The sequence below is a fragment of the Mesoplodon mirus genome (assembly GCF_964341445.2).
Source record: "Mesoplodon mirus genome assembly, chromosome: 2".
In the NCBI taxonomy this organism is placed as follows: Eukaryota; Metazoa; Chordata; class Mammalia; order Artiodactyla; family Ziphiidae; genus Mesoplodon; species Mesoplodon mirus.
The window spans coordinates 230,103,986-230,347,778 of NC_138977.1; the positions used below are offsets into that span (position 1 = coordinate 230,103,986).

Genomic DNA, 243,793 nt, shown 5'->3' on the forward strand with positions numbered 1-243,793 from the left:
AGGGTAGCACGACTCCCCCTAAGTGTGGGCCGTGCAGAGTGACTTCCTCCTGAAGAGCACAGTGTGGACAGGGAAGGAGCCACTGGACAGTGAAGTCACCTGACAGACACGGCCTCGGCCAGGTGGTCAAGGTCAACATCAGCAGAAACGTGTCGTGTTGAGAGTACGTACCCCTGATAGGACGTAATTAGAAGGACACTCCGTGTCTTCCCTCTAGAAACACACCACCCCAGTTCAGCCACCAGACAAAGCTGAGACGATGCCCAGCAGAGAGACATTCTACAAACTCCCCGCTCCTCCAGTCGTCAAGTCATCAAAACTACAGAAACACCAGGAAACCGTCACAGCCAAGAGGAGCCAAGGGGGACTCGAGACTAAATGAAATGTGGTGCCCAGGGTCGCCTCCTGGGGCAGAAAAAGGACTTCAGGTAAACACGAAGAAGATAAGAATAAAACACACACTGTAATAATAATGCATCAGTATTGGGACTTCCCTGGTGATGCAGTGGTTAAGAATCCGCCTGCCAACGCAGGGGTCACAGGTTCGAGCCCTGGTCCGGGAAGATCCCACAGGCTGCGGAGCAACTAAGCCCGTGCGCCACAACTACTGAGCCGGCGCTCTAGAGACCACGTGCCACAACTACTGAGCCTGCGCTCTAGAGCCCGCGAGCCACAGCTACCGAGCCCGTGCACCTAGAGCCTGCGCTCCGCAACAAGAGAAGGCACCGCAATGAGAAGCCAGCACACAGCGACAAAGAGTAGCCCCCACTCGCCGCAACTAGAGAAAGCCCGCACGCAACAATGAAGACCCAACGCAGACAGAAATAAATAAATTAAATAAATAAGTTTTTTTAAAAAAAGAAATACACCTGCAAACATACTGAGTAGAATGATAGCAACTTGAGCTCTAAAGGAGGTTAATACATTACAACAGGGAGGGTCTCTCCTGGGACTGTAAGGATGGTGTACAGTGTATGTAATAAAAGATTAAAGAAGAAAAAATATCTCGATCATCTTATGAAATACCTGACAGATCAAAGATGAAGAATAATCATCATTTTAGAAGCAAATAATTATTCAGTATGCATTCATGACAACACACAGACACCAAAAACAAGCTTGGTGAGCTGGGAAGGGGGTGGAGGTCCTCAGTTAATTAATGTGTAGAAGACATTTAATAATTTTTGTTGGCTGCTCAACTGCTGAAGCCCTGCTCAGTGCCTGAATTCCCAACTTTTCACTTACAGGAACTTCAAATTCTGGGTCTCGCATCCTTAGCCGCCCTCCCAGCTGTGGGTGGGGGAGGAGCAGCTCTTCACTCCCTGGAGTAGCTGTGGTAGCGGCAGCCTCCAGCGTCCGGTGGGGCTCCAGTGCCTGGGGCCGCCTGGCAACGGAACAAGCGTTTCTGTTTCGTCCAGCGGTTTCCTAACTGGACCAGGTGTGCAGTCTGGCTTCTGCTGTGCTGGCTGCGTGGCTGCCCTTTGTTTCTGCCATTTTTCATGGCTAGTCCTTGGGCCTTGCCAGCAATTCTGTGCACCCTCCAATATTCCTTCAGAAAAATCCCTTTTCCACTGACATCAGCTGGAGCTGGTTTCCTTCACTTCAACTAAGAAGTCTTCCTGATGAAGGGACTCACCTGAAACCTACAGCAAGCATCGTACTAACAGTGAAATGCTAGTGCATTTCCATGAAGTCAGTAACAAGCCAGGGCACCTGTGACCATTCTGGTCTGGAGGCCTGAGGCAATGCAGGAAGGCCGGAAGGAGAAATGAAAATCTGGCATGTGGGATCTTAACCCAGGAATCGAACCCACACCCCTTGCATTGGAAGCACGGAGTCTCAACCACGGGACCGCCAGGGAAGTCCTGAGAAATGAACATTTTAAGATGTCAAAAAGGAATATGCAAAACGGTCACTGTTGACCCCCCGTCATCCCCATCCCATGTAAGTTCCACGAGGGCAGGAACTTCCATTGGTCTTTTGGGTTCACCAATGTACGATGAACACCTAGAACCAGGCCTGACTTGTGGCAGGTGTTCAGGTAATATTTGTTAATGAAATTAATGAATTAACAAAGAATAATAAAGTTGTTTACCTAGAAAGTTGAAGACAACCAATGGAGAGTCTTTGAACGAATAAGAATCAGTAAAATGTGTGTAGTAATGTTAGCACAGAAAAATCAACTACTTTCTTCCAGATTAGCAGTTTGAAAGTGGAAAACATTCATAAGAGCAACAAACAAAATATCTAAGAATAAACTTAATAAGAATTGTTCAAGATACAAAGAAAATTGTTTAATTTTGCAGGAAAATTTGAAAAGGCATTATTTATGATTTTAAAGATACAGCATGTCCTTAAAAGGAAAAATTGATATGACAACCTCTGTCACCTTACTGTGCGCCCCACAAAGCTCTGAGCCTTGACATTTAAGGTGCCATCTGACCTCACAACAACCCAGTCAGGTGGGAGGATTACTGCTCTTTTTTTTTTTTTTAAATAAGAGGAGGGTACAGTTTACCAAAGTAAAGGGAATTGGGGGACATAAAGGGACTCGACGGGAAGGAGCCACGTGCAATCCACAGAGCAGGCGAAGGATCAGTGTGGGGCAGGCGTAAATGGCCCAATAAATCCCAGCAAGCTACAGGCACCCACCGATAAGTGGGCAAGAATGGGCACCTCACAAACGACAAACTCGAAAGGCCAGTGCACACGTGAGAAGATGCTCCAGCTCACACGTGGAGGGGGATTCCAGCTGAGACGATGGAAGGCCGTTTCCGTCTCAAGCTGTGACCACTGCCGGTCCTAGCGGGTTCCCTAGTCTGTGTTTCAGCATCCCCACCCCAGACCGCTCACCTCCACCCTCACGGCCCCGCACTGCCTTCATCTCCTTCCTCTGGTCACCTGGTCATCCCTGCAAATGGCTTCAGGGCCCCGTCCCCTTTCCCAGCACAGCACCCACCTGCTTCCCCCCGCCCCCCCACACACAGGGCACCACACCTGCAACAAAGCAGCAAAGTGGAAGAGGGGACACGCCATGCAAACTGGTGCTGACTCTTCCCCAAACTGGTCTGGCCAGCAGGGTCCCGGAAGGCAAGCAGGAGGCTGGAGGTACCGTCCAAAAGGGCAGCAAGCAGCCGTGACCCCACTGCCAGGGACCTCAGGTGAGAGGCCCAGCGTCCCCAGAGCCCCAAGGGGCAGTCAGTGTGACTCCAGCCCAGGCAGTGCCCCCTCTGCACTGACCCCTTAGGTCGGGGCTGTCACTGGAGGAGGTCTGACGGTGGCCCTGGCCAGGGCCAGTGGAGGATATTCTGCGTGACCCGGAAATGATTTTAAAAAGCCTCAGGTGGGGTCTCACAGGGAAAAGGAAGAGCTGTCCTGGGGACGGAATAAGCACGTCATTTGTTCCCCTAGCGCCCTGGATGCTGCCGGCGGGGGGGTGGCCAGATGCGAACGTGCGTGACCCTGACCGTGGGGGCCACAGCCTTTAGGGAGGGATTACCCTTCACCTTCTAGACTCGGGCGTCCTCGCGGAAATGCTATCCTGGGACGCAGAGCCAGCCCCAATTGCACGGTTCTGTTTCCCTCCCTCTACCAGTAAAACATGGGCTTTTCCACGAGGTCCCAGTAATGTCCGGACTGTGGCAGGCTGCTTCTCGGAGCGGCCTGCGGGACGAAACACTTAGAGCTGTAAACAGTGTGCGCTCACTGGGTCTGGTTTGTTCCAGCTCCCGTCCCCGGTGGTGCTGGACGGACAGGATCCTTTCCAAGGAGACGCTGCACTTTGATGAGAGCCTGTCCGTGCCTGAAATGTTCAAAACAGGGCGAGGCTCCAGAGCGGAGGCGTAATCCTGCGAGCCTGGACCACGGGCCGGGGGCGCTGGGTGGGGCTGGTTTTTGGCCCCTTTTACAGGAAGCACTAGCTCAACTGCTCCTCAGCTGGCCGCACCGTGTGTAATGACAAGCACGGTGGCCGGGGGCCCACACGCCAAATACACAATGTCTGCGGCCCCGCCCGTGGGGAGAAGCTCATCTCATCGCTCAGGCCCAGCAGGTGCAGCTCAGACCCTGAGCCCAGGTCCGGGAGCTCAGCCCCTGGCCCCCTCCCCGTGCCCGCCTTCCCCGGCACACCAGGGGCCCAGGGAAAGGGACCGTGGGGACTAGGGGGGCCTCTAGGGGCTGAGCTGATGCTCTCAAATGCCCTGAACCACTGGGCTGGGAGGAGCTGCAGGGTCAGGCCATCACGTGGATGCAAAATGCAGAGCCCTACCTTGGCGGGAGAGGGCTGCCTGGGGCACTGCCCTTTGCCGGCGGTGAGGGGGACAAAGGTGCCCCCTGCCTGAGGTTTTACAAGGAGACGGAGGCCCGGGGAGGTCCAGTGATGAGCTGGGATTTGCAAACAGGCCTTCCTGCCTCCAAGGCCCGGTCTCACCGCACGTTATTATCCCTAAAAAGACAGGGTCTATGGGGGCAGTGGTACAGCTAAGGTGACCAGTCTGAAAAGCCTGGGGACCGCTGGCTGGGGAAGTCCAGGCTGCATCCGTCAGACCAGGGACTGAAGGAAGCTGAGTGGGTGCCAGAATAGCAGGCAGAACCCGGCCACCAGGCAGTGGCCCTGCCCCTAGTTGGAAGCCCCTGGCTGCACCCAGGGTGGCAGAGCTCCCACCCAAAGCACTGAGACATTTGCCCCCAGAGCCCTGCCCTGCTTAGCCACGTCTGGTCCCTGCATCCCGGGGAACAGTGGGGCTCTTTCTGGAATTCACCAGAGGGACCCAGGTGGGGCTGCGCAGGGAAGGCCACGACGACATCGCTCAGCTGAAGATGCTGAGCCCAAGTTGCAGGGGACAGGGCTGACTCAGGTGGCCGGGTGGGGCGAGGCATGCTGTTTGCCGAGTCTGGAATACAGAGGAGCCACTGAACGGGAGGGGCGTGGGCAGGGCGCTTCCCTTGGGGCTGCTGATGCTGGACGTGTCTCGGAGCACACATCCAAGTGCAGGCTGGACGCGGACTTGAGGGCCACTAGGATACGGCAGGCTGGACGGGAGCACAGCTGCTGGACGTGACAGGTCCAGAGGGCACGTGTGTGGACGAGAGACCAGGACAGGGAAGGGAGGTGTGGATCTGAGCCAGCGGCCCAGGCACACGCGGGCAGAGGGAGGTGGGCCAGGTCCCCCAGCTGCCTGCTCAGCTGGCCCAGAACTCTGACAAGGGCCACGTCCTTCAGCTCTAGGCCAGGCACTTGAAGCCACAAGTAAGTTCTAGGCTTGGACCACCGGCAGAAACACCCCAGCCCCTGTGACTTTTCCACTTCACCCCTGGACGTGCCATCTGCCCACAGGGGATGGAGTCAACCTTGGAGGCTGCCCCGCCCTCCTGCCCGAGGCACCAGCGCCCTTTAGTCCTGGGGAGCTGACCCCTCCCTGGCCAGCCTCTGGGACAAGCTGCCAGGTTTGCCCCAAGGGCACTCAGCTCTAAGCCACTCACTGCCTCTCTTCGGCCTTTGGAGAGATCGCTTTGGATGTGCCTCCTCCTGCTACATCCTTCTCTCCCGTGGGCACATCTCAGAGAGGTTCTCAGGTTTCCATACCTGCCCGAGTGGGATAAAGGAAGGGGAAACGCAGAGAGAAAGAGACACGGGTGTTCTTAGAGCCACCCCCCTTTTCCAATCTGGTAAGTGGATATAATCCTATGGATACCCACTTCATAGAGTTCTGGTGAGGACTGGAGAAAGGATACAGGTCCTTGCTGGGGACACAGTAAACATCTGTGATGGCATGAGTGACAGGGCAGCAGCGGCAGTGGGTATGGAGGGTTCCCTGGTGGCCCAGTGGCTAAGATTCCGGGCTTTCAGTCAGTCCCTGGTCGGGGAACTGAGATTCTGAAAGCCATGCGGCGAGGCCAAAAACAAACGAAGACTGATGGGGCTGTAACCCTGCCCTGAGCTGCTCCAGGCCCCTGCTGGATCCTGGGCTCTCAGGTGCTGACTCTGAGGGTCTGGACGCTGCTGGGCTTAGAAAGACCAGCTTGCCTCCTTCCAGGATGTGCTGCGGGTCTCGTGCACAGGCCGACGCCTTTGTGTGGCAACAGGCCTTAGATGCCTGATAAAGTGCCTGATAGGTGTTTAATCAGCACGAGATCTTATTATGCAGCCTCCTTTGTGTTTCAAACCTATAAGCTCAGCGACCTTGGAGGGGGAGGCTCGTGCCGAGGTCCTGGTCCTGACTCCCGGGTGCCGAGTGCTCCTCTGAGTGACAGGAGGGACCGTTTTCCCACGTCCTTGCACTGGGGCGGCCTCCGCTAGTGCCCTGGGCGCCCGGCGGCTTTGCTCTCGGGTCACCGAGGCCCGCGTGCGCTCTTCCCTTTACATGAAGCTGCCTTTCCCAGGCCCGGCATCCGTGAAGGACCGCCAGGCCAGGGGTGGGGGGAAGGCGGGGGCGTGCCAGAAACTGAAGGTGGATGGAGGAAGCAGGTCCCTCTTCTGAGGGGTCTTCCCTGAAGAGGGAATTCCTCTCCCTCCTTTCATTTTATTCTAGTTTTTTGGCTGCACCACGAGGCTTATGGGATCTTAGTTCCCCGACCAGGGATGGAAATGCCCCCAGCAGTGGGAGCCCCTAGTCCTAACCACTGGACCACCAGGGAATTCCCACGTGACTGATACTGTTTGATGATACTTAAGAAGAACCTTTTGTTTATTATTCATATTGAAGTTTAGCTGATGCACACTGTTATGTAAGTTTCATGTGTACAATATAGTGATTCACAATTTTTAAAGGGTAGATGATACTTGTTGACGATTGAGTCTGCCCAGCACTGTGTGATAGATGGCTGCTGCTGCTGCTGCTGAAGATGATATAAAAAGCCACACTGGGTGCCCCCCGCCCCATCGGGTTAGGTGAGGACTGCTCAGGAGCCCGCTGTTCAGGGCCCCACCAGACGGCGGAGGAGACTCGGGCCACACCCCTCAGGTGAGCACCCCGTACCTTCCCATGGTTCAGGTGCAGGAGGGGTGTCGGGGAGCAGAGCCAGGAGACAGGGCAGCCAGTGCCCCGATGGCTGTGACGTTTAGCCCCTGGACATCTTCTCAGGTCAGATTGGTCTCCGTGGAGACGGGGGTCCCGGTGCCCGGGGGGCGTTCCTCGCTCGCTCCCGTGCCCCTGGAGAGCATAGGGACCTTATAGGTCACAGGGTCCCTCAGGCCCTGATACTGCAGCCCCGGCCTCACTCCCGCCAGCCGCCCAGAGCAGCGGCTTCCAAACCCAGTGGCACAAACCTGTCGAGTGGCACATTCCCAGGGCCCAGCCCAGACCTACTGATGCTTGGGGACGGGGCGAGGACTCACCATCTGAAACAAGCCTCCCGGTGACTCTGAAAGCTGCACTGAGATTTTGCACCACGCTGTGTCTCACTCCTTCAAGCCTCAAGCCTAACTCTGTTCGTCCGCGTGAAGCTGTCTCCAGGGGCTTCTAGCCCTTGACACGTCTCGGGGAAGACACAGTGCACCCAGGACGTGATGCGTGAGAAATACAGAGGTCACGGGAGCATTGAGGGACAGCACTGGTGGCCCTATAGGGACTCTCTGAGGACTTCTATCGCAGAGCATACCAGGAAGGATGCCCGTCCCGAGGCCTGGCATGAGGACACCAGTGGGCATATCCACACCAGGTCCTGGGGAAGATGACCACAAGCGAGGCCCCAGTGGTGAGGGGGCCTCATCCATCTCTCCCCCGCCTCTTCCCCTTGTCCTGTCCTCCTGTGCAGCCTCCCTGGACCATGAGGACTCCTCCATGCTTGAGGCACCAGTCACATCCATTGGATAACCGGCTTTTGATAACTAAGGTCTGTCCTCCTGACAAATTCTTTAACATGCGGCATAACATCGCCCGTGAGGGATGGTTGTACGGGGGATGCTTTCTCCTCCTGGAGAAACCATCTGGAGCTTCCATCCGCTGGCTCGCGGACACCCCCTGCTGTCCAAGACACAGAATCCTACAAGCGCCCTAAATGAGAAGCTGGTGCAGGAATGCTGACAGCGGTTTTATTCATAATAGACCCACACTTGAAAGAGCCCAGGTGGCCCTGAATAGGAGAGGAGAAACAAACCGTGGTAAATCCACACACCAGGATACTACGCAGCGATAATCAGGAACAAACTGCTGATCTGCACAGTCCTTCGGAAGCCTTACACCAAGGGATTCCATTTATGTGACATTCCAGGCTGAGCTAATCTATGCTGAACAACAGCAGAGGACGGTGGCCTCTGGGAGCGTGGGGCCCTGGGGGCGCTCTGGGGAGGTGGGCATGTTCTGTGTGCTGTTAGGGGTTTGGGTGACAAAGATGCAGCCCATCGGCAAAACTCCCCAAACAGTACACATAAGATCTGTGCCTTTCGCTGAATCTGAACTGTATCCCTCCTCCCCGAGAGAGAAGCTAGAAACAAACACTGAACTCCAGTGACTGCTGAGCAAGTTGCAGTGTGGGGGTGATGGGCACCAAGGTCTGGAACTTACCCCGAGATGCGTCAGCAGGCAGGTGGGCTGATGGGTGGGTGGAGGGCTGGAGACTGCGGCGTATTAATCAAAGATCCCGGATGGTGGGTCTGTGCAGACTCACGTACTTCCTTCAGCTTTCCTGTATGTTTGGAAATGTTCATAATACAAGGCCGGGGTGGAGGAAGAGTGGGGGAAAGTGCAGAGTCCCTTTGAGTATTGAACTTGGCTCTAAAGGGAAAGAGCAGAAGGTCCTGCGAGCTCGGACAGCCGAGCTGAGCCTCCCGGGGCCAGAGGAGCGGGGTGGGTGTGTGTGCTGCCTGGAGAGGCCGGGAGGAGCCCGCACTGAGGAGGCGCTCTGGGGCCGGCGACCGCCTTAAAGAGCCCCCTCCCGGGAAACCTCGCCTTTTCCTGGAGACGTGGTCTTGCTTAGCCGTTGGCCTGACACACCTTCCTCCGCTTCAGCCACTGACCCAGGACACCCTCTGGAGGACCCGCTATTTATGAGGCACCCAGCCTAGCTGAGGTCTGGTTTTGCAAAGGGCAGGATTCAAAAGCGGATAAAATCTAGACTCTGGAACAACTGCGGTCGTGGGGGGAGGTGGGACGGGGGCTACTGCAGCACCGTGGAGGGTTGGCCGGTGTTTACATGTAGCACATGGCATGCAGACACCGTGTGCGCGGTGGGGCCTGCAGAGCCCCGGGAGCTGGCACGGAGGCTCCGTCCAGGCGTGGCCCGGCTGTGAGTGGACGCGGGGAGGGAGGCACAGGGTCGCGTGTGTCCTCGGCACACGTACGTGCACACAGGGTGGCGTGGCCCGCGCCAGGTGCTTCGTACACGTTTCCGTGAAGGGAGCGCAAGGCACGTGTCTGTGCAGAGGCAGCGCTCGCTCGTCCGCTCGAGTCGTCTGCCCGGCTGCTGTACTAATTGTCCCAGGCAGGCGGCTTACACAGCAAACTTGACTTCTCGCCGTCTGGAGGCTGCTGGTCCAGCGGGGCTCTGGCGGCAGCCGTCTCCCAGGCTGCAGACGGCCGGGCTTCTCACTGTGTCCTCACGCGGAGGAAGGAGAGACAAGAAGCCAGCTCGCTCGTGACTCTACCGCCAACACCGTCACCCCCAGGAGGGCTTCAGTGTGTGAATCTGGGGGACACAGTCAGCCCATAACTAGAGGCTAGAAGGGGAAGTTGGGACCAGTTTCCTCATGTCCTCGTTTTTATGCCAATATTTTGGTGTTGCCCAGGTAACCACACGCAGCGCCAGAAGCTGTGTGGTATATCTGAGTCTTCCATGTAGACATTTGGTCCTCGTGAGCCCATTTCACAGATGAGGAATCCAACATACAGTGGGGGTGAGTGTCTTGGTCACCAGGAGGAAGTAGCAGAGCTGGGACTAGAGCCGCTGGCCTGGCTCCTGAGTCTCTCAGCACTGTGGCGACCACTGCTGGGTTTAGAAGCCGGGGAGTGTGGAGCTGATGTTCCCTGGGGCCATCAGAGAGGTGTTGGCAGGGGCAGGTCTGCACTGCTTAGCCGGCAAGGTGGTCGGCTGGGAGCCCATTGACCTCTGTGGACTCTTCTGGCTACCTGACTTCCAGAGTGTGTATATATCTCCAAGAACCCAATCCAGAGGCAGTGCCTGCATTTCTAAGAAACTGAGTGCAGTTAAATGCAGCTTCATTCATTTATTCACCTGCCCATCCTCCATCCATCCATCCCTCCATCCTCCCTTCCCTCCGTCCATCCCTCCATCCATCCAAAGTTCCCCTGGGATGTGACATTAAGTGGAGTCATAAACGTGGAAGGAAAAGTGTTCCTCTTTGAGTGAAGAACAAATTTAAAGGTCCTGAGGCTTCAAAAACTAGGAGGATTTAAGGCAAAGAGACCTGTTCATCGTGGAGCAGAATGAGCAAGCAGGGTGCTGAAGAGGAGTCTGGAGCGGTAGGAAGAGGTGAGATTGTGGAGAGCCTCCGAGGCCATGTGAAGCATTTTGGACTTAACCTGAGGAAAACGCGATGCTTACATGCTTCCTAAAGGCTACCCTAAGGTATGGGTGTGGTCCGGTTTGCATTTTTGGAAGATGCGTATCTTCCGCTAAGATGGGCCACCGAGGAACTGGAGGAACAGGATGGCAGGTGTTTGTCACATCCTTGCATGCATTTGTCCTTCCAGAGACGGGCGCCGTTCTAGGCCCTGGGGACACTGCACCAGCAGGACCAAAACAGCCTGTGCCCTCGTGAAATTTACAGTCCTGTGGGGACAAACACATAAAGACACATATGCTCAAACGAACACGTCACATCTCAGAGGCTAGACTGTGACAGGGAAAGACACGGTGCAGTAAGGACACAGGTGGGGATGGGGAGGGCACTGTGACAGGGAAAGACACGGTGCAGTAAGGACACAGGTGGGGATGGGGAGGGCACTGTGACAGGGAAAGACACGGTGCAGTAAGGACACAGGTGGGGATGGGGAGGGCACTGTGACAGGGAAAGACACGGTGCAGTAAGGACACAGGTGGGGATGGGGAGGGCACTGTGACAGGGAAAGACACGGTGCAGTAAGGACACAGGTGGGGATGGGGAGGGCACTGTGACAGAGAAAGACACGGTGCAGTAAGGACACAGGTGGGGATGGGGAGGGCACTGTGACAGGGAAAGACACGGTGCAGTAAGGACACAGGTGGGGATGGGGAGGGTACTGTGACAGGGAAAGACACGGTGCAGTAAGGACACAGGTGGGGATGGGGAGGGCACTGTGACAGGGAAAGACACGGTGCAGTAAGGACACAGGTGGGGATGGGGAGGGCACTGTGACAGGGAAAGACACGGTGCAGTAAGGACACAGGTGGGGATGGGGAGGGCACTGTGACAGGGAAAGACACGGTGCAGTAAGGACACAGGTGGGGATGGGGAGGGCACTGTGACAGAGAAAGACACGGTGCAGTAAGGACACAGGTGGGGATGGGGAGGGCACTGTGACAGGGAAAGACACGGTGCAGTAAGGACACAGGTGGGGATGGGGAGGGCACTGTGACAGGGAAAGACACGGTGCAGTAAGGACACAGGTGGGGATGGGGAGGGCACTGTGACAGGGAAAGACACGGTGCAGTAAGGACACAGGTGGGGATGGGGAGGGTACTGTGACAGGGAAAGACACGGTGCAGTAAGGACACAGGTGGGGATGGGGAGGGCACTGTGACAGGGAAAGACACGGTGCAGTAAGGACACAGGTGGGGATGGGGAGGGCACTGTGACAGGGAAAGACACGGTGCAGTAAGGACACAGGTGGGGATGGGGAGGGCACTGTGACAGGGAAAGACACGGTGCAGTAAGGACACAGGTGGGGATGGGGAGGGCACTGTGACAGGGAAAGACACGGTGCAGTAAGGACACAGGTGGGGATGGGGAGGGCACTGTGACAGGGAAAGACACGGTGCAGTAAGGACACAGGTGGGGATGGGGAGGGCACTGTGACAGGGAAAGACACGGTGCAGTAAGGACACAGGTGGGGATGGGGAGGGTGGCCGTCCCACCCGGGCTGTGTAGGGAAGGCTGTGCGAAGGGGCGACATCTTCACAGAGATTTGAAGGAAGTGAAGGAGGGAGTCAGACAGCTGCCCTGGGGGAAAGGAGCAGCCGGTGCAGAGGTCCTGAGGGAGCCAGCGGGTGTGCTGGGTGGCCAGCCACGCTCCAGTGCGGCTGGGCAGTAGGAGTGGGGAGACTGGCCAAGCGGGAGCAGGAAGCCAGACCAGGGGCACTTTGGAGGCCAGAGGGATGCCACTGGCCAGAGGCGTGGCATGAAATGCCCACATTTTAGGGGCAAGGTTGGGAGTGGGCCACTTCTTAGGGGACGGCAAGCATCCAGGCTGGGTAGAAAGGTGGAAACCATCAGATCTGAAGATACAGTGGTTTTAGACAGAGCCACCAGGATTCGTTGATGGATTAGACACAGGGGTGAGAAAAGAAAGGAAGTCAGCAACACTGCGAGCTTGTAGTCTGCACAGCGGGGAGAGTTTATTGCCGTGGGAAAGACGGGAGAAGAGACAGGCTGGAGGAGCAGGGAGTCAGCCCGGATGGGGGGTGAGGGGCAGTGGGGGTGTTGAGGCCCACACAGCTCAGGCCCTGGGTGTCCAGGCCAGGACGGAGGGACTGATGGGTAGGAAGGGTTGAGGCGATGTGCTGACAGACCGAGCTGGGTAGAGACAGAGGAGTGATCGGGCGCACGGGTGGCCGAAGGGAAGCCTCAGCGCCTTGTGGAAAGCGAGAACGCGCAGACGGCCGGCGCAGACAGTGGTGGCACTGGGCTGGGGAGGGGCGAAGGCACCACGTCCACTTGCAGGAGAGGAAACAGGGGCTTAGAACGGACAGTGCCTGCTCTGAGACCACACGGCACAAAGCAGGAGAGCTGGGCCCGATCCAGGCGTGGCTTACAGCTCTTACCCGCCTTGCTCCGGCCCTGGTGGTGGTCCTGGGGTGTTTAGTCTTTGACCCCGACCGCTAAGCCATTCCACCGTGTGCCTTGGCTGTGCTTGCATGTGTCAGCTGTCCTGGGTGACTGGAGCTCTGCCGCAACGGGCAGCCGCTCTCACCCAGGTCTCTGCACTCGGTGCCGCCCGGTGGGAACGCCCTCTCTCCAGATCCCTGCATGGCTCCCTCTTCCTCCCTGCTCGCTCACATGTGACCTTCCCAGGCCAGCTGACCTCCTCATATGAAACCGAGAGCCCCTCTCCCTGCTGCCTTTGCTGGGATTTCCTAACCCGCTTTACCTGCATTAATTTCTCTCCAGAGCACTTATCAGCTGACGACTTAAAAACGTCTCACTGTCTGTCCCTCCCGCTGGAATATGAGCTCTGTGAGGACAGAGGTCGGAACACCGTCTGATCCGTCGGCCATCCCCCACATGCACTTGCCGAATGCCGGAATGACTGGACGTGCAAGCGTTTTCACCCAGAAAGTGGGTCTCATGTGTGATGCTGCGGTGGGGCTACCAGGACCTCCAGAGGGGCTGATTCATTTCGCACTCACCTGTGTTAATTCTAGTGAATTACACAGGAAAATGGATCATGCAGAGCCACTGAAATTTGGTTTTGGAACAGACGGAACATGTGCGCGCCTTTCCACGTCAGCCCCGGTGGGCGTCTCTTGTCTTGAGCTCCCCACCGTTCTTGCCCCTCCTTTTGGTGGCCTCCTCCTGGATTTCTTCTGGAAACGCTCTCTGCTCTCGGTCTGAGCGGTCCAGCCACGTTCACAGGTGTTGTCCCAGGACCCGTGCAGAGAGGAGGAGCCTTTGTGCTGGTGTCCTGGAGTGGTGGGCGTCCAGGGGCTACAACGGCCTTCGTCCTGCCATCTGGAAGAGCCCACTTGGACAGAAGCTGGAGGGAGAGCGGAGCTGAGGAGGCAGGGGAGGGACAGCGTCCAGCGCGCTTGGATTCAGCCACAGTCCGTCTTGCTGGTTAGCGCACTGCCAGGCACGTTGGCTTTTTAATCGTAACACAACTGACAGATTCCCACAGACCCACCACGTGGCTTCTTGGTCCAGCTGCTGTGTCCCAGGACCAGGAGCCCAGGGCCCTGCGGGGACGGAGAGCACCGTCTGTAGTCGCCCCCCTACACCCCACAGCCCTTCCCCCAAAGGCAGCCACTATCCTGATTCCAATAGTAAACATTTCCTCACTTTCCTTTACATTTGTATCACCTTATATACTTCACCAATGTTTAATTTGGCTTAGTTTTGAATTTTGTACCATGTGCTATACAAGGTGAAGGATTTATAGGATCTGAAGAGAAACCAGAGTATACATAAGGTGTTATATAAAGGAAATAGTTTTTTCTTTCTTTTTAAATTGGCATATACATTATTATTATTATCCAGTACTATGATGTCTAGGACCCAAATACAGGTGTAGAATAGAAATTATGATGTGGGCACGCTTGTCTTATTTCTCGTCTCACAGAAGCTTTATCATTTTATAGTGATGGTCATCCCACTGTGAAGATCTTTGATGTAGCTTTGTTTTCCTTCTCTTTTCTTTTTCTTCCTTCCTTCCTTTCTTTCTTTCTCTCTCTCTCTCTCTTTCTCTCTCTCTCTTTCTTTTCTGTAGATACTCCTCACCAGCTTCAAAAATTCTTTTCTATTCCAAATTTGCTTAGATTTTAAAAATTATGAATCAATGTTGAATTTCATCCAATTACTTTTCCCGCATTTATTTTCCCACTCACATTTCCTAAGCTACTAATGTGAGTAAGATTGACCCATGACTTTCCTTCTCTCACTGTCCTTAGTAGGTTTTCCTACTGTCATGAGGTGAGTTGGAGTTGTTGCCCCTTATTCTGTTATCTGGAAGAGTTTGTATAAGATTTTATCTTTTGTGCCTTACACATTTGGTAGAAACTGCCAATAAAGCCATCTGTGCTTAGAGTTTTATTTGGGGGAAGATTTTTTTCACTACTGATTCAGCGTTTTCAAGAATCCATTCTTTTCTGAGTTAATTTTGCTACCTTTCCAGGAATTTATACATTTCATTTCAAATTTTCAAATTCATTGGCATAAAGTTTACATAGTTTTCTCTTTTTTTTAAATAGCTGAAGCATTTAAATAAATTTCTTAGGGGTAATTAAATATCTGGGTATTTCAAAGACCCACTTTTGGCTTAGCTTACCCTCTCTGTTGGATATTTCCCCCCTATTTCATTAAGTTTTGCTTTGTATTTATTAGGGCCTCCTTTTATTTCCTTGTGGTTTGGTGTGTTATTTTTCTAAGTTCCTGAGACAAATTCTTAGTTCCTTACTTTTCAGCTGTTTTCCCCTGTTATATGCATTCAGGCATAAAAAAAGCTAAGTATAGCTTTTGCTGCATCCACAAGTTTGATATTTAGTATTTTCATCATTGCTTATTTAAAAGCATTTTCTAATTTTTATCATGATTTATCCTTTGACCACAATAAGTTATTTAGAAATGTGTTTATTAATTTCCAAACATATGGCTATTTTCTGGTTATCTTTTTATTATCGATTGCTAGCTTAATTGCATTATGATCAGAGAATATACTCTGTATGATTTTAATTCTTTAAACATTTTTGATGCTTGCCTAGAATATGTTTGATATTTATAAAAGTTCTGTTTGGGCTCGAAAATATTGCATGTGGTAGAATACAATCTTCTATATAGGTCTATTAGATCGAGTTTGTTAACAAAGTTGTTCAAATCTTTATATGCTTATGGTTTAATTTTCTATTTATTCTAATAATCATTGAGGCAGGAGTGCTAATTTCTTCTGCTCTGATAACGGATTTTTTTTTTTTTTTGGCCGCACCATAGGGTATGTGGAGATCTTAGTCCCCCGACCAGGGATCGAACTTGCTCCCCATGCAATGGAAGCGTGGAGTCTTAACCACTGGACCGCCAGGGAAGTCCCTGGATTTTTCTATTTTACCTTATATGTCTGCCAAGTTTTGTTTTATATACATTAGAGCTATGCTATTATATGCACACACATTTAAAATTCGTATATCTTCCTGATGAATCTAACACTTTATTATAAGTGACTATCTTTAATTCTAGTAATTCATTTTGCCATAAAGTCTATTTTATCATATATTAATAAAGCTACACTGGCTTTGGGGTTAGGGTGGTATTTGTGTGGTGTTCTTTTTCCTTATCTATTCACTTTCAAGCTCTCTCCATTCTAAAGTTTTAGGATGTGTCTTTGCTCCTAAATAGTTTTCCATATTCTAGGTTCAGTCATTGCTCCCCTGTGATGTCCTCCCCTGATCTACAGCAAGTCTGCTGTCAACAGATTCTGATTTTTTTCTTCATTTGGGAATATTTTATTTCACTTTCTGTCTTAGTCTGTTCAGGACTGTAATGGAATACCATAGACTGGGTGGCTTATAAACAACAGAAATTTATTTCTCACAGTTCTGGAGCCTGAAGTCCGAGATCGAGGTGCCAGCAGACTCAGGGTGTGGTAAGAGCCTCCTTCCTGGTTCACAGACTGCTGTCTTCTCCCTGTGTCCTCATGGGAGGGGGGGCAAGAGAGCTCTCTGGGGTCTCCGATCCCATTCACAGGGCTGCACCTCAGGACCTCATCACCTCACAAAAGTTCCCGCTCCAAATACCCTCACACTGAGGATTAGGTTTCAACAGATGAATTTGGGATTCACAAGCATTCAGCCTATAGCACTTTCATTCTCTGCACATAGAATCCTGACAGTTTTCTTTCAGCATTTAAAAATCATTGTTCCACTGCCTTCTGTCCTCCATGTTTTCTGCATTCATTCAGATTATTTCCCTACATGTAATGAGTCTTTTTCCCCCGGCTGCTTTCAGGACTTTTTCCATCTCAGTTACCAAATTTGGCGAGTTTTCTGCCATTATTTCTTCAAATATTTTTTTCTTAACCACACTTTCCTCTTTTTCCAGAACTTCAATAACACAAATGTTCAATCTTTTGATATCGTCCCACTGCTTCCCAAGTCTCTGTTCACTTGTTTTTCAATCTTTTTCTCTCTCTATTGTATCAGCTGGATCATTTCTCTTCAGCTTCACTGCCTCTTTCCTCTGTCATCTTTATTTTACTACTGAGTCCATCTAGTGAGGTTTTTCTTTTGGTTATTATATTTTTTAGTTCGAAAATTTCCATTTGAGGGAGTTCCCTGGTGGCCTACTGGTTAGGATTTCAGGCTTTTACTGCCGGGTCCCGGGTTCAGTCCCTGGTCAGGGAACTGAGATCCTGCCAGCCGTGTGGCAGGGCCAAAAAATAATAATAATAAAATAAAATTTCCATTTGATTCTTCTTTGTATTTTCTATTTCTCTGCTAAGATTTTCTATCTTCCCATTTCTTCAAGAGTGTTTACTCTTATTCGTTGGAGCGTTTCTGGAATCCTTGCCTTGTCAGGTAACAGTTTTTGTCAGATAATCCCAACACCTCTGTCGTCTCGGCATTGTTTTCGTTGACTGCTCTCTCTCCACATTCCAGCTGAGATTTGATCCCTTGTTTGCTGGGTAATTTGGGATTGCGCCCTGGACGTATTGAATATTATGCTATGAGACTCTGGGACTGTTTAGGTTCTATGGGGATTGTTGGTATATTTCATTTTATCAGGCATTTGACGCAGGTGAGTTCAGACTGAAAGCCCCATCCACCCGTTGCAGGGCTGTTTAGCTCTGTCCCTAGTGTGCACCACCCAGTGGGAGCCGGTCTAGCCCATCATGCACCCTCTAACTCTGTGGTGTGCTGTTTGGGGCCAGCAATCCCAGGCATTCACAACCACTTTCTTAAGTCAATTTTCTTAGCTCCTCCCTTTCTACAAACTCCCCAGTGCTTCCCAGCTTCCTGGAGCGTCTCCTTTTGGTTATTTTGCCAGGAAGCTAGAACGTATTTACCCCGCTTTGTCTGCATACTTCTGATTTCTGCACCTGCATCTTGGGCCACGTGGGAGGATGAGGAGGAGGATGAAAAGCATCAGCGATTTGCTCAGCCCTCTTGGGAGCAGAGCCCCCAGCTAGAGAGGGAGCTGCTCCCCCCGAGAGTCCTAGGCTCCTGGACCCCCTGGTGCGCCTGCCCCCGCCATTGGATTACGAGGGGCAGGGGCAAAAGAGAATGAAGAAGAGGAAAAATTGGAGTGGGGAATGTACCCCACTCTCTCTAAGCAGCGGGAGAGCCCTTTCTTCATCCTGGAGCCAGAACTCAGGCTTCTCCTGGAATGAGCTCCATCCGTGCTGTGCCCACTTGCAGGTTTGGGGATGAATTTACGCCATATGGGAAAAGTTGAGAAGAAAAACATGGTAAACTTGCACACAGTATTATAGGCACAGGACTTGTGCAAGCACTGTGAATTGGGATGATGGCACGTGGAGCATTTGGATAACTCTAAGTGCCCTGAGCCCCCAGGCCCTACTGCATCTCCCATAACCTTATGGTTTTGTGTTTGTCTATTTGTTTTTGTTTTTGGCCACACGGCATGTGGGATCCTTGTTCCCGACCAGGGATTGAACCCACACCCCCTGCATTGGAAGTGTAGAGTCTCAACCACTGGACCGCCAGGGAAGTCCCTCCCATAAACTTATGGTCTGAAGAGATTGGTCCCACTTGGTGTGAAGGCTCACTGTGACCTCACAGGAGGCAGGCACAGGTAGGTGATGGCAATGCATCCCTGATACCTTCTCCTGATTCTAGGCTGTAAGTACAGTAAGATACCTACCTGCCAGGGACCAATTACAAAGTCTAACCTGATGGGAATATAAGTTGGTGCAGCCACTATGGAAAACAGTATGGAGGTTCCTCGAAAAGCTAAAATTGAGTTGCCATATGATTCAGCAATCCCACTCCTGGGCATGTATTCGGACAAAACTATAATTCAAAAAGATACCTGCACCCCTATGTTCATAGCTGCACTATTCACAATAGCCAAGACATGGAAACAACCTAAATAGCATTGACATATGAATGGATAAAGAATATGTGAGAGATATATATATGTATAGATAGATAGATATAGATAGATATATGACAATGGAATACTACTCAGCCATAAAAAAAGAATGAAATAATACCATTTGCAGCAGCATGGATGGACCTAGAGATTATCATACTAAGTGAAGTAAGTCAGACAGAGACAGACAAATATCATATGGTATGACTTATATGTGGAGCCTAAAATATTACACAAATGAATTTATGAAACAGAAAGACTCACAGACATAGAGAACAGACTTGTGGTTGAGGGGTGGGGTGGGGGGAGGGGTAGCATGGGAGTTTGGTGTCAGCAAATGCAAACTATTTTATATGTATATATATAACTGAATCACTTTGCTGTACACCAGAAACTAACACAACATTGTAAATCAGCTATACTTCAATAAAATAAATTTTAAAACCAAAAACAAAGTCAAACCTGAGAAGAGTAGATTTGCACATCAAAGGAATTGCAGAATTTGCTAATTTATTTTGGCAAAATAGTGGGGAATATGTGTGGAAGTGTGTTCTAAGGGGACTAGATCATGGCAGGAGCAATATAACTTTTAAAAAACTTTATTTATTTATTTTTAAGATTTTGAAAAATGTATCCTCTTAATCATTTTTTAAAATATTTATTTATTTATTTATTTGGCTGTGTCGGGTCTTCGTTGCAGCACGCAGAATCTTTCGTTGGGGCACACGGGGTCTGTAGTTGTGGCGTGCGGGCTCCAGAGCGCAGGCTCAGTAGTTGCACCGTCCAGGCTTAGTTGCCCCACAGCATGTGGCATCTCGGTTTTCCAGTCAGGGATCAAACCCGTGTCCCCTGCTTTGGAAGGAAGATTCTTAACCATTGGACTACCAGGAAAGTCTTATTTTTAAAAATTTTATTGGAGTATAGTTGACTTACAATATTGTGTTAGTTTCAGGTGTACATCAAAGTGAATCAGTTATACATATATATATAAACTTTTAAATTTGACAGTTTTAGACTTACTGAGAATTGCAAGAATACAAAGAACTACAAAGAATACTTTGATATTTACAAAGAATCACTGTATACCCTTCACCTAGATTCCCCAAATATTAATATTTTATCACATTTGCTTTATCTCTTTCTCCATGTATGCGTATGTGTGTGCATATATATATATATATTTTTTTCTGAACCATTTGAGAGTAAGCTGTAAGCATGAAACCTCCCCGCACCACCCCAAATACTTCAGTGTGTATTTCCTAAAAGCAAAGACATGCTCTTACATACCCTCAGTATAACTATCAAAGGCAGGAAATTAACATGGAAACGTTACTTGCCCATCAAATTTCCCTTCTGTCCTAACAATGCTTCCTCTAGGGAAAGAAAGCCCTGTGTCCTGAGATCTTTAGTATCCCTTACTTGGAATAGTTCCTCAGCCTTTGTTTTCCATGATAGTTTTATTGCAGGGTAACAGTTATTTTTGTAGAAGTGTCCCTCAGTTTGGGTTTCTCAGATGTTTACTCACGATTAGATTCAGGTGTGTTTTTCTCAGTTCTCATCGTTTGAGGCACTTGATTTTGATTTGTTCCATTGCAGACGTTAACTTTCATTTTTAGGTTCAATTGGAGTCTGCCTGGTTTCTCCACTGTAGGTACACTATTTCCCCTCTGTGATTACTAAGTACCTTGGGAAGAGATATGTTGAGACTACTTATCTATCCTACAAATGCTGTTTATCATCAGACTTTCAGCTACTAGTCCTTTTTAAAATGTGCTTGTTAAATTGGTCTTAATTTTTCAACACGGGTTTGCCTATCCATGAGTAGTAAATAGAGAGTCTGGGTCCACTGGGCTAGCTGGAGCAACCTGAACGGGTCTAAGCGTCCTGTGCTTTGGTTAAGCGAAACCCGAACTCAGTGTGGAATGAAATTGAGGTGCAAGCAATTCCTTTGTGTGCTGGAAAGAATCTAAAGCCTTAGGGAGCCAGGCACGTTGGATGGATTTATCACGTGCATTAAGACAGACATTGGTGGGGCAAGGGCCTGATTCCTGGGGAGAGAGTTTGTATCCTGTAGTGCCAAGGTACAGCAACAGCCCTTCACTGCCAAGGTAAGACTGGGTGCAGTCACCTCATCCGGCAGAAGAGTTGGGTGGTCATCAGAATGGCTTGACCCACAGGAATTTTGGGTGGCAGTGAACTATCCTGTCGCTTCCGGGACTGAAATTGATAGGAAACCCACAAAGGGCTGACTTGATACATTTGACTGAAGCAACAAACGGGAATTTTAATGAACACAGCCAGCTGGTGAGTCACTGTGCTACAAGTCACAGCCACTTGCTCAGGGGTCAGACCTGAATCAGTTCGCAGTCCCCGAGTCCTTTTAATTAAGGAAAAGATGGGTGTTCATGGGGACGGACCCTGTGCTGGCACCACAGATATTAAAACTACAGTAGCAACAATTTTCCTCCTAGCCTTTCTGAAAAGGACCTGCAGCCACATTCCCCACATGGTGCCCTGGGGAGAGAAAAATATTCAGACCTTCCGGGGATCACCAGACATTTACGCTGAGCCAACACTGATCCTCAGGAGAGAGACCCCACCAGAGACCAGCCCTGCAGCATCTTGATCTTGGACTTCCAGCCTCCAGAGAAAATGGAGAAAATAAATTTCTATTGTCTAACCCACCCACCCCCCGTCTGTGGGATTTTGCTCTGGCAGCCCCAGCAGACTGACATGAGCTTGTTCTCAAGCTCACCCTAGACACCCAGGGAAGCTGCAGGAGCAGGTAGCTTCTTCTGCAGGCGCCCTTTCCAGGTCCCTCCGCTTGCATCTCTGATTTTATGGGGAGTTCCCTAAAACGAGTTGACTGACCAATAAAAAATAGAGCCTGCCGCAGTCACGCTAAGCTGGCACTGGCTGGAAGAGGACTGATGGCACCCCTGCCCTACTGGACTGGCCCAAGTGGCCAGGGGGCCATTTTTGAGCAATAGATGTGGTTATGTTATCCGCTTTACCTGGAAGGAGAGTTGACGGAGATATTTGTCTACACTGATGATCAGGGACTGAGAAGGAATGGGTTTGGGGGGTTAGGGTTAAGGAGATCTGGGGAGGAAGGAGGGGGATGGACAGACCTTTTGGAGTGGAGCCAGATGTGAGAATATTTGCGTTCCACATGCATCTCACCAGATGTTCCTGTTGTGTAGGACACGCTGGACAGCCAGGTGGAGGAGATGGCCCATTCTGCAGATGCTGGCCGGCTGCCTTGTCCAGCCATCCCAGTCTTTGCACAAAAAGCCCATGAAAGAGGGGCCAGTGGCGGCATGGCTGCAGATAGTCTGTGGATTAACAACACAGATCTCTCCCCACTGAGGCCCATCTGGCAGCGGTCCAGCGCTCAGTCTCTCAGCAGCTGAGACCAACATGGAGTGGTGATGTGGCACCACATCCCGGGCTCCCAGCAGCCACCCGGCAGCCAGTCCATCCCATCCGACCTCGCTGAGGACATGCTTATCCTGGGCGTGGTTTTCCTTCCCATCTGGATCCTTCCTGAGTGCCCGCTTCACTTTCACACTAACCTATCCACGATAGCCTCTGACCAAGGAACCAAGGGACAGCCTCAAGGCCTGACACCCATGGGGCCTCTAAGTCTTCCCCGTGCCTCTCATCCGGAAGGGCCAAGAGGAGGAATGGCCCACGTAAGGTGCCCAGGGTGCCAGCTGGGAGAACAAACCTTGAAGGCTGAGTTTCTGCACTCTCACATGTGTTCTCGGCCAGCAATCAATAAACAGCACTGGTTTTCCTGTGGCCAGAAAGCATGGGTCCAGGGCAAAGTGGGCGAGGCCCCTGTCACTGTCACACTTAAGGGTCCCCACTTGCTCTCTGTGCTCAGAACTCTGGGATTTGCTGGTTTATTGCGTCTTGGTATCTGGGAAGAAATGTATTCCACGGGGGAAGCTTTTGCCCTCTACACGGGGTTTCCTAAACAGTATTTGCCCCTCCTTCCCGCCACATTTATAACCGTACCTCCTCCACCAACTCTAAGAAGTGGGAGTGGGCAATCCCTCCCACTTTACAGATGCGCACCCAGACCCGGGGAGGATGCAGCAGCGGTGGCGCTGGGATCCTGGCGCCAGCAGGCCGCAGAGGCGCGTCTTAACCATGGATCTGTGGATCTGAATCCAGAGCAAGGACTAATTTGCTCCACGCAAGTCTCCCAAAAGCGCTTCTCTCTCATCAGGGCGGAGAAAGGCAGCGTTTGGAGATGGGAAGCCAAGAGTTAATGGTTAAAACACACACGTGCAACAATCCCGTGCTTCCTCACGGTTGCTAATCTCCGACATGAAGTGTGGGTGAGTAATTCTCACCGGGATCGTCCCCAGTAACCGGTGGTCCCGGCGCTCGGCCGTGCGCGCTGCACGGAGGCCGGCCTCTCCCCCCTGCCCCGCCCCGCGCCCTCCGGCCGCAGCCGGGTTATTTTTGGCAACACGGTTTTCTGATTTTAATAGACCGCAAACCTGCTCCTTAAAAGAATGGGATGGGCAGAAAAGGAGACGAGGAGGTGGGGTGGGGTGTCTCGGAGCCGCGCGCGGGGGCGGGGAGGGCGGGCGGGGAGGGCCGGGGTTTGGGGCGCCCCCGCCCGCGGTGACGCGCGCCCCCCGCCCTCCGCAGCGCCACTGTAATGGCTGAGCCGGGCCGTCGGACGCCGCTGCCCGGAGCCCCTGAGCCGCCCGCTCGCGGGGAGCCTCGGTGAGCAGCCGCGGCCGGGCCAGGCCTCCGCGCTGCGCCCGCACCTGGCACCGTGCGTCCCGGGCCGGGGCGCCCTGCGCGGCAGGGTTGGCCGGAGATGGCCTGGGAGTGGCCCGTAGGTGGCTGTAAGGTGGCTCGGGGTTGGTCGGGGATGGCCCGGAGGTGGCCTTGAGCTGACCCGGAGATGGTCGGGGGTGGCCCGAAGGTGGCGGGGTGACATCCCGCAGGCCGGGGTCCCGCGCCCCCAAGGCGCCCTTGCTGGGGGCGGGAGTCCTCTCTGCCTCTCTAGGCGCCCCCGAGGGCCATGGGCCACCCCTCTGGATCGCGCTGGTTTCCCGGGACCCCGCGGGGCGCGGCGGCAGGCGCACAGGCCCTGGCTGGGCGCGCAGGTATTCGCCGGGGGCGCGACTCTGGCATTTACGCGTCGCCGACCGAACCTCCCTCAGGAAGGCGCGGCCCTTGCGATTTTTTTTTTTTTTTTTTTTGGTGTCCAGTTTTTAATCTCACGTGTTTGCGTTTCCGGGGGGTGGTGGCGTAGCTGTCGGATGCTCACAGAATCGGAAGCCACAGAATAAAGGGTTTAATTGGTTGTCAGGAGTCAGAGAGGAAGCACCGGCCTCCACAGTTTTCCTGGGAAAACCTGCCCCTCCCTTTGACCTTGCATCTTGGGAGAGGCGGATCCGATTCTCAGCAGTTCCCTCCCGCTCGGCATCTTAGGTTTTGATTCATTATCCTCGTTCTCAGCGACAGAATGCGGTAAAGCTTCTCTGTTGCATCTTGTCTGCAAACGCAAGGAACGGACCTGCGGGTCGAGGCGCTGGCTTGCAGGAGAGCGGCGGGAAATCAGAACTGCCTCTCGGCCTCGGCTGCCACGCCGGGAGCCGGGCGCTGTCAGGGGCTGGGAGGCTCCCCTGCCCTGGGGAGGGTGGAGGGAAAAGGTACCGGGCAGGCCGTCTGCCAGGGTTCAGGGCCCTTCTCGCCCTTCGCACCGTTCTGAGAGCTGATTTGTGCCCGTGAACTAAGACTCGATCTGGCAACTACCTGCAGTAGTTTCTCCCCACATTCACGGCAGAGAGATCCCTGCCTACCTTCTCATAAACTTCAGGATTAAGGAGCGAGGTTCCTCCTTTAACGCGTTTCCAGGACACGTGACCAGACGCTGCCGAGCCTTCAGGAGGGCAGCTGACGGCACCCCTGTGAGCACTTCCCGGGGTCTGGGGCTTTGGCACCACAAGTCTGCATCCGTGATGCCCGCGAGATCTAGGCGACTGTGAACACGGCATAACGATAAATAAACTGTTATAAGAAAGAAAAAGATGAGACAGAGGAGAGTCAGAATCAAAATGTCACCCATTCCATAGCACCTGCTATGTGCCAGGCACTGTTCTGGTTTCGCTACCTGTGCTCAGATATGTAGCTATCACCCTGCAGGAAGCCCAGGAGAGGCCTGAGGACAGAGGTGGGACTTCAGGGAACCAGGCTCGGAGCACATCCTCCAGAGCCTGCAAGGGAGGAAGTGATGGTCTCACAGTGAATCTCCCAGAAGTGAGGAGCCTGAGACCTGGGGAGGGGAAGGTCCTTGTCCCGAGTCACAGACGAGCTTTATGCCCTGTGTCTCTTAGGCATAGTCAGGGGACTTAAGGGACCTCCACTGGGGCCTGGATCCCGCACCAGGCCTGCGTCCTCAGCTCTGCCCTGCCTGACCTTGGGGTCTGACAGTCCCATCTCCCAGCAGAGCTGCCTCGCCTCCACACTCACCCTGCTCCCGGGCAGGGCCCAATGCCTGGACCCTTCCTATCAGGGGTCGGTGGGCTGTGAGCCGTACCCCAGCGACCGTGCTGTGCCACAGTCCAATGCAAAGCTGTGAGGCGTTGTCCTTCGCACCCAGCCAGGATCTCCTGCTGAGGGTGACCTGCCTGCGGCCGACCTCAGTGAAAGGGTCAAGCCTCCCAGCCAGTTTGCGCCTGGAATAGATCTCTTAAGTCAGCGCCACATCTGTGCACTCCAGGTAAGCAGCCTTGGGACCCCCGCTCCCTCCCTGGCGCTGGGCTGTCAGGCTGGCTAGGTCCCCTGCTGCGGCATCCAGCAAAGATCCTACAGACGGGGGGGCCCTTCCTTGCTGGCCTCTTCTGCGACTCTACCTCTAGCCTGTGACTCAGATGAGCACTGGGTCAGCTCAGCTCTGGCAGATCTCTGGGGTGCCTCTGTCACCACCCCAAAGGGCTGGGACCCTCTGTGCAAGTCTCACCATGTGTGAGGGACTCCCCCTCCCAAGTCTTCACCAGTACACTAGGTAAGCACTTGGGCCCCTTTACCTCTGACTTTTGCCTTTTTTTTTCCCGATTATAAAGGAAATTCTAAAATTTATAGAGAAGTGCAATCAAGACAATCAATACTACCCCTAATTAATACCTGCATAGGTAACTCCTGCACATGGATAGGTGCTGCTGTGGACTGAATTATGTCCCCCAAATTCATGTGTGAAGCCTTGACCCCCAATGTGATGGCACTTGGAGGTGGGGTCTTTAGAGGTAATTAGGGTTGGATGAGGTCATGAGGGTGGGGCCCCCAAGATGGGATTAGTGCCCTTAGACATCAGAGAGCTTGCTCTCTCTCCATCTCTGTCTGTCTCCCTCTGCCATGTAGGAATTCTGAGATGCATCCACATTGAGTAGTTCACCCCTTCTCTGAGGAGCCTTCCATGATATACGTGTTACAGATTTTTTTTTTTTTTTTGGCCGTGCCATGTGGCATGTAGGATCTTAGTTCCCCGACCAGGGATCAAACCTGCTCCCCCTGCATTGGAAGCGTGGAGTCTTAACCACTGGACCACCAGGGAAGTCCCCAAATACTTTTTTAAAGTTTTACAAGCGACTAATTTTAGACTTACAGAAAAGTTACAAAAATAGCACTGAGTTCTGTAGGTTCCCCTGGCGTGATCGTGGTCAGAACCAGGACATTAATTAGCACCTCTACACTAGTCACCGGACAACCGGCCTCCCTCTCACCAGTTCCCCACTGATGCCCTTTTTCTGTCCCACCAGGATCCCAGCTGTTCTGCTTCCTTGGTCTCTTCCAGTAGGTGACCCTTCCTTAGTCTTTTATGACGTGGATACCTTTAGAAACTGTGTACTGACGAGTTGTTTTGTAAAATGCCCCTCAATTTGAGTTTATCTGCTCTTTTCCCCTGCTGGGAACGAGGTGATGCATTTTTGGCCAGACCCTCCCACCCCCTCTGCACCCCCGGCCCCCCCCCCAGCACCCATGCACCCCCCGCCCCCACCCCCCACCAGCACCCATGTGCCTGTCTTCACGAACTGCGTCAGGAAGTCGCCGTGTCCACACGGCTCCTTGACAGTGATGTAGGGCTGCCTCGATGCTTTCTCCGTGTGAAGTGGCCGTCTTCCTTTCCTTGAATCCTCACTCACCACTGCCGGTGTCTCGCACATCTTGCATCTGAGCTGTCGCTGTGGTGTTTGCTGTCAGGCCTTCCGTGACCTTTCCTTTCTCATTGCCGGTTGGAATTCTCCTGGAAGGGAAAGCCGTGTCCTCTCCTCACCCATTTACTTGATTATTGGTTCCTATCTGTAGGGACACATGAATGATGGCTTTGCTCCATGGGTTAGAATCCAGTGGTAACAATCTTTTGTCCAGCAGATGGTTCCAGCGCTGGCTTCAGGGACAACCTCAGGCTGCTGCTGGACTCTCTCAACAAGCCCATCTTTTCTTTCTCTTAAGTTAAAATATTTTTTTTCTCATTGTCTTACCTTCTGGAACTACAAGATGTTCCAGGCTTGGCTGGTTCCAAAAATCCTTGGTTTGTGGTTTCTTTCACTGAGTTTTTGTTTGTTGGTTGGTTTTTTTAATGTTTTCCATCTTTTCCTTGCTTCTGTGTTGGTTTTAAACATCTGATGCTAGTCTCATTCTTTTGACTCTGTTCTTTTTGCCTGGAGGCCTTGAGGATTTTATCTTTATCTTTGGAATCTTATAGTTGTACTAGGAATGTTTCAGAGTTGATTGGCCTGGGTTTGTTTTTCTAGGTACCCAGTGGGCCTTTTGAGATGTGCAGATTCAGTATATGGAAAGTTTCCATGGATTATAGCTTTAAATATTAGCTTTGTTTGTGCCATTGCTTTGTTTTTCTTCTTCAGAGATCCTGAAGATATGAATACTATCCCTCCTCTGCTTATCTTCCCTTCTTTCTCTCTGACTCGTTACTGTTTCTTTATGTCACTCCCTTCTCTTGGTCTCTCCTGGCCTGGTCTTCAATCTTCGATGCTCCTTATTAGATTTTCATTTAAGTTTATTCTTCCTTGGGAACCTTATACCCTATTTCTCATTTATGAGATGATTTTGGCTTTCTCCTTCTCCTTCTCCTTCTTCTGTGAATTTTATCAACTGTTTTTTCACTTTTCCCCATTTTTGGTTCACTTTAGTGTTCGAATTTCTATTCAGGGTGGTTTTACACACCCTCAGATGGCTGTTTGAAGATGCTTAATTCTGTATGGATTTAGTTTTCTTCTGCTTCTGGTTGCTTTTAAACTGGGGGAAGTTGTATCAATTCTTTTGTGTGAAATTTTGTTTCCTGATTTTCTCCAATAGTCTCCTGTGTACTTTCTTTTCTTTTGTTTGTATTTATGACTTCGGGGTATTTTACAAGATTCCTAGCTTAATGGCCCCCTTTTGTGTCATCCTGGGGATGTCCAGATGTTTTAGTGAGTTCTGTGTGTGCTGTGGTGATGGGGCTCTTTGTCTTGAAGACTGCATTTCTTTTTTCTTCTTTTTTCTTTCTTTACCTGGTTACTAATAGGAGTTTCTCTCTTCCTTTTTTCCCTTTTTCTCCTCAGAAGCTCTGTGTTTGGAAAGCTGACCTTTCAAATCATGCTGTCCTTTCACATCACTCTGGCCTCTTAACTTGAATCTGTTAACTTTGAATAGCTCACTTGGCCCTTTATCTGTCTTTACATCATATGTCTGCCCTCCCCAGCCCCTTCTGACCTCCACCTTCTTTATCAAGATTAATCAGCACATAAAATTGTGTCCATGTATGATGTACAGCCTCTTGATTTGATGCATTTATAAATTGAAGATGATTCCCACCATAGCATTAGCTACCATCCCCGTCCTGTTACCATTTGTTTTCTGTGGTGAGAACATGGAAGATCTGCTCTCTTAGCAATGCCGTGCCCTCTGATGGGATCTGGGCCTTGTAGTTCTGTGAGCTCCCTTCCTGTAGTCAGGAAGGGGTTCTCGTGTTGAAAGTGGCTTTCATCTTTGCAGTGCCATCCACTAATCCACGCCAGCCCCGTCTGTCCTCCTGGCGCTGGGTGGGGGCTGGGTGGGGCTGGATGGGGGCGTGAAGGTTGGTGGTCCCGGGACTTGTTGATTTTTCTCCCTTTACTCACGGTTACTTGGAGGTTCTGCTACTCTGTCTTCAAGTAATGCCAAGGGTGTAATTTGGCAAAGAACCTTTGATATTGTGAAATTCTTTTGTGGAATTTAGCGAGGAGATTTTGGGGGGGCTTGATTCTTGTACGGCCTACATTATCTTCCTGAGGAACATTCTTGTCCAAGTCTCTTGTGGGTGTTTGTCTTCATTTCTTATGGAAATTCCTAGGGGTGAAGCTGCTAGGTCACAGAGTAGGTGTGTGTCTTGTTTTATAAGAAACTGTCAGAACTTCCCCCCAAATGGCTGCACCATTTGATATGAAAATTCCAGTTGCTCCAAGTGCATGCCAACATTTGGCGTTTGATCTTTTTAACTCTAGTCTCACTGGGGAGTGTGTGGTCGTATCTCTTTGTGGTTTTCACTTCCCTTTCTCTCAGTACTAATATATTGAGCACATCTTTGTTGGGCGTTTGTATGTTTCCTTTTGTGAGGCGCATGTTCAGATCTTTTGCCTATTTTTATTGGGTTGTTTGTCTTATTATGACTGAGTTATAGGTGTTCTTTCTATATCCTAGGTGCCAGTTCTTTGTCAAATAGGTCTTGTAACTATTTCCTCCCCATCTGTGTCTCGCTTATTCATTTTCTAAAGTGGACCTTTGGATGAGCAGAAGTTGTACATTTTGAGAAAGTCTAATTGATCAGGTTGTGTGTGTGTGTGTGTGTGTGGTTATTTCTTTTTGTGTGTCTTGTCAAAGAAACTTGCCCTCCTCCACGTCCCAACCGTCTTCTCCTGCATATTCTCCCTGTGCCCTTCTGACAGGACCCCAGTAGTGCTGGACAGTCTCCTCGTGTTCTGGTCTGAGAGGCTCACCTGGCCCGTGTCCTGCAGAGGCTGGAATCGCCACTTGCCCCGGGAGCTCCAGGTCTTTTGGGGGAAATGTTATCTGAAGACCCACACGGCTGGGTGCTAGCGGAACTCATGACTTTGTGTATTTTCAGAGGACAACACTAGAAACAATTTTAAGAGAAAATGCATCATGATTTTATACTGAAATTTTTAATTCAAATTTAAGGCTATAGATAATTATTTCTTTATTTTTATATTTCCATCTTCTTTCTCTTTAGGCTGAGATTCTTGGCTCCTAATGACATTCATAAGATTAGTTCTTTGCTTTATTCTGTTACTTTCAAAATAATATCCATGTGTTAAAAGAGTGTGGTTAGTAAAAAAAAAGTTTGATTTCTTTGCATTTCTTTTTGTCTTTAATTCACTAAGTTCATTTGTTTCACTTTACTTTCACTTTTTAGGAATGGCTTTGCTTTTCCTTCATGTTGATTTTATTTTGTTATAGTTCTGTGCTAACACATATACAGAGCTATAAACCAAAGTACTCTGAGAGCAGACCAGCTTCATCCTTGTCTTTTTAACCCTCTTCTCTCTCCTCTGTTGATAATATTTATTTATTATTTTATTTATTTATTTTTTTTGTGTGTGGTACGCGGGCCTCTCACTGTTGTGGCCTCTCCCGTTGCGGAGCACAGGCTCCAGACGCACAGGCTCAGCGGCCATGGCTCACGGGCCTAGCCGCCCCGTGGCATGTGGGATCTTCCCGGACCGGGGCATGAACCCGTGTCCCCTGCATCGGCAGGCGGACTCTCAACCACTGCGCCACCAGGGAAGCCCTGTTGGTAATATTTTTAAAGTAGTTTTTGATTTATGTTTCTACTTAACAGTAATATAGGCAAATGCATGTGTATTTCCACTTGCCCTGTCCCGTCTTAGGGGAAGCGTAACCTACTATGAGCCTGTTGTACTCTTCGTTGTGTTCACTTAGTACCAGGTCTCAGCATTGCTGTGCAGAGATGGCCCTCGTTCTTGTCCTCAGCTGCCTAGTATTCCCCGAGGGGCTGGATCTTAACCTAGTCAATGAGCTCTCTGTCCACGAACATTTGGATTGTTTCCAGTTGAATATTCTTGTGCACGCATGGTTTTTATATATTTTCAAGTATATCTTTTACTAGGTTCTTAGAAGTGGGATTTCTAGGCCAAAAGGAAAATGACTGTGTACTTTTGCTATATAATGCCAAAATCCCCTCCCCAGGAGTTGCACTATCGTGTGGCATTCTACCAGCAACGCATGAGAGCCTGGTTCTCACAGCCTTGCCAACAGACAATGTTGTCAGAGTTTTGGGGGTTTGCCAGGTAGGGGAGAAACGGTAAATTCAGTGTATTTTTATTTGCATTTCTCTTACCAGGAGCGAAGTTGAGCATCTTTTCATGTATTTAAAGGCTTTTTGCATTTTGTTTTGTGTGAATGGTTTATTCATAAGTCTTGCCAGTTTTTTTCTTTCTTCTCTGGGGTTGTTTGGCTTTTTTCTTCTCAATTTTCGGAAGTTCATTATATATTAGCCTTTGACCTAGGATATAAGTTGTATATATATTTTCTCTGTTTTGTCATTTATCACTGAACTTTGCTTATGGTAGGGTTTTCTTTTGTTGTTGTTGTTTTTCCCATGCAAAATCACATAAGCGTTTATCCCACCAAGCCTCCATCTCAGGGGGGACCACTCCGTTTTGAGGTACACACTTGCTAGTGGTTTCTGAGTTCCCAGTTCTCAGAACCATCACACATCCCTTTTCCCATGCTCACCAGCTCCTGCACGGTTTCTTAGGGGGTTGGTGGTGGTGGTTTGGAAGTAGTGGCTGGCAGAGTGAAGCTGGCTGCAAAGTCCCTCCTCTGGAGTCTGGGCTCCTTTGTGGGGTTTAGTGGTGATGCTGTGAGGCCCTGGGCTGGGTGTCAGGAAGCAGTTAGCCTCTGCAGAGACCTCCTGGCAGGCTCGCTTTGGGGATGCCCACTGTGACGGCACAGCCCCCGTAGGTAAGAGGCTGAGGGATCCTGAGCTCCCAGCCCCCGCCCGAAGCAGAACCCCCAGAACGCAGGGAGTGAGAACAAGAGCCCAGCTGGGGTGCAGCCACTCCAGACACCACCTGGGGCAGGAATGAGCCTCCTGCTAAGCTTTGCCCACCTTTCTGACCACACAACCCCAGTGAAGTAAGACGGTTCTAAGCTGGCAAGTAGTAGTGATCGGAAGAGAGGCAGCGCTTTGTCATCTTTTTGTGGAAGATGTTTTTAATTTGTTTTTTGTTTTACTTTTCTGGTGGCTCCATTTAGTACTGAGAGGAAATTTGGGGAGGTTCAAAAATGATGGCAGCCATTTTGCCTCCAGCTCAGAAGTAAATTTCTTAATTTCCACTTAATGGCTCCATTGATGTATTTGGGTTGAAATCTCTTTCATTTTCTGCTTCCTATTTGTTGCACCCTTTTCTTCTTTCTTGCCTTCGTTTGCATTGACTAAGGTTTTTCTCCTCTCTTCTATTTAAACATCGTATATTCTATTTTCTATCATCTTCATGACCATCACTAAAAAACACCAGGCAAAATTAACTTTTCAAGGCTGCAGTGAACCAGAACCCTCCTCCCAGGTAATACAAGGACTTGGGATACTCTACATCCGTTTCTCCCTCTCCTAACTTTTATGTTTTGTTGTTTGGCATTTTGTTTCTAACTTGTTTACTTTGTAACACCACCAGAAATCGTTGTTAGTTATTTACACTCATTTATTTTTTATAGTTCCTCACATATTTAGCACTTTTGCTGCCTTTCCTTGTTCTTCTGGCCTCTCAGAGGTCCCTTTAGAACTATTCTCCTCTGCCTGAGGCAAATCCTTTAGTTTCCTTTGTTCAGTCCTGGCATCCACTCTCTCAGTTCCTTTTTTCTTTTTTGAGGGGGTCTGAAAATTTCTTTCTTTCAAGAATGAGGGTGACATATACTTTTACTAGGGACTGAATTCCTCTTTGGCAGGTATTTCTTAAAGTGCATTTAACCCTTTATTCCTTGTCTTATGGCTTCTGTTGTTCTGATAAGAAGTTAGCCCTTAGTCTAACTGTCCTTCCTTTGAACATAAGCTTTTATTCCCCTGGCAGATTTTATAATTTTCTCTTTGTCTTTGTTTCTTTTTTCCTCAAGTTTCATTATGATGTGTCTAGATTTTGACTTACTTTGAATCTTTGGATAGTTGTCTTTCATCAATTTCAGAGAATTCTCAGTCACATTTGCAAATTCTTTTTTTTTTTTGCGGTACGCGGGCCTCTCACTGTTGTGGCCTCTCCCGTTGCGGAGCACAGGCTCCGGACGCGCAGGCTCAGCAGCCATGGCTCACGGGCCCAGCCGCTCCGCGGCATGTGGGATCTTCCCGGACCGGGGCACGAACCTGTGTCCCCTGCATCGGCAGGCAGACTCTCAACCACTGCGCCACCAGGGAAGCCCTGCAAATTTTGCATCCAAGTTTTTGCCCTCATTTTTCCTTCTAAGAGACCTTCTCATCCTATCTCTGCCTCTCTCACCTCTCTTTTTTGTGTGCTGCCTTTTCTGTGCTCATTTCTGGGTCGTTTTTTCTATGTCATCGTCCAGTCACTAGTCCAGTCTTATGCCACCAGGTGTCCATTGTGTCTTAACTCCAGTTATTATATTTGTTTTTCTAAAGTGCTGTTTTATTCATGTTTGAGACATTACATCTTGTCATTTTCTACTCCATGAAGTTGTTTTCAAGCTTCTAACTTATTTCTTAAAAAAAAATAGAACCAGACCGTGGGGAGGTGGGGAGACGGGGTCTCTGGGGACTCTGCTCAGATGTGCTGTGAACCCAAAGCTGCCAACAAAAGTAAAGCCTATTTAAAACATAGCAAGGGTTGCTGTTTTGTAATTGGTAGTTGTTAATTCTGTGCTGAGGCTTGTGTGGGTCTCTTTCTATTTTTTAAACTTGGTTCTTGCTCAGTTGCCGTGTCCCCTGCCTTCCCTGGTGTCATTAGCTGTCCTTGGACAATTGTCTGTGGGTTTCCCTGAGACCTCGGGTGAATGTGCTCTTCTAGGGGAGGGTCACACTTACTCCTGCCGGGCAGCTGGGGCACCTGGCTGGGAACCACTCCAGACCACTTCTCTGCCTGGAGGCCCTTGTTCCCCTCACAGGACCGACGGTTGTGCGCACTCCTCAGGGCTGGGCTTCCTGCTGCTGCTCCCTTCACGGCAGCGCTCTCTGCGGCCCCGTGGAATGAGGTGGTGGATGCAGTGGGGGTGAGCACAGCTGAATAGCCCCCGAGGGTTAGCCCTTTGGTCCTAGCTTAGCCCCAGGAGGGTAACTGCTGGAACTCCCCACTGGAGCAAGTACGCCATCCCATCTCGTCCACAGGAGGTGTTGGCTTTAGGCAAAGGCTGCCTTAGTTTTTCCATAATGTGCTATCTCTCCGTCCAGGCGGTCCCGGGACTTTGGCGTCTCAGCATCTTTGTTGCCTTTAGGTGGGAGGTGAGTGGGTGAGTTCTGACCTGACCAGCCCACCGTTACCTGAAGAGGAGTCTGAAGCTCTTCTTTGCTCCCACGCAGTATTGCAGATGGTTTGGAGATGTTGGTTTCCGTCCAGGGTGGGGCAGTGAAGGCAAGAAGCTGCCTCAAAGTGGGGCCGCAGCCTTGAGGCCACATTGTCATGGTTTCAAGGCCACGGTTGGAATGACCACAGGTGGACCAGGGGACCTTACCCTGTGGACTTGGAAGAGGATGTGGAATGAGGTGTCCACACCCTAAAACAGCTTCTCATCCCAGTGCCAGCGCCAGTGCCAACCACAGCTTGGGGAAACTAGCAGGGTTTCTGGGGAGGGTTCAGTTCATGTGAGGGGCATGCCTGGGAAAGGCTGGACACCTCTCTCTCTCCTGGTCACCCTGTCCGCCAAGAATCTTAGACATGGGGGCATGCGGGGCAAGCCACCAAGGAGCTTTCTCTGTGGACAAGCTCAGGGAATAGCTTCTGGGTTCACGTTTCTGGTACCTCTCATCCCAGGGGCTCAGGCCAACGCGGGAGGCCCTGCCAGCGGTTAGGGAGCTGGTGGACACAGGGCAGATGAGTTGTCGAGCTGACTGGGCCGGCGGGGCGTGGATGAGTCCAGACAGCCACCAGCAGGCAGCCCGATGAGTGCAGAAGCCCCGCAGAGCTGACGCCCAAAGCCAGGTGTGAGTCAGGTAGAGGCAGGGCTGCCTGCAGCATCCACTCGGGTGGGGTCAGCTCATCGCTAGGCGTGGTCAGGGAGCTGAAGTCGGGAGGAGAGTTGAGAAAGGGCAGCACCCTCGACAGCACCATGAGAAGCAGGCCGCGCCCTCTCACTCCCAGCTCCCGGGCCAGGTCCTCCGAGGGTCCTGCACCCCACGTTCCCCTGAGGAAGGCAGGCGGACCCTCTGGGTGTGTTGCAGGGCGTTGGCTGCTTTGAGGCTCGTTGGGGCAGATTTCTTGGGACTGCTGGTGTCTATTTAGTTCGTTCTGTTTCTCCTGGCGCCAGAGCAGCAGTTGTGAAGGTTGGACTCTTAACTGGGAGGTTGACGCAGGTTCTTTCTTCAGCGGGAGTGGTGCATTGGTGAGCACGTCCCCAGGGTGTCATGCAGAGGTCACACAGCTGTTCCCACAGGCCACGGCGCATGGGGGTGACTCGTCTTGAGAAGCACTGCTCAGAGCAGTTGGCTTGCGAAATGGCGTGAATCAGTTAAAATCCAACATCTCTTTTTTTTGGCAACATTTGGGAGGGAATTAATGCAAAGCAGGCTTTGCCAAGAAGCCCATAGGCCGTGATGAAGTCAAGGTTGGAAGCAGATGGAAGCAAGGGTCAGTGCCCCTGCGGTCAGCAAGCTGGTGCACCGCCGGCAGGTCCGAGCCGTGAACTGCCCACCTTGGTTTTAATTAATGCCTGCTCTGGCTTCACTTTTTTTTTTTTTTTTAATACCGTCTGAACTTGGGACCCCGGTCTGCAGGAGGGGAGCGAGCTGCTCCCTTGTTCTCTCCCACCAGGGTCTGCAGCCCACGTGGTCCCTCATGCCGCCCGACACTGGGGCATTGAGGGACCCAGCAACTGGCCTTCTCCCCTTGGGGTCCCGGCCCTCAGACCCCTCCCCCTTGTCTTGTGCAAACATCCCCTGGTGAGATTGCACCTGCCTCTCTCCCTGACTCTCCATAGCACATGCTCATAATTCAACCTGAATTTTCCGCCGGGCGCCGTCAGCTGCAGCACTAGGTCGGCGGCGCCCTGGCTGATGGTCCTCGGCCAGTGTCGCCTGCTTTTTTGTGGGCAGTCAGTGCCTGTCTTTTCAAAGCCTGGCTCGAGCGCAAGCATCTGAGTCCAGTCCGGCCTCGTTCCTGGTGGCCAAGGTGGCTCTGGGCCTCTTTTCTCACCTCCGGAGCCCAGGTGTGCGCTCTGAAGAGCAGGTGCCGCTGGCCGGGCTCTCGGGAGTGACGGGGGAGCACGTCCTGCTGCTCGCTGGGTCCACACTTAGTTCATTCAGTCGTATCTGTGGGCCGCCCTTCCCCTCCTCCTCGTGTAGAGAACCACCTAGAACGTAAGTGTCTGTACCCCTGCCAACCTCACGAGAGCCCCCAGAGAGCAAACTCGTGACCCAGACGCGGGCCCGTCCCGGTGACTGTGGTTCTTGGGGAGAAGCGGGAGGGATAGGCTCTTCCTAAACTGGTGCCACCAACTGGGTTCACGCGACTCCCCGCACATGGCCAGGGTCTGCCCACGCGCGTGTGTGAAGACCAGCCAGACCGTGTGCTGCCCACACCTGTCCTTCCCTGTAAGAAGGGAGAGAAGCTCGTATAAAAAAACCTTGAAAGAACAAAGGGACACTTCTTTGAAAAGCAGCCGATAAAGGGACTTCCCCGGCGGTCCAGTGGTTAGGACTCCGTGCTTCCACTGCAGGGGTCAGGGGTTCGATCCCTGGCTGGGGAGCTAAGATCCCGCAAGCCGTGCAGCATGGCCAAAAAGCGAAGCAAAGAAGAAAAAGCAGCAGATAAAGTAAAGACTGAACTTCTGCTGATGGCCCTTCCCCAGGAGCCGTTCCGGACTTGCCCTGCTTCCTCTGCCGCGTGCGGCTCTCGGAGGACCGTGCCCGTGGTCGGCGCCCGGCTGGGCCGGAGCCATTCACAGACCCCCAGGCTGGTCCCCGCCGCTCGCGGCGCGAGAGCAGATGTCCCAGGTTTGCTGCCCTGAAACGGGCTGACTCTTCAGGGCTTGGCCGCACGGCAGCTCCTGTAGCTGAAAGCTCTCTGAACTGGGGAGAATCACTCCGTGCAGCGTAGGTCCGACCTGGGCCTCATCCCCTGGAGCCGGGGTCCCCCGCCTGCGTGCGGTCAGGGGCTAGAAGTGGGGCGGACCCCCGAGGGCACGGGGGCTTCACAGAGCAGGTGGCGCAGGCTGGAGGCTCCCGTCTGGGAGGAGAGACTCTGGTTGAGCCTGGCAGCGTGTGGAGGGAGGCGGGCTGCTGGAGGGGGGTCCACGGGGGTGTCACTGTGCAGTGACCTATTTCCACGCCTCCTTCCGGGACTCTTCCTCCAGCTTTCCACCCGACTTTGCATGAAGCTATCAGGCTTCAGCAGGGCAGCCTGCAGACAGAAGGCTTTCCCAGCCCAGGGGCGTGGGCAGGGGGGCTGCTAAGACGAATGGGACTCTGGGAGGCTACCGTGGCCCCTGGCAGGATGGGATAGAGGCCCTTCCATGCCCGAGGACGCCAGCCTCTCCGAGGGTGTGTGACCAGGCCGCTCAGCTGCATAAACGCAAGTCAGCGTTGGGCTGGTCGGTGCAGTTTTCTGCGGCGTTCTTTGGCATCTATGGAGAGGGCCTTTCACGCATCGGTCGGTGCTGTATTTTCTCGGCACTAAGTTTTGATCTATTGACGGTCTTCTCAGGGTCTCTTGATGTCGGGTTAAGGTACATGGGTGCCCCCCTTCTGCAGCGGGTTCTGTCGGATTTGGGGTATCACGTTGTGTGGCAAGAAGGTGACGCCTTTAAGTACAAACGGGATTCAGGGACGTGCAGTGAAGCAGCCATTCGCCGGCACCGGCGTAGCGGTGGGGATCCCACCCCCCTTCCCCCCGCACGCGTGTAGGATGCTGGGGCCTTCGCGGCATGTGCCGGGTCCACCAGCACGCTGCCGGCAAGACAGTGGACGTGAGCTGGTCTGAGGGCCGTCGGGAGAGCAGGTCCCAAAGTGTCCACCGTGGGGAGGGCAGGAGGGCAGCCCAGCCTTGGGCAAGGCCCCGGAGGACCGCCGCTGCCTCTCCTGCGGGAGCACATGGCATGGGCCCCCCACGCGCTGGGCTTCAGGGAGAAGGCTCGGGCCAGGTCAGCAGCCGTGTACCAGCTCCCGGGCTTGGCCGACTGTCAGTGAGCAGACTGCGTCCAGCTCGCTGGAGACCCCGCCTGGCCACGTATCAGGTGCTCACGGCCCTTGGTGTGACCGAGGGGGCCATCGAGGCGAGTCACGTGGCACAGTGGGCCCATCTCTGGTGCTGGCTTCTCCTCTGGTTGACCGTTCTGGCGGGGCTGGGGAGCATCCCAGGCTTCTGTCTGACCTTCCCAGATGCGGGCTTGCTCCTCCATCCAGGAACCTGTCACAGAGGCTTTGTGGCTACTGAGGATGCGCGTCATGGCTCTGCACCTGGGGACCCAGGATGGCGTTCAGGGTCCTTTGGTGTCAGGGTCCCCCCAGACCCCATGTCCGCAGCCTCCCCCAGGGGTCACTGTGGTCGACAGCTGCAGGCCCCTGGGGAGGGACTGGGGGACATTTATTCCTGATCCTGGTGGCGATACCCCCTCATCACGTGGGCCGGGGGTCTGGGACGTGTCTTAGAGCTGGTGACCGGTGACGAGGCGACTTTTTCCCCCATGGTTTCTGGCTTCTGAGTACCAGCTCCCAGTTATGTTTCAGTTGTACCCATCTTTTTATGGCTGAGTAGTATTCCATCATATGTATATATATAAACCACATCTTCTTTATCCACTTGTCCACCTGTTGTTTCCTTTGTGCAAGGCCACCTTGCTGGCTAACTGCACAGTCCCTGCAGTGACCCTGCTGTTCCCACCGCCCACCTGCCCCTCATCACCATCCAGCACCAATGAGGCTGCTGCATCTGAGTGCCCATGTCCACCAGCAGTGGGGCACTTACCCCGCTTGATGATGAACAATCCACTTCTAGAATCCCACCCTGGGCTCCAGAAATCCATCCTGGGCATCAGAATCCCACCCTGGGTGCCAGAATCCCACCATAGGCTCCAGAATCCCACCCTGGGCTCCAGAATCCCACCCTGAGTGCCAGAATCCCACCCTGGGTGCCAGAATCCCACCATAGGCTCCAGAATCCCACCCTGGGCACCAGAACCCCCCTGAGGCTGCCCTCCACGGCCACGGCTGGCACCAGCTCTCTGAGATGAGATCCTCCCAGAGTCCTCCCTCCCCAAGGCAGCCCCGGGACAAGGCCCGTGTGGGGGGCGTGTATTTTAGGAAGGGATCCCAGGGAACAGGAACGGGGCCGGGAAGGACAGCCAGGAAAGGGGTGCGCGGGAGGCACCACATGGGGGCTGTTGGCAGCTGGTCACTGCTGTGCACACTTCTGGGTGGACCCCACTGGAGCCGAGCTGCAGGAGGATGGACAGAGGGACATGCGGCAGGACCCCCGCGTCGCCCGGACGCTGCCTTGAGTGGACAAAGCACAGCACTCGCACCCCGCTGGCAGCCATTGCGTGTGTCCTCCCTGGCCTGTCTGTGGCCTCACACGAGGCCGTCTCTCCCTCTTCCTCACACGGCCGGTTGTGGGCCCTGGGGCTGGGCCCCCACGGCGGGAACAAGAGCAGCTGTGTCCTGTGTTTTTAGCCCCCACGAAAGGGGCGTCCTGTCCAGTCCCAGCCTGGGACAAACGCCCGCCTCACTGACCCGGCGTGAATGCGCCTATTCTTTCCTGTGGCTTCGGACAAACGCGCCCATTAGCGCCGGGCACAGTGCTGCTGTGTTTGCAGGGCACGGGCTGGTGGGGGACCTGCAGCACAGGGAGGGGGTCGAGTGACACCCCAGCAGGAGGACCACGCTGCGGGCGCTCTGGGCCAGGTAGGGGTTCCTCCAGCTCCATGCTAGCACCTGCGTGTAAGCCCCGCCTCCACCCTTCCCACGGTTATTGATTGAGGGCCCAACGCAGGTACCTTGGGGCTGCTTGCTGGTGAGTGTGCCTCGTCGTCTGCTGACGATGGGGTTCGGACTCCTGTGAGAGCAGCAGGTGGGTGGGCGTGGTCAGGGCCTGGGCTGCAGATTGGGAATGACTTCAGGTGCAAGGCTGCTTCCACCTGGTGAGGGATCTGCTTAGCATCTGTGGGTGGAAACGCAAACTGGGGGCCGAGGAGTCAATTTCTGATGTTGTGCTTGACAGGGGCTCTGGAACTAGTTAACGCCCGGGGTTGTGTTACCTGCAGAGAGGGCACAGGTGTGCCGGGGCCCCAGGTGCGCGGTGTGCGTGGCCTCGTGAGGGCGGAGGGCGGCGAGGCTCAGGTCAGCGAGCAAGGGCGCTGCCTCCCCGGGGAGGGGGGCGCCCCACACGCGCTCAGGAGGCGGCGCTCAGAGACGCTGGACCCACCGGGTGAAGCCACAGAGATGCTCCCTGCCACCCTCCTCGCGTGCTCCGTGTGTCACACGGGCTTTTATGTGGATGCGTGTGCGGAAGGACTCATAAAACCAGCCACGTGAAGCAGTGGGCGGGGACACACAGGTTGTGGATAGACACGTCTGGTCCTGATGGGAGGGGCGCTTGGAAACCGAACTCCGGCCCTGAATTCCACCGACGAGCCACCGGTCCAGCTCCAGACGACCCAGCTTCTGTCTCGTGTCGTGGTTCAGCTGCGGTGCCCGTGCCAGAACATTCTTTGGTTTTTCTGGACTTCCCCGCAGGAGGGGGCGGAGCCCTTCTTTCCCAGCCAGCTCTCCTCCGGCGGCGTCTGGTGCCGCCGGGCCCGGCGAACAGAGAGGTCGGCGTCCCAGGAGCGCGCCGGGTGGTGGCCTGGGTGAAGCGTCCGCCGGCTCACCCTGGGCCCGCGGAGGGCGCGTCTCGCCTCTGATGTGAGCTGAGGTTGGCCAGGTCTCCCTTCTTCCTGGAGGGAGTTTTACTGGGGATGGAGGTGTGAGTGACGCTTGTCCAGGTCACGAGGGACCCTGAAAACACCAACGTTCATGTACTTTGAAGGAAAGCCGGTGTTGTACGCGGTAACTACGGCCACACGTGGGTGATCCAGCTGTCCTGGGGAGGAAGCCAGGGGCTCCGGCCTCCGCGTCTGTCCCTCCCAGTGGGTCTGCGCTGTCCCCTCCCCGGGCCTGGAGGGCAGCCCCTCAGGGGGTCTGACCTCAAGGATGGCACCGGAGCTGCCCGGTCTCCAGGAAGCTGCTAGAGGGGCCTCAGGATGGGCGTGGCGGCCGCAAGTTTGCCGCAGGGCAGAGGCAGGTGGGCAGTTGGAGCTGCGGCTCAGAGCAGGGGCCTGGCCGGGGTTCCCAGGCTCCACCGCTGCCCGTCCATCCGCTCTTCCTGCCGGGCTCACGCACGGGGCTCAGATTCCAGGAGAAAGCTGACTTTACCTGGAGAACCAGAGGGTATTGGGAAGTGGACATTTTTTTAAAGCTTTTTGTGTCAGGGTAGAGCTGCTGCTTAAGAAGTAAATGGAGTTGCTGGCGAGACAGCCAACGAAGATAGAGACTCTCTCCTTCCCACACGCCCTAGAAGGCAGGATGGAAGTAACCGGAATTCTCCCCGGCTCATTTTACAGGGGAGGGTGGGACGGAGGGAGAGGGAGAGAAAGAAGGGAGGGAGGGAGAGTGGATCTGGGCGTCAGAAGAGAAAGCTGCCCCCTGCCCCCTCCCGCTCTCCCCGCCGAGCTGGGAGCCATGGGCTATGGCTACTGGTGGGAGGGGGGCTGCTGTCCCAGGGCCAGGGGCCCGCACCTTCATGCCCACGTGGGAAAGGAAAGAGGAGGCAAGCCTTTGCTGGAGGAACTGGGACTCACTCGGCCCTGGCGCAGCACTCAGACCCCTCCTGAGCGGGGACCGTAGCCCCCAGCAGCACCAAGAGGTGACCAGGGACCTTGTCTCTCTCTGCTCCCTCCGGCGGGGAAAACATTTTAGGGAGAGTTTGAAGAGGCAGGTCTGTGCCTCTCCCTCGTTTGAGGCTTGAAATGATGGGATCCCAACTCCCAGTCAGGAGGAATGGAAAGATGGGTCCAGGCAGGTGATCCTGGGGTCGGGTGGGACGGAAGCAGACACAGGCCAGCTCCGGAAGGACAGGGAGAAAACAGATGCAGGAAAAGCGTTTGATAAATTGCAATACCCATTCACAATTTAAAAAAAAAACTGTGCACTTAGCAAATTTGGAATACAGATATATTCTTTAACCTGATAAAGGGAACCTGCGAAAATCCTGCAGCAAATGTGGCACGTAATGGGGGACCAAGCATTTCTCTTCAAGAAAGAACACAAGAGAAAGATGCAAATATCATTACTTCTCCTTAACAGTGTATGGAAGTCTTACCCAGCACAAGAACATGGGAGAAACTATGTGAAGGTATGAAGATTGGAAAGGAAGAAACAAAACCGCCCTTCTCAAGAGAAGGTAGAAATGAACAACTAGTGGAACAAATGACATTTCAGCATGTTGCTGGCACAAGGTCAATATAAAAGAATCAGTAGTGTTCCTACCAGCCCTCTTCCTGCTGGTTATGTGAGGACAGTGACAATAACACACACAGATGCCTTTCATGATAGGAGCGCAAATACTTGGCACCTAAGGGATAAGTATGTCAAAAGTTGTGCAAAACCTTTTGGAGAAAATGATACAACTTCCTTGAGAGACACTTTAAACAGTCCTAAGTAAGTGGAGGGCATACTATGTCCGCGCACAAAAAGACTGCACCATTTTATATTCCTGCCACACGTGCACGAGGGTTCTAGTTTCTCCACATCCTCACCAACACTTGTTGTTTTCTGCTTTCTGTTTTTTAGGAGCCATCCTAATGGGCGTGAGGGTGATATCTGATTGCAGTTTTGACGTGCATTTCCCTGATGCTTAGTGATGTTGAGCATCTTTTCACGTGCTTATTGGCTTTTTGTCTGTCTTCTTTGAAGACATGTCTATGCGAGTCCGTTGCCCATCATTTAATCTAGTTGTGTTTTTGTGGTGGAGTTTTAGGAGTTCTCTCTATATTCTAGATACTAATCCCTTATCAGATATATGACTTGCAATATGTTCTCCCATTTTATGCGTTGCCTTTCTACTCTGTGGATAGTGTCTTTTGATGCACAAAATTTTTTAAATTTTCATGAATTTGTCCATTTTTTTCTTTTGTTACCTGTGCCTTTGGTGTCCTATCCAAGAAATCATTTTAAAGTCCAATGTCGTGAAGCTTTTGTCCTATATTTTCTTCTAAAAGTTTTATTGTTTTAGGTCTTACATTTAGGTCCTTGATCTGTTTTGAGTTAATTTTTGTATATAGTGCGAGGTAAGGTCCAACTTCATCCTTTTGCATGTGGTTAGCCAGTTTTCCCAGCACTCTTTGTTGAAAAGACTATCCTTTCTCTAATGAATGGTCTTGGCACCCTCGTCCAAAATGATTTGACCACGTATGCGAGCTCTCTTTTCTATTTCTGGGATCTCTATTCTAGTCCATTGGTCTATGTGTCTGTCTTTAATTCACACGCTTACTTTTAAAAATAGAAATGAAGTCATACAGACACATTTTACAGCTGGCTTTTAAAAAACTTAACAACATGTTGTTTACGTCTCTCCATGTCAATATGTACACTCATGCCACATTAAAGAGTGCCGTTGTGTTGGGGTACACGTGTGTCCCTTGTTTATGTAAATTACCTGTTGGATATTTAGGAGGCTTCCAGTTGTTCACTGGTGTGTTATGGGCAATGTTGTCATAATTATCCTTAATTGAGTTTTATTTAAGGTGCTCAGAGCAGTGCCTGGCACAGGCTAAGTGCTATAAACGTATCTGCTAAATAAAACCTGTACAAACGCCATTACGATATCACTTCCTCAGGATACATTCTTAGAAGTCACGTTTCCGGGTTAGAGCACACACACTTCAAAGGGTCACCACCTGCATGGAGCCGCCCTGAGATGGGGCCAGGCGTGGGGCCTGAGCAGACCACACAGGGTGGGGGCGTTCTTGTGTCAGGGCCCAGGCGTGCCCCTTGCAGGGTTTGGATCTTGGTCTCCAGAGCCGCACCCCTCTCCCCATCCCCAGTTTAGATCCCGGCTCCAGCCCCTGCCAGTGGGGTGATCGTGGGCGAATGTCCACATCTCGTGGGGCCTCGGTTCCCTCCCTGCACTGCCGTGCGGCCTCAGCGTCTGTCCTACAGGGCAGTGTGTGCAAGGCCCCCGCACCCCAGTCCTGTCTCCTTGACCAGTCAGAGCAGCTGGACTCTGAGTGCCCTGCAGCTTGGAAGCCACGGAGAACCTGCCTTTTCGAGAGCACCGGCAAGGTTGCACTTTTCTTCTCCCGAGCAGGGTCATTATGGAATATGGCTGGAATGGCGGAGGGCGAGCTCGTGCGCTCATCCATCACACTCGTGCTGGCCGTATTTGATTCATTTCTGTGTTTTCATTCTTCAGAGTTTAATGGATACTAATGCCTTCTATCACCTCACCATTAAAACAAAAATACCCTTGAAGTGGAAGTTCATATTACTGACCTCATAGCTACATGGAATCCAGAGGGGATTCTCTAAGGGAAAGGGACCGGAGTGCTGTCCTGCAGTGCCGGACACGGAGGGGAGCACTGTGGCAGGAGCCATCAGAATCACCTGTCCGCCCTTCACTTGCCTTTTCCAGGAGGATGTGGCCAGACCAGGCGAGTCCAGGTTTCCCTCCTGTGTGAGCACAGAGAAAAGCCGCTTTCAGATTCCCATCTACATGGCATCGCTTCCCCCCGGCCCCGCCCGCGTCATCCCCGCAGCCTCTGAATGGAGCACGCCCTGTGTGCGTGTAGCATCTCCAAGCTCCAGCTCCAGCTCCGGAGAGCTTAGCGATCCTGCTTAGAAACGGCCGGGAGCTGGTCCCTCCCCCTGGATGTAGTCACCATGTGGTAAATTCCATCTGAAAAGAGGAGCTGAGCGCTTTGCTGAGTCACAGAACGCTCAGAGCTGATCGCGGAAGCCGGGCTGAGCGCCGACGAGCTGAGAGCGCTTCCCGGGGCCAGATGAAGACGGAGGAGCTCCGGGTGTAAGTGCTTCGCTTTTGGACGCTGCAGGGCTCTGCTGTGTTCAGCTGGGCCTGAGGGCTTTTTGCAGGGGTTTATCCCATTTGAATTGGCTTCTGCATTTAGTGCGCACACGGATGTAGCCGGAAAGTTCACGGGGGCGGGGGAGGGGATATGTTATCTTACCTGTGCAGAGGGCATCACGGAAGAAAGTGTTCGATCTGTCTTTTGTACGTTTGTGCTCCCGAGTGCTTTTGGGGGGGCTGGGCCTGCTCCCTCAGGGCACTAGGCTTCTCTTCTTAAACACGGGGTCTCTTTGATCCGCGCTCGGAGCTGGAGCCTGTCCTCATGGCAGCTGTGGGGTGGAGGGATGCTGGCTGTGCCCGCCCTTAGTGCTGGGTGCTGCGAGCACCCCGGGCACAGCTGGGAGGCCCCGCCGGCCCCCTCGTCCTGGCTGGGGTGGGGTGGACGGGGCTCCTGGGCCCTGTTTTCTTTTTTAATAACAGGTGTGCCCATGGCTCCCTCCTGCCCTTTGGAGGGATGCTGTCTTCCCTTTAAAACTTAATCAAGAATCACAATCTGTCCATTGACATTGCTTCTCATGCCAGGAACTCAAGTGTTACAGCTTATTACCCGATTTCCAACATTTTTCCTGGAAAGAAGCAGGTGTTATTGCGTTGTGCCTCAGTCTCTCCAGTTGAGAGAGAGTCAGAGGTTGACTGGGGCTGGCAGGGTTTGGTGGAAAGGACATCACAGGTAATTTGGTCAAACAGGAACTGTTTGGATGTGTGTTGAGTTGTGAACGAGGCTCACTGTGAAGCCGTGTGAGTGGGCTACAGCCGTAAATACTGTTGGCCGTGATTCTGCCGTTTGTTCAAAACCCAGATCCAAGTTGTAGATTTGAGGATATTCTCAGTAGATCTAAGCCTTTGAGCACATCAGTTGTAAATTCTACCCTAGTTCCCGAGGGGAGCAGCACAACAGAAAAGGAAAGCTGGCCATGGCGTGACTTCAGTTTATCTCTACAGCACTGCCAACGGAAGGCCAGCCTTCATCTGAGCTGCCCTGGGGATTTCAGAAAGTAGATAAATGCATATCTTGTAGAGGGTGGTGCATTCATTCCTAAGCCGAGGGCCATGTGCATCTGTATCTAAGCCTTCTTTCCTTGGTTCTGGGATGCCTTCAGGGCTCACCTATTAAATCCAAGCGCCACATGCACCTGACTCGGTCCTGTTACCCGGCAGACGACCCTGGGAAGACCCACCACCTTGAGATCCTACCTGACAGTATGGGGCCAGCCGGGTGGCAGTCCCGTAGCCAGGGAGCTGGGGAAGAAGGAAGCGTCCCTCGTCAGCCCCCGGATCGCGGAACTCACGGCCGCGAGAGAAGCGTGAGCTTCCTGCTGACGTTCTGGGAGGCTGATCTGGACCCTGGGCTCCTGTGTACTGGGGATCCCGTTCAAGGCAGATGCCACATCTTTTTGGTTTTCCCCGCTCCTTAGTTTCCAGACAATCAAACCAGATGTGAAGTGGGTGGCGATGTTAAATGTCCACTCGGACCCCAAAACAGCCCTTTTCAGCACAGGGATTGGGAAGGTCCAGGACTCGGGCCACAGCGGCAGTACCTCTTTTTGAGGCTGTCATCCCCAGTCTTCCTCCTTTGAGCAGGTGTGTTTTCTGCCTCAGAGGCGCTAGCTGTGGGTCCTGCACCCCATGGCCAGCTGTGCTTCAGAGCCCCAGGCCCACGTGCTGCCCGCCCTGCCCCCACCCTCCACAGGCCTGCCCTGTCGGGTGCTCGCGAGGCCCTCGGGCGCTGAGCTGGCACTTGCCGCCCCTTAGACACCTCAGGAGGCCACCTGAGAACAGACCCGTGGTCGTCGCTTTCCACGCGGCACAGCTGACAGGTGGTGGACGGGGGAGTCGTGGGAAACCACACCAGAGCCACAGAGCATGGGGTCAAGGGCAGCCTGGCTCAAAGCGAAGCCCAGTCCTGGCGGAGGGAAGGCGTTCCACACTGGGGCCCCTGTCCCACTCAGGGTGGAGGCTGGGACTCGACAGGGAGGCCCGGAAGGTTCAAGGCCGAGAGACCTTGTGGACTCAGGTAACCTTCCTGCAATGTGAGCTGGTGATTCTGAGGTTGGAGCTGCACCCGTCAGCAGCTCCCTGCTAGGGGAGCGTTAGCCCACCCCGAGGGGCGTTTTCCGTGCCCTGTGAGCTGACGCACGGTCTCTCTGAGCCGCTGCCTTTCCTAGAACTCAGCCTCCCTGGTGGTTGATTGACCCAGTATGACTTTGGCTTTGAAGAACCACCGGGGTCTTCCTGCCTGGGAGAACGCCGTGTGCGCGTCCGCCGGTGGTGGGCAGTGGGCACTGGGGCAGGGAGACAAGGCCGGGGGAGGAGGCTGGTGGTCTGGAGGGGCGTGTGTCTGCGTCATGCTACTGGACGTCACCTGAGCTCCGGCACTCCCTCTGGGTGATGGGGGTGGGTCGGAACAGGAAGGGCGTTGGAACCCGTCACATTCATGCTGGGGTCCCCCCAGACAGACCTTTCTGTAGGTCGTTTGTTTTCTGGAGATGGACTCCGTTCAGGAAGAGTTGGACTATTTCTAAAGCACAGAGGGGCGTTGCCAGTTTTGCACGTTTAGTCTGAGGTTCATCTGAGGGCAGGCCCCCTGGTGTTGTAGCTGATGCATGCATTTCAGAGTTTTATTAAAAAGCAGAATTGGCTTGTACTGTGCTCTGATCTCAGGGCAGAAAAGGCAAAACCCAAGGCCAGAGGACCTTCTGGCGGCGTTTACCAGACAGAGAGGCAGGGACTCTGGGTGATTCACCAAGCCCATTGCTGCCGCTTCTCCACGTGGGCCTCTGTGGGATCAGGCTCCACGGGACATGGGGGTGGGGGGACAGTCTCAGCCAGTTGGAGTCTGACCCAACTGGAGAGTCCACAGCCTGCCCAGCGCCCCAGAGAGGGAGCTGGCAAGCCGCCGACGGCCCCCTGATGATGTGCCATTGTAGTGTGTTGCCCCGCCCCCCGTGGGTGTATCCACCAGAATCGCCTGATGTCTAAACGGGGCCGTCAGCCTCTGAAAGTGCTTCTTACCGCCCTACTGCCCTTTAAACTCTTTCGACCGTTGATTCCCACGCATCGCCTCTGCTCTGTGAAGCAAAGCTGCCGAGCCTAGAAGACCTTCCGTTGACTTTCATTCCTTCATTCATTTATTGTTATTTTCCTGTTCGTCCAAAGGAAGGGGAACCCAGCTCTGAAAGTGGCCTTAGCACCTACCTTTTCACATGTTCAGGGATGTTAGTTTCATTTAAGAAGAGCCCCAGGGCCCCACGCGGGCTTCCTCATCATGGTGGTGTCATGGCACCAGGTTGGGGCAATTGTAATATTTGCTGGAGAAAACCTGGAGAAGACAGAGGAGGCGGCTTCTTCTGTGACAGGCAAGGCTCAGAAACACAGGCACCAGGTCCACACCTTCCACTGACGAGGGAGGAGTGGTTTCCTCCCCATCTGGGGAGCCCCCAGGCCACCCAGCATCCGCCCCGTTACAAGCCTGAGCCGCCGCTCAGGGCCCCAGTGGGACAGTGATGCCTTCTGAGCTCCAGAAGGCCATCAGCTGTGTTTTCTTTATGAAATAGGCTTTGTGGTTTTGTTTTGTTGTTTTTTTGTTTGTTTTTAAATTTTATTTATTTATTTATTTCTGGCTGTGTTGGGTCTTCGTTTCTGTGCGAGGGCTTTCTCTAGTTGCGGCAAGGGGGGGCCACTCTTCATTGCGGTGCGCGGGTCTCTCACTATCGCGGCCTCTCCTGTTGCGGAGCACAGGCTCCAGACGCGCAGGCTCAGTAATTGTGGCTCACGGGCCTAGTTGCTCTGCGGCATGTGGGATCCTCCCAGACCAGGGCTTGAACCCGTGTCCCCTGCATTGGCAGGCAGATTCTCAACCACCGCACCACCAGGGAAGCCCTGTGGTTTTGTTTTTTAATATTTATTTCTTTATTTGGTTGCACCGGGTCCGAGTCGCGGCAGGCAGGCTCCTTAGTTGTGGCTTGCCTGCTCCTTAGTTGCGGCACATGGGCGCCTTAGTTGCAGCTCGCATGTGGGATCTAGTTCCCCGACCAGGATCGAGCCCAGGCCCCCTGCATTGGGAGCTTGGAGTCATATCCACTGTGCCACCAATGGATAAGTCCCTATGAAACAGTTTTTTTTTTTAATTTCATAAAACAAATACATTCTCATTATGGGAACTTTAAAAATATCTAGAAAAGAAAAAAGATAAAAAATAATCACATGCTTCCAAGGTAAATTATTACCCACAGGACAAATTATTAAAATTTTGGAATATCTTCCTTTTCCTTTTTTCTGTTTTTTTACATTGTTATGATCATCCTCTCAATTACAGTTTTGTCTTCTATCTCTTCCCCTTACATGAGATACTCATTTTCCCTTTTAGAATAATTCTTATTAAGCATAATATTTCCTTGTGCAGCAACTTAATTCATAAGTATTGAGGTTGTTTTCAGGTTTTCACTATTATAAATAACATAGCATTGAACATTACTGAACATAAAGTTTTCTCTGTATTTAGAATGACCTCTTTGGGATAGAATCCGAGATATGAAATTCCTAGGTTAAAAGTTAGCAGCACTGGGCTTCCCTGGTGGCGCAGTGGTTGAGAGTCCGCCTGCCGATGCGGGGGGCGTGGGTTCGTGCCCTGGTCCGGGAAGATCCCACATGCCGCAGAGCGGCTGGGCCCGTGAGCCATGGCCGCTGAGCCTGCGCGTCTGGAGCCTGTGCTCTGCAACGGGAGAGGCCACGACAGTGAGAGGCCTGCGTACTGCAAAAAAAAAAAAAAAAAAAAAATGTTAGCAGCACTTTTAAGATTTAAAATTTCATATCATCATATTGCTTTCCAAAAGAACCATACCAGTTAACCTGTCTCATCAGTGATACCAAAACCACCAATTAGCATATTATGTATGGCTTTGAAACTTCTTTTTTTAATGGTTAAATAGGATACGTTTTGACACGTATGCGCCTGCCAAGCCGTCTCCACAGTCAAGATGGTGAACATGACCATCACAGCTGAAGTCTTCTTTCGTCTTTGCATCCCTTCCTATTCCCCCTGACAACGCACCATGTCGCCAGGCAACCACTGATCTGCTTCTGTCATTATAGACCAGTTTATATTTTCTAGAATTGCATTTAAATGCAATCATATAGTATGTTTCTATTTAGATCTAACCTTTTCCCTCCGCATAATTGTTTTGAGATTTATTGTTGCATGTATCAATAGTTTATTATTATTATTATTTTTGCTGAGCAGTATTCCATTGTATGGATGTACCCTAGTTTGGCGCCTGGATTTTGGGTTGCTTCCATGTTTTTCTATTACAAAGGAAGCTACTAGGAGCATTCCTGTGCAAATCTCTGTACAGACACATGCTTCCACTCCCCTTGGGCAGACACCGAGGCTGGATGATATTGTAGGTGTGTGTTTAACTTTTTAAGAAACTACCACAGTGTTTTCCAAAGTGGTTGAACCATTTGCATTCCCACCAGCACGTCTGAGAGGTCCCAGTCTCCCTCACCCTTGCCAACGCTTGGCGTGGGCAGGCTCCTTGTTTTAGCCATTCCAATAGGTGTGCAGTGGTCCTCTCTCTGTCTCTCTTTTTCTCCTGATCAGGCTTTGCAGAGATTGGTCAGTATTATTATTTTCAAAAGACCTTTCATTAATTTCTTCTCTTGTGTATCTGTCTTCAAATTTATTGATTTCTACTAACATCCTTATTATTTCTATTCTGCTTACTTTGCATTTAGTTTATTGTAATTTTTCTGTGTTTTTAAAATGGAAGTTTACACTAGGATTAGATTATGATTGGAGATAGTTATTATTTTCTAATACAAGCATTTATTGTCATAATTTTTCTCTCTTACCACTTTAGTTGTGTCCAAAATGTTTTGATATATCATGTTTTTATTTTCATTCAGTTCAAAATACTTTTCTAATTTCCTTCTAATTTCTTCTTTCACCTATGGGTTATTTAGAAGTGTGTTTTTAAAACTTCCAAGTATTTAAAATTTTCCATGATATCTTTGTATTATATATTTCTAGTTCAATTTCTTTGGGGCTGGAGAACCTACCTTGAGTCATTTCAATTATTTTAGCTTTGTTGAGATTTGTTTTATTGCCCTGTGTATAGTTTGTCTGGATGAATGCTTTATGTGCACTTGAAAGCACTGCATGTTCTGCTGTTGGTGGGTAGCGTATCCTACTGTGTGAGGAACTGCCAGACTGCCAAAGCAGCTGAAATAGTTTACATTCCCACCAACAGTACACAAGGGCTCCGATTTATCCGCATCTTCACCAGGACTTATTATTTTCTGTTTTGTGTTGTTTGCTTTTGGGGTTTTTTAAAATTAATTTATTTTATTTTTGACTGCGCTGGGTCTTCATTGCTGCGCGTGGGCTTTCTCTAGTTGCGGCGAGCGAGGGCTACTCTTTGTTGCGGTGCGCGAGCTTCTCATTGTGGTGGCTTCTCTTGTTGTGAAGCATGGGCTCTAGGCGCTCGGGCTCAGTAGTTGTGGCTCACGGGCTCAGTAGTTGTGGCTCGTGGGCTCTAGAGCACAGGCTCAGTAGTTGTGGCACACGGGCTTAGTTGCACCGTGGCACAGGGGATCTTCCCGGACCAGGGCTCGAACCCGTGTCCCCTGCATTGGCAGGCAGATTCTTAGCCAATGCTCCACCAGGGAAGTCCCATGTTTTATTAATTTTGAACAATCCTCTGTCATTTTGTTTCTTTATACATTTTTTTCACCTGTTCTCTGTCCCTGTTTACTCTGTGACCCCACCTGTATGTATGTTAGGCTGCTTGATATTGCCTGACAGTTTTAGAGACTGTTTTGTTCTATTTTTTCTTTTTGTATTTCATACTGGATACTTTCCATTGGCCTATCTTCATGTTCACTGAGTCTTTTCCTCAGTGCTGTCAGTTCCACTGATGAGCCAGTCAAAGAATTCTTCACCTCCGAAAGCATGTTTATTATTACTTATGTTTCCATTTGAGCCTTTCTTATAGTTTCCATTTCTCTGCTATAATTCTCCATCTTTTCATCCACGTTGTCTACCTTTTCCACTAGATACTTCAACATAAGAATTGGAGTTACTTAAATTTTCTGTCTGGCAGTTGCAACAACTTAGCATCTCTGAATCTACTTCTATTGAGTGCTTTATTTGTTGACAGTGGGTTGTTTTCCTTGCTTTTTTCTGAGTCTCATAATTTTTGATTAAATGTCAGACACTGTCTGTGAAAGAACAGTGGGGGCTGAGGGGAAAAATATCATGGCCAGAACTGGGCACGTCTCTTCTTGGGTTAGGGTGTAGGTTTGAGGCAACCCAGGCAGGAGCAGTGTGGGTCAGGGTGTATTGTTTCTGTTGTTACCCTCCCGCGGTGGTGGCCTCGTGCTGTGTGCGGTGTGGTGCCTGGGGGTTGGAGGGGTTAGTCTACGTTCCCGCTCCACGCTTAGCTTTTGACGCTCTGCACACCTACACCACAGAAGGGTCTCTTTCTGCACCCTGGCCCCTCACCCAGCACTGGACTGCTGCTGCTTGTACCCAGTGCAAGCTTGTTTGGGGGAAGGGGGTCTTCATTCTTCTGGTCCAGCCTTAGAGGAATCAAGGCCCATGTGCCTGAACTTGAGGGGGGTCTTCTCAGCCTTCCCACCCCTTCCCCCAGCCGCCGAGCTCTGCTTGGTGTCACTGCAGGATCCTGAACCCCAGGGCCTCCCTCTCCTTCCCCAGGAGCAGGTGTTTTTGGCTTCCACTCTTACCCTAGAGGCAGGCGTCTTCTCCTAGTTCCTGGGCAGAAGGGAAGGAGGGGCTTTCCCCTCCCCGTGACCCTGAGGACAAGCGGGTTTGCTGCTCTCTTCCTAGTGGCTTAAGGCTTCTGCTCTGCGTGGAAGAGGGGCCTGGAATTGGGGAGTGTCTGGTTCCCTCCCAGCGGCAGCCACCTGCTCCCGCATCCTGCACCACGGGGTCAGGGTTGGGGGGGAGCGGAACCCCTCCAGCCTCTGTCCTGCCCTCAGCCTTCCTCAGCTTTGGGCTCCAGCAATTCCAGACTGATGTGCCAACCCACATTCAGCCCTTGGAAACGTGTTGAAATTGGAGCTGATTTCTTCTTCCCCCTGATCTCTGCCAGAGCTGAACCAGCTCAGGTGCCTCTGTTCCCTTGGACGGGCTTCTCACCGTCTGGTTCTCTTGGGACCTAAATTTTTCTGGGCCCAAATAAAGATATGATTTGGTAGATTATGTGTTGGCTCCTTCTCATTTTCAGGATGGGAGGAACGTTCTCTCATGATTTTCTACATCTGAAGCAGAGGAAGTTTTCTCATATGTTTTTTTTTTTTTGTCTGTTTGTTTGTTTGTTTTGCCGTACGCGGGCCTCTCACTGCTGTGGCCTCTCCTGTTGCGGAGCACAGGCTCCGGACACGCAGGCCCCGCGGCCATGGCTCACGGGCCCAGCCGCTCCGCGGCACGTGGGATCTTCCCGGACCGGGGCACGAACCCGTGTCCCCCGCATCGGCAGGCGGACTCTGAACCACAGCGCCACCAGGGAAGCCCTCATATGTTTTTAGAATCACTTTTCTTTCCTTTTTTGCAAATTATCTCTTTTGATAGTTACCTATTTATCCTGTGACTTAGTGTTGCTATTGAGTTTCACAATCTCCTAATACAGTAAAGACACTAACTTTTTTGTTATATTCACTGCAAATATCGTTTCAACTGGTTTTTAGCTTCTTAACTGCATCACACGGGTAATAAAGAGGCGTGAAGTTTTAATGCAGTGGGATCCATTGATCTTTCCTTGTGTGGATTCCTTTTATCTTCTTTCAGCCTAGAAAATCCTCTCTCCAGGGATTTGAGAAATGCTCATTTCTACTCGCCCCACTAGTATTAATGACTTGATTCTTCACCCTTAATTCTCTTAATCCATTTAGAATTTTATGTTGGAAAGTCAGTATTCCATGGATTTATTTCCCTTTCAGCGAATCATCCCGGTACTTATGAATGATATTCTTCCCCTTGTCGTTGAATATAATGTATTATATTCTTGCATGTAACATAGGGCCTATTTCTGAACCATGAAATCTTTTTCAGTCACCTGGCTATTCATGAGATTGGGTTTTTTTCTTCTTAGTAAAATTACATGTTTAGACTAAAGAAATTATTTTTCTGTTAGAAAAACATTTGCCATGTTTCTCCCAGGCCCATTTCAAACTGCTCTCAGGGCAGCTCGGTCAGAAGCCTCGGAGTGTGGCGGAGAGGACCCGGTCCTCTCGCTGCCGGAACTGTGCAGCCCGCTGCCGGGCCTCAGTGGAGACTGACATGTAACATGGCCACCGAGTTGCCGTGTGGCCCGAGCTGCCCATCGTGGCCTCGGTGTCGTCCAGCCCTCCAGGCCGTCAGGTTAGGTGTGCACAGTGGTGCTCAGTCCTCACGGGGACATCGGCCCGAGGGGCCCGGGATGCAGGAGGACGTGGCCCGAATGCCCGCGGTCTCACACGGCAACACCGCCTGCTCCCTCTCCCTCCCCGCTCACATGGTGGCCTTGGGGGGGTGACTTCCTTGTGACCAGGGGACAGAGGACGAGAGGGCGCGGGCCTGGTGCACCGGTGGTCCTGCCCACACGCAGGCACCGCCCGGAAGTGGACGCTGCAGCCCTTCAGCCCCTTGGGGACTAGTATGTGTTGATTTTCTGTTGCCCCCCAAACAGACGCCACAACCAGCCGAGGAAAGCAGCACAAACGTGCTGCGTTATCTGGGTCAGAGTCCTCGGTGGGGGGAGGGGGCGGCAGGGCGTTAAGCCAGAGTGAGGCTGGTGGTTCCCCTGGGTCCTGGGGCCGCTTCCTCCCCTGGGTCCTGGGGCCGCTTCCTCCCCTGGGTCCTGGGGCCGCTTCCCTGCTCACTCGGTTTGTTGGTAGAATTCACTTCCTTGCTGTCCTGGGACCCACGTCCCTGTCCTCTTGTGCTGTGTGACCTGAGGCCACTCTGAGCTCCTGGAGGCCGTGTCCACCCTGGTTGAGGTTGCTTTCTCCACCTCAGGGCCAGCAACGTGGCCTAGTCTTCCTCAGGTGGGTCTCCTGACCTCAGCTGGGAAAGGCTCTCTGCTTTTTGGACTCATGTGGTTAGATTCGGACACAGGGATGATCCGGACAATCCCCTCATCTCAGAGCCCTTAACCTTCACCACGCTGGCAAAACCCCTTTTGCCGTGGAAGGTGATGTGTTCACGGGATCCGGGATTAGGACGTGGACAGTGTCGGGACGTTATCTGCCTCTCACGCTGGGTGCCCACAGCTTAACCACGACCCTCTTCCCCAAATGAATACAGTCTGTTTTGCTGGGATGAATAGTCATGTTTCTAAGAAATATTATATTTAAGAAAAAAAATAAGGAAATAAATAGTTTTCATGGATAAAATGTCAGGGAGCTGAAACTTTCAGGTTTACAATAACAGTGTCAGTTTTCTACAAGAATCTCACTAATGACTGCACTTTGTCACTGTAAGCGTCTGTTTTTACTGATACACAGTATGTACTGGCTAATCAACAGAGACAAAACCAAACCTGAATTTCTGGAGCAGATTCTAAGCGAGGGAGTTTGTGTGCATAGCACGAGGTTCCGGGACCTTCTGGGTGTATTGCAGTTGACTCGACAGCTGCCGGAGTGAGCGAAGCGACACCACCTCCTGAGAGCCGGGTAGGGCACGGGGCGCCCGGTCTCTGCGTGCGGTGCCGGTTCCCGGGCAGCCTGCCCGCCGCACACACCTCAGCTTCCTATTTTCAAACGCCTGCCGTCGGAGAGAGCACATAATTAATTGGGTGTTTTAGACGCTATTCTGAGCAAGTTTCCTTTTTTCCCCCTAAAGAGCTATTTTAGGAGTAAAGCGCCTCTGGTTCGGGGCAGAGCTGTCCTCTCTCTGCCTGCACTGACACGGCGGGTCCCCCTGGGCTGCCGTCAGGGCCACCCTGGCCCATTGCTCAGTGTCATACCCACCCCCCATGCATCTACGGACACACGTACATCTTTCTCATACCTCTGACAGAGAACACTCCTTACCAACCACCATAGCATTTCCCCTAAACACTAGTTCTGAGCCGTGTTCCGTGAACAAAGGGTTTCCTGAATTCCTCTTCTGGCAGCTTTAGAGTAACTGGTAGTCAACTTGTTCTGCTACCAGAAAATACCTCTAAACCATACGGGAGAGTGAGCCAGGCATTCACCTGTGGCCAGAGCAGAACTGGGGGCCCAAAGAGGGGAAGACACGGAACGCCCCGGGTGACGCCCCGTCCTCTGACTGGCGCTTTCCCACGGAGGGAGCGGGAGTCTGGGTTAGGGAGAGGACTCACCACGTCCCCATCTCACTGTGACCACGAGGCCAAGCCCGTCGTCCTGTCCACGGCCTCTGGGCATCCTCAGTGTGAGGTGCTTGTTCACATCTCTGCCCATTTCCCACCGGGTGGTCCGTCTTTATCTAGTGGGTTTGTCAGAGTTTCTCCCCGTGCTCTGGACAGTCCTCGGTGAGCAGGTGTTCAGACGTCTTCTCTGAGCCTGGGGTTTGCCTTCTCACTCTCCTTTGTCCTCGATACAGTCCCATCTACCCAGTTTTCCTTTTTGGGCAGTGCTGTTTGTGTCCTGATAAGAAATCTGTGCATTTCCAAGGTCGTGAAGCCCCACTAGGATTTCCTCTAGAGGATGACTGTTTCACCTCTCATGTTTATTTCTGCAGCCCGTGGGAAAGTGATATTTTGTGTGCAGTGTGCGGTAGGGGCTGCGTAGAGCCCCTGTGGGCGCCCAGGCAGCAGAAGGTCCATCGTCCCCCGGCCACCGTGGTGTCCCTTCATCACACGGGGGACGGTGCCCGTGTTGGTCCGCCCAGCCTGCCCCATTGACCACAGTCTGTTCTTGTCCCAGTGCCACCTGCCCATCTTTATTCAGACCCTCAGAAGGTCCAGTCCTGGTAGTGTGCATCCTCCAGGTCTGCCTCCATCTCCAGCTGCCTCTTCCGTTCCACACAGCATAGGACCAGCTGGGGCAGGGCACGTGGGTCAGCAAGGCCTTCTGTGCGACTCACAACCCTGGGAGCTGGCCGCTAGCTTGTGGAGGCATCTCAGTGGTGACGAGACCCTTCCCTTCTGGGCAGGGGGACCACGTGTCTCTCAGGCAGATACACGGCAGGCTGTACCCCAGTCGTGCGCGAAACAGCACGCCTGGTGTTGATTTGTCAGTAAAAAGACATTTCTTTGAGAACAGAGAGACCCTCAGCTAGACCTTGGTTGAACTTCAGGAGATGTAGGAAGAGTGTCTTCAGGAAGGAGGACAAAGGAGGCTGCTTTGGGCCATCATTCTGTCTGTCTGTCTGTTCACTCACTCTATCTATCTACCTATCTATCTATCTATCCATCTATCATCTATCTATCCTTCCTATCTATCTATCTATCTATCTACCTATCACTTATTTAGATTAGCTGTTTTCCATTCATCTCAGCCACGCATGTGAGCAGAAACGACCCTGTATGTCACCAGTCCCCAGGGCTGTGTCTATGAGTGAGGCTCTGCCCTGTCTGGGTCATTCCAGTCCTGGTCTCAAACCGGGACGCAGGCTCAGAGGCTGGGTCCCATCCTCAGCCAAGACTTCCTGAGGGGTCCCGAGCTGAGCGGCAACCCCAGACCCAGCCACTCTTCTCAGCTGGGCCCAGGCATTAACATGCTTGCGAAAACACACCCCAGATACCACACTTTGAACCCTGCGTCTCGGTCCAGTGGCTGGCAGATTTCAGAGCCAAAGAAGCTGTACGTGAGTACAAAGATGGAAAAGATTAAAGTATTTCATTTAAACCCTTTCTGTATTTGAGGCAATGAATGCAGAGAGCCAGTGCGGTGAGAACCAGATGGCCCTGTGCCAGTGGGAGGTGACATCCCCCGGCCTGGGTTTCCGGGTGAGCCGGACTGGGGGGGAAATGTGAGGTTCAGGCCACGAGGTGCAGCGAGAGGCTCCGGGGTGCCTTCTGTCTCGTCAGCTGCCCCCCAGGCCCCCCAGGCCGTCCAGGAGTGGACATCATTCACCAGCGTGCCCCTGCCCTCTCCAAGGCCAGTTCTCCCATCCGTCGTGTGCACTCCCAGCACCAGGAGGGATTCTGCAGAGGCTTCCCGAGAACCTCCTTTGCTTCCTTGCAGCCCTGACGCCCCTTGCGGGGACCTGGCCTTCCCCTCGTGCGCAGCCCATCCTGGGCTTTCAGAAACTCCTGGGACCCTTTCTGGGACTGTCCAGGATCAGCCCCCGGGGCGGTGTGAGAACATGAGGCACCAGGCAGGCCCCAAGCGCCTGGATCCTGGGCCTTTTATGCAGCACCTGGGATGCACAAAGGCCCATTGGTTTGCTTGTGCAGTGATGGGGACAGTGGTCTTCAAGCAGCAAGACGCGCGCCCACTGTGAGCACTTGGAGGGCTTTCCGAGGGGGAGTGTGGGCTGCCCGCAGCTCCCTCTTCGTCTCCCCCCGCCCCCCACCGGCTCTACAAAGCCAGACAGACCCTCCCCTCCCCAGGTGGACAGCTCTTGGGCACCAAACACAGGGAGAAAGGAAAGCTTTAACTAAAGTACTCAGACCACCAGCCCCCTCCAGCTGATTCAGAGATGCATTTCTCATAGAATTTTACTTCTTACATTTAATAATTTATCAGAATTTGTAATGTATTTGTGCTATTTCAACCAGTTATACAGCCATAATAGTTGCAATGATAACTCAACCTGAAAGACGTTTTTATAACCTCAGTGCTGAAGGTCACAGTAAAAAATCTAAATTTCCATTTATATGCATTTTCTTGTGCTGTAAAGATGTGAAAGTCCTCAATCAAAGAAAAGTATCCCATTGGGGGCAATATATAACCTTACTCTGTGTGGTTGGTAGAATTTCAAAAAGAAGAGGAATAATGTAAAGATTCTACTACAGAAGAGGTTGTTGACATTTCTTAAATCGATGACAGTAGGTTTCCAATCACTGGTCTAGTTTAGACAACTTCCATTGCTCTCTTTCAAGTTCACGAACCTCTTCTTCTGCGATATATAATTCTAATGTTAATACCATCCAGTGTATTTCTTGTCTCAGACATGGTATTTTAATCTCCGTATTACTGATTTGGATCTTTAAAATTTATTCCATGTCTCTTCGTAACCTGCTGCTGTTTCCTCTACCTTCTGGAGCCTGTGGTTTTATCAATACTGGCTGTTTTAACATCCTGGTCTACTAATTCTCACATCTGCCTCATGTCTGCATTACTTTCTATTAGTTGTTCCCCCCCCCCATTAGGTCCTATTTCCCTACTTCTTTGCATGCCTGGTAATTTTTGATTGAATGCCAGACATTGTGATTTTATATTGTTGGGGCTGACTTCTTTGTATTCCTTTAAATATCTGAGCCATTGTTCTGGGGTGCAGGTGAGCCACTTGGGAAGAGCTTGTTGCTTTTGAGGCTTTCCCTTCAGCTTTCTGAGTCAGAAACGGAGCAGCTTTCAGTCTCGGCTAATTTGGCTCATGCTTGAGGTCGCCCTTCTGGGGTCTCTCCCCTCCCTCTGCCTCAGGATCACAAGCCCTTGAGGGGAATCTACCAGGCCACGCTGTGCCATGTGTTGTGGGGAGAGCAGGCCTGGACCAGGCGCTCCTTGGGGGACATGCTCCCTCTGAACCCCACTTTCCTCATCTGAAGAACCAGGTTTTGGCTGGTGATCCTGAGAGTCTTTCCTGGAAATCTGGTGGTTACACGTCTCCATTTTTATTTTATTTTTTTAATTTTATTTTATTTTAAAAATTTGTTTTATTTATTTATTATTTTTTGCTGTGTTGGGTCTTCGTTGCTGTGCGGGGTTTCTCTAGTTGCGGTGAGCAGGGGCTACTCTTCTTTGCAGTGCGTGGGCTTCTCATTGTGGTGGCTTCTCTTATTGCGGATCACGGGCTCTAGGCGCGCGGGCTTCAGTAGTTGTGGCTCCTGGGGTCTAGAGCGCAGGCTCAGTAGTTGTGGTGCACGGGCTTAGTTGCTCTGCAGCGTGTGGGATCTTCCCGGACCAGGGCTCAAACCCGTGTCCCCGGCACTGGCAGGCGGATTCTTAACCACTGAGCCACCAGGGAAGCCCACACGTCTCCATTTTTAAACGTGATTGGGCAGATGATGGGTTTGGTAGAAGCAAAGCTGTGTATAAACCCGGTTCTGTTATTTTCAAAACTCTTGTGCTGCCACCGGGAAGACATTTACAGTGCTCAGCGCTTTATAAAGTCATAGCTGCTGCCAGTTCTTGTGTCTCAGGAGGGACATCCAGGGGTTAGTGTCAGGTAAGCCTTCCTCCCTGGACCAAATTAAAGTGCCTTATACAGCACATGTCTTCCCCCAAGAGCCGTTCACTCAAGTGAGGGGGTGATGACCCTTTCCTCAAACAGGTGGGTGGTTTCTACAATCATTTAATATCATGTCTGTCTTTGATCCTGAGACTTGAGCTGGAAAATTTCAAATCATACTTGTGATTTAAATTATAACTGAAATAGTCGTAAATACAAGTCCAAGATTTCCTTCTTTGCTCACAAAGTTGCGGCAGGCCTTCTGCTTCCAGGAAGACAGAGCAGACATGCTTCTCCCATTCCTCCTGTCAAGACAATAAAAACTCTGGACATTGGGTCTAAAACAAACATAAGGAGACTCTGAAAGGGGGCGTGAAGGAGGCATCTGGCTAGGGACCTCAAGACCCAAGAAGATACAGCGTGATGAGCTCCCTGGGTTTCCTTGGCCTCGTACATTCCGGCATTGGGAGTTGAAGAAGCCAAGTCAGACATACCAACAGGCACAGACAGAAACAGCCCCAAGAAAAACCTGCTCTCTCTGGCCAAAGGGCCAGCAGCAGAACAGCCGAGAACAGCCTAGCAACAGATGTCTTACTGAAGAGGATGTACAGATGGCAGATGAGAACATGGAAAGATGTTACCAATAGTGGTTAGGGAAATGCCAATTAAAACCACCGTAAGACATAAATTGTACCAATGTTTTCTTAGGTCAGTCTCCCAAGGCAGTAGAAATAAAAACAAAAATAAGCAAATGGGACCTAATCAAACTTACAAGCTTTTGCACAGAAAGGGAAAACATAAGCAAAAGGAAAAGACAACCTATGGAATGGGAGAAAATGTTTGCAAATGACGCGACCAACAAGGGCTTAATTTCCAAAATATACAAACAGCACATACAACTCAATAGCAAAAAAACAAACAACCCAATCGAAAAATGGGCAAAACGCATCTCCCCCTACCTGGCAAACAAATGCAGTATCGCCTCACGAATTGATTGCTTCTCTGAGGTACCTACCAGTGTATTTGGGGAGAAGCTTCGAGAACAAGTTCAGGAGCAGCTGTCCTTCTATGAGACTGGAGAGATTCCACAAAAGAATCTGGATGTCATGAAGGAGGCAATGGTTCAGGCAGAGGAAGCGACTGCTGAGATTACTAGGAAGCTGGAGAAACAGGAGAAGAAACGCTTGAAGAAGGAAAATAAAAGCCTGACTGCGATTGCCCTGGCGTCTTCAGAAAACAGCAGTAGGACCCCGGAGGAATGTGAGGGGACAAGTGAAAGACCCAAAAGGAAGCAAAAACAAAAGCCCCAGGAAGCTCCTCAGGAGAATGGAATGGAAGACCCATCTGTCTCCTCCAAACCCCAAAAAAAGAAATTTTTTTCCAAGGAGGAGCTGGTTAGTAGTGATCCTGAAGAGACAGCTGGCAGTGGAAGTCTTACCAAGAGGAAGAAATCTTTCCCCAAAGAGGAACCAGAGAGGGACCCTGAAGAGTCAGAAAACAAGAGGGTCCCCAAGAAAAAGAGGAAATTCTCTTCCAAGGAGGAGCCACTCAGCAGTGAACCTGGAGAGGCTGCTGCCAGCAAGAGCAGCAGCTCCAAGAAAAAGAAAAAGCTCCGAAAGCTATCCCAGGAAGATTAGAATGGACATTTCCCTAGTAGGGCATAACTTGCAGGGATATTTCCCAACCCATCCCCTATAGCCCAATAAAAATAAAAACAAAAACAAACAACAAAAAAAGAAAAATGGGCAAAAGACCTGAATAGACATTCTTCCAAAGAAGACATACAGATGGCCAATAGGCACATGAAAAGATGCTCAACATCGCTAATTATTAGAGAAATGCAAATCAAAACTACAGTGAGATACTACCTCACACGGGTCAGAATGGCCATCATTAAAAAGTCTACAGATAACAAATGCTGGAGAGTGTGTGCAGAAAAAAGGAACCCTCCTACACTGTTGGTGGGAATGTAAATTAGTGTAGCCACTATGGAAAACAGTATGGAGGTTCCTCAGAAAACTAAAAACAGAACTACCATATGATCCAGCAATCCCACTCCTGGGCATATATCCAGACAAAACTATAATTCAAAAAGATACCTGCACCTCTATGTTCATAGCAGCACTATTCACAATAGCCAAGACATGGAAACAACCTAAATGTCCATCAACAGATGAATGGATAAAGAAGATGGGGTACATATACATAATGGAATACTACTCAGCCATAAAAAGAATGAAATAATACCTTTTGCAGCAACATGGATGCAACTAGAGATTATCATATTAAGTGAAGTAAGTCAGAAAGAGAAAGACAAATACCATATGATATTACTTATAGGTGGAATCTAAAATATGACACAAATGAACCTATCTATGAAACAGAAACAGACTCACAGACATAGAAAACAGACTTGTGGTTGCCAAGGGGGAGTGGGTGGGGGAGGGATGGATTGGGAGTGTGGGATTAGCAGATGCAAACTCATATATAGAATGGATAAACAGAAAACTCCTACTATATAGCACAGGGAACTATATTCAGTATCTTTGGATAAACCATAATGAAAAAGAATATTAAAAAAGAATGTATATATATATGTATAACTGAGTCACTTTGCTGTACAGCAGAAATTAACACAACATTGTAAATCAAGTATACCTCATTAAAAAAAATAAAACCACAGTGAGATACCACCTATCAGAATGGCTAAAATCAAACATAGCAGCAACACCAAATGCTGGCAAGGATGCGGAGAAACCAGATCCCTCACATGTGGGTGGCAGGAATGTCAGATGCAGCCCCTCTGGAAAGCAGTTTGCAGTTTCTTAAGTGACTGAACATTCAACGGTGTACGATCCAGCAATTGTACTTCTAGGCAGTTGTATCAGAGAAATGAAGACTTACGTTCACACAACAGTCTGCCCGTGAATGTTTATGGCAGCCTTATCCGTAATAACCCGAAACTGGAAACAGCCCAGGTGTCCTTCAGTGGGTGAGTGGATAATGTGACCACACCATGAGTGCTAAGTACACAGCAGTAAACACGAATGAACACGAACTCTACACACACAACTTGGATGGATCTCCAGAATTACACTAAGTGAAAATGGTGGTTCCAAAAGGTCACGTACTATACGATTTCATTTCTATAACATTCTTAAAATGACAAAATTATAGAAATGGAGAGCAGATCTGTGGTTGCCAGGGGCTGAGGACGGGATAAAGGTTGTTTAAAAGGCAACAGAAGGGATTCTCGTGGAGAGAGGGTGTTCCGTAACCTGACATTTCCAAAGTCAGCGTCCTGGTCATGATTCTTAGTTTCTCAAGATGCTTCCATGGTGGGAACTGCACTGAGGGTACATGGGATCTCTCTGTATTCGTTCATATGGCTGCATCTGAATCTACAGTCATCTTGAAGTTTATTTAAGAATAAGTCATGGCACCTCTAGGAAAGTTCAGTGTTTTAACTCATTCACAGGTGAGTCAGAACTGCAGCCTTGAATCACACACATCTCCTTCCAACAAAAAGGGAAATGCATTGGATTCTGTTCTGTAAACTAGAAATGATGACTCACCATCAAATTTATAGATAAAAATATGAGTGTGTTGAAGTCAAGTCAAAGACCTTGCGGCTGAGAACCACGGGCCTTGTGAGAAGAACGGGCATCTTCTCCACTGGAGGATCTTATCGTCTGTTGTGATGGTCACCATGGTGGGAGCACAGATGTCCCACGGGCCCTGTAGAAGCCCCCCACCCCATGCATCCAGTAGGATGCATGTCAGGTGGGTCGGCCATCTCACCAGGCACGGGTAGCTGCCTCCCTGGAGCCCCGTCTGGCTCTTCCTCTCCTATGGCCTGTCTTCACAGTAACCTCCTGCCACGTGAGGGACGCTTGGGCTGAGGAAGGGACTCCTTACCCAGATGCTTCTCTCCCAGAGCTGGATTTCCTACACCTGATGATGACCAGGAACAGGGTCTCTGCCCACCACATGGACTCCTGGGCACTTCCTCCTGGAGAGCCTGGACCATATTTAATAGGCTTTCTTGGGAGAGTCTCATGCTTTTGGGGGCTTGAGAATCATTTTCTAAAATATCTCTGGGAGGTCATGTTCCTGGCAGCAGGACAGAGTGGGCAGGGAAAAGGGACCACCCTGGTCCGTTCAGCCCTAACTTCCCGGCCAGGTGGGCCATGCCTGGTTCCTAGCGTTCCTCACAGCAGTTCCCACCAGAACCCGGAGGGAGGGTATTGGAAAGTTTCCTTTCCTTCCCTTCCTCCTTTTATCAAGTGCCACCACCCTATTTTCTGCAAACTCCATTTCCAGTCAGGGTTTGTGCAAGATCAACACACATTTGACTTCTTGGAGAATGTTGCAGTTAGAAATAAAGGTTATAACCCAAACCCTCAATAATTCTAATCTCTCTTAGGAGACATTAAAAACACCGTGCATGTTTCTAAGGGTCGCTGTCGGTTTAGCACGAGACGAGCCCTTTCTTCACACGTCTGATTTGATTAGCAGCAAAAGTCTTGCTGTTACAAGTGAAGGGTGTTGCGGCAGAAGTCCCCCAATCCCTGACGATTTCCGGGCCGTGTCCAGTAGGATGCATGTCATTCCTGGGAGGAAATGAAGCCAGTCAGATGCTCCTTCCTGTGAATTAGCAGAAAGCCGTCCCCAAACTGGGATGTGTCTGAAGTTGGTGCAGGAAGGTGAGTTGTTTCTGAGTGCAGCGCTGGGCGCACGCCATGTGGGGTGTGACACCCAGCCTTCCAGGTCAGAGAAGCACACCTGGAGCACCCCTCAGCTGCCCCCAGGCTCGGCCATTTCTCTCCTCCTTGTACCCTCGGACGGGACGCCTCTGCCTAGAGGACCCGGTGGCCTGACTTGAAGGTTTGCCAGAAAAGTCACTTTGATGGGGTGCTGTGCACGGCCGCCTCTCTGGGCCTTTTGCTGAGCCGAGAAAACCCTGTGCTGGGCAGCCGTGTCCTCCTCGGAGTCAGAGCAGGACGGCAAAGGCCTCCTTGCTGGGCGGGGGAGGGGAGGGGCTGCTGCCTTGCTTGCTCAGAGCTGTTGCGACCTCAGGACGAGAGATAGCGCGTGGGTAGGGGCTCAGGATGCAGGAACTTGGGGCGCTCGACCAAAGTCTGACGTGACTCGGCTCCCCGGGTCGCGTCCTGCAGGCACAGGCACTATGGCTGGCGTGGCTGCACTGGGGCTGCTCCAGTCCCTGGTCCCCACGAGGCTTCACACTGTAGCCTCATGTGTGCCCCTCGGACTCCTGACCTCTGCCTCTGGCCCCTAGAAAAGTCGATTCAGCCTCAGCCTCTTTGCCCCGATAACCCTTCGGAGGACCGTCTCCCGTCCTTCATCTGCAGGAAGGGCCCAGAATGCTCAGGTGTCCGCTGTTCCCAGGGTCGGCGATGGGAGGGCCAGGGGTGGAGGCCCCCCTGGGCTTCTTGGTTGGGCAGCCCTCTGCCGCCGCCTGCGCCCCTGCGCCACCCCGCAGCCCCCGGAGCCCGTGCTACTCCTCCCCAGCCCCATGTCCTTGAGGCCGGGCCCTGCTGGGGGGCTTCCCCACCCCGCCCCATGCTCTCCCTGTTCCGCCCAAGCAAAACTCCTCTTTCTGGAGGTCTACAGGCGTGGGTCAGAGTCTTTGATCAACACTTACATCCAGCCTTGCATGACCAGTTGATTTCCCTCTCTGGGGGATGTTGATGTTTTCCAAGAAAAATGAACTTTAATGGGAAAGGGGTCTCTTCAGGGCTCCTCCGGGGCCCACGGCTGGCCTGTCCCAGGGAGTAAAATGTGTCCGCTCTGAGCCACAGACCCTCGCCAGCCCTGCCGCCAGGCTCGCGGTGAGGTGAGGGTCCTGCCTGGGGAGGAAGGCGCCTGGAACCCACACCCCAGCCCGGTCTGAGTCCCCCACAGCCTACGCCCTGTGTGTCCACCCCGCTGCCACCGGGGCCTGGACCTGTGCAACCCTCCTCCGGCCATTGGTCCCGTGGCCTGTACTTTGGAGGTCCCTGTGGGATGTGACAGGTGCCTCTGACCCTCCTGCACCTTGGATTTCCATGGAATTGACAAGATCAGAAGCATCAGGTACATCCTTTCTTCTCCATAGATAAACTGCTTAACTCAGAAAGAGTCCATGTAAATATGACCAGCTTTGCAAGGCCAAAACCCCGTTATGACCCTGGCCGCTCACCCATCGCTGGGGCGTCACCCTGGCTGCCGTCTGCCTGTTGGCAGTTTCCTTCTACCTGCACGTCGGGGGCAGCGCACCAGCCCGGAGGCTCCACGTGGAGAAACGCTGGATGGAGGCCGGCAGGACAGGTGGGGGCCAGGCATACGGACCGGCTTCCCGTGGCGACTGTTGCATGGAACAAACATGCTCTTGGACCGCGAGCTTTGCCTCCTCTCTCAACCCTCCCAACACAAAATGACTTATTCAGAGAGATCAGAACAGACCTCTTCTGCTTGTTTTATTACCTCCTTGGAGACCCCGAGACAGGCGGACAGACTGCGCTATGGATCCGATAATTTAACAACTTCTGACCAAAGCGCAGCAAACGTGGTTGGTCTGGGTCTCAAGTGGGAGCTGGGCTGGTGCAGGGAGCACAAGAGGACTTGGTGAAATCCACCCCCCTCTCCTGCACCCCTGGGCTTCCCACGTAGACACACGACACCCGTATTTGGGAGAGTCTGATTCAACGGCAAAGATTGAAGGCGCCCAGCACTGCGATGCGGACTCCGATCACGGGAGCAGCGTGACTTGAGGATGCCTAAGTGAGTCTATCAGGCGGCTGCAGCCTGGTCGCCGCCCCACGCGTGGCCGGTCGGACATCGCCCCGCCCCTTCCCGCCAGCACCGCAGCTCCCAACCTTGAACTGAGCAGGTGGGAGCCCCGAGGCCTGACCCTGAGTCTGGGGGCGGTTCCACATCTGAGGTTCAGACAGCGTGGGCTGTGGCTCCACGTGGAGGGGACAGCTCCGGCCCACCCAAGACCTGGTGGTAGGGCTGGCACAGCGCTGCTCCGACCCCTCCAGAGGGCAGTGACGCTTCCTGGCAGGAGTGCCCACCCAGCGGCCAGAGCATCCAGCAGAGCCCGAGGCCTTCCGTGCGCTGGGCCCCAAGGCCACAGAGGGCTCCGTGGAGGTTCGTGAGTGGCCACCTGGAGCTGTCAGAGCTGGGGAGGTGTGTGCAGGCCTGGCTGGGGCTCAGGGGTGGGGTTGCCTGGCTGGAAAGGAGAGCAGGTGCTGGGAGGGTGGGTCCTAGCGTGGGCGCCCCATCACGGGAGGTGGCCGAGAGGAAGGGGGCAGGCAGTGGAGCCCCTGCGGACGTGTCTGCACTTAGCAAGCTGCTCCAGTTTCCCCAAGGGAGGGACAGGCACGCCCCCCAGTCCCCACCCTGACCACCAGCATCCAGTCTCCATGCAGGCGGCCCCTCCTGCTGTGACCTGTGACCACCATCCCTGCAGGATCCGTGCTCGGCCCTTGGCCCGTCAGCTGCCGTGAGGGCCCACCCTGGGTGGGCAGCTTGGGCTTCGCGGGCGGGCCCGAGGGTCTCAGCCAGGGAGGGAGAGCCGTTGGCAGAGAGCAGTGGGGCTGAGCCCTGGTGAATGCAGCCCCCATGCGGGTCCAGGCCCACGCTGGGCAGACAGGGTGGTCACAAGGGCCCTGTCCAGTGGGTGCCCGTGGTGTCCTTCTCAGACGGCCCCGCTGCAGCCCCTCAGGCCTGCACTCCCACTGGCTAATCACGGGCCTCCTCAGACGAGAGCACAGCCCTGGCATGAGCCAGCAGAAGCCCCCGGCGCCCCCGCGGTGGAGGGCCTCGCAGTGCTGGCCGAGGCCTCACCACTCCCAAGGCCTCTGTCTCCCCTCCGCGCGCCCTTTCTTTCTCCCAGGGCGACAGGACGGACATGGAAGCCTGTGTTACGTACATAGCATCCGTGAGGCCGTATGTAATCATTGCAGCTGGTGCTTTGCGGGTGTGGGTGGGTGTGCGGCGAAGCCACGGCGTGCAGAGAAGCACGTAACAGGGGCCGGGGGACCCCGGAGCTGCCCGGGCACACGTGGCCTCCATGAGCCCCGCCTCCCTCTAATGTGGGCAGTGGTGCCCATGGGGAAGTGTGGTGGCTCCATCTACCAAAGTGCTGACTCTCCAAAGGCTCAAAGCGGATGCATTCAGTACAAATAGGATGCGGGGGAGAGGGGGAGACCCCCGTGCTGCTCCCCGGGAGTCACCCTGAAAAGTGCCCCCGGAGGACGAGTATGGCCCGGGCAGCAGGAGGGGCCCTGGACGCCCTGCCTCGGGTGTGGGCGAGTGGGACCCCTCACGTGCTCCCAGCGGGCTCTGGGGAGATTTACTTTGTCCACACTCATTTCCACAAATAATGAGGTCAAGACACTTACCGTATTTGTGCCTAAATAGATGTTGGAGAAAACTGTGAACTTGCCTTTAGGGAGATGCCAGGCTGGGGCTGAAGATCCATTACTGCGTCGAAAGCTCTCGGTGCTGGGAGGCCAGGGTCAGGGTGGAGGCCGCTCAGCCCCTGGGGGTCTGAGCCAGCCAGAGCTGACGCCGTCTGCATCGAGCCTTCGGGAGGAAATAAAGGTGGACTGTGTTCTGGACCAGCCAGAGGCTGGGTGGGCGGTGCAGGGGCCTGGCTGAGGGGGCGGGGCGCGGAGGGCCCCTCTGCTGCCGTCCAGTGGGGCGCCCCACCTCCAGCGTCTCCCTCAATATTACCCTGCCCTTGGTTACCTGTTAGACAGCTGGTGATGTTGCCTCTCTATCCAGGAAAGGCCTGCGGAGTTTCATTTAAAAATAAGTAGAGAATAGCAAGACCATTTTCAGAAAACACCGAGTAAATAGCAGCTGGGGAGGAACGCAGCCGGTGAATCGCACAGGCGCTGGGAATTCACTGCGGTCTGTGACAGGACACGGTAGGCGGGAGGGCAGGGCCAGGGGGCTGGGTCCTGGCACAGTGGCTCGTGAGACGGCGTGGAGAACAGGCTGGAGAGGGTCATGGCGGGGACGTAGGGAGGGTGGGGCTTGGTCCAGGGGAGTCGCTGTGAGACCGGGCCTGGGGACACTGCAGGGCAGCCATGGAGCCAGGTCCCTACTCACAGAAGGCTGCGGGCTGGCTGACGGCACCACCCCCCACCCAGAGCTCCTGGCCAGTGGATCCCAGTGGTCCCCCAGGACCTCCCAGACCAGGGCCTCCCAGACCAGGCCTTGAAGAGCCTCACCAGGTGGACGGGACCCACTGTGCACCTCAGCACGGGTGTCTAAAGCACAGGATGGAGGCCTTGGGGGACACTGGGGGCACTCTTGGATCTCTCTGTGCGGGTGAGGAAACTGAGGCACGGGGTGTGGCAGGGAATGAGTGCAGAGCAGGACTCAGCCTGCCTCTGATTTTTCATCCAGGCAAAGTTGGTGGATGCACCCATTTCCCACACTTGCGCTGCCGTGTGGGAGGAGGGAGGGGTGGCCCCAGGCCTGGGGGCAGCGGATTCGGGCACAGGGCTGGGTGACAGATGAGCCGGCCCGGGGCAGGGCGCTGGCGCCCAGGGTAGCCCAGGGCACGTGCTCACCCGCTGAGTTGGCTCGGGCACCTGGGCTGAGGGTGCGACCCCTTCCGAGGTGAGGTTTATAGGCCCCGTGGAGGGGCCCAGGGGTCCCAGCCACCACTCCCTTTGGTGTTTCTCACCCACTGTTCCCATCAGGCTGCCACACACCCTTGTATGAAAGGCGGGCCTTAACTTTGGGTCCCCGGTGTCTTATTCCAAAGGGGCAAAGAGCAAACATTTATTAAGCGCTGGTTACATGTGAGGCAGGGGACTTGCTCTTGCTTTGGTGGGGGGCGTCCCCGTCACGGGTGCTGTGCGGAGCGCAGAAGGCCCCTGCGGTCCGGGGCTGTGACCTGGCGGGCAGTCAGGAGCCAGCCGTGACCCTGCCCACCCTTCCCGCGGCCCGGAGCTCAGGCCGGGCGCAGCCTGCTCACCAGGTGTGCTTTCCCTTCAGGTGAGTGAGAAAATGTAGTGGAGCCCCAGCTCGGCGTGCACAGCCCAGCCCAGACGAGCGGCCCGCCCCGAGCGCCCCTCGGGCCACCCTCACCATGTCCAAGAAGGGCGCGGGCGGCCGAAGCAAGGGGGACAAGGCAGAGGTCCTGGCAGCGCTGCAGGCCGCCAACGAGGAGCTGCGGGCCAAGCTCACCGACATCCAGATCGAGCTACAGCAGGAGAAGAGCAAGGTGGGACCCCCGTGCCCCCCACCGCCTCTCCACGCCTTCCTGGGCCCCCAGGGTCTGCCCAGAGCCGGGTGGAGCCAGGTCTCTGCAGATGTGCCAGCCCAGGTGGTCCCTGGGTCCCAGCAGCTCTCAAGGCAGCTCGGGAGCACAGACAGCTCTGGGGAGGGGGCCCCAGACCCACAGGGGAGCATGCGGACATGGGCCTGACCCCGTGGCAACAGCCCTGGTCCTCAGCATGTGGGCCGAGGGGCCTTGTCCAACCACACCGTCCCTGGAACGGTGCTGCTTCCCCCTGAACTGTTCACAGTGGAATTTAACTCAAATGTAACAGCCCCAAAGCAAACAGCCAGGCCCTGGGCTCAAGGCTTCCAGGTGTTGGGAGGCAGCTCTCCTAACCGACCCACTTGGAAACGTCAGTCCCAGACCCCAGCGGGCCCTACCTGGGCAGCCCTGTGATGACCCCCTGCCCCGACACCCAGCCCTTGGGGGTCCTTGCAGGCTGCAGGGAAGGCTGGGCTTGTGCTGCGGCTGAGGGGGTCCTGGTCAGAGGATGCCCTCCCCTCTCAGTGCCAGGCCAGGCCTGGGGGGCTGTCCCCTGACCCACACTTCCTCCCTCTCTGTCACCTTTGTCCTCTCCTCGCTCCCCACCCAGGAGCCACCAGGAAGTACATGGGCTCTTGGGAAGGAGATGCTAAGGAGAGAAAATCTGGGGAGAGGGAGGCGTGGGGAAGGGAGAACGCCAGAGCAGGCTTCTCTCCCGGAGGGTTTGAAAGGTCCCTGGCTGTGGTCTGGCCGGCATAACAGCCCCGCAGCCTTGCCCTCCTGGGAGGCCCGGTCAGGGAGGGAGTCACGGGAGGTGGGGGCCAGCTGCTTCGCAACCTCCTGGTTAACTCACAAGAGGAATGGTATTTTGTGACATGTGATGATTATATGGCATTCAGATTTCACTGTCAGTAGATAGGTCGTTAGGACCCAGCCCCGCCCGTTCACTTACACATCGTCTGGAGCTCAGTAACAGCAGCACCAGCTGAGCCCCAAGGCCTGAAATACTTAGTGCGTGTGGCCCTTTACAGAAAAGCGTGCTGGCCGGCCCTGGTCACCTCCCTCCCTCCTAGGTCCCCTGCTCTGTGAAAGGGGACAGAGACAGCACAGGGCCTCCAGCGTGGACACTAGAAGGCGGCTGTCACAGTGACCACGTGGCCGCTCCTGTGGCCAGGCCACCTCGCTGGGCCTGCAGGAGAGTCAGAGCCTACTGAGTGCCCACGGTGAGGACCTAGGGAGTTGGGGAGCATCAGTGTCAGCACCTGCTCTGTGCCAGGTGGTCGCAGAGCCAGCAAGGACAGCCCAAGGGGCCCCGACACGCTGCCGGGCTGGAGCACGGGGCGAAGGCACGAACATCAGTGGCCTGGGATGAAGAGTTGTCGAGTGGTCCCGGACGCAGAGAGCATCTGTTCCGTGCCCTAGAGGCACATGGGTGCTCCGAGCATCTTGTCCTGACCAGACTGAGGGGCTGCAAGGCCAAGCCTTGGACATCACTCTGGCCCTCCCCCTCCCCTGTTTGCAGATGAAAGAGAAGAGGGGCTGACTTGTTAGGAACCTAATGATAATGAAACCCTTTGTTTTATTGGGTAAAAATATAATAGCAATTGTCTTTTCAATGCAAAGAAACGCCACGTGATAGAAACCACTAAGTAATAGTACTTTTGCCCGAATCTCCAGATTCTGTCTACCATTTACAGCAGCATCATACATATTCCATGTGCAGCTTTATCAAAACCCATCCATCATGTGGCAGCCCAAGGGGGCGTGTGCCGGCCCCTCGCTGGCCAACAGGCTGAGTCTGGCCGGGTCGGAGCTTGCAGCTCTCCCTGGTGGCAGACAAGAGGCCTGGGCCTGGCGTCAGAGGCCCTGTTATTTATACAAGGTGTACTTACTGTCTTTTGAGAAGATGATATAACCTCTTGGTTCAAAACTCCAAAGGAAGAGAAGAAAAGGCCCAGCATCAGGGAGCCTTTCTTCTTCGAGTCCACATCCCAGGTCACCTCCCGGAGGGGTTCAAGTTACAGTTTCTTGAACACACCTGCAGGAGAGGTGCAGGCCACAACAGTGAGAGGCCCGCGTACCGCAAAAAAAAAAAGAGAAGAGAGGAAAACCCCCACAGGCCCACGGCCTCACCTTCTGCAGAACTGAGCTCTCCGAGCCCCGGCTGCTCTGAAGCCTCCACTTTGGGCTTCGCTGCCGAGAGCTACCTCCCCACAGGGGAGCTGCCAGTCCACCCGGCCCTTCTGCCCCCCTCCCCCGCCTCCTGGCTGAGCTGGAGCGTGGGCTGGAGGGAACAGTGCCCCAGGGGTCGAGGGGGGATGCGCCATCCCAGGGAGCGCTGGCCTTCCTGCAGAAAGACACACCCAGGTGGTGTAGTTGGTAATGACCCCTCATTTCTTTGCTCAGCCTCCGGGCCTGTGGCCGGACCAGAGCAGCTGTGGCGGGCAGTGGAAAGGAGCAGCAGGGGTACAGGCAGACCAGGAGCGCAGGCCCGGCCACGAGACCTGAGGACGTTCTCTGAGCCCCCGCGTCATTACCTGCCCCCGCCCGGCCTCCCGGCTCCCACTGGTGCCTCCCAGCCAGACCTGCACATTCCCAGCCAAACATCATTTAAAACATTCTAGATTTTTTAAAAATTGTATTTATTTATTTATTTTTGGCTGTGTTGGCTCTTCTCTGCTGCAGGCGGGTTTCTCATTGCGGTGGTTTCTCTTGTTGCGGAGCACGGGCTCTAGGCGCGCGGGCTTCAGTAGTTGTGACTCACAGGCTTCAGTAGTTGTGGCACGCAGGCTCAGTAGTTGTGGCTCACGGGCTCTAGAGCACAGGCTCAGTAGTTGTGGCTCACGGGCTTAGTAGTTGTGGCACACGGGCTTAGTTGTTCCGCAGCATGTGGGATCTTCCTGGACCAGGGCTCGAACCCATGTGTCCCCTGCATTGGCAGGTGGATTCTTAACCACTGCGCCACCAGGGGAGTCCCAACATTCTAGATTTTAAAAAGTGTGTGTGTGTGTGTGTGTGTGTGTGCGTGCGTGTGCGTGTGTACAGGTACCTGCCACCCGGCATTAGCACGTCCTGCCATTTTGGATTTGAAGATGAATGAGCCGGAAGCTGGCAGACCCGCTGCCCGCCCTTGTTTCCCCCGCACGGTCCTAGGTCCGAGCCCAGCCTCGCCCCACACCCACCAGGAGGCCTGGGCCTCCCTGAGACCGAGAGCAATGGCGCTGGTCCCACGGGACAGCCGTCATGAGGATGTGGGCTCAGACATGGGCTCAGCTCCTGTGAGGTGCTCAGTGGCCCCTGACGCGGCCCCCAGGGTGGAGTCCTCGGTTTCCGTCACTCCATCCCTCCGATGGGCGGTGAGCTGGGAGCAGCGCCTGGTTTCCTTCCCAGCGCAGGGCGGACACGGCGTGGGAACTGCCTGCCATGTTTCCTCTTTGGTTCTTGCCTGCGTTTCCCTCCTCTCCTTACCATCAGTCCAATAAATAGAAGATGCGTCTGTGTTATCCTTGGAGTCTCTCCCGGGAGGGTGTCTCCTGCTGTGGCCGCCAGCAGGGCTGCACCAGGACCACAGGCGGCTCCCAGGGAATCTCCTCGGTTCTGTCTGCTCAGCTTAGAGATGGATGCTTTACCCCAAACACGCGGTGGCTTGGTGGTGCCTGTGCCCTGGCCAAGTGGGGAATGAGATGCGAATTCGATCTTTACGGCAAATGCTAGCAACGTCCACCCTCGCCATCCTTCTGAAGGCTTCGCATGTGTTAACGTCATTGTTAGAACCGCAGGACAGATGTGTGCGGCCAGCTCCCTGGACTTGGAGCCTTCTGTCCAGTTTCCAACACATTCCAGATGCTCCTGCAGCACCCAAGGAGGAGGGCCTGGTTCTGGACCTCATGATGGAAGTGGGTGGACGGCCGGAGGGACCCTTCCCCGGCCCCCAAGGGCCTGCACAGAACAGGGGTGGAGGCTCTCATGCCCCAGCGGTGGTGAAGGCGGCCTCAGGACCAGGCGCCAGCTCCCTCCTCTTCCCTGTTAGGGACTCAGCACCTCGTCTTGCAGGTTGTGGTTTCCAGGGCCAAGAGGTCCCTGTGGAGCACAGAGACGCCGATGTACGTGTCAGCCACGGGCTAAGCGTTGCAGATTTCAGGCCCACGGTTAGTTCATCACCGAGGAGGACGTGCAGGAATGGAGACTCGACAGCAAAGAATGAAATTATTTAAATAAAAACAGGCCTCTCCTGCTGCCAGGGCGCTGGAGATAAGTGGGACCACCTCGGATGGAGACCCTTCTGAAAAGAGGGAGGAGCTTAGCAGGGAGAAGATACAAGGGAGACGCCTCTCGGAAGCTCCGTCCAAGTTAACTCCATGTTGTCTTAAAGAGGGGGAAGTACTGGGATCCTTGAAGCGGAAGGAAGAAAGAGTCATAGCGACATGACACCCCTGTGTCTCCATCACACACTCAAGGAGGCTCCGGCTCTAGGCCGGGCACGGAGCAGCCCCCACTGCCTGCACCCCTTGGTCCCTCCTACAAGCCGTGCCCCCACCTTGGCCTGGAACTGTGTGTGAGGAACAGAGCAGACACACCCAAGCGTTACACCTGCTGTTACGAAACACACTAGTCCTAACTGGGAGGAGGGGACCCCATGGGGGGAACCCTGTGCTGAAGTCCAGCCACCCCCCAGCTCCAGGCCATGGACGGCCACTCAGGAAAGACTTACTGAGCACCCTGCCCCCAGGACCACGTCCAGGTGGAGGGAGACATGTAAGAAACAGGAACTGGGCAACCGGGCGGGGTTACAGCCTACAAGCCGACATGCTGGGCTGTGGTGTGGTCACTCTGCTCAGCAATCAGGGAGGGCCTCCTGGAAGAGGTGGCCTTAAACCAGCCGGGACAGGGAAAGTGAGGAGGTGAAGGTGGGAACGAGGCGGGCTCCCGTAATGCAACCGGCGGCCAGGAAGGGTGGCAGGAGAGGTGGCCCAGAGGTCAGGCCACGGAGGGCCATGCAGGTGGGAAGGGCCTAAAAATGTACCGTCTGGACCAGGACGTTGGAGAGAGACTGAGACCCACAGGGGACCATGAACTTGGCTGACAGCTGCCTTCAGACTAGATATGTCCTGGTCACCAGGTCAGCATATTTGTTACTGTAAGTCATGCGAAAAAATCTTGAAGGTCATTGTCTTTCCAAAGCTAGTGAGGTGGGTGACGTAGATGCCAGCGTGTTGCCTGTTTCACAATGAGGAGGGGGTACAGCGGGGAAGCTGAGAGGGGGAGACGGAAAGCAGGGAGAGGATTCCACGCCAGCAGCAGGAGACCATGTGCACGTGGGGCTGCGGCCCGAGGGCGCTGGGACGTCTGCCCTGTCCCTGGAGAGGAGTGGGTGGGATAACACGGGAGTGATCTCCAAACCCGCAAATCCCAGTTATACCCCAAACTCTTGTGAGAAACCCCTTCCCCCACACCCACACGGGAATGCTACGTCCTCGCAACAGCTCCAGGGGGCAGGCCGCAGACTTCGACTTCTCGTCTCTGTGGACAGAGCCACTGGGACCTTGTAGACAAAACCACTGCAGAAAAGAACACACCGAAAACAATAATGAGCCAGAGGAAGAATGCCTCCCCGTCCCCTGATAACCTGGGAGACCAAGAAGCAGGACCAAGTGTTCAGGAACCTGGCCCGACATGCGGAAGACCACAGGCAACTCACAGCGCCAGGAAGCATGAGGCTCGTGGGGAGTCAGGGGGCGCATCCGTTTATTCAGAGGGAAGCTCTGTTCACGTGAGTCAGGAGTGGGACTGTGCCCTTGTCCCATCTTTACGCGCACCTGGGCCAGGGCGCCTGGCCAGGGAGGGGGAGGGGCAACACCAAGCAGACCATCCGACGTGGGCAGGGCTGCGGGTTCTGCTCTAGTGTCTGTTCCTGAAATGGACCCCGATTGTAGAGCAGTCGTTGGAGGTTGGCAGGAGATAATTTTTCTAGAAGTAAGACCACAGAGGAAAACATCCTTTTTTTGGGGGGGCGGATTTTTATTTTTTTTTATTTATTTTTTTATATAGCAGGTTCTTATTAGTCATCCATTTTGTACTTATTAGTGTATACATGTCAATCCCAATCTCCCAGTTAATCCCCCCACCACCACCCCATCCCCCCGCCACTTTCCCCCCTTGGCGTCCATATGTTTGTTCTCTACATCTGTGTCTCTATTTCTGCCCTGCAAACTGGTTCATCTGTACCATTTTTCTAGGTTCCACGTATATGCGTTAGTATACGATATTTGTATCTCTCTTTCTGACTTACTTCAATCTGTATGACAGTCTCTAGATCCATCCACATCTCTACAAATTACCCAATTTCATTCCTTTTTATGGCTGAGTAATATTCCATTGTAAATATGTACCACATCTTCTTTATTCATTCGTCTATTGATGGGCATTTAGGTTGCTTTAATTGCCTTGCTATTGTAAATAGAGCTGCAGTGAACCTTGGGGTGCATGTGTCCCTTTGAATTATGGTTTTCTCTGGGTATATGCCCAGTAGTGGGATTGCTGGGTCATATGGTAATTCTATTTTTAGTTTTTTAAGGAAGGAAAACATCCTTGCTGGTAGAAAATTGATGTGTCTAAAAGTGGCTCCTGAGCAATGAAATAGGATCCCTCCCAGGGGCACTGTTTTATCCATTCAGCTTAAACTTCTGTAGGCCCCTGAGCTGTCTCCGGGGCCCCGCACGTTTGTTAACTGGCCTTTGAGAGCTCCAAATGTTTGCGGCATTACAAGTGGTGGCTGTTTCCACCCAGAAATGGGTGTTGCACGGACCGCGCCAGAGCCCTGGGACCACGAGGCAAGAAGCTCTTGGCCGCAATGCCCGGCACACCCTGCTGCCTGGCACTGAGCGTGGAGCGCAGGGCCCACCTGTGGCCGGTCCGACGCTGCCATTAAAGAGATGCACCTTCTCTCTGCAACTTAAATCAGCAACAGCACAATCTCAGCTTTTAAACGTAATTTGATTCTGATACCTTCTCTTCTCATGAATAACATCTGACAAACGGGACAAACAGCATCTCCATTCTGTTCAGCAGTTTGTCGGTGGAGGACCGTGTCCCCAGGCTCTGTCTTTCCGGCATAACGACTGCCTGTCACTCTCAGGGACGTCCCGGTCAGCACTGTGCGTTTGGCCACCTTGTCCTGTGATGCCTGCTCTGTGCCAGGTCTGTGCTGGTCACGAGCCGGGCGTGGTCCATCCTCGTGGGGCTGTGGTCTGCCCTGAGCATTGAAGCCGGTCTTGACCAAGGATGGTAGCATGGCGGTGTCCACCGCTGCTGAAACGGCCGACCTGCAAGCTGCCTGGGCCACTTCTTTCTAAGAGCAGGTCTGAGCCATTTGGCTAGTCGGCTGGGTGGGGTCCCACCGTGCCAGTGCCCCACCCACTGGGAAAAGGCTGCCTCGGCCCCATGTGGGACTCGCCAGTGTCCCCTCGTCCCCAGCCCCAAGGTTCTTGTTCTTGTCCAATTTCCAGATCTGCCCTGATGCTGTCTGGAGTCCCCTCCTCTGCCCCTGAAGAGTCCCGGGCCCGTGGTGGCCTGCTGGGCCCTGGTCCAGCCCCCATCACTCCCACTTCACACAGGGCCGCAGCACCAGGGCCTCCACCACAGGCTAACCCCGAGGTCCCGTGAGGGGAAGGCCAGAGCATCCATCAGAAGCATGTCCGGACATCCAGCCATTCCGTACGGTCGGGCTGCCGTCTGTTTTCACCTGGCAGAGGGGCTCGCTGGGCCTCACGGGATAGGACCCGATTCCGGGCAGACGTGAGTGGGAGGAGGGCACCTTCACCCCTTTTACTGGATGCTGCGGAACAACTGGTGTTAACTGTCCTTCTCACATACTTCACAGCCCCAGAGAGCACACCCACGTGTGCGTGTGAATGTACACGCGTCTGCGTGTGTACACACATGTACACGTGTGAGGACAGGTGTGCGTATGTGCGTGTGCATGGTGTGTGTGTGTGTGTGCATGGTGTGTGTGTGTGTGTGTGTTGGGGCCTCTCTGGGGTGATCGGCAGGACTAACGGGCCTGGCCCCGTGTTCCTGGGCTTCCCGCAACCCCCCCAGCTCTCCCCAGACTTCGTGTTAGACCCCAGGGGTGGAGCCACGACGACTCTCCTCCTTGGCCTCACCTCAGACTCACCTGGACAGGAGATTTAAAAGGAGTCCCAAGGCCCAGGCCACCCCTTGCCCCATGATAATATGTCATCATTTTGGGGTGTGAGATGCAGGCGCCCGTGTTTTTTAAAGCTTCACCTGGTGCTGCCGTGCAGTCAAGGTGAGACCCACTTGCCTGAAGGGTCTTTGCCCAGAAAAAGTCTTCTCTGCATCAGAGGCTGTGGCTTAATTTCCAGGAGAGGTTCAGTGAGAACTGTGGAGTTTGGAGGAGAAGCTGTTTATTCACGTGCGAGTTCGTGGAGCAGACAGGGTTCCACAGGGAGGAGGAGCCCTGACGACAAACCCGCTCTCCCTCCATCCTCCCCCTCCCCCTCCCTCCCTCTTCCCTCCGACTCCCCTGCCCTTCCTCCTCCCTCCATCGTCCCCCATCCCCCATCCCTCCTCCCTCCCTCCATCCTCCCCCTCCCCATCCTCCCCCCTCCCCTCCCTCTCCCTCCCTCCTCCCTCCCTCTATCCTCCCCTCCCCCTCCCTCCCTCTATCCTCCCCTCCCCCTCCCTCCCTCTTCCCTCAGACTCCCCTGCCCCTCCCCTTAACCAAAGTGAACTTCGCTCTGAAAGGGAAAAGAGGCCAGTCTGTGAACAAGGCAGCGAGGGGGAAACGTGCTGAAAGATAGTGATAAAAACTGGTGCTTATTTGCAGGAGTTTATGGTCTGCAAGCAGGTTCCTGTGCTTTTCTTACTCCCAGCCTCTGAGGAGGGTACAGTGAGGCCGAGATTGTCACACAGCTGCTGGGAGCTCCTAAAAAGTTCTGCGTCGTGGAGAGACGTTTGAGATCAGGGATCCGGGTCATATCGGTCGATCTTCAATTTTCAGTGCTATTTGGGGCCAGGAGCCTTTGACCCCCTCCTCCCCAGCACGCTGTGTCGTGTGACCTCTGCTCACTGCCTCTACTCTGCCCCTTTCCCCCCTCCACCTGCTGGAGCCGCACACCTGTGCACACCTGTGCACACCCTCACCATCAGCCGGTCTCCGTGGCCGGGGGAGCTTGTCGGTTCGGCCCAGGCACTAAGGGAAGGAATTCACCGCCCCTTAGTGGACGGAGCCTCAAAGAGGAGAGGGGCAGTGAGCGCGTGGCAGAGACAAGTCCCAGTGCACTCACGGGCGCCTCCTGGCCGGGCTCCCAGGAAGCCACCGGACTGGTCCTCATGGTCAGTGCCTTTGCTCAGAGCTGCAAGTGAGTGAACCCAGCTGAGCGCCAATTCCCAGCCACAGAAGCGTCTCCCGGGACCCTCACTCGTTTTGCTTGTTCTTCTCTCCTTCAGCTGCCAGATCCCTTCCTCTCAGCTTCCGGTAACCACAGTGGCCGTTGTGGAGGCAGAGGTTCCACAGGGAGCCCAGCCATGCTGTCGGCTCTGTCAGAGCCAAGTGCTCCAGCAGCATCGGGGCTGCTGCGGGGACGGGCAGGGAGGCAGGGAGGCTGGGAGGCCGGGAGGCCGGGAGGCCGGGAGGCTGGGAGGCAGGGAGGCCAGGAGGCTGGGAGGCCGGCCCCGTGTCGGCTCATTTTTCGCCAGGCCTCTCGTGCAAGTCTGATGTGGGCTCTGGCAGACACCTGGTCCACAACAGAGTCACGGGCACTGGACCGAAGGATAACCACAGGCGGGCGTAGTCTCCATTTTCACTCCACACAGCTTAGCTCAGAGTCAGGGTTAAACCCCATCCGACCCTGAACTGTTCTGCTGATATTTCTCTCTCCTCCACTCTCTCTCTCTCTGCTCCAAACAAAACAAAAAACAAAACACACCTCTATGATACATACTACATCATTTTTCTTTTCTCTGCTGGTTCCCATCCAAGAGGGTGTCCTGAAGGTGGCTGTTATGTCATCCATCAAGGGGACAGGAGCTGGGCTCTGGATCTCAGGTGCGGTGGCGCTTCTGGCTCCACCACGTCCAGCTTCAGGACCCACTCTGCCGACCCCTCCGCACCCCACCCGCTATAGGGACGGCAGCACCTCCCGCCCTGAGCAGGTTCTGAAATGGCACCAGTGGGCTCCCCTAGAGAGTGACCACGCCCACACGACTGAGAAATACCCCCCCTCCAAATCTTGCTTTTCTGGGTGTCTTGAACTTAATTTAAACTGGACAAAAGGGAGATTCACTTAAATGGAAGATGAATAAATATCTATCTGCTCGAGGCTTTCAGCAATAGCCCAGTTCTCCAGGCAGGAACCCAAACAGCTGGGCCGGCGCTCACTGCACCCCGTGTGCCCCTGGCGACTTGTCAGGGGCCCCGGTTATTAGAGTTTCTGCAAGCATTGCAGGGTCTGAGCCATCCTAAGGGAAGGCTCAGGACCGCACCCCACTGGACAATAGGACTGCCCGTCGGGGTGCACCAGCTGAGGGAGTCAACGTCCCAGGTCTGCCCTAAAGGGGGAAATAACAGAGGACAAGGTGGCCACGGCCCCCACCTGCTCCCGGGGAAGCCGGCCCTGGCAGGGGAGGCAGACAGCTCAGCCACAAAGAGAGAGAAATAAGGCGCCTCGGGAGTGACGACTGCTGTGAAGACAGTGACACTAAGTAACGGGGTTGCTGCAGTGGGCCCGGAGCTCCTGACCCCACGAGGTTGCAGAGGCTGCCGCCCGAGACCGCGGGAGAGCACTGGGGGCTGAAGCTGGGCCGGGCCGGGCCGAGCAAGCCAGGAGGGTGGCGGCAGGCGCACGTCCAGGGGTCGTGGGGTCAGAGCCTACACGCCTCTGCAGGGAAAGAACACAAAGCGCAGGGCGTGAGTCCCCAGGGAGCGGGGCTGCGGCCCATGCCTCGTTCTCCGCAAGGATGTGCCCCGTGGGTGGCACGGGGTCTTGCAGATGGCGCCCGCTTTCCTGGGGCTGGGAGATGGTGCTGCTTTTATTCTAAATGCACCGGGAGATGGACGGAGAAGAGGGTCACATGGGGACCAGAGTGGCGAGCTTCGTGCTTCCTGAGCTCTCTCCGTGGGGAGTGGGTGGTGGGGAAGGGCGGTAGGAGGCAGCGGAGGCCTGGGAGCCGTGGGGGGGCCAGGGAGGGGCCAGACACGCGGTGCATCCTGCAGGTGGTGGTGGCAGGACTCGCTGACGGCACTGGGGTGACGTGAGCCGAGGATGACAGCCCCCCTCGAGGTGCATGGACTGAGAACACAGACCTCTGAGGCTGGTGGGGGGGAAGTGAAGCGTCCCTCCGGACACACTGAACGTGAGGGGTCTGTAGGGGACTGCATTTCTCAGGATTCTGGCAGGAAGCGGAGGGCACCCTTGGTGTGTCTGGGGAGGGGTGTCAGGGCTGTGAACTCAGGTGTGCCTCCAGCCGGGCTCCTCCTGACTGTCTGCCCCTCACCCCCCACGTAGACCCAGGGCAAATCCGGATCCCAGCCATTCTTTCATTCCCTAAATAGATTTTGAGCGCTGGCTTCATGCCACATGCTGTGCGGTGAGGTCATTCAGCCAAGGTCAGAGCTTTCAGATGGAAATAAATCATTCAGTACAAAAAACTGAGTGTCCCCCCAAATCTAGACATCAGACATCATGTAGACAGACAGTACAGCTGCCTAGATCGATTTCTCCATTTGCCAAGAGTGTCACAGAAGGTAAGCGAGACATCCCTTTATTGGGGCTGAAGGGGGAGGGGCCGAAGCCATCTGGAGGGCAGGAGCCCGCAGCCCCCCTGCTCCCCACGGGCTGTGCCCATTCCTTGGCAGATTCAGCTGAGGTGAGGGTTTCACCCTCCCGTGCACCGCAGATTTCCGGGGGCCCGTGTGTCTGCGATTTCACTTCCCAGGCTAGGGGGCCTTCCAGGCTTGACGCCTCTGGGTGCATATTCACGCTGTCCCCAACAAGGTTTGGTCCTGTTGTCAAGGCACGTTTTAATGAGCCGTCCTTGAATAGACGGTTGTTCCCAAGTTTGCAAGAAAAGCCACCTTCCCACAACTTGCGCTTGGGTTTCGGCCAGCGCGGAGTTTGGCTCACAGACAGTGGGCGTCGCCCTGGTCTTGCAGGTCGGCCGCGTGGAGAGGGAGAAGAGCCAGGAGCTCAGGCAGCTGCGCGAGCACGAGCAGCGCAAGAACGCCGTCCTGCTCACCGAGCTCAAGACGAAGCTGCACGAGGAGAAGATGAAGGAGCTGCAGGCCCTGCGCGAGACGCTGCTGCGGCAGCACGAGGCCGAGCTGCTGCGGGTCATCAAGGTCAAGGACAGCGAGAACCAGCGGCTTCAGGCGCTGCTGCACGCCCTGCGCGACAGCGCCCCCGACAAGGTGCGCACCGTGCTGCTGTCCGAGGCCAAGGAGGAGGCCCGCAAGGGCTTCGAGGTGGAGAAGGTGAGGATGCAGCAGGAGATCTCCGAGCTGAAGGGGGCCAAGAAGCAGGTGGAGGAGGCGCTGACGATCGTCGTCCAGGCCGACAAGATCAAGGCCGCGGAGATCAGGAGCGTGTACCACCTGCACCAGGAGGAGATCTCCCGCATCAAGAAGGAGTGCGAGCGGGAGATCCGCCGGCTGGTACGTGCGGGCGGCGCGCGGGGCGCGGGGCGGGGCGGGGCGCGAGGCGGGGCCAAGGAGCAGGCATCACTTCCGCCTCGCTCTCAGCCAGGGTCCCCCGCACAGCGCACCTCACACCCCTACTGTTGGTTTGCAGACTGCAGCGCGGCCAGGCTGCTAAACACAGCGGGGTGCGTTTCAGAACTCACCACAGTCAGCGCCCCCCAGGGCCGGGGAGGCTGCAGTCCTCTCCCCTCCACCCACCCAGCCTTCCTTCCCAACTCCAGCGTGGCCAGAACAAGGCACCTGCAAAGGAACCCCCCTGTTTCCTGGAAAGGGTTTCTGAAAGGTTCCCCTTCTCACAGCCCCAAGTTAAGCTCAAGCCAGGCAGGGGCTAGTGTTTGATGGCATGAGTCCCACACTCCATAACTAGCAGGTTCTGTGGTCTGTGAGCTCGCTGGACCCAGAGAGGTGAGACCAGAGGCCCACAGCTGATGGTCATGGGCCCCAGGCCCTCCTGACGTTCCCAAGCTGTGCACTGTCTGGGAAAGCGTCGCCCTTTGCGGGTCAGGAACTTCATTGGGTGCATCCTGCTGGCTCCAGAGACCAGGTGCCCAATAGAAGCGTGTATATATATGTGTGTATATATGTCTCTGTGTGTATATTTCACATATATATATATATATCTTTCATATGTATGTCATTGAAGACATACATGCCTGATAGCAAGAAGACCAATACTTCCCTTTTGAGACCCGCCCCCCCCAAGAGCCCCACAGCTCCGCGTCTGTCTCACTCAGCCCAGTGGGGAGGGAATGGGCGGTGGGCTCACATTCCACCCACCGCATCTCCCGCCCCTTCCACCAGGTGTCGCTGTTGGAAGCCGGTCCACAAGGTGCTGCCCCGCCAGCATCAGGACCCAGTGCCCCCCATCCACCTCAGCTACTATTCCCAGAGCCCAACCATATTATAGAATAATATTCTATATTATATTATAGAATATACAAAATAATTGTTTCCAGTTTTTATGGGGTATAATTGACACACATCACTGTATAGGGTTAAAAAGTGTACACATGCTGGTCTGACTCCCATGCATGTGAAATGATCACCCCCGTGAGGTTAGTCAGCGTCCACCAGTTCATGGAGACACAATAAAAAGAAAAACCAAAAAAAAAATTAAAAAAAATGTTTTCCGTGTGATAAGAGCTCTTAGGAAGGAACTCTTAGGATCTACTGTAGTAACAGCTTTCATATATTTCAGTACATATCAATGTTCTCTTTTTGTGCAATTTAAAGCAAATAATGAAAAACACACATGAAGTCTCAGCCGCGTGCCCAACACACAGGAGGTGCTCCCAGAGCGAGGACCGCAGTGGGCGCCAGTTCCCGCCACCCGCGAGCCCAGCATCATGGCCCAAGCCTCTCTGCCAGGGCCCTTTCTCTGGTGAAGCGCTGTCCCCATGGTGCCCCCTTGCTTAACTGAGGCCCAGCATCTCTTCGACCTTCTCGTTTAGGCTCTAGCTGGTGAGAGTATCCTGGCCACTAGACCCGGCTGTGGATTCAGGGGTAACACCCAGCCCAGCTGTGCAGACGTGTCTGAAGTGACCGTGACTGAGGCCAAGTGTGATGCCCCAGCCCAGGGGGAGGGGCAGCCTTGCCTGGGAATGGGGGCTCAGGGCATTTTCAGAGAAGGCGGGGTTGGAAAGAGAGGGAGTGGTGGCAGGACTGGAGCACAACTGGAGGAAGATGTGGTCCAGAGGAGGCCCCCCCTGCAGGGGCCTGGGGGCAGGTCTGAGGAAGGGACCTGGTTTGGAGGGGAGGCGGGCTGGGGGCTGTCCAGAGGCAGGGCCTGGCCCCGAGCCCCAGGGCCAGCAGTGGTCAGGGTGCTGCGGGCCAGAGGAGGGACGTGGTCCCAGGTCCCAGGACAGCCATGGTGCAGCAAGGTTCACTGACGCGGCCCCAAGGATGACCGTGCTGACGGCCGTCGGGGGTCTCCGGGCTCCCGCACAGAGAGACCCCGTCTGCAGTTACCTTGGAAGATATTTGACAATCCCAGTTTCTTACAAACGTTAGGCAAAGAGTTGCTGTTTCCCCAGCCGTGGCACTGGCCCATCCAGGGGTGTGGTGACGATTTCCCTGGGTCTGGGAGGAAGGCACGTGGTTCCGGAGGGTCAGAGTTCCACCAGTGCTCAGGGAAGCGCTGGCCTGGGGGAGACGCGGCCTCCCCTTCCCCATGCACCGCCCAGCGCTGGACGCCGAACCAGGGCATGTGTGACCGCAGGAGCGGCCATGCAGCAGCCAGTGCCAGACAGGGTTGCAGCCGAGTGAAGGCCAGCCCGGGGGCCCTACTGCAGCCCAGGCACAAGGCCGAGCGCAGTGGCCGTGGGCAGCCTGACCGGGAAGCCAAGGAGCGTGCAGGGAGGTCCGCGCCTCGCGTCCTCGTGTGGCCGGCGCCCCGAGCAAAGGGGACCCTGCCGAGAGTGCTGCTTGTAGCAAACCTGGGGCCTGAATTCCCTGCACCCTGGGGAACGGGAGCCCCGCCTGTAGATGGGTCTTGCTGGCAGCCCGGCCCAGGGAGGAAGGGAGGGGACCTCAGCAAGGGGCGGCCACTTTGCAAAGAACACGACAACTCCCAAGTAGCTAAAAGCAGGAGACTCCCCTGCAGCATCTTGGTCAGTCTGGCTGGTGTTTCGGGGCCTGGCCCCTGCCCGCTTGCCGCAGCTCTTCCGGCCCTTGTCCTGTGGCTCCAGCCAGTTTGGGGTCTTCTGGGTGCGGCTCACAGGGTCTGAAGGGGAGGCTGTAGCCATGTCAGAGAGGCCAGCAGGCGGCGGGCTGGCCCTGGTGAGGCGTGAGGCTGAGGGCCCCCGCAGGGCCAGGCGTGGGCAGGAGAAGGATGGCTGCGCCGGGCCAGTGGGGAAGGGCCGGGGAGCTGTGGAGAGTTAGGTCCCTGCTTTGACCCCGGGACCCTGGGTGCTGGCCGGGGGTGTGGCACCCCGTGAGGGCACAGAGCTCTCAAGGAGAAGCTTCCTGGAGGGTGGGGACGCGGCGGCTGGCAGGCACGCCCAGACAGAGCCAGGGAGGCCCGGAGCCGGGTGGGCTGCAGGGCTGCAGGACGGGCTCGGGGCTCAGAGGTGCTTCTCACCGCGGGGCTCGCCTCGGAACGCCCGGGGGTTTCAGGAGGTGACTGCAGGATTGGGGCCTCCCTGCTGAGGCCCAGGCCTGTTGTTTTTAGGGCTCCCTGGATCTTACAGAAGGGAAGTCTGGAGCCCCAGGAGGCTCTGGAGCTACCTCGTCAGCCGTGCCCGGCTGCACAGAGACCCTGGAGAGACTCGGTCCCAGGGTAGGGGGGATCCTGACCAAATTTTCAGCCTGTCAGAGTGGAAGGGAAGGAGGTGGTTCACTCTGATTTCCTCTGCGAGCTCAGGTGCGTCCCCATCGTCCCAGCCGCGCCTGGCTGGTGACACACTCTAAGGACTGGGCTGCAGCAGGCGGGAGGGGGTGTGACTCCGGGCCCCAGGAACAGCTTCGGGCACGTTCATGCTGTGTTGTTGTGGAATCGGGGGATGTCTGTCGAGCATTCGCTAAAATACAAGCTCAGATGGTTATTAAAAATTCTATAAAACCAAAGAAGTACAGGCAACACCAATTTCAGCTTTCTCATAAAAACCTATGGTGTGTGATGCTACCTGCCCCCAGTTGTCTGGACAGCTAGTTAGAGTGGTTAAACCCGTACAGAGACTGCTGGGAAGGGACATGGATTCTTCACAGTGCTTCTCGCAGGTCAGGAGAACAGCCCAGCTTTCCCGCGGCCACCCACCGAGGCTTCCCTGGCCATCCCGTTACCTGGGTTTGAATGTGCTCCCTGAGCTGGAAGCAGCCCCCCGAGTGAGGTGGGGGCCCCATGCATCCGACAGAGCGTGTCTCCCGTCGGCTGGGCATGCCCGTGGTGGACACGCGCCTCCTTCACGGACGGGCCTCTGTGTCTAAAGCAGCAGGACCGGGAGATGCAGGAACGTGCCCTTGTCTGAGACCCTTGGCATGTCGGGCACAACAAGGCGCTGAGCGCGAGACCCCTAGGATCTTAGAGGTGTTTCCATCTTCAGAAATCAAATCCCCCCTCGGTGGGGCGGAAGCAGCCGCACGCATTTCCTTGGTGAGCAGATCTCGCATCTCCACCTCGGGGTGGACCGGCTAACTTGGGCACGTTACGTGGCACGTACAGTGACTTCCCTGGGAGGTTGGCTTCCTGGTCCAGACCATCTGCTTAAATAGCTGATTTAAGTGGGAGAGTGGAGACTTGTTTTTACTTTCCTGATGAAGGAAAAATGATGTTTCTAAAGTGTCTGTGTATGACTGTAAATGTGAGACCAGAGAATATAGCTGCTTCTTAATATGACTTTATTTTCACTGGCCTCTCTGTTTCCACTAATTGAATGGGTTGCCTCTTTCCACGTTGCTGTGTGCTCCAGGCAATGGGAGTTTAGCAATTAAGGATTTCTTTTCTTCTGTTCAACGTCGCTGGCCTGTGAATTCTGTGATCTGGGCTAATTAGACATCTCTACTCTGTTCCAAGCTGACTTCAGCAGATGGCTGATTTATTAACTTACTCAAACCTTAAACAGCAAGCAAAGCAGCAGGATATCCTACCCTGCTCTGCTGTTTGGAATATGCTTTAAACCGAGTCTTGTCAATCTGGTGCCATTTGTAATGACGCCCCCAGCACCCGAGCCTGTCTGTCTAAAGAATGGGCCGCTCGGGGCCTGTTACGCCTGGCCCTCCCCCCAGGGCAGTGGCCTGCGCTTTGGTCAGGGCCGTCTCTGTGGCAGCTGGGAGGGGCCCAGAGGCCAGGAGCAGCTGTGTCTGGAAGGGCTGGCAGCTATCAGGAGGTTGACGCTTAAGGGAGAGTGGGCAGGGCTGCAGACCCCTCACAGCCACCAGACGCCCTGGGCACCCTGACCTCCCGTCTGGAGCCTGCTTGTCCAGGGACCCCCCGCCCCAAGCCTTAGCTCAGAGGAAGCTGAATTAAAAATGCGGCTTTGCCTGCGAGCAGTCGGGCAGCGCCCCTGCTTTCTACCCACACCTTGGAGCCGAGGGAGGACACGCACGTTGGCCCTACGCACCATCCAGCCTCCCCAAGCCAGGCGCCGCAGAGCAGCGGGAAAGAGGCCGAAAGGGCTTTTGGGCCCACAGCTCCTACTTCTCTGTGTTCACAGCCCGCCTGTTTTAACACAAACCTTGCTCATCCTACTGACAGGGTACGGGAAACGGGGCGCCCCTCTTCTGCCTGACGTGCAGCAGAAGGCAGAGGATAGAGGTGTCCTCTCCAGACCCTGCTGGACAAGGGGTCCCCGCAGGCCAGCCTGGGAGAGGGGAGTCCTGCCAGGACCCCGGGGAGGCTGGGGAGGCGTGTGTGGTGGACGTCCAGGGAGACGTCCTCGGCTCCCCCAGCTTGGTCTGAGCCGGGGAGTCACATGAGGCCTGGGTGGCGGGGCATGGCTCTCGGTCCAGGGCCACTTGCTTTGCTTCGGGTCTCAGAGCCCGAGACGCCGGCAGGGCTGCTGCTGCGGGTGCCCCTCCTGACGCTTGCATGAGAGAGTCACTCCGCCTGTTTCTATGGTAACTGCAGATCTGTACCCTGCCTGCGTGTGTGATTGTGTTCTGTTCTCCTTGTAGATGGAGGAGATAAAATTTAAAGACAGAGCAGTCTTCGTGCTGGAGAGAGAGTTAGGGGTTCAAGCCGGGCATGCTCAGAGACTGCAGCTCCAAAAAGAGGCTCTAGATGAGCAGCTGTCCCAGGTCAAAGAGACCGATCGGCACCTGGGCAGCCCCAGACGGGAACTTCCTCACGCAAGCGGTGCAGGAGACGCCTCAGACCACTCGGGAAGCCCTGTAAGCACCTCCCATGCTTGGCCCGGCGACCCAGAGTCACAGACAGTGCTGCCCGTGGCTCATGGCCCCGCGGGCAGCCCCCTGGGGAGTCCAGAGCCCAAGCCCTCCTGCCCTGGCGGCACCGACCGTGTCTGCAGCCCGCAAGCCATAGGGACCCTCAGCTTTGCTGGCTTGGCTGCGGGGCCCGGAGACTTCGTCTCTTCCCTTCCTGTGACGTAGCACAGCACAAACCCTCTTCTGTCCCTCCCGTGGGCCCTGCCCGAGGGGTCAGGCTTAGCTGCACCCACCTCACCTGCCGGGCCCCAGGCTGCGAAGCGTCCCTGCCCTCGCTGGTGGGAGTTGCGGCTGGGCTGCTCCATCGCCGCGCGCACGTGGGCTTTGCCTCGCGGCCCAGGGCGGCCCCCTGCTCGCCCCCCTCTGGCTTTGACCCTCCCGCAGTGGTTTCTGCCGCTCCCGTCACCAGTCGCCCACCCACCGCTTTCTGCATGCCCACGCCGCTTTCTGCTCCTTGGGCTGCATGGCAGCGCAGGGGCTGTGACACCATCCATTTCCTCACGGCCGCTCCTGATCCAGAGCCCTCTGAGGGGTTCCGGGAATCCGGGAGGGAGTCTAACTTCCACGGACCCTCGACGCGGTCCTTCCAGGTCTGCGCCCTCGCCTCTCCTGCACCTGCTGAATGAGGAACCGTTCCACGGTCCTTCCTGGACGCGTGTCTGTTTGCTTGGAGGACAGAACCGCGTTTGAGCCGAGCCAGCCCTAGGACAGTGACATTCGAGAACAGAGCACGACATTTTGTAATCTTCTTATAAATGGCTTAACTGGATCAAAACCAGCTCCTGCTCTGGCATTCGATAGATTCCGTTAACTCCAGAGAAATTCTGAAGCCAGATCAAAATGTTTTCTTTGATTTTCCAATCAAGTTCTAGTGGTTTCCAAAGTGACCTTTCAGAAACTAAATTTGAGGCACCACTTTTCTTGGGAAACCCACTTTTGAAAGTCTATGTTGAACACCTTTTCCTGGGCTCACATTATAACATGAGGAAAATTATGCCCCGACTGCAGTGCAGGGCAGGCCCCCCCCTGAAAGCTGCAGCCAGCAGTGGCCACAGGAAGCATGGTGCTGGTTTCCGGGGTTTTCTTGGCGTCACACAAACCTGCGGCATCTGCATCGGCACGCCCTCGCCCCCACATCTGCATGCCCTCGCCCCCCACATCTGGATACTTCTGGACATTTCTGCTCCTACATCCCGTCCCCAGCATACAGTTTGCCGTGCCCACGGCGCTCGAAGCAGCAGTTGCCGGCCCCCAGGAGGGTCCACACCCACCCCCAGCTGTTCGGAATCACAGGCGAGCATGACGCAGAAGTGCCTTGGTTTCCGTGGTGTGTTGAGATTTGCAATGGTTTTTGTGTCTGTGTCTAGGAACAGTTATTTGCAGTTGATTTTTGTTTTAGGAACAGCAGTTGGATGAAAAGGATGCTCGGCGTTTCCAACTTAAGATTGCGGAGCTGAGCGCGATCATCCGGAAACTCGAGGACCGCAATGCCCTGCTGTCGGAGGAGAGGAACGAGCTGGTGTGTGGCAGCGGGGCCTCTGGATTCTGCGGGCTTGTGGCTGCTGTGCAGGGCGAGCTGAGGCATCCTCTTCCAAAAGTCCCTGTGGGAAGGAGGAACGAGGGTGACAGGGGTGGGCCTTGCGTCCAGGCTCCTTGGCTGTTTCCAATAAACAAAATCAGGTGGGGGGCCAGAAATGGGCCTCAGGAGCCAGCTGGCTGACCCCTGCCCTGCGTCACCGAGGCACAAGTATCCTCAGTTCTGCGCGTGATCGGGAACATGTGAGGACCTCGCCCTTCAGCGGTGCCCTCCCCCTTAGTCCTTATGGCCACGGAGATTCCCCGGTGACCTGCGCTGCCGGGGAATGAGCTCCCCAAGGGGCCCCGAAGGGTCACGAGCCGGGCTGCTCCCCACAGCTCTTATGGGCTGAATAGAGCGCGGGCCCGAGGCTGCTGCCCTTTGTGGAACCTGAGGCTTATGCTGCTCACTTGACCGCCTCTGTTTGGAGACTGCTGGTTCTCTGCACACTTTTAAAAATCACTCTGTGTAATTTATTTTGTCTTTCAGTTAAAGCGTTTAAGGGAAGCTGAAAGTCAGTACAAGCCATTGCTGGATAAAAACAAACGCCTTACTCGGAAAAACGAAGATCTGTCTCACACTTTACGTCGGATGGAAAACAAGTTAAAATTTATCACCCAGGAGAATATAGAGATGGTAAGGGGCCTCGCTGTCGTGTACCCGGCCTCTCCTGCACGAGGTTCGGTAACAAGATGGAGCCTTTGGTCTCACGGGCGTTGGTGGGACCAGTAGCTCGCCAGAAGGAGGCCGTCCGCCCGCAGCCCGCAGGCGGCTGGTGACAGGGCTGCCGGGACGCAGCAGCCACCCTTCACCGGTCGGGCCCCCTCAGCCCACATGTCGCGCCGTGTGGTCTGGTTGGTTTTTCAGAGACAGAGGGCTGGCATCCTAAGGAGACCCAGTTCCTTAAACGACCTGGACCAGAGCCAGGACGAAAGAGAGGTGGACTTCCTGAAGCTGCAGATCCTGGAGCAGCAACACCTCATAGACGAGCTCTCCAAGGTGACCGCTGGGCGTCACCCCGCCCGCCCGCCAGCCGCGCTCCTGTCCCCTCCCGTCCCCGCTCTGCTGCCCACAGGGCACCCTGCGCCCGGGCTGGGCGGGGCCTGCCGGAGATGGGGGACAGCCTCCCCCAGGGTCGGCTCTAGGCGAGCCCCCCAGCCGAAGACCTCTGCTTCCCCCCCGCCTCGGGACTGCGCCCTCAAGAGCAGCAACAGGGCCTGTGTTGGCCCCGGGGCTCTCATAGCGCTGGGGGTGGGATCCAACGTCAGGGTGCTGGCAGGGCCGCGCTCCCGCAGACGGTGCTGGGGAGGACGGGTCTTTGGCCGCCGGCCACATCCCTCTGACCTCAGCTGTCTTCCTGGGGCCTCTCCTCTCTCTTCTGGACACCCAACCACCCTAATCCAGGATGGTCTCCTCTCAAGGTCCATGACGTAATCACTCTGCAAAGACCCTGTTTCCAAATAAGGCCGCAGTCCCAGGCCTGGGGCTTGGGGTGTGGGGGTATCTCTCCGGGGGCCCCACCCTCCATGTACGTAGCCCTCCCCCTGCGGCCCCAGCCCCGGCACAGCCTTTCCAGTAGTCCTTCTAGGGACCCTCCTGCAGTTACCCTCATCAGGGCATCTTCTGCATCTTTTTGGGACCCTGACTGACTCCACGGTCAGATCAGTTCAGAACAAGCTGCTTTGGTCATTCTGTGCCCTGGGCGGGGGCGGGGGGAGGGAAGCAGAGGGGACAGCGGCGCTCTCTGTCCTATCGCGGGCATGGCGCGGGGCCAGGGAGCGCCGGTCTGTCTTGTTTCCATGACTGAAATCACCTCCGAAGTAACTGAGATGGGTTGGGGCATCTTCCCACCCCGTGGGCAAGATGGGGTCTCACCACCCAGCCTTCCCTGACAGGGCCTGAGATCAGAGCTCTTGTCCCTTCAATGACCAGTGACCGTCCATCCCCACAATAAGAATGCACGAGGGGAAGAGGACAAAGACAGCATCCTGATCAGTTACAGATGCACACTCACCCTGAGCCTCTGCAGGGTCCCGGTTGCCCTTGGGGGCATCAGCTTAGGGAGGGAGGAGGTACCAGGGCCAAGGAAGACCCTCCCTCTCGGGGTGGGGGGCTGGGCAAGAGCAGTGGGATTCTACATCAGGAAGCAGAGGCTGGGGCCTGCGGGGCTCGGGGGCTCCCACGGGGCTGGATCTGTGCTCCCAACTCTCCACCTGCCTTCTCTCTTCCAGACTCTGGAGACTGCCGGCTACGTGAAGAGCATGTTAGTAAGTACCAGTCGGCATCCTCTCCTGCATCGCCTCCCACTTCCTGGGACCCTTTGTCCCCAAAGCCTTCCTGTTCCAGTGGTTCCTCCCCACCCAGATAGGAGCATCCACCCCCACCCTGGGTGGGTTTTATGACCACAGTGCTGCTTGCCCAGAGGCTTTGCCGTGGTGACTGAGATCGCCCACCCAGCAGGGTCACGCAGGGAAACGGCCAGCACCCCAGTTGGCTTTTGGCAACGCCTGATTCAGAGCTGGCTCTCCCTCCCGCCCTGGGACACTCACCCCCCCATGGGTTTCTCCACCCCCGCCTGGACCCCGGTCTGGGCCTGGCTGGCTTCCTCATGGCCCCATAAATGCAGCCTAGCTCCCTGGAGAGAACAGGGTCACTGGTCTCACGTGTTTGCGAGGTCTGTCTCCACCGTGTGAATGCCACCCCGTGGACGTCTGCCCTGGGAGAGCGGAGAGGGGCTGGGCCCTCTGTCTTTCTCGAACTTCCATTTATGTGTGTGCCACTCTAACCCCTGCCCTGCAGGGTCCCAACCCCAGGCAGCGGAGGAAGCTCCAGACATGAGCTCAGAGACACCCAAACCTGCCGTTCCTATTCCAGCCCAAGCTGGAAAGATGGTCCTTCCAAACCCTCAGAGCAAACTGCCCTGAGCAGACCTCACTGCAGTGTCTTTGTGATAATGCAGGCGATAGACCAGCCTCAAGGTCACCCTCGGTCCATTCAGATGACGACTCGGAAATATTAACCTGTGTATTTAAAACTGACAGAGCTGTTCAACTACTCAAAAAAATCTCCTCAACTGGTTTTTTGCAGGAACGTGATAAGCTTTTAAGATATCGGAAACAAAGAAAGAAGATGGCAAAACTCCCCAAGGTAAACGAGTACATGAAACGTGTATTTTAAAAAGCCACTTAACAGGAATGAACCTCTTCCTTTAGATGTGAAAAGAAAATGGTTTTCTTATTTCTAAAAATTGTTCTTATGAAACAACCAAAACAGGACCCAAAGTATGTATTCTCTTTATGTATATATATTTTTTAATTAATTTATTTATTCATTTATTTTTGGCTGTGTTGGGTCTTTGTTGCTGCGCGCGGGCTTTCTCTAGTTGCGGCGAGTCGGGGCTACTCTTCATTGCAGTGAGCTTCTCATTACGGTGGCTTCTCTTGTTGAGGAGCACGGGCTCTAGGCGCACGGGTTTCAGTAGTTGTGGCACACGGGCTCAGTAGTTGTGGCTCTCGGGCTCTAGAGCACAGGCTCAGTAGTTGTGGCTCACGGACTTAGCTGCTCCGCGGCATGTGGGATCTTCCCGGACCAGGGCTTGAACCCGTGTCCCCTGCATTGGCAGGCGGATTCTTAACCACTGCGCCACCAGGGAAGCCCTCTCTTTATATTTTAAATTAAAAAACCCAACCTTGTTTCCTTTAAATTTCCAAGAGAAGATGTGAATTCACCACAGTAATGAGGAGGAGGAGAAGGTAGCTGCGACACGCTCCCCGCCTTGGGCCAGGGCCGCGGGCGGCAGCACCTGGGTCTCTCCCAGGCAGACCTGCGCCCCTGTGCCCCTAGGGAATTTGAAGACCTGGGATCGTTTCTTTGCTGCACAATCCTTTTTGATAAACCTGTAACTTTTATTAAAGGAGATTTGGGAGATATTCCCAAAGGACCTAACTTGTATCCTGCTTTTTACAAACTGTGTGGGTTTCTTTTTTGGTTTGGTTTTGGAACAACCAACGGTGATCCCCATACAGGCTGTTAGAGATTCCTTAGTCACAAACATGGGCTTGTCTGGTCCCTAGAAAGGCCGCCAGGAGGGCCATGTCCCACTCTGCTGTCCTCCAGCCCAGATGGTGGCCCCCTTGGCCCAAGGTTGGGCGGCCCGAGCAGTGCGGGGCGCGGGCGGTCCAGGATGGAGGCCGGAGTGCGCTTGGGGGCGGCCGGGCAGCTGGTCTGGGTTTGGATTAACACCATCCCTTTTGGTCAGAAGCCGGTTGTCGTGGAGACCTTCTTTGGATACGACGAAGAGGCTTCCCTGGAATCTGATGGTTCTTCCATCTCTTATCAAACGGACAGGACAGACCAGACCCCGTGCACCCCAGACGACGACCTGGAGGAGGTACCCTCCCGCGGCGGCTTCTGGACAGGCCCAGCGGGCGGCACAGAGGCAGGCGGGGTCAGGGTCAGGAGGCCTGCTCCCCGGAGGGGGCCCTCACCGGCTGTAACCCTCAATAACCCACGATTTTGTACAGTGGGAAACACCTCCCACTGCCGGCTGCCTGGCTGTTGCTGCCCCCCTTCCTTCGCATGCACGCCCCGTCTGCTTCACCCCCGTCACTGCGCCAGGGCCCCCTCTGCAGAGCGGTGCAGAGAGCTCCTGCCCTCTCAGGGTGTCGGGGGTGGGGGGTCTGGGCCACCCAGCAGGGGTCGGCACCAGCGCCACGGGTGCAGCCGAGTCGTGCCTCAGGGTGGAGGGGTGATGAGGACAAGCTCTGTCTCTGGATAAACACAGCCGAGGTGTCCCACCCTCCCCACGCCTCCTTCCAGAGCACTGGCCCAGCCCTGCGGGTGTGGGATGAGGGGGGGCCAGTGGTCCGTGGCCCCGACCGGCACAGCGGGCACTGAGGCCGCGGGTCGCACCTCCCCTGGCAGATCCTGGCGGATGGCCCCGTGACCATGAACCCGCTTAGAGATCCAGGACAGGGTAGCACAGCTGCCGCCAGTGAGGACGGGCCTGGGGGAGCTTGGGCCCATTAGGGTTCCCGTCTGGTCACTCCTGGACTTGGCTTGTTCTCCTCTGAAGGCCAGCAGCCCCCTGCCTTCTCCCTGGGGCAGCAAGTGACATCCCAGCCACGGGGAGGCAGCATGGGTGACTGTGCAGGAAGGAGCCTGGAAGGTGAGACCCCAGCTGTAAGCCTTTCACAAGGCCCAGGTTCCTTCCCGACACACTCCGGCAGAGCGAATCCTCAGGGCAGCCTGGTCAGGAATGCAGGGTCCCCGGCTCAGGACAGCCTGGCTGGCAGGTGGGCCCCAGCCGAGCCCTGGCCTCGGATCAGCCAGCTCGGCCTTTCATCCCAGGGCTCAGGGCCTGCCTCTCGGGTCCCCGGTAGAGGCCTGGCTAACGTTGTGTCTCCGTGCGCCCCTCCAGGGCCTGGCCAAGGAGGAGACGGAGCTGAGGTTCCGGCAGCTGACCATGGAGTACCAGGCCCTGCAGCGGGCCTATGCGCTGCTGCAGGAGCAGGTCGGAGGGACGCTGGACGCAGAGCGAGAAGTTAAGGTCTAACTGACGTCCACGCCACCACGCTCCGGCTCCCACTGGGCTCCCCCGCTTGACCCCCGGCCTTGGCAGGGACCCTCGCACCTTCCAGGCCCGGCCCTTCTCTCCCGCGGTCATGGTCAGGCCTGGTGATGCTCACCCAGGCGATCGACACGCGGTTGTTTGGGAAGCAGCTCTGGCGGTCGCTCAGTGGCGGGTGGGCCTGGGCCAGGGCGGGGTCCGAGTGGAGTGGAGGCACCCTCACACCCTGTGTCCCGATGGCCCAAACACTCTCATCCGTTTGCCCTGGAAGCTGTTCCCAGGGCAGCCGGGGCACCCATCATGATAAAGTGCCCTGCGGCCTGGACCCTGTGAGAGCAGATTAGCTCGAGGGAAGGGGGCTCAGACCCCCTAGAAGCCAGCTGGTGCTGGGCGGTGGGCTTTCACGCAGCAGGGCGCCGGGGGCTGGTCTTCTAAAGGAGGTTGGGCTCTGGGGAAGAAAGTGAAAGCGAAGTGCGGGTAAGGAGGTGAGTGCAGGGCGGGCAGAGGCGCGGGGAGGGGAGGGAAGGTGCCCGGGGGCTGTGCCTGGCACACCACTCAGCAGCCCCTCTGCGTGTGTCCTGGTCATTATTGTCCGACAACTAAAGCAGCCCCTTCCAGCCGCACCCGGCAGCTCAATCCTCTTTCATCCTGGAAACGAGGATTCTCCCTAATATTCCCTCCAAAATGACTCTACAGATCGTCCCCCGTAATCTCAGCGAGGTCGCGTGCTTCAGCTAAGCCTCCGCGTTTCCCCTTTACTCCAGAGCGGTCCTTGCCAAGGGGCTACTCTCCACTGGCTGAACCAAAAGGCAGACAGTCCCCTTAAAGTCCCATCCAAGTGGGCGCGTCTGGCTTTTAGAGAAAATTTGATGTATGTCTCCTCCCATCCTACAGACCCGTGAGCAGCTACAGGCGGACGTGCAGAGGGCGCAGACGCGGATCGAAGACCTGGAGAAGGCCCTGGCAGAGCAGGGACAGGTGAGCACAGGGGCCTGGGTCCCCGGGAAGCTGGGGTGGTGGCCTGGGTCCCTGGGCTGCAGTGCCCCCCCCATGAGGGTGGCGGTCTGTGAGTGTGTCCGTCGGCGAGAACTATCCATCTGCACACTGAGGATTGGCACCCCAGCTCCCTTTACTGTGTGTGATTCACACCTCAGTAAAAGATTTAAAAGCAGAAAGAATGCATACATAAAGGAATTCCACAGCAAGCCTCAAACAAGGCAGGAATCATCCTGGCCATCCGTACACGCCTCTTTGAGCTTGATCAGAGATCCTGTCCGTCTCTTAGCTCAAGGCCTGGATTTCAGGTCCCAGGGGTTTGTCGGTCACTCCCCTTAGCCCCCCTCACCGCTGGGCTCTTCAAATCCTGGGGGGAGGGCCTCCATCCCACGGGGCCTGAGCCTCCCCCTGACCTGCTGGATGGTGCAGCCCCAGGTGGACCTCCAGGACGGGCTGGAGGACGTCCAGTGGGGCTGGGAGGGTCTGGGTGGGAGAGGGCCACGCGCCGTGCAGACCCACGGAGTGCCTGATGTGTTAACTGCTGGGGAGACGGCTGGACAGACGGACAGGGCAAGGACGTGAGCCACTGCCCGGCCACGTTGCCACATCCTCGCCTGAGCGCATGAGGCCCCGAATCCAGTGCTGAGGCACCTGAATCACACAGGACCGGCCCACATCCCCACTCCTCGGCCCCTGAGCCCCCGGGCTGCGCTCGGCCTGAGTGGGCTGCATGCACAGCGCCATGACCCAGACCCGGAGGCGTCATTCCTGGGCCCCGTCTGATGTTGCCGCCGAGCCTCTTGCGCCCGAGGAGCACAGTAGCCGAGGGGCTGGGAAGCGAGAAGGAGGAGGAGGGGAGGAAGCCGGTCCTTTGGTTGCAGAAACGAGTCCTTCAGACTTGAAAAGAACTTCACAGAGGACTCTGCTGAGAAGAAATTTGGGGCCGAGTTCAGTGTCTGGACACCTCACTTTGTGACCACATGCCGGTGGTGGAGGTTCCTCCAGGGCACGGAGCTGGAACCGGGGTTGAAGACACTGGGGCTCCCCCAAGGCCTGACCCAGGGCAGCCCAGCAGGTGTCCGCACGGGCCCCACCAGAGCTCAGAGCCTCCCTCGGGCCCCGTGTCCCCAGGTGTGAAGTGGGAGGGACCCCCACCCTGGCACCTGCCCTCTCCCCACCGGCCCGAGCCCCCTGGCTCCTGCTGGCCGTGTGTCTGGGTCCCCTAGACCTGCAACGTCCACATGGGCTCCTGGCCTGGGCTTGCACAAGCCTGGGTGCCATCCACTTCTATCCGGGACCCTCCAAGGAAATGGGTGAAACCCTGGGTTTTCATCAGCTGTGGGGCAGAAGCTATCACTCCCTGGTTACTTCAGAAGCTGGGTGTTGAGTCTTTTCGTCACATCCCCTGTCTGCTGAATCGTGATTTCAATCGTGGTTCCACCCTGCGGTGTTTTTATTTCTCCACTTTGATTCCCTTTCCAAGGACATGAAGTGGATTGAAGACAAGCAAGCGCTGTATCGGAGAAATCAAGAGCTCATAGAAAAGGTAACGCCCCTGCCAGGCCGCGTCTGAGAGTGGCTGCTTCCCGAAAAAAGCAGGAATTCCCTTGCGCTCAGGGGTTTGCGGGGTCCCCGCGGTGCTGGGCAGTGGGGAGAAAGCAGAGGTTCCCCGGCGGAGCCCCAGCCAGGCTTTCTGTGCTTCTCACTCCCGTGGGGTTGCCCCCACGACCCACCCCCACCGTCTCCTGGGACAGGCGGCCTGGAAGGGGGCACCTAGGGTCCCGCCAGCCCCATGTCTATAGCGGCGTCTCGATTCTTGTTTTCTTGCCTGATGGGTTCTGTGGTTGGTGATGGTTAGAAAACCCTTGTGGGCAGTTCATGGCCGTCCCCAGAGGAGTGGGCCCAGGACGGCTGGAGCCAGTCACGCGGAACGAGGTGGGAGGGGGCAGTGGCTGCATGTCCAGAGGCAGGAGGGCCAGTGGGGCCTCACAGCTCACTCTGGCGGCCCCCTCATCACCCTGTCCTGGTGAGGGTGCTCTTGGTGACCCGTCCCCACCAGCAGCTGGCCTTGTCCACAGACAGAGGGCGGGCGGGGGCAGCACCTTCTACGGCAGGCACAGCTCTTCTAGAAAAGAGCCAGGCCGGCCACAGCTCGCGAGCCTGAGGGCACCGAACCAGGCCCATGGGCAGAGGCCGGTCCTGCCCCACCCGAAGCCGTCAGGCCCACACGGGGCAGCGCTTCGGGCGCCATTCGTACCTTAAGTGCTGAGCGACACCTACCTGCTTGTCGTGGACCCTCTGCACACGTCTTCACTCAGCACAGCTGCTTCCGTGATGCTCTCATGCTCACATAAACGCTCCTGTGCATGTAAGTGCTTGTGTGTACACAGAACGGCCGCATACTTAAATGCACACGCACACATGTAAATGCTTGTGCGCACACATAAATGTTCATGTGCGCACGTAATAGCTTGTGTACACTCAGACACACGTGCACCTTTAAACACTCGTGTGCACATTAGCACCTGCATATACACTGGAACACAGGCACACTCAAATGTTCATGAGCACACACACACTTAAACACTCATGTGAGCTTGTCACCTGTACACGTCATACCCACAGGCACACATAAACTCTCATTTGCACACTTGAACACTCATATGTGCACTTAAAACCTGTGCATTTGTCTGGCACGGTGCCCATGGGGTCACAGTCCTGGCCTGTGGGTGCATCCCAGCTGTCCCAGCCGTGCAGAGTGACACACAGTGCAGTGGGAAGACCCAGCCCCCGAGGGCACCGGCTGACTCAGAGGACACTGATGCTCCCGGATCCATCTGGACCCATTCCGAGCCGCAGAGCAGGCCCCTCAGCCCCCACGTTCAACTCTGGGGGACGGACCGAGTGGACAGTGCCCGTGGTGGACACGAGACCACTGTGGACATGTGCCACGGGCTGCACTGTGCTTTACCCCTTGGGAGGCACGGGCCTCACACACGTCAGTTCTGGAGGGTGGCCAGGCAGCCACGGCACACAGCCCCGCCATCGGGCAGCAGTGTTCCTGAGGCTCTGGGCCAGCCTGGGCTCCAAGGGGCGCCGTCCTGGCCGTGGTGAGGCGCGGGCAGCATGGCGACAGCTTACGCCTCTGCCCGCGGTGGCCCTTCTCTTCCTCATCTCTGCTCAGACGGCCCCCCGCCCAGTGCTCCCGGCCCTGCGTCCCCCGCCCACCCGCTGCCGGTTTAGCCAAGGGGGGGACTCACCTAGTCTCACCAGGGCGGCCCCCCACGGACTGAGGCTGGAGTGAGGGCTCTGGGCCGAGGACCAGGGCCAGGCGACCATCCCCGTGACGCCAGCAGCCGTCAGGGAAGCTGAGAGCTGGCCTCACGTGAGACTCCAGGGCCTCACCCGTCTTTTATTTTACAGATTAAACAAATGGAGACAGAAGAGGCTCGGTTAAAGCATGAGGTCCAGGATGCGAAGGACCAAAACGAGCTGCTGGAGTTCCGGATCCTGGAGCTAGAGGTGCGGGGTCGGGGTGGGGTCAGAGAGCTGTCACCCCGAGCTGGTGCCATCGAGGGCTGCGAGTCCAGCCCTGTCACTCAGAGGAAACAGATGCAAGACGAAACAAAAGTGTCCGCACACAGCTCTGGGGCCTCCCTCGCTCCTGGTCCCCCGTGGCCCTGGCTGCCAGGCATGACCACCCTCTCCTATGATGCCACCACCCAGCTTCGCTTGGTGCGTCCCTGCACCGGCGTTTCCACCCATCTGGTTTCCTGGCGTCCACGCACACCTGCAGTGTGGGGAGTGGGCCCCCATGAGTCCAGAGGGAGCTGCCCCTCAGGGTCCTCCCGTCCACCTCCCGGGGCGCAAGAGGGCTGTGTGGCCACTCCGTGTGCATCGCCCCGTGGCCCCAGGGCTCCTGCCTGTGGTCCTGGATGAGGACGGTGGCGGCCCCTCCAGCCACTGTCCTCTGTCCTCAGGGTCGCTGAGGTCAGGCCCGTGCGGGACACTGCTCCCGGTCCCCTGGGACTCAGATCAGCTCGTCGGCCCTGGGGGTGGGACTGCCGGCCCCTCAGCAGGCGGGGGCCGCTCCCAAGGGCCTCCCCGTGGGTGGCTGGGAGGTCCGTGCCCCTATCAGCGTCCACACAGGGCCGTTCCCTGGGGAGGAGGAGGGATGGGCCTCTGCTGCAGCAGCCGGGGCTTCATCCTCACCAAGACGACGCTGACCGTGCTGGGTGGACGTGGTGTCTTCACCGTGTCCCCGGGCAGCCCAGCACTGCCCTCCAGGAGGGAGGGGACGCCCGTGCCCAGATTCCGCTCTCTGTCTAGGAGAGGGAGAGGAAGTCGCCGGCCATCAACTTCCACCACACTCACTTCGTGGACGGGAAGAGCCCCCTGCAGGCGTACTGCGAGGCCGAAGGCGTGATGGTAACACCCCGCCCCTGCCTGCACACCCCTCACCCCCGCGGCCGCCTGGCCAGCGCTCCCTCCCAGCAGCCTGTCCCCCTGCCTCTAGGACATCCTGGTCTCGGAGCTGATGAAGAAGCTGGACCTCCTGGGGGACAACGCCGTAAGTGTAGGTCGCTCTCCTGACTTGTGCATGCCTCCCCGTGCCCAGCGCCCTGCACGGTCCAGGGGCCCCTGTGAGTCCCGCTGTGGCCCTACCGCAGCCCACACCCTCCCACTGCCGGAGCTGCCTGGGACGGGCCCTCTGGCATTTAGGAGAAACTGCGTTCTTTCTGACTCTGTTCCCGCACGGGAGTTCAGGGCCTCGGCTCTCACACTTGATTCTTCCAGCAGAGGTGCTTCTGGCCCCGTGTTCTCAGTTTCTGGGATCCCTCTCAGTCTCTAAGCTCTTCCATGTTCTTGGTGGGGATGGGGGCTGTGGGTCCTTAGCGTGCCTTAGACACCTCAAACTCAGGGCTTCCCACTTACTTAGTTTGGGAGGAGGGGAAGAGCCTATATAAATAATCCCCGAATCTCACTTAGGGCAGAGTTCCAGTTTCTACAGCAAACTCCTCAAACACCCGCCAATTGCTGAATGGGCAGTGACCGCATCCCTCACGCCACCCTCCACCCTCCATCCTCCATCCACCCACCTTCCATCCATTCTCCGTTCACCCTCCGTCCATCATCCTGTACTGGTTGAGCCCCTGCCCAATGGTGGGGGGGATCAACTGTGCTGGAACAGGGCCCCAGTCCACACCCCAGAACGTTTCCGCCACAAGGTGTCCTAACAAGTGTCTACAGCTGGTCCTAAAGCACCTTGGGCTTCACATCCTGGTAACTGCTCTCAAGAAAGATCAGGGCTTCCCTGGTGGCCAGTGGTTGAGAGTCCGCCTGCCGATGCAGGGGACACGGGTTCGTGCCCCTGTCCTGGAAGATCCCACATGCTGCGGAGTGGCTGGGCCCGTGAGCCATGGCCGCTGAGCCTGCGCGTCTGGAAAAAAAAAAAAAAGGAAAGATCAAGGCACTAAGTCAACCTGGTGCCCTCCATGCAGCAGATGGAGGAAAAAAACACATGCACACACACACACACACACATTCTCACGCATACCAAAACCCAAGCACTCATGCACATCCTTGGGGCCAGTTCTTCCCAGCAGCTTCGAGGTGTTCAGGGCCCTGTATTGACAGGAATCCCTCCTCTCCCCACCTGCCCTTGACTTGGGAAGCAGTGAGGGCGGAGAGCGGGGGGGAAAGCAGCTCCCAGCAGGGAGGCTCTCCTGGCTGTATTGCCCCCCCCCGACCCTGCCACTAGTCAGACCCCTGGCTCCACCTCGGCTGCAGGTAGTGGAGGTGCTGGTCCACAGCAGGGATGGCCGTTGTCACGATGTGCTCCAGGGTTTAGCCTGAGTATCAGTCCCCATCATGGGCTCTTGGGGACCTTTCAGTTCACAGCTAGAGAGACTGAAGCCCCAGAGGGCACCCACCCCGGTCACAGAGCTGCGGTACTGGCCAGCTAGGACGAGCCCAGGTCTGCCTAGTTCTGTTCGGGGCCCCTCCCAGCCCTGTAGCTGCCCACGCGAGAGCACCAGTGCACGTGACGGCCCTGGAGCCATCACACGGCCTCAGAGACGGGGGCAGAGGACACACTGCCGGTCTTACGTGCAGGTGACCTCTAGAGACCCTTGGCAGTTTCTGAAGGACCATGGGGGTGACCCTTGAGTCTGTCGTGTGCACATGGACACACTTCAGGCAGATGACAGGGATAGCCTGGCCCCCTCCCCTTCTCAGCCAGGGCACGCTGAGGCTGTGGCCACTGTCTCCAGGCTGCTTCCCAGAAGGCTGTAGCCTCCCAGCTGGCCACGGGGCACCTGAGCCCCGGGCCTCGGTTTCCTCGGGAGTCGGGGTCCTTGGAGTAGGGCAGAGGGGCCGGCGGGGGCAGGACGGACCCCCGTCCCCCCTGGTGGGCGTCCGCTCACTGCTGCTGCGCCTGGGCCGCAGGGGGACAGGTCACCCAGGGAAGGCTGCGAGGGTGGAGGAGAGAGCATGTTGCCAAGGCCAGGGTCACCTCCAGGAGGGAGTAGCTGGAGCCCAGCCAGGCTGCCCACCAAGTGGGACATCGCGGGCCCTTCAGCCTGGTCTGACCACATCCAGGTAGCTTCCCTCAGTTACCCGGAAGGCCCCCCGCAGCCTCCCACACTCCCCATCCCGCCCATCAGGCCCAGCCCTGCCTCGGGAGGAGGGTGGGGACAGCCTGGCTAGTGTCCCCGGAAGCCAGAGGGATGAGGGGCGCCTGACCCCGGTACCACACCGCGTCGGGCTGCAGCGTGCCTGAGGACGGAGCCTGCCTCTGTGTCCCAGCAGCTGGCCACCCTCCCCCACCTGTGCCTACTGCTGCCGGGGTAGGGGGTGGTGAGAGACCCCTGCCCCTGGGGAGCTCACGCTGCGGAGGGAGCAAGGCGGGAGGGCTTCCGGAGCGGGTGGCCCTGAATCAGGGAAGTTCTTGGGTGCGGGGCTGCCCTCAGCTCAGCGACCCCAGGGGGCTCCTCCCTGCCTGTCTCTGCTCCCCATGACCCTTGTTGGCTGTCCCACAGGTGGGCCCAGCAGTGGGGACAGCCCAGCTGCCTCCACCCTGGTGCTGATGCAGGTGGCACATCCTCTGAGGATGCCCCCCGGCCCCAAAGCCAGAGTCACCCTGCCCGGAAGGACCCTTTGGGACGAGGCATGAATACAACGTGCAGAAAAAAGACAAAACGGCAGGGGTGGGAACCATTTCATAGTCATGAATGTTTGATCTTTGCTTCACATTCATAAATGGTGCTGTAATGATTCAGGCCTCCTGTGTGCAGAGCTGTGGCTTTAAATAAAAACCCAACAGAGAACGGGGAAGCCTGGCTGCTCATCCTGCCACCCGCTGTTCCATTCTGCCTCACTGGCTACCTTAGACGTGGTCACCAGCCATGAGAGGGCCAGAGGGGGCAAGACGGAGAGTCACCCCAGGGCTGGCAGGACCAAGAGGAAAGAGGATCAAAGCCTCCCGGGAGGGCCTTTTAGTGAAAGCGACATTTAGCTGTGACCCCAGCTCCCCTGCGCCCGTCCCATCAGTGCCACCGAGCGCCCGTCCCTCAGCCCGGCCACCCAGAAGGCACTTGCCCTGACCACACGTGAATTCTGCTCTTGGATGCAGAACCTGACCAACGAGGAGCAGGTGGTCGTCATACAAGCCAGGACAGTCCTGACCTTGGCCGAAAAGGTAACAGTGACTGTGAACGCTGTCGGGACGGGGCCGGGCTTCCCGAAGCCTCCCTTTCTGGCTCAGCGCACAGAAGATGCTCACCCTAGGAGGAGGGCTGCCGGGAGGTGGAGTTGGGGTCCACGGGTCCTATTTGCCTCGGGAGGTCTGGCACACGCACAGGTCAGCCAGCACCGCCACGTGTGTTTGCAAGTGACAGATTCAGCCGGACCTCTCCCCAAGGCCATTCTGCCTCCGCCTCCCCCCAGAGGCCAGGAGGTATGGTGGGTCTGTAAATCGGCAGCATCTGTCTCAGCTGCCGGGACCCTCCTCCGGGGGTCTCCCAGCCCACCCGGGCTCCCCACCCTCCGGCCTCTCTGCTCCCACGGGCCGCCAGCCTCCGCCCGGTCCCACCCCCGCAGCCAGAACCCGCTTGGTAGGCCTGCTGGCAGCGCCCCCTCCCAGCGGCCCCCAGCAGGGCGGGGAGGGATGTCCAGCAAATAGGAGCTCAGGGGCCAGCACCCCGGGAGAACGGGCTGCCTAATGTCCCTCCTCTCCCAGCACTGGGGGGCGCAGACTCCCGGGACACGAGGCGGGGCTGCGCGGGGGGACCCAGGCCTGGCCCGCACGCCGGGCACACAGAGCCCATGATGCCAGCCCAGCCCTGACTCCCACGAGGGCTGAGCCCTCCCCTCCTGGAGGAAGCGTGGGAAGGGCAGGGAGGGCCAGGCCCCCCAGGCTGTCTCCCCAGGGCTCGGGGAGGCGGACTTTGACGCCTGAGTACCTTCCGTCTGTGTCCAGTGGCTCCAGCAGATCGAAGAGACGGAGTCGGCCCTGCAGCGGAAGATGGTGGACCTGGAGAGTGAGAAGGTTCGTGTGCAGCTGGCCACGTGGGCTGCAGCCCCGCGCTCCAGGTTGGCTGCACCAGGCCCAGACACGGGTCCTCTTGCGTTTCAGGAGCTGTTCAGTAAACAGAAGGGCTACCTGGATGAGGAGCTGGACTACAGGAAGCAGTCCCTGGACCAGGCTCACAAGGTAAGAGAAGCACGGCTGCTGGAACCCCCCAGGGGTGGCGGATTTGGGGTAGAAACGGGGAAGGTTGGTCCCACGGCCAGCATGGTGTCTCGGGAGCCACATGGCCTCGGACCTGCCTGGGAAGATCCTGTGCCCAGTGTGACCAGCGTGGGGTTACTCTTCGCATTTCTCCTGCCGGACACCCCTCGCCCAGCGAGTTCCGAGGATGCCTTACTGCTCCGTCGGCAACCCTTGGCCCCAGGAGTGCAGGCACACGAGCAGAAGTCAAGTGGGTATTTGAAATGAGCTGAGAAAATAGAATTCATTGAAACAATGCATTTACAAGTGAGGTGAACACAGCTGAGTGTCTGTCAGTCCATCCTCCCACCCGGGACCCCTGCTTCTGTCCATCTGCACCAACCAGTGCACATGTGCCCTTTGTGCATACCTGTCCCATGGGAAACCATTTCCCCTCTGAGAAACCTGAAGGGACGTCCCCGTGTGCGGTTAACCCCGACATCGGTGCTGAAAAGATGGTTCCTGGAGATGACATCAGGGAGACAGCTTTATGACACACGGACGCACGAACACACATGCACCGCACGCCGCAGAAAACGTCACCCTGGGACTGTGGCTGGGGGCTCCTGCACACAGCGCCGAGGGATGCTGTCAGGGCCCCCGGTGATGCTGGGTCCGCTCCCGGTCTGCTGACTGTCAGGGCTGCTCCCTGCGTGATACTGTTTGGGAGCCCCCTTCCTCCAATTCCGGCAGGAAGGCTGCACATTTTTCTCCCTCCCTGGTTTTCTTGACTCCATAGTTAGGCCTGCACTTCTGCTGGATAATTAGCCATTTTATCTGCCATTCACAAAGCCCTGTGCAGGAGGGAGGCACCTACTGCCTTGGGATGACCTGGCGGGGGGGACACAGGCCTGTGGGAACCTGCTGGGTTTCACACCCTCCCTGCTCTGTGAGCACAGGAGCCACAGCTGGGTTTCGAAGGGGAAGGGTGGTCCCTGCGTGGCTGAGGGCCGTCTAGGGCATCTGGGAGCAGAGGCCTGGCCGTTCACAGGTGAGGACGAGCGCTGGGGCGAGGCTGTGCACACAGAGCCGGCGTCCGGGCGGCCCGTCGCTCAAGGTCAGGCACGCAGGGAAGGTCAGAACATCTCCATCTCCTGCCAGTCTTGGGGTGAAGCCATCGTGATGTTAATTCTAAGCCCCACACTCAGCTGCCTTTATTTTAAAGCTGGAGCGTATCTAAAACACACTAAGCTCTTTTGCTCTAGGAAGTGGCCGCCGATGTGCTGTGTGAGCTGGCAGTGGCCATCAGGAACAATAACATGTAAGCAAGGAACAAAGGTTTCCCCCCCGCCATTTCCTAAAATGTCTACTCAGCCAAAGGACTTTCCATAGTCATTTTGCCTGAAGAAGAAGAAACATTCATTCCTGAAGAGGTTACATTTTTGATGGGAAGATGGGAAGAATTTGGCTTTTTCAAAGATTGTATCTATGAAATTTCCTGAGGAACAAGCTTTAAAGTGCTCCAGATCAAAGTGCTAAGTCACTAGGAATTTACAACAAGGTCTGTATTTTGGCGGCTGGGTGGCAGCAAAGGGATGATACAGCATGTGTGTCTGGGGACCAGCAGCATGGCCAGTTCTCCACGTCGGAGCCCTGGCGGGGCAACGCGAGGGCCCTGGGCTGGAGCCCCCCTGGAGTCTGAACCCCGCTCCCCACCAGCAGGGCCCTGTGCAGGTCGTCCAGCCCAGCAGTCTCATCAGCCTGCCGCAGTGTCCTCACCCGTGAGCCAGGCCTAACAAGAGCACCTGCTTCCTGGAAGGGGCGGGACTGAAGGGCTTCATGGAGGTGAAGCCCTACGCCAGCACAGGCACACACAGGCACCCACGGGCGTGGGCATCCTTAGGGTTATCACTTGGGACAGAGGAGGTGAGGGGCTGGGAGGCGGCCAGAGGCCGGACACGTGGGGCCTCATGTGCAGGCAGCAGGTAGGGAGGCAGACAGACAGACAGAGAGGGAGAGAGAAGGGGAGGAGAGGTGGGGCAGGTGTATGTCTCACAGTCTGGAGGCCAGAAGCCTGACACCAAGGTGCTGGCGGGGCCACATCCGTCTGAAGCTCCAGGGGAGGCCCTCCTGCGTCTTCCAGCTCCTGGGGGCCCAGGCGTTCCCGGGCTTGTGGCTGAGTCACCGCAATCTCTGCCCTGTCGTCACATGGCTTCCCCGCATCGTCCATGACTGTCTCCAAGTTCCCCTCTTCTTCCGAGGCCGTGAGTCAGTGGATTGAGGCCCCCTGATCCAGTCTGACGTCACCTGCACTGGGTGACATCTGCCTATTTCCAAATGATCCACATTCACAGGTTCTGGGGGTTAGGACGATGTTTCTTTGCGGACACGAGTCACCCCACAGGCAGCGCTGGGGACCGCAGAGCTGACGGCCTGGCCCCTCTGCACTTCTGCAGACAAACCCTGTGAGCTCCGCCCTCCTTCCTTCTTAGCGACTCAGAAGCCCAGGGTTTGGCGAAGGTTGTGAGCAAAGGAAGAAGCCTTTGCTGCTCTTTCCTCAAGGGACACCCGGCCGGCCCACGGCCGCTCTGGCCCTTGTCCGACTCTGGCCTCGAATTCTGCTGACCTCGACGTCCCTAGTGTTTCACTGCACGTTAAACATCGCGTGGAAGGGAATGTTCTTGAAATAATCACTCCCGGACTGTTTCCAGCCTCCAGAACATCATTTAACTGGTCCAGGCGGGAGCAGTCCCCTCTGTGGGCTGGCCTGGCGGCGGCGTGACCCCAGGGCGGGGTGCCCCAGTCCCCCAGGCCGTCCTCGGGGGAGGAGGCGGGGACTGACATGTCCCCTCCCGCCCCCAGCACATCCTGGAGCTGGAAGCCATGCTGTACGACGTCCTGCAGCAGGAAGCCGGGGCCAAAGTGGCAGACATGCTGTCGGAGGAGGAGCGCGAGAAGCTCAGGGCGGCGGTGGAGCAGTGGAAGCGCCAGGTCCTGAGCGAGCTGCGCGAGCGGGATGCCCAGGTCCTGCGGGAGCGCATGGAGCTGCTGCAGCTGACGCAGCAGGTGCGCACAGGGGCGCCGCGGGCGCAGGACCTCCGGGAGGGGCGGGGCTTCCCGTGCCTGGCCCTCTGATGGCCACACCTCCAACGACAGTACCCTCCCGTGGCCACGCCCCAAAGCTCATGCCCTCTCATGGCCACACCCCCATATCCCTGCCCTCCAACGATCATGCCCCCAACGCCAGGGCCTTCCACTGGCCGTGCCCCCTGATGGCTATGCTCTCCAGTGGCCGTGCCCATGGGGGACCCTCCTGCCGCACTGCCTGTCCCTCCAGACCAGCCTCCCGGGCCATCCCGCCCAGGCCTCTGGGTGGCACAGCCCCCCTCCTGGGTCCCCCCCGCTCTGGGTCTCTTCCATGGTTCCTCCCTCAGTTGCAAGACCCCAGTGAAGGTGTCATCTGGGGAGCAGCGGCTCACGGGCTAGGGACTTGGGGAACCTTCTCTTGGCCTACAGGCACTTGGGGCCCTCAGGCCGGTCTGGCCAGTTCATTTCAAACTGGGGGTGAGGGATCCTGGCAGACTAGACAGGCTTGGTGTGCAAGACATGCCTCCGCTCCACTGTGCTGGCGTGGTCTTTGTGGCTGTGTTCCGTGTTCAGATACACTAGTGAATCCAGGTTTATTGTGGATGTCAGAGGGCTAACGTCTGACCAGAGGACTGGTCAGCCACCAGGACCCTCGCTGCCAGATCCAGGGTGGTCAGTGTGAGGACTGCCACCTGCAGACCCTCACTCCCATCAGACGGGCTGTGATCAGAGCTCAGCTGCTTCCAGGGTCCAGGCCAGGCATCCAGGTCTGGCGTGGGCACACACACGTCCATCTGCCCGGCATTGTGCACCAAAGTGAAGACTAGAGTTTCCAAACCTGAGGTCAGCCTTGCCAGGAAAGTCCTCCCCGTGACTGACTTTGTGACCCTTCTGGCTACTCTTCTCACTGCTGGAACGGCGTTTTGGAAGGACTGTGAATTGGGCCCTTACCATTTCCTTGAGCTTCTAGCATCATGGTTTATGATCCGGAGGTATAGGAGGTGGAAGGGTGTCATTCCCGTCACAGGGAGCGTGGCTGAGGTGCTGTCCCCCTCTCTCTTGCTGTTGCAAAGAGCAGACTGAGGGGGGCTGTGTCCGTAACGGAACCCGAGGCAGGCACACTGGCCCTCCTCCCGAAGCCGAGGCTCCTAAAAGTCGGCGGGGAGGACAGCCCGAGGCCCCGGGCCCCTCACCATGGCCAGCGTGGCAGCTGCTCTGTGACGACTGGTCCACCAAGCACATGCGTGAAAATCCTGAAGGGCTTTTGCCCACTTGGTTTCCCAAATATTCTGATTATTGAGGGTTTTCCTTCTTTTAACATTGCAGAGAGCTAAAGAATTAGAAGAAAAAATAGAAGCTCAGAAGAGACAAATAAAGGAACTGGAGGAAAAGGTAAGACAAATACAAATCTGGGGGTTTTGCTTTGTTGCCGGAGCTCAGGATGCCATGTGGTGCTAGGTTTGAGGTTGGGGTATTTTTGGACAGAAAGAGGCTTCGGGGACGTGTCTGCTCGGGACAAGGAGCCGCAGCCCAGGGTCTGGGAACACCCCGTCCATGACACCTAGCCGTGCCACCCCAAGGGCTGTGCCTCTCACGGCCTCAGTTTCGCCGGCCGTCGGGGTGCCTGTAGACCGGCGACCAGCGGTCCCTTTAGTGTGATTCCTTGACTGTGGCTCCCAAGTTTGGAAACGGCAGGTGCTGGGGTGCAGCTGGTTGGGGGCCGTGTGGCTTGGGGTCGGGGAGGACTGTCCAGCTCTTCTCCCGACGGCTGGCTCTGCAACTCCCAAATCAGGGCGCACAGAGCACCCTCAGAGAGAAGCCTGCAGGGTGTGCTTCGTTCTAGGACAGCTGGGCTCTTTTGGTCTGCGATTTAGGACGTTTCGATGGCTTCTAGCAGGCAGACTGCTTGTTCGCGTCTTGTGACCGGTTGTGCCTGTGGGGTGGATCTCACCAAAGGCCGGCTCCCCTCTGAGCCTCCCTGGCTTGTCCCTGCCGGAGAGAACGGGAGGCTGGGGTCTGGACAGGACCCGCCACCCTCAACGGGCCACACGTCCTCAGCCCTGCCTGGGAAGAGCCAGCAGAGGCTCTGTGCTCCCGGGTCACAGGGACCCCTCCCCACGGCAGCCCCTGCAGCTGGTCGTCCCCCTGCCCTGCCCACCCCTCCTCCGGATGAACCCGGCCCCTTCCCTGGGCACTTTACCGCCATCTGCCGAGCAGTCTTGGTGGTAACTTGCAAATCCAGAGCTGGTGACAGGCCCCTAGAACCGTGCAGGACACGACCTGCAAAGCAGAGAGGCAGCCAGGGAGCAATTATGTGCCTGCCCAAGGGCGCCAGACCGTGGGCGACACACACCTGGCTCGCCTGGGGAGGCCGGCGGGACGCGCAACCTCGTAGCGATGCAGTCTCTCCCCAGAATGAACCTCTCTTTCCTTTTGCATCTTAAAGTGAGAGCATTTGTTTGTATTAAATACTAGAATTTTAAAAATTGGGTGTTTATTCTTTTAATCTAGCTGAAGCAGCTCTGCTTTTCCAAGCAGTTGTACCACCATCAGATTTTCTTTTGTGTCTAAATTGGCTGGACACCTCCCCCGACCCAAAATGAGGCTCCAAGTGTGAAATCTATTCAGCAAGTTGGCTGTACTTTATCATTTATAATGGGACTGAGACCAAAATACTGTCACGGAGTGTGGTGTTTGCCTGGCACTTGGATCGTCTTTCCGTAAGACTCCTGTCATCATTATAGCCACTTAGCGCCCTCACCATCAGCCCTGGTAACAGGTCCAGATGGCCAGTCCCTGCCACTCCCCCAGAGGCGAAGTGACCAGCAGAGCCTCCCTCCTGACTGTCTTCCGCAGCCTGGCCTCTGGACAGTGCAAGGTCCCTGGGGAGGGGACAGCACCGTCACTTCAGGCCCCTGGCAGTGCAACCCTTAAACCACTGGACACCAGTGCACCAGGATCTGCTCCTGACCCCCAGCTGGCATCTCCACGTCGCTCTGTCTGTGATCACGTTATTTCTTGCCAAAAGCTCTACAAACTCTTTTTTCTCTTTCTTTCCTTCCATGTCTCCACCCTCCCCTTTCCTTTTTAGTTTCTATTTTTGTTCTTATTTTTCTCCTTAGCTTTCATTCTGTGGTCATAGCTCTCCTGGGGACCCTGGCGTGGTGAGTATTTCGTCTGCATCATAAGGACCAGCACGGCCCCCGCTGTTCCGTAAGCAGGAGGTGCTTCCGGAAGGGGACAGCCAGGGGTCCCCCAGGTCCTAGAGGGGAGGGGTCTGCCATCGTCAGAGGGGAAGGGGCGCTTGCCTTCCTTGAGAAGGAAGGGACGCAAAGGACCCCCTCCCACGGGAGCCCCCCAGGGGAGAGATGCGCACACAAAACTCCCTGTTCTCTGCTCCGGGCAACTCGGCAGGGAGCAGTGCTGGTGTTTTCGTGTCTTTTTGTCTTTTCCTTGTATCAAGTACAAGCTTGGGTGACACTGGAGATTCAGCCAGAGATGCGTCCACTTTCCCAGACAAGCTGGGCTCATTCACGGCGTCACAGTCGTGCTAAGCTGTGGCATCGTGCCCGCGGCTTTCAGGCCAAGGCCACATGTGAAAGCTTGACCACTGCTTCCTTCCCAAACAAGATGAGAGGACAAGTAGGGCGTGGCCTCACCATCCCGTCTCCGTCTCTGTCTGTGGCCCCCGCCCTCAGAGGGCCTCCCCTCGGGAGCAGGGCCACCCTTCCTCATAGCCCCATCCCTCCAGCCCTTCCCTCTCTCCCTGCAGCCTCCCTGACCTGTGTCCTGCGTCTCCTTTCTTCCAGCCCTCCGAGGAGCCAGACCCCTTTCCTCCAGCTGGACCAGAGAGCAGCAGGTGCCCCGGTGGCAGAGGGAGGTGCCGCATCTCATTCCTGAAGACTCAAGAGGATCTGGGCTCTGCATACCCCCTCCCGTCGAGGAAGAGGGAGAAAGGGGGTCTTTGAGCACCTCTGCGGGGGACTGTCCCTTTTGATGAGCCAGAATTAGAACTAGTTCTCTGACTGGGGCTCCTCTGAAGAGACCTTGTCTTGGCTGTGGACCCTGGGGTCCTTCCTCGGGACACGGCCTCCCAATCCTAGTTACAGGGACGCGCGAGTCCCCTGCTGCACACGTGTAAAGAGCTGCTTCTGTGCAGGAGCCCCAAACTCCCACCTCCCTTTGTTCCCTTGATGACCAAACGGTGTCTCAAAGGAAGATTCCCAGAAACAACGCAGGCGCCCCGCAAAATGATGCAATGAAGCTGCCACCACAGTGGTGACCTTCGTTCAGGGAAATGGGGACGGTTCATGGAGCATCTCAAGGCCCGTTGCCCCGTGTCTTCCAGGACGGACGGGCTAGGAAGACGCCGCGACTCACTGGCTGGGGTCCTGAGCACTTACTGGCCGACACATCCTGCCACCCTGCCTTGTTGGTGACGCTGTCACTCGCGGGAACAGAACTGTGGCTGCCACGGTGCCATCAGCTTCCCGCCCTGAGCTGCGCCGAGGGACTGACCAAAGGGATGACTGGGGAGCCTGGTAGTGGGAGCTGGGACCAGAGCAATGGACCGACTGGGAAGGGGCCTGAGCTTGTCGGAGACGCAGGGGCCAGAGGACACCTCGGGCTGTGCAGCACCGCGAAGGCTCTCAGGCTGCAGGCGAGGCCAAAGCTGCCTCGTGCAGAGCTCCAGCCCGCACGCTCAAGGGGGCAGTGCCGAGCGAGGATGACGGTGCCCCGGGGCTCTGTGGATGCGAGAAGGGGGCCCGACGCCCAGGGCGCCAGCAGGTGAGGCTCAGCGTCATCCCTGGGGCGTGACGCCCTCCTTCCCGCCCTCTGTGGGCCCTGTGGGCGCCAGCACACCTCCTTCTGGTCTGTGGGATCCCACTTCCTCTGCGGCGAGGTTGGCCGCATTTGAGACGTAGGTTCAATTTGCTGGGACGCTGGCCCTGCAGCAGGAGCCCTAGTGTCTGTACAGGTGGGCGGGGGCACGGTGAGGGCGACTCACCTCCTACCGTGGCCTCTGGATCAGAGTCTGCTCGCTGGGGGCAGCTGGTGTGGGCCTCTCCCTGGTCTGAGGTGCTGAACCCGTTACAGGTATTCTCCGCCCAGACCCAGGACACGCCCCCCCAAGGCTAGCCGAGGCCTCCAGAGGTGCCCAATGGTGGGTCCCAGGGCACATCCCTGAGCTACGAGGGCAGCCTCTCTCAGCTCCTGGCAGAGAAGAACTCCTCAAGGGCACCCGACCACTTCTGCGGACTCGGGCCCTGGCCCTGCACCCCCAGCTCTGCTGGCCTGCCCCGCCCACCCCCGCCTTGCTGCTCCCAGAAACTCCAAAACGAGAGAGCGTCTCACTTTTTCTTGTGGAGCCATCCCTCCCACTGACCCTGACTCCCAGCTCAGTGGGCCTCCCTGGGTCCCCAGGTTGTCACCTCCTCTGCCTGCCCCAGGGCTCAGAGGCATCCCTGGGGCAGCCGGGTGGGTCATCCCCACGGCAGGGACGGAGGATCTGGACGGGGCATCACGCTCCGCTAGTGAGCTTTCCTCTCCAGGCAGAATCTCCTCGGCAGGCGTGTTTCTGTGGGACGTGGTGAGGCTCTGGTGGGGATGCAGTTCTGTATCCGAGTCTGCAGGGTGTGATGTGGGGTGCCGTGTCCCCCACCCCCCCATCACAGTGAACCTCTAACAGTGGGGCTGCAGGGGCCCCAGGAGATGCACCACTGGGCAGAGAAGGGGGTGCGGCAGAGCAGATGCAGAGCCAGAGGCCAGAGCGAGGCCACCACCCGCTCACTCAAAGGGGCCTCGGGACACTTTGCTCTTTCACGCGGCCCGCCTGGGCACATGTTCCTCTAAAGGGGCTCATCTCTGGAAACCGCATGCGGTTAGCCTGGCGCAGGGCCCAGGCACGGCAGTATCTGCTCCCGCATCCCCAGGGGTGCAGGGCATAGCCTCAGGCTAGAAAGATCACTCTGGAGGCTGGTTCTGGAGTGGAGCCCGCTCCCCGCCTGGTCCCCGGCCCGGTCCACACGTGGGCCCTCAAATCCGAACACGCCTGGTCCCCGGAGCTCGGGATCCCTGGAGTTCGGGGTCTCCTCTTAGAACTTGCGCTGAGGTCCTTGGGCTGCGCCGTGTCGTGTGGAGGAAGGTACCAAACGCACCAGCGCTGCGTTTCCGATTGCTTGGCGAGGACGATCCACTGTCACGGCCTGACCCCAAAGGTCACCTGTAGCCGGTGAAGGACAATGAACAACGCGCATGGCCACGGCAATACCTGTATCAAAACGCACTGCCCAGAGTCCCCGGAAGGGCCGCACGGGAGGCGGGGTCGCCTCTGCCCCATCGGGATCATCCCCGCAGCCTTCCCCCTGCTGAGCCAGCCTGGCTCTGGGGTCTGCCTTGCCACGTGCCCAGCACCGGGGCCCTGCCAGGGCTTGGAAGGCTGCTCCGTGCCCCAGAGCTGTGAGCAGGTCTCACCTGTGGAGGAGCCAGATAAGGATGGCTGAGAGCGTGAGAACAGGTCCAGAGGCGGGGGCGCCGGGCAGGCACGGCCTCCCTGGGGTCCAGGAGATCTCCAGGACCTGGACGTTGATGGGGGCCCCCTTGGACAGAGCCATTTTGTGGGTCTGGAGACCCAGAGGTGGCTCAGACCAACTCCCGGGTGCTCATGTTGCGGTAGCCTGGGTGGGGGGCAGTGGGTGTCACAATTCGGGGACAGAACTGTGCTGCACGTCTCGGCTCGGGACACTGCACAGCAGCCGTGGGGCCAGGGTCAGACGTACATTTGGTGCAGTACATGCGACACGAGACGTTAACAGCTTCCTAAGCAAGCATCTCCTTTCTCCTATCAGCTTTATTTTTTTTAAGAGTTTTTTTTTGATGTGAACCATTTTTTTTTTTTTTTTTTTTTGCGGTACACGGGCCTCTCACTGCTGTGGCCTCTCCCGTTGCGGAGCACAGGCTCCGGACGCGCAGGCTCAGCGGCCATAGCTCACGGGCCTAGCCACTCCGTGGCATGTGGGATCTTCCCGGACCGGGGCACGAACCTGTATCCCCTGCATTGGCAGGCGGACTCCCAACCACTGTGCCACCAGGGAAGCCTGATGTGAACCATTTTTAAAGTCTTTATTGAATTTGTCACAGTATTGCTTCTGTTTTATGTTTTGGTTTTTTGGCCGAGAGGCATGTGGGATCTTAGCTCCCTGAACAGGGGTTGAACCCACACCCCCTGCACTGGAAGGCAAAGTCTTAACCACTGGACCACCAGGAAGACCCCATCAGCTTTTTAAAAACCTTTTATTATAAAATAATTACAGATTTAAAGAAAAGTTGCAAAACTATTATAGTATAAATTTCCTGTACACCCTTCACCCAGCGTCCCCAGCTGTTCACATCTCATGGACTCACAATGCCCTTTCCAAGCTTAGCTGGTCCACCCACTCAGTTCAGACAAGTGTTTCTGCTCCACGACCCCATACTCTGTTGAGTCGTTCTCCTGGTCCCTCCCAGTGGGCGACAGTTTTCTTAGCTCTTCCTCATCTTCCTTGACCTTGGCACCCTAATAGGAGCTGGTGGATTATTTCGTGGATTGTCCTCCAGTTTGATTTGTCTGATGTGTTTGAATGATTGGGCTGAGGTTATGCATTCTTGGGGAGACTGAGCCCAGGTGACCCCCTCTGAGTGTGTTCGATCGGGGCGGCACGACGTCCATACACTGTATCCCTCTGATGTGAACCTTGATCAAGGTTCTGCCAGGTTATCCGCTGAAAAGGTATCATTTATAACTATAAATAGATGGGGAGAGACACTTTGAGACTAAGCAAGTACCCCGATCCTCTTTAAACTTTTGCCCAATAACTTTAGCAGACATGAGTGGGTCTTTCCTGCCACAGTGATTACTGCCTGTTCTCGTGGTTTTCTATCCCTACGTTCCTTCTATTTTATTAGAACTTTTCTCTGGAGAAGACCTGTCCCCCTTCTCTCATTTTTTTCTTTATCCAATTATTTATAGCAGTATCTGCTTATGGGTATTTAATTTATTCTATGAGTTATAATCCAACACCATCTTTAATTATTTCCTTGCTCAGATTGTTCCAACTTAAGCCACTGAGATTTCCAACAGGTTGATGCCTCTGTCCTTTGAGTTCCCTTCTGTGTCTTGAGCCCTTTCTTACTTTCTGTCTCCTCTGGATGCTCAAGCTCATCTGTATTTTCCCTGCCCCAAGCCTGAAAGCAACCAAGGAGCTCTGGTTCCTTCTGTTGGAGAATGGTGTTTAGGAACCAACATCTCTGGGCTGGGTGTGTTTGCTACTCCTGGGGTGATAGTATTTCTAGGCCTTCTCAGGGGCAGAGCTTGGAAACAGACATCTGTGTGCTAATACATGCATGCCCCCACTTCTTTGTTTATTTCTGCTTCTATCTATCATCTATTATCTACCATCTGTCATCTATCTATCAGCTATCTATCTACCATCTATCTATGTATTTATATAGCTATTATCTATCATCTATGTATATATCATCTATCATTTATCATCTATTATTTATCTATCCTCTATCTGTCATCCATCATCTATCTGTCTATCCATCTATCATCTGCAGGTCTATTATAAAACCACCAGTTCATACTGACACTTGGAATTCAAGGCCAACCATTCAAGACTCATTCCTGCCCCCCCCCTTTCCTTATCTGTAACTACTTTCTTTGGAGATGTGGCTCTCTCCTTATAAACTGTGTTACTTATTTGCCCCAGCCTAGTATCCACACAAAGACATTTCAGAATTGCTCACCCACATCCCCTGGGAGGAACAAGTTTACCGGCAAGGAGACATTTGAGTGCTGTGTCCCTTTTATCTTTAGCCTTTTCGTCTCCAGACAAAATATTGTTCTCCGGAATGATGTAGTCTTGCTCTTTTCCTCTAGTACATTGTCCATTTGTGGCCATTTAGGTTTGTTTGTTATATCTTGGATTCCATTGGAGTTTCCTTCACAGAGTGATTTCTTTAAAATTTACACAGCACAGTTCCTGTTTGTACTGTGTAGTCTCTGGGTCTTGACATAGGTGGGCACAGAGTCATGATACAGGACAGCACCATCGCCCCAGCTCCCTCTGCTTCCTGCCACAGTCACCCCATCCATCCCCAACTCCACCCTTGGCAACAATGGGCTATGTTCCCTTCCAGTTTTGCCATTTACAGGTCTTATAAGTGGAAAATATGATATGTGCATTCAACGTGTAGCTTTGGGGTCTGGCTTTGTTCACTTAGCAGCATGCATGGAGGACTCCCCTATGTTTTTGTAGTTCATTCCTTTTTATGCTGAGTCATTTCTGTTGCATGGATATGCCACATTTGTCCACATTTATCTGCTTGTTTCCTGTTTAGGGCAACTGTGAATCAAACTGTTACAAACATTCATGCACAAGTTTTTGTGTAAATACAGGTGTTCATTTCTCAAGTAAATACCTAGGATTGATAAATGTGTGCTCAATTTTATAAGAAACTATTGTCCAAGGTGGCTGTACGTGTTGCATTCCCACCAGCGAAGTATGTGGGAATACTGTTGCTCCACATCTTTTCCAACACTTGATATGGTCAGTCTTTTGGGGGGAGGAGGTCCATTCTAATAAGGGCATAGGGGTACGTTATTTTAATTTTAATTTGCATTTATCTAATGACTAATGACGTTGGGCATCTTTTTATGTGTTAATTTTCCATCCATGTATCTTCTTCGGTAAAGTGTCTGTTGAAATCGTTTGCCCATTTTTTAAATTCGATTTTTGCTTTCTTATTATTGAGTTTTAAGACTCCTTTATGGGGGCCTCCCTGGTGGCGCAGTGGTTGAGAGTCCGCCTGCCGATGCAGGGGATACGGGTTCGTGCCCCGGTCTGGGAGGATCCCATATGCCGCGGAGCGGCTGGGCCCGTGAGCCATGGCCGCTGGGCCTGCGCATCCGGAGCCTGTGCTCCGCAACGGGGGAGGCCACAACAGTGAGAGGCCCGCATACCGCAAAAAAAAAAAAAAAAAAAAAAAAAAAAAAAAAGACTCCTTTATGCATTCCAGGCATACACCTTTGTTGGTGCAAAAGTATTTTCTCTTTTATCTTTTTGTTCTCTTAAGAGTATCTTTTGAAGATAAGTTCTTAAATTTTGATAAAATCTAACTTATCAACTTAAAAAAAATAGGTTGTATGGTATCGGGCCTAAGAAAACTTTGCCTGATTCAAAGTCACAAATATTCTCTCCCATGTTTCCCTCTGGAATTCTGTGACTTCATGTCTTCCATGTATATTCATGATCCATTTTTAGTTCATTTTTGCACTCGGTGCACAGTTTTGGTTGAAGCACACTTTTTTTGCATGTGGTTGTCCAGCCCTCGTCTCCTCCCACCCCCATTGTAAAGAAGTCTTCCTCTTTTTGATTAAAATGCCTTCTGCTTGGCTGGATCGAGTCCCCGCTCTGTGGTCAGCCCTATCCTGACTGGAGTGTCCTCCTGGACTCTGAGTCACCGCCTACCAGGAGGCAGGGGGACAGAGCTGCTGTGTGCTGGCGTCCTCCATGCACGGCACGCCTGGTCCCCACTGGGTCCTGGGGGTGGGGCTGGGTCTCCAAGGACCTCACCTGCCCAGCTCGGGACCTGGAAGCCCAAGATGTGTGAGACTAACTGTCAGCAGCTCAGATTTACAGCTCTGGGCGGAGCAGGCACTGAATACCCATGAGCCCCCTCTCCTCTGAGCCTGGTCTCAGATTACTCACGCTGAGCTGAGGCCAGGCGGCCAGAAATGACGGCTGTTGCCGTTTTGAAATTCAGGGATGAGCTGCTCTTGCTCAGAACACGTCCACAGTTAACGAGCATTGTGCACACGTGGAAGGGGAACCTTCATTAAAAAAGTATCCGTAATATTTTCCATCATAACCTAATGAAATTGTCTTTTTAATTTGTGTATATTGTTTTATGTGTAAGCACAGGAATAATAGGTAAGGTGTTTTTGGTCCTCGTAGAAGGTTCACCCAAGTGTGAACAGCAGCTCTCGAGGCCGTTCGTGCTGGTGGGGGGGTGTGTGTGGGGGGGGTGAGCGCTGCCTGTCCATCTTGGGAGGAGGGACGGGTGGTGGAGCCCCCAGATCCAGGCACTGAGGGGCCCTGCCAGGGCGGCTCCATCAGCCTGGGCTCCAGCCCCAAGCAGGACCAGGGGGCTCGGGGCTGAGGTCAGACACGTGCTTGTCTGATGGCAGGTGACAAGCCAGTGCACGGAGCGTGGTGGCCGTGCTGCCCGAAGGGCCACTGCTGGTACGCGTGGTGATTCGCATCCTTGCCTGCCCCTTGCAGCCCCTCATCATGGGGCTTTCTTCCTCTTCGCTTCTCGGTGCCCAGAACTGCATTCATCCCGCCACCGGCTCATTCCTGCCAGTGGTCTGGGAATGGCCCACGTGCTCATCTTGTTTCTTGGCCACACTGACTTCTAACCCTATGACCCCGTACCATCACCTGCCCCTCCTCCAGGAAGTAACTGCCTTCTGGACCTCGGGGCAACCGCCCTGTGCAGAGCTTTGTGGCAGACGCGTATGTTTCTAAAAGGTACAATTGTTACTGTGTTTTAAGTCCTTGTAAGAGGTGTCATGCTGTCCGAGTCTTTTGGACACACTGTGCACTTAATATCACGGTGCTTAGACTCGCCGTCCTGTGACCTGTGTGTGGGCTCATCCCTGTGTGGGGCTCCGTCATGGAACTTCACCACGCCTCTAATGGACGTTTGCGTTTTGCTGTTGTGGACGATGCTTCATGAACATTCTCGTAAAGTCTGTGGATGTGCTGGTGCAGGAGTTTCTTCTGGGTGTCCGCCTAGGGGTCATCAGGGGTCATCCAAACACAAGCGCTCGACCTCAGGAGATACTGACAAACCCCTCCAGCTCGTGTTGGCTTTGGGGCATCGCTTTTTTTTTTGCTCTTTGTTTAGAATTCTGTGTTTGCCGTATGGCAAAAGCTGTTCTCTAACGTTACTGAGAGGTTTGCACACGGTCTCAGACAGAAGTGGGATAACTGGCTAGAGGCCGACGGTTCCCCCTCCCCCGGTTTGTGCCTGCCCAGGGACAGCTCATGGCCTGCGGCCAGCTGTCTAGCGCTCTGTAATGTCACCGTCTTGGTTAAAGCAATGATGCGTCTTTTCACTAGCATGACCACGAGGCCATTAATAAGAGATGCCGTTATTAGAGAAGTTGGTGCCAGAAGAGAGCTGGACGCCCCCTGGTAGGGCTGTGAGAGCAGCTCCGAGTAACCCAGGCAGGAAACAAAGCAAGAGCCAACGGAAAGAAGACAGAAAGGGTGTGCTCCCGCCCACGTGCGGGTCTGCGCGTGTGCTGGGCACGCGTGATCAGGTGCAGGCCTGGGAGCCTGGGCAGCGGACTCTGCGCCTGCACCAGCCAGGGAGGTAGGTGTGCGTACAGCGCGTGAACACGAGCAAGTCGCCCTTGTCTCCAGGAGGGAAGGACTGAGCTGGCTTCTGTGTACCTTCCTGGCTGTCCCCCGGGGGCCGGGCCCTGGGAACCTGGGCCGATGCGGACGAGGTGGGGTCCTGGGTGCTCAGACAGTTGGAAGGTGCGGAGCCCGCTCAGTGCCTGCCTCGGCCGGTCCTGCACCGCGAGCTCCACACCAGAAGCTTCCCCCTGCCCCCGCTGGAATTCCTCCCCCACCCCACCCCGACCCCATCACCAGAATGGTCCCCCTGGTACGCAGGGGCAGGGGCGTGGGAGGCCATGGGAGTGGAGGACGGGCCCCTCACCAGGCTGAGCAACCGCGAACAGGGGAGCCCAGTCCCGGGGCTCTGATGCGCGATGCCTGTCACCCTGCGCTTGGCGCCCCCCTGCCCTCCAGAGCCCCAGGGCCCCCGCCTTGTGCGCCACTAAGAGCTCAGTGGTGCGTGCGCCACCTGGCCAGCCGGGGCCCAGCCTGTGGTGGTGCCTGGCCGCCACCCCCTGTCCACGCTCTGGGCCGCGGGCCCAGCACGCACGGCCCCGAAGCCGCCGGGAGCTGCCTTCTCTGCAGGAGGTGCCAGGGGCCGCTGATGTGCGGGGCCACGGGGCTCCCTGTGGGCTGCTCGGTCGAGGTGGGGAAGGAGGCCAGAGGCGAGCGGGCGGCGGGAGGGCAGGAGCCCCCGCACGGGGCGACCACGGTGGACCTGGGACCAGACAGCTTCCCCAGTCACAGCACGTGCGGGCTGGGGGTCCAGGGATCCAGTCCGCGGCCCGAGCCCCCTGGCCCCGTGCCCGTGTCACGCTGTCCCCAGCAGAGGTGCGTCCCCCCCGGCAGCCCGACCCCTCCTCTCTCCAGGCTGGCTTCCCTCCCCGGGCTCCCACGGTCCCCGTCTCCCGTGCTCACCCCCCGTTCCCTCCTGATGGGTCTTGGCTGGGTCTGCTCCAGGTACCTCCCGCCGCAGGGGGAGCCCTGCCCTGCCAGCTCGGCTGGTTCTCTGGTTCCCTGGAGGAGGGGATAGAACAGAGGTCGCCGGGGCTCCCGGCCAGCAGCTTTGGGCAGAACTCACGGAAGCCCGGGCCCCTCTGCTCGCCAGGCCGTCGCCTAACGCCCTCCGTGACGCCCAAACTTCACCTGCCCTGGCACTCCAGGGTGCCGAGGTCTTGGGGGCCCTGAGACATTGGGCCCGGAGGCTGGGGGCCTCACTTCCCATGAGAGGAGATGGCTAACTAACTGCAAGTTGCATCTCCAGAGCGGGGGGCTCCGTCTGACGCGCAGTCTGGGGGTGGAGGGCGGGGCGCAGGTGGGGTCTTTGGGAGCTTCGTGAGGTTTGCTCAGGGGCCTTTCCCGATGGGCCCAGAGAGGCAGCTCTGGGTCAGGAGGCTGGCGTCCGGCCAGCAGACGGCAGAGAATTTCACAGATGAAAAGACGCACAGAGTCAAAGCAAACACAGCTTTGCAGGGAGCCGCCTGCAGGGAGAGACAGGTGCATTCTGTGACTGAGTTCACCCTGCAAACAGAGGTGCGCCTGGCTCGCCCTGGGCTCTCACGCCCTGTGCCCCCTGCTGCTGAGCTGAGCAGGGAGGGACCCTGAGTCTCAGGAGGCTGGTGCGGACTCCGGGGCGCTGTGACCTTAGTGCTGGGCAGGGACGGGTCTTCGGACGCACACCCCGGGTCTGCTCCACCGCCAAGCTGATCTCAGGCCAAGGTCAGACTGCGAGCCTGTGCACACAGGCACCCTTGATTCCCAGCGAGGTGGGAGTGCCCGGAGGGGCCAAGGCCGGCGGGTCCCACCAGCGAACATCCCAGGCCCTGTGGAGGAGGTGGGCAGCACCCAGAGGGCTCCCTGTGGCCCTGGAATGACCACCCCAGCTGAGGCAGGCCTCAGGTCTCTAATCCCCAAATTACTGGGTAGAAAACGCAGCAAACAGACCGTTAGGCCCATATAGTTATTCTGTAAAATGGCCATTAAGGGAAGAGCTTTTTGAAGACTCAGGAATACAGTTTCATGGAAACAGCCTTCAAACTGGAGTAACCCCGGGTCACCTGGAAGGCTTATTAAACCAAGACCACGGCCCAGCCCCCAAGTGCCTGGTTCCGCGGGGCGGCGTGGCCCAGGGTGCATGTCTTTGACAAGCCCACGAGGTGCTGAGGGTCCTGGGACCCGACTTGCACCCCACAGGTGCCTTTACCCTCCCCCGGAGTTCAGGTTGTGAGGACACCATGCTGTTTCTTGGCTGCAACTCATGTTTCTCCTCAGTTTGAATTTTCTTAAAGTGACCTTCTGATACACCCTGTGCTTTTCAGGCCTCGGAGCCCGTTTCACGGCATCTGTGGTCTTTGTCAGGTTGCTCGTGCGAGACGTGGGAGGGGCCGTGGCTGCCACTCGGGAAACTCGGTGGCAGCGAGATGGGAGGGGCAGGTCTGGGGTCGCACAGGCCGGGGCTCGGGGCCTCCTCTGCACTCGCTTAGCCACGTGGCCACGACAGGTGAGCTGACCTGTGTCCACCTGGGCCTCCTGCTCTGAAAAGGGGTCACCCCCTGAGGTTGGGTGGCTAACCAGGTAATGCATTTGTAGAGCTGAGTTCCCCGGAGAAACAGAACCGGTAGGCTGGCTCATGTCTATCCATCTGTGCATATCTCTCTCCATCGGCCTGTCCATATAGACAGAGGGAATTACTGTAACAAGTTGACTCATACATCCATGGAGGCTGAGAAGCCCCAAGATCTGTGGTCGTCAAGCTGGAGCCCCAGCAGAGCCCACGTGTCAGTCCAAGTCTGAGGGCAGGAGAGGACCAGTGTCCCCGCTCAGCAGTCAGGCAGAGGGTTTCCCTCTTCCTCAGCCTTTTTGTTCTAGTCAGGCCTTCAGCTGATTGGACAAGGCCCACCTGCACGGGTGAGGGCCATGGGCTTTACTCACCTGACCACTCAATGCTAATCTCATCCAGAAACACCCTCACTCCCCGCCTCCCACCAAGCACACAAGATAATGTTTGGTGAACTCCTGGGCAAACCTGGCCCGGTCAAGTTGACACATAACATGAATCATCGCAACTTTCAGGAGTGCTGGGGCAACACACCCGTGTGTGACCAGCTCCATAAATAGGCTGCTGCCTTTACTGTGTGTCCACTGGGCAGCTGCAGAGTCAAAACCAGGAGGAGACCCTGAGCAGAGCATGGCGTGAGCGTGGACCGCCCTGGAGCAGAATGGGCCTCCCGCAGTGGGCTCTCCTCTGGGGGGGGCCGGGAGAAGGACCTTGTACGTGGCCCAGGGTTGGGGTCTGACAGCAGTACCGTCACTGTCTGTGGGATTGATGGAAAGGCCCTGTGGAGAGCTGACGGGGGCAGAAGGGGTGAGGAGGAAGCTGAGCTGGGTCTGGGCGAGACCACCTATTTCTTTTTTTTTAAGATTTAAAAAAATTTTTATTTATATATTTATCTATCTATTTATTTACTTGGCTGCATCAGGTCTTAGTTGCAGCACACGGGATCTTTGTTGTGGCACGTGGGATCTTTCGTTGTGGCGCACGTGCTTCTTTCTAGTTGCGGCATGCCAGTTTTCTCTTCTCTAGTTGTGGTGCATGGACTCCAGAGCACACGGGCTCTGTAGTTTGCAGCACACAGGCTCTCTAGGTGAGGCGCGCGGACTTAGATCCCGTGGCATGTGGGATCTTAGTTCCCCGACCAGGGATCGAACCCACATCTCCTGAATTGGAAGGTGGATTCTTTACCACTGGACGACCAGGGAAGTCCCCAAGACCATCTATTTCTTGATATTTCCCCCAAGTCAGAGCTTTGGGGAAAGAAGACCTTGGCCCCAGACGAGTTTGTTGTCGCCATCTGTTTCTGTTGAGTTTGAAAATGTTTGTCTACGACTTCCCAGAATAGTAGTGCTCACGTGGAGAGGCTCTGCTTTTAGCCCACCCTCCGCTGTGCCATAAGCTGATCATATGTGTATTTGCGTGGGTTACTTTTGAGGGGCTGGGGCCTGGAGTAGGGGTGTGTTTGGGGGCAGAGAGCAAAGATCTGGGCTGCAGGACCCCACCCCTGCCAAATGCCTGTGGAGTTGGGCTCTTGCCCGCCTGGACCTCTGGGTTCAGTGTGCGGACCCGGGTTCACTTGTCTTGTGTGTGTTTCTGGAAACCCCAAGAGGCCCCATGGGCTTTCCCATGGTGCCCACTGTAGTTGGTTCTGACCCCAGGAAGGCGCTGGTCATCCCTACCAACAGCTTCATGTTTCCCAACAGCTGAGGTCCCCGTGGGACTCCCCAGCACAAACACAGGCGGCGGGGCCGGTTACTTGGGCTCCATTTTGACATAAATCAGAATGTTGTTTCCTAATCCATATGTACGAATGCATTTGCATCTGTGACCAATGGGTGTTACTGACGAGAATTCAGCTTCTGCAGCTCTGAGCGAGGTTCTGACATCTCTGTGCCTACTGGGCTGGGCACCAACGTGAAAATAGCCCTGCTGCCAGCTGGGTCGTGGTCTGGCCAGATGCCCTCCTGTCCTCCTGTCCCTTGTCTGTCCATTTTGGTAACTATGAAATGAACCCACTTAGTGACCCACTTGGTTGCCAGCGTCCTCGTGTCCTTTAGGCCTCATCACCCATCCTCAGAGCAGCCCAGTATAAAATCACATAACCTCTCCCTCCAGAAGGAAGGTGAGGGTGCGGTCCCCGGTGCCCACCGCTATCGAGACATCGCCCCTCACCAGGCAGTGGGCTGGGAGCAGCACCACATGCCGTGACTCCCTCCACGCCCTGCGTCCCTCCTCCGACACAGTGTTCATCCTCGTCCCCATCAGTGCACTGTCCTCCCGCCTCCCCGTGAAGCGCTGCACACGCAGGGACGTGCCCAGCTCGCTCACTGTGGAATCCTCAGTGTGGACCCCAGTACACACTCAGGTCGTGCCTGGCCACTAATACACAGTCAGATAAATGACGACCCAGTAAGCGGACCGACATGCTCACGAAGGCCAAAGGCCGTGTCTTCTCTATTCTGCAGCCTCACGGCCTCCTGAGGTTCCAGAAGACAGTGGAAGTGGGGTGCTCCCAGGTCCCCAAGACCAGCCGCAGGCTCAGTGGCCCACCAGGATTCTCAGGACTCAGTACAGAGTGGTGCCACGGCTCAGATCTATGGCAGTGATGTCATCAAGGTAGGCAGCTGGCTCTGTAAGGGCAGAAGACACAGGAGGAGGCTGGAGGGACCCAGGAGCAGATTCCCTACACTTTCTCCCGCCTGTGGAGGCCACACAGAGCACACCCTCCCCAGCCTGAAAACGCAGCTGTGTGTGTGCGCCGTCTCTGACGGGGAGCCGGGAGTGTCCATTGGAGACTCGGAGCTCAGGGTTGTTACTGGGGCTACTCATTTGGGCACCACCTGCCCGTTAGAATGCCGGCCCTCAGAAGGAGGCAGGTGTTTGCCATAAATCACATCATTTGTACAAACGGTCTAGGCCAGCCCACAAGCACAACCTCTTCTCTCCAGGACAGTTTCAAAGGCCGGGTATCCAGATGCCAATCAAGGGCCAACCTGGCAGCAGGTCCCTGTGCAGACTGCAGCTCAGCTTCTGCCCAAAGAGGCGCCCTCGAATGAGGAGCCCCCCAGGGCCAGGGGACCAAGGGCAGACCCACCAGATGACCGCACACTCGCCTGTCCTGGGTCTCGCGTGGCTTCAACGTGGTGAGATCTTGGGCTGACTGGGGGGATGGTCAGGAAGTTGGGCCAGCGGCCGAAAAGGGAGGGGTGGAGGACACCACATCGGAGGACATGGGACCGAGGGGCCTGCAGGGACTTGGGAGGTCTGGAAGCCTGGAAGCAGAAGCATGCCTCGGTGCGTGTGCATGTGTGTGTGCGTGTGCAGAGTGTGCACAAAGCCACCCATCCTGGACACAGTGGTGGTGAACATTAGCAAAGTAGGGTAGGACTGGCTCAAGAGAGGATCAGGTGACCTCAGGCAGCTACATGTCGTCGTCTTGTCCCTTCAAACTGGGGAGTGACTGTTCCGAATTCTGCACGTTATTTTCGCCAAGATTCTTGTTCTGTGTTTGCGTGTGTGCAGCTCATAGCCCAGACAGTTATCATCTTAGCTCAGGAAGGCAGTGACATGCGTGGAGGGTGGTGAGCAGGTGGTCAGGGCCCTGGCTCTGGCCAGCCTAGAACTGCGAGCTTGGGAAACCCCTTATAATCTCCAGGCTTCAGCTTTCCCACCTGCAAAGTGAGAGGGTCCTTTCTAACACCCTAGAAGTGGATGAATTGACTAGAACCGATTTAGAGATGGATCAGATTAGATTTCAGCCATGATGTGTGAGATACTCAGTGAAGTAAGCACACGTGCGATTCTAATGCGTTTTGCGTTCATTCTACTTGGTGGAGCGTCCTCTGACTGAGAAGTTAGTTTTAAAGTTAAAAACCAAAAAAACTCTGTGGAATTTCTAATGTCTGTGACCCCAGGTGGTGCGCTCCACCCCACCTCCCCTCTCCCCCTCCCCCTCCCCCTCGCCTCTCACCCACCGATGCTGCTGCTCCAGCGGCTGCTCCAGGGTCCGCCCTCCACGTTAGAAAGAACCTGGGAAGCTCCTTCTTAACTTCTTCTAAATATTAAAGATGTAAAAGGTGAAAAGGAAGAATGAGTACCTAACGGAGGCCCACTTTCTAAGTACCAAGAAGAAATGAAAATTGGGCGGAAATGTGTGCACTCTCCCACATGTGGGAAGGAGCGCTGAGGCCACTTCTGCACATGGTCTCATGGGGCACGGGGACTCGTCTTTGCGGCCTTGCATCTCCTGGGAAGAGCCGTTTGCATCTCCCAGACAGAGGCTCAAGTGTGGCACTATGCCTGGGCCGGAGCCACCATAACCGGATGTCCACCTACAGAGCCAGCGCCTGGTCATTTCTCCAGAGCTTCCCCACCGGGAGTCCCCGCCTGTGGCTCAGATGTCTCACACTAACAGAAAGCATGTCTTCACTCTTTTTCAGAAAAGAAGCTGCACGTCGCTGAGGCCTAGGTAAAGCGTGGTTTGCATTCCCGCCGAGCGTCGCGGTCCACAGCCTGGGGGAGTCTGCCCGCACTCGCACACAGCCCGACTCACGGCTTGGAGGTGGTGCATCTGTTGACCTCGCACCCTTGGGGGCTAAGGTTGTGCCGTCAGTGCTGAATTTGCAAGGGGGGTGTGTGCATGTGTGTGTGCACGCATGAGTCTGCGTGTGCGCGCACACATGTGCTCTATCAGAAGACAGCGCACAGGACTGGGCTCTCCGAGGCACCTAGAAGTTGACCTGCTGCGTAATGAGAGTGCAGCCAGGTGAGAACGTGATGGACAACATTGTAGAAAAGAGACTCAAACTGCATTGCCCAGTGGCCGGAGGGAGGTACGCCTGTGTTGTCTGGAAGTGTTAGGTTCACTTTATGTTTGTGTCAGAAGAAACGTTCAGCTATGGTGCAGATGACAGTGGCAGCCAGGCCAGGATGAACTGGGAGAAAGCTTACAGGATCAGACAGACGTGCTTTTTTCTCTAGAGGGTGCAGGTTTTCCGCTGGGCAATGCATTGTGAATCAACACTTGTCCAAGAAGGACACATCCTTTCTATTGTCATTAAAGCCACAGTCACTTAGTCACTTGAACAAAAAACGGGGCCAGTTCACTGCCTCTCCAGCTGAGCTTGAAGTCAGGGTTTGTATCTCAAGTCCGAAATCTGGCTGAGTCCTTCCTGCATACTTTAGTCTTGATCTAATGACGGCATCGTGTTGGTCTAATGACGGCATTGTCTTGACACATTTGTCTACTCAGAACCAAACAGCAGACAATAGTCTTGTGTTAACAAAAGCCACCGTGGAGCTATGGATGAACTCCCAGACTGAAGCCTGATGGACTGTAGGATGGAAGCATGCAGAAGCACTCCGCAGCTCCAAGCACTCCCTGTGGGCCTGCCCGCCCCGTGTGTACCTGCGCAGGGACAGCAACTATTCAGGTTGGCCATTTCAGATCCCAGAATGTGTGTGTGAAACACAGATTCACACCCCTCGAGTTTATTTGGGTCATCATGATTTTGCGTGTCGTACATATGTCTGGAGTTCTTCATATGCAACCCCACACCCCGGACACTATTAAGCACAGCTTTGTAATTTTTAAAAGAAGGCAAACTCTACAGGAAAGAGAAGCATGTAAATGTGTACCAATGCTTATGAAGTTGTTATTGTCTGTATGTAAAAAGGATGTGCACTGGAAAGGGAAAATGGCTCAATGAACGTTTTAAATAATACTTCACGTACCAAATTGCACTTGGTACATTCAGGAAAGCACACATTTAGTCGCAATGCCAATTCTTCTCTTCAGATATTGTTCTTATTCATGTATCATAGGCGCCTTCTTTTCATCTGATTACAAAATCCAGCATTTCAGGATTGGACTTTTGAAAAACAAAGAAGAAGAAGAAGGGCTCCCCTGGTGGCGCAGTGGTTGAGAGTCCGCCTGCCGATGCAGGGGACGCGGGTTCGTGCCCCGGGCCGGGAAGATCCCACATGCCGCGGAGCGGCTGGGCCCGTGAGCCATGGCCGCTGAGCCTGCGCGTCCGGAGCCTGTGCTCTGCAACGGGAGAGGCCACAACAGTGAGAGGCCCGTGTACCGCAAAAAAAAAAAAAAAAAAAGAAGAAGAAGAAGAAAAGAGAGAGAGAGAGAGAGAAAGGGGCAAATATGAGCATTTGTCACTGATTCCTGCTGGTCCAGTGAGCATCTGAAGAATTTAAGTATTTTATAATAACGTGCGCTTTCTAAATTCTAGAGTGTACCTTCTTTCAAAACCAGTGGGCTGGACTGAATTCCCTGCGAGTATCGGGGCTCTCTTACCGCTAGCTCTTCAAATAGGGGACGCGTGTGTGTACGTGTGCCACTCCCTAATGGAACAAGAGGAAGGACCCTGAAAGGTTGAAGCACAGAAGTGTTTACTGTGTAACCGGGTCGTGGACACGTATACAGTGTAACAGTTGTCGCCATAATCACTGTGTGCATAATACCCAGAAAAACACAAATGTTTTCATTTGTCTAAACTACAAATCCATGTAAATTTCAGCTTCCTTGTTGACACGGATGTGTGTACCTCGCTTCCATGGTCTAGAGCTCCAGTCGCTGAAGGACCGTGGCTCTTCCTTAATGGGCTCTGCCCCCGAGGAACCTGTAGCCTTCAGGACGCCCCGAGTGCCTTACAGGGCTGTGAACACCAACTCTGGCAGTCAGGAAGGAGGGTGTGCCGGGAGTGGGTTTGGAGGCGCTGTGACATTAATCTACACTGACCATTACTGCATCATTGACCTTAAGATGGATTGTGTGTTTTAACACAGTAACGGATTTACGTTTAGCCTCAGGAAAATCAAACTGTAAATTATGTATCAAATCATATATTTGTTTACTGTATATTTTTTAAAAGCTTTATTGTAAATTTATGCAAAAACGAATGAGGACTTCTTTTCGCACAGCAATGCACCAGGCAGTGTCTGTGTTCCCTGAAGCAGTTCCTTAATAACCACCCTCTACACACCGGATAACTCTGCTCAGTGCTAAGCAGTATTCAGAGGCCTAAAATAGGTCTGTATGGTGACCAACTACAAAATTTTACACATATTTTTGTATTGTGATTCCTATGATATATACCAGAGAATTTTTACTCATTTGTAAATTATTGTACAGTTTTTAATAAAAGGTTGTTTTAAGTCTTAGAATATCAAAGTTCTCCTCCTCACAAAGTATTAAAGTTTGGACGTATCAGCTATGTTAGCCACTTCTGTGTTCCGTGTCCACGCTCTGAACGACAATGCCTCTTTCCACACCAAAAAGGGAACTTGGGACTTCTGCTCACTAGGGAGGGGTGCCGGGGAGCTCACATACAGCCTCATCCTATGTCATGGGGAGTCTTCTGGAGGACAGGCTCTGAAATCAGAGGTCCTGGCAGCACCTGGCTGAGGTCAGCCACCAGGGAGGACTGCTCCTGTAGCTGTGTGAGAACCAGAAAAGAAAAGTCAAACCACTGAGAATGGTGAAAGAATTTCTGTGAATGAATAAGCACACATTTTAGCCACAATGATCCCACACAGGTGGTTAAAGCCTGTTTGATCTCGTTGGGGGAGTGGAAAACCAAGGTGGGACTGGGACAAGGGCATGGGAAAGTGCTGACTTAGCTCTGCAGGTGCTCTTATGCCAGCCAGCGCTGGAGTGTCCTCGCACTGACTCTCCCTGTCCCAACTTACGCTTTGAAATTCCGGCTGCACTAACAGAACGGAAAGGTTGAGATGTCTTTTCCTTAAAAAACAGTCCCTGCAGGGCTCGACTGACTCACAGCATCGCCCTATGACTCTGGGTGGGCTGAGAGTCCTCCTACTGTGTCTCACCCCAAACCTTGAACTTTTTAAAAAAATTAATTAATTAATTTTATTTTTGGCTGCATTGGGTCTTCGTTGCTGCGCGCGGGTTTTCTCTAGTTGTGGCGAGCGGGGTCTACTCTTTGTTGCGGCGCGCGGGCTTCTCATTACGGTGGCTTCTCTTGTTGCAGAGCACAGGCGCTAGGCGCGCGGGCTTCAGCAGTTGTGGCTCGCGGGCTCTAGAGCACAGGCTCAGCGCATGGGCTTAGCTGCGCCACGGCATGTGGGATCTTCCCAGACCATATGTCCCCTGTTCCCCTGCTCGAACCCGTGTCTCCTGCATTGGCAGGTGGATTCTTAACCACTGCGCCACCAGGGAAGCCCTGAACTTGTTTTTTTTTTTTTACAACTTTATTGGAGTATAATTGCTTCACAATGGTGTATTAGTTTCTGCTTTATAACAAAGTGAATCAGTTATACATATACATCTGTTCCCACATCCCTTCCCTCTTGCGTCTCCCTCCCTCCCACCCTCCCTATCCCACCCCTCCAGTCGGTCACAAAGCACCGAGCTGATCTCCCTATGCTATGCGGCTGCTTCCCACTAGCTATCTACCTTACGTTTGGTAGTGTATATATGTCCATGCCTCTCTCTCGCTTTGTCACAGCTTACCCTTCCCCCTCCCCATATCCTCAAGTCCATTCTCAAGTAGGTCTGTGTCTTTATTCCTGAACTTGTTTTTAAGGGCAGTCAGGAGCAGCTCCTGTGGGCGCATTCCCTCCCCACCTCCCCCGCCCTGGCCCTCCCGACTCGACAAATGTTTCAGAGTCAGAGCCTCCTTCCCTGACATGAGATCGCCCACAGGGCCTGGAAATGTGGCTGGAGTTCCGAAAAACTGTGGTTTCTTCCGTGCGTGGTCCCCGCCTGCCCTTCTGCGGGTCGAGCGGGAGGTCGGAACCCCGGTTTGCCCCGGGGCCGAGCTGCAGGGCTTCGCTGGGACAGAACGCGCGCCCTCGGCCCAGATCCGGATCGTTCAGCACTCCCTGCCTGGACAGCGCCAGCTCCGAGCGGATGCCAGGCCGGGCTGAGGGGTGGGCTGGGGGGGCCGCCAGGCCCGGCTCCGCCCAGTCCACGAGAACTCGCAGACCCCGCCACAGGAAGCGCAGGAACCGCCGCCCGTCGCCGTCTCCCGCCGTGGCAGCACGGAGGCCGCAGGAGCCAGCAGAGGCTCTGCCCGCGTGCCCGGGGATGCGGGGCACAGGAAGGCCCGGGCCGGCCCAAGCTCGGCGGAGTTCTCCGCTGCCTAGAGGACGCCTTTGAGAACAAGACGCTGCAGCTGGACGCGCGGGGAGGCGTACACCAGGGTCCGCGAGCAGGAGAGCCCCACAGCGGGCCAAGCCGCGGCCAGGAGGGACGCGGCGGGCCAGGCGGAGACGGCCCAGAGGCTGCCGCAAGTCTCCCAGAGAGGCCCAGCGTGGCCCAAGCCCGCGTCCCACAGCAGGTAGTGGCCGCAGTGCAGAGCTGCGGGCATCGGGGCCAGTGAGAGGGGGATGCGGGCCCTGGACTCCCTGAGACGCCACACGTCCACGCCGGAGGCCGCTGGGGCGCAGTCCAGGGCCTCGCCCTCTTCCACCAGCCTCCAGCTCCTCCGAGGGGACGCGAGGGCTCGCGGCGGGAACTTCTTCTCCCTGACTGGCCGTGTCTGAGCCTGGACTTCTATCCTGCGCGCCCCCCTCCTCAGAACCCGCCCGGAGGCCTGGCCTCTCCTGCCCTGGTCTGCCTCTCCGGTCCGTCCTGGGTCCTGGGGAGCTGTTCCTCTGTGTGTCTCTCTCGGTCTCTTTCTATCCCTTCTGTGTCTCTCCAACCTCCCACCTGATATCAAGCTTCGCGGGGCTGGCCCTGGGGCAGCCTCACAATGAGGTGTTTCACAATGAGGTGTCTCCACTGTCCGGTCCCAGGGCCAGCGCATGGCCTGGCGTTCCGATCCCTGCCCGGGCAATACTCCAAGGAGCCCGGCTTTGGCCTGAAACATCTTTCCGGACGGAGTCCAGCCTGAGCCTGGACTTGAGATTGCATTCAATCCCCGTGGCCCTGGGTGCCTCGGGTCATCAGGGAGCTGGTGGCGGGCCCTCGGCTGGACGGGGGTTGGGGGGAAGGGGGTCCTGGCAGGGCATTGCCGGAACGCTCTCTCTCCATCCCCGGTGAAGACTCTGCACACACACTGGCCGGGACCGGTCGCAACTCTCTCCTCCTGCCCACCCTAAACAAGTTCGCCTCTCGGTCCTCGCAGGGGCCCGTCCGCGGCCTCAGTTCGCGCCTAGGGCCGGGGCTGGGGGTATAGTCACCGAGCCCGGCCGGGGCGGGGCTTGAAAGCAGAGCGGCAGCGGCGGGCCGGGGGCGGGGCCGGGGGCGGGGCCGGCAAGCGGAGCCGCGCGGCCCAGCGCGCTCCCACCCGGACGCCCGGCGCCCCCACGCGCACGCCTGGGCTCTGCGCGTCCCCCCTGTCGAGGCGTAGCTCGTGCGTTCGCCGCCGGGGACCCCCAGGACCGCAACGCCCGAACCGGGCCACGCCGGCCAAAGGAGACGGCGGCGCAGCCGGAGGAGCAGGATGTCCTTCCAGGGCAAGAAGAGCATCCCCCGGATCACGGTGAGCTCCGCTCCCGGGGCCCGCCCCGCGCCTCCTGCCCACTGCCCCGGGCGGGCCTTGCCTCCGGGCCCCGGGGAAGACCCTCCCGGCCCTGCGCCGGGCCTCCCTCCCTCCGTGTCCAGCCCCCGCGCTTGCCCCTGTGCCGGCGCGCTCCTTCCCGCGCAGCCCGGGGTACCCGCGAGCGCCGCGCCGGACCCCCTTTACGGAGCCGGCGCATAGGCCCAGGCCCTCCTCTGCTCCCGGGGAGGGCTGGGGCCGGGGCGGGGGAGGCCTGCTCCCCAAAAGCGCAGATGCGCCCGCCTCCTCCCCCCCACCCCGCCCCCGTGCGTCCGGGCCTCTCTGGGAGCTCCGATTCGGAGTGGGCCGTCGGCACGGCCCTTTGTTGACACCGCCGGTCCGGCCTCCGGCCTCCGGCCTCGGGGCACAGAGATGCTATCCCCGCCCCGCGCCCACGCCGCCGCCGCACCACCGGGAGCTCTTTGTCCGAGACAAAGCAACTCAACCCGCCCCGGAGCCCTTGGCGACCCGAACTCCTCCATGGAGCCGGGGTTCGGAGCCCCCCGGGGGGGGTGGGGGGAGAGAAGGTGGCTCGCTAGTCACTGTGCGGGCATCAGGCAGCTCGGGTCCTGGGAGGCGACCCTCTAACAGCACACGCACTGCTGCGGGAGGTCCCACTGTCCATCCCGCGCTGCCAGGAAACAAAGCCGCCCCCTCCGTGCGGCCAGGAGCCCAGCGGAGGGAGGGAGGGAGGGAGGGAGGCGGGCGCCTGGGCGCCAGCTGGACGGTGCCTGGGAACCCGCGGACTCAGATCCAGCGGGAGGCGGTGGGATGGCCCAGGGAGTGGCCAGTTCACTTTCTGAGATACTCAGGGAGGAAGAAGCCCGCCCCACCCCTCGCATACAGGAGAGGGTCAGACCTGATGCAGGCAGGGAGCCAGCCGGGGCCGGGAGGGGGCTGATCCCATCTCGGGGCAGCTCAGACTCAAGGTGGCTGGTTTAGGGGAACTTCTACCCTCATCCCGAGGAGCATGGCACCTCATCCTGCTGCATTTCCCTCTTGGTTCCAAAGCCAGGAAGGCTCCCAGAATCTGAGTCCAGACGTCTGAGCACTGGAGGGTGGGGGATTGAGCAGGACACCCGGGCCACGGTCTCTTCCTGCCCAGAGCCTTCCTCTTCCTCTTCTTGGGCTTCTGTGAGAACGCGTTGGTCCACTGGGGCTGGAGTGGGGGCTGTTGGGGTGGGGGCACTGCAGGGGGAGGCAGGAGGGTCTGACCACTGGCTGAGAAGCTGGGCAAGGTGGGTCCTTGTGATGTGACCTGTCAGGGCTGGGTCTAGGGCCCAGGGGACCGGGCAGTGAGCCTCTGCAGAACCCAGAAGGGAGAGGCCCAGGCAGCTGGGGCCGGGCCATGTGGGTTGGCAGTGGGTCACACAGTAGGTATTCTCAGCTTCGAGGGCCACACTGTTTCTGGTGCAGCTACTCAGCCCTGCAAGAGAGCGGTCCTGGGTGTGACTGCTCCAGTAAAAGCTGAGCTTGGACATTGAAACGTGAATCTCATGTAACTTTTATGAGTCTTGAACGTCTTCTTATGATGTCTTTCAACCAACATAAGATGCAAACCATGCTGAGCTCGGGGCTGCACAGGGACAGGTCGAGGGCCGTGTTTGGCTTGTGGCACAGGTGGCCACCCTTTTGTAGACTGTGCGGTGGTGGTTTTACCTTTAGTCAAGAGAAATCTGAGAATTCAGCCCAAACTGTTAGATGTTAATAAGAATAGAAAATGATGTGATAAGGCTCATAAGCGATGAATTATTTATCCCCTCAGCAGATTCTTAAGAGTTCTGCTGGGTGCGCCACACACGTCAGTTCTCTTGGCGTCAGGCCGATGGTGTGCAACGGGCCAGAACCCCCGGCCTGGAGCCCTGGCCTCTGGGTGGGCACCCCCGAGCCCCGGGCCGGGTCCCAGACCCGCTGTGAAACAGCTGTCACTCCGGCCTAGTCAAGCCCCAGAGAGTGGGAGGCTCCAGCAAGGTCACGGAGGGGAAGTGCTGCAGGGCTGGGTTCTCGCCTGCTTCGCTCTGCACTCAGCTCTTTGCTCCTGCTTTGTGTTTCTCTCCGTTTTTCTCCACTGAGCTCAGACCATCACCCCTGACGTCATGCGCAGCTCCATTACTGGCTCCCCCCTGCCTCCCTCCCTCCTTGCTGACCATCAGAAGTGGGCTTATGGCTGCCCAGCTCTGTGCTGCGGGGCGCCCCGAAGAGCTGGCCGAACTTGCTGCCACTTTGTTCACCCCCTTGGGCCACCCGCAGGCGGCACCAGAACCGGCAGGCCCCCCGCTGTCCTCCAGGCCCTGCACCCCCATGGCCTCTGCACCAGCAGCCCCTGCTCCCCAACTCCCAGCCTCTCTGGAGTCCATCGCTCATCCGCCCCATAATGCCGGCCCGGGGCCCCGCATCTCACCCAGACCACATCAGTCCCCACTCCAGCGATGGCCCTGTTTCCTTCCTTGAACACCACGGGCTGCTCTCTACAACAGGCTAATGTGACCTCTGAATGATCATTTAAACCCCAGCTCAAGGCCTCCCAGGTGACGGCCCACTGACTCCCCAAGCCCGGCATGCCCCACCCCTACCCACCTCCCTTTACGCCCCCCCCGCCCCCGCCCTACCTCGTTTCCTCTCCTGCATCAACCAGACTCTTTCCTGCCTCAGGGCCTTTGCATGGGCTGCACCCTGGCCTGAGCTTGAGTCACCTCCAGTTTTAGGTCCTCCGACAGGCCTTCCTCGGTCCCTGAGGCAGCCAGGCCTGTCTCCCATCACGCTGTCACATCACCTGCTTTGTGCTCTTGCATCTGTCACCATCTGTGACGGCCGTGTGTGTGATGTCTGTCTCCCTCCCCAGGGGTAGGGCCCCTGCCTGCCGGCACTGCCTCAGGGCACAGAGATTCTGGAAGGAGCCCGCCCCAGCTGTCAGCCGGAGCCGCCTCTGGGGGTGGACGAGGAGGGCAGACCTTCCAGGCCAGCAGGGGCGTGTGAGACGTGGTCCACCTCCGCCCTCGGCCTGGGCTTTACAAATTAAGCAGCGGGTGTGACGATGTACGCTGGTTCACCGCACTGCTGTTCGCACCGCCTCGGCTTTGCCATGGTGAAGCGGGGAGCTAGCCGGTCGTACACCCTGTGCCTTTGGCGAGGCCGGACTGCCTGACCTGTGTTTGCAGGTCATGTACGGGGCCCGTAGGCAGCTGCCCCCAAGGGCCACCGTCTCTGGGCCCTGTGCCCGCCCTCGGTGTGTGTGTGGGATAAACCAGACAGGCTTTGCGCTGGATTTCATGCACACAAATTGTGCCTGAATGTTTCCATCATAATTCCAGGGTAAAGCTTGTGCTCAAGATACTGTTGAGTCACTTAGTTTGGAGGAAACTTACCCACTTCTTTGTTTCTGGTAGAGTGACCGCCTTCTGATCAGAGGCGGGAGGATCGTGAATGATGACCAGTCTTTTTACGCTGACCTGTATGTGGAGGACGGCTTGATAAAGTGAGTTTCGACCTCAGATATCTTCATGGTCACACGTTGATCACACACTATCCAGAAGTTTACTTTGGGGCGAGATCCATGTGAATGGTTCTTTCTTTTCCAAAAGCTCGTTCCCTGGAAATAGCTTTTGCCCAACCCGAGCCTTCAGTGAAGCCTCCGAGAGCGGGACAATGGCTTCCTCGTTTCTTTGTTAACGCAGCTTCAGTATGGTGTGGGGCTCAAAGTAGGTGTTTAATAAATGCTTATCGACCACACCTATAAGCTTGTCTGCTTGTGCCTGTCAAGCAGCTCCAGGGACTTCCCTGGCTGTCCAGTGGTTAAGACTCCACGCTCCCAATGCAGGGGGTGCGGGTTCGATCCCTGGTCGGGAACTAAGTTCCCACATGCCACGCGGCAGGGACAAAACAAAACAAAAAAGCAGCTCCAGCCTCTGGTCAATAAGCAGCGAGTGGACACCTAAGTGACCAGCACAGGGTTGGATGCTCCGTGTTGACGGTCCTGAGCCCCAGAGTGTGGGCTGGTCCAGTTAAGTCTTGGCCGTATTGCCCTTTTCCTCAGGGACAAGAGCCCAAGGGCAAGAGTCCCAGCTCTGCAGCATCGCCAAGGAGCCCGTTCACGTTTGCTCAGGGCTCTTCCTCACCAGCGAAGTCTCTGTTGCTTTCAGACAAATTGGAGAGAACCTCATTGTCCCCGGGGGCGTGAAGACGATTGACGCTCACGGCCTCATGGTCCTGCCAGGAGGAGTGGACGTCCACACAAGGCTGCAGATGCCTGTCCTGGGCATGACCCCAGCCGATGACTTCTGCCAGGGGACCAAGGCCGCCCTGGCAGGAGGGACCACCATGATATGTGAGTGTCTCCCGTGGGGAGCGTCCGTCCCAGACTGTGGTCCTCGGGCAGGTTTGCATGTCGCAGGAACAGCTTTCCCTGATGGTGTTTTTCTCAGGCCTCTTTCCCTTTATTACATCTCATTCTAAGAAGTCCTTGAGTGCCTGTCTTTAACCCTGTCCCTCATCCTGAGTCGTGCTGCCTTGGCCAGCTCTGGAGCGCTCCTGGGATTTCCACAGGAGCACCGGGATGTGCGCCCAGTAATTTGTTATTTCCTGGGAAGCTAGCAACTGGCTAAGGACCAGGTTTGGAAAACCCAAGTGCAGGGGTCGTGTTGCCTGAAATGTCAGACACATTTGCCCCTGAACCACACGCCCTCTGAGGCTTGGTTTGCAGAAACTCCCTGCCCATGTCAAAAGAGCTAAAGACGGAGGCTGTGTTTTAGGAAAAGGATGATGAAAAATACTATTACCCTATCAACAAGCCCCAGAGGTACCGCGTCTTTAGAGCCGACCCTGTGCCAGGCACGAGCACCATCCTGATGAGTCTCAGCCCCATGCTCTCCTCGTACAGCCCTCTGAGCTGGGCAGAGAAGCCCCAGTTAACAGCTTGTGAGGTGAATTCGCTTGCCCACCACGAACTTGCTCGTGGCCAGCGCAGGGGCCAGGAAGAGGCACCAGCGTGCAGCCCTCCTCCCATGGCCTTGAGTGCCATCAACTCCACAGTCCCGAGCACAGACACATCCACTAGGTTAGACCTGGCCTAACAGACCCAGTCCAGCCCCAGCTGCACCACATCCTGGCTGTGACTTCAGGCAACGCAACTCTCTTTACACGCGTCTCACTTCCTTGATCTGTCAGGCAAGAGGAAGAGGGCGGAGGATGCAGCGAGTGGGTGCACGTCGTGGCTTTGCTGTGTCTGGCACACAGCGCTGCCACTGGGAAAGGCTGCGCTGGGGACCCTGGGCTACTTCACAAGTGACATTTAGATGTTGCAAAATCCTGGCCTGGTGTGGTTTACTGAACTACGACGTGGAAAGAAAAACCCAACAATGGTCCACCTTTTAGTCTGATAAAGGCGAGTTGCGATTTCAGGCCCTTGGTCCTGCTTGTCGTTGGTGGCCCAGGCTGAGCAGGCACCTTCGTGGTTTTGTCACCTGCTCCTGCTGGTGCTGAGGCATCAGACCAGCCGTGAGGACAGAGATGCTGCAGGCCCGGGCTGCCCTAGGCAGAGCTGCCCGCTGCTCCAGGCTGGAGCTGTGAGCGGCCTGCAGGGTGGGGCCCTGGGTTCGAGACCTGAGCTGTGGGAAGCAGAGGGCCCATGTGAGGACGTGCTGGAGGAAGGCACGGCATTTGCCTGTAACCCCGGGGCGGGTGTGCCTTCCCCCCGGCCACCGCACTCCCAGCTCTTTCCCTGCAGCTGGCAGAGACTATGAGTGGGGTTTGGACCTTGGACGTGGGGTTGCCGGCAGGGTGGGGTGATGGTGCAGTGTCCATGTGCGTTCCCAGTTTCCCCGGGGAGTGGGGTGGGAGCACTGCTCGAGGGGTGTGCGGCCAGTGAGGCAGGAGGGAAGCCAGCCTCGTGCGCTGCTGTGGGCAGGCTCGCCGGTCCAGCGCCACGGACAGTGGCGCCGCCTCTCCCCCTCCAGGGGCACCTCACTCAGGCCAGGCCTGTGCAGGAGGTGGAGGCCTAAACTGCCGCTGGGCTCCTTGGGGGGTGTCCACTGGAGAGTGAGGTCCTCCCCTCTGCTCAGAGAGACGCTGGGGATGAGGGGCGGGAGATGCCTCTTTGGACAGAACCGACTGGCAGGTTCCCAGCAGCCTCAGCCCGGCGTTGGGTACGAGGCCTCTTCTCTGTGTTTCTCAGACGTGCTTCCTGGTTTCCTGGGAACACGAAGCCGCTCTCCCTTGGAGGCCCAGGTGGTTCCAGTGGCACGGGTGGGGGGCTCAGCTGACCACGCTGTCCCCACAGTGGACCACGTGTTCCCCGACACGGGTGTGAGCCTGCTGGCGGCCTACGAACAGTGGCGGGAGAGAGCAGACCGTGAAGCCTGCTGCGACTACTCCCTGCACGTGGACATCCCCCGCTGGCACGAGAGCACCAGGGAGGAGCTGGAGGCCCTGGTGAAGGACAAGGGTGAGCGGGACACCCGGCCGGGCGGCAGGGCCTCCCCTGGCCTCGGGTGGACTCTGTGTGTGCAGCTGACCCCGGGGCAGGCGGCCGGGAGCTGGGAGAAAGTTGGACAAGAGCCATTCGAAGATCTGCTAGGCTGAGAGGTCACCTGCGTCCGAGTCTGGGGACGCATCCCGTAGCTGTTGTCCTCACAGGAGGACACAGCAGGGACCTCCCTGGGGGTCCAGTGGTTAAGACTTCACCTTCCAGTGCAGGGGGTGCAGGCTGGATCCCTAGTTGGGGAGCTAAGATCCCACATGCCTCGCGGTCAAAAAACCACAGCATAAAACAGAAGCAATATTGTAAGAAAATTCAATAAAGACGTAAAAACAAAGAGGACACAGCAGTCACAGCTGTCACCTCGGTCCCCTTGTGTCTTGACCCTGGATGAAGGATAAGCGCTATAAGCCTTCTTAGCATCTTAAGAGCCTTTAGAAGGAGATGCCTTAAAACCTAGTGCCGCCTCAGCTGAAACAGGACGGTTTACAGATGAGGCTTAATTTTTTTTAAAATCAAAAGTCCTGAAGCTGAAACCACATCAAAGTTTATAGAGGATTTGACAAGTTAGCTGGACGTCGTAACTGAGCTCCGGTGCCTGGCTTCGAGGGTGGGCCTAGTGCACAGCCGGGAGAGGAGCTGGCGGGGCTGGGACGGGGGGCGCTGGCTGCAGACCCCTGGCTGGGCCCTGGAGGCCACAGGGCCCTCCCCGCAGGAGACGCTGCCACCGGCCCCACTGTACCTCCGAGGGAGGCAGGGAGTTCGTCGAGGCCATTTCCCAACGAGCGACGGTCCTCACGCCCGCAGCCTTCGGCATGTAGGACCCCAGCCTGGGGTGGGCAGGGCGCTCTCAGCCTCTGCACCTCATTCCAGGCAGTGGCTCCGCCACCCGGGTTGTTCCTTAACAGGATCGGGAGGCCTGCAGCCTTGCAGCTCCGAGCAGAGGTAGAAACCAGGCACCTGCCGCCACCACCCTCCTGCCGGGGCAGAGCGCTGGTCCTGGCCTGCTGCGTGGCGTCCAGGGACGGGCCTGCATGCTGACCAGTAGCCTCCACCAGGCGCCCTGGAGCGGGTTGTCACCTGGGGGGTCGGCTCGTGTGGCACTGGGTGACAGTTTCCCCTGCGTGCCCTTGCTCAAGTTCGCACTTTCGACCCAGCGAGATGACAGGGAGGAGGGAGGGGCCGCACGCCACTGGTTTGGATGGTGGGGGGTCAGGTGAGTCCCCAGCTGGTCCCGAGTCCGCACAGCACAGGAGAGCTCGACCCTGGCCTGTTGGGGCCCTGACGCCGCGGGCAGCTGGTCCTGTTCCTTCTGCTTTTTCTGAGAGCCTGAGCGGGCGCTGTGAGCGGGGCCTGGCAGGCGCCACCAAGGCCCGCAGGCCAGGTGGCCAACGTGAGGGCCACCCCGGCGCCCAGTGCGGGAGGGGCTCCTGTGCAGCCCGGGCAGAACTCAGGCAGTGAGCCTGCAGCTCACGGCTCCCTTCCGTCCGGGGGGCACAGGGCTCCCGGGGGCCATGGGGGGTTAGTGGGCGGGGGGCAGGGTCTCACCTGGCTCTGCCACTGGGGAACAATTAGTTCCTGACCCCAGAGCTCGAGCAGGAGGCGCCGGGGTGACTCTGTCCCCGTCCCGGCTCAGAAGAGTGTGGGGCTGGTCCCTCAGGGCCACCAGGCCAGCTGGCGGGGCCCCTGGAGCTCGGGGAGCAGTGGAGGCTCCTGGCATCCACCCCTCCTGCCTCCCCCCAGGTGTGAACTCCTTCCTGGTCTTCATGGCATACAAGGACAGGTACCAGTGCACAGACGGCCAGGTAAGGCCAGGTGCCGAGCGGGGGAGCGAGCAGGTGTCTCAGGCTGCTGTGGATGGGAGACACACAGCCTCACAAAGCCCGTGTGCCTCTCCCCAGATGTACGAGATCTTCAGTGTCATCCGGGACCTGGGAGCCGTGGCCCAAGTGCACGCAGAGAACGGCGACATCGTGGACGAGGTGTGGGCGGGGCTGGCGGGGTGACCGCTGCCCACTTGGGTGTGAGCACTGATCCCACAAACCCTGACGGAGGGAACCTGGAACTTGACCCAGTAAATGGCTTGCCCAGGTCAAAGGTCAAGCAGGCAGGGCGTCAGGGAGTCTGGGGGGCTCTTGGCCATAACAGATTTTTCCATGATCATCACACTTCTGATCAAAAATCCTCCAAAATCAGGGACTTCCCTGGCGATCCAGTGGATAAGACTCTGCACTTCCACCATAGGGGGCGCAGGTTCGATCCCTGGTTGGTGGCGGAGCTCCTATGCTTCGCGGTGTGGCCAAAAAAAAAATTCTCCAAAATCAAAGTGTTGCTTCTTGGTGAGGGGTGCCGAGACTGGGGTCTCCGAGCCCTCCGCCCCGTGGACTGAGGCCCGTCCCATGAGCACACCTGTTGGGTTAGTGGCGCTGACTTCAGTCGCGCCCCAGGCTGCCTGGGGGGTGCCTGGCCCTTCTGTGCACGCCCCCACCTTCCCTGTGGGCCCAGGGCTGTGAGGAGGGTGCCCCAGCCTCTGCCCCAGACCCCATTTTCCCGTCCGCCCACAGGTGCAGGTTGGGTGGGGCGCCCGGGAGCTTCCAGGCCTCCTGGGGACCTGGCGGGAGGTCGCGCGCACACGGCCCCCTCCCCAACATTCCAGACCCTCAGAGAAGCTTCCTGGGACCCGTCGGGCTCCGCCCCTCCCAAGTTCAACGGGAGGGCGGTGACACTCAGGAGGGGCACGTGGGGTTCCGGGCATCGGGTACTGTATGTGCTTCCAGGGTTCGAGGCCAAGCCCGGCAGGAGACGTCGTGAGGCATGCTTAGTGTTCAGGACGGTGGGCCGCGAGTGCCGAGGAGGCTTATTAGGGGGTCGGTGGGATTCTGCTCCCCCATTCTCCACGCCGAAGCTCGTTTACACCATAGTGTGCTGCAGCTCAGACCTGTAGGATGAGTGAGCCTGCCCAAGAAGAAGCCCCGTCCCTGACTGTACGCAGCCGCCACGCACTCCCCGACGCGCACGCCCCTGATGCGCACGCTCCCGACCGCACTCCCCGACGCGCACGCCCCTGACGCGCAGACTCCGCCGCGCACGCCCCCGACGCGCACTCCCACTCCCCGACGCGCACGCCCCGACGCTCACCCACTGGGGAAACAGCACGGCAGGCAAGGCTGTGGGGTCTTGTCCCCTCACTTAGGGGGCCTGCGACCTTGGGCAAGTCCTTGCCCTCTGCAAGCCCCGTTCCCTCATCTGTAATTGGGGGAGCTGGAGTCACTCTGCTTCGGGTCACCCCTCTGGTCCATTCTGAGTTCTCTGGGGCTGGTGATCCTCAGGGGCCTGGAAGTCTGGGCTCATCTCGGGGAGCACGGGTCGTTTCAGGGTCAGGGTGTTCTGGGCTGTGTCCAGGCTAGAACGTGGTGTGTATTTAGGAGCAGAAGCGGCTGCTGGAACTCGGCATCACTGGCCCCGAGGGCCACGTGCTCAGCCACCCAGAGGAGGTAGGTGTGAGCTTGCTGGGAACACCCCCCTGACTGGGCCTTCATCAGGGGTTGGGTCTGGCCCTGTGGTCCCGGCAGGGCTGTGATCCCCCTGTCCTCGTCTGGAGGCAGGAATCAAGGCTCACGTCCCCTCCTACCCCTGGTCACCCTGAGGCCTTTATGCGAGGCCAAGAAGGTGGCGTGGTCAGCCCTGGGGTCTGCATGGGTCGGCCCAGATTCTGGGCACTGAGCCCCAGGCTGGGGTCCTCACCCGCCCGGGGTGCTCCCTCTGGGCCCGGGATCCATGGGTGGTCTGGGGGCATCTCATGCCCATACTGGTCAGGAGGCCCCAGTGTTCTCGTGTGGCCTGAGTGCCCCCATCCCCAGGTGGAGGCTGAGGCCGTGTACCGCGCTGTCACCGTTGCCAAGCAGGCCAACTGTCCCCTGTACATCACCAAGGTGATGAGCAAGGCTGCGGCCGATGTGATTGCCCAAGCCAAGCGTAGAGGTGAGTGGCGGCCCTGGACCGGGGCGCGGGGTGAGGGCCTCTGTGGGGGTCTGTCACGTCCTCAGCTTCCCGGGGCTGGGCCAGCTGGACTGAGGCTCAGTGCAGGCAGACCCCACGGAGACGCAGCGGCCGCCCTGCCAGCCTCTTCATGGTGGGGTGGCCTCTGGTGCGGGGGCACCAGGGCTGTGGCCGGTGGCAGATGTGGGCACCTGGTCCTTGTGTGGGGTGGGTGGCCTAAGTCTCCCCTCTTGTCCAAACAGCAGTGGAGCACGTGGGGGCCTTGAAGCAAAAGTGAGGCCTAGTGGCCCTGTTTGCACAGAAGTGAGTGTCAGAGCTGTGCTCCGTGTGTACGTGTCTGTGTGCACAATGTGTGTGGCGTGTGTCTGTGTGTGTGTGGTGTGAATGGCGCATGAGAGTAGACCCTCATGTCGTGTAAGGGAGCTTGGCCCAGATGACCCTGGGGGCCCATGTTACTGTCCGCTGGGCACGTCCTGCGTCCAGGAGCTGGGGTGCGGGTCCCGAGGGCTGGATGCCCTCTGACCCTGGAAGCTCAGGCCATGGAGGAGGCAGGGGGTCAGTGACAGAGCCAGGTCCTTGCACAGAGGCTGTGGCCAGGCGGGGCAGGCAGTCAGTTGACGGTGTCTCACTGCAGCCTGTGGCCCCAGCAGGGGTGTGGGGCAGCGGGGACAGAGAGGACCCACTTCGGGAGCCCCAGGTGGCCTGGCGGGCGCCCCCGAGCAGGGGAAAAACTGTCCAGGCTTGGGAGATCGAGGGGCAGTTGTGCGTCAGCCCTGGGACCACAGGGCCAGACCCACCCCACGATGAAGGCCCGGTCGGGGAGGCATTCCCAGGCCCTGCCCGGGTCTGGGGACATGGGGGCCGGCAGTGCCCCTCACGGCCTCACTGCAGGGGTGGTCGTGGTCGGGGAGCCCATCACCGCTGGCCTGGGCACCGACGGCTCCCACTACTGGGCCAAGAACTGGGCCAAGGCTGCAGCCTTCGTCACGTCGCCCCCGCTCAACCCGGACCCCAGCACTGCAGACCACCTCGCCTCCTTGCTGTCCAGGTAGGGAGCTGCCTCCGTGCCCCTCGCCCTGGCCTGCCCTGTGCCCGCCGGCAGCTCCAGGCCTCTTGCGTCCGGAGAGTCCGCGCCGGGGTCCTTGCCCTCCCATCCGCACCCCGAGGCCCCAGCTCTGGCTTCTCCGACAACCTCTCCCCCACCCCGCCGTGGGCCGAGCAGCCGGGTGGGGGTGGAGCCAGCTGGGCCTTTGGCGGCCCCTCTGGGCTCTGACTCCGGCTTTCCTCAGCGGGGACCTCCAGGTGACCGGCAGTGCCCACTGCACCTTCACCACTGCCCAGAAGGCCGTCGGCAGGGACAACTTCATGCTCATCCCCGAGGGCACCAACGGCGTGGAGGAGCGCATGTCTGTGGTCTGGGAGAAATGCGTGGTGGGTGCAGCAGTGGGGACGCAGGGTCCTCCCCACAGAGCGCTGCCTGTTCATCAGAGAGGGAAGCCCCTTGAGCGGCAGATTCACCAGAGCAGAGGTCTGGGCTCGTGAGCCCCAGGGTGTCGTCCCCCAGCCCTGCCATCCGGGGCTCCCTATGCACACGAGCCAGGGAGAGCGGGGTCCCTGCTCCCACTGGTGGAACTACACTCCGCAACGTGTCCCGAGGAGGCCTGAGATTTCCTCAGACCTCCATCTCGCTTGGAGGGCCCTGCCCATGGCCTCTGCCCCCACGCCCCCAGCCCCGGTCCTGAGCCCTTCCCTGGGCTGAGGCCCTGACCCCAGGCTCCTGGCCACCCCAGGGGGATGGTCGCGTCCTCTGGGGACACAGACATCATTGTGGAAGCATCAGCATTCATTTGCCCACAAAGTGAGCATGGAGACCAGCTTGGTGCCCAGGAAGGACCAGACCTGCAGGCACGACTGAGGCACATGACCCGCGGCCTAGGGGACAGGGGCCACCTCCACATAAGAGCCCCGAGACCAGACCCCACCTGCGGTCAGGAAGGGCGCCCCCCCGACTCACCCCCGCCTTCTTACTTCTCAGGTCTCAGGGAAGATGGACGAGAATGAGTTTGTTGCCGTGACCAGTACAAATGCAGCCAAAATCTTCAATTTTTACCCAAGGAAGGGGCGGGTGGCCGTGGGCGCCGACGCCGACCTGGTCATATGGAACCCCAAGGCCACGAAAATCATCTCTGCCCAGAGCCACCACCTGGTGAGAGAAGCCTGGTCCCACGTCGGGGTCAGGGTCGGGGGCCTGGGAGCCCCGCAGCCTTCCTGGGGGGGTGAGCAGAGCAGCGGAGGCGGGAGAGCGAGCCCTCCGCCGGCTCCTCCGGGCACGCTCTGTGCTCCTGAGAACCGTGCCTCGGGCAGGGGTGCAGGGCGCGGTGGCCACTGCCCTCTGAATCCCGGCCCAGCCGAGTGGGCGCCCCCTCAGGGGTCCTGGGTCAGGAGAACGCTGAGCAGGCCCTGGCTGTTCTCCCCAGAACGTGGAGTACAACATTTTCGAAGGCGTGGAGTGCCGCGGAGCCCCCGTGGTGGTCATAAGTCAGGGCAGGGTCGTGCTGGAGGACGGGGCCCTGTGCGTCACCCCCGGGGCTGGCCGCTTTATTCCGCGGAAGACCTTCCCCGACTTCGTCTACAAGAGGATAAAGGCTCGCAACAGGGTAAGGCCTGAGCCAGGCAGGCGGGTGGGCATGAGCTCTCAGGCCTCCTCCGGGTCAGCCCTGCCCACAGCCACAGTCGGGAAAGCACAGCGGCCCCACTGCTCCGGGCGCTTCTTAGCGGTGCTTCCCCGCGTTCGTTACCAGGCAGCCCGTGTCGCTGTAGAAAGCGTGGGTGTGAAGCAAAAAAAACGCCTCGTAGCCACCCCCCAGGTACACTGCCACTAAGGCTAGCAGAGCCCACCCAGGATTTCCCCGGGAGCAGACGGGGACGTTAATAAATGAAGGAAGGAGAACACGTGGTTTACACGGCATCCATGAACTTGGAAGTTGTGAGCCCTCGTCTTCCCATGTGGGCTTGGCCAGCTGCCCGCTGAGTCTGGCGGATGCACCAGGTGTCCACCCAGGCCTCACGCTGCACGTGCAGGTGGTTCACGCATGCGCGCGCGCGCGCGCACACACACACACACACACACACACACACACCCCTGCACACATGGTTTTGTACACTCTGGTTTGCTTTATCCCAGCCCTGTTTCCAGTTTCCTAGACTAAAGACGTTGTCTGAGCTTGTAGTGAGGAGGGATGGCTTTCGGGCTGGGCCGGGGGCCAGGTGCTGGTCTCCTTCCCGGGAAAGGAGGGTGGAGGCTGCCCTACCTCGCAGACACTTCTGTCTCAGGCTGCAGGGCCCACACCACGGCTGCTGCCCACATCTGACCTGGGCACGCCACCCCCTCCTCCCTCAGGTTTCAAGCGGGGCTGAGAGACAGGGTCCAGGGCAGAGGGCTGGGCATTGCACCCCTTGGGGTGAGGTCCGGGGCACCCCTGGGCACTGGCCACTGGGCAGCTCCGTGAGGTGGCAGACCAGCCCCACGTACAGCCGTGGCACGGAGCGGGGAGAGGGGACGGCTCCCCGTTGCACACCCGGGCTGATGGGGGCAGGGGCTGGGTGCAGACCCGAATCTGCAGAACTCCACAGCCCACGATCGCTCTTGCCCTGCGGCCCTGCCCCGCTGTGACCCCTGTGGGGCAGGATCTGCTCAGAGGCCCTTGGGGCAGGGCTCAGCCCCCCAGTCATGAGTGTAAGCCACAGATCCCCAGGCAGCCGCCAGCTGCAAACATAAGCACAGCTGAAGGGTTTGCCTCAACCCTCGGACTGTTGGTCCGTCATGGTGGCTACTGGGAAGGGCCTCTGCCTCTGGGGGCCATTTTCAGGGAGGGCAGGACCCAGGGCCACCACCTCAGGGCTTCCTCGGGAACACAGTGGGGGCTGCGTGGGGGGCCACCGTACGGTGGGTACTGAGGAGGCGGCAACTATGTTGGGACCAGTTTCTGATTCCAAAAGGAGACCCCTCCGCAGGCCACCCCTGGGCGAGCAGCTCCTCCAGCTCGGGGCACCGCTGCCCAGCCTTGGGGGAGGGAGGGGTGTGTCCACACTTGCGGGTAGTCACCCCTGTTGGCGGGGAGCCCCCTGCCCTCGAGCCCGGGGCCCGCGCAGCACCCCCTCATGCCAGCCTCTCGGCCCACAGCTGGCAGAGATCCATGGCGTGCCCCGAGGCCTCTACGACGGGCTGGTCCACGAGGTGATGGTGCCCACCAAGCCAGGGGCCGGGGTACAGGCCCGCGTGTCCTGCCCGGGGAAGATCTCAGTGCCACCCGTCCGCAACCTGCACCAGTCGGGGTTCAGTCTGTCTGGTGAGTTGAGCCCAGCATCTGTGGGACCCGAGGACTACGTGGGAGTCCAGCCTCCAGCCCCCACTGCCCCATAATGCAGAGGCACACATGTGAGGCACCTAAGGATGGGGCCTGGGGGCTTCAAGGGCTCTGGGGGCCCGGCGTGCGGCCACCAGGCTCAGGCCTCTGGTCAAGGTCTCAGCTGTGCTCCCGGCCTGCTAGGATTCTAAGAGAAGCCCTGAGCCCCAGGCTCTCCCTGCCAACGGAGCCAGACCCTCCCTCTCTCTTCCCAGCCCTTGGATGGGGGCCAACCCAGCCCCCTGACATCCTGTCTCCGCCTCCCTATTGGGGAGGTGATGGTGGTCCCTGTCTGCCTCCTGGGGATGTAGGGCCAGGGGCAGGTCCCCTTTGGAATCCAGCATTGTCCTAAAGGCTAAAGACGGCCTTCTCCCATCACGGGGGTCGGTGCAGGGCAAGACCCACGGGAGGGGCGAGCAGGACTGGCCCAGCCTCTGCTCCTCTGGACTGGATTCCCAGAGGGTCAACCTTGACCTCCAGCCTCTGGCCGCACACACACCTGGCCTCACTTGCCTGCTCATCTGAGGCCTCAGTGGTGGGAGTGCCTGGCTGACCCGCCAAGGCCGTCGGGGAGCGTGGGGGGCCTGCAGTGTGGGGCTGCGGCTCCGCATCCCTGGCCTCGCGGGTGTGGCGTGTTTGCGTCCCCTCCCCAGCGCCACTTCCACTCCTGGCTTCCCCACAGGCTCCCAGGCCGATGACCACATCGCCAGGCGCACGGCTCAGAAGATCATGGCGCCACCTGGCGGCCGCTCCAACATCACATCCCTGTCCTAGGTGCTGCTCGTGCCAGCGGCGGGCGTGCCTGTAGGCGACAGCCACTCCCCTCTGTTCCCTTCCCTTCGTTGAACCTATTTTGAAAGGTGCCTGGCCTTACCTTCCCCTCCCCAGAAACTCTTCTCTTGGGGTCCCACGTCCTGTTACGAGGAGCCCCCACAGGAGAGGCTGAATTTGGGGAGGTTTCACTGCCAGGGCAAGGAGGCTGGACATGGTGGTGGGGACAGCTCAGGTGGCCCTGAGCCCGGGTGCCAGGTGCCTCAGGAAGACAGGGGCCTCCTAGGATGCCCAGGGCAGCCGGGCCAGGACGAACGGCTGGGGGTGTTTTGCCCTCGGCCCTATCAGGAATCACTGCCCTGAGGACCCCCAGCTCTGCCATCCGCTCCCACGGGCAGAGGTGCAGCCCGTCCCTGTGTGCCTTAGCGCAGGCAGGAGCACCCCGGCCCTGCCCAGAGCTGCTGTGACTCCAGGGACCCACCAGGAACACGGCGTGGGGCCGCTGCCGGCAGGACTTCCTGCAGGTTCGTCTGTACACTTCTCCAAGGGCCAAACCTCTGCTTTCGTAGAGCCCATGTCCAGGGAATTTTAGGATCCTTTAGCTAAGATGCTTTCCTTTCACTACTAAGTGTGCATTGCAGTAGTTTATTAGAGCAGCAGTTTTGTGTGGTGAGGACACCTGTAGCCAGGAACCTGCCTGCCACCCACAGCCCAGCAGCACTGTGCCCCAGTCCACGTGAATCAAGTCGATTAAAGGCATCTGGGCTGGAAGCCGCCGGCGTGTGGGGAGCCCCGACGTCTCTACCCCTGCGCCATCCCCTGGGGGTTCACGCTTAGGATGCTGGGAATACCCTGCAGCCCCCTGGCCTGGCTTCGAGCTGACTGTGAGGCTGGACCTCGAGACCACCTGCAGGGCCAGCCGTGCTTGGCTTGCGGGCACGGGCAGGGCTGGGTCCGAGCCCTGGGCAGGCGTTCTGCCTCTCGGAAGGGGCCCCAGGCCTGCAGGTCAGAGACAGCCAGACATTCAGACGGAGAGGGGTGGTTGGGAGGATGCCTGCCTACATTCTACTTGAGGGGCCCAAGCCAGCCCAGCAGAAGGCTGGGGGCAGCGTGACGCCTGGGGACCCACCAGAACAGCACGATGAGCTCACACCTCCAGCGGGCAGCGGCGGGGGGAGGTGTAGCCTACATTCTGCTCCCTTAAGGCACAGCAGCCCAGGGTTCTGATCCAGACCCATGGACTGAGCTGCGCCAGAACCTTCTAGAAGATGGAACTGCTGGGTTGGCCTCATGGCCTCAGCCTCTTTCTCATAAAAACAGTGCCAGTTCTGTCCCCCAGATGTGGGATGCTCCCAGGAGGGGTCTTCACCCCAAGAGCACCAGGAAGGGTCAGGGGCAGCCCCCACCCCTCACACAGCTAGGCACTCTGGGCCCTGCCCAGGCGTCCACTTCCGGTCATGTTCCCTGGGGGAACATGAACAGCCCCATCTTTGAATCCAGGCCTTCCATGTGCTGTGCTAGACCAGGGCAGCCCCCGGAGATGGTCCACCCTGGTGGTCCTGCAGTACTGCTCCCTCTGGCTCAGATTTGCTTGGTCAGTGTGGCCTCAGAGCAGGATTCCTGGGGCTCTACTGGGGCCAGTGTTCACGGCACCAGTGTCCCCCTCCCCCAGAGGGAGACAGGGTGATCGAGGAGCCAGACCACACCCACATCCCTGCCAGCGACTCAGGAGATAGGCATGCTGTCCCCTCAGGCCTCAAAAACGCACACTTAGACGTACACAAAAACCCATATAAAATATGGGTTTATACAAAACCCCAAACCTACCCCCTGCCCCGTTCCTGCCTCTGACGTCACCAGGTCTCCACCCAGAACTTTCTCTGGGGATCAGCACCGCCACAGGGCATCCTGCAGTACCGCCCACCTCTGGGCCCTGGCTCCCCGGTGGTACCTGGGCTCACGCGCCCTGTGTGGGCTGGCCATGCTGTGCTACTGACCCCAACTCCCTGCACCTGGGCGAGCGGGGGCCGTGGACTGTTCCAATTATGGGTGCTCCAGTCCTTGTCGATTTCACGCTTCTGCCCCAGGTGCCCCTGCCCTCTGACAGGCACCACCTGCCCCTTAACCCTGCAGCGGCCTTAAGGCGTCTGGGGCAGGAGATGGGCATCCACCCCAAGGCCGAGGACCGGGGCTCCGGGGAGGCCCTGCCCCAGCAGGCACAGGACGTGCAAAACAGCCGACACCAAGTGGTTCTCGTGTTGTTTTTCTCAGTGGTGGAAACAATACAGGAACACAGCAGAAATTACCAGAACAGTCTGTATCCCTATAAAACACTCTTCACGCCCACACCCCTCCCCCCTTGATGGACAGGATCCGAGCAGCCCCTGGGCCGCCCCGCCCCCCCGCCCCACCTCCAGGCAGCACGGCCGGGCGAGGCGGGCTATGTACAGCAGGCGGCAGGAGACCAGGGTGCCCATCCAACCACGCGGCCCGTCGGGGGGCCACCAGGAGAGCCCGCATGCGGGCCATGTGCTTCCCTCCGCCATCGCCTGGGTGGCCCCCACCCTCCACGCCCACTGCTCTCGGCCACACCCACAGCCTCGTCACCACGTGCTGCCGAGAGCCGGAGGGCAGCCTCAGCGGTCAGACTGTCCAGGGAAAGTCCAGCCGGGGCGCAGCGGGAGCCACCGGCCTGGGCCTGTGCCTGTGCCTGGACCTGCCGGGCCGCTCCGTGGGAAAGTCGATGCTGGGCCTCCGCCTGCCGCCAGGCCCCTCTGGAGGCCCCAAGTTTCCAGCGTGACCTGAGCTGACGCCATGGGCAGGGGCCACCTAGCTGCTCCCGGCTGAGGGGCAGATGGTGCTGCACACGTGCAGGGCCGAGCGCGCCCCCTCGCTGTCCGCCAAGGCCTCCGCGCCCTCTCCGGGCTCAGATGCAGGCAGGGACTCGCTCGTGGGGTCCTGGCTCCTCTTCAGCCTGGGGGGAGACACAGGGAGGGCCTTTACGCGGCCTCACCGGCAGCCCCGGATGCTGCTCGCTGGCCCAGGGCCTGTCCAGGGACTCCTGGAGTGGGTCCCGCAGGAACACAGACACATGCTGGGCATCTCTGCCTGGGCAGAAGCTCCTCCAGCCACACTGGCTCAACAGGGCGAGCGGGCACACGGGGCGTTCCAGCCCAGCACCCTCTGGCCGTTCGTGGCCCTCGGTCTCAGAGTGGCAGGGCTGGTGAGTCTCAACCCATTTCCAGCCAAAAGCTAAAAGGAGGCCTAGTGTAAGCGCAGGTTCTGCAGGTCAGCAATTCTGGAACAAAGCGCCTGGCCGGGTCCCATTACTACGCAGGCCCTGACCTCCAGGATGATGGCCACTGTCCTAAACCAGTGTCCACACGTCGTCCTGGTCACTGAGGCAGGACAGAGAACCAGCTGATCCTGCTCACTTTCCAGGCCAGAGCTCAGAGCCTCCTCCTCCAGGAAGACCTCTGCCCCTCACCCCACTCCTCCTCCTCTCAGGCCCCACAGCACTGGGCTGCCTCCCTCCACTGTGGCAGGTGTCCTGGGTGTCTATTTGTGGCCTGTCGTATCTCCCTACCAGCCAGCTCTGCCCTTTCTGTCCCACAGTCCCTGAATAACCGAGTGAGGGGGTGGGAGTTGTGACTGCAGGGGCCGCCCAGGAAGTCACCTGCCCTCAGCTGGGCAGCCCACCCAGTGTCTCCCCAGGAGATTCTGGCCATTGGCTGAAAGCGCCCAAGTTTAGAACTGAAAGTGCCCAACGAGCCCTTCCCCCAGAAGCCTGAACAGGGACCTCCCACCCTCTCCCCTAGGGCCACTGCTCAGAGACCCCGAGGAGGGCAGGGGTCAGGCTTCCCAGCCCCGCTGATGCCACGTGGCTGCAGCGGCCAAGGAAACCGAGGCCCAATTCCCCGAAGTCCTTTCTGCTCCCATTACTGGCCCCAGCACGCACACTCACTTCTCTCTGTTAAAAATCACAAAGTCTTGCTGGATGGCATCAAGGCAGTCCTGAAGGTAGTCATTCTCCTGTTAGTCAGAAAGACACAAAAATGAGCGTAGCGGACCCCGCCAGGTTCCCTCGCGTCCCTCAGGTGAGTTCCTGGGCACCCCTGGTCCACTTCTGCTCTGTGGCCTCCTCCTCTCGGAGGAGCCTGCCTTTGGGCTGTTTAGGCAGTTGGAGTGCGTGGGAGTTTGCATCTCCAGGTGACCCTTAGCCAGAGACCGAAGGACACCCGACCCCGTCTCAGGGTGGTTGCAGTGTGTGCAGAACCAGACTCGTCCGGAAGCCACACCAGGCTTGGCTCCCTCCCCTCCCTCGCCCCACACCAGGTCCTCCCGGTCACTCGAGCCTGGTACACAAATCCCATCTGAGGGGCTGACTCCGGGGAATCTGAGTAAGAAGGTCCCTGGCAGGAGCCGTCCCGAGAAGCAGACGCTCAGGACGGGGTTCTGAAGTTGGGTCCCGCCCTGTCCAGATGCCAGGGGTGCTGAAGGGCCCTGGCGGGCGTGAGACCCCGACCGCTAAGACCCTCGCCTCAGGTGTGTCGGGAGAGGGTGCAGGCGGAGGGGACGCACTGGGACTGCGGGCCAGGGTGGTCGCGCCTGGCCCCATGGGTGTGTGAGCCGCGGACTCGGGGCAGCCAAGCGGCAGCCCCAGCCGCAACGTGGAGACGCTCCAGCCGCAATGTGGAGATGCTCCATGCCGCGGCCCCGACAGGGAGCTGGACACCAGGCTGAGATATCCGAGCAGCGGAACTTCAGAGAACGCTGGACTCACAGCCTTGAAGTTTCCTGCATCAAATGTAAGGCCCTGATAGGGAAGGGGTGGGCCTCCGGGACATGGGAGGGGCCGCCCGAAGGGATGTTCGTGGCACGTTAACCCTCCGCCCCTGCACTCCTGAGGCCGCGGGAGGGCCTCTCCCCCGCTGGAGAAGAGTGACACCTCCAGCCCGACTCCTGCAGACGACGCAGAGCTGCAACCACAGCAGGCGAAACACAGCACTCGCCCGCTCAAGCCCTGCCCCAGCTGCCCCCCTCGTCACGTGCACCCCTCGCAACTGCTCAGGCGCTCAACCTGCTGGTAAGGAAGGTGTTACTCAAGGAACCGGGAGGACGGGCCTGGGAGGGGCCTGGGGGCGGGGCTATGTGGCTGGACAAGGGAAAGTCTGCCCTTCCAAGACTTGGGTCTAATCCCCTGGCAAGAGCCCCTGGCGTCTGTAGCTCCTAATACACTGCGACGTGGAAACATGGAAAAAATGACGGCCCAGGTGAAGAGTCCGGAAGGTTCAGAACGGCCTTGGGAGAATGCTGGGGCGGGGGGGGGGGCGGGCGCATCAAAGTCTCAGAGGACTGGGCAGCTGGAGTGCGTCAACAGACTCAAGTATAAAGAGCCACGGACCCATCAGATGACGGTGTTCTTCTGGAGGGCCCGAAGGACACTCCTTCCAGCCAGATGACAGGGAATGAGCTGCGGGGTGGGGGGGGACACAGTGCCCTGGCGAAGCTCAGTGGCGTCTGTCTTGCTCAGGAGGTTCTGCTCCAGGACCGAGCCCCCAGAGGGGTGATGCCGGGACCCAGAACAGTGGAAGCCGTAACCTTGCCTACTCAGCCGCACTAAGGGGGGTGGGACTGCTGCAACAGGCCTCCGGGTTAGAGTGGCACGCAGGGCACCCCGACCCCCAGGGATGTGGATGATGTCCGACAGATCACGGCGCTCCCAGGGGTCAGAGACGGACAGCCAGTGCTCGCACGTGCGCACACACCAACACGCACACACACACAGTAAGATCAAGGGTGCGGGAGCAGAAGGCTGACGTCGGCCACCTTGAGGGAAAGTCACAATTCTTTTCCTCAATTTTCCAGATCGAATTCGGTTCTCACTAGACCCATGGACTGAGGAGGGGCAGGCTCCCTGCAGGGAAGGCCCAGGCTAACTCACAGCGAGTGTTCACGGCAGCCATGCCCTCAGCCCTTCCCCAAGGTATCTATGACCACTTCCCTCATGTCTGCACACAGGAGAGGGGAAGTGCCCAGCCGTTTAGAGGTCCGTTGGAGACAGGGTCTGAGCTAATACTTGGCCCATGTCCATCTTAGCCTACCCAGTGGCTATTGCCCCCTGGCTGCTGCATGCATAACCAGGACCGATGTACTTGGCATCTGGCAGAATTCTCAGATTAGTACCTCGACCTGTGGAGTAACAGCTATCATCATGGGAAAGCCCAGTGAAAGCTCCTGAAACTACCCCCTCTCAACAAACCAGCCGAGATAAGAAATAAAAAACCAACCCACATCCAGAGTGGAACAGCAGTGACAAGTGCCACTGTGAGCGACTTTTGAGTCTTTGCCTTTATCTGCGGGGATCCAAGGATGCTGCTTCCGTTGTTTTCCCATTTAATCCACGAGTCTGGCCCTGCAAAGATCAGACGGCTCGTGGCAGGAGAGGGGAACAAGGACAGATTTAACCCTAGTGGTGGCCCGAGCGCCACTGCTGAGCCTGAAGTGGACTCTTTGCCAGAACAGATGACACAGCTGCTGGTGTGTGGCGTGCAGCCACTGACGGGACCCACACATTCTTTCTGATCCCATCAGCAAAGAGGGTTGGTATTTTGCATTCACCTAGGACTAACACACTAGAAAACCAGTCCCCGGTTGTGATGGTTCGGCAAACGACTTTTTGACTTTACAGTGGTGTGAAAGTGGTATGCAGATAGTAGAAACCGTACTTCAAATTCTGAACTTTGATCTTTTCCCGGGCTAGCAATGTGGGGTCCGATCCTCTCCTGTGACGCCGGGCAGTGGCTGCAGCTCCCGCTCAGCCCCATGACCACAAGGGTAAACAACCATTCTGGACCCAGGCAGCCATTCTGCTTTTCACTTTCAGTACAGATCTGATCATTTACATGAGACAGTCAGCACTTTATTATAAAACAGGCTCTGTGTTAGATGATTTTGCCCGGCGTGTTCTAAGCACGTATAAGGCAGGCCGGACTAAGCTATGATGTCTGGTAGGTGAGGGATCATAAATGCATGTTGACTTATGGTATTTTCAACTTACAACGGGCCCGTCAACCCTGGCTCAGTGCTGGTGATAAACAGACAGGTGCACAAACTCCGGCCGGAGCCAGTTCTGGACCGGAAGCTCAGGCCACTCAGGGGCGAGGGCCGAGGTCATGCCAGGAGATGAGCCACTGATGCATGCAGACCAGAAGAGGTGCCATCTGAGGGTGAGGAGGTGCTAGAGTGGGGATGGGGGATGGAGAGACGCTGTCCGTGGCCTGGGGGTTGGCGGGGGGAGGGGCTGCGGTTCATCTCACCCTTCCGCACCCAGGTTCTCCAAGGACAAGAGACACTCCTGCCCAAGGAGCCGCTCGGAGGGTCTGGGCAGCGTTAGAGGTGGACGGTGTGCACTGTGACATGCCCCAGGGACCCCTCCTTCCCGAGCCACGGGCTGTGCTGTCAGCAGGGAGCTGTGGCTGCGCTGCGCACCCCGTCCGGCTCTGGCGCCTTTCCTTGCGACGGCACATGCATGTGGTCCGGCAACCTGCTGTGGGCTTTTGGACCCTTTGCTGCACAGAGTCGGGAGGCCACGGAAATGTCTACCCCTCTGGGGCCTTTCGCTGACTGGGTGCTGGGTGCAGGAGCAGGAGAGGCCACTTCCCCAGAGCGTAACCCGCGCTCAGGTCCCTGAAGGCCAGGCTGCTCTCCAAGGACAATGCCTGAAACAGACTTGCTGCCCCGACCCCGACTGCACGAGGGTTGTTCTGGGCGCCCTGCCTGGGTCAATCCGTGCACACGATCCTCGGGGTAGACATCCACGGGCCCTATCAACGCTGATACACACAGCGTCTGACCCCAGGTGTCACCCAAGGTGGGGAGTGACAAAGGGCCTGGGCATGGGGACCAGGCACCAATCCCTAACTTTGTCACAAATGACCTGCTGAGCAACTTAGATGTAATTCCCAAACCCCTCAGAATGCCCTGGCAATGCAAGGGACCCAGAGTAGCCGAACTGTCTTGAAAAAGAACAGGTTGGAGGACTCACACTTCCTTCCTGACCTCAAAACTCACCAGAGAGCTCTAATTGTCAAGTCAGTGTGGCACCAGCAGGATAGACACACAGCTCAGTGGACTAGAACTGCAAGTCCATAAAGAAAGAAACCCCTACATTCACTCCATAAAGAAACCCCTACATTCACTCCATAAAGAAAGAAACCCCTACATTCACTCCATAAAGAAACCCCTACATTCACTCCATAAAGAAACCCTACATTCACTCCATAAAGAAACCCTACATTCACTCCATAAAGAAACCCCTACATTCACTCCATAAAGAAACCCTACATTCACTCCATAAAGAAACCCCTACATTCACTCCATAAAGAAACCCCTACATTCACTCCATAAAGAAACCCCTACATTCACTCCATAAAGAAACCCCTACATTCACTCCATAAAGAAACCCCTACATTCACTCCATAAAGAAACCCCTACATTCACTCCATAAAGAAACCCCTACATTCACTCCATAAAGAAACCCCTACATTCACTCCATAAAGAAACCCCTACATTCACTCCATAAAGAAACCCCTACATTCACTCCATAAAGAAACCCCTACATTCACTCCATAAAGAAACCCCTACATTCACTCCATAAAGAAACCCCTACATTCACTCCATAAAGAAACCCCTACATTCACTCCATAAAGAAACCCCTACATTCACTCCATAAAGAAACCCCTACATTCACTCCATAAAGAAACCCCTACATTCACTCCATAAAGAAACCCCTACATTCACTCCATAAAGAAACCCCTACATTCACTCCATAAAGAAACCCCTACATTCACTCCATAAAGAAACCCTACATTCACTCCATAAAGAAACCCCTACATTCACTCCATAAAGAAACCCCTACATTCACTCCATAAAGAAACCCCTACATTCACTCCATAAAGAAACCCCTACATTCACTCCATAAAGAAACCCCTACATTCACTCCATAAAGAAACCCCTACATTCACGGTCAATTAATTTTTGAAAATGATGCCAAGCAATTCAATGGGAGAAAGAATAGCTCTTTCAACAAACAGCACTTGGACGACTGCACATCCACATGCAAAAGAATCAGGTTGGACCCCTACACGACACTATCCATAAAACTAACTCGAAGTGGATCCTAGACCCAAAACGTAAGAGAAAAAACTGTAAAACACTTAGAAGAAAACACAGGAGCACCTCTTGGTGACCTCAGGTGAGGCAATGGTGTCTTAGAAATGACACCAAAAGCACGAATGAACAAAGAGGAAACAGATCCGTGGGGTGTCATCGGAACCAGGCTTCCGCTGCGGATGGTGGCAACCAGAAGAAAGAAAACCCACAGGGCTTCCCTGGTAGCGCGGTGCTTAAGAATCCGCCTGCCACTGCAGGGGACACAGGTTTGAGCCCTGGTCCGGGAAGGTCCCACAGGCCGCGGAGCAGCTAAGCCCGTGCGCCACAACTACCGAGCCCACGTGCCACAACTACTGAAACCCACACGCCTACAGCCTGTGCTCCGCAACAAGAGAAGCCACTGCAATGAGAAGCCCGCGCACCACAACAAAGAGTAGCCCCCGCTCGCCGCAACTAGAGAAAGCCCGCGCGAAGCAACGAAGACCCAGTGCAGCCAAAAGTCAATAAATTAATTAATAAATTTATTTTTTAAAAAAGAAAGAAGGGCTTCCCTGGTGGCGCAGTGGTTGAGAGTCTGCCTGCCGATGCAGGAGACACGGGTTCGTGCCCCGGTCCGGGAAGATCCCACATGCCGCGGAGCGGCTGGGCCCGTGAGCCATGGCCGCTGAGCCTGCGCGTCCGGAGCCTGTGCTCCGCAAGGGGAGAGGCCACAACAGTGAGCGGTCTGCGTACCGCAAAAAACAAAAAGAAAAACAACAAAAAAAAGAAAACCCAAAAACTAGAAGAAAATCTTTACAAATCGTCTGTCTAAGGCACTTGTGTGCAGAATATGTAAATAAATAACTCTTATCGATCAACAATAAGAAACAGAAACAAGGATGTACCTTCAGCTCTTTCACGTAAAGAACTCAAAGCCGTCACTCCCACCCTGACAGACCAACAGGAAATCGAGGACAGCTCCGCACCTGCAATGCCCCGGCCGACACCAGGGGCTGCCGTCAGGGGAGGGGGTGGGAGCCCACCCACCTTCTCACTGAGAAATTGAGGCTTCCAGGGAAGACCCCATCCTGGCCCCTCACCGCAGGGAGAAGAGGCTGACGCCCATCTCTCTGCCCAGGACCCAGGCCGGGGGCAGCACATGCCCCCCAGGGGTGAGAGGCTGCATCCCAGGGCATCCCCACAGGCTCGGCTGGGTCGGGGGGCTGGGGGACTGCCGAGCGCATAGTGTCCCCGCTGTGACCGCCACCATCCGCACCCGCAGCCCTAGTTGTGTTGTGAGCACCGGCCATACCCCGGGGACGGGTCCAGGCTGGATCCCCTGCTCCCCGGGAACGCCCCCCACTTCCAAGAGCAGCTGACCTGGGGCAGGACGGGGGCTGTGACAGGTTAAACCATGTCCCCCAGGGTGGGGTCCTGGCCCCATTTCCTCAGAATGTGAAACGACGTCCCTGCAGATGCCACCAGTCAAGTAAAGGGCAGGTCACCTGCACTACGCATCCTACCCAGTGTCACTGGTGTGCTCGTGCGAAGAGGAGGCAGAGACACCCACACGCGTGTGCACGCACACACGCACGCACATGCGCTCACACGTACGTGCATGCAGGCGCGCACATATGCACACACATGCAGGCTACATGCACACACGCACACATTCACGTGTACGCATGCACAAAAGCACACGCGCGTGCACACGCACGCACACAGGTGGCCCCGTGACCACGGGGGCAGAGCCTGGCCCTACGCAGCCACACCAGAGCTGGGTGAGGCAGGAGGCACCCTCACACCCCGACGGCCAGTGCCCCCCCCCGCAGAGGAGGGAGCAAAGGGCGGGCAGGAGCAGCCGGGCTGGGCGCCGGGCCCCCGCGCTCACCGACTGGGAGCTGTCCCTGCTGCTGTCCCGCGACCTGTTCTTGGCCAGACGCTTCTTCTTCTTGTGCAGCGGCCGCGACTCCAGGATCATCTCCTCCAGCTCGAAGGTGGGGTCGCAGTGCAGGCGGCCTTTCTGTGGAGGACGGTGCTGAGCCCGGCACCCAGCCACCCTCGCCCGCCCCATCCACCCTGGGCCTGCGGGCTTACGTTGGGCACGAAGCCGGGCTCCACCTTCTTCTCACTCAGCTCGGTCCACAGCACATCGGCCAGCGCGGGGGCCGCCTGCATATCCTGCAGGCTGGACACGCGGTGCTTGGGATCCACAGTGAGCAGCTGCAACAAGGCCCCGGTCAGCCAGCCCCGGCCCCAGGTCTGCCCGGCACTCCCCGGCCCCGGCCCAGGTCTCCCTGGACCCATCAGCAGGCAGCAGCTGCAGCCTGGCTGACTGCCCTCCCGCTTGGAGCCCAACAGGATGGTGACTGTCACGGCCCCGGGAGGCCCCAGGGCAGCCGTGCGTGCGTGGCCAGCATCACAGCCATCGCCTTTTCCGGGGGAAACAGCAGAGACCCAGCCAAGGCTCCCCAGCCTGGTGTGCAGACCCTCCTCACCCCCGGCCTGGGCCCGCAGCAGCCGAGGTCCCACCGTGTGAGCCACCTGGCTGGTGTGGGTACAGCTGCGCGGGGCGAAGGCTGTGTTAAGAGCCCCTCTCAGGGGCTGGTGGAAGGCCTCTAGCCAGAGGTCTCTGGGCAGGGGCCAGGACCTGCCCAGGAGGACCCCGGGGCCAGGAGACAGGAGCTGGGGATGGGCTGGGCCACAAATGTCCAGCATGCCCTCCCTCACCCATCCTGACCCAGCTTTGACGCCCCAGTGTGCTTGAGGGACGGCTCTCCGAGTGGGGAGCTGGCTGGCCAGCCGAGGAGCAGCCCCCAAGCCTGGACCTGGACCCAAGGGGAGGCACTCCAGTGGTGACGCCACAGCCCCAGGTCCCCACAAGGCTGAGGTCCCCATCAGGCTGAGGTCCCCGGGCCGCCGCCGACTCGCACTCAGGACCTGGTATGCGCGGGGGTTCTGGGGTTTTCTCTGCTTGCTCCCCGTGGGGGACTGGCCAGCCCAGTGGCTGCCCACCTCCAGCAGGAGGCGTGGGGCAGAGGGGACCAGAGCAGGGCGGCCCCAGCACCCAGCCCCACACACCTCCCTCCAACACACACGATGGGGTGACCTGCCCTGAGTCTGGGCATCTGTGACACACAACCAGGTAGTGAGGATTAAATTCGGCTGCACCAGTGCTCGCGTGGGCCGAGCCGTTACAGCAGGACAAGGAGCGGGTGACCGCTGGGGGCCCGCCCAAGAGGGACACAAGACGCAGAAGGCGCGAACCAGATGCCTTCTCCGGACCAGGGCCTCCAGGCTGCCCACCCTCGGGACGGGATGCCCGTGGAGCCCCACGTGTCCGGCCGGGCCTGCGCTCCAGGCAGGGCCAGGAGGGGCTCACCTTCCGCAGCAGGGCCACCGTCTCCCTGGACCAGGTGGGCACGTACTGGACACTCACGGTGCTGAACAGCTGCACCAGGGACTCCGCGGCGTTGCCCGAGTGGATGTCGTAGGGCCTCTGGGCAGCAGAGGCAGAGCTGCAGCAGGTGCCTTCCCGGACCCAGGGCCACCCGAGGCGCGCCCTACCCGCCCCCAGCCCCCAGCCCCCGGTGCAGGCCCAGGGAAGAGCCCAGGAGGCCAAGCCTGCAGTGCAGCCGGGGAGGCGACCCGAGAGGCTGCCAGCGGGCTGGGAAGGACGCACAGCTCCCCCAGGGGGCCTGGGCCTGGTGGACCAGCTGCAGCGGGCAGAGGGGGCTGCCTTGCTTAGGGCCTTCTCCAGGGCGCGGTGCCTCAGAGGCCCCGACGAGGGGGTGGGGAGGGCAGGTGGTGACCTGACGAGGTCCCCGCCTCCGGGGCTCCAGCGCTGGCCGGGCCGTGGCAGCTGCGGGGAGAGCACAGGGGCCCGCCCGCACACGAGCCTCATGGGAAGTCCCGAGGGGCAGCCCTGCTGGACGGTTCTCTGCCTGCCCCCAGCCCCCTCCAGCGTGCAGCCTCGCTGACGGACAGCACAGACCGCCCTGAGCACCTGGGGGTGGGGGCAGCCTCACCCCTTTGGGAGCTGGGGCCACCCCGGGGGGACACAGCTAGCTCGGGGTCTGGGGACTGAGCCCGCGGGCCGCAGGAGCTTCGTACCCATCCACGCAGCAGTTCGTAGGCCATCACCCCCACCGACCACCAGTCCACCTCGAAGGAGTAGCCGGTCCCACCGTTGACGAAAGACTGGAAGATCTCCGGAGCTTTCCAGGGAGGGAAGGAGCATCTGAGCATCCCTGACCGCAGGGCCCGTGACCCCAGGCCCGGTGACCACAGGGCCCGTGACCCCAGGCCCGGTGACCGCAGGGCCCGTGACCCCAGCCCCGGTGTCCGCAGGGCCCGTGACCCCAGCCCCGGTGTCCGCAGGGCCCGTGACCCCAGCCTCGGTGACCGCAGGGCCCGTGACCGCAGGCCCAGGGCTGGAACCTTGGGCCAGGCCCAGAGACCAGGCTGCCGCCAGAGCTGGACTAGGAAGCTGCCCTCAGCGGTCAGTCCGTCCTTCCCCACTGACCGCCTGGTTCAAATCCAGGTCCCACAGCCTGACGAGGGCGGTGGGCTATCTCATTATCAGACCCACAATACACGCCCGTCACTCAGATTCTTCTGCACGGATCAAGCCTGGCTGTTCTTAACAGCCTGACCCGTCCCCTGCTGCTGTGTCTTTAGGTTAGTGACCTGACCGCACCAGCCACAGGCCAGGGGAGGAGACCGGCCGGCAGGCTGGCGGGGGGGCGCGGGCTGGGAGGGGCGAGGCTCACCCATGTACGGCTTGGTCCCGGCCAGCGCGGTCGCCCTCTCGCCATCCTTTATGATGGTGGCGATGTTGAAGTCAGTCAGGTGTGCATGTCCTGTGAGAAGAGAGGACAGCGTGACTGTCCCAAGGGCGTGTGTCCTGCGGGCAGGGGCGCACACCCTCCGCGGCTGGGGGCTCACACGTCTAGGCTCACCTCGCTCATCCAGGAGGATGTTATCGGGCTTCACATCTCTGTAGAAAGAGCAGGAAGCAGGGAGATGAGTCCAAAGATCCCGGCAGGGCTGGGGGTTCCCACGAGCTAGGTCCTAAGACCCCCTCCCCACCTGGCAGCACCCTGGCAGAGCTGGGTGAACCCAGCCCTTCACCTCCCGAGGCCAGACGGCGGGGAGAATGCCCAGCACTGGACTCCGAGGGGCACTGAAGCCCCCAGAGGATGGAAGCAGAACCCCCTCGCCTGGATCCCCGAGGCGGAGCCCTCTCTCAGAGCCCCACAGCTGCGCAGAATTGTCAACTGGGGGTCTGTGGCTCCACCGGCTGGCCTCAGGCCTTGCCTTCCCAACCTCTCGGCACTCAGTAAATGTTCGGTGCCTGCACCATGACCAGATAACAGAATCCCACAGGCAGAAACGCAGAAATCATGTCTACTTCACTTTATACCACATGGGATTTTGTGTTTTATCCTGTGGATGCAGCTTTATCTTTCTCATTTCATCTGCCTTCAGATGTTAAAATTAGTTTGAATGTTAAAATGTTAAAATTAGCTTGAATTTGCCAAAGACATGGCAGATGGGCACAAGGGCACCTGCTGTGCGGGGGCAGGGATCCTGCAGTTGAACAGACCAGGTGAAGCCCCCCTCCCCACCCCATGAAGACCGCCAGCCCTCTGTGCCCGGCCTCAGCTGGGGCTGCTCAGACACGACCCACCCCAGGTGGCCATCACACGTGCGGCCATGGAGCTGGCCTGGAGCCAGGCACTGACGGGCCCGGTGCCACACCTGGGGCAGGTCTGCGGGTAAGGGCAGGGCAGAGCGCACGGGAGCCCATCTAGGTCCTGCTGGAGGGCGGCACCCGCAGGCCTGGGCAGCAGCCCGCCCCGCCCGGTGCTCACACACCTGTGGATGATGTGCTGACTGCGCAGGTAGTCAAGGGCCAGTGCCATTTCACAGACGTACAGCCTCACGGTGTCCTCAGAGAACTGGACGTTCTGTTGCAAGTGGTAGCGCAGGTCTCCCCCCGGCAGCAGGTCCACCACCATGAACATGTCCTCCTCGTCCTGGAAGGAGTACCTGTGGGCACCGTGGGAGGACCTGGCACGCGCACGGCTGGGGGGCCAGAGCCACGGCTCCTGCCACACCTGATGACTCCCCCATAAGGGCCCTGGCCCCGAGGCCACCCCTCCACCAGGCACTCCCAGGAGAGGGGCCCTGCCCGAGGTGCTGACTCCACCCCTGCTCAGGAGCCACCTGGAGCCAGAGCCCTCGGGAAAGACAGAGAGGCCCGTCCCCATGGGAGGTGCCCAGCTAAGACAGAGATGCCCATGACTGACTAATGGAGAGTGGGCACAGCACCGTCTCTGGGCCGTTTTCCTGCTGCCCTGGTTTCCTCTTCTCCAAAACGGGGATAAAGGTATCTGCCTTGGAGGGTTGTTAAAGAAGCAATTGAGACAGTGAGGAGAAACGCTCAGGTAGGGCTGGGCAAGGGACCAGCTTCTAACAGCCGGCAGCTGTGGTGACTGTGGTGGTGACGGTGGTGAAGATGGTGGTGACGGTGGTGGTGGTGACGGTGGTGATGGTGAGGATGGTGATGGGGATGAACGTGATAAAGAAGAAGACAGTGATGAGATGATGAAGATGGCGGCAGTAGGAAAACAATGGACAAGGACCTCCGTCCACCTTGTAATCTCTTCTGTGAGCTCTCAGATAATCAACTGGCTCTCAAGATGAAAGTTACAAAGAATTAATTTTTCATGTCACGTTCCTCTCTCTTCCCACCAGAAGCCACACTGTTCTCATTCTAGGGGCTCACAGGACTCCAGGGAGAGCGGAAGGGGTTGATCTCACTGCAGGCTTCCCGACCCCCCAGCTGGTCTTGGTGCCCAGTTTGTGGAGGAAACTCAAGAGTTAAGCGCTAAAACTCTCCCTCCCTGATTTCAGTGCCAGAAACTTCGTGTGTCACAGGCATCCTCTGTGGGGAAGCCCTGCATGAGTGCCATGTGTGGACACCTCCCAGGGCACTGGGAGGCGAGGCGGGAGAGGGGGAGGGTTGGGGAGGGCGCCCAGGCAGGAGAAGGCTCCACCCCCCAGCTCACCAGAGGTTCACCAGGAAGCCGTGCTCGATCTCCTGCAGGATCTCCAGCTCCCGGAACACATTGCGGACCTCGCCCCGCTCAACGCACTGCTGCTTGTTCATGTACTTCATCGCGTACATCTTCTCCGTGTCCCGCTTCTGCACTATGCACACCTGGGGGCAAAGAGCACGTCGGTACCACGGCCGTAATGACCCTGAAATGACCGGATTTCACGTCCTTGGTGGGACAAGTCTCCTGTGCAGACTGAAGCTGGGGGGACCCGGCCTGAGAGCACAGAGGCCGGGGCTGGCTAGGCCTGCGTGGTGCCCGCGCCCCTCACCGGCCGAGACCTGGGCTCCCCCTTCCCAGGGTTTGGGGCAGTGACTGGCTCGGAGGGTTGATGGGGCATGAACAAGAGGACCCCCCCGCCTGGTGCCCTGCGCCCAGGGAGCCCAGAAGCAAGAGCTGCTGTTCCCACCAGGCACAGGCCACCGTCCCCAACACAACACGGACGCTCCCAGATAGTGGGGCCCTTGCACAGCTCAAATCCCCACCGTCTGAGCAGCAAGCTGCAATGTCAGTAAGCCGTGTCAACACTGCCAACACAGGGCTAATTGCTTGCAGAGAGACAAGGATGCAGAGGGGAGTGAGAAGCACAGAATAAGGAAAAACTCGGCCTGGGGTCCCTCGTGGCCAAGGAGCATCAGTCAGAACCCGGACAAAGGAAACCAAGGTCAAAGGACAAAGTACTGGGCTGCAGAACCAGTGCCACGCCCCCTATTCAAGTGGAGAGACCATCCCCCCAAGACAGATAACCCCAAGCCATTTCCCACAGACTTCAGTCTCCAGATCTTCAAGGAGTGACAGCCAGGGACCTGGAGGAGGTGGAAAATCCTGGAGCTCCAGATGGGCGGGGGACTGTCCCAGATGCCTCACCCAAAGGCAGGTGGCCTGGCACTGATCAGACATCTCAACGGGCACCAGATCTTGGGCCAAACCTGCTGGATCCAACCCTTTGGTGAAACCCACGTCCCTCAGGCAGGGACGCATCTTAGAAACGCAGTGACTTTTCCAAAGATGTTCTTCACAGGTGAACAAACTGTATATAACACACTTTCAAAGCACCTTAACATCCAACATCCTTATAGACACGGGCAAGTAAGAGCAATGAAATGTCACACAGCCACCGGAATAATATTGATAAATACTTTTAATGACGTGTGACAACTTAAAAAATGCCAAGGGAAAAGGTCAAGCTACATTATTTAATGCAAGCAGTGTAGAGATGACACACCCATATAGGCAGAAGCCAGACCTGCGCTCAGGCAAATAGAGCAGCCACGCTGGGGCTGGGGGCAGGGGGCACGCCAAGCCCCTCCCTGGCTTTCGTTCCTGCAGCGTCATCGTGGCGCCATCTGGTGGCAGACGCCGGAGGCCCAGGCGCACCCACGTGGTGAGACAGCCAGAGTCCTGCACACCCACGTCTCCCTGGTACAGTGACCCTCATGGGCACAGCTGCGGTTTCGAGGTGACTCCACGCTCACCCCCGCGCTGCCCACAGGCCGCGTCAGGAGCCCCAAGAGGCAGAGCTCACAGGTGACGCCCACGGGCACAGAGGGGGCATCTTTCATGGCTGAGCTCTGCACACCCCGAGCCCACACTGCCCCACCTCGAACCCAGGGGCACAAACCCCACCAGGGGCTGCGACGGCCACCCAGACGCCCACGAAGCCCTGCCTGAAGCTGCGTCCCCTGGGCCAGAAGACCCCACCCCGGGGACCGGAGGGGTGGGGCTGGGGTGCTGGCCTGAGACCCACGTTGCTTCAGGCCTCCAACGACGCCCATCTGGTCTCAACGCTGTGAAACCACGCGGCCCCGCCGGCAACAGGGCGCGTGCAGAAGGGAGCCCCGAACTGTGGGTGGGCAAGGGGAGCTCTGATGTCCCCCCAGCTTCTCTCCCCGGCCAGAGGGCCCTGCCTCCCGGGCCTGTCCCTCCCCTCAGGCCTGTCCACTCCGACTGGCTGGCCGGTGGCCTCGAACTTGGCTGACCCTCCGTTTCTCCATCTGGCTCGCGAGCTTGTGAGGAGTCAGTGAGGACGGTGGGTAAGAGGCTTCTGCCAGCTGGTTGTGGTCAAGGTCAAGTCCGGACCTTGTGTGCACAAGTCCACCCAGGGCCGTGTTCCCTGCTGTGACCAGCTGAACGATGGCCCCCACGGATGTCCACGTCCTCGTCCCCAGACTTTGTGAGCATGTGACATCACCTGCAAAAAGGACGCTGCAGGTATGGTTACGCTGGCGATGTCGAGGCGGGAGGCGGTCCTGGCAGGTGCAGGCAGCCCTAATCCTAATCACAGGGTCCTCGCGGGGGCGGCGGGGGCAGAGCGGAGACAGAAGAGGGTCGTGCTCGGCTCTGGCGCCACAGCGAGACGCCACAGGCTGCGCAGCTCAAACAACAGGGGTTTCTCTGATGTATTCCCTGGAGGCTGGACGTCCAAGGTCAGGGTGCTTCCTGGCTCGCATGTGGCGCCTCTCACCGTGTCCTCGCATGGCCTCGCACGGTGACATCGTGTAGAGTGAGCCAGCTCTGGCCTCTTGTTCTTGCAAGGACTCCACTCCCGTCACGGGGGCCCCTCCCTCACGACCTCATCCAACCACCACAAACACCATCACCCTGGGGGCTGGGCTGCAACGTGGATCTGGGGACACAATCCAGGCCACGCAGAAGGAAACGTGACACCTGGAGGGGCTGCAGCTCTGGGAGGAGGAGGGAGGCAAAGGGCGGACTGTCCCCTCCAGCCTCTGAGGGAGCATGGCCCTGTGGGCCCCTTGATCCTGGCCCAGTTAGACTGAGGCCAGGGCTCTGGCCTTCAGAACCATAAGAATAAATGTGTGCTGTCTTAAGCCACCCAGTGTGTGGTCACTCGTTACAGCAGCCCCAGGAAACAAATGTAGCCACTCAGCCCTCCAGGTGCCCTGAGGGACCCGGACGAGGGTCGGTGTCACTGCCATGGAACACTGCTTTCCAAGCTGCCAGGGCTGCTCTGGGCCATAACGGGCAACCTGTCACTGAGTACGCCAGGCCCTGTTGGACAGAGACTGGCCAGGAGAGAAGCCAGGGCAGGTGGCCACACTGCAAGGCCCCTAAAGGCCACTCATTTTAGGACAGTGAGCCTTTCTGAATCTTTCCTCTCATTTCAGCAAAACGGCCCCAAAGTTGCCCTGGGATGGCCAGAGCGCTCTCCCCAGCTGGCTGCCCTGGGTGTTGGGGACGCACACCCAGACACTTCCAAGCTGCCCGGGGACAGCACGGGCTTGACTTAATGTGCTTTCATGCGTCTCCACATGCCCGGCCCTGGCCTGAGAATGTCACCCAGAAATGCAGACTGACAAAGGGGAGACAGAGACCCGGTCCTGGGTGGCTACGTAACTATGTTTGATAAAGTGCAATTACACCAGTTAAAAGCCTGTCACATCTGCTCTCCAAATGCCTTCTCAGGACTTCTGAGCCTGTGGCAGGGTTGAGGTGCGGCACTAGACTTCTCCTCCACCGCCCCCCAGCCAAAGATCCAAGGGGCCGAGAAGGAAGTGGCCGGCAGGGCCCCAGAGGGGCAGGTGGGCTGCCCCACGGGGGCTCCTGGCCGAGGTCACGGTAGAAGAACCCCAGAGCTTCTGCACATGCCATGGGGCACACTCCGTGGCTGTCAGCCTGGCTGAGTCCCGTGGGAGCTCTGAAGGCCGGTGCCTGCCCCTGGCGCTGCCCCCAAGCTCCCCACGATTCCGTCACACAGCAAGAACACCCCTACCTACCCCAGCTGCAGGGAAAGGCCCTTGCGCCCTTTTAAGTGTGAAACTTCAGCCTCCTTCACACCCTTGGCCCGGAGCTGGGAGACTGGGCTGATGTATGCTACCTTTGTAGGCTGCCAACCTGGGCAAGAAAATGGGCCTGTTATGCAGACATCGGCCAGAAACACAAGTAAAATTCTGCCACTGCTGAGATGCAAGGCCAATGGCTCCCTCCCAGAGAGCCCTGATGTAGAAACACCACAACCCAGAATAATATTAGATCCAGCTCCAGCTGCCAGCCGGCTTCTGACCCTAGACCAGCCAGTGCAATGCTACTCGCTCTAGTGGACGCTGCCTCAGGGAGGAGAGCGCCAGCTTCCCGCGGACTGTGGACCTTCATCACCAAGAGGAACTCAAGGCACCACAACCAAGCCACTTGGCCCGATTTCCCAGATGCACTGAGATTCCGGAAACGGAAATCCCCCAAGTGCCCACCAGGTGGCCTGACAGCAGAAGGGCGGGCCATCCGTGGTCTGAGGTCTCTGGATCCAGAGGAAGCTGTTTGAGCTGGTCTTGGCCTCAGCATCACCCGGCCCTGCCTGGTGGGGGGAAACCCAGGCCCGACAGGACAGGAAGGGCCCGTGTGCTGAGGACCACACCGGCCCAACGGGCAGGAGCCCGCTGCAGCTGCGTGGGGCTGCCATGCAGGAAGGACAGACAGAAGCCCAGAAAGGTGCTGCCGACGTCAGCGAGGACGGCCTCAGGACAGTGATTTTTTTCCTGAACTTTCTGCATTTTCTAGATCACTTTTTTTTTTTTAAGATTTATTTATTTACTTAACTTTACTTTTTGGCTGCGTTGGGTCTTCGTTGCTGCGCGCAGGCTTTCTCTAGTTACAGTGAGTGGGGGCTACTCTTGTTGCAGAGCACGGGCTCTAGGCACACGGGCTTCATTAGTTGTGGCACACGGGCTCAGTAGTTGTGGCGCACGGGCTTAGTTGCTCCATGGCATGTGGGATCTTCCCAGACCAGGGCTCAAACCCGTGTCCCCTGCATTGGCAGGCGGATTCTTAATCACTGCGCCACCAGGGAAGTCCCTTCTAGATCACTTTTAACATTATTGTTTTGAAAGCCAGTCGAAATTTTCAAAATGAAAATAAGCGAGGGGGTCCTGGGAGAGCTGACAAGAGCTGCGGGATCTCTGGCAGAGCCCCCTGGGGGTGGTAGAGATTTCTCCTGGCTCTTCCCTTCTGAATGCAGACTGGCGGGAGGGAGACACTTGTGAGAGCTGGTCTGCGAACCTGACTCTGGGGGGCGTGGTGTTGGGAGTCTGTGGGTCATCCATGGACGTACAGTGCCCAGGAGTGGTCTCTTGCATGTCACTTGTCATTCAGAGCCATACGGGCCTTTGCCAGCTCCCCCCAGACTGCCTTGTCTGTGCTGCGACATCTCCACGTAGCCTGTCCAGCAGCACAGCTCAGAGGGTGCTCAGTCCAGGAGAGGCTGAGTTGTTTTTGACCACCTGTGACACGGCGGTCTTTGCTCTTCTGGGCTGACTTTTGGAGAAGCTCTGGATCTTGGTGAGGGCTGCATCTTTTGTGCCCTCTTCGGGGACGCCTCTGTGTCCGTGGTTAAGTCACAAAAGGCTGATTGGTTTTAAACCATGAAAAGGCTCATTGGTTTATAGTCACATTGAAATAGGTAGCCATTTAAAGACTTAACTTTTATTTACCAAAGATTATCCCAGATCACATGAACTTGAAAAACATTTGGATTAGTTTCTGTATTTCTGAGAGTTTTAGAGATACTTAATTTATGTAAGTGCTTATTTTTCTAGTCCTAGGACTAGACATGACATTCTGTGTCTTCTTTTTAATTTAATCTTCCCATAGGATGAACAAAGAGTATATTCATAAAAAAGAGGTCATAAAAGGTTTTTCTTTACCTTTTGAGTAATCTGCCCAGAAAACAAAGATTCTGTGTCTTAACCAAACAATTTCCTGTGCTTCGTGTTGCCTTTATCAGGTCTTTGATGACTTAGAAAAACTGACTCTTCTCAATATCAAAAGAACTAAATTTTCTTTTTCCTCAAGTATGTGACTTCCTATATTTGCCTTTAAAATCTTTGTCACTTCAGAAACTAACACAACATGGTAAAGTAATCATACTCCAATAAAGATGTAAAAAAAAAATCTTTGTCACTTAGGTTCAATGGCTAAATATTGTTTCATAGTGACCTGCAATCTTATTTAATCGTGTTTTCAACTTTTTGACATTTTTTACAAACTTCCCAAAATCAAATTCAAAATAAAGTCTTTTCGACCCTGAACTAAGTTTGGGATTTTCAAGAGGCCCCTGGAGAATCTCAAAAGATTTATTATCTTACCTTATATAAGCAGAGATATTAAACTAATTAGGCATATTTGTTATGTTAAATTACATGGGAAATATTGTCAAATTAAAACTGGTGATAAATCTTCTCTAGATTATATTTGTATGGGTATATGTTACTTATATATAAGTGTTTCCAAAGTTATACAAAATGGTTAGAAATTTTTCAATGTCCTCACTCTCTATACAATCACTCATAATTCCAATTATTATCTAAAAATACTATATGCCACAGAAATAACCAAATTTCCATGTCAATTACATCATTTTTGCAATAAACTCATCAGATCTTTGACCATGGCTATTTTTCAATCTTTAGTCATTTACAGATAGTTACTGTTATACTCTGATGCTTTCCTGAAAGCTTTTACAATGAACTTCAGACAAAAGTGCTTCATCTTTAAAAAGTTCATGGAAAGAACTCTGACAAGGACCCTGGAATACAGGTTTCTGGTAACTAAAACCATACCACTGAACCAGATGAGGCTTTCTAAAACCTAGTGGAAAAACTGATGGGTTCGTAAAACTACTAATCCAAGATCAAGGAAAACAAGAATTAATTACATGGGACTAAATGAACTCATGAAGATGATTATCATTTTTATGACTTTTTGTTTGAAGCATTGTTGGTTTTTTAATGTTCTGTTTTCCAGGCTTAAGAAATTATTTTTCTCTTTCTCTTTAAGCAATCTGGAAAATTACATCTTTGTAAACAGAATTGAGACATTTATCTTTTCTCCCAAGCTGATCCCTCCAAAATTCAGAAACTCTTATTAAATGTCCTGTTTTCAGGACAATATAGTTATTTACATATAGGGTCAATAGAATATGTTCTCCTTGTAACAGGATTTAATGTAAAACATTGGTTATGTTACCAGACTTCCGCTGGAATGTCATATTTTAAAACGATGTACATGGGATCAAGTGGTTCTAGGTACTTTCACCATAAGAATCTTTGCTGCAAGCAGAGACAACTGATTGGCCATAATACGATTTTGCCATAAAACATAAAATAATAAAAATAAAATGAAGAGAGACATTTAAAAAGACTTAATGAAACATGAAAAGAGCAAAAATTTTTAAGGATTTTATTGTAAAAAATAAAAAATGCAAAAAATATTTGAATACATTTAACATGTGTGTAGATTCATGATTATAGTTGTATTTGGGTATAGCTTAGAGAAAGCAATGAAACTTCCTTTCTTAAAAGTCGACCAACCATTAAGGATTCAAGATTTAATGTTGGATGTAAATTCTTTACGATATAAAAACATCTGCTTTCTCTCTGGATTTCCCTGGAAGTAAAATGAACAGACAAGGGATGCTGCTGTTTTGTATCAATATATGGAATGTACATAGCTAGCAGTACATATCTGGGCTACACGGAAAGGTTCCATCACATGCTCAGCCCTTGTATTTCTCCAAATCGTTTCCACCAGATTCTGTGCCAAATACCAAAATTCTGTCTACATCACGTTCTCCACCATCAAACAGCAAAAAGGTTTCACCACTTTCAAGAAATGTATACTCATCAGGAATCACGTAACCATTTCTTTCTAGGGAACAGGAGGAGGCTGAGTCTTCTTTTTCTGCCAACTTCCAACAGTGCATATGATACATTTGGGAAAGATGGCGTGAGACACCGTATCTAAACTAGCTACAGGATTGATAATTAATGCTCTCCAAGACTGCTGTGAATTACTAGCCACCTCTTTGACATTTGCTGTAGTTTGGGAAACTTTTGGTTTTGACGGGTGGGGAGGGATGGCTGTGCCCACGAAAAATTTGCCGACTGACGTTATTTTCAAGTGAAGTTTGCAATCTGGCTTTTACGGCATTGAAACCCAACTGTCAAACCAAACTGTCAACCAGTTATTTTATCTTTTACAGCCAATTAGATGTGCAGGGAAACTGCTTGGGACAAAGATGTTTACAGCGAAAATACCTGACACTCGAATCAGGTGTGACCACAGACTAAGGTCGACCCTATGGAGCAATGCTTGTAAAGCCCAGGAGGTTGTGGCCTAGTGCCTGGCTTACGGGGCTCATGACCTCACAAGTGAGTAAAGGTCACTTCTTAGCAGGTCCAGGGATCTCAGGATGTTCTGGGGACATCGAGAAGAGAGGAATGCACCCAAATTCATGGGTACTGAAGGTACAGTCTGGTGACAAGTTGCTGGCTTGGCTTCTTAGCCTCGAGAGGCTTTTAAAAGTCTCATCTGGAATTCCTTATAAAAGTTCCAGAAAAGCAGACTTAAAAGACCTACATGTTCAATCTGCTCTTGCTGCACTGATATCAATAATCAGGCCAAGTTTGACGAAACCAGACTGATTTTGCAAACAAATTAATCTTCCACTATCTCTATTAAGAATGGGGGTGATTGTAGGACAGAACTCCGTTTCAGTAACAGTACAGCACACCCAGTGGGGTGTCCCAACGGCCACGTCTCTTTGCCAGCGATTAATGTACGTTTTGGGTGACGCCGGAGCCCTCGTAAGGAAATGAAGACCCAGAGAAGAGGCAAAAGGAATGTTTCTGTGCTGGGTTGGACAAGGCAGCAAAAGCACAGCACACCCTGTGGGGTGTCAAACGGCCACGTCTCTTTGTCAGCAATTAACATTTCCAATTTATCTCCTACCTTCTGACCTGGAATCACGAGAAATAAAAACTTCCCCTACAAGCTGGAGCTTGACGATTTAGTATAAACTTCAGAGAAATCACACAGGTTACACGTGGACCATCCCCCTGGTGCTGGCTGGGGGCTGCTCAGAGCTCACCCGACGCCGTGGCCACGTCCCAACTGCAGCCCAGGAAAAGCAGCGGAACTGCCACCACCTGCCCTTGCCCCCCCCATCCAGGGAGGCACAGAGACCACCCTCCTGGAAGTGCCCCCGGCTGACCACCCTCTGGACTCAGACCCGGCTAGACAGGTGGCTTTTCCTTTGTTTCCACAGAAGTACCTCCCACTAAATGCTGATTGCTCAGACCATGCAAAGGCCTCACTTCGGCGGGAAGGCCCTCCAACACCGCCTCCTAAAATGAGACACGACTGCTTAATTAAACTGACCTGTTCTCAGAACTGAGAAACTGGTTCACTGAGACATGGAGCAGTTCACAGCTGTGACTCTTCCCGACTGGGGGTGTTGGGGGGAATCAGGGTGGTGGGACACGCCCTGAAAGGTGCATCTGGCCACGATCGCCTCCAGCCAACGACCCTCACAGAGCAGCAGGGCAAGAGGGCACCTGCACCCCCCTTTCTCTCTGCAACCAGGAAATCACCCCATGTGGATGATCCTATCCTCAGGATGGGAAGTCCAGGCCGAGAGAATTCTGTGCAAGCGGGCCTTGCTGAAGCATTTTTTCTCCTCCTTCGGCCTCCCACGGACTCTAGTTACCTTTCCACGTCGCCGCTTTGTCCGACCCAGCACAGAAACATTCAGGTTTTGCCTCTTCTCTGGGTCTTCATTTCCTTACAAGAGCTCCGGCATCACCCAAAACTTACGTTAAACAATGTGTATGCCTTTTATCGTGAACTTACATTAACTGTGTATGCTTTTCTCCCGTTCCTCTGCCTTACGTCACTTTAATTCTCAGGTCCGGCTGAAAACCCTAGGGGAGGAGAGGGGAAACCCGGCCTCCCCTCCAGCCCCAGGAGGGGCCAGCCCGCGGCCACCTCCATTCCAGACCATGGGAGAACACATCTCTGTTGTCTGAAGTCGCCCAGTTGTGGTGCTTTGTCACGGCCATGAGAACATCCTGCTTCCTGCCAGTGTCCGTGACCAGGCCTGCGGGCACTGGCCCGCCCGGCTCCCACTGGCCTCCCCCAGGCACCCTCCCGCCTCCCTGTCCAGGCGGCCCCAGTCCAGCCCACGCCCTGAGCTCCTTCACCATCCTGTCCCACCCCGGCCAGGGGGCGCCAGCGTGGCCCCAGGCGGCCGAGACCAGCCCCCGGAGGCCCACGGCCGCCGGGCACACTCACATTTGTTTGAGCCGGTGCTGGGCTTCCCCTTAGAGTCAGTGGCATCTGAACGCTCTCTGGCGGAGTAGCCGAAAAGGGCTTTAGGCCCCCAGCGGCCCAGCTGGAAGAGGCCGAGTGGGCCGGGCCCCTGCGGGCTCCGCAGAGCCCCCAACGGGAGAGGCTCCAATCAGAGGCCGTTTAAAGCGCTGGGGTTTGGTGCAGAGGGACCCCGGCCGCAGCTTACACAGAGCAGCACTTACCGAAGGGCCGAAAAGCCTCTGGCATTTTATGAGCAGCCTCCAAGGCTGAGAGCATTGGTCCCATGAAACCATTTCCTCAAATGGAATTGGTCTCGGCTTCTGAGCTGCGACCTCCCAAAATCGACTTAAGACAGACAAAGAGGAAATGGAATTAGATCTAAGCATGAAAAGGAATAAAGTCTGCAGATCCCAGGGCACCTTGGCAGCCCCGGGCTTGCCGTGTGACATGGCATTGGCCGCAGCGGTGCCTCCAAGGCCTGGAATAGTTGATGACAAATGGCGGGGCAATTTTCATTTTAATTGAACACTGTTTACACGTTTGGCAGATTTTTTTTTCCTGGAGCTGACAAGTTGGTCACATAATTCATAGGGAAAGACAATCAAGTAAAAATAGCCAAGAAGAGGGCTTCCCTGGTGGCGCAGTGGTTGCGAGTCCGCCTGCCGATGCAGGGGACATGGGTTCATGCCCCGGTCTGGGAAGATCCCACGTGCCGCGGAGCACCTGGGCCCGTGAGCCATGGCCGCTGAGCCTGCGCGTCCAGAGCCTGTGCTCCGCAACGGGAGAGGCCACAACAGTGAGAGGCCCGCGTACCGCAAAAAAAAAAAAAAAAAAATAGCCAAGAAGAAAACTTTAAAAGAAGAGCAAGGCAGGGACGTGAGCCCTATCAGGTATTAGAGCATGTTACATACACCTTCTGTGATAACGTGCAGTCCTACAGCAGAACAGGCAGGCAGGCCAAGGGGCAGGAGAGAAAACCCAGAAATAGACCCACCTGCATAAGGATACTTAGTACATAACAAAGGTGGCGTCTCAAATTTATGGAGAAAATAGACTTTTTATGAAAAAATGGCATTGCGATAACCAAACAGCTACATAAAGATGTAATGTGATCCATTCGTGACACTTTACAAGCCAGAATAAATTCCAAATGCATAATAGGTTTAACATGATTAAGGAAACACAGACATGATGAAGGAAACCGGATGGGGTCCTCTATAGCTAGAAGGGGGGACGCATCCCTGTGGCCCCAAATCTGAAAGCAACAAGGAAGAAGACTGACAAACACGACTACATACAAGTAAAAATGTTTTACGTGGAAAAAACCCACAGAAACAAAGTGGAAAGAGAAAGAATAAACTGGGAAAATACTTGCAACTCATTTAGAAATAAAAGGTTAATATCACTAATATATAACGAGGCTTTAAAAATAAAAAAGACCATCAGCCCAAAAGAAAAAGGGGCAAAGGATGTGAAAATGGTCTTCAAACATTTTAAAAAGATGCTCAACCTTGCTTGTCATAAAAGAAATGAGAGATGCCATTTCTCGCCTGTCAGGCTGGTGGAGGCCCAGCCCTGGCAGCAGCCCTGGGCAGGGGCCCAGGGGCGCGTGAGCCCCACGGCCGGCTGGCGTGTCTGGCAGCATTACACGTGCATCCATCCTGCATCCCACGCAGCCCACTTCTAGGAACCAACCAAAGACGCACTGGGTCATGCGTGAGGCATGATACCCGCGGCCCCGCCTGTGGTCGCAAAGCTAGGAAGCAGCCTAACACTCACCAGGAACACGTGTGGTCACAAGACAATGGGCCCTACATGCCCATGTCCCAACCCCTGCGAACATGCCACCTCATGGCTAAGGGGACCCTGCCGATGGGGGTATGTGAAGGATGCTGAGATGCAGGGGTTGCTCTGGATGGTCCAGGTGGGCCCAGAGTAACCACCGGGCCCTCCGAAGGGCCAGAGGAGGTGGCGGGGGGGGTCAGAGAAGAGGTGACAAAGGAGCAGAGCCCCCAGGAAGGCGGGGCCACAAGCCCGGGAACGGGGCGCCTCTGAGATCTGGAAGAGGCGGGACACGGGTGCTCCCCCGAACCGGAGGAGGGCCCCGCCCTGCCCCGCTGCGGCTCTAGCCCAGGGCTGACCGGTCTTAGACTTCTGACTCCACGACTGTCAGGGGACACGTTTGTGTTGCTGCCGCCGTGGGAGCTCGTCAGCATGCCCACGCCGTGGCGGGTTGTGCGTCTACAAAGGGCAGGGATCGGGGTGGCTCTGAACGAAAAGCATGACTTGCAGAAACACCGTCAAGTCAAAAGCAAAGTGTAGAGAGCGTGTGAACAGCAGGCTACCGGGCATGTAAGAAGCAGGTCATGTGAATATAGTAGAAAGGAACCAACGGAAATATAAACCAAGCTTTTTCAAAAGGGATATTCAGGGAGGGAGGGAGACGCAAGAGGGAAGAGATAGGGGGACATATGTATACGTAGAGCTGATGCACTCTGTTATAAAGCAGAAAGTAACACACCATTGTAAAGCAATTAGACTCCAATAAAGATGTTAAAAAAAAAAAGAAAGGGATATCCATAGGAGGAAGGTGGAAACAGGACAGAAGGAACAGCCGTCGAGGCTGTACTTTGTCTTACAGATTTTAACCTGACATCATGCAAGTGTCTTACATAATCGTTAACTGTAACATAAAAGGTAATCTCTAAAAAATGACAGCTAAGTAAAAACACAACGTTAATTGCGCACCCAGGCCTCCGCCCCCTGGGGTCTCAGGCAGGCTGACCTGGGCCTTTGGTCCCACGGGGACAGGTTGTCAGCTCAGTCCAGGAAACGTTCTCCAGACCCGGTGCCTGCATCTGAGCCTCGGCGGAGAAGACCCTATCCCACCCGAGGGCATCACCCCCACCCCAGTCTCACAATCACAGCTAGAGAAAACAACAGAAACCTGAACAAAACCAAGCAACACAGAAAATTATCCAAACTGAGCATAAAAGAAGTTGAAATCCTGAATAGGCCAATAAACAGAGATCTAAACAGAAATTAAAGCTCTACTATTAAAATATCACAAGGCACCATATGATCAAGCAATTCCACCACTGGGCATGCACCCAGGAGAATTGAAAGCAGGGACCCAAACAGGTGTTTCTACACCTGGGTTCACAGCAGCCTGATTCACACTCACCTAAAGGTGGAAAGAATCCAAGTGTCCATCAATGGATGAGCAGGGAAGCAAAATGTGTCCATCCACGTAACAGAATGCTATTCGGCCTCTAAAGGAAGGAGATTCTGACACAGGCTACAACATGGATGGACCTGGAGGACATCAAGCTAAATGAGTTAAGCCAGTGACAATATGGGATTCCACTTATATACGATACGTAGATTAGCCGGATTCATAGAGATAGAAAAGTAGATTTGAGGTTACCAGGGGCTCAGGGAGCGGGTAGGGAGTTAGTGTTTAATGGGACAGAGTTTCTGTTTGGGGCGATGAGAAAGTTCCCGAGATGATGATGGTTGTACACCAGTGTGAATGTACCTAATGCCGCTGAATTGTATGCTTAAAAGTGGTAAAGGTGGTAAATTTTGTTATGTGACTTTTACTCTAATTTTTTTAAAAAGTTAATATCAAGCCAACGTATGTCCCAACTAATGGAGTCAAGAAACACCATTGCTCGAAGGTCTGGGGGCGGGGCTCTCTGACAGTGGGGACAAATCCATGACATCTGCTTGGGCTGCAGCCATGGACTGGCCCTGCCCTGCGTGGGCAGTGGCGGGCAGAGGGGGCGGGCGGCAGGCCTGCTTGCCTTCAACGATGCTGCTCACGGCCCCCCGAGGCCACCCGTGTGGTCGCAGTTGAGGGTGTGATGGGAACACGGAGCCTGGGCCGAACGTCCGGGGCACAGCATGCAGGCACAGGTTTCTGAAATCCAGAGTCCAGATTGGTGCCTGGACATCTCAGGAGAAGGGGCTTCGAGCCTGGACAGGGAGCCGGACGGTGAAGGCAAGGGCCAGAGCGCAGCACTCGCCACCAGTGTAAATACCAGAGATCACGGGGCTGAGGATGGGCTGCAGGCAAAGCTGTCTCCAGCAGCCCCAGTGGTGGCTGTGGACAGCCAGGTTCGAATCCCAGAACCCGATGCCTCCACGCTCTCGGCCACAGCTGCCCTCTCCTCACGGCGTTTCCGCCATAAGGGGTGCACGGAACTCCAGGCAGCTTCTCCTGGGTTAGCTCAGCAAGATGTCACAGCAGCGCTCAGGAGGGCTGATCACTTGCCACCCGCTGAGGTGTTGCCATAGCAATCGCAAGCAAAGGCTTCTCACTCAGATGGCAGCGGAGGGAGGCTGGGCAAGGTGGCATCACTGGGGTGCCCTGAGAACAGGGTCCGGGAAAAGAGGCAAGGCCGAGGGCCCCCAGGACGGTACTTGTCCTCCCTGCAACCACTCTCTTGCTCTCCCACCCACCCCATTCCCCAGGTCCACCCGAGGGTCAGGGTGGGTAGGAGACTCCTCGGATGGCTGGGATCATCTTACTTCTTTCCCCACAAACTGGAGAAACACAAAGCCACAGGCCTGGGCTCCGGCCACTTCATCCCCTGAGGTTGGTGCTTTCCTTCCCTCCCCAAATAATCACCGAACCAGCCCTCCTTCTGCAGGAGCAAGAGGCCAGGGATGAGCATCTCACCCCCAGGTTGGGCCCAGGTGACCAGAAAAGGGTCCCTGGGCCTCACAGCTGGAGAATAGCCCCCATCCCTGCCCTATTTCACAGCGAGTGTCCTGACTCGGAACCCACGGCCTCCTGATGGGCCTGGGCTGGGGGAGGGCAGAGGGTGGCCGGGCCCTCCCACCCCAACATTGACGGCGGCAGGCACCCCAGAAGCAGCCCCTGTGTCAGTTCCAGCCCAGCCTTTGTGCAGATGCAGAGAGAGGAAAAAGGGGTGCCGTGGGGTGTGGGGTATGCAGAGCAGTGGATGAGAGGCCTGGCCAGTGAGGGCAGGACCCCACCCAGAGTCAAGAAAAGGCCCCGGGAGCCAGAGGGGCTGGAATGCAGGATGGAGCCCTGGACGCCCCTGCTCATATGCCAAGTCCCGCCCACTGTGCAGAGCTCCGCATCCAGGGCCAGGGCCTCTGGGACTCGGCAAGGGATGCCCCGCCCCCGCTCCCAGGAGCCAGCCTTTCCTCCTGCAGGGCTGTGCCCGTCAGATGCCTCGACACTCACTTCCTGATGCTGCCCGGTCTGGCCGGCTGCCCACTGTTAGGGGGCTCTTCAGACCCCAGTCGAGAGTGGAGACCCACCTCTGCCCCACAGACAGCATCATGGGAGCACATTTAGCCCCAAACGCCCCTGGTTAAGGCAGGAGGGGGCCTCACTTTCCCTGGCAGGGATCATCCACAAGCTGGCAAAGCCAGGCCACCACCCTCCGCCCACACCTGGGGCCACCCACATCCCGCACCCAGCACCGCCCCTGCCCTCAGCAGCTGAGGGCAGGCAGAGGGCAATGGGGATGGAGGGGAGTGTGCAGCGGGCCGGGGGACAGAAGCCACCGTTTCCAATAAACTGGAAATAAAGTTGGAAAATAAAACATATTCACAGTAACATAAAAGGTAATACATAACAGCTGAACATAAAACAACTGTAAGAACAATATATACTAAACACGACAAAATGTGAAGGATCCCCAGGGGGGTAAGATAACAACTTTCCTCCCATTTAATCTTAAAATGCAATTCCTACTGAAATTTCAATGAGTTTATTTTTTAATCTTGACGAAATTATTTGAAAGCTCAATTGGAAAAATAAATACACGAGGCAGCTGACGTTTTGGAGGATCATATGAGCTGGGCAGCTGTTACGCTCTGAAGGCTTCTTGGGGTTAGAACAAAACGGAGTCCCTGAGTCAGGGCAGAGGCCGCACAGAGCCAAGGACAGGCAGCGGTTCCCCCTGAGGACAGACAGACGGACGGATGGACAGAGCAGCTGAGCTTGCCAACTGAAAAATGTTGAATTCCAGAGAGAGTGAAGTTCTTTTCCAAAGCAGAATATTTTCTTTGTTCTGAGTGTAAAAGTAGTAACGATCGTTGTAAACAAAGGCCAGCGTGAGACAAAGCTCCGGGTGGAGCTGAGTTCTCGGCAGACGCGATGGGCTCCCGAGAACTCAGGGAGGACGCACGGGGCCTGGGGGCCAGAGGAGGAGGGAGGCCAGGCGGGCAGGAAAGGAAGGAGGGAGGGGGAGGGGGGCGGGCAGCCATGAGGCACAGGTGTCATCAGGCAAGTTCCATCTGGAGAGACGGGACATTTGATTCTTACCTCTAGCCCACCGCCCCACCGCTGGGAAAAAGGTGGGGAAGCCACAGGCGTTCCCTCTAAAAGTAGAAACACACCTTGCGTGTCCTCAGGTAACCAGAGTCCTAGGGAGCGTCCAGGCTTTCGGGAGAAGTGGTGTGGCCAGAGAAGGGCCAAGTGACACTGCCCACTTACACAGCAGACCGGGGCCCAGCCCCAGAGGTCAGCGTGGTCCCGGAAGTTGCCGCCACCGTGTGCACACGTACGAGCCCCCTCAACAGAGCTTGTCCCAGAGGGGCCCTGGGGGCTGCGACCCTGCACTGGGCTGCAAACACCACTGATCAGGGGGGTCGGGGGCTCGAAGCAAACGCCCATCGACAGGTCCTGCAGTAAGCCTGTGACAGTGCAGCATGGAGCTGGAATCCAATTTCCTGGATGCAAATCAAACCTGGCTGGCAGTGCTGGCGGGGAGGCCCCACTGCGTGCGCGCATGTGCGTGCACACGCGCGCACACACACACACACACACGCGGGGGTGGGGTGGGTGGGTGGTGGCGTTTGAGGGCTAGGCCATCACCAACACCCACAAAAAAATAGGCCGATTTTCTCTGAGTCTTAATTATTCCACTGGAACGATCTGCCATGGAATAAACTGCAGCCACATCGTCCAGCTGGACAGAGCTTCGGGAGACCCCAGCTGAGGCGGGGAGCTCATGCCCATCACACCTGAAAAGCACCCTGATTCCCAGGAGCCGCTGAGTACAGGCCCCGGGCTGGGCAGCTGGAGGCCAGGGGAGCCTGAAGGACTGCCTGGGACCTTCCAGTTCCTTCGACGGCCCCAGACAAGGAGGCAGAGGCTTGCTCCCCAGGCCCCCTCCCCAGCAGGGGCCCCATAAGTCCCGGGCGCCAGGGACCCGTAGCCATGCACGTGGAGGGGCAGGGCAGCCCCAGCAGAGGGGCCCAGAGGGCAGCCACACGTCAGGCTCACCTGGGCTGCAGCCGGGGAGACGGGTGCCCAGGAGGGGGAGGCACACCCCAGTGTGGCCCCAGGAAAGGGCAAAGCAAGGGTGCCACAGCTCACAGGTTGGGCCCCGGGGCAGGAGGTGAGGCCACAGCTGGAGGAGTCAAGGGCGGGGAGGTGGCCCGGCCCTCCTCCCAGGGGGGCCCGTTGCCCGTGCACAGTCCCCAGGGGGGGCCGTTGCCCGTGCACAGTCCCCACGCGGCCCCGGGGAAGCTCAGGACTCTGCTCCAGGCCCCGCGGGGCGCTCACTGCGCGCCGAGGGGCCGCCGAGCTTCGTGAGAGCTGTGTCCACGTCACCTCAGGGCCCAGGGCTGGGGGCTTCTCAGAGCCAAGGACTGAAGGGGCGCAGGGGCTGTGAGCGGGGTGGGGTGGGGCCTCAACCCCGGTGGACCCACAGCTGGAAGGCGGCAGCAGGCGCGTGTGTGGCAGGAAGACATTTGAGGGCGGCCTTTGTGGATGTAACGACGCAGGACAGCCCTGCCTCCCCTGAGGGCGGGCTCCTTTCAAGGAGGTTTCTAGGGCACCAAGGAGGGCCTGCCTTGGGGTGCGGCAGGAGACGCCCCAGCACAGGATGCTCATGAGGGCCCCCCCCGACCACGAGACCCTTCAGTCCTGTGGCTGGAACTGCCCTGGTGTTCATGAACTGAGCAGAGACTAAGCCATGAGCAATTCCAGAGGAACAGGCCTCTGGGAGTTTGGTTCTTAACGAGCCAGACCCGGAACCTGGGGCAGAGGCAGGCAGGACCCCACAGGCCAGCCCCAGCGGGTAGGCGGGCTGTGCACTGGAGGTGGCAGAGGTGGCGGTCTGGGGCCTACAGCTTGGTCCACGGGGCTGGTGCCCCCAACACGGACCCAGGGGCTGGTCTGAGGTTCCCCAGGGCAGCCTCGGGCCTGGGGCAGGGAGGGAAGCAGGCCAGGCCAGGCTGGGGAGTAGAGAGGGGGGCAGGGAGCGGGGTCGGAGGTGGGGAGGAAGGGAAAGGGGAGGAGGAGAGGCTGGCTGGGAAGGGCCCCCAAAGGCAAAGGTCTGAGCCCGAAGCCCCACCCGCCGGGCTCCCCACTCCACGCACCCCTGTGAATGAACCGTGTCTTTAACCCCCGCCAGCCGCTGCTTCTGCTGGGAAAAGACCCAGCTACGCCAGCAAATGCTCTGTGCAGGCAGGGGCAGTGAGGTCAAAGTAGGGACTGCCCAGCTCACAGGGACCAACTGCAGCGCCCCGGGGCCCCTGCCCACCTTCTGCTTGTAACCGATCGCTGTGGATCCCTATAGCTCGTGCCCCGACTACAGTGAGTGGGGCAGGGCAGGAGCACATGGTCACACCAGCCAATCAGAGGGCTGCCCCGGGCCATCTCAGGCCAGGGCGGGAGGACAGCAGCCCTCGTCTCTCTGGCCGTGGAGCTCGGAGGTCATCCAGAGCTGAGCGGGTGAGAGAGGGCCCGGGTGGGCAGAGACCATGAGCCCTGGCAGGAGCCCAGCCCAGCTCAGCTGCCTCGGGGGCCTTCCCCACCCTTAGCTCTTATCTGTCACCCCTTTCAGCCCTCTTGAATTAAGCGTGTGTCACCTGCAGTCTGAGATTCCGGGTACGACACACAATGCCTGGCCGAGGGCTGCCACGAGCATCACCATGGAGGCCCACAGTCCCACTACACCTGTGGTGACCTGCCCCTCACCCAAGGAGGCCCGCCGCTGGGGGCTCACATCTGCACAGACACGGCCGTGGGAAGCCTCCCAGCTGCCAGCGCCGCATGGGCATGGGCACAGGGGCGGGCAGGAAGTGTCCTGTCAGCAGCATCACTCCGGCCCGGCCTCTCTGCTCTGAGGACGGTCCCAGCCTCCTCGCGGGGTCAGGTGGCCATGACGTCCCAGAAGGCCCACGGACAGAGCCCAGTCCACCCACCAGGCTAGTGGGGGCTGTGTTCTCCCCACTCATGGCTGCTGGGCCAGACCACCACCAGCTTCCGCTCTGCCTTGAAGAACAAAGCTCTCTACCCTGGGATATGATTTCTCCAAGAACTGGGAACTTGGGAGAGGCTGGGGGTTGTTAGCTGGGTGCAGGATTTCAGTTCATAGGTTGGAGACGGTGTGTGACGGCTGCACGACAGTGGGGATGTACTTAATGCCACTGGGCTGTGTGCAGTTAAACATGGTTCAGATGGTACCTTCCATGTGCTGTGTAATTTACCACCATAAAAAACTGGAAACAAAACGAAACACAATATCCAGTCTTGTATCCAAGGACCACATACAGCAAATCTGGATAATCCATCTCCAGAGGCTACTGCCCTGAAGGGTGGAGCAACCACGAGGTAAATGGCCACCTTGCTGGGGGCAGACGGGTCACGTCACACACACCGACCACTGTGCCTCCGTGCATGGGGGTGCAGGGGGCGGGCGTCAGTGGGCTGCTGAAATTCACACCCACTTGGCCGAGAGGTGTTCCCCAGCAGTTCCTATAGCCGGTCTTCACTGGGCGTCCGGGCACGGCTGAGCCAGCGCACACCCTCTGAAATAAGGCCACGTGTAAACGGGTGTGCACGCGGCCCCGCCGTGCACACTGGAGCCGGCTCCAAATCCTCACTCCCTCTCCTCATGGGGTCACCGCCCAGCCACCGAGAGCAGCGGAAGAACCAGAGCCCACATTCCAGACACATAACCGGCACCGGCACCGGCACCCGCGGCCCAGAGACCCCTGGAGGCCTGACTAGGGAGCAGGAAGCAGCCCTCCAATTACACCGTAACCTGCGTCTGAAGATAAAACCCTGGCAGCACCCCACACTTCCTCCTGTCACCCCACTCTGAAGAGCCCCATTCCTGGGACCCTGTGGCCAGCTGGATTTTCAGAGCCAAGAACAGTTGAAGGAGCCAGAATCCTGGGGTCTGCAGACACTGCGGGGCGGGCGGGCTGCCCAGCTGTGCACCTGAGGGGAGGATGAGCCCCTCGCAGGGGTGCAGGGGGCCCAGCCTGGGGGGCGATGGGGGTGGGGACAGGGCAATGCGCCGCCCACCCCAGTCAGTCTTCGCCCCAAGGGGCCCCAGCTTCCCTCCCCGGCCCATTTTCCAGTCATCTGGATGACACCCATGTCTCCCTGTATAAGCCATCCCTCTCAAACCCAGTCTCGGCTGGTGTCCTCCCCCCGGGGTTGGGGGGCACCTTCCCCTAAGCCCCACCCTGCCTGCCCCCCTCGCCTCCCACACGCCGGTGCTGGCGGAGACTGTCTCAGGCGCCACCGACGTCTGACAAGCTCATCAACCAAGGACCTCATCTTTGGATCGACCATCTTTGCACAATCAACAAAAGGCCCAGGTCCATCAGTCATCTCCTGACTCCGAGAGACGTTAAAAATGCTCTCTCCCTAATGCATACGGCATTTCAATGGATTCGTGCAAAGGGGCTAATTTGCTCTGGCTATAATTACCCCAGGCCTGGTAACCTAAGGCAGTAGTCACAGTGATACCGTGAGATGGAGATAATTAGCAGCATTCAAGTACCCTGGCAGTGTGCGCTGGCAGCACAGCAATCCCTTTAAAAGGCTTACAGTGCTTACACAGACGGCGTCCAGACAGCTGTGTGGGGCGTAGGGGCGCAAAGGCCTCATCTGCCAAGGCCTCTGAGCTGAAAAGAAACTGTCCATTCAGAAGTGATTCACTACAACAGGCCTGGCAAGGCAGAGTCCCGGGAGCTGATTTTAACCTTTGCAGAGCGCTCCGTAAGCCTCTCTGAGTTGTAATTACCCCCCATCTCTAGGCAGAACAAGGCGACAATCAGGAAGCCAGATCTGGCCAAGAGAAACCAAAGCAAAGTGGAGAATGGGCTCCGGGGGTCTCTCTGGAGAAGTGCAGCGTGGCCGCCCACACTGCGTCCTGCCCCTGCCTGACCTGGAGGAACGAGCACAGGTGAAGGCTGGCCTCTGGGCTCCAGCTGCAGCCATGGTGTCCGAGCGTCACTGTGGCTCCAGACACCGGGCATCAGCTACACCAGGAGCGGCTTCTATATAAAACGCTTCCCTCTCAGACCTCGAGCCGGCTCTGTCCCTAAGGAAAGCTGTTCTGCTGCACCATGGGCCTTGGTATGAAGAGTGAGGGTGTCAGGGTCTCAGGCCTGGAAGAGCCCGGGGGCCGCGCCACATGCACCCTCAGCTCCTGGCTGAGCTACAAGACCCCCAAAGACCTGGGCTGAGAAACCCTAGCAGCGGTGAGCTCGGCCGACGGTCCACCCCGCGGCCCCAGCATCACTGGCCGGCTCGGCAGGAGACACACCCACACCCTCCACCCACGGACCCAGCCGGGGCCGGCCTCGCCCCCACCGCTGTCCAGCCCTGGCCCCCAGCCGGCGGGCCTTACCTTGCCGAAGCTTCCCTTCCCAATGGCACGGAGAATCTGGAAGTGGTCCAGGTTCACTGTGGAGAGAACAGAGGGGTCCAGGTGAGGTGGTAGAAAGGCGCTGTGCCTGCCACAAGCCCCCCCGCTGGGGCAGCCCCCCAGTGCCCCTCCGCTGCGGGGAGCCTCCCACACCGCAGGGCACCCCTGCAGCCCTTCGGCGGCCCACCTCCCCCAGGGCCTGGTGCTGCAGGGCAGGCCTCAGCCGAGGCAGAGGGGGGCTCCTGGGGGCCGGGCAGCCTCTCTTGCCGGGCTCACTGTGGGGTGAGGCCAGGCCGCACCGCCCACAGACGGGACACGATCAGACAGGGCAGCTCAGCTCAGCCCCAGGCACCCCGCAGCCCCCCAGGGAAAGCGGCCCCCAACCCACAAAGACCCATAAATAAGTGGCCCGCCCTCTGAGTCTCGGGGGGGCTGTGCCCTGTGAGCACCTCTGGACCGGCTTGAGGGGAGCCTGCAAGGGCCCCGGGGTGGATAATGGGGCCGTCCACAGCCTGAGCGAAACCACTCGACGCCTTATTTCTACCGACTTTCTTCACAGAATCAGACAGCAAGCCCCACCCCAGGGAAACTGCAGCTCTTCTGACTGTCACAGCCCTGCTGGAGGACGCTCCCGCCGCCCTGCACCAGCCTTTCAGTGTGAAGCCCGGCGGAGGGGAGGGGCGTGGACAGCGTTCCGGGGCCCCCACCTCTGCTCCCAACTTGATGCTCTCTCTGCACACACGCCACGGGGGTTCACGACGTCCACGCAGGTTTCCCCTCATACTGCTCGGGGGATCGGGTCTCTACCCAGGCCCGGGCCAGCCTGGCCTGTGTGCCCGCAGGTCTGTGTGCCCCCAGGTCTATGCCCCCCAGGTCCATGCCCCCCGGTCTGTGCCCCCCAGGTCTCTACCCCCTAGGTCTGTGCCCGATGGTCCGTGCCCCCCAGGTCTGTGCCCCCCTGGTCTCTACTCCCTAGGTCTGTGCCCCCAGGTCTCTACCCCCCAGGTCTGTGCCCCTCAAGGTCTAGGCCCCCCGGTCTGTGCCCCCCAGGTCTGTGCCCCCGGTCTGTGCCCCCCAGGTCTCTACCCCCCAGGTCTCCCCCAGGTCTGTGCCCCAGGTCCATGTGCCCCCAGCTCTCCCGCAGGTCTGGGCTCCCAGGTCTGTGCCCCACAAGGTTTGTGCACCCCCAGGTCTGTGCCCCTAGGTCTATGCCCCCAGTCTGTGCCCCCCAGGTCTCTACCCCCTAGGTCTCTGCCCCCCATGTCTGGGCCCCCCAGGTCTGGGCCCCCTAGTCTCTACCCCCCAGGTCTATGCCCCCCAGGTCTCTACCCCCCAGGTCTGAGCCCCCCAGGTCTGTGCCCCCAGGTCTCTACCCCCCAGGTCAATGCTCCCCAGGTCTCTACCCGCCAGGTCTCGCCCAGGTCTGTGCCCCCAGGTCCATGTGCCCCCAGGTCTGTGACCCACCAGCTGTCTGGGGTGGTGACCAGGTGTGGGAGGCCCGAGACACACGGGTCCATGGGGCACAGACCTGGGAGGCACGGTCCGTGAAGAGGCCGCCCCAGACTGCTCCCGCCTCCCTGTCCCCAGCGCCCACCCAGCTCAGAGGCTGCCTCCCAAAGCCGCTCTGACACTCAGGCACCATGGCCTCTGTCCACGCGGTTCTGTTCTCCCCGCTGCATCCAACACAGTCAGAGAGCCTTGTCCCTTCCGCCATCTTGTTACAGTGCAGCCTCGTTCCCCAGGGAAAACCTAAATACACTCCGCGACTGCCCCGCGCGCAGGGGCTACTCAGGCGGTCAGAGGAACCCCAGACGCCCTGCTGCCCGCAGCACCCACTGCCGACGTCTCCGCCAGACGGTACAGGACAGCCGGGCTCCAGCGGTGCCTATGTGCGCGTGTGCGTGCATGTGCGTGTGCGTGCATGTGCATGTGTGTGTGTGTGTGCGCGCGCACATGTGCGTGTGCGTGTGCGTGTGGGGTGGGGCGAAAGTGAGGGAGGAGGGGGCCCAGCACGAGACCCCAGCACAGCACCTCCTCCAGAGCTGCGCATCTTCGCCCGCCAGTGGGGCTCGCCCCTCCCGTCTGGGGATGGAGCCTGGCACCCAGAGGCGACAAAGGCGCCGGGACCGGCACAGCAGGAGGACACTGCCCCGTGCGAGCAGTGGCGGGCCCGTGCTGGCGGACACCGCAGGGGCGCCTCTAAGCCGCGTACTTGTCAACCTGCACTAGCACAGCCGGGCTGACCAGGCAACCCCAGCACAGCTCCCACAGCCAGAGAGGTGGATGGCAGGGCAGCCCCAGCCCTTATAGGGACGGTGTCCCCGCGCCAACCTGGGACTGGCCCCTGCCACTGGCACCCATGTGACCTCGGGGTCTGAGAAGGCCCTCGTGGGCAGCGGGGAGAGGATGGGGCATCGGGAGCACGGGGCTGTGGCTGCCGTGCAGCGGGGAGACAGGCTCTGCTGGGTGGCTCGGGGGCCCAGGGACCGCCCCCACCCCCGCCCAGTCTCCTCCAAGGCCCGGCCTGTTGCCGCCTGGGGGCCCCTGGGCTCCTTCATCCCTTGTCAGAAGCACCGGAGGCCCGCACGCCCACGTGCCCGAGGTCAGTGCAGCCTCAGCTGCTCCCACACAGAGCTGAGGATGAGGGCCGTGTCCCAGGCCCAGCCCAGGAACCACCAGAGGGCCTGCGGGGGCCGTCCTGCTGTGCACGGCGGGCCCCGGCGCCTTGGGGGCAGGAGGTCCAGCCCAGCGGGCCCGGGCGCAGAAGTTACGCCTTCCTTGTGGGGCAGCTTGCTGTGCTCCCTGCCCCCCACCACACACATGGTCCCAGAAGAGCCCCGAGCACGGGCACCCCAGGCCCGTGAGTTAGCAGGGTGCTCAGCAAGAAAAATCACCGTTTTTAGAGAAAAGCACAAACGCCAGACTTTCACTTTTTCAGAACAGGAAAGATGGGAACGCAGCTGCATTAAGACGTCAGAAGCGCAAGGAAACCCACGTCCCTCCCTGTAGAGGAGCTTAAACGGGGACTGAATGGATGGCTCCTCTCCTTCCAAGAGACGTCGGGAGGCTAAGGGCGCCGAGCCAGGCCGCGGGGGGAGCCCGGCCTGCAGTCTGCGCTGGGCGGCCCACGGTGCCGGCCCTGTGTTTTTGACACAAGTATCCCCACTTCCTAAGACACTGGCAGGGCGGCCGCAAGACGGCAGACAGTGCAGCGGGCGGTCAGGGAAGCCGCTCGGGGAAGACGCGGGTGGGACAGGACCCAAGGCGTGGCTGCCAGGCATCTCGAGAGCAGTGAGGCCGGGTCCCCGGGCAGGCCCAGGGCTGGGCAGGGTGCACGTGGCATCAGACCAGAAGCCACGAGCAAGGAACATGCCAGAGGGTGGCGGCCCCAGTGCCAGTGACCCTGCCCGGAGGCGTGGCCAGCCTGGACCCCTCCAGGTGAGCCTCAAGCCCACCTGGCTAACCAGGGTCCCTCTGCCCTCCAGTGACTGGGGGCTGCTCAGGGGACCCAAGGACCGCTGCTCCACCCTGATGCCCACGCCCAGTCTACCCCCACCCACCTGCTGGGGCAGGGAGCGCCTGGCGGTGCCCACTGCACACAGCCGCTCACCCCCCATCCTGAAACCCCGCCCCACAGCCCTCCGAGCAGAACCCAAGACCCCCTGCTGCTCTGGGTCCCTTCCTCCACCCCACGCCTGCTTCTGGCCACACACAGCGCTCTGGATGCACTCCGGGGAGGACCAGCACCTCCCACGAATGCCCCACCCCCACCCCGGCCCAGTGCCGATGCTTTCAGCCCCGCCTCCGGCTCTTGTCCGGGCCTTCCAAGGAGGCGGGAACAAAGGAAACCCACTGACCAAGATCTGTCAAAACAGTGGTGGCCAGGTTTGCCGACAGCGATACTGTAATTAGGAGGATGTAGTGGGAGTGACACTGCAGACACCACCGTCACCCAGACGTCTGCGGGGGTCACTGATGAAGTGCGTCAACTTCCCCCAACACTGAATCCGGGCGCATCTCACCAATGAGCGCAGGGCGCTGGGCTGCCGGAGCCCCGAGGAACGCAGGGAGACGTATGCGTGTGCACGGGGGCAGGGGTCCCAGGGCAGAGAGGGGTCGGGGGACACTGTGCTCGTCCACTTTCCTCCCAGCTTCCCGGCCACTGCATGGGGGTCAGAGCCACTGCCGGGAAAGCCCAACCCCCACTGTCAGCGACTCGGGGAGGGGCAGGGGCCCCGGGGACCAAGTAACAGTCCACCAGGACCCCAACACGACTGACGCTGCTGCGGGAGGCTGCAGCGCACCCTCCCGTGTCCGACAGCCCACGGGTCATAACGCAGGGAAAGGGAAAAGGTAGTTCTGACCCCGACACGCCTCTGCCGGGAGGCTAAGGCCTGCACAAAGGAAACTTGTTTGCATGGGGTCCACAAGGAGACCACGGGGCCCCGCCCCACGGGCACCGGCACAGACTCCTCTTGGGGCGGATAAATATTTTAAAACAAGGGTTTTGAGAATATTTATTCTTCAAGGAAGGCTTTTATTTGCAGAGTTGGCCATGGGAAGCACAGCCGTTGCTATGGAAATAGGTCATCTTGACCCAGCCGACAGCATGAGTGGAGGGAGGTTTTCATTCTATTTCACAAGGGTTGAGGCGCCAACACCAGCCCCCTGCCCTGCCCACGGCCTTGGGGGAGCCGCCCCAGGTCCTCTCGGCAGGCCCTGGCTTGGGTCAGGGTCACGGGCCTGAGCCCAGTGGTCACGAGCCGCTTTCCTCGACACCTGCCTCAGTGCTAAACCCAGGAGCCCAGACAGAGCTCTGTCCCCCCAAGGAGTCTTCAGCCGTGTTCCCAGATTGGATGTTTCTCATCCAACCTCAGGGCTTCCCCAGGAGACCACCACCCCCATGGAAAAGTCAAGGAGCTCTTTTCCAGAAGCACGGTCAACAGTCTGATGGCTCTGTTTCCAGGGGGACTAACAAATCGTCCCTGGCTCACGGCTCATTATCCCTTTGCTGTCCAGACACAGGAGCCCTGGCACTGACACAGGCAGCTGCACCATCGGTCCTGCCAGTGGCTGGGAGGGGACGGGCCACAGGCTCACGGGCAAAGGGGGTGGAGGGAGAAGAGGGGGCCGCTGCTCCCTGAGCACCTGCGCGAAGCAGCAGAGAAAGCCCAATGCTGGCCCTTGTGCAGTGACCACAGGATCCCAAGAGAAAAGGCAAGGTAACGTCTGAACACTTTTTCCCTAAAACTAAAACTATCTGCCCTTGGTGTGCGCCTGGCCCAGCCTTCTTTCGCATCCAAGGAGAGGGACGCCCTGGCACTGACCACCGTCAGGGTCCAGCACTCGGGTCGGCGCCCACCCCCAGGGGCAGAGGGCCCCTCCCAACAAGCCATCGTGGAGAAGCACTGGGTCCTGCTCAGACTCCAGGTGCGGAAGGCAGTCCTTTCATAAGCCAGGGCTTTTCTTAAAACAGACAGAAAGCTGCCCCCAACGAGGAAGGCAAGAGAGAAGGTGGGCCCTGGAGAGTGAAAACAGACGGGCTGCGGAGTCGTGAGTCATGGCTGTGGTCACCGATGAGGATGCAGGAGCCCGGGGTGGACGCTCCCCACAGGCCTGGAGGGGCAGCCCTGCTCCCGACCCCTCACCCCCACGTCCTAACATCCCGGGGCCTGAGACGGCGTGCAGAGAAGCCACGGCCAGAGGGCAGCCCCGGGCCCGGGCTGGACCCAGAACCCAGACCAGGCCTGCCCCTACCCAGCCTGCCCTCATAGCTTCCTCACCCTCGAGAGAGCCCCACACCAGAAGTGGGGATTATGTGCAAAGCTGTAGTACACACATTGTGGAAATGCATGCAGAAGTTGATTGGATTTTGTCATACATCCTATGACTTGAAAAACCCTCCAAGAAAATCATCCTTGTCCCTGCAGAGCCGTACGGCCACAGTGCAGCTCTCGCCCGGCCCGCACAGCCCGGCACAGGCCCACCCTGCCTCCTGGGGCGCCTGGCCAGCCCTCCTGTGTACACGGACACCTGCACACACAGGGGAGCCGGTCAGCGGATGGTCACTTCAGAGGCACGCGGAGGCCTTGACCTGCTCACCACCACTTGTCCTCCAAGGCCGCAGGTCTGCAGGGACCGAGACCCAACAGGCCGAGAGCAGCGGGCCAGGAGGGGGCCCTCTGCGGAGGCCCCAGGGTCATCATCGTGTTTACTTCTCAGAGCAACCAGGCGATGAGGGTGGGTGTTCCTCAAGCGTCCAGCAGACCCCAGTGAGGGACCACAGAAGAGAGGGATGGAGTTCTCCACCTGCCGGCTCGACCCTGTGTGGGACCCTGCGACCAGGGGTGTCCTTGGCCCCCGGGGACGTCTCGAGAACCCCGGGCGGGAGGGTGAAACTTGGGGAGAGGGGAATAGAGCGTTTGCTCTGGCCTGGCCTCTAGACTCCAGAGAAGTGGGACGGGCAACCTGAAGGTCGTTCCTGGGCACCTGGCAACGGCCGAGCATCACGTGCGCTGCCCACTAGCGTGGGGGGACCCGTCAGGCACCCCCAGCCACTCTCCACTGTCCTGCCCGAGTCAGGACAAGCAGCCGACCCCGTGGACAGGGGACAGGTCTCTGTGCCTGAGCCCTCCTCCCGTGGCCCTGACATCCGTCCTGGCTCCGCCCCCTCGGTGGGGGAGGGGAGGGTGGGGCAGCTTCTCGGCACCGCCCCCCTGCAGGGGCCGGCCCTTCCCTCCCTCCGAGACACGCCTGCACCCACTCCGGCCGGGCCATCCTGCTCCCTTCAGGCCCTTCTCCAGGAAGCCTCTGCAGGCCCCTCGAAAGGCTCACGGCCCGCCCCGTGCCTCCTGCCCGTCTGTGTCCCCCCAGCCCGTCGGGGGCGCCCGAGCAGCCCTGTGCCTTCCACCACCGCGGCCCCTTCCCAGCACAACGCCCGGCCTGAGGGCGGGAGCAACGCCCTCGCCCTGTCCTTTCTGAGAAGCAGACTCGGCCAGGATGTAGCAGCGGCCAAGAGATGGGGGCCCTGGGTTCTGGAACAATCTGGCTTCTGGTGCCCAGGGACGGCTGGGAACCCAGGGGGCCCGGCGTGGCTGGACCGGAGACCAGCAGGCTGCAGATGCTGTGCCAGCCCTGCCCGGGTGGACTGGGGGGGGGGGCGGGTTCTGTGGGAGACCTCCCCCACGGCTGCGTCCAGAAAAAGCTTCGGCCCATGAAACACCCTTAGTGCTCCCTCTGTCTATCCTGGATTCCGTCCGTCTCAGATCGTCTGGATCTGTTCCAGCGTTTGATACCACCATCCCCAGACAGCACCGGAAACTTTCATAAATTAGTGACGACGGCAACAGCCAGATCAATAAAGCGTCTCCGGCGGGCTGGGCCCAGCTCCACCGGGACCTGCAAGGAGGTTGCCCGGGACAGACAGCCCCTCCACCTGCCGGGGCGGGGGCAGCCACGCCTCCCCCAAGGCTGCTGCCCAAGGCCTGCTGCTGGCTGTCTCCACCATCCCCGAGTGTTCACCCCCAGCCCCCCAGTACCACCAGCAGGACAGACCTCCAGGACCCCAAGGCCACGGGGCCCCCTCACCAGCCAGGGAACCTGCCCGGGGGCTCCCAGTCCAGACGTGCAGACAGACAGGACTGCACCGAGGACCGGGCGCTGGGAGGAGGCGTCCCGGCTCAGGTGTCGGGTGGGGGCAGGGATGGGGGAGAAACAGCCCCGGGAGCAGCCGACCCCCGAACCCCGAGGCGGGTTTGCCCATGCCAGGCACGCTGACCCCCCCATCCGGACACGAGCCCACCCCACTCTCTGGGCGCCCCTCCCTCCTCAGCACTGCTGCAAGGCTCCAGCACACGTGAGCCCCGAATTTGGGGGGTGTGCCTCCCGGGTGCTGGGGGCCAATACTGGGAGCACAGCAACGGATCCACCAGGGAGAGAATCAGGCCCTGGGCGCAGACCACCAGGAGAGGGACAGAGCAGGGCACCCCCTCTGGGAACAAGCAGCTCCCTGGGGGCCTGTGTCAGCAGCAGCCCAGCCCCCAACCCCCGAGAGCGGGGCCCGGCTGGGAGCACGTGGTCAGCAGGCCCTGTGTCCCGGGGCAGTACCAGCTGCGCACAGAGGGGCCCTGGGCCACACACCGGGAGCCTGGCTCCCGGAGGGGATAAGGAGAGGGTCCGGATCTGTAGGGATACAGGGAAGGGGCCCTGCTTAGAAGTCGAGGCCAACACTTGGTAGGAGACGCTCGGCTCAGCACGGGGGCTGCTGGCAGAAGTCCCATCTGTCCATCCATCCTGCCGTCTGCCTGTCTGCAGCCTCTGGGCTCCCGACCACAGACCTGCCAAGCCACTGCCGCCTTCCCCAGAGAGGAAGGACAGAGGGGCCTCTGAAGAAGCGGTGGAACCTGACGGCCAGAGACTGAAGCAAGGGGGCACCGCGGTCCCCGGGCGCCACCAAGCAGCAGAGCCAGGAAGAGGGGGCGCAGGCCCAGAGCCTGGCACCCGCCACCTACTTTCCGTCTCTGTGGATTTGACAGCTGTGGGGACCTCATGTGAGTGGAATCCCACGGTACCCGTCCTTTTGTGTCTGGCTTATTTCACTGAGCACAGGGTCCCGCAGGCTCATCCGCGTCCAGCGCGTCAGAATTTGCTTCCTTTTCAAGGCTGAACGATATTCCACGGCATGGAGGGTCCGCGGTTTGTTTATCCCCCATCCGTGCTGGGCACCGAGTTGCTTCCACGCGTTAGCTGCTGTGACCGTGAGGGTGCGGATGTCTCTTTAAGACCTGCTTTCAGCTCCTTTGGATGAAGACCCAGAAGAGGAGCTGCTGCATCATATGGTAATTCAGGTGTTTTGAGGAACCGTGACGCTTCCTCCACACCCTCACCAACACTTGTTGTTTTCTGCTTTTTGGGGGGCGAGGGGGCTCCAGGGATCCATGAGCAATCGGGTGCCTGAGGTGCCAGGGTAGGGGCGTCACATGCCGCCTGACTGGGAAGGTGTGTGCGTGTGTGTGTGTGTGCACGCATGCACTTGTTTGCACATTTACACACACATGCATGCATGGCTGTGTGTGCAGAAACTGACCTGTGCCCAGGCCTCGCGGGGCCCCTCATCCACCCGAGTTCCAGGCCCCCGAAGGCTCCCACACCCTGGGGCTTCGGGCTGTGCCCCCTGCAGCACTGCTTGGACTCAATGCTGCTTCGACCCCCTTCTTCTCCAAGTGGGGCCCCCAGACCGCAGGCTGGGAGATCGTCCTGACCCCACCTGAGCGCCTTCCCCTGAAGCCTCCCGGGACACCCTGGCCAGGTGGGAGCACCAGCCCTGCACATCCTCCCCTCTGTCGGGGCTGGGATGTAAGCGACCGTCTGGGGGCCGCACACAGGAAATCAGAGCCTTCCCTGCAAAGCGCTCACCTCAGACTGTCGGGGACGGGGCCCCTGCTGGGCAGCTAACTTCAGTGGAGGAGCCAGGTTTACACCCGCTTTAAGGATCCATCAGCCTTCAAGTGGCGGCTGGTTAACTATTGATCCTGCCCCAACGTGCAGCCTCCACCGCTGCCATGGTTCCCTATCTCTGGACAAGGGCGGGGCACACACATCACCAAGGCCCAGAGCCACACACATCAGAACACAAATGGCATGAAGTTTAATTCAGGAAAGAGAAAAAGTACAGGCAAAGCCCCGGTGCTGGGAAAGAGGGGGCCACAAGGCAGGAGCTCCTGCATCAGGGCCATCCCCGCCCCATCCCCGGAAGTGGTCCCACGCCCCGTGCCACCAGACTTGGAGACTGGCCGTCAGCAGCCGCGGAGGGACCCGCCTGCTGAGCTGGAGAGAGACACACCAAAGGCCCACCTGAGAAGGAAAGGTCAGCTGGGTTTGGGACAGTGCAGCTGCCAAGCAGGTGGCGGGCTCAGGAGACCGGCCGTGGCGTCAGTGAGGCTGACCCCCTGGGGAGGGCAGGCAGCCCATCTCTGCCCCTTGGCCCATCCCGTCCCGTGGGCAGGAGAACCACACCACCCAAGCCCCAGCCCCGCCACACACAGGCTCCTGCACCACGACCCGAGGGGGCCGGGCCCTTCCAGAGCAAGAAGTCCCGCGTGCTGCGTGTGGGACAGGGCCCAGCACCAGGGCCGGCCCGGACCCCTTTCAGGAAGCCAGAACCCCTGCTGGCCAGTCGGTGCCCGGGTGCCTGCTCCCCAGCCCTCGCCTGGGGGACCACGTCACTCAAGGCGCAGGTCCGCTGAGGCTCGTGCCGATGCAGCGCCATCAGGCGCCGGCGCGGCACAAGCTCTGCTCTGCACATGGGGCACCCAGCTCGGGGGGGCTGCATGCTCCGGAGGTGAGGCCCTGCCCTCTGCACTGCTTGCCCGGCCACGGCGGCCACGTGGCGCCCTTTCAATCACGGGATGACGCACGTCATTATACAGGGAGGGAGGCGGGGGAGACGAGGCCCCGTCCAGGTTTGCTCCACACATCACAGCAGCGCCTGTGGGCTCCCTACATGGCCAAGGCCCAGAGCCAGGATGCCCAGAGGACTGGCTGGGCCCCTTCTCCTTCCAGACGCCCTGCCACTGGACCATCCCTCTGGATTCCACCAGGAGGCTCAGGTTGGGCCCTCATCCCCTCCGTCGTCCCTGTGGGGGTGGGACGGCAGTCAGACTGGCTGCCACCCCTTCCATGGACCTCAGGGGGCTCGAACACACCCTGAGCGACTGTCACTGCTTCCCCGGAGCCAGCAGGCCAGCCCGGCGCCCGTGCGTCACACCGAAGGCCCCGATGTGCGCTGGGCGGTCCTAGACAATCCCCCTGGGAAGTAACCTGCCCCCGTCCCCCCCGCCCCCTGTGGCCAACACTCACCCTGCACTCCAGGCCGAAACCGGGTCACCGCGGAACCAGACAAAGTAGACACAGGCATTTCCTGCACGTCCAGGCTCCGTGGAGAGGACGCAGAAGCAGAAGGGGCCCGGGGCTTCTGGAGGGGAAGTCGCACACAAGCTCCCGGCCCGGCTCCTCCAGCCCGTCCGATCCACGCAGAGGTGCAGGACCGCCCACTCCACACCTGCAGCGCCCTGGAAGCCCCTGACGTGCGAAGAAGGAGGCAGGCCCAGGGTCCTGGCGCTTGTTCTTTTCCAGCGAATCAACCCCACACAGGCGCACGCGACACCCAGTGAGGGGAGCACCCGGATGGGGGCCTGCTGGAAAGTTCCAGCGGGGTCCACGGTGGGATAAGACAGTAAACAGGAGAGGATGTTGAAGAAGCGCATGGGGGCCCCGAGGCGGTGCTGGACCCACAGACACAGACGCGGCCGTGGACATGGAGCCCACGGAAGCAGGCGGAATGAGGGCGAGAACAGAGCGAGCAGGGACACCCCCCGCCCCGATGACCCCAGTGCCCATCAGCTCGTAATGGATAAAGGGGACGTGGGAGGTCCACACAACAGGGTATTATTCAGCCATAAAAGGGGTGCAGCTCTGACACCTGCCGGGGTTCGGACAAACCTTGAGGACATACGCTGCGTGAGAGCAGCCAACCCCGAACACCGCGGCGCAGGATTCGTGCGCACAGAGTGTCCAGAACAGGCAAACCAGAGACGGAAGTGGACGGCGGCCTCCAGGGAGGGGGCATGACGCTGAGCACGCGGGTGTCCTCCCGGGGCCGCGACAACGTCCTGGACCTAGACAGAGTGGTGGCTGCACAACCCTGGAAACGCACTGAAAGCTGCCGAGTTGTTCACTTTAAAATGGCAAATTTTATGTGGATTTCACCTCAGTAAAAAAAATTAGTGTTATTTAACAGGTGACTCACGACCGAGTCAGATCTGCGTGGGATGTACCTGCATTTCCTACTCGAGGTGACGGCCCGGGGTGGGACTTGGGAGCAGGACCCCCCTGAACCCCTTTCTTTCTCGATGGAAGAGGTAAAGAAGTCACGTGCGTAGCTAAGGCAGCTTTGTTCTGACATTAAACGATGCTAAGTTCATAAAAATCCCAGCCTCATCCATCAAACACATCTGTATTTTATTTATATTCAGCCTAGTTTCAAAAAAGCGTTGGAGGCAGCGACCCGCTTCCTCGGCCCATCACTGCAGCAGAGCGGCGGGTTCTGTCTGGAAAGATGTGGGAGCTGACACGACAGCCCCGGAAGGAGCGCGCTCTGCGCAGTCGCCCTCCAGCCAGCACAGGCCGCCTCCCCCTCGGCCCAGCTCTCCGGGGACCCAGCGCCCTCCCTGTCACATGCTGCCTGGGCCTGGCCTGTCAGACTGGAGCGGCACTTCTGGATGCAGGGGGGCGGGTGGAGCAGAAGGCTGGAGGAGCAGGTGGGGCCGTCACCACACCCTGGGGAGCCCGTCGGAGCCAAGGCTGGAGCGAGGGCAGCGGAGCTGAGCTGGGGGGCAAGACCCTCAAGGCCGGTTACCCCCACCCCCCGACTTCCCATTCCTCGGGCCGTGTCCCCTTCTCACTGAAGGCCCTTGAGTTAGGATCCCCGAAGCCAGGCTGTGTCTGACTTAGCCGGGCCACCTGTGCCCGGTGTGGCTGGCTCTGCACCCGCCCTCTGGCCTGCTGTCCGTCGTGAGCTGACGCCCTGAGGGCACGCTCTTAGCGTCCACTTGGCAATGACGGCTGACATCCACCGCCCAGAGGTCCACTCTTCTCCAGGGGCCCTTGTTCTTGCTCAAATGTTTTCAATCAACCTGTCAAGTACTTTGGAATTCACCTAGGCTGTATATCAATTTGGAGAGAACTGACATCTTTCTGGTATTTATATCCTTCACTTATTTAGGGCCCCATTTCTCTACACAGACGTTGCACGTCTTTTGTTAGTTGTTGCTGTCATACAAGGTATCTTAAGGGCTTTCCTGAGGCATAACTGACACACAGTCAACTAAACCGCTGAGGTGCAGGACTGATCAGTCTGACATGTGCACACGCCCCAGAACTGTCACCACAGTCGAGCAGCTCGTCACGGGCCACCATGAGGAGAGGAGAGTCTACATCTGACGGGGAGGAGGTGCTTGCCATACATATGTCCACAATATCCAGAATATATAAAGAGCTCCCACAAATCAATAAGAAAAAGACTAAAACAATAGAAAACCAGTATAGGTCTTGAATAGGCAGCTCGCAAAAGAGGATATCCTAAATGCCCAGCCTAGCCAACAGGAAATGGAGCTCCATGCTTTAGCCACTAGGGATGTGGAACTAAACCACGGTGGGACTCCAGCCCACCCACCAGACAGCCTGAAACTGCAGAGGCCGACAAAGCAGAGGCTGGCAAGGGTGTGACCAACATTGCTAATGGGAGTGAAACTGTGCAATTACTGCAAAAACTGTGGGCCAGTAGCTGGTAAAGTCAAGTGGATAAGATCCTATGGCCCAGGGACTTCCCTGGTGGCGCAGTGGTAAAGCATTCGCCTGCCAATGCAGGGGACGTGGGTTCGAGCCCTGGTCCGGGAAGATCCCACATGCTGTGGAGCAACTAAGCCCGTGCGCCACAGCTACTGAGCCCACGCGCCTAGAGCCTGTGCTCCGCAACAAGAGAAGCCACCGTGATGAGAAGCCCGTGCACCGCAATGAAGAGTAGCCTCCGCTCTCCGCAACTAGAGAAGAGAAAGCCCGTGCGCAGCAAGAAAGATCCAACACAGCCAAAAATAAATAAAATTAAAAAAAAAAGATCCTATGGCCCAGCCAATCCTCGCCCAGAGACGCACACGTATGTTCCCCAAAAGACATGCACAGGGGGTCAGGAATCTGGTCAAAAACTGGAGAGCACCCAAGATGCCCAACGTCAGCACAACGCACCAGCAACGTGTGATCTATTTACACAAAGAATTCCAGACAGAAAGGGACTGAACGGTCTCCAATGGCAGCCAACAGCTCTGGTGGATCTCACACCCTACCCTCAACATGACACACTGAGAGAAAGAAGCTAGGCACGTAAGACTAAGAGTTCATTCATACAGGGCTTCCCTGGTGGCGCAGTGGTTAAGAGTCCGCCTGCTGATGCAGGGGACACGGGTTCGTGCCCTGGTCCGGGAGGATCCCACATGCCACGGAGCGTCTGGGCCCATGAGCCATGGCTGCTGAGCCTGCGTGTCCAGAGCCTGTGCTCCGCAACGGGAGAGGCCACAACAGTGAGAGGCCCGTGTACCAAAAAAAAAAAAAAAAAAAAAAAAGAGTTCATTCATACAAAGTTACATTTTATAGACATACTTTATAGACATTCCTTGTTTGTTTTTAGAAAAATACATATTTTCCAGTTATTAGATACAGAATCTACGAATGTCTATTGTTGTATTCACAGTTAATTGTGATCTTTTATTACTGCATTTCCTCAACCTAAAAATAATAGAGATATACTGAAATCTCCCACTACGATGTTGGATTTATCCATTCTTCTCTGCAGGTACTTCATATATTTTGAGGCTATTTTGTTATGTGCACACATGTTTGTAAACAAAACATATCAAAACGTGTAGGATGTAGCCAAAGTGGTGCAAAGAGGGAAATTGACAGCTCTAAGTACTTAAATTAGAAAACCAGAAGACAGCAAAAGAAGAACAAAGTATATAAAGAAAGAAGAAACTAATAAAGAATGGAGATCAGTTAAATAGAGAAAAACAATACAAGAACATCAACAAAGCCAAAGGCTGTTTTTATAAGATTCATAAAATCCATGAAACATTTGGAAGGATTTTAGAAAGAGGATGTCATTACAGATCCTACAGGCATTTAAGGGGATAATAAAGAAATATCATGAACAACTTTATGTCATCAAATTATACTATGTCGATGAAATGGGAAAAGTCCTTGAAATACATAATTTACCAAACTAATCCAAAAATAAATACACAATCTGAACAGCCTTAAAACTGTTTTTTAAAATAATGCATTCATAGTTGATAACCATTGTATGAAAAAGAACCCCAGCCCAGTGGCTTCAGCAGTGAAGTCCATCAGATTTTTAGGGAAGAAACAATATATCAAAATCTTACACAAACTGATTCAGAAAACAGAGAAAATGACTACTTCCTAACTCATTTTGTGAGACCAGCATTTTCCTGATATCAAAACCTGATAAGGACATTACAAGAAAAGAAAATTACACACCAATATTCCTCATGAGCACAAATGCAAAATTCCTTAACAAAATATCAGCAAATTAGCAGCAATATACGAAAAATAGAATCTGTCGTGACTGAGTGAGGTTTATGCCAGGAATACAAGGTTGGTTTGACTTCGAAAATCCAACCCTTTGAGTCACTACACTAAGAAAATAGAGACAGAAACTCATACGATCACCTCTATAGATGCAGAAAATGCAGTTTACTATGAATCAGTTATGCTTCAGTAAAGCTGTTAAAATATCCTGTACAACAGCATTTGACAAAATGCACAGCCATTCATTATGAAGATGCTCAGCAAACTAGAACAGAACAGCACTTCTCCACTGAAAGAAAGGATGTCTGCAAAAAGTCAGCAGCTAAAACCGTAATTAATGGTGACATAATGAACACATTCCCCCAAAGATGGGGAGCAGGGCAAGGCTGGCCACTCTCACTACTTTTTTAAACACAGTTCTGGCCCAGCCGGTGATAAAAAGAAAAGAAGTTTAAAAAACACTGGAAAGGAAGAAGTCAAAATGTTTTGATTCACAGATGACATAGCTGTCTACAGAGAAAATCTTAACGAATCTACAAACCCCGTCTAGAACTCATAAGTGAATTAAGCAAAGTCACAGGATACAAGGTTTACACAAAACTGTATTGGATTTCTAATATATAGCAACAAACCCCTGAGATTTAAAACCTCCCACTTACAATAGCACCCAAACCATCAAATACATAGGAAGAATATCTCTGAAGAAAAGTGTGCAAGACTCACACACGTCCCATGACACAGCACCGCGAAGGGAAATCACAGACGGCCTGAATCAGTGGAGGAACGCCCCTGAGCCCTGGGTTGGAACCATGAGCACTGAAGAGGTCACCGCTCCCCAGAGTTATCTGTAGAATCCATGCAATTTCAGTCAAACCCCTAGCAGGCTTCTTTCGTAGAAACTAGGAGGCAAAGACTAAAATGTACATGGAAATGTAAAGGACCTAGAATAGCCAAAATAATCCTTTAAAAAAAAGGAGAGCGAAGTGAGAGGACTCACACTAGCTGATTTCAAGACTTAAGACTGGTGCCGGTGCGAGGACAGACACATGGAGCAAAGGACAGACGGGCTGTTCAGAAACTGCCCAGCACCGTACACGGCCAGCTGGTTTTTGACAAAAGCACTAGAGCAGGCTTACAGGCAATGTCCGCCTTCCGCAAATGGAACCAGAACCACCAGGTAGCCATCAGGAACAACATTAACCTTGACCGCACCTCACACCATGCCCCCAAATAATTCTAGATGGACTACAGACATAAACCCAGAATTCGAAAGTATAAACTCCTAGAAAAAAAACTAGGATAATATTTTTGCAACCTAAAGACAGGCAAAGATTTCTAAACATAATGCCCAAAACACCAAGCGTAAAAGAAAAAAGTTGATAAGTTTTGCTGCATCAAGATTTAAAATGTGTGTTCTTTAAAAGTCACCATGAAGGAAATGAAGTCACACCTAGGAGAAGTATTTGCAACACATTCGCAACAAAGGACTTGTAACCAAATTATATAAAGAACGCTTGCAAATCAGTAATAAAATGACAAACACGCAATTTAAAAATGGGCAAATATGTGAATAGACAATTCACCAAGGAGGATGTACAGAAGTCCAACAAGCACAGGAAAGGAGACGTAACGTCCATTAGACACCAGGCAATGGATGTTACCACCACCCCCCCGAAAAGGGTACCACCGCTTCCCGCCAGAACAGCCCGTGACGGACTGACACACCAGGGGTCCACCCGGATGCGGAATGGCCAACCCCGCACGCTCTGGTGGGGATGGAGCACAGCAGATCACTTTGGAAAACTCGTTCGCGGGTCCTTACAAAGTTAGACGCACGCTGACTGTGCTACCAAGCAATTCCATTCCGAGATATTTACCCAAGAGAAAGCAAACAGATGTCCACACGGGAACGTTCTCTGCAGCCTTATTCCTAACAGCCACATCCTGGAAACAACCCAAATACCCATCTGCAGGAGAGTGGATAAGGAAATCGAGTTATATTCGTGCAATATAGAACAGTACTCGCAATTTCCTTTTAAACAAAGAACAAACTACTGATACGTAACAAGGTGGATGAATCCCCACAACACTGCACTGAATGAAAGAAGCTTGATTTAAAAGAGCACGCTGCGTATGACTCTGACGACGGAAGTTCGAGGGCAGGAAGAACTAACCCGTAGGGACGGACACGGCACCAGCGTGTGCCTGTGTGGCAGGTGTGCTGCCTGGAACAGAGCAGGACAGAAGGCTCCAGGACTGCGGAAACGCTCCGATCTGGACTGGGGTCTTGGCTATACAGGCGGACACGTGTAAAAACCCATCAGCTGGACGCTTCAGCTCTGTGCACTTTACCGTAATTATACCTCAGTGGAAATGCACAAATACCTATTATGAATATTTCGTGGAGGGGGAGTTTCGGGTACCCAATTTACTGTATTGCAGGAAAGAGCCCTCCACTATCTGAGCGCAGGAAACTAAGGACCAACCAGAGAGGTCGGGCCATCTGCCCACAGTCACAGGGCCACCGAGCAGAGCGGGCGAGATCAGAACCTGCGTGCCAGGATGGGGGCAGAGGTGGCGGTGCGGAGGCGGGGGAGGGGGGCGAGTTCTCGGTGAAGGCCGGGAGTTGGCCAGAGCACTTTCGGGGCAGGGGTATTCAGAGTGGGCTCAGACGGTAGGAAGGGGCTCCCAGGAGCACGGACGTCACACGAGCATCATGTCATGTGGGTGGCCAGCCCCGGGGGCCTGGGATTGAGGAGGAGGGGGAGCTGTGAGCACAGGCCAAGAGGGGCTGCAGCGGCTGCCTCTGCCACTCGCCAATGCACGCTGGGAGTGGACAGCCCGGCCAGGGCGGCTAGGGCGGGGGGCGGCAGGGGTCGCTGGGCCAGATGCCCTCCCCCACGCCCGCTGCCACGGAGTAAGCTCAGCTGGCCGTCTAGCCCACACAGAAGCGGGCGAAGTCTGAGACCGCTCCAGCAAGGCGACCTGGGTGACCCCGTACAGCCCATCAGCACCAGCCTGGGCCCACACAGGCCCGCTGCCCTCTCTCCCCTCCCCGCCCCAGAGCCTATGCCCACAGAAGGTCTCCAGCAGCCCCAGGCCTACCCGGTGCACTTCCCCCCTCCGTGGCTTCTCTGGCCGGTGACGCGTATGCCCTGGGCAGAGTGAACAGCTGAACCAGGGACCCAACCCCCCTTTAGAAGCAGGGTGCTGGGTGCAGGGCGCTGGTCTCCTTTTGGCGTCCCTTGAAACCTGGCCAAAATGGGAGAAGTTGGCCCAGCACAGAATTCCCTTTTACTCTGGAGCCCAGTGGTGTACTCAGATCACACCTGTGTGTGCGTGTGTGCCTGTGGGTGCAGCTCTCTGTGTGTGTCCCTGTGTGCACGTGTGCACTCAAGTGTGTGCCTGTGCCGGTGAGCATGTGTCGGTGGGTGCACGTGCACGTGTGTACCTGTGGGTGCAGCTCTGTGCGTGTGTCCCTGTGCGCACGTGTGCACTCACGTGTGTGCCTGTGCCGGTGAGCATGTGTCGGTGGGTGCACGTGTGTACCTGTGGGTGCAGTTCTCTGTGCGCATGTTCCTGTGTGCACCTGTGTGGCTGATGTGTGTGCATGCACAGTCGTGGGGCACAGAGACCTGCACAAGCCCTCTTCAAGTGGCTGTATTGAGCGCCAGCCCCAGGTCTGACAGCCACATCCTGCTGGAAACTGCCCGCTTCGCTGGCATCCCGGCAGTTCCCAAGCTGCGGGAAGAGATGCAGCAGGCAGATTGTGCCGGCTGAGCCAGATCTTCCCGGCGCTGCGGGGAGGCGGGGGTTCTTGGGAGAAAGCTGTCGAGGCGAGTATGGGGCCTCGCAGCCATTTATCACCCCCATCGCCCTGCTAAGAACGCCACCTCCCCCAGCCTCCTCCCTGCGCCTGCTGGGCCTCAGGCTGCAGATGGATGGGTTCATCCCCAGAGGCACAAAGGCCCTCGCTGAGCTGACAAGAAGGGACGGTCTCACTCCCGGATGCCAGCGTACACATGGAGAGCTGCCAGGCCCCAGGCTGCCCATCTACCTGGGAGCACCTCGCCTCGACCTGCAGAGGTGGGGCGGCCCCGGGTCCCTCTTAGCTCACACGCCCTGGGTATGTACTATTGGTTAATATCCTACACATTCACCAAAGCCTCACCAACAACCAGCTCCTATCCACTCGGCCTCCTAACAGCTCTCAAACACATCAGTGGGGTTTTTGACAGTGCTTTTCTATGTTCACTAAAGGGCCTCACCCAGAGGGCAGCCTCCAATCAGAAGAGGAAGTTGTTTGTCCCAAAAGGTGCTCTGAGGTTCCGGTTCCGAGTCCCTGGCAGGCGCACGTAGGGGTGGCTGCGGTGCCACCTGAGGGACTCAGCAAAGCACCTCTGCAGCACCAAGCCCGGTCCTCTGCACCCACAGAGGCTTGTTGAACGAATGCATGAGTGAACAAGTGCGTGAGTGAAAGACGACCCACAAGGCCGCCCCCTGCACTGACCCCGGTCCCCGGCCAGTGGGGCTTTTCCCTCCGAGGTGGACTCCTGCCTGACCAGATGCTGGGCTTCGGTTACTTGTTTTGTAAGATCCGTGGGATTCTGGAAACACACAGGGAATCCAACCGTTGCAAGATGAAGTGTAGGCCGGAGTCAAGGAGAGAGTTGCCACGGGTCTGTGACCCTGAGGGGCTTTTGCATGGGATAGGGCAAGACGGGACGGGGCAGGAAAGGGCGGACCAGAGCTCTCCAGGGCGGCCGGAGGAGGGCAGACGCGGAGGCAGGCTTCTGCCTGGTGGGCTAAGGCCCCGCAGTCCCAGAGCTGGATCCCCCCCCATAACGGCTGGTCCACCCCTGCGTGTGGCCACCCGGGGGCTGTGACACCGACCTGGCTGGGACTCAGCGGCGGGACGACTCCCGTGAGCAGGGGGGCTGGTGCGCATGGTGGGGGCCCTCCCGGCCTGGGGGTCAACTGACAGCCCCGATGCAGGCTCATCTCACTCACACCAGGGCAGCTGGAGTCTTAGTCAAACGTCGGTTCCACACCAAGCATTGTGAATGAAAAGTTGCTATTTTAAATTTCACCTCACAGGTTAAGTGCACGGTTTTATTTCAGACCTTTTCTTGGAAAAGAAATTTGCATATGCTTTCTATGGAAAGTGGATACTTAAGATTAATAAACTGCGCGGTTGCTTGTTTTGCAGGAGATGAGTGATGACAAAGCCTTTTACCAGCCTGTGGAGGCCACGCCACCTGACAGACACTTACCCAAGGCTGGGGGCCTCGTGGAGCCTGGCCACGGAGCGTCCCCTGCCCCTTGCCCAGATGAGCCCACCCAGCCCTCGGGCCATCCCAATCCTGCAAGCACTGGCCCGTCTGCAGAATAAACCCAGGCAAAGGCAGACCGAGTGCGTGGCCACGCAGGAAGGGCCCGTAGATGCCCCAGTGCAGAGCCTGATCAGTAGATGGGCCTCCCAACCTCAGGGCCACTGCCGATCGGGACCAGCACGGCAGGGTTGAGTCACCTGCCCGTCCACTGCCCCAAGGGCATCTCTGCTATGGGAGCGGAGATAGCCGCACCTCGGAGGAAGGCAAACCAGGGGTGACAGCCACTGCAGGGACCCTAAGAAATCGGCCCTGGGCCCCCAGCCCCAAGGGCACACCACAGGGTCCTGCTGCATGTGTCATGGCTCCTAGGACCAAGGACGGCCATGACTGCACAAACCACATGGCTTCCTAGCGGTGCCGCGGGAGCCCAGGCCCAGCAGGCCCTGTCCCAGATGCTGCCCAGCCACCTCGGGGCAGGTTCCACCCCCACGTGCACGCCCTTTGGAGGTCACAGCCTGGCCTGGCCTTGAAGAGTCTAGACTGGGCGCCAGGAACAGGTGATGAGAAGCGGTCGCTTTGTCAGGATGCCCGCACGGGCGTAGTCGGAGGCCCGCGGTTTCTCCAGAAGCATCAGAGTCTCGAGTCTGTCTTCTACTTCCGACTCGTTTCCCCACGTCTTCCCCACAACACGATGTCACGGCTCTGGCAAACCACCACGTGGCCGGCGTCCAGCGTGACCCTGAGCTTCTCACCATGCCCACTCCAAGTCGGATGGACCTCCTGCGCCTTCTCTGGGGTCAGGAGATCCTCGGACGACCCCTCCCGTTAGAGACGCATCAGCCTCCAACCAAAATCTCCCCAGGGGCCCCATTTTGTCCCTCTCCTGCTCCTTCCTCCCCTGGCATCTCTGTGAGGAAGCAGAGATGCTCTAACGTTGGTGGGGAGAGGAGAGTTTACAGGGAGATCCCGTCTCTCCAGGAAATACAGGCTCCGCTTTGGGGCTGTGGCCTCTCTGCGGATGGGCGGCAGTGAAGACAGAGTTCCGTAAGGTGGGGCAGGGACTTGTGTGCAGCCGAGAAGAGCCGGCACACCCGCACGACAGCGCGCCCCTGCCCCGCGGCCTCGCCCAGTCTCACCCAGACCTTCACCCCGAGGCTGGACACCAGTTTCTGATGACCGACTTTTTGGTCGCCAATTTCTCCAACCCACAGAAAATTAGAAGGTGGATGTGCAGCTAGAAAACAGCACAAAAAGAGCAGCAAAAAAATGTTCGAGGAAAGATACAAGAAGGTGATTTTTTTTTTTTTCGGTACGCGGGCCTCTCACTGTTGTGGCCTCTCCCGTTGAGGAGCACAGGCTCCGGACGTGCAGGCTCAGCGGCCATGGCTCACGGGCCCAGCCGCTCCGTGGCATGTGGGATCTTCCCAGACCGGGGCACGAACCCGTGTCCCCTGCATCGGCAGGCGGACTCTCAACCACTGCGCCACCAGGGAAGCGCAAGAAGGTGATTTTTTTTTTTTTTTTTTTTTTAGGTGTTGGGGGTAGGAGTTTATTAATTAATCTATTTATTTTTGGCTGTGCCGGGTCTTCGTTTCTGTGCGAGGGCTTTCTCTAGCTGTGGCAAGCGGGGGCCACCCCTCATCGCCGTGCACGGGCCTCTCACTGTCACGGCCTCTCTTGTTGCGGAGCACAGGTCCAGGCGCGCAGGCTCAGTAGTTGTGGCTCACGGGCCCAGTTGCTCCGCGGCACGTGGGATCCTCCCAGACCAGGGCTCGAACCCGCGTCCCCTGCATTAGCAGGCAGACTCTCAACCACCGCGCCACCAGGGAAGCCCAAGAAGGTGATTTTTAAAGAGAGTCACAAGATGCCAAAAAGCTGAGTAGTTTAGGATCGGCTTGCTGGTGCCCACGATCCTGCAGACGTGGGCCTTCCCCGCCCTCCCGGCACAGGATGGGGTCGGGGCCTCCGCCCTGAGCTGGCTCGCAGGTGTTTAAATGGGTTTCCGTGCGCCGTCTAAGAACGTCAGGAGGACACCCACCACGCACTCAGGCACACGTGGCTCTGCTCCGGGGCTGGTTTCCTGGGTGACCCAGGCAAGGCTCACAAGCCCCCACGGCCAAGCCCCAAACGGCCGCAATGCTGGCCCCCTCCTCCCCCTTCCAGTTCAACAGGCTGGATTATTATTCAGGGATGGGTCTATTTTTGGCCGAACTGAATAGAATTAAGGAAAGACATTATTTTGAGATGGAGCATAAGACTTCTGTTCTCTTTTATGCTTCCAAAAATAAGAGTCAAAGAACTGAGCAGAGCTGGGAGCCTGCATCCTCGTGGGTGCTCAAGTCTGTGGTTTCCAGCATGAGAGTCTTGGCCAGGATACAAAAACCACATGATGCAGGGATGAGGGTGGCCAGGACAACAAGAAGCTCCCCAAAAGCTTCTGGGGGGAGAGCCAGAGCCGACCCCGCTTCCAGAGGAAGGCACAGCGACCGCCACGAGACTGGGGTCCAGCCCCACGCCGGCCGTGGGCAGGGAGGTGGCAGGCTGGGGGTTTGCTGGGACAGCCCTGGGCCTCTGGACCTGCAGGACCATCGGCGCCCTGCCTCTCCTGTGACCCTCGCAGGTTTCTTCTTGTGAGTAGGCCTCAGACCTGGAGAGCCAGCCTGGCCCCCAGCGGCCTCTGCTGGATGGAGATCTGAGGGCCTGAATTACCTGCTGGCCTGTGACCCCTCAGGATTCACACACACACACACACACACACACACACACACACAGTGAATCCATAAGCGTTCTAGGGAAAAATGAGTGAATTTATTCCTAATTCTGGAGCAAGAGACCCACATGTGTGTGTATAACACAGGTCTTCACTCTCCATTTTCTATCCTCAGGCAGTTTTTTTTTTTTTTTTTTTTTTTGCGGTATGCGGGCCTCTCACTGTTGTGGCCTCTCCCATTGCGGACGCGCAGGCTCAGTGGCCACGGCTCACAGGACCAACCGCTCCGCGGCATGTGGGATCCTCCCGGACCGGGGCACGAACCCGTGTCCCCTGCATCGGCAGGCGGACTCTCAACCACTGCGCCACCAGGGAAGCCCGTCAGGCAGTTTTAATGTCTGAAACTTGCATATGAATTGCTTTTTCATGCCAGTAGGGATTATCTGGGTGTGAGAGTATGGGCTATTTTCTGTTTTCTTCTTTATACTGATGTTTATCTTTTTTTTAAAGCATCTTTTAAATGAGATGTAATAGAGGACCAAGCTATTCCTACTTACTTCACTAGACCTCCCCTACCATCTGCCAACTCACATCTTAAGGGGCCTGGACCCATGTTTCTCACGCTCAGTATGAACAGCCTTTTTTTCATTAAAAACAATTATTTATTTATTTATTTTTGGCCACGTTGGGTCCTCATTGCTGTGCGCAGGCTTTCTCTAGTTGCGGCGAGCTATGGCTGCTCTTTGTTGCGGTGCACGGGCTTCTCATTGCTGTGGCTTCTCTTGTTGCGGAGCACGGGTTCTAGGCGCGCGGGCTTCAGTAGTTGTGGCTCGCAGGCTCAGTAGCTGTGGCTTGCGGGCTCTAGAGCGCAGGCTCAGTAGTTGTGGCGCGTGGGCTTAGTTGCTCCGTGGCACGTGGGATCTTCCCAGACCAGGGGTCGAACCCGTGTCCCCTGCATTGGCAGGCGGATTCTTAACCACTGCGCCACCAGGGAAGTTCCCTGAATGACCTTTTTTTAAAAAACAATATATTCTCACGCGGCCCAAGAATATGCTCCTGGAACCCAGTCTGGAAAGCACTGGAAACATTGTCTTAGGAAATTAAAATCTTCCTCAGAGAAAATGGCTACACAGACGGAGGTGTGTCCACTCTGCAGCTGGTCAAGAGGCTTTCACAGGCCATCGTACGAGGAAAGCAACTTCTCACAGGGCTGGGGCCCTACAGGGTGGGCTCGGGGACCACGGGACCCTCAGATCTCAGCAGGAGAAGCTGAGCATCGGATGGGGCTCCCCTAGTCCACGCGGTTGTCCCAGCCCAGCCCCCGAAGGCACCGTCTGAGCAGGGAAGGGAGGGTGTGAGACCACAGTCCCACGTGCAGGAGAGGGGGCCGTGCTCTGCGGCCCACGCCATCCTCACGCCCCATCAGGCACACACGGCACCACTCAGCGGGAGGGCAGACGGGGGAGAGGCGCTGAACTGCACCCCAACGCTGTGCTCACACAGAGCCTGGCCGGGCTGCAAACACCCGGAGCCCAACCTCAGAGGCGCCTGTGACTGCTGCCCCCGCGAGGGTGCCACAGAACCGCCCACCACCACTGGTGAGAGCAAGCGGGCTAGTGACACCCCCCCCAGGCCACGTGTCCCCCCGCGGAGCCAAAGTGCCAGCTGCGACCAAAAAGCCTCCTGTGTTGCCTTCTGCAGGTGTCAGGAACCGCCGCCTCCAGATGGAGCGCAGCGGTCTCTCAGAGACAGCTCCGTGGTGAAGGGAGCAGTGACCCAGTGGGTACCTGTGCCTGGGGACCTGATGGCCTCAGGCTCGTGGTGGGGGGAGGGTAATGCACTAAGGAGCACACTGATGCCCCCACTTTTGAGAAACACAGTAAAGGCAAAAGGGCCGATAGGAAGATGCAGCAAAGGGCGTTCTGATCGCTCGGTTAACCTGTGATGAGCCCAGGGGCCACCAGTTAAATGTCCTGACCGCCAGCTGCCACTGCTCGATGGAACTCAGCCGGAGGAGGGGATTCTGCTGCTCCTCTCTGTCGCCAGAGGGAAGGTGCAGCGTCCCCGGGAGAAGGCACGGGACGAGTAAATGACAGCTTGGCTGGTCCTCTTCCAGGCCCTGAGCCCACCCCTTGGAGGCTGAGGCTGAGGCGGCTGGCCCTGCTCTGAGTTCTCTGGGTCCAGGGTGCTCACATCCTCTGCCCCCCGCCACAAAGGGCCACCACCAACACAGACACCCCACCACGCAGGAAACCCGGTGCGGGCGCCCAGGGGAGAGAAGGGTGAGGCCCGGGCAGCGCAGGTGGGGGCCACGTTGGGTGGGAAGGGGTGGGGGCCGGAGCGGGCACAAGCGGCCGTCAGCCGAGGCCTCAGACCCAGGGCAGGGCCTGCTCATCTCAGCATCTGTGAACCGTGCAAAGCAGCCCTGGAAAGGCCTCCCTTTCACTCCACACGGGGCGGCTTCGGGCCCCGGACACAGAGCAGAGCGGGGCAGGGCTGGAGGGTGAAGGCGTTACTGGAACGGGAACTGTCACTGAGGCTCAAAGCTTCCGAGGATCCGAGGCCGAGCCAGTGCCTCGGCGGGTCTTCCTGGCCGTGTGACCCAGCAGCCCAGACGCGCATCCCCCGGGGCCTGAAATGGGCAGAGACGACCGAGGGGAAGGGAGCATCGTGCTGGGCCGGCCCAGGGCCACGCGGAAGGAAGGCGGGAGCACCTGGCACGTGTTCTGAGTGTCCGGCCTCCTCTGGAAGCGGCCGCCCATACTCCCCAGGCGCCGAGGATGCAGGTGAGGGGGCGGCCTGCTACCTGGAGCAGGTGGGGGGCACCGTTCTCCCCACCAGCCGGAGAAGCCCGGAGGGCCCGCCGGCTTTCCGAGCCCCGGCATCTGCTGCGAGCCCAGGCCTCTGCAGGGAGAGGACGGTGCAGACGGAGGCTGTCATGGAGATGACCCAGCGCCCCAGGGACAGGAAGCCGAGGGCTCAGTGACAGCACGCAGTCTGGCTCCGCCGCGGCAGTGACAGTGTGGACACGGCCAGCTGTCGCCGCCCACCTCTCCTCCCCACGGTCCCAGATGGCGCCCGCTTCTCCCCGACCGGCGTCCAGCAGGCACTGCCCAGCCCCCCCCGCCCCCCACCACCACGGCCACAGGCGCCAAGGGGGCAGAGGGTGCGGCCCCTCCCGACGGGGAGCCAGCGGCTCAGCACCAGCAGCTGTCTGGCTGCAGACACGCCCTCCTTTGTCACAGTTTCTCCAAATTCTGGGACTCGCTGCTGCGGACTTTATGGGCATCTTGCAGCCTCGGGTCCCCACTGGCCGAGGGAAGGGAGGCATCTCACGGACGCCAGGATATGGCGTTAAAGAGCCCCGAGACCACCCAGACCGCACACCTAGGGCCAGAGGCTCGCTGGGCTACAAGGAGAGGCACAGACATCAGCCGTGCGGGTGAGGAGGCGTGGCTGGAGGTGGGAGCACAGGACAGTGCAGGCACCCCGCACAGACACTGCTGACCACACGGCCTCTTCCGTGCACATAAACAGCCCGAGGGCTGCAGCACCGGAACCACCCATCCTAGAGACAGGGGAGATTCAGTACATGTACTCAAGGAACAATCCCCTCCCCTCAAGGGGTCTACGTTCTAACATGGGAGACTGAAGATGAACAATCGATGGGGATAACAAATGGAGAAGTAGAAAAAATAGCAAGATTGTAGCCTTAAATGTATGGACAACTACGCTCAAGTAAATGGATGAACATTCCAATTGAAAAGCAGGCATGTTCAGGCTGGATTTTAAAAAGCAAGAGTCAACCACGTGCTATTTATAAAGATACCGCTTCCCACTTAAATGTACAGAGGGGAGAGGTCAAGGGTGGAATACGGTTGCTCACACAAGCACCAGCTAAAGAACCAGGAAGCCACATTAACATCAAAGGAGACTCTAAGCCAAGGAACATTATCAGACACTTCTTAGGGATAAAAGGTTGAAGTCATCCAAAGGACACAGCAGTAGCAAATGTGTATGCAGCCAAAATCAGACCAAATATATGAAGCAAAACCAACAGAACAAAAGGAGGAAACAAACTCACCAACAGAGCTGGAGATTTCATCATTCCTCTTTGTCACTGATAGACAGAAAAAGAGAGAAAACATGAAACACTGACATCAGGAGTAAAACTGAGGCATCACCACAGACACTGAAAGAAAAATAACCACTTTATGCCAACAAACACAACAACTTGGATGAATGGGGTAAATTCCATTCCTTGAAAGACACAAATTACCAAAACCAACACAAGAAGAAATGGAAACTCTGAATACCCCATATCTATCAAAGAAATCGAATTCGTCACTAAAACCTTCCCACAAAGAAAATTCCAGGCTCAAATGGCTTCACTGGTGACATTTAGCAAACATTTAACAGAGAAATAACACCAACCTCACACAAACTTTTTCAGGAAACAGAGGAGGAGGGAACACCTCCAACCCCTTCTATGAGGCTGGCATAAACCTGATACTAAAACCAGACAAGGACATCACAAGAAAAGAAAATCTAGACCGATATCCCTAGCAAGTATAAATGTAAAAATCATGAAATATTAGCAACTGGAATTCAGCAATATCTAAACATGACCCTAACAATGTGAGATTGGAATACTGTTCCAAAGTCAACCAGTGCAGTTTAACACATTGGCAGAATAAAGGAGGTTATCTCCACAGATACAGAAAAAGCATTTGGCAAAATTCAACAACCATTAATGACTTAAAAACAAAAAACTCAGCACACTACAAAAAGAAGGACACTTCCTCAATCTGATAAGGGAATCTTTGAAAAAGCTCAGCTGACATCATACTTTTTTTTTAATTTTTGTTTTTTTTTTATTTTTGGGTCTTCATTGCTGCACGCGGGCTTTCTCTAGTTGCGGCGAGTGGGGGCCCCTCTTCGTTGCGGTGCGCGGGCTTCTCACTGTGGTGGCTTCTCTTGTTGTGGAGCACAGGCTCTAGGTGTGCGGGTTTCAGTAGCTGTGGCATGTGGGCTCTAGAGCACAGGCTCGGTAGTTGTGGCACACGGGCTCAGTAGTTGTGGCTCACGGCCTCTAGAGTGCAGGCTCAGTAGTTGAGGCGCACAGGCCCAGTTGCTCCACGGCATGTGGGTTTTTCCTGGACCAGGGCTCGAACCCGTGTCCCCTGCATTGGCAGGCGGATTCTTAACCACTGCACCGCCAGGGAAGTCACTGACATCGTACTTAATTGTGAAATATTGAACACTTTCTCCTTAAGATCAGGAAAAAGGCAAGGATATCTGCTCCCACCACCTCTCTTCAACCTTGTGTTGGATGTCTAGACAGGATGAAAAGGCATAAAGTTGTAAAAAGGAAGAAATACATCTGTCTTTTATTCACAAGTGACATAGAAAACCCTAGGAAATCTAAAAATAAGACAGTAGAATAGGTGTGTTCAGCAGGGTTTTAGGATACAATCAATATGCAACAATTTATTTTTTAAAAACGTAAAATATGTAGGGATAAGTTAAACAAAATATGTGCAGTCCCTGCACACTGAAAACTATGAAGCCATGCTGACAGAAATCAAAGACCAGAATAAATGCATGGCATGCCATGTTCATGGACTGGAAAACTCAAAATGTTAAGAGGCCCATTCTTTTTTAACTGACCAATAGTTTCATGCAATCCCAATCAATATCTCAGCCAGCTTATTTTAGGAATTGACAAACTGATTCTAAAATATACATAGAAAGGCAAAGAATCTAGAATAGTCAAAACAATTTGGAAAAAGAACAAAGTTGGAGGGCAAACAAATCAGCTTTCAAGACCTATTTTAAAGCTACAGTAATCAATACAGTGTGGTATTGGTGTAAAGATAGAGAAAGATCAATGGAAGAGAATAGAGTCCAGAAATAGGCTCACGATTATAAGTTCAACTGACTTGCAAGAAAGATGCCAAGGAACTTCAATGGGGGAAAGGATGGTCATTTCAACAAGTGGTTCTAGATCAAACAGACGTCATATTGCAAAGCAGGAGGGAGAGGAAGAGGGGAAAGAGGGAAAGGAGAGGAAATGGGGAGGAGGAGGGAGGAATGGGGGGAGGAAAGAAGAGACAGAACCTTGGCCCTTACTTCTTATCGATACAAAAATCAACTTGAAATGGGGCATAAACAAAATTAACAGCTTAAAAAAAACCCATAAAAGTTCTAGAACAAAGGGAAAAAAATCTTTATGACCATGAGTTAGGTAAATATTTCCTAGAAAGGACACAAAAGGAACAAACCATAAAGGAAGAAACTGATGAAAAACTGGACTTCACCAAAATTAAAAACGTCTCCTTTTCCAGAATCACCATTAACAACTGAAAGGAAGTGATACGAAATGCAGCACTGGTTCCCACCTCCCTGCACATGACCAGACTGGCTGTCAAGGGATACAGGGAAACTTCCTGGGGTGGTAGAGAGACTCCACACTTGACTGCAGTGGTGGTTATACGACTATATACATCTGTCAAAACTCACTGAAACACATCCTTACAATTGATTAATTTTGTTTTATGTTAATTACACTTCAATAAAACTGATTTTAAAAATTAACTCTATTTCTATGTACCAGCAATGAAAAAATCTAAGAACAAAACTATAAAAATAATGCCACTTACAACAACATCAAATAAACATAAAATACTGAGCGATACATTTAATAAAAGAAGTACAAGACCTGTTTACTGAAAATTGCAACCCATTGCTGAGAGAAGCTAAAGCAGACCTAAATAAATGGAGAGACATACCATGTTCATGGATTGAAGACTCAGTATCACTAAGATGTCCATCTTCCCTAAAGTTGATTTGTAGATTTAATACAATCCCAATCAAAATATCTGCAGACATTTTTGTAGAAATTGGCAAGCTGATTCAAAATTTGTAAGAAAATACAAAGGATCTAGAATTGCCAAAATAAATGTGGAAAATGAACAAGGTTGGATGATGTACGCCACCTCATTTCAAGATTTACTATAAAGCTACAATAATAAAGATGGTGTGTCATCAGTATAAGGAAAGATAAAAAGAGACTCCAGAAATAAACTTACATATGTAGATCAACTGACTTTTGACAAAGTTGCCAAAGTAATCCAATAGAAAAAGAAAAGTCTCTTCAAAGAATGGTGCTGAAATAACTGGGTATCCACACAGGGAAAAATGAACTCCCCTGCCTCACACTCCACACAAAAATTAATTTGAAATTTATCCTAGATCCAAACTTGACGTTAGGGTAAACAAGGATTTCCTAGACAAGACACAGAAATGACTAATCAAAACACATCCATCCAAGGACTTGAATCCAGAATGTTTAAAGAATTCTTACAACTCAATATTAATGACACACACACAACACAAAATGGGTGAGAGACCTGAACAGTCACTTCACACAGTAACTGCACAAAGGGCCAATTAGCAAATGAAAGAGTCATCTACAGCCTTAGTCATCAGGGAAATGCAGATATTCCTAAGACCAAACTTTCTCTTTGTTTATTTTGTTCATCACGTTTGGAAATGCCCCTCATCTGCCAACATAAGAGGCATAATTTTGGGGTAACTGTATAGTCCTCCACAGCAACCGATGTGGCCACACCTGCTGGACAGATGCTGCAGAGCCTCTGCAGTACCAGCTGGCCACCCTCTGGCCAGCATATGCCTTTACCCCAGACCCCATGAGCACTCCCAGGACCCAGCCAGAAAGGAGAGCAGGGCTGGGCCGCGTCTGCCCCAGGCACGCTCCTTAACAGCCTGTGGAAGAGATGGTGACACCCGTCGGTCACAGAGCCCCCAGCTGGGGCTGGTCTAAGCATACCCACATTGACTCCTCTGTTGTCTCTTTCTGTCCAGTTTAGTTAAATCCAACAAGCATTTACTGAGAGCTTTTTAGGTGCCAGACCCTGTGGAGTCCAGAGTGAACACAAGGCAGCCCCGCCACCGTGGCTCTTCCAAAAGTGGAGAAAAACCCCTAGAGAAGGTGTCTCTGCACTGGCCTGGGTCCCATACCAGGGCCACCCACCCAGGGTCACCCCACCCAGGACCAGCACACCAGGACCACCCCATCCAGGACATCCATCCAGGGTTACCCACCCAGGGCCACCCAGCCCAGGCCCCTAACACCAGGAGGCCCGGGGCAGAGGCACAACCCATCTCAGAACTGCCCCCACCTCACTCCCTTTGCTGCCTGTCCTGCGGGAGCACATCATTTGTTCCTTGACAAGATGGAAAGTGACTGCACTTGGGAGAGAAGGAACTGCTGATGGAAGCGTAATTAATAAACCTTCTGAACCTTTCAATTAACACATCTGCACATGAGTGAACCTGCATTCTCTGGAGCATTGCTTTTTTTTTTTTTTTTTTTTAATTGAAAGCAACTTGAGTCCGTTTTGTAAAGGCTTCTAGAGATTCCACTGGACACAGCTCCGTAGGTCCAAGGCCAGGCCCACCCCACCTGGCTCCAGGTGACCACTGTCCCCGTGGCCCTCTCAGCCCACAGCGCTCTCACTCCAAGGCTGCACACACGGGGCCCGAAGACATGTGTCATCCCCGGGGGAGGGCGGGCAGGACAAGTCCCTGCCCTTGGAAGTGCTAAGCCCCAAATTAAGCTGTGCTGAACAAACCTTGCCTCCCAGCCCGATGTACAGCTCTGCGACCTGCCACCTCTGGCTCTGACCTTCCCTGCAGCTCGGCACGGAGCCTCCAGCCTCAGAGCTGGTAGACACAACCCGTGCGGGCTCCGGGCCTGCCTGTGTGCATGAGATGGCCATTCCTAACCTGCAGCCCCTGCAGACTGGACGCTCCAGTGGGAGGGACGTGGGTCTCCACGCCCCCGCCATCCCAGCAGAGAAGGGGGCAGGAGGCAAAGACCCACAAAGGGTCAGTCGCCGGCCTTGCCTCCCCACCCAAACCCTGGGCCTCGCCCCACGTCCAGGGCGTCCCCTGCAGGAGACCATGGGGTCCTTCAGAGACGGAAACTCCCGGGGCCTCGATGACTCCGGCCACTCCTTCAAGACGCAAGGAAATAGAACATCGGCGGCGGCAGCCCACGAGGGTTGCCCACCCCACCCCCGCCCCGGGGAGGCCAGCGCCACCACGGTACCTGCACCTTCACGGGGACAAGGGGTCCACAAAGGTGGGACGGCCAGGCAGCGCCACGTGAGCCCGGCCTCGGCGTGCACCCCCCAGGCACACACATTCACACACATGCCGGTGCACACACGCACACCCAGGTTAACCCCAGAACCCCAGGCAGAGCCCAGGTGCCCTTAGAGTTCTCAACCTTGGAGCCCCCAAAGCAGGAGCTGGAGGTGGCAAAATGAACCAAGCGAGGCCAGGCTGTGGCGCCTGGCGCAGGGGACACTGCGAGACCTGCGGCCTGGCCTGGGGCTGACACCCACGGAGGCCAACGCTTCTCGGAGCCTCTTCCGCCCCGTCTGCACCTTTCTGGCCCCAGAAGCCTAGCCAGGGGCAGGGACTCCCAAAGGCGCTCGGAAGCGACACCGCCCGCCCCAGCCCGGCAGCTACGGCCTCGATGCACTCCCCAGCTGCAGCCACAGGAAAGCGAAGCTCCGTGTTCTCACTGCTGGGGGTGGTGTCACCCCCAGGGGACACGTGGCAATGCCTGGAGGCATGATGAGTTGTCAGGAGCGGGGTGCGCTCCTGCACCAGTCAGCTGCTGCAGCCCCCCCGCACCGAGCACGGGTCAGCCCTGCCCCCCGGGGCGATCGGGCCCAACAGCAGCACTGCCGGCCCTGCCCGGCTTGGAAGCAGCCCCGCGCCACGCAGCACAGGGCAGCCTGCACTCTCAGGCCTGTGGACGTCGGGGGTCCTGCGGGCACAGCCAGGCGCTGCCAGCCCCAGGACCCTTTGCGGAGGGAGGCCGCCCTGGCCCTGCACGCGGGCAGCCCATCGACCAGGCTCTCGGCCCCAGTCAGACGTGTGTTTCATAACCAGCCCACGTGCAAGAGCTTCCAGCCTAACTCAGGGAAAGGCCTTTTGGGGCAGTGGCGCCTGCAGCTGCCAAAACCCCTCCATCACATCTGTGCCTCCTTCAAGCGGCCTGGGCAGCCGCCCTGGCCCTGAAGCTGCTGCTCCCTGACTTGTCCTAAAGGCGAGCTTTCTGGGCCTGTTTCTGCAAGTGACCAGCGGGCCTGACCTAAATGTTCTGACAGCCCAGAACAGAAAGCACATCCGTCAGAGAAGGGAGAACAGAGTCAGCAAGGACGGAAGCCCAGGTCTGACTGTCCAAAGGGACATAGGTAGGCTCCTGCTGCCCAGGGACGTGGGGTCGCCCTATGCCTGGCCCCCCAAGGCCGGGGTCCTTGCCACCTGACACAGAAAGCACTGTTGAAGGAACAGTGTGCCCTGGGCCTTAATTCAGCAGAGTGGTCGTGCTGTCCGGGGGTAGTTAGGGCCCTGGAAGGCCTCTCTCTGAGGTGTCTTACTGCTTGCCCCGAAGTGGGCCCTTCAGGAGAGTCACGGGAATATAGCCCCCCGCACCCCGTGTTCACTCGGTGCCCGCCCTACCCAGGTGATGTCAAGTCACGTGAGATACAGCAAGGAACCTAGGAGGTAAAACCCCGCCTCGCGGGATGTTCGCTCTGGGGCCAGGGGCTGAGATGAACGCAGATGTCACAGGCTATGCAGTACACAGTTGCCAGGGTTAAGTGCCGAGAAAGCAAAGCAGGACAGGGGCCTGGCAGGGGCCCAGTGGGTCCCCAGGCACAATTGTAAAGTGGGCCTCCCGGGAGAAGGACGTGCAAAGGCTTGAAGGAGACATGGTGGTCCGTGCTCTGGCCAAATCACTGCCCCACCCTGCTGCCAAAACACTTGGCCGGCTGCTCTCCTGGCCTCTGGGGGGAGCGGGCCATGCGATGCTCTGGGCAGGAGCTGTGGGCAGATGCCACACGGAGAGCCACCCCTGGGTCCTAGGTGGGCCATTGGCGTGGAGGACGCCCAGTAGAGAGCATCACTCTGGCCTCCTAGCAGAGAATGAGGGGATGCCCTTGGGACACACTGCCCTGCAGAGATCAGAGGCACACGTGGAGGGGCGCAGTCCTGGTGCTCAGGCCACGTGGTGGGGCGGGGACCAGGGTGCTGGGTGCAGAGGAGGGGTGGGGACCAGGGTGCTCCGTGCAGGAGGAGGGGCGGGGACCAAGGTGCTCCGTGCAGAGGGGCAGGGACCAGGGTGCTCGGTGCAGAGGAGGGATGGGGACCAGGGTGTTGGGTGCAGGTGCAGGGGGGGACACAGGGTGCCCGGGGCCTGTGGGAGGGAGGGACACAGGCAGCCCATGCTCTGGAAGGTAGAGCCAAGGTGACATGAAGGGCGGGGAGGGGCTGCCAAGTGGAAGATGGCTCACGGATGGGTCTAGGGGCTTTTGGAAGGATGAGGTCAGCGAGTCAGGAGACTGCAGGGGTGCAGGGGTGAATGCGTTCAAGGAGCTACCTGTGACATACTAGCCAGAGACTGGACAGAACAGTCTGGAACGTGTGAAGCAGGTCCACCCGGACATAAAGCCTGGAGTCGCCGGCATATGGATGATATTTGAAACTGTGAGACTGTCCGCATGAGCGCAGCAGAAAAGGCGGGAGCGGCAGGAGCCCCAGGTGCTCCAGTGTCCCCGTGGCAGGGAGGGGACAAGGGTCCTAAGAGGGGCCGAGAAGGAACAGCAGGGCAGTGGGTGTCCTGGAAGCTGCGGGAAGAGAGGGAAGCTGGGAGGGGCCCAGAGGGTCAAGCTCTGCCGTGGATCCAGGACAAGGGAGCTGAGAACTGGGGTCAGACTTCGCCCCATGCAGGGAACCCTCACTAGGGCTTTGAGGCCATGGGGACAAATCCCGGCTCCTGTAGGCTCAGGGGGGCATCAGAGGGCAGGACTGGCACCTGAGAGAACAAAGAGTTTTGCTGAAAATGGGGAGCAAAGGAATCAGGCCACAGCAACAAGCAAAGCTTTCTCCACACGGGAAGCATGAAGCAGGCGTTTGTTCTCTCCCCAGCCACACATCGAATGTCTTCTGCACACCTGGCATTCGTCTTTGCCCTGGGGACACCAAAACACATGGTTCACTCCTGTCCACCCTCGGGAGCCTGTGATGTGACGAGTCAACGGTTATGAAACGTGCACTCGGCACAGTGCACAGCTCAAGCTCAGCCCTGGAGTCCCAGGAGCCTGACCTGCAGGCTTCTCTCCTCCCACCCAGAGCCAGTACCTTGGACAGCTCTTCCCCAGCTCCAGAATTGCCGGGTGGGAGGCTGGACACCAGTGGGGTTTTTAAAATATTCTTGCAAACTTTTGATTAGAGTAGAACAAACATGCAGAAAACGTGCACATCTGACAAGCGTTCAGCTCAAATGGGGGACCCTGGTGCCTCCCCCAGGGGGACATGGGCTTGACATCTTGTGGCACAGACCAGCACCTTGGCTTCTGTGCTTGTCACACAAACGGAGTCAGCAGCGGGGACCCTCGCTCCCTCGGCAGCAGGTTCAGAGGTGTGCCATGTGGGGTGCGGCCATGAGGCCTTCACTCTCACGGTACAGAGGATGCACCGAACGAAGACCCGAGGACTCGCTCGTCCGAGTGACGTCGGTGGACACTTGGTCCGGTTCCAGCTTCTGGCTACAACCCTTGGTGCTGTGTGGACTCCCGTGTGTGCGCCTTTGGGTGCACGGATGTACACGTTTGGATGCGAACCACCTAGGAATGCAATCCTGGGCTGCAGGTGTCCATGCCCCCAGACAAAGACCACCAGAGACAGCGTAAGGCTGCACACACCCGTGTACTGTCCTTGCAACGGGGAGAACAGGGGCATCTCAGCGAGAGTCAGGGTCTGGGCTCATGTCAGTGGCCTTCAGGAGGGTTCAAGCAGCACGGCCCCACACTGTCTGGAGGCTGCATGACTTTATGACTGGGCATCTTAACCCCACTACAGAGGCTGAGAAGGAGTGAAGCAAGAAGTGCAACCGCGAAAGCAGCAGCCGGGACACAGGAAGTCTGGTCATTTGGGCCTGGACAATGGCCACGTTTTTGTCTGTGTTCCAGAAGGATTATGGAGGGGTCTTGTGTTTGTCTTGACCCACCACGGTCAGAGGGGCCTGTTGCCGGTGCTCTGTGAAATCGTTTACGTGCAGCAGGAGAATGCCAGGGCCAGCGGCGAGGTCCAGGCTAACTCCTGGACCTCGGGGCTGTGCTCTCTCTCAGAAATGGTGCGCCACGCAGTTTCCCGAGTGGTTGTATCAATTCACACTCCCTCCCGCCTGCAGTGTACAGAGTAGGTGCACAGTAGGTACATTCAGTTAAACAAATGCAGTGATGGGGGACACCAGAGCCTTACGCCAGGGAGCAGTGTGGTCAGCTCTGTGCTTTATTTTTTTTTTAAACATCTTTATTGGAGTATAATTGCTTTACAATGGTGTGTTAGTTTCTGCTGTATAACAAAGTGAATCAGCTATTCGTATACATATATCCCCATATCTCCTCCCTCTTGCGTCTCCCTCCCACCCTCCCTATCCCACCCCTCTAGGTGGTCACAAAGCACCGAGCTGATCTCCCTGTGCTATGCGGCTGCTTCCCACTAGCTATCTATTTTACATAGCTCTGTGCTTTGAAAGATCATTATCTCCCTGTAACGGTGAGCACACCTGGCACCCAGATCTTGGTTTCTAGCACCTTCCCCAATACAAGGACCAGGGCTCCTTGGAGAACTGGCTGATTCTAGGGTTGGGTCAGGGAATAAATACATGATGAGCCCAGTGCATCTTCTAGTCCCAGAAAGTAAGGAAGTGCTCAGAAAGAAGCAAAGACAGAAAACAGTGAGGACAGCAGGCCAAAGGGACACAGGAGCCAACTGAAGAGCTTCCAATGGCTAAAGCTGGACAATCTGAGCAAAAAATCAATAAATAAAACACAATAGTATTGGATCATAATGCAAAGTATAAAACAAATATCCATGAGTCCACATGGGTTCAGATGAATGACTGAGTAACAAAGTAAATGGGAAGAATACACGAATCTTCTGTGTAGAAGAATTCCAAATAATTTTACGTAACTACCTTCCTCTAAAGGAGGTGGACCTTAACCCCCCACCCTCTAAGTGTGGGCAGTGCAGTGTAACTTCCTTCCAAAGAGCACAGTGTGCACAGGGGTGGGGAGGGGGGCAAGTAAGCTGACAGCGGAGACCCCTGACAGACGGGACCTCGGCCAGGTGATCAGGTCAGCATCCGCGGCAGTAAGTTGTGTTGAGAGTAATACCTGGACAGGACGTGACGAGAAGGGCACTCTTCCTGTGGTTTTCCTCCCAAAGACCCATGACCCAAGTCTAGCCATGAGAAAAACCTCACAAATCCCAGCTGAAGGATACTGTGCAAAATATCCGACCAGTTATTCTCAAAACTGTCAAGGTCATCAGAAGAAGGAAAGTCTCTGAGAAACTGTCACCAGCTCACAGGAGCCTAAAGAGGGACAACTAAATGTCATGTGGGATCTGGGTGGGACCCTAGAACAGAAAAAGGATATTTAGTGAAAACAAGTCAAACCTCAATAAACTATGACTTCAGTTACTGAGAGATTTCACATGTCACCTTGACTGGCCCTGGGCACCCAGATTAAAGTGTTCTGGGCGTGTCTGTTGAGAGAGTTTCCGGATGAGATTAGCAGCTGAACCCGGGACTCAGTAGGGTAGGTGGCCCTCCCAGATGTGGGTGGGCGTCAACCAGTGCCCTGAGGCCTCAACAGAACAGAAGGCAGAGGAAGGAGGGAGGCCCCCCTCTCCTGCTGCCCTGCTGAGAAGGGACCCCCCTGGTCTCATCCTCTCCTGCCCTCAGGCTGGGACCACACCATCGGCTCCCCTGGGTCTCAGGCCTTCAGACTCGTCCTGAATCACTGCACAGGCTCCCCCTGGGCTCCAGCTCGCACATGGCAGGTTGTGGGACTTCCTGGCTCCATAGCTGCCTGAATCCATTCCTCTTAATAAATCTCCTTAAATACCTGTAAGCATATGTGTGTACACACACACACACACGCACGCACACGCACACACACACACACGCTATTATTCTATTGGTCTGTTTGTCTAGAGAACCCTGACTAGTACAACTATGTCTCACCACTGGTTCCCTAGTTATGACAAAGGTACAATATTAGCGTTAGGGGAAACTAGCGTGGGATATATAAGAACCCTCTTCTTACCACCTTCACAACTTTTCTGTAAAGCTAAAATGTTATAAACAAAGTTTACTTTTAAAAAGTTTTTTAAAAGTAATATATTTTTTGTATGTATTCAAGTATGGATTGGAAGGCGATACGAAAAAGTGCAAATGGTTGTTATAATAGTGAGATTAGTGGTGAGATTACATAAGACACTGAAAGTCTTAATATTTTTCTTGTCACTTTCCGTTATATAATAAAAAGCTATAAAGGAAAAAAGGATCATCTGGCAACTGTGTCTGGCAGCTAGATGGGCAGCCATATAATCTATCATCCAAACTGGGACACATCTGAGAGCAAAAGGAGACGCTATTAATAATGATGCCTGGTCACCGGACAGGAGGGCACCCACGGGTGCACGGCCTCTGTGAGGATACAGGAGCCGCAGGCTCCCGCCCGCTGATTCCCATAAGGTCAGTGACCCTGGAGAGGAGCCCAGGGCAGCGGGGGGGTGGGGAGGGCTGAGGTCGTCGGGGGGCAGCCTGGGACAGCAGGAGTTGACCCCAAATTCTTGGTCCCTCCCACCACTCCCTGCTCTAATGGTTCACACCCCCGGCACCAACACAGGGTCTGCGCCAGGCCCAGCTCCGAGGGCTCTTTGTCGGCTAAGCCCCTTCCTTTTGGCACATTCCAAGTGCTGTGGGCTCTGGGAAGGGAGCCTCGGGATCCACACGGCTGAGGATCCACCGTCCGACTCTAGCTCCACGGGGCACAGAGCCCGGGCCTCCCTTCTCCGCTTCGTCCCCAGACGTCCGGGCGGCAGCCACCCACCCCACAGCTGCCCACCCGCTGCTCCATCTCAGCTGCCACTGCCCGGAGCACCGGGCAGATCTGCCACCGGGCAGGGCCACGCCGGCCCATGCCTAAGCACATGGACGCTGGGGCCCAAGCCTTTCTTCAGCGCGTGATTTTTTTACCCCCCTTCTCTCTGCATCTTCCCTCCTTTCTGTCTTATCCTCTTCCTCTTCTCCTCTCTCAGTCCTGTGCTAACTTTGCAAATTAACCTTTCTGCCTGAGGAGCTAACATATGATTTCAGAAACAAGAGGACCCTGACACGGAGCAAAAGAAAAAAGGAAAGAATCGGGGACAATGCAAACAAACATGACCCCAGGGCAGCCACAGGGGCTCCTATAGTGCAGCACGGGCCGGGAGAATTACCAACTCCCAAAACAAGGACGTGGTGTGTGTCGCTTTCAGCCGCTACGTTCTGGGGCAATGTGTTAAGCGGTCATAGATAACTGATATGGCAGCCGCCCGGGGGGAACTGAGACCCCAGGGACACCCCCTAAGGACGCCCCTCACCCCAGGAACACCCCCCCCCTGCCAGGGACACAACTCGCGCGGAGGCTTCCACCAGCCTGAGGCCTCTGAGCCGTCACGAGGCACCGTGAACGCGAAGCCACCTCCACCAAGCACGTTCTGGCTCCGCAGGTGGCATGTGGAGTAGGGGACCCATCCCCACTGGGCCCTGTCCAGAGTCCCAGGTCACAGAATCTTGAGAAATGATCAAAATGGTCGTTGCCAAGTCACTAGGTTTGGGGGTTTTTTATTACCAGCAATAAATAATAAAACAATGCCCGGTTTGTGCTACCGGGACCAAGACCCCGCTCCCGGCTCCCAGCGCCCGGGCATTCCGGAAATGGGCCCGAGTCCGATGCGGGGCCCGGGAAGACGGCACTGAGCACCTCGGACCCTGCTCGGGGCAGGGTGGGGGGTGTGCCTGGTGCCCGAGAAGGCTGAGCGTCCTGCCAGGCCTAACAGACTCACAGAGACACAAGCGCTAAGCTGCTCGTCTCTGGCTTTGGTGACAAGCCCCGCCTGGTGCGTGTGAAGGAAGAGCCATGATGTGAGCGCAGAGACCTCCCACGTCAGCGTGTAAACACCAGGAATCTGAATGTGCTCAGCTCCTATTTTTAATAAATTGGGGGCGACACTGACTCTCACCCACATCGTCTCCTTGGCTTCACGACTTAAAGAACACCAAGCCGTGTCTGCACAGCGCCGACTGGGGCCACGCCTGCTCGGGCCGCACACTGGAGGCCACCGCAGGCTCCCATGTCACACCTGGGGATGCGGAAGGTGGGGACAAATGACCCAGCTGGGGCTGGATGGAGCCACACTGATCTCGGTCAGCTGCCTTGGTTTTTAGACAATAGATTTCAAGTCAATGGGCAAAACGGTTTTTGATGAAGCAGCCTTCCCAGTTTTTAAAAATAACAATAATTTTATTAATTGTAGCTTCTCCCAAATTGTCTCCAATTATGAGCATTAAAATCATTCAGCACGTTGGCCCTGGCCAGTGTTTGGGGAAGAGAGGGGACCCCGGCGTGTTCTGCAGGGCGCCAATCAGCGTGCGCCCACCCCCCAGGCAGGAAGGAGGCCCCAGAGAGGAGCCATCATGGACGACGAGTTGACCCGACCCGGGGGACAGGAGCAGGGCTGCAGGGGGCATGCACACAGCTTGCGGGGACAGCAAGGCTCAGCACTCACCGGACCCTCACCAGCCCGTAGAAACACTGGTTACCAAAGCCTTATTTCTACCTAGAGTTATACAGCGATAGCAGAGTGAGGCAGGTAGGAAGAAACCCAAAGTTCTATGTCTTTTTCAAATGAGGAGGAAAAATCTGACTGGGAAGGAAAAATGACACCAGGTAGAAGGCCTGCTCCCACACTAAGGTGAACGAACACCAAATCTGGTTCTGAGCTTCCTACTGACGGGAATCGGGACCAGGGCCACGGAGCACAGACCCTGAACACAGGAACCACCGGGCTCAGGGGGGCCCGCAGGGCTGGCCGGGGGCCCCCCAGGAAGGTCCCACCTCGGGTGGCCTAGAACAGGGGACACCCCATGGCACGTCCCGGGGGTGGGGCTGGACTCTCAGTGCAACTAGGACAAGAGGACACAGTGACCAGAAGGGGGTAGTCTACACAGTCCGGGGCCACCTGCCTCTGGTAGCGCGTCCTCTGCCACATCTGGGTGAGAATCAGAGGACACTGCTGAGTCCAAGTCATTGCAAAGGAGGAAGTTCAGGCTGTAGCGTCAGCTGAAAATGCAGGATACAAAATGCGACTGATGTTTTGGGTACGTGTGTAGCAGGCTACGCCACAGAAAAAGAACGACACAAAAGCAAGAATGAAACTAAATGAGATCCCTCTGCGGGAAGAGCCAGCCCATCTCCAGACGAAGGGCGAGCAGTAGCTGTGGAAACTCCCACCCACTGCCAACACCATTGCCATGGCCCAGCGGAGCGCCAGAGCACGCGGCCCCCTGTTGCTCCCTGTGCATGGGCCAGTGCCTTGGGGACCACGACCACTCCACCACCCGCCTGCTGGGTCCTCACTAAGCCCTCCCACCCAGAGTGTGTCCTCTCTGTGTCCAGCACGCTGGCACCGTCTGGGGCTGGATGGGAACACAGACCCTGAGGCCCCACCCGAGAGCCGCTGAATCAGAATCTGCATTGTCACAAGGTCCCCAGGGGACTAGGGGCCCCTGACAGTTTGGGAGCTACTGTGAGCTGCCCCAACCCTGTTCCAAATAAATGCTTGTCCGTGGTTCTGCCTCCCTCAGACCATCTTGGGGCCTTGGGAGGCTCCATCCTCAAAGAGAAGCCCTGAACAAAACTTACCTCCAATGCATCCTTGCATTACTTCTCAACTGGAAGGATGGGTGGTTAAATTTTTAAAAGGAAATCAACTTATTTTTAGCATTTTAAAACACACAGCCAGATGGATAGACGTGCAGAGCTGACATTTGTTACATAAAAAAGTACGACAGTGGGTCCCAAGTCCATCCCAGACCAGCCTCGTCAGCCACAGGAACACAGCAAACTCAGCGCCACCCAACGGTCCCGCCGGGACACCTGGCACTGCATGTGGGAACCCAGGGAATCCAGAAGCAGGGGTGCGAGGCCAGCCGGGACCACGCGCCTCCTCCCTACCTTGAGCCCAAATGCCCACCCCTGCACCGGGGGCCTCTGCACCGTTGCTGCCAGCTGGTAAAGGAACCCAGGGTCTGCAGCCACCAGGCTGCTGGCCACCAAGGCCCCCGCGTTGCAGGGGACGGGGTGTGAACTGCCATCAGCCCGAGCCTGGGCCACACAGAGAGCTGTCACCCCCATCGCCAGCCACCCCCTCTTCCCAGGGTCAGGAGGGAAGGGAAGAGACACCTATTAAAACTCAGGTCCACGCACCACTGGTCAAAGACTCAGTAAACAGGGCTAGACTGTCACTTTGGAACCACGGCCCCATCAACACAATCGGGTCAGCCCCCCGTGCACTCAGCACCGCTCTCCACTGCCCGTGAGCCCTGGGCACACGACTGGGAAGAATGAGCATAAGCACTGTAAAGTCACCGAGTCCTTGTTGGCAGGTGCCACGACCGACCGCCCAGGAAGCCTGGGAAAATCAACTCAAAAGCCATGAGGACTAACGGGAACCTTAGCAGAGCAGCCACACACGGGACGGATATTTTTCAAAGTTAAGCTTTCCTTCCTACCAGCACTAACCAGGGTGTAACGTGATGGGTGCAAAGATCCGGTTCACAATTCGACAGAAACAGGCAATGAATGCACCCAACCTAAGCAAGAGCAGGGCCCACGGGAGGAAACCGTTCTCACTGTGGCCAGTGTGCATCCAAACTGACCAAAATTTGCAACACGAAAAGTGAAACCACAGAAGTACTAGAAGAAAGTGCAGGTGCAGGTTTATAAATTGAATGAGTATCACTTGTGCTTGGTGTAACAGGGCACCAAGGCCGGAAACTGACAGAAAGGAAGATCTTGATGAATCTGACCACACAAAAACTAAGCACAGCCACACGGAAAACAACTAGCAACATAGAAAGATAAATGACTGCTCCGGGGCAGGCCGTTCTATACTGGGAACCGTGAAAAGAAACCGGGCAGCAAACATCCCAACAGGAAGCACAGGTCAGGGGTAAGAGCTGGCAGTTCAGGAAAGAAGAGCACAAGCGCCCCAAACACGGAAAGAAAAACATTACCAGCCTCACTGGTAATCAAAGAGACTCGGAGCACTAACACGATCCTTTTACCTTTCAGACGGTCAAAAAATAGACATCACCAACACCCAAAGGTGGTGAGGCTCGGAGAAAGAGGACTTCCGTGCGCTCTGAGAGCAGGCAAACAGGATCTCCCTCCCGGCCAGCCACCCCGGACGCAGGCCTCCCTCTTTCTCTCTCCTCTGGCCCCTCCTGCCCGTCACTATATTTATTCATGTTTCCTTGTCTGCTACTGGTCTCCCCACCTCCTCCTCTGTCTGGGTACCCCACACCTGCAGCAGCCACATCCATTTGGTCACCACCATGTAACAACCGTCCAGGACAGCCATGTCTTGTGCCGGGACTGCTCATCTCCAAGGGAGCTGGCCAGCAGCACCAAGCCACACTACGTGCACACTCTTCTGACTCGTCGATGTCATTCCTAGGAAGTTATCCTAAGGAAATAATGTCAAGTGTACAAAGATGAACATACAAGGATGCTTACTGGTAAACTGTTTATGTACTGGTGCCTGAGCTCCAGCGCCCCCCAACTCCACCCCAACAAATTCAACCTGAATTTCCGGGGGAGGCATCCAGTTTTTAAGAGCATCCTTTGAGTCTAGTTCACAGGGTTGAGGACCACTATTGTAAATTTAGCCAACAAAGGATGCTGTAGATCTATAAGATGGTCATGACACATTGCTAAGTAAAAAACGCAGGTTAAGACAAAACCGTATATGGAGCACGATCCCATTTCTGTATCAGAGACATAAAGAGTGTTTCTATATGGCTGATGTGTGAGTACGTTCCTAGAAAAAGGCTGGGGAAGAGGTACGCTAATAGGTCTCAGTGCTGAAATCACTGATGTCTTGGTTTTCCTATATAGAACAATTTTAGCAAAGTCTTAAACTCTTTTACAAATTTATACACTTTAATGCTTCTATAATTAAAAAAACAAAGGTTTTATAAATTTTGGAAAAGGTTATAAGACTCTGGTAGCCCCGTGCCCCGCCTAACTGCCCACCCCACCCAACACACCCAGGCCAGGCGTTCCAGCCCTCGAGGGCCCCCTTATTTCCAGTTCTCTGGGCAAAGGCAAACCTTCTCGGTGATTAGTTGCCCCCCACTAGCAAGCTAATACCATGTTAGGTTTGAGACTAGCCAGACTGCTGAGAACAGCGGGTGCCCCCCAGTTACCGAGCTGCTCGGCAGAAAGTGATGGAACCCCGCGCAGCACCCTTGTGGGGACACCCAGACGAGAGGAATGAACGGGCCTGCCCAGCACCCCGCAGCCCTGGGGCAGGTGCCGAGCAAGGTCAACCCCTAAATCAACTGCTCCTGAAGCCCGAGAGGGGTCACACGGGAGGAGGCATGGGGTTTCAGGAAGAGGAAAGGGGACCCTTGGCTCTGGTGTGAGGAGGAAGCCCAGAGAATTCTGAACAAGCACCCAACACCTGCCAAATAAGGACAGTGGCTCAGACACCTCAGGGTTAACAGGGAAGGGGGGCCATGTAAGACCCTATGTGTCATAACTCCGCTTTTTAGTTGGAAGCTACCTGGCACTCTGTTAAGTAGCGCTCTTATTTTCTCTTTTCCTTTTCTCTGCATACCAAATCTGATATATTAATTGGGTATTTTAATCTAAAAAATTCATCAGGTCTCACATTGCCATGGCAACCGTGCAGCCCCAGTAAATGCACGTCCTCAGCACAGCACTGTCACCTCTTTCAGCTCACCCTGCACGGGGCCGAGGAAGTGTGGGACCCTATCTGGGGGGATGACTTCACACCCTCAAAGAAAGGTGGGGGGTGCAGCCTTTCCCCTCTTGAAAGACTGGCTTTTCGCCTTTCCAAACCCCACTCCTTCTGCCTAAATAAGCCCACAGCCTTCAGGCCAAGAGCTGCACAGCATTCTCTCTGCAAACACGTACTGTGATTCCCAAGTCGGGTGCGCCCTGACGATAACGTGAAAACATGGAATAAAAGTGGAACAAAGTGGCCGCTCACCTGGATCGCATCCACGGCCATTGGGTCGGGGCCAGGCTTGGCATCCTAATCTTACCACACAAAGCCCAGGCAAGGCTCGTGCTGTGTTCAGTTTGGAGATGTGGCCACCATGCCCAGGGATGAGCAGGTGATTGATGGGCACACATGTTAAAGAGCGAGCACCTGTGGCCAAAGCCAACAACCCACCTTCACAAGACCAGAATAGCTGGCACCTCTGCCGTCCTGCTTCAGGCAAATGGGGACAGGGGTGGGGAGAAGGGGTTGTGTTAAATGATTCTCAAATCAGATTGCGAGCAGCCTAACTGGATTCTGTGCTCTTGGTCCCTCTTTAACAATCCTTGGATTCTGAGACGTAACACACTGTGAACAGGTAGAAAAATTCTACCTTTCAAAGCTGAAGGCAGCCACTGTGCTACCTCAGTTTCTCTCTTTCTACCTCACCTGCCTTGGGGAGCATAATGCTAAGACATGAAAGAGTGGCCAGCTCTCAGCTGACACCAACAAGTACTGAAATCAGACATCTGATGTGTTTCTCAGACGTTTTCTCATCGTGCAGCCAGAAGCTAGATGCAAATCTTCCTGATTAGTTCCTAATTCACTCTGGGCTTTCTTCACTTTGAATATTTACTCTAAAAACAAAAACATATAACATATGAAACACTCCCAGCAGTGAACTGTGTTCCAAAGTTCAGAACACGAAGACAGGTCTCCCCAGAACACACTGAGTGGGCGTGGCTGGTCCTGAATGCCCCTCCAGCAAGTCCAGGCACCATGCCCCTCCCCGATGACCGGGGCCAGGCTCCTCAGAGCCCAGGCCCCCTTGAGCAACAGGCTCCGCATCGCTGTCTGTGAGGACTGCCCACATGACCTGCACATTCTCCAACACTGGCCTGAGGTCGTATTATTGTAATTTCCTATAATGCTTAAATTATGTATCAGAAATAAATAGCTTGGGCTCTTTCACTGAGCTGTGCTCTAAAATTATAAAAGATCCATCCTACTTCTGCAGGCTGCCTACAAATGAAAAATGCATATTTCAACTATTTTAAGAAAATGTCAAAAAAACATCAAATGTGTCATCTTGTAGCATTTAACTTGTCTGCATGACATCTGCAGAGAAGAGCTGTATGTTTGCCTGTGAAAGTATCACAGTGCCCCAGGGGCGGACACTGCACAGCCACCTTTCCCGAGGGTGCTAAGTGAAAGGGCCGTTGTCCAGCAGGGCTCCAGGAGGCGTGCCTGCAGGTCTTTCCTGCTTTCCACCAGCGCCCACCTCCGGGTCACTAGCTTTACCTGCAGGGGGACCTGAGGGCAAACTAGTTCCCAAAAGGGCAGGTCTTTGCACGAAGGCAAGCCTCCACCGCACATCTGAGTGCAAAGGTGGGCACGCCGGCAGCCACGCGGCGCCGTCACCTACACTGAGAGCTCCGAGGGCCAGGCCCCCGCGCCACCTGTGGGGCAGGCACCTCCCTTCGCAAACTCGGCACACCTCAGCTGCAGAGTAACAACCGAGCGCTCACACCTCGCAGAAAAGGAAAATGCAAACACAGCGCCCTCGCTACTGCGGGGGCCTTCGCGCCTACCGACCGCAGACCCTCACCCCGCAGGGACGGCCGGCCTACTCCGCACGTCGCGCCGCCACTGGACACGGAAGACACGCGTGGGCACCGCAAGCACCGTTCGCGAGTTTCCTCGGAAACCGAGACGCCCCTGACGCCTTCCCACCGGGAGGCCTTGGTGCCCCGACCCGCAGAAATCCTCCCGCCGCGGCCCCGCTGCGAGAGCGCGCGGAGTCCCCAGACGGCGCGGGTCCCAACGCTGTCCCCGCGAGCGGCCCGGAGTCTCCGCCGCGACCGTTCTCACCGTCCTCCTTGTCGTCAAACACCGGCCTCCGCGCGGTGGCCGCCGACATGGACGAGCCCATCCTCTTCTTCCACTTGCTCCACGGAAACAGGGGGCGCGGCTGCGCGCGGGCATCGCCCGTGTCCCTGGCCCGGGGCTGGCCGGCGGCGGGCGGCGGCGGGGCGGGGGGCGCGTCGGGGCCGGCGGGGCGCGCGCGGCCGGGGGGCGGCGAGCCGGGGGGCGCCGCGGCGCTGCTGCCCCTGCGCTCGGCGCCGCTCCTCATGGCCGGACCGGAGTGCGCGCCGCGGCCAGAGTCCGGGACATGGCCCGCCCGCCAGGCGGGGAGCAGAAGCTGGAGCGACGGACAGCGCTCGCCTTGCGCCCCAGGCTCGGCGTTCGCGGGTCCGGGCCGCCCGGGCGGCTCCACCGAATGCTAGCGCGCGGGGGCGGGGCCGGGGCGGGGCCGGCGGGAAGGAGTCCGGGCGGAGCGAGCGCCAGGGGCGGAGACGGGGCGGGGCCGGAGCAGGGTGCGGTGAGCGGCTACTGGTAGCCGCCGCCCGCCTCAGTAGGGGCCGTTGCAGCGCACAACGACGCGGCGGCAGAGTCAGGAGAGGAGGGGATCCCCTTGGCCTTTGTGAGCATCAGGAGAGAAGGAGGGGATCCCCTTGGCCTTTGTGAACAAAGGTGGCTTGCGAACTGCTGCCGCCCGACCCGGGGGAGCCTTAAACCTCATCCTGCGGCTCTGCCCTTGGCGAGACCACGCGCGGGACCCGGGATGGGGCGGCGGGAAACGGCTGTGCGGGGGCCGAGGCCGGGTCGGTGTCAGGACGCGCAGCCCCGCGGTCCCGGGTCCGGCGCAGATCCCCCCATGCGGCTGCACCGCCGAGGGAGGGAGGGAGGTGGCGGGGCGGGGGCGGGCCCGGTGCGCGAGCCCCTCTCCGGTCGGCCGGCGCAGAGCCTGACAGCGAGCGCGCGCGCACACGCACGCACGGGCGGGCCCGGGGTCACGGCGACGCTGGGCACACGCGCCTGCGCTCTCGGGGTACCCTTGCTTGGGTCTCCAGTCCGGCTCAGTGTACCCGCCAGGCACGGTTCCCGAGCGGAAGCCCTTGGCGATGGTCTGCGTCTCAGGCCGCCTGGGGACCTTGTGCAGCGTATGGGCGGGGGGGTCCGAGGCGCGATTTGACCTCGATGCGCCTCCCCACATTCGACTGGCCAGGAGGGACATCGCGGATAAAGCGCTCTGCACAGCCAACGACCCAGGAGAAGACTCTCAGTACCGCCCAGCACCCTGCGCCTAATACTTTTTCACTGAAGAATTGTTTTGTTATGAATTGTCTTAGACTTTTGGAAGCCTTTGCCTCCTTAGGTTCTGTCCGCAGAGCTGGCGGTTCCTTCCTCCCCCAGGAAGTCCTGAAAGGGCCTTCCGCTGCCCCACCATGACAGAGGACCACCCACCCCTGCCCCCGCCATGACAGAGGACCACCCACCCGGCCTGCAGGCCAAGGCACCAGGCCCTGCGGGGCTCTCCCTCCACCGCCCGTCCCTCCGTGGACATCATTCAGCCACCCTGGGCTCTGTCCTGCCCTCGCAGCCCCTCACCTGGCTCGGCCCCCCACCCCAGGTAGTGGCACTCAGTCTTGGCTGTTCCCGCTTCCCGTCTACTGCCCGAGGTAGAACTAGGCTTGTCCCCGACCCCACCTTTGAAATTCGGTGGAGCCCCTTGACCACTGTGGCCTGCTTGACCGATGAAATGTGAGCAGAGGTGATCTGTGTCATTTCTGAGCCACACTTTAGGAGCCAGTGTCCAGACTGGCCATACATGCCCCCTTGGCTAAGAGGGAGTCCCCATCACTTGGGGACCACCTTCCAACCATTAGTGGATGCACAGAACAAGGGAGAAATCAGCCACTGTGGGAAGCCCTCGAGATTTGGGAGGTGTATTTACTGCGGCATAACCTGGCCGACTACCACCTGCCGCGCATCCAGTCTTGAGTTAAACTCCAGGGAGGCAAGTTCCCTGGGCTCTGGGCTCCCAGGCTCAGCCTCCTTATGTTGAGCTGCAGCCGCTCTCGGAACATGGCTCCCTCCTACCATTGCCCTCTCCCAGTCAGCATGTTGAAGGCCCCCAGCTCAGCGCCGGCACAGAGGAGGGGCTCTGTAGCCATCCTTGCGGGGCAGCAGTGAGTGAAGGAATGTTTCTGAAGACGGGGGGCACCGAGGCAGAGTGTCGCCCCAGGCAGGCTGAGAGCCAGGGGTGCAGAGGGGGCAAGACACAGAGCAAAGGTCAGGAGCTGCCTCGCCCGCGAGCAGACCAGGCTGCCGCACTCCACCGAGGGCCACTGTGACGTTCTAGGGGCCTGTGAACGGTAAGGGGGCAGTGAGGCCAGCAAAGTGTCCCTGTGCCCAGGGGTGCCCACAATGATCAGGAACTTCAGCAGGGTGAGGACAGGGACTTCTCCATCCTGTGCCAGTGACAGGAGACTGTCAGTCTCAGAAAAACATGTCCACAACACCCAGCACGTGGGAGCGCCACCCCCCCCAGGATCGTGGGCAGTGCGTGATCACAGGACTGCTGCAGCTGGGGCAGTCGGCAGGGGTCCGAGCAAGTGACCTTGTGAAGGCCTGGGGCCCAGGAGCTGTGATGACACTGTCCCTGAGATTGAAATGAGAGTGTGTGCGAGGGCAGAAAGTGGCCAGTGTCTCTGGGGGACAGCGAGTGCCTGCTTAGGGCATGTGCAGAACGGCAGGGGTCTGATTTGTATTCAAGGCTCAAGCCCTGAAACCCAAGCACAAACGTGCGGCAACCCATAATTCATCGAAAAAGCCAAGCTTCCTGAGAGGGTGTGATCGTTGGCAGTCTCCAGTTTTCATGTGTACTTTGTCCAATAGCATCATGCTGAAATTAACACGCTGCCTGCACCTTTGTAAATCATCCTGTTTTTAAATTCCCCTCAGGTTGCCCAATTTGAGTGTGCTGTTTCCTGCTGGGAAACATACCAGAACTGGCCCCAGGAAACAAGCTCAAATGGGATTCCGATCCTGAGTTGCTCACTTATGCAGGGAAACCATGAGTCCCCTTCCCAGCAGGAAATGGAAAACCGGGTCCTCCCTGGCTGTGGTGCCATCCGACTTAGCCCTGGTGGGACATGGGACAAAGTACATGTGGAAGCAAGGACGTGGGGAGCCAAGTGCTGGGCGGCTGGTTGCTCGGTGATGGTATTGATTCTCGGGGTCATGGGGCTGCCTGGCTTCCGGTGAGTCCAGGGAGCATGAGTGGGGAGAGGAAGATGCACAGTGGAGAGGAGCCCCATGGCGGCTGGGCAGGAATCCTTCCTCTCTGTTGTCATGGTACCAGGACTGAAGCACAAACTCGCCGCTTAACTCCATGAGGCTCCTAGTGTGTCAGTTGCCAGGGCTGCTGTGACAAAGGACCACAGACTTGTGGGTGAAAACAACAGAAGTGTGTTTTCTCCCCACTCTGGAGGCCAGACGTCTGAAATCAAGGTGTCCGCAGGGGTGGTCCCTTCTGGAGGTCCTGAGACGTCTCTCCCAGCTTCTGGCGGCTGCAGGAAGCCCCTGGCAGCGCTCGGCCTGCAGAGGCATCACCCCAGGCTCTGCCTCCATCGTCACATCGTCTTTCCATCTGTGTGGTCTCCCCTGTTCTCCTTTATCAGGACATTTGTCAGAGGATTCAGGACTCGCCCTAACGCAGGATGATGCCTTCGTGATTTCTTGAACTTAATTACCCTCGTTCCAAGTAAGGTCACATTCACAGGTTCTGGGTGGCCACCACTAAACCCACTACAGCCCACCGTCTGGTCCCCCAAAATCTAAGCCCATTCCACGTGCAGAATACATTCACCGCGTCCCAGCATCCCCAAAAGTCTCACCGTTAGAGCTTCAACTCTAAGTCCAAAATCTCATGTAAATATTATCAGCTCAGAAGTCCCAAGTCCCACCATTAAATCAGGTCTGGGTGAGACTCCGGGTATAAGCCACCCTACAAAACGCCTCTCGTGACCATCCCACTTCACAGATGAAGGAAAGAAGGCCTGGGAGGCAAGTAACTGCCCAAGTTCCCAGCTGGAGCCTGGGAACGGCCCTGTTGACATCCGAGAACGACCCCCAGGCTCAGGCTTGAGCAGGAATGGGTGTTAGGACGCCCCGCCACCCAGTAGACGCTTGGTGCTGCGCCCGCCCCCACTGCAGCCCTTCTTTCGCTGTGTAGCAGGATGCAGACCAAGGGACGCACGCAAAATACAAACGTTCTGGGAACTCCCTGGCGGTCCACTGGTTAGGACTATGAGCTTTCACTGCCGAGGGTCTGGGTTCGATCCCTGGTCAGGGAACTGAGGTCCTGCAAGCCACGCGGGGAGAAAAAAAGAAAAAGAAAAACCTTTAAAAAAGTATAAATGTTCTGAAGTGTAACAATGAAATAGCCCTTAGCGGCCACCCAACTCACCAGCAACCCCACCCTCTGCCCCGGCCTGGACTGAGGGACCACCTGTCCTTGGACCTCCACTGCATTAGTTCCTGGGGCTCTGGTAACAAAACCTGCAGACCAGGCAGTTAAATAACAGAAATTTATTTTCTCACGGTCTGAGGCTGGAAGTCTAACATCAAGGAGTCAGCAGGACTGGTTTCTCCTGAGGCCTCTCTCCTGGGCCTGCAGACAGTCGTCTTCTCCCTGTGTCCTCACGAGGTCATCCCTCTGTGTGTCTGTGTCCTAATTTCCTCTTCTTGTAAAGACACCAGTCACACTGGATAAGGGCCACTCAATGACCCCATTTAATATTAGTCACCTCTTTAAAGACCCTATCTCCAGATAAGTCATATTCTGAGGTACTGGGGGTCAGGGATTGGATTTGAGGGACACAGTTCAGCCCATAACACCCACCAGGTGCACCCCATCTCCTGCTTCCCCCGGCTCATATTATGGGCCAACTCGTCTCTTGATTTTTTGTTTTAGAATCTTATAATTCACATTTGCAGCTTATCATTTAGTTTTGCTTGTATGAAAAGCATTTCATACTCTATGAAGTCTCCTGGAATTTGCTTTTTCTGTCAAAAGCTGTTTCTAAGATTCATTCTTGTTGTTGTGAGTAGCTATTGTTCGTTCATTTCATGGCTTTCTCTTTCTTGGCCTTTGGGGTCCTTCCCAGGTTTTGCTAAAATGAGTGAGGCTGCTGTGAATGTCTCTGCCCACGTGTCCTGATGCAACTCTGTGTCTGAGACTCCAGAGGGGAATGGTGGGGGTCACTGCATGTGGGGATCCAGCCCGACAGGAGAGCAGGCTGCTCTCCCAGACGCCCCAAGTTCCGGTGGACACCCTGACAGAAGAATGAGCTACGGGCATGAACACAGGGGTTCCCAGACTTCTTCATTTTTGCCAACTGAGCAAGGGTAAAACAGTATCTCATTTCAGATAAAACTGTATTTCCCTGCTAGCTGGTATAGTGGAGCATCTTTTTATATCTTTATTGGCCATTTTTTTTCTCTACTGGGAGTTGTTGGTTCATATCTCTTGCCTATTAATCTAAATGTAAGTATTGTCTTAATCTTTTAAAAATTAATTATAGGAGTTCTTTATGTATTCTGCATATTAATCCTCATTGGATTATATATTGTGGATACTAATCTTTATTGGATATGAGAATTGCCAATATCTTCTCTCATTTGGGGCTCAACTTTTAATTTTCTTTATGGTACCTTTTAGATAAACAAGAGTACTTTTAATGTAGTGAACTTATCAACATGTTTTTATGGTTAGTGCTTTTATATCCTGTTTAAGAAATCCTTTCTTAGCCTAAGAACAAAATAAAATTCACCCATATTTTGTTCTAAGAATGAGTATAGAATGAAGTCTAGTATCGACATACAGCATACATGCAGAAAATACTCCTCACTCCCTTGTTCGTGGAAGGGTTGTTCTGAATGGCATCACCTGCCATGACCATAGCAGAAATCCAAAGTGATCATTTTACAACAAGGCGGGCCTTATGTTAAAATCAGTGTGAAACTCTTCAGTGGCTCTTGTAGCTGACACTTCTGGTTGCCTGCTCAGCGACGAGTCACCCCTTTCCTCACTTCTAACGGTACCTCCATTTGTTTTCAGGTATTGTGGTGGCTTTGTGATGTGTCAGTGTGGCTAGGCTGAACTACTTCTCCAGAATTCTCTTTCCTGCAGGTTTCCCAACTTGGCCCCAAGAGGCACTGTGCATGAGATTTGGGGGGTAAGGGGGTGCAGTGAGGTAGCAGCTGCAATGATTTTATACTTAGACGGCCAGGGCAGGGGCCCAGGTGTGGCTGCAGCTCGCACGCAGTGTCCTTTCTCTGCCAGCTCACCCCACTGCTGGGTGGCAGGCCTGCAGCTAGTCTGTCTCCCCGAGTCTTTTAGCTTCTCCAACTCCTGGGCTGGGTGTGCGTGTAGTTCTGTGACCATCGGTGCCACGTGATCCATCCACCCTCGTGGGTTCCAGCTTGGGCTCGCTGGTCCCCCCTTTACCTCCACCTTCCCTTCCTGAATACCTGCCCTGCACACTTCAAGCTGCAGCATCAGGCAGAGGGCAGCAGCCTTCAGAGATTGTCCAACCAGCCTCCGCAATGGCAAAGGTCGAATCCCTTAATTACGTCATCCTCCAGTGGCTCACCGCCTGACTGATAAGAGGTGTGCAGACCCTCTACCTGAGTGCTTGAGAAGTGTGGGGGGGTGGGGGGGGGGTGTCCAGACCCACAGAGAAATCCTGATTGGTCCGAGCCCTGTGGTGGTCTCATTTCCTTTCTGCTGATTGGTCTAGGTAGCCGAAGCGATTCCGGCCAGATCTCAGAGGCAGTTATTGGGGGCTTCCTTCTCCTCCCGGGTGATGGGCGTCCGAGTGACGACTGTAACCGGGACAGCCATCCTGTGACCCCCAAGAGGACGTAGGTCTGCCTGCTGCAGACCGGAAGGTATAAAACGGGAAGGACTTTCAAGTTCTTGACGCCAGATGGTCAACTTGAAATGCGAGCCTTCCCGTGTGTAAGCTGCGGTCCCCCGAAGAGCCCACCGGCAGGTGCCCCGCCGCCCGCTCCGCAGAGGCGCGCGCTCAAGCATCACGACACTCCAGGCTTCGGCACACATGTCCCCTTTGTCCGGAACGCTCCACCTCTGTGTGTGTCACCGACTGCCCGGCAGAGGAGGTCGCGGGCGGCGGGCCAGCGCTGCGGCTCCGGGCGGACCGCTGGAGTCTGGATGAGTGCCGCGTGCGCAGGCGCACCAGACGCACCACGCGCCCCGCGATTGCGTGCCTTCCGCGCGGCTTGGCGCCTGCGGGCCTCCGTAAGGCTGGGTGTCTCCATAGCGACCGCGTGGGGCCGGCAGCTTCCACTGTTGGACTGCCGCCCTCTGCGCCCGGGTCGTGCGGGCGTCGGGTGGGCTGGCGGGCGCCGAGGGTGAGGCGGGGCTGCGGGCCCGGGGTCGGGGTCGGGGGCACCTCGAGAGAGTCTGGGGCGCCGGGTGATGGGGGGCGAGGGGCGGGCCGGGAGCGGGGGCGCATCCCGAGAGGCTGGGGGCACCGCGGGCTTGCGGAGCGCGGAGCTGCGGGGCCCCGAGGGCGGCCCGGCGCGGTGGAGAAACCGGGGAGGGCGCCGGGACCCGGAGCCGCCTCCCCGACCCCACGGAGCCCGCCCCACCCGCTTTTAGGCCCTGTGGTTTGGCTCTCGGTTCTGAGGCCCTCTCCCTGTTAAGAGGTTTGCGGGAGGTTGAAGCCTCTCTCCCCCTAATTCACAGAAAAGGACCCCAGGGGAAGCCCAGGGTCTCCAGGGAGCGCAGGCCGCCTGCGGGGGGGTTCGCCCCCCCACTCGTTAATTGCTTGACCTTTGGGCGGTTCCTCGTGTTCCCCACCCCTAAAATGGAGGGAGGTAGACGCACACACGTTTGTTGGCTGTCGAGAGTTTTGCA

General features: G+C 56.6%; 3 protein-coding genes across 20 annotated transcripts; 2 read left to right on the forward strand and 1 right to left on the reverse strand.

Annotated features, from left to right (window-relative positions):
• Positions 1 to 70,649: 70,649 nt before the first annotated feature.
• On the forward strand, positions 70,650 to 113,487 carry JAKMIP3 (Janus kinase and microtubule interacting protein 3; the record flags this gene model as incomplete). 17 transcript variants are annotated; one of them, XM_082610930.1, is made up of 22 exons in its annotated part: positions 70,650 to 70,784; positions 82,999 to 83,496; positions 89,152 to 89,367; positions 90,821 to 90,940; positions 91,487 to 91,633; positions 91,865 to 91,996; positions 93,229 to 93,264; positions 94,085 to 94,144; positions 95,259 to 95,387; positions 96,417 to 96,545; positions 97,461 to 97,544; positions 99,046 to 99,108; positions 100,986 to 101,084; positions 101,892 to 101,990; positions 102,079 to 102,138; positions 105,196 to 105,261; positions 106,042 to 106,110; positions 106,198 to 106,275; positions 109,135 to 109,338; positions 110,686 to 110,751; positions 112,482 to 112,523; positions 113,169 to 113,487. In XM_082610930.1, the coding sequence occupies 22 exons, from the start codon at positions 70,650 to 70,652 to the stop codon at positions 113,325 to 113,327; spliced, it is 2,691 nt and encodes an 896-aa protein (XP_082467056.1). The 17 variants fall into 17 exon arrangements, with proteins under 17 accessions (XP_082467056.1, XP_082467065.1, XP_082467066.1 ...); XM_082610939.1 differs by lacking the exon at positions 113,169 to 113,487 and having other exon boundaries at positions 112,451 to 112,501; XM_082610940.1 differs by lacking the exon at positions 113,169 to 113,487 and having other exon boundaries at positions 102,079 to 102,132; positions 112,451 to 112,501.
• Positions 113,488 to 134,597: 21,110 nt separating this feature from the next.
• DPYSL4 (dihydropyrimidinase like 4) lies at positions 134,598 to 151,290 on the forward strand. 2 transcript variants are annotated; one of them, XM_082636150.1, is made up of 14 exons: positions 134,598 to 134,825; positions 138,269 to 138,357; positions 139,022 to 139,206; positions 141,157 to 141,321; positions 143,098 to 143,159; positions 143,256 to 143,336; positions 144,780 to 144,848; positions 145,215 to 145,335; positions 146,245 to 146,401; positions 146,643 to 146,784; positions 147,389 to 147,559; positions 147,831 to 148,010; positions 149,537 to 149,702; positions 150,442 to 151,290. In XM_082636150.1, exons 1-14 carry the CDS (start codon positions 134,787 to 134,789, stop codon positions 150,531 to 150,533), a joined length of 1,719 nt encoding a protein of 572 aa, XP_082492276.1. In that variant the 5' UTR covers positions 134,598 to 134,786; the 3' UTR covers positions 150,534 to 151,290. The 2 variants fall into 2 exon arrangements, with proteins under 2 accessions (XP_082492276.1, XP_082492277.1); XM_082636151.1 differs by lacking the exon at positions 147,831 to 148,010.
• A 1,712-nt stretch (positions 151,291 to 153,002) lies between these two features.
• Positions 153,003 to 236,134, reverse strand: STK32C (serine/threonine kinase 32C; the record flags this gene model as incomplete). Its single annotated transcript, XM_082644852.1, has 12 exons — positions 153,003 to 153,504; positions 154,495 to 154,562; positions 161,575 to 161,706; positions 161,781 to 161,906; positions 163,066 to 163,182; positions 163,797 to 163,900; positions 164,456 to 164,545; positions 164,645 to 164,682; positions 165,564 to 165,737; positions 166,760 to 166,911; positions 188,551 to 188,606; positions 235,873 to 236,134. 12 exons carry the CDS (start codon positions 236,132 to 236,134, stop codon positions 153,360 to 153,362), a joined length of 1,464 nt encoding a protein of 487 aa, XP_082500978.1. The 3' UTR covers positions 153,003 to 153,359.
• Between the last annotated feature and the right edge of the window lie 7,659 nt (positions 236,135 to 243,793).

Bases quoted from the DNA above. Each gene is read 5' to 3' on its own strand.
- DPYSL4 (XM_082636150.1), top strand. From the start codon at position 134,787: ATGTCCTTCCAGGGCAAGAAGAGCATCCCCCGGATCACG. The intron at 145,336-146,244 runs GTGAGTGGCGGC...GCCTCACTGCAG, and splicing joins TGCCCAAGCCAAGCGTAGAG to GGGTGGTCGTGGTCGGGGAG. The intron at 146,785-147,388 runs GTGGGTGCAGCA...CTTACTTCTCAG, and splicing joins TGGTCTGGGAGAAATGCGTG to GTCTCAGGGAAGATGGACGA.